We start from the raw sequence: 251,349 nt of genomic DNA, 5'->3' as shown, positions 1-251,349 counted from the left end.
GCGGGCTCTTCATTGCAGCATGCAGGCTCCAGAGTGCGCAGGCTCAGTAGTTGCAGCGTGTGGGCTTAGTTGCCCCGTGGCATGTGGGATATTAGTTCCCCGCCAGGGATCGAATCCGTGTCCCCTGCACTGGAAGGGGGATTTTTAACCACTGGACCACCAGGGAAGTCCCCAAACCTGCACTCTTAAAAATGGTTAAGATGGTAAATTTTATGCTATATATTTTTAACCACAATTAAAAAAAAATTACAAAGCATCTTTACTTCATACTCCTTCCCTTTCTTCTTTATCTCCCTCCCTTCGTGGTCGAGTATCTCCAAGTCTAGGCCATGGCCCATGATGGGCGAGGCACTAACCAAGGTGCAGGCCCTGTTGGGGATGCTCTCGGGAGCTCGGGGCGTGCCTGATGGACACTTCCTGTTTGCAGAGCACAAGAGGCAGGGCCATTTACCAAGTGGCCACAGCTGGAGGCTCACTGGGTCTCTAGTGTAGGCTGACTGCACGCCAGGGTTTCCCCATGAGGCTGTCTCAGACCAGCTCTGACTTTGTCATAGATTTTTTGGCCAAGATTAAATTGCCTCCACTTCAGTGTCTTCACTTTTGCTTATTTCCAGTTGATTCCTCTTTCCTCCCATCATGAATATTGAAAAAACTAGGGTAATAGACTTAAGTAGGCTTTGGAGCATGATAACCAAGAACACTGTTTAGGAGAAAATATTTTAAAATACGTATATACAGGAGAAACCAATTCATCCCTAAGACTCTTACTGTGTAGTCAGAAAACGTCTATTTAAGTATTAAGTAGGTTTATGTTCACTCTGACAGCAACTACAAAAATAATATCTATTTATTATACACTTAACTGTTTTTCTAAAGAATTAGAATATCCTATTCATTCTCTCTCATAAAGCTATTATGACAAGAGAGTAACTTGCCCAAGGTCACATGGCCAAGAAGTAGAGCCAAGATTTGAACACATGCCTATGTGAGTCCAAAGTGTGAGTGTGTGGTCATCAGACCATCATAGACCTCTCTTACTAGTCATCAACATTTATTAAGTTCCCAATAAGGACAAATCCCTGAACTAGGCTGTAATGAGGCCATAAAATAAGAGAGAAAGAACCCATACATAGGGAATGGTCAAAGAATAATTTTTTAAAAGTACACATAGTATCTATTCAATATATATGAATGGGAGTTGAATATTTATGAGTTGACTACCTATGGAAGAGAACAATAAACAGACTAGCTGAGAATTTGAATCATGGAATCACAGAGCTGGAAGGCATCTGGGAGTCATCTAATCTCATCTCCCACCCAAAGCAGAGATCTCTTCTATAGAATCTATGGTAGTTCCATGGTCAACCTTAAAGGTAGCCAAGCTAATATCTTCGTTTTCTAGCTTTTGATTATTATGAAGTTCCTACTTTTCATCAACCAATACCTCCCTTTGGGGAATTCTCCCATTGGTTCAGTTTTTCTGTTGGATCTATATCAAATGTCACCTTTCTTTTTTTTTTTTTTTTTTTGCGGTACGCGGACCTCTCACAGTTGTGGCCTCTCCCATTGCGGAGCACAGGCTCTGGACGCGCAGGTTCAGCGGCCATGGCTCACAGGCCTAGCCGCTCTATGGCATGTGGGATCTTCCCGCACCGGGGCACGAACCCATGTCCCCTGCATCGGCAGACGGACTCTCAACCACTGAGCCACCAGGGAAGCCCCAAATGTCACCTTTCTAAATGCTATGATTGCCCTTCTTCACATGGAGAAAGAGAAGAGAAGCATGAATTGACCACCTACTCTGCTCCAGGACCATCACAATAACCCCACTAAATGGAGAAGATGATTTCTTATCTAAGGCCTCTGAAGCTAAGATGTTGAGAAACTTGTCCAAGGTCACACAGCCCAGAAGTACTAGAGCAGAGATTTGAGCACAGACTTATCTCTTTTTTACTATACTACACTGTCTCCCAAAGTCAGTTATCAACATATCCCTTATCTTCTCTTCTACAGACCATCTAAATAGCCCTGGTTTCTGCAGAATTTTCTCCTCCGGGCACATGTTCTCCAGAATTCTCCTGATGTTCGTCATTCCTTGAACAATCTCCAATCTGTCAATGTACCTCTCAAAATGGAACATAAGACCAGAATACAATTTCCAGTGTGGCCAAACCACCTCGGCTGACTTGTTTGCCTTCCAGGCCATCGTACATGCCCAGGGTGACTTTGGAAGCATGGTAGCCCTATCACACATTTGGCCTGGGCTGGTCTTAATGTAGCTGCGACCCCAGGTCTTTATCATATGAGCCAGTTTCAAGTCAGAGTTCATCTATCCTTTATTTATACTATTGATTCTAACAAGTCTCATGTAGCTGCAACCCCAGGTCTTTATCATATGAGCCAGTTTCAAGCCAGAGTTCATCTATCCTTTATTTATACTATTGATTCTAACAAGTCTCAGTAAGATTCTGTTGGATTCCTTTCTTGGTTTTAAGACAATATTTCAGTGTGTTATATAGCAATATTAACTGCCTCTCTCTCTTTAGGGTATCTGAAAAACTTAAAAGTAGGTCTTCCATGTTGTGATAAAATGTTGAACATTCTAGAGACAGGGTAGAGCCTTGAGACATTACATTAGAGACCCCCCCATAGGTGACTATTAATCAGTTAATTAAATGCTCTTTAGGTACAGTTGTCTACCTAGCTCTGATTCCAACAACCTATTTTTTTTTTTTTCTTTTTGCGGTATGCGGGCCTCTCACTGTTGTGGCCTCTCCCGTTGCGGAGCACAGGCTCCGGATGCGCAGGCCCAGCGGCCATGGCTCACGGGCCCAGCCGCTCCGCGGCATATGGGATCCTCCCAGACCGGGGCACGAACCCGTATCCCCTGCATCGGCAGGCGGACTCTCAACCACTGCGCCACCAGGGAGGCCCAGCAACCTATTTTTTAAACCTACATTTCTCTACCTCTTTCACAGTTGATATAATAAAAAACTTAGCAAATTATCTTGCTGAAATTTGTCTAAAACCTCCTTTTCCAAGTGTGTTTTGTGGATCACAGTGCAGGACTTCTCAGAGCCTTTAATGAGTTAATGTTCACTGTAACTCTCAGAAAAGAACTATAATAGCATAACTGGGTTTCGAAAAGCTGAGGTGGGTAGTTTTTAAATTTTTAATTCTTTTTTAGCTTAGGTGGGGTTTATGTTCTGAGATTCGCTCATTTGTGATATTCCCTGGATATTCCAATCTGGTAATCCTGTGAAAAAAGGACACATTAGCCTTGAATGGCTTGTTTAGTGAACCTCTGCTAATACCCAGGGATTAATGCTTTCTTCTGTAAGTATGGACACAGACCACCTTTAATAACCTGTTCCAGAACTTTACCGTGCATTAATACCAAGCTTGTTGATCTGCAGTTTTCCAAAATCTACCTCTATCCTCCTGTTTTAATGACACTTTCTTGTTTCTCTGGGCTTAACACACAAGGCTGTGAAAGTCAGCACCATGATATTTACATGACATTTACCTAGAGATGACATTTTTAACACAGTTAGGTGCCATCTTGGGCTTCAATTCCCTCCCACCAATGCATATTCTGCCTTTTCCAAGTTGAATATCATTCTGTTAATGGAGACTATATAAATGAGATATAAATCACTCAGCCTCATGGTCAAGGCAGATTCCTAACTGACCCTACCTCAGACTTTCATGCTTCCCATTGACTTCCTGGATCTCAGCTAATTCATATCATTTCCTTCTAAACCTAGCTGGACTATCTATCATTTCATTCAAGTCTTTCCTGACTAACCACATCTCTCCCTCCCTTTATTTCTTTGTCATGCATGTATTGACTTGTCCTGTTTTCTCTATCATCTCTTCATTAAAGAATTCATTCATCCGGGGACTTCCCTGGCGGTCCAGTGGTTAAGACTTTCCCTTCCAATGCAGGGGGTGTGGGTTCGATCCCTGGTTGGGGAGCTAGGATCCCACATGCTTCGGGGCCAAAAAACCAAAACATAAAACAGAAGCAATATTGTAACAAATTCAATAACGATTTTAAAAAATGGTCCACATCAAAAAAATCTTAAAAAAAAATTCATTCATCCAAAAAATATTTGCTGAGTACCTGTTGTGCTAGGTGTTAGATATCTGAGAGTGAACAAACCAAAAATGGTCTGGAAGCTAATAACTTGGCAGGGAAGACAGCTGTTGAGCAGGAACCAAGAGTTACAAATGGAGATGGATGGTGCTATGGAGGGGATAATCTAGGTTGGGTGTTGACGAAGGTCCTCGTATCGAAGTGATGTTCTAATTGAGAATGAAAGGACATGGATGAATTTACTAGAGGAATAGTCGGGGACGGGATGTGATGGGGAAAACCCTTGATGAATATTCAAGTAATGAAAATAGGTGAGAATGGCGGAAGTAAAGAGATTGGTGGCGGGGGGGGGGCAGGCAGTGCACAGGAGGGCCTGAACTTGACTTATGAGCCAAAATAAAGAGTAAAGAAAAATCACAGAAGGATCTGCAGCAGGAAGAATCATCAGACTGAACTTTTTCCAAACAGTGGACGCCATTCCTTTGTTTTCCCTTCTTGTCCTATATGTGACTTTCAAAAGCGCTCCCCACCTTCATTTGAAAAATCGCTCTCAGAACTTTCTAAACACCCCAGATCACCCCAGGCTTTGGCCACTCTGGATACTCTACTTTTACAGGGTGTTGACACCCTTTTAGAAGCATACTTGGCTATGAGCACTCTAGTTTTGTATACGCCTTTTAAAATTCTGAACCTGTTAGTCCGTGATGGAAGGCGTCAGAGAGTGAAGCTGGATTCTGAAGGTGAGAAATGTGCAGTGATGGGGCAGGGTTAAAAAAGTGTGGTAGAAAGTACAAATCCCCTAAATGCATGAAGCCTGAGCAGCTGCACAAGCCACACAGGTTCGTCTTCTTCTTTGGTACTTGTGTACTGGGGCAGGAACGTCACAGCAGGGATCTAGAGACAGCCTGATCCCTGGCTCTCGTACAGCCAGCTGTGTGACCCTAGCCAAGTTGCTTGACTACTCTGGGCCTCGGTGTCTTTCTTTTTCCTCTATGTTTTTTCTAAATTGTGGTAAAATACACATACAATTTACCATCTGGATCATTATTTAAGCATACAGTTCAGTGGTTTAAAATACACTCATTGGGACTTCCCTGGTGGTCCAGTGGTTAAGACTCCGTGCTCCCAGTGCAGGGGGCTTGGGCTCTATCTCTGGTCAGGGAACTAAGATCCCGCCTGCTGCGTGGTGCGGCCATAATGGATAAAGTACACTCAAAATATTGTGTTACTGTCACCACCATTCGTTCACCTTGTAAAACTGAATTTCTGCATCCATTAAACTCTCCATTTTCCCCTTTCCCTCAGCCCCTGGCAACCACTGTTCCACTCTCTGTCTCTGTGACTTTTTGTCTACTCTAAGTATCTCATGTAAGTGGAATCATACAGTATTTGTCCTTTTGTGACTGGCTTATTTCATTCAGCATAATGTCCTCAAGATTCATCCATGTTGAACGTATGGACACCAAGGGGGGAAAGCGGTGGGGGAGGTTGGTGGTGGTGGTATGAACTGGGAGATTGGGACTGACAATGCATACACTAATATGTATAAAATAGATAACTAATAAGAACCTGCTGTATAAAAAATAAATAAAATTCAAAAAAAAGATTCATCCATGTTGTAGCGTATTGCAGGATTCCTTCGTTTTAAGGCCAAATAATATACCATTGTATGCATACCAAGATTTTGCTAATCCGTTCATCTGTCAACGGACGCTTGGGTTGCTTCCGTGTTTTAGCTATTGTGAATGGTGCTGCCGTGAACATGGATGTACAAGTATCTCTTCGACTCTGCTTTCCATTCTTTTGGATGTATACCCAGAAGTGTAATTCCTGGATCATATGGTCATTCTATTTTCACGCTTTTGAGGATCCTCCATACTGTTTTCCAGCAGCTGCACCATTTTACATTCCCACCAACAGTGCACGAGGGTTGCAATTTCTTCACTTCCCACCAACAGTGCATAAGGGTTGCAATTTCTCCACATCCTCACCAACACTTGTTAGTTTTTGTTCTGTTTTTATTTTTTGGATAGTAGCCATCCTGATGGGTGTGAGGGGGACCTTGGTACCTTGACCTGTGAACTGTAGGGGTACAACCATAGGCTGCCCCTGAGCCCCTTCTCCAAATGTCTGTTTCCTCTATCTGTGTGTGTGTGTTACAACATGAAAGTTATGTCATGCGGGCTCTGTGTCATCCAGCCCACAGGCTCCTTCTTGAACAGTTTGCGAGTCAGAAGCTGGACTGAAGAAACAGCATCTGGGAGCAAATCTCTTTAGATTGGAGAGGAGGTGAAAATGTGCTATTCTGGGTCATTTCCTCAGCCATCTTTTAGTACAGCCCAGTCTTTTGGTTTCCTTTAGCAGAAGGGTTCTGCTGGCTGATCACGGGATTGTAATTTTGCAGAATGAAGGTTGCCCTCTCCCTGCAGCCAGGTGAGTGATTCATTTTTGGCTCAGTTAACCCCAGAGAGAAGTCAGATTCACGTAGACACTTTTTCAGAAGAGGTGGATGCTCCACATGGGGGTGGCTTTCTTGAGGAAACATAGTTTCAAACAACACTTAAGTGCTTTATTCAGGGGATAAAACACTTTACTCAATGGTCTGTCATTGCCTGTTTGGAAAGCAGGTGAGCAGATACGAGGGGGAAGATCATTTGTGTTCAAAAGCAAAACTAATTCTCCAAACTAAAGTGGTCCCAGCAGGATAAAGTTAGCTGGTTGAAAGATAATTATTTCAATTTGGAGAGAACCACCAACGGAAGTGTGTTTTCTCTGGGGCTCTTTCTTCATTAAAGCAGTCACCAGGCCTTGCAAGATACAGAAGGAAAGACATCTTTCCTAGACACACAGCAGATGCAGCTCCTGGCAGTCCAGACCCTGTGGCTCCGGAAAGAACCCCCATGAACACCACTGTCACCATCTGAGAACCAGAGGGGCTGTCAGGAAGGAAACAACATGTATGGGAGCAGGAACTCCTCTGTATATTGGCAGATCTGACTAGGCAGACCCAGGCAGCTCCTTATGGGGAAAGAAGCACAGAGCTGGGATGGGGGTCTGCTTCTGCAACCTGGCAAGGCACCCGCTTGCAATAGGCTCTATTTGCAAGCTGTTCCCAGCAGGCGGGGACAGAGCTGCAGAGAGGGCAGGAGAAGGGCCGAGAGCTCCACGCTTTCCTTTTGGAGCAGTGCTCATGGGAACCTCCTGGATGGACTAAGTTGGCCCTGGCGGTGACGGATGCTGAGGCCCCAAAGGAAGACTCATCACGAGGGAAAGAGGAGCCTGGCTGGTGAACTGGGCTCCAGGGGGGACAAGAGTTGGGTCTGCGGCAGGCTGTATTTGAGACTTGAATGTCTAGTAGACTCCCTGTCCCTGGCACAGTCTCCTGCTCTGAGAGCGACTTTCAGGCATGGTGCCACCTGGCTGCCCAAGCAAGGACACTGCTACTATGGGGTGGGGACTGACAAAGCGTCATGGCCGAGTAGACAATTGTTCACCACGCTGTGAGACGGAGCACCTGAGTCAGCGTGCTCCAGTGCCCAGTTCTTGGACTCAGTTCATGGAACAAGTCCGAAATGTTCTTGGAGAGTTTGGATGGGGTGGAAAAAAGCCTCAGGGCGGAAAGGCTGCACTTCCTGCTGATAATGGCATCTTGCAGTTTGAGCAATGAATTGGAAGAATCCGAGATGTGGTTTATTTGAACCTGCAGCAGGTGAATCGCAATTCGTTCAGGTTCCAGTGGAGGCAGATTCACTGAAAAGTTAGTGACGCTTAACGCTTTTGAGTCCCCTTTCACTTGGCCTCTTCCAAGCCTCTGGGAGGTAGCCTAGCATTGGGGCCATGTGGCATTTGCTTTTTTAAAAATCAAATTTCAAGAGTAAGAGCTTTTTATATTATTTTTTCTTCAAAAGGACCTCTACAATATTGAACCCCAAATGGAGGGCCCCACAAAACTTGGATGAATCAGGAACCAAGGAAGAAAATCAGAGCATTTTTGGGGACCTTGCAATATCAAAACAGGTGCTGGGCAGGAGAGTGGATGCCTTTGGTACCTGTCCCAGCCCTTGTGCTGAGAATCAAGAAGTGGTCCCTAGTCATCGCCTTCAAAGGAAAGCTGTCCTAAGAAACTTGGAAACAAGGTATTTTCTGATTAACACTCCAAAGGGGCTCTGCCTATTTCCACTGCTGGTGGAAGTTTAAGAGAAAAAAAAAAAAGTAAGCAAGGCAGCCCTCCGAAATGCCAGGGTGTGGGCCCAATGCACATAGGTAAAAGCACAGGCTGAAGAAGTAGAGGCAGGTCTATCACGCCTGCAGGGAAATGCAAATTTAAACAACAAGATACCACGAAACACCTATTAGAATGGCCAAAATCCAGAACACCGACACCACCAAATGCTGGAAAGGATGTGGAGCAACAGGAACTCTCATTCTTTGTTGGTGGGAATGCAAAATGGTACAGCCACTTTGGGAGCCAGTTTGGTGGTTTCTTACAAAAGTGAATACACTCTTACCATATGATCTAGCAACTGCACTGCTTGGTATTTACCCAAAGGAGTTGAAAATGTATGCCTACACAAAAACCTGCACACAAATGTTTATAGCAGCTTTATTCACAATTGCCAAAACTTGGAAGCAACCAAGATGTCCTCTGGTAAGTGAGTGGATAAACAAACTGGTCCATCTAGACAACAGAATATTATTCAGCACTAAAAATGAATAAGCATGAAGGAAACTCAAATGCATATTACCAAGTGAAAGGAGCCAATCTGAGAAGGCTACATCCTGAATGATTCCAACTATATGACATTCTGGAAAAGGCAAAACTATGGAGACGGTAGAAAGGTCAGTTGTTGCCTGAAATTCTGGGGTGGGGGGCAGGGATGAATAGGCAAAGCACAAAGGATTTTTAGTGAAAATACTCTGTATGACACTAAAACGGTAGGTATTTGTCAATTACACATCTGTCTAAACCCATACAGTGTACAATACCAAGCGTGAACTGTAAGGTAAACTGTGGACTCTGGGTGATAACGATGCATCAATGCAGGTTATCAACTGTAACAAATGTCCCACTCTGGTGGCGGATCTGATAATGGGGGAGGCTCTGCATGAATAGGGGCAGGGGGTAGGAGAGAACTCTCTGTATATTCTGCTCAAGTTTTCAGTGAACTAAAAACTCCTCTTAAAAGAAAAACTCTTTAAAGATAAAGAGGGGGAATTCCCTGGTGGTCCAGTGGTTAAGACTCCACGCTTCCACTGCAGGACTGCAGGGGACATGGGTTTGATCCCTGGTCGGGGAACTAAGACCCCACATGCTGCAAAGCCTGGCTAAATAAATAAACAAGCAAGTAAATAAATATCATGAAATGGATGATGGTATCATTTAAAAAAATAAAAATAAAGAGTGGAGGCAGCTGGACTTAACGGCAGACCCAACTGCAGGCTAACGTGCAGCTGGGCTGGAGGACTCCATGCAGGATTCTCGTGGAACCAGAGGGAAGTGGAACAGCCGCCCACACCTCGTGTCCATCCTGGAAGGGGTGGTCCTTGGCCTCTGCCCCACAGCCCCACTCACTCAGGTGCTCATTCAGAGCATTTACTGAGCACCTGCTCTGGCCTGGGTGTTGGGGATGAACACTGCTAGGAACCTGGGCTGAGTCCAGGAGACATGAGACAGAACTGTCACTCAGAGGTGGACACAACACACAGGGAAGGAGCATGCCCATGCACATCAGGGATCAGGGGACTTTCACAGAGCACAGTGTCTGAGCTGAGATTTTTCAGGACGATGAAACTTACCAGGCAGAGTGCCAGGGGCAGACGTTCCAGGGGTGTCACAGATGCTGTGGAGCCTGAAAATGTGGTGTATTTGGTGGGCCATGGAGATGGTGGGCGGGGGTCCCAGAGTGCTATCAGTGTGGGGTGGAGGGCACGAGGGGGTGCAGGGGGTGAGCAGGAGCTGATGCTGGACACATGGCTGAGTCGGACCTTGCTGATCCGTGAGATGCCGAGGAGTGTGGGCTCAAGCCCACAACTCCTTGCTCATCAGGTACCAGCCCCACCGCTTCTCTCTGTAAGGCCTCTCCAGTCTGTCCTCCAATAAGGATCTCATGAGGGACGGATCAGATGATCCAGGGAAAGCACCAAGCACGGTGTCCAGCACATAGTTAGCGTTAGTTTTACTATTAATTATTTTGCCACGTAGGGCAAAAACACTACCTGCCAGTCACATTAGCGTCTCAACAGAAGAGCAGTTGGGTGATGCCAACACACTAAATATACAGAAATTTATTTGGAAAAACTAAACATTCTTTTCCCCTCTCTGTCTGAGCAGCTGCTCATTAAAGGATTTTTGTTTTAAACAAGATACAACTGACTGTTTGCAATGATTTTTTAGATGAGATCGGGTGCATTCAGGGTGGTATGGCTGTGGTGCAATGATTTTTTAAAAACCAAGGGTCAGAATAGGACAGGTGGGAGAGGTTGAGGCAATGAGTCCAGTGTATGATGTGGACTTCTGTTTTTGTCCTTGGGCCACTCTATTATACCCATCTGGGGTAGATTTCACGGCACTGGCCATCTCTGCAGCAGCGTACCAGAAGGTGTATGTATGCCCTTGTTCTAAACTTAAATGGCAATTCTGCTGTTCGCGGCAATGTTATCTGAAAAACCAGTGGCAATACAAGTTGATTTACAGGCCAGCAATCATATTTTGGAGGATTCATTACTCAAGGACTCCAATTTTCTCATTTCCCTTTATAATTTTTACTTACAAACCTTAGTCTAAATATAAGCCTGGCTGTATTAGTCAGGGTTCTCCAGAGAAACAGAACCAACAGGAGAGATACACACACACACACACACATATATATATATGTCTATACATATGAGGAGAGCTATTATAGGAATTCTTTCACAGCTATGCAGGCCTAGAAGTCCCACAACCTGCTGTCTGCAAGCTGGAGAACCAAGAAAGCAGGCGCTGTGATTCAGTCCAAGTCCAAAGGCTTAACTGTGTGTGTGTAGTGGGGCAAAGGGGGAGTTTAAGTCCTAGTCTGAGTTTTGAAAGCTGAGAACCAGGAGCAACAACATCCAAGAGGAGAAGAGGGATGTCTCAGATCAAGCAGAGAGAGAACAGATTCACCCTTCCTCTGCATTTTTATTCTATTCAGGCCCTCAATAGATCGGATGAGCCCTGCCCACACTGGGGAGGGCAATCTGCTTTACTCTGTCTACTGATTCAAATGCCAATCTCTTTCGGAGACACCCTCACCGACATATCCGGAAATAATGCTTTACAAGCTGTTTGGACATCCCTTAGTCCAGTCGACACATAAAATTACCCATCAGTTGACGTGTACATATTCTATGGCCATCACCGCTGGGCTTATCTTCACCTTCTCTTGAAATTACTTAGATATACATACACAAAACCTTCTGGCAGAGACACAATTTTGAGGAATGGACCTGCAGCTGAGGTTATCCCGATCGTCAAAACGTACATAACATCCACTCAGAGATTTCTGAGAACCTTGGCCCTCTCCTCCACGCCCTACGTGTGGTCTGGCTAGTCCCATGCTGAAGCTGAGCCCGGCATTTTGTGAATCAAATGTGGTCCAAAGAAAATGACAGGAAGACATGAAGGCGAGCGTGGGAGTGAATAGGTGCTTGTGAGCCTATATATTTCTGTGGGTGGACACGCCTGTGATCTCCAGCATCATGTTCTCACGCACCCTCCTCTGCTGTCCGCACACTTCCTGACCACACAAAGAAAAACACAAACCCATCAATTTTAATAGATGCTCTGGCAGACTTGGGCTGTTCTCACAGTAGCTTGGGACCCTGGGTGTTTTTGCAGCTTTCACCCATCATTTTGAACTGGGACGAGGTTGGGTTTAAGGGCAAACATGCTGAAGACCAGCAGAATGATCTCAGGTCCTGGATTCTGTGGTCAGAGAAGGGTAGCAGGAATTCACCTGGTGACCAGCGGCTCCTTCCTGCCTCAGAGGAGCAAGCAGCTGCTTCTGCCCTGCGTGTGACGTCTAAGCCTGGAGCTGACCCACCCCAGGAATGAAAATTCAAACCCAGCCGCCGTTTGGTCTTCAGGATGAGTTTGCAGCTGTTTTCACTGTTTGCAGCAGCGGGGCAAGTAGAAGTAAGAAGTCTGTTCCCAGTGAGTGAGCAGACCTTGACTGCTAAGAGGGACAGGAAGAGAATTTCAAAACATCTTACAGAAAAAACCTCCTCCTGGAAAGTCAAAATTGGGGGTGGGGCTTGCTAAGTGACACCACCAGGGGTTGGTTCGGAGCAGAGTGACCAATCGGCAGGCTGACGACTGTGGAGGTGTCACTGTCACCTACGGTCCTATCCCTCTCTGTGAAGAGAGGCATTTCAATCTTGGGCCAGTGAGTCATCAGAAAATGCTATTTCTCATTTTAGAAAAAACACTCTAACCCAGTGGGATATTTCACTGTTATCTGTTCTCCTTAGAAATATAGTGATGGTGGCAGGCCCTTAGAAATTAAAGCCATATGGATACCATATTTAAAGAAAAAAACACAAAACACAACAACCCAGGCTGTTACATTATTGCTGACCATAGGAATTCAGTATTTATAATTTACATTCTTTCCCATACTTTGCTGTTTTTCAGAAGTGAAGAGCAGAGGTTTATGGCCTCGCCAGATTGTAAATCAGATTCCTGAGGGCAGAGGGAGCTGCTACGGGCAGGAGGAATTGCCCTCTGACAGTTTGCAGAATGCACCAAAACATCGGGAAAAGAACCCAAATGGAGAGAGATGGGAGCCTGCTTCAAGGAGCGTGAGACACCAGTTATTCCTTCCACCAAGCGTGCAACCAGCTGAAATCACACCGAGGATCAACATCTGCAGTGGCCTGGAGGTTTGGCCATCGCTATAAAGCGAGCACCAGGGGTAGGGGAGGCAAAGGCATGGGCGCCCCCAGGGGATCCTCATCAGCCATTTGTTGAGGCTGTCTGGGAGCAAGGCAGGGGGATAGATGGAGGCTCGGGTCCGGTAATGGGGCTTAAGACATGTGCCCAAGAATTAAGACAAGGAGCCTGGAGTTGGAGAAAGAGCATAAGGCCCTGGGTTGATCTGACGTCCCCTAGTGGCTGTGTACTCTTGGGTCAAGTACTTAAGCCGCATGACCCAGGAAAACAGGGATTAACAGCAAACTCACAGGACTGAAGAACACACATACGTCACAGGGGTGTGTGTGTGTGTGGGGGGGGGTCACAGGGACCCCCTTTCCCTGGAATTAGAAGTGCTGCTCTGGCACTTGACTCTCCAGCAAAGCCAGCTGAGTGCTACGGTGGCCACTAGGGAGACTCGAGGGAAGGAGGGGTTTCCAAGAGCCCCATCCAGAGGTCTTTCGAAGGATCCCAGTCCTTCAAATGCCTTTGGAAGATTTGTTAGCGGTGGCCCTAGTGAACTCATCCCTCTGCTCCTGGCCTGGATTTCACACAGTCTATGAGAAGGTAGAGGATTCTCAACATTTTGAAACCTGGGGATCTTCATAAGCCTTTCCCAGGTTGCACCCATAAAATACCTAATCAGCCCGTGAATATGTAGTCGGATTGATGAGACTGAGTCAGGCAAGTGGGAACAAGAAGGTTTACAGTCCAGATTTTCCAGTATGGATTGTAACATAAATCCTGCCTGCAATTTGACACTGTAATTAAGGCTGTAACATGTATACTTCAGACATGAGAATGCAATATTTTAGGTCTTTGGTCTCAGGTTTCTCTACTTTTCTTTTAAAGGCAAACAAACCTTATTTCCTGTGTTGTAAAGCCACACGAGTCCCCTTTACTCAGCGTCCAGAAAAGGGCTACACAGGAACACTGGTATCTGAGGCCCTGGGGAGACTGTGTGGAGGGACAGGAGGCCAGGCACATCGGAGAAAACCTTCCTGCTATTTGGGGCATATGGGTGCCCACAATCTGCAGGCCCTTGGAGAACATTTTCAGAGCATTCCAATAACAAAACAAGCAAACAAAATTAACACCTGGGGCACAGGAGGTTCAAGCATGAGCCCAGAATGGCTAAGGAGGTTGGGTGGTTGGTTGCCATCAGCTGGGAAAGCAAAACTCTCAGGCAAATTCTTTTTACGGAATTATGTTTCTGTCCTCACTGGGTTTATGAGAAGGGGATGGAAGAAAGGTAACGTCAAGGTAGACAAAATTGCAGATGAATTTCTCAAAGGGATTAAAGGTGATCTTTAGTAAACATAGGTGACAAGGAAAATTTTACATTTCAGCATTCCCACACACTAAAAAAACAAAAACCAAAAATATACACATCCAACTATTTTCCCCCTTCTTTGGTAGACATTAATAAATAATTCCTCTAAATTCACAGAAGACAGCAAAATAAAAAAGCTGTAGGTATTTATTGCATCAAAGGTAATATCAGAGTTAAATTTAAAAATTTTGTAACCTTCACCTGTGATAGTCCTAGCATCAGGTTTAGAATAAAATGTGATAAAGTGAAATGTTGTAAAAATCTATTATGGGCTAGCAACCAGACTCTGAAGCCCATTGGTCTGAGCCATTACTAATGCTGAAACTCACAAAGAACCAAATCTCAAATATAACCCTTGCAATGCACATGCATAATGAAGGCAAGAGATGCACCTGTAATGAAACACTGATGAACAGAAGTCTTGGCTCTCCTCACATCTTGATTTCAATCATAAAAGTGGGAAATACATTGAGGATTGCAATTACCAACCTGGGGGATACCTGGTTTTCACAGCAATTAAAAGCTCTGTAAGTGAAGCCCACCCGGTGAACACGCGGGTAACACTAAGCATAATTAAAAGAGCACAGAGCACACAAATTAATCCCCCGTTTAAAGTGCTCACTTCCTCTGGTTTCCAATGGTTAATTTTTTTCTTTTCCACCCTGCATTTAGCTCCCCCTGTAAGGGCCTGACTAACTGCACTATTATCAACAAATAAGGCAACCCAAGGGTCCATTTCCAAAGGGAGACCCATAGGGCTGAACCTGATGTATTTGGTAAAGAATTTTATTTCTCCTAGGTGAGTACTTTACTCATGAGCTCACTACAGAAGCAGTCATGGTGAAAATAAGACTGGCATTTATAGGATGTCTTTTATCATCAAAATGCTTAAAACAGGTCAATGAAGTGTCCTAGCATTGCTATGGCAGCAGTTTGGCCAAGGCTTTTACAAATGGTGAAAACAGACACAAGAAAAGCAGGGAAAGGCCACGGAAAGACCAAGAATGACAAAAAAGAAAAAGTACTCAACACTCCATGCCATGCTACATTACAGAGAAATATACGTAAAGAATTCTTCGCGTATTACGTCCAAAACAATGGTGCCTTTTAAGAGGGCAGTTTGTAAATGGCAAATGTGAGATCACTTGCAATCAAATCGTTTCTGATACTAAATGACAACTCTGATGAAAGGGACTAAAGGCGACCTTTAGTAAACATAGGTGACAAGGAAAATTTTACGTTTCATCAATGTGAAGCCCATTTGCATAGAAATGACTGGAAAAGGTAGACCAAACCCAGCAGCACAGTTTCTAGGAGGAATGGCAGCCGTGGATCTGTCTGGTAAGGGAAGCACTAGTTTTGGAAACACTGTAGTCAAGAGCTCCTACTGAAAGGGAAAAAAAAAAGATTAAACTCAAAGAAAGGATACGGAAAGCAGCTGAGGACTTTCCCGGCTGTTCCGTACAAAGCCACTGAGGAAAGACTGTCTCACATGCACTCTGCTTTCACGTGACCCAAGGAAATCCAAGTCATCACAGGTAGGCAGGTGCCTCCCCTAGGCCGGCCTTGGAGAAGGAAACGTCTTCTTCAGCTGCACCCGGCTATTGATCAGAGGAGGGTTAAAGAGCCAGAAAACGAACTTGGAGACACTCAGGGAGGTGGCCCAGCACGAGGAAGTGGAGTTGAGGCCGACGATGTACACGACGTCCGTGATGCACAGAAGTGCTCGGAGAAGCAAAACGAAACAAACTCACCTACTTTCAAAGTCAAACAAATTTTACATTGTACCTCTGTTTAAGAAAGGCCCCTCTCGGGGCTTCCCTGGTGGCGCACTGGTTGAGAGTCTGCCTGCCGATGCAGGGGACGCAGGTTCGTGCCCCGGTCCGGGAAGATCCCACATGCCACGGAGCGGCTGGGCCCGTGAGCCATGGCTGCTGAGCCTGCGCGTCCGGAGCCTGTGCGCCGCAACGGGAGAGGCCACAACAGTGAGAGGCCCGCGTACCGCAAAAAAAAAAAAAAAAAAAAAGGCCTCTCTGATGGGTGATAAAAGAGCACGTGGTCTATGGGACAAGCACCTCTTTCTTTGCCTCTCTTCAGGACTATCACGGGAAGGATGGGACCATTGCTGGGACCGCAGGGCCGGCACAACCCGGCGGCGCACCAGCCCAGTGACTGGCGACACTTTCTCTGCTGGCGACGAGCACAGCAGGTGATCCTCGCTTTGCGTGACTCATTTAACCCCTTCACCCTGGGATTCTTTTGCAGGAAAAGAAAAACATGACACTTCTATGGGTAAAGACTTCCTTAAAGGGGAAAAAGACATCGAAACCTTTGTGCTCTGTGAAATGAGGGAACAAAAGGGTTGCTTTCAGCAAGTTTATATCTGTAGGAAAATCAACTGGGTACCGGCCACTTGCTAGAGAAAAAAAAATCCAGCTTGGTTGATGTAACCATTACTCTAGTAAGAAAACAATGACTATCTGGTTCATTTCCTACTGATCACTTGGGAAGGTTAGGAAAAGGGACATATGTGTCTGTAAGCCCTCTAAAGTACACATTTTCTTCTCTTTTCTTCTCACTACGTAAAACACATACACATTCTTATTATCCTAAAGTCACTTGAAAAATATAGTGATGGCTTACAAATAGTGGAAAATACCAATAAGAGGCAAAGAAATGAGCACTTTACAGAGACCGAATTTGATGGGCTTTAACGTGAACCGTTTTATTTAAAACAGGGATCCATCAGAGGTGGTGAACTCTCAGGGTCAATGTTCTAGAGCATGGCACGGATGGATGAAAGGGAATACTCACCAGCACCTCACATGGGACTAAAAGACAATGTCAGCAACACACCATGGAAGGAAAACAAACAAAATGGAAAAGGCACCTGGAGGGGAGGGGCTGCGGTGAGCACTGCCTCTCCGCAGGTCCACGCCTATGCACTGTGGATAAGTCTGGACAAGCGACATTGGAAAGGGAACAAAAAGGTTCCGATCTGAAGCCCAGGATCCTACGTGGGTAGCTAACCTTTCTTCAGCCTGGTTTCCACCCACCGCTGTGTAGTTTCAGGTCCTAAAAAGGGGAGAAGGCTGCTAAAGTGTAACACAAACTCTCCCCCACTTTTTTTCCTCTAGAAAAAAAAGAGAAACCTCCCCCAATTCAACTTCAGCAGTGGCTTCTGAAGGCTTGTAAGCATCCTGACATAAAAATAAGAAACAACAAAATAAAAGACAGATAAGTGGCCTGGACTTAAACCAGTCAGTCAAACGGAAAGGCAGATTCAGAAAAATAAAACCTGGTGACCAGTCCGTCAACTGTCTGGTTGGTGCCCTGCCTGAGTGAAGATGTTTAAACTGCATCCACAACACACGCAAGCACAGAACTGCTTCTGGCAACTGAGTAAATAGCTACCCTCTCCTTTGAGCACTGTCCTGCTACCGGTGACCACGTGCCAAGTGCTGAAGTTACAAGAGACACCCGAGTGGCGAAGGACCCCCAGCAGTGGTCTGCCCCGTGTGGCCGGGTCTGTGGGCAACAAGACTTATGCTCTCAAATAATGACCCCTCCCAGCCCCCGCTCCTTCCCGTTCACGCTATGCATTTCGGCCTCCCCCCAGGGAGGTCCAGCCGATTCCGTCCCCTCCCAGTTTGAGGCACTCCCTGGAACATCTTTGATTAACCAGGGTCCTTCATTTCTTTCCAACTCCGTTGGTGACTTTTGACTTGGAATGTCGATTCCTTCTTCTGGAAGAATGGCTCTCGCTGTTGCCTGGATGCTTGGGTGGGCCATCTTCAGAACCTGGCCAAAGGAATCGGGACACACCGTCACTGTGGGCCGTAGGCTCCCGGCTTGGGGCTTCTGAAGCCTCTGATTCTGGTTCTCCCTGTCCGGGCCGCCCCACCGCTCCTCCACTGGTCCTTGTGCGCCATCTAGTGGCCTCGTTAATGAATCAAGGCACAGAAGCCCCGGCACTGAGCTAGCACAGCTGGGGCCAGGGTGTGCAAGCCATGGCTCCACAAAGAGCTCCTCAGGAGCTTCCTGAGGATATTTACGTTCACACCTTAGGGTGGATCATGGTCATGGTGATGGGGACCAGAAGTGAGAGCACAAATAACATCGAAGCACAAAGGAGGGACAATTAAAACAAACCACACGGGTGTCGAGTCTACCTTAGCATCAACTAGGTGTCCACACCTTGACCTGTTACACACCGTGGTTTCTAAATACCTAAATTGGAATGGATTCTTGACTTGGCAAAAATCAAAGATATTACATGCCCTCAATGGTTTGATCTGGAAGCCACCTTTACAAATCAGGCCCCTGCTGCTGCTTATGACAGGCAGCCCCAGAGCCATACACTGAAGATGCGACATGCCCTCAAGAAGCTCAGTCTGCAGGGACGGTGTCGTCTGTCACGCTCTATCATTTGTGTGGGAGCTTAGAGAGAGACGTCTACATTGGCCGAGTGCTGGGCAATCAGCAGGCATCAGCCAGGTGGAGGGTGGAGCCAGGGTAGTGGTGGGGTGAGGGTGGGCATGCCGGGTAGGGGTGTGTAAGGCCTGGAAGGTCATTGGAATTTTCTGGCATTAGGCTGGCTCTGGCCTCGGGCTGAGCACGTGGAAAACCTCTGGCTTAGCAGCTAAGCCAAAAGGTTCTCTGCTCCAGGGCTCAGATTTTTTTTTTTTAAACTGTCTACCTTTCATTTAAATATATCTCTACCATTGCTTGTTTCTTTTAGTCTTTTCAGTGGAGAAACCGGAATTGCCACGGACTGATCTCTAGGGTGGTTCTGAATAAGGGAGCCCAGGGGAACCCCTGTGCCTACCTCCATCAGCATTCCATAATAGGTTGCTGATTCAGGAGAAATCATCTCAGGGTGACCAGCACTCGGTAGTGTTTTCCCCAGGGACAGCTGTGATGAGCTTCACCCCAGAAGAACTCAGGAGAGCAACTGCCTCAGCAGTGCTCTCCCCTCCCTTGTCCCCACTTCTCTGAGCAATTCTGTGGGTTAAAATTCATGGTCTCTGACATTCAGTTCTCTTCCTTCAGTCAAGCCCACAATCAGCTCATAACTGACATGGAATTACTATCCAGTGGAGCCTCCTCTGGGTCACTGTTCTACAAGTCAAATTCTTTAAGATAACCAGGTGGCCCCAAATCTTTCCAAAATGCTGCTTGGAGAGAGGCCAGTGGGAGATCCCTGACTACACTGTTGAGATCCCTCTCATGCTGGTCTATCTCTTGAATGAACACGATTAAGTCGATCCACCTCTTTGGAAAGGTTTCTCCTCCTGGCACACAACTCTTCCTAACGCTTTTCACTCACAATGAAAGCCAAGAGGAAGAACATCCCCATCAGGATGCTTGAGACAGTGGGATCTTGTTACGTTTTCCTGTCTCAGAAAAGGCAGAACCACGTGGCACCTCTTCTTACGAAGCAAGTTTCTTCGGCAGAACCCGTGAGCACTTTGCACGTTTCTTAATAAGTAACAGGAGACATGCGATGAGTAGGTTTGAGACCCTTCAGGGCATATATTTATCAACATTCGGAAGATAAATACTGATGCTAAATCCCTTTACTGGGCCTTGGGAGGGAGAGGACCCAGGAGAGTTTTTAACAATGAGCAAGAGAGAGATACCTTTTGTACCTTTCCTGTGAGGCCAGGAGATGTCAGGGCTGTAGGTGCCATCTTCACACTCTGAGTAGGTCTAGGGAGAGAGGCAGGCTTAGTGGTGGAATTTCAAGTGCTCCCAGCAGGAGGGGGGCCAGCAAACAAGCGAGGCTGCTCAACCCTGGCCTCTCCCGGGCTGGGGATCCCCACCAGCAAGTGCAGGATGACCTCACGCTTATGCTCTCAGCTATAAGATCAAGGCTATATCCCAGGTGATGCAGAATACATCTTCTAGGAAGCACCTCTAGCTCCTTAGACTAAAAGTATGAATAAAGGATGAAAGCTGTTATTTTTACTTAAAAAAAAAATACAGTTGACAAGACTGCTACGGCATTTTAAGCCCACTCACATCTATCCTCTACCTTAATCTTCATCTACTATGAAGTGGGCAGGGCAGGAGTTTCCGGATGGGAGCCCCAGGCTGGGATACAGGAAGAGGCCTGGACGGAGTGAAAGACCTAGCTTTTCAAAAACTGCTCTGGGGCTTGCCATGCAATTTAAAAAAAAAAAAAATATATATATATATATATAAACAAATAATTAAGCTTTAACCCCCTTAAGAAATGAGGATAAAAGTCCTGACCTATGGAATAGGGCAGTCACGAGCAAGGATGGCAACTGATAGGAAGTGAATTCTGAACTGGCTACATTTCTAAAGCAGGGAGGCTGACACCCGGCTACATGCCACATCCTCACGTGCATGTGCTCTGGGCTAACGCGCCCAGCAGGACGTGGTTGGTTTACATACAAGGCCATCTCCACCCTCCCTTCTGTACCTTTTCTCGGTGACCACAGTGCTCCGCGTACCAAACCATGCCGTACAGACACAGGAAGGTAGTGAAAGCCTGGAAGAGAAAAGCAAGCACAAGACCATTTTATAAGTGAGGGTGCACAAAAAAATCCCATTTCCCGGAGCTTCAGCGTTTCAATGGGAATTCATACACGATGGCTCGACGCATTTCTGCCTTCTCTCCCGGGATGCCGGTTACAGAATGGCTGGATGCGGCAGAGGTGAACCCCGGGGGGCAGCACCCCTAAAGCTTTCGGCAAGAAGAGTTCCGATGAGGCCACAGTTACCACTGTGACTCCACTGTCAGAGTGAAGATCATTTCTAGATGTGGGATCAGGTGGGATGCGTTTTCTGAACAGCTCTACAGGTTCTGCCTAAGAGGACGTATAGGACTCTACATTGTATTTCTTTTTTTTCTTTTTGGCCTGATTTTCACAGCCCATCCTCTGCACCCTGCCGCCATCACTAGAATGAGTTAAAAGGACTTAGCTTGTCAGCTTCTGAGGGGAAGAGGATTTCTGAATGAAAAAGCAGTTTCATTCAGTCTGGGGTCACAGTGGTGCCGGAGGGCATTGGGGACACACACCCAGGTGTAGGTGGCAGACCCCAGCGGGACACCGCTGCCCTGGGCTTGGTGCTGCTTTTTAGTCTCAGTGGCCCCGCTCTGACCCCAATTCTGGTTGCTTTTGTTTTTCTCAGTTAAGTATATAGGAAGCTAAAGGGAAAATAAAAATGTCTTGTGAGTCCTGGTGTGAAAAGAGAAGGGCATGGTCCATGGGTACCCAGAGGCCAGGATCACCTCCGCTTCCCCCCGAGTGTGCCCCACTGGCCCCCCTGCACCCTAAATTATACTCTAATTTAAGGAAAAAAATAGCACTTAAGAATCCAAAGTTTAAAAATGCGTCAAAAAACTACAAGTCGGGGAAAACTTCCTGGCTGTCTGGACTAAGCAGTGTTGGGCCAGGTCCTCCAGCCATGCCTCCGCTTCCCCTCGTGACTGTAAGTGAATCACCAAAACCCAACCAAACCAAACTGCCCGTCCTGCCATGACGTTTCTTCAGAATTCCTTGATTTAGGAACCCACTGACAGTGAATCCTCCTCAAGGATTCCTAAGCTCCATCTCTTCCGCTGCATTTCCTCTTGGGGACCTGTCACCTTGACCCAGGCATGGGAACAGTTGTGAAATCATGATGGACTCTTCCCTTCTGGAATAATTTTAATTCTTTCGAAGAATCATAACTTTAGATATAGAGGCATGGCCTCAGAGATCGTTAATTTCAATTCCCCTCATTTCACAGCAGAGGAATGAAGGCTCAGAGAGGCGACTGCCTTCTCAAAGACACACAGCTAGAGTGTGGCAAGACTGAAGCCAGAACGCAGGTCTCTTTATATCCCTGGATCAAATTTCAGGGATGGCTATCGAGATAAATTCTGATTTTATGTCTACACATCTTTATATCTCTATTGATCTGTCCACTCATCCATTCCTGGAGGAAGAAAAGCATCACGGGGAGAGCCAGTCTCATCCCATCCCTCTGCACAGCCCACAGCCTGGAGGGTGGAGCCAAGACCGCAGGGAAGGCCGGGCTGTGCGTTCCCATCACCGCAGCTTGTAGTCCAGCCCTGGCCCAGGTCCTCAGGTCAGTGCCGTTCACTGAGTGTCTGCTGGGCGCACAGAGTCACCTTAAGTCTCAAGAAAGAAAGGAGTCCAAGCGCTCCAGCGGGCTGTTCTCCTTCTACATCAATGAAGTGGGAATAGCGGCACGGTGGAGAGGTAACATGAAATATAAGAAGACCCACTAGTTCATTTTATATTAAATCCATATGCAAACTGGCATAAATTAGGAATTTTTTTAAAAAGCTCATATCCCCCCATCAAAAAATTAGGCAATGAATGAATATATTAAAATTACAAAATGAAAACTACTTCTAATCTTTAACATATTCCAGTACTTGTTCAGATTTCTAATATACAGCCACCATTAAATGTACGATTTTCACGGCATGGCAAGAGTGGGAAGGCTAGAGCTTCCGCAGTGTGTAAACCTACGTATATGTCAGCTCCTTGACAAAGGGCAGAACAGGTCGGCCTAGGTTTCACAGGGAGGGCAGGGAGGACAGGTTCCACCTGCGTGGACCAGTCAGTGGCTGTGCGGGTGGGGGCGGGGGGCGGGGGGGGCGCCGCTAGACCACGGGAGCAGTCAGGGCTGGGCTGGCTGTCACTGTGCATCCCGCCCACCAGAGGGCAGGCGTGTGGGGCTCTTCCTCCTCCTCCCCTGGCTTCCTCCATTCCCCTGGGAGGGCAGGCGGGCAGCTGGGGCTGCTCTAGCAGCAGACAGCTGGGCAGAGCTGGCATTGCAGCGGGGCAGGCAAACACTGGCAGGTGCTGGGAGACAGATGCTTATCATCACGATCGCCATGCAAAGGGCCTGCCGCAGCTGCCAAGTTTACCACTTCACCTGGGTACAAGAGGCCCCTTTTATACCCTTGTCCCAGGAGACAAAAGCTTGTAATTTATGGGTTTGCAATCACACCTGTGGAAATCTAGGCAAGTACCCACTTAAAATGTCAAGGCCTGGATTTCAAATGACAGTTGTACGGATTTTGTTTAAATAAAAGGAAGAAAAAAGGAAAAACGTGAGGGCTGAGAGCCAAGGCAGCACACACCCACCGGTGTGGCTTCCACGCTATGGTAAGGTGTGCTCAAATTCACCCAGGCTGATCAGACAACTGGTGCTGGGGCAGCTTATTAACCAGCATATGGGAGCTTTACTTCCACAGTGATCTCAAGTTCTGTGTATGTTCTCCTACCAGGCAAGGCAAATAATTAGGGGCTTTGTTTCTCTTAGTGTGGAGGCCTGGTGTAACTCAACGCTCTCTTATTCAATAGTGTTTGCCTCACTCCTAAGACTGAGACCAATCTTGATCTCTAATAAAGGCCATGATTATAAAAACGTGCCAGGACCTTATTTCCACTCTTTTTCTCTAACTGGTAAATGTGCAAGGCAGTGGGGACCCCTAATCATCCCAGCCAAAGGCCTCTTTTCAGGCCAGGTCCCCCTCCATGGCATTCATCACTGCTAACTCTTAACTGGGGGATTCTGCTTATCTTCAAAGTCCTCTTTCCTGTGGCTCTTTCTTGCCCTTGGCCTGGCCTCTAAAATGTGGCTGCTCCCCAGACGCCATTCGCAGCCAGCTTCTCCTTCCCACACTATGTTCCCCGACTCTTACCGACCAATGGCTCCAACCGTACCCTACACACAGATGCCTCCCACCTCTTCCACCTCCAGCGCCGACCGAGTCTTTCCAGTGCTACTGGACAGACCAGAATTTCCAATGACCCAAGACACCTTCACCTGTAAAATCTAAGGGTCCCTCACACCTAACTCATCTCCTTTCGAGGGGCTTCTCTGATATCCTCCAACCTGTTACTAGCACCAGAAGCCACCAGTGGCACAAACAGGAAAGCGTGGAGTTGCCCTCCCCAGCTCTCAGAAGGGGACGGCATCTATCGAGTTGGGCTCTTTAGCTCTTGGATCCAGCCCTTTCTCTGCATCTTCAATGCCGCTGCCTTGGATAGGTTCTCACTGAGGTCCCTCCAACACCCTCAGGCTCAGCCCTTCTCCAATCCGCCCCCCAATACGCTCCCACCCTCCAGCTGCCCTGTGAGACAGTCCTTCCTCTGAAAAATCTTCGAATCTCCAACCAAGACACACAGAGCCCGTCCTACCCAGACGATCCCTTCCGCCTCCAACTCGCTCTCATTCTCGCTCCCCAAACAGGTCGCTGTCCTCTTGTGATGCTGGCACTGGCATGGCTTCGAGTCTCTGGACGTGCCTGGCTCTCAACCTGCCTCTGTGTGTCCCGGTCTTTGTCCCATGACCTCAGTCCTTTCTTCTCCCTGCATTTGCCGACTGTTTCCTGTGCATCAGGCACTGTGCTAGCGTCCGTGGGGACAAAAGGACAGTGGAAACTTATTCTTTGTGGGCAGGAAGTGCCGTGTTGAGGAGACTGATATAAATGCCCCAGATTACATCACACTGGGGCTAGAACTCAAAGAAACATGTACCACATGCGACTGGTCCCCCGAGGAGGGGTTGTCTAGTCTGCCCTGCAGGTTAGAGCATATTTCATGGAGGACACGGATTTAAGTTTGGTCTTGGCATTAAGATTCACCGGGTAGAGAACGCAGGGAAAAGCACTCAGATCGGGCAGAGACAGCCTCTTGGGTGAAGGCAAGACAAGTCTGGAAGGATGGTGGTGGGTTGAGGTAAATAGGATTAGCTTGGCGGAGCCCGAGCACAGGGTACAGGGGGTGGGTGTGGCCAACGATCCAGAGAGTGACGGCCCTAAACACACAAGCAGGACTTCCTATTTCAGCTGGTAGGTCTGTGGTGGGGATGCGGCTTCCTTCTTGCTGTTTCTGTCTACACAGAGGGAGCTTCCCTGGTATAACACTCCTGCCTTCCCTCACCCTTCGCCCCTTCCCCAGGGAGGCGAGTATCCTAACCGACTAGGCAATAACAGATAAGGAAGCTGGGCGTCTCCCAGTCTTTCCCTCTGGGTGCGAGGCCACCAGCGCAATGTGGGGGGCCTGCTTCCTGGGGCTGCAGAGGAAGCGTGTCTGCTTCTGGGGTTCACTATTCTGAAGCCCCTTGTTGGCAGGCACCTGAAGCTGATACTGAAAAATGTGGGCTCTCAGTAGTAAAGCTGCCGTTCTGTCTCCATAGCCTTCGTCCATCCTGACTATCTCTAATTGCTCTGAACCTGGTGGGGGGGAAATGTTGTACTGTTGGGCCCTCTAGGCCCCAACGATAGGGAAAATGATTCTACGCGGGGCAAAGGGGTTCCGATCGGAATTCTGGAAGGTCACGCTGGCAGCAGTGCAGGGAATGGAGGTGAAGGGCACAATGGAGAAAATGGGTGTCCAGAGGGCAGAGGCGGTGGGAACAGGGAGGAGGGGATGGAGCTGGGCCACCCGGGTGAATGAACAGAGCCGGAGGGCTGACAGAGGAGAGGAAGCAGCCGCCTGGGTCTTGGGCTGGGGCACCTGAGGGACGGGGGAGCCGTTCACTGTGATCCTTTGGGATCCTGAGCACACATCACCTCCAGGAGCTTCACCCCAGCTTGTCTGCTGCTCTCTCTAGGGCTCCTCTAGCTCCGTGCACACACATCTTTCTTTTTTTTTTATTTGCACACCTTTATTGGAGTATAATTGCTTTACAACGGTGTGTCAGTTTCTGCTTTATAACAAAGTGAATCAGCTATACGTATACATATATCCACATATCTCGTCCCTTTTGCATCTCCCTCCCTCCCACCCTCCCTATCCCACCCCTCTAGGCGGTCACAAAGCACCGAGCTGATCTCCCTGTGCTATGTGGCTGCTTCCCACTAGCTATCTATTTTACATTTGGTAGTGTATATATGTCCATGCCACTCTCTCACTTCGTCCCAGTGTACCCTTCCCCCTCCCCGCATCCTCAAGTCCGTTCTCTATGTCTGCATCTTTATTCCCTGTCACTAGGTTCATCAGTACCGCTTTTTTAAATTCCACATATACGTGTTAGCATACGGTGTTTGTTTTTCCCTTTCTGACTTACCTCACTCTATATGACAGATTCTAGGTCCATCTACCTCACTACAACCCAAATATCTTTTATGATGTTTGTAATATAAGTAGTTTGCATGTGTAATTCCCATGTGGACTTGGAGATCCCCCGAAGGGGGACACCCGTGGACGAGGAGCAGGAAATCTCCAGCCAGACTATCTGGGTTTGAGCCCTGGCTCCGCCACATGCTTCCTGTGTGACCTTAGGTAAGTTAGTGAACCTCTCTGTGCCTTTATCTATAAAAGAGGGATAATAAAGTACCTCCCCTCAAAGTGTAAAGATCAAATATGCAATTCATGAAAAGTGCTTCAAACAGTGTCTGGCACCTAGTAAGCATGAATAAATTTTCACCATCACCTACCTGTGTGGCTCCAGCACCAGGGCAGCTCTAACAAGAACGTGGCAACATGACAGACTTATAAGGGACTATGCTAAGTGATACAGAGACTGAGAAACGGGTCAGGTCCTCAAAATAAGTTACTGTCACACAGACACCAAGGCAGATCCAAACTCACCAACGTAAGGAGGTATATGCTAAGTGTCTAATCAGTAAAACAGAGCGAAAGTCTCTAAAACTTAGAGAGAGCCCCACCGGCTGGGTGACCAGAGACGGCTCCTTGGACACGGCCTTGGGGAGACCTTTCTGGCTGCTGATGCCCCAGGGGGAGGCCCACAGTTGGCCGTTGTGAGGAGGGCCTTTGGCCCATGTCCCAGGAGTCCCGCCTGCCTCAACCTCCCTGTGGTCCCAGCGGCACCAGGTGAGGGCTGCACCCACACCTGCCCACCGCCATGGGTCACGCTACAATTCACAGAGCTGGGGTGCCCACGCCAGACAGAAATGTGAGGAGCGCATGGTGAGATCTCCTGGCCCATCTGACACACTGCCCCAACCAATCCTTATATCTAGTCACACTGCAACAGAAAAAATACATCTGAGCGTTAATTCCGGAGCCTGAGTACAAAGGAGATCATTATTCCCTTTCATTGTTCAAGATAAAACAGGACAGAACAGGCTCAAGGTGCCCTGGCACAGTTAGGATGTCTAGCAAGTAACCCTAAAAATAGACACCACAAAAGGCAATAAGAAACACTTTAAAAATACAGAGTTTAGGGGCTTCCCTGGTGGCGCAGTGGTTGAGAGTCCGCCTGCCGATGCAGGGGACACAGGTTCGTGCCCTGGTCCGGGAAGATCCCACATGCCACGGAGCAGCTAGGCCCGTGAGCCATGGCTGCTGAGCCTGCGCGTCCGGAGCCTGTGCTCAACAACGGGAGAGGCCACAGCACTGAGAGGCCCGCGAACCGCAAAAATAAAATAAAATAAAATAAAAATACAGAGTTTAGTCTTGCTCCCCGTCCCCACCAATTAGACCTGAATCTGATTAAGCCTCTAGATCCAGCTACCGATTTACAGAAAGTACAGAGGACAAAGAAATCTGTTAAGTTACAGTAAGGATGGAGTCAGTAAAACCAGACTGAGGGAAAATCTAGAAGACAAAAGAGCTTGTTTCTTCAATGTAAAGGAGAGAGCTAGAGACGGAGGGAAAACTGTAGATTAAAAGAGACCTTTTATGAAAAGGCATGCCAACCAATTGCAATCAGTGGATGTTGATTCAAATAAACTGCTAAAAAATACAAAATGTAAGGAAACATTAGAAATGTGAACTTTGATTAGCTATTTGACAGTATGAAGGAATTAATTCTTTTTCAGGTGTGATAATGGTATGGTGTTTGCACCAACCAAAAAGCATTCTTATCTTCTTTAGAGATACGTCCTGAAATAGTAAAGTGGGTCTGCTTCAAAGTAACCCAGGGTTGGGGATAGTGAGTATGGAATATAAGGACATAAGACTGGCCATGGGTTGATAATTGTTGAAACTGGATGATGGGTGCATGAGGGGTGAGTGACCCCCTATCTATTTCCACATATGTTTGAAATTTTCTATGATCATTAAAAAAAAAAAGCCCGAGCTAATTTTCTGGACCAAGTAAGTAAAAGGGAAGAATCTTAAATGTAAAATAAGACTTTTCCCCAAAGTAACAAAATAAATTAAGAAGCACAATCACAGAATTTTAAGTTAGGTAAGATCTTGCTTCATTTGAAAGATGAGGGAAAAGTCCCAGGACAACGGAGCTGGAGGCCCCCAGGGCTCTTCCCTTCCTAGAGGAAAGCACATCCTTCATGGGCTTATAAAGTCTGCCTGCAGGGAAGAAACTGTATGGTCTGATTACCTCCAAAAACACCTCACATGGCCTATAAACAACAGTCTGTCATTTTGTACATAAACCCTTGGACAGTAATACATATGTTACAGGGCACTGTAACTATCCTTATCCCCTCATGGCAGGCCTGACATTTTCAGCAAGTGTAGATGAATTTTCATAAGCAAAATAAATGAGAGTATGATGCACCTGCTGAGGGCATTTGACCAGAACTTGCAAAGGTGACCAATTTTAGGTGCCATGTGGCCCTATGTATTTATTCTTGAACTTCAGACTAGTGGCCAATCTTGCGTTACTACAGTAGAATATGTGTCTATAAATTTCTAAGGAACCTTGGTACACAAGAGTGTTTTGTTTTGTTTTGTTTTAGAGGACACCATGGGGACTTTAACTAACATTTTTGGGTAAAAAAGTAATGACTTACCACACAAAGAAGCCAAAGCACAACATAGAGTATTTGGGTCTTAGAGAAGAGATCTTGTCCAAATTTTATGCAGACGATAGCTTCTAGGAAACCAATGACCCTGTTAGACAGAACAAGAGGTTAAATATGAATTCATCTTATCAGAGCATTATGCATTACCAGAAATATGCATAATTCCATCAAAAAGCTCAAGTGGTCATAAGATTTCTGCCCCAAACACTGGAAGCAGGTCCCCTACAAAATGACACTGTGCTTTCTTCAGGAATAATATATATTATTATGTATACATACATATTTAGATTTAATTAAAAGTTTATTGTACTGTTACTCCTCTCTTCTTTTCTGCAGACTATTTTTTTTAGAGCAGTTTTAGGTTCACAGCAAACTTGAGGGGAAGGTACAGGGTCCCTATACCCTCTGCGCCGACACATGCACAGCTGCCCCCGCTGTCAACATGTGTCACAAGTGATGAACCTGCGTTGACACATCACCCAAAGTTCATAGGTTATGTCAGAGTTCACGCCTAGTGATGTACATTCTATGCATTTGGACAGGTGTATAATGACAAGTATCCACCATTAGAGGGTCATAGCGAATGGTTTCACTGCCCTAAAAACCCTCTGTGCTCTGCCTGTTCATCCCTCTATCCGTCCCCAGAAATAATCAAATATTCTTTACATCTTCCTTCCTCACAGACTACAATCTCAACTCGTACGTCTTCATAGCTGGAGGCTGCCTGGTATCATCTAAGTCGGAGCTTATCACAACGGGTGGACAGTCACCCCCTTGGCTGGAGCCCTTGCAGGGCCAGGGAACCTACTACCTCTGTGGGCAGCTGCCTCTGCTGCTCAGTCTCTTTAGCTGTTGGGAAGTCATTCCTGGTCTCAGGCTGGTACCTGCCTCCTTCCACCCCTGGTCCTAACTCTGCCCTCCGCGGTCATGAGCCTTCCAGGTGAGTCTTTCAGTAACTTGAAGGCAGCAATCACATTCCCTCCCAGCCATCTTAGAATTTCCAGATTTAATATGCTCCAGTTCTGCTGATGATAAAAACCCTTTATCCTCTGCATCTGTAAGCAATTTTGCTAAATCCAAAAACGTTGGAAAAAATAACTTCCATGTTTTCCTCTTTAATTAAAACATTAAAGAAAAAAAGCCAATCTTGTATAATACAACTTCATCTATGAATATTAAAATCAGACCTTTATTAAGGTTCAGAGCATGAAGGTAAGAACGGATGAGGTGAGGGTGACATAGCTGGTCACGTGATCACAAAGACTGCCCAGGAACAGTGATTTCAGATAAGGCCACCTTAGGTGTGCCTTGCTCATGACGGAATCTGGAGGGACTGGTCTTGTTGCACAGATAATCTCTAAAAAGGCAGGAAGGGGCCCAGAAGGCCCCCCGGTCCCCTCCCTACTGGCAGACACAGAGGTCACTGCCATGGTCAAATGGATGGACGGCTCTGAACAACGGAATGCCCAGAGTCAGAACCACCTGTGCAAAGCAGAAAGTCTCCTGGACACGTCTCTAAAGAATCTGGAGCTGTCTTGGCCCACAGCCCCAATGAAACAAGGTTAGGAGTGGTCGCCAGAATCTTTTTGTTTGTTTGTTTGTTTTCCCTCCCTCCCACCCTCCCTATCCCACCCCTCCAGGCGGTCGGTCGCCTGAATCTTTACAGAGCACGCCCTCTTCCTCCCCACCTCCCGGCCACAACAAAGGCTGGCACGTTGGAGAGCAGGGCTGAGGTCGACTGTCACATTGAAGTCGAGGCCGCGAGCCGACACTAGAAGTCAGTGACCCAGAAATCCCACTACTAGGCATATACCCTGAGAAAACCATAATTCAAAAAGAGACATGTACCAAAATGTTCATTGCAGCTCTATTCACAATAGCCCGGAGCTGGAAACAACCTAAGTGTCCATCATCGGATGAATGGATAAAGAAGATGTGGCACATGTATACAATGGAATATTACTCAGCCATAAAAAGAAACGAAACTGAGCTATTTGTAATGAGGTGGATAGACCTAGAGTCTGTCATACAGAGTGAAGTAAGTCAGAAAGAGAAAGACAAATACCGTATGCTAACACATATATACGGAATTTAAAAAAAGAAATGTCATGAAGAACCTAGGGGTAAAACGGGAATAAAGACACAGACCTACTTGAGAATGGACTTGAGGATATGGGGAGGGGGAAGGGTAAGCTGTGACAAAGCGAAAGAGAGGCATGGACATATATACACTACCAAACGTAAGGTAGATAGATAGTGGGAAGCAGCCGCAGAGCACACGGAGATCAGCTCGGTGCTTTGTGGCCGCCTGGAGGGGTGGGATGGGGAGGGTGGGAGGGAGGGAGATGCATGAGGGAAGGGATGTGGGAACAGATGTATATGTATGACTGATTCACTTTGTTATAAAGCAGAAACTAATAAAAAAAAAAAAAAAAAAAGAAGTCAGTGAAGCAGCGAGGGCCAGGGTGCCTGCCAGCGGACACACAGAGCATATGCAACCTCTTGCTGGGACCTCTTGCTGGGATGCAGAAGGACTGCATCAGAAACTGTTAAGCCCAGGAAAGAAGTGTGCCTACCTGCCCTTAACCAGACAGAACACCCAGAGCTTACTGTGAGAGGTTTCTGGGTATTCAAGCCGACTGAGGCAGCTTTCAAGAGCTTGGTGACCAGCAGACTAGAGCTGGTTCTCCAATTCCTGTGATCTGAGACCCATGGCAGGAAGCCTATTTTTCACTGTGGCCCAGTACACACACACACACACACACACACACACACACACACACACACGCACGCACGCACGCACGCGCGCCTGAAACAAAAGTCACACAAAACAACTGGCCCCTTGCTCTGACATCTTCGTACTCTATATCATTTTCAGAAAATGCTGTTCAGGACCCACTCAGCTGACTTCGTAACGACCTGAAGTTTGCCCTAAAGACCAGTGTTTTTCAGTCGGGAACTTTAGGGTATGACTTGATCCCACGTGCTGAGGAATCTTAGCTGAGCTGCTGTCCATGAAGGTGACCTTGAGCAGAGACTGGGGGCGGGAGGGGGTCAGGAGCGAGAGGAAGGGGCCGAGCGAGGTCAGGGTAACACGGGTCTGAGGGCCACCCCAGAGCTTGGCTTTTAGTCTGAGGGACATGGGAGCTCCTGGGGGGTTTGGGGCACAGGGGTGAACGTGATTCACTTTACATTTTAAGATGATGGTTCTGGCGGCTGGACCGAGAACTGCCGTGAGGAGCAGAACGGTGCAGGGGCGCGTTTTCTAGTCCAGGGCGAGGACCTGGGGGGAGGTGTGGGGACGTGGGAAACGGCAGGAACTGGCATGCATCAAACCCAACAATCACGTGGGCCCTTTACCCACCAGCCATGGCCCCTCACCGTCATCCCTGGCCCTGAGGAAATGATAGCTGAGCTGAGCCTTAACCAGAGAGAAAACACTTCCAACCATGCTCCATGGAACGTCCTGACCGCCTAAGAACCCCCGGGACAGGATGGGGAGGGTGAGAAGGAGGCACAGCGTCCTGGGTGGCATACCCAGAACCATTCTGCTCAATTGTTTTGCTGTATGTTAGGGTCTGGAGCAAGATGTCACTGGAGGAAAGGGATTTTCTAAAAAAAAAAATTGTGACTACCGCAGAGGCTCGGGGCTGTCAGTGCAGGTGTCTTTGAGCAAGGGTGCAGAGAGTGGCAGGAAAAAGCGCGCTCAGCCTGGAGGAGGATGGGATGAAGGGGAAGATACCGGAAAGAGGAAACCGGCAATGAAGCTACGCTTGCAGTGTGAGCGCTGAGAGTGGGAAACAGGCGCGTGGGCCGGAGGGAAAGCGGCCTGAGAGGCTGTGAGCAAAGGTCGATGGGAGGATGGCGGTGACCCGGCGTGCTGGGGAGGTCGGAGGGGTCGGGTGAGGCCTCCTCCGGTTGTCGTTGCCCTCTGCACTCCCTCCTCCTAGAAGGACCCTGTGCTTCCTGTTATGTCTACCCTTAAAAAATAAAAAAGGAGGGCTTCCCTGGTGGCACAGTGGTTGAGAGTCCGCCTGCCGATGCAGGGGACACGGGTTCGTGCCCCGGTCCGGGAGGATCCCACATGCCGCGGAGTGGCTGGGCCTGTGAGCCATGGCCGCTGAGCCTGCGCGTCCGGAGCCTGTGCTCCGCAACGGGAGAGGTCACAGCAGTGAAAGGCCCACATACCGCAAAAAAATAAAAACAAAAAAGGAGCCTGGAAGAACGGCATAATTACAAGAAGTTGCAGAGGGCAGAGGGGTGGAGGGGAAGCCAGCAAAGAAACTGAGACGCAGCAGAAGAGGAAGCGGAAAACCCACAGGGCGGCTGCTGTAGAAGGAAGAGAACAGTTTCAAGACGGCAGACACCGCGGAGAAGACAGGAGAGATGAGGGTGGACAAGGACGTGCTGATGTGGAGCGGACCTTGAACAGGACAATCTGCACAGCAGCAGAGGCGGCAGCTCACTGTCATGGGTCACCAGCAGGGCTGGGATAACACGCACCAGGAAGCTAGTGGGATGAGGGGCGGTTCTGAGAGCGACTGGGCCCCAGGCACCGCTGACTCTGACCCAAGCCCTGGAAGCCCAGCAACTTTCCAGAGGAGGAAAAGTGACTGCTCACTCCGGTTACAGCCAAAGCTCGGATGCTTGCCTTCCAGGGCCAAGGGATCCAACAACTTTTCTTCATAAACCAGCCCCGTTCTCTCCTTTGGAGGAACAGAAACTCAATGATAATTGAGGGGGAGCTGAGTGGGGAGAAAGGTGAAGATGAAGATGGTGCACACCTGGGGAATCTGTCCACCTCGCCCTGGCCCTGACACGCCTCCGGAGCTGCAGTAACAAGAAGGAGCTGAACTTTCCACACTCCTGCTTCTTTCTCCCTGGTGGATTCCCATTCCCCGGCTGGATAGAGTCCTATCTTGGCTGGGCTCGGCACGGTTAAGTACAATTTAAAAGGCTGTAAAGTTCAGATCTACGGCACAACTGCATGAGGCCACATTGCAAGTCTGTTCTTCCTACATCAGTAGCTGTTAATGCCAGCTTTCTGAGGGTGTAACATTTACAGTGGAGAAAAGTGCCCTCTTGAGGAGAACACAATGTGGGGTGTGGGCATGGTGGGCAAGCAGCCTCAGGTGGCCCTGCTCACCTCCCCACCCCCGGCTCCCCGAAGGCAGAATACGACCATCACTACACGGGCTCCTACTCTGTTCCCTCGCATCTCCACACCTCGATAGAGCCAAAGTCACTCCAAAGTTAGTGAAAAGAAAACTATAAAGCAGGGACTAGGTGTTCAAGGAAATCAGACATTTCAGCGGTTGCTGTTTGATAGAACATGAAAAAAAAAAGACAACATGAAGGCAACAGGGAAGCCTGGGGAAGGAAGGGGCGGAAGATGGGAGGTGGTGGCCCCCAAGGGGCAAACACCAGAGGAGAGACTGGAGGCCACGCCTCCTGTCTCATCGTCACGGGCTGACCGTGCTGACCGCCCAGAGGCAGCTCCTGCCCCCGTTCACGCGCCAGGCAGGTCTGCCCTGCTTGATTTATGAAGAGGGAATTGCTCTTTTTCAGCACGGCCCACTAGTTCTCAAGGTTCACTAACCTTGATATCACCATGCTGGGAGGACTCAAGTCTCTATAATGAAGCATCCTAAATTAGCCAACTGACCTCTGCATCTCAGATCATTTGCATTTTACTTTCTTTTACCACTTTTCAGCAAGGTGCAGCTTTCTGGAGTGGCGTTTGCCACCATTCTCTGGCCTTGCTCCCCTCGGCCATTTCCCCCTCCACGGGGATTATATTTTCAGACCGCCTGATGAGAAACAAACTTTGTTGTAACACTGCCTCTCTCTCTGGTCCGCCATCTCCTTTTCCTCAACAGGTAAGTAGACAGAGTTCTGTGGAAAATATACCCACTCTCCGTAGAGTAAGACCGTGGCAAGGACTTGTAAACGTGAAGAGAAAAATGCCCGTGGAAAGGAGAGGCATGTGGTGAAAGAAGGAAGTGCAGGAAAGATCCCCAGTCCTTGGACAAGACAGTAGGAAGGCAGCCCACCTTCCTCCTTCCTGTGACAGAAGTATATTAGAAATCTGGTAGATGTGTGAATTCTCTCTCCCGCCAGATCAGTAATCAATGGAAATCCATCCTATCCATAGGATGGAAATCGAATCCATCCTATCACCCTTTAAGCTACTTTGGGTAGGAAAATCAGCTTACATCACAGAATTTATGAGAAACAGTGACAATGGCCCTTTGTCTTTTGGAAAGAAGGCGGTGGGAAACTTGCCTAGATCAAACTTCACTAACTCCCCAGAATCTGGAGTGAGAGCTCCGGGGAGAGAGAGAGAGAGAGAGAGAGAGAGAGAGAGAGAGAGAGAGACACACACACACACACACACACACACACACACACACACACACACACACACACACACACACACACACACACACACACACACACACACACACACACACACACACACACACACACACACACGCTTGGAAGGAATGACAATGCAACGTAAGCAGCATGTATCTCTAAATAGTTGATGTTTTTGGATGACGTTTAGTTTCTTTTTTTTTACATTATCAATATGCATGTAATACAGGGAAAAAAAGTGACTCTGTTTAAAAATCTGCTAGGGTTTTCATCAGATTTTCTTTATGCTGTCGCACTCCATTTAGAACCTAGGTTAGGTCCTGAATGTAAGCTCCCTGAGGGACAGAACTTCACCTACAGGTGTGCTGGATGTCTCTGGAACTTCCGTTGCTAAACGGCATGGTGAGATGTTGATGGTATTGAAGCAGAAGAAGCACTTATCTGAGACACTGAAGAGTATCTCACATTTAATATTGCGGATTAAACTGGGTAACCCCTGCTTTCTTTCAAATCATTTAAATAATTGTAAATTCAGATACAGCATTTGTATCTGTAATGAGACAATAAATTGTCACCATGTGTTAGTTTTCTTTGAGACAATAAAATTAGACTCTGGTAGACAGCAAGCAGCCGCTTTGTGGGGTCTTTCTGGTGTGAAAGTAACGTAAAATGTGGTTAAGCCCATCACGATATGTTGTCCCAAACTCACCATCAATTTCACAGGGAATTCAAATAACTCATTTTCTAACTTATTTCGAGAAACAAGGTCTCCAAGTTCTACATGGGAATTATCTTTTGATTTCCTAATATTTTTTAAAAAAACAGTTTCTACACCCTCTTTGTGTAACTCGCCAATTAACTCTTCTAAAGTTAAATCAGAAAAGGAATGTTAAAAATGAAAGACACACAAAAACAAAACTGCACTGAAAGGCACTTAATGTAAGGTTAAGAAATAACCCAAGAAATTCAGAGGCTAAAGTGGTTTTATATGTCCACGATAAAAGATTACTCACCCAAACACCCAGCACTGTGTTCCCACACGCTTGCACTGTGTGTCGGTGAGGTAAGCATAGTACTGTCTGAAAGAATAAAAGTGGAATTCACTGAGAGCTTCTGGAAGACCAGCAAGTCAATACAGAATTAAATCACTTTGACAGAGTGAGTATAAAAAACGCCTGCCTTGTTCCACATACTTGGGCTGCCTGGTCTAGTTCTATTTAAGGGAATAGGAAGCCAGTGCCTGTTGAAACCTTCCTGTAAGAGGCTAAGAATTTGGATTGGGTTTGAGGGGGATGGTTTAAAGAGCCAGATTATTGGCAAAGGCAGTCTTGATTCAGACACAGACTCCCACAGCCTTGAGCCAAAGCCACCCCAGGTGGGTGCCTCAGTCTCTCTCCATGGAGGTGATTCCAGAAGGTCTCCTGCACAGTCACTGTCTCCTCTGGCTCTTTCCAGGATAAAGGTTGCTGAGAGTAACCAGGCAAAAAATATATACATTTGTGGCTCTCAGAAACTGGAATGGGACTGTAGCTGCACCTCGCTGTCACTGAGGCCAATAACTTTGAATGCTACTGACATGATCAGAAAAGAGGCAATGACACAGAGGTGAGAGGCTTAGTGCAGCAACCATGCAATAGAAATACAGTATGAGCCTCAAATGCAATTTAAAGTTTTCTAATAACCGTGTTAAAACAGAACAGATGAAATTCATTTTAATAATTTATTTATATACAATCCAATATATTGAAAACATTATAAAGAAGCATTTTATATTGTGTTTCCACTAAGCCTTCAAGGTCCAGTGTGTACTCTACACGTACAGCACATTTCAGGGTGACTGGCCACACTCCCAGTGCTCAGTAGCCACACGTGGGAGAGGCTGCCTGTGGGTCAGTGGAGGCTTAGAGTCTCATTACTGCCCCTGAAACTTAACTCATCATCTTCTGGGGGGGGGGGCGGTGTGTGGAGGTGGGTCACAGACTCCTCTGAGGGTTTGATGAAAGCTATGATAAAGGCACATAAAACATGCACACAGAATTTTGCATTAAACTTTGGGGGGTTCACAGATGCCTAAAGCTCATCCATAAACTATCGCCTCTGTACCCCAAAGTGAAGAATTGTAACTATAAAGAATGCAGGTTTTCCTCTAACTTCACATTTTCATTACCTAATTTGCCTTTGCCAGTTCAGCTACTTTACTAATTGTGTTCATGTCCTACACTGCACATTATATTATTAGATTAAAAGAATGTTCAATCAAGTATCTTCTCAAAGCAGAGTCATGTGAAAGTCTAAAAAGGAAGAAAACGGAGATCTGGTATGTATGTATGATTTATACTGAAGCCTATGAGCTTTCTCTCCCTTTTAGGGCCTGGCATTTGCTAATTGGGACCTAAAACCCATCAGAGTACTTCCATCTTTCCAAGAAGCTTGTCAAACCATCTCCTTACATATGAATAGCCTCAAGAGGTGTAGGAACGCAGAAAGTGGCTAAGTTTTAAACAAAAAAGAATTGTGTGGAAACCCATAGGGTTTGGCAAAAATTTTAAGGAGCTCTCGAAAAGTCTGAGCACTGGATTTTTAGTCTCTGGTCCAATCTCTAGTTTTTGTTGTGAAATGTTTAACAATATTGAAATTTTCCTGATAAATCACATGTGATTTGCTCTTCTGTTTTGTAAGACATTTCTTTCCCCGCTTATTGACGTTGTTGATTGCTCCTAATTTTATGAAGAAACCTCTGCTAATCTTTCCTGAAAATAACTGGCAGCCTCAAATTAAATCAAACTTTAAATACAGTAGGGAGGTTCCAACCCACCAAAGGAAAATTGCATGCATGAGATAACTACTTCGACGGACCACTGGTCTATAAAGTGACAAAAGGGTGCCATTTACCAGCTGTTACTTTCCTGTTTATATATATATATATATATATATATATATATATATATATAGTAAACATATTTGTAATAACGAATGAGGACTAGAAAAGGTGCTAGCTGTGGGTGAGGGCTGTCTGACCAAGGAAAACACCCACTCTCCCTGGCAAGTGAGACCTTCCACTTGTGTTGTTCACAAGTACATTACAAATAATGAATTAAGTTATCCTACAGCTTCTAAAGAGCAAACTCTTTTATCTGCTTGGTTTGTATTTATATCAGCCGTGCAGAGATCTTGGGTGTTTCTACTGATCAATGTCGGTCCTCCATACTAGATATAAAACCCCAAGGCCGGGCTTCCCTGGTGGCACAGTGGTTGAGAGTCCGCCTGCCGATGCAGGGGACACAGGTTCGTGCCCCGGTCTGGGAAGATCCCACATGCCGCGGAGCGGCTGGGCCCGTGAGCCATAGCCGCTGAGCCTGCGCGTCTGGAGACTGCGCTCCGCAACGGGAGAGGCCACAACAGTGAGAGGCCCGTGTACCGAAAAAAACAAACAAAAAAAAAAAACCAATGCCATTTCCAAATAGGAACAATGAAACAAATGAAAGTGTTTTGCTTTGAAGTCCAGTGGGATCTGTCCACGTCGGGGACAGTCTCTGAACACTGCCTCATCTCTAGGGCCCTACATAAGTCATGAATCCAGGGGAAGGATGGCATGGACACCCATCCTTGTCCCTGTTGTCCTGGAGGACCACAGGAAGGACATTTTTTTTTTTTTTTTTTTTTTTTGTGGTATGTGGGCCTCTCACTGTTGTGGCCTCTCCCATTGCGGAGCACAGGCTCCGGACGCGCAGGCTCATTGGCCATGGCTCACGGGCCCAGCCGCTCCGCGGCACGTGGGATCTTCCCAGACCGGGGCACGAACCCGTGTCCCCTGCATTGGCAGGCAGACTCTCAACCACTGCGCCACCAGGGAAGCCCAGGAAGGACATTTTTAAAAGGAAATTAACTTAATTGGCTCTAAAAGAACTAATAAAGTCTCATTCTAAAAATAACAATTTATTACTTCAATCCACCATAAAAACGTTTGTTATTTTTCAATAATCTCAGGAAGACAACCTTAGCATTTCTCTTACTCATTTTAAGTAGAATGCTATGGGGGAGAAAAGAACAGCAGTGAAGATCATAAAGGGGTTTGAAAATAATGGTGTGGTGCTGGTCTTCACGTTACTGAGGTCTGAGAAGCAAAACGTTTTCTTCATACTCCAGATGTATAAGCCTTTTTTTTTCCCCCCTGGATGTATAATCCTTCAGAATGGCATTTTCATGGAAAATCTGCTAGTTTATGTGACTTCCTTTATGCTACATAGGAGAATACAAAGCAGGTAAACATGCTCAATTGACGGTCAGGATAACATAGAATTACCTCACTGTGGGAGCCGTGATGCCACCAATAAAGAGAATTCTACACCAACTTAATGGATGACTGGCTTGGAACACAAAGATATGTTTCAGGAAGAAGGTATTCAACTCAGTCAGCTGCAAAAGAAGGAGGCGTGAGTCAACCTGGTGCTTCGTGCTAAGTCATGAACATCTATTCCTTCAATGGACATTCTACAGCTAAAAATAACTGGTATGTTCAAAGCATTTCCAGAAGATATACCAGGTCTCTAAGGGTTGCTGCTTAAGCCCGGTAACAACCAGTACAACACAGGCACCAACCAAGCAGGGGTCCAGGGGAGGTGCTGGGTGTTGAGAGGGGCACAGGGGGCATCAGCCATCTGTTGTGTTTCCAGATTCACGTGACTGTCACCTGGCTCACGTGTGTGAGCTGCTGGGACAGTCGGGAGAGAGATGCTTTTAAGAGCAAAATGATGAAAACAAATCTGTGCCATGGAACACCTCCGCAACCTGACAGAAATTAGGCCGGGTTGAACAGTCTGACAGCAGGAAAGTAGGCTCTTCAATAACCAAAAGAAGCTTTAGGCGCGTGTGTGTGACTGAGAGATGACTGTGGACTCGGTCAGCTCGTGCCAGGGACCGAGCAGATCCTCAACTGAAGGCAGCTCTTAAAAGTGGGTGGGGCTTCCCTGGTGGCGCAGTGGTTGAGAGTCCGCCTGCTGATGCAGGGGACACGCGTTCGGGCCCTGGTCCAGGAGGATCCCACATGTCGCGGAGCTGCTAGGCCCATGAGCCATGGCCGCTGAGCCTGTGCGTCGGAGCCTGTGCTCTGATACGGGAGAGGCCACAACAGTGAGAGGCACGCGTACAAAAAAAAAAAAAAAAAAGTGGGTGTGGGGTTGGTCCAGGCTTCACCTGGCAGTGGGACTGCTCCCTGAGGGTAGCGCCCAGTACCGCTCACCCCATGACCAGTCCTGGCAGCACAAAAGAGATGTCCACCGGGAAATCTGTGCTCAATGCCCAGAGGCCACTGCATTTCCCCTCCAGTTTAAGCAAGGGGCAGAGATTAGGAAAGGTCACTGCTTTAAGAGCACATAACGTGGACCAGCAGGTTCATTTCAGTGACAGAAAATGTGCATCTTTCCCCACAGTGCTGAGTTTAAGGATATAAAATAAAAATGGTTCACTCATCACCACATAAGGAAAGCTGATCACTGCACAGTGCTCACCGTCAAGGGGAAAGCGGGCCCAGTGGAATTCTGCCGTTCTAGGAGCACATTCCGCTCTCTCTCCTGGGCAAATCCAAATTCCTCCTAGGTCCTCGTAATAAAAGAAAACCTCTACCTTCCCTGGCATTGCCCCATAAGGTAAAACTTAATCACACTCCATTTACATACACACTGACTTCCCCAAACCATGGTGACTATATAACTATTCACAAATGCTTCTGTAGCCATAAACGCCATTTATTGACATATTCTCCCTCTGTGGACAAGGACTGTCTATCTTTAAAGTGACACATGCCCATTTTCTCCTTATGTTGGGAGTATTTTGTGCATATGTGTTCAAAATATGTCTGATGATTCTGAAAGACCCTTCAGGTGAAAGCTGGTTTCCCTCAGCTAGTCTCCCAAAGTTGTGAAACAATTAACCTGGGGACAGGAGGGACAATAAAAAAAGGCTGCCTCTGGAAAACAGAGTTGTTGGGTAATCCCTTTCCAAGGCCCCTGGCTGTCTGAATCGCTTCAGTCTGCTTAGAGCGAGAGCCTCTCTCCACCGTCGACACCACTCTGGAGGACCCAGGTCCCCAAAGGGCTCCAGTCCCCACAGGTAGCAGAGGGCTTCTGTATTTAGTGTTCTACAAATTACCCAAAGTGGTAACAGCTGAGGCACAATTTTAAAACTCAAATACTGAATTTGGACTGTAAGAAAAAGGCTTACGTTTGTTGCTGTGGTCCTGAAAACGATCATTCGAGAAGGTAATCCAATGCCTAACTCACTGGGTGATAGATGCTGAGCACAAGGTTTTTACAGGGAATTTTAATCTGTTTCCAATTTGTAATTCAAAGATCCATATTTTAAAACGTCTTCACGATGAAGCAAGACCTTAGGCGTAACAGCATCACTTTGTTTAATTCTACATGTCAGCTGCAGAATATTATATCTTCTAACGCATCGAGCTGATGAGTAATGTCAACTAGCATGAACCTTAAATTCCTGGATGGTTTTTATTTTGTTTTTGTTTTCCCCTACTTTTGAGCATTTGAAGAAATACCTGCCAGATGATCATGAAAAGGTATATTCCAGCCACTCTCTGAAATGAAGATTTGGGGTCAAACCACCGAACATAGGTCCAGCTAGCAGGAGTGAACTGGAGCACTGCTCTTTTGATTTTCCCGGTGGTGGTGTGGATGTCCCTGTGAGAAGAAAACAGCTCCGGTGGAAATCCAGAGAGATAGGAGGGGGAAGAAACAAAAAACCAAAAAACTGTAAAAAACACATTGACTATTTTACAACCGATGCTCAGAACAGAAAGATTCCTTTCTATTTGAACGTCTCTCCAACAGCGGCCTCTATTCACAGGTGATGTTCTGAGAGCAGCATGCCAGGTGGGGAGCATCAGTGGACTGGCCACGCCAGCACAGGCCCCAGTTTGTGAACTGGTGACATAAGAAGCTGAGGTACATTAAAGACAGCCACCTGGAACTAGGCCAGGAAGGACACCACTCCCACCCATGCCCCCACCTCTGGGGCACCCTGATAAAACAGAGAACATGCTCCATGTGTGAGGTGACCCACAGCATTGAGCTTCCTCAATTAAGTGAACAGTTTGGAGTGACAGTGATTTTTAACCTTTCTTAGTTTCAATCCTAGAAATCACTCAATTTCATATTCCTGTGATAGAAACAAATTGTCCCACGTTTCACAAATGAGAACACTGAGGCTCCGAGAAAGGGAATGGCTGACTCCGGCTCACTTTGTAAACCTCAGAGTTGGGGGTAGATTCTGGTCCTCTTGTGCTAGACCAGGAGAGCCGAAATCCAAGGTCATAGTATTTAATAAATGGTAAAGGGCTTCCCTGGTGGCGCAGTGGTTGAGAGTCCGCCTGCCGATGCAGGGGACACGGGTTCGTGCCCCGGTCCGGGAGGATCCCACATGCCGTGGAGCGGCTGAGCCCGTGAGCCATGGCCGCTGAGCCTGCGTGTCTGGAGCCTGTGCTCCGCAATGGGAGAGGCCACAGCAGTGAGAGGCCTGCGCACCGCAAATAAATAAAAATAAATAAATAAATAAATAAATAAATGGTAAAGATTTTTTAAACTCAACAGAGATGTATATCGAGGACCTTTAGGTTGTAGACACCGTTTTAAAGTGCTGACGGCATAAGGATAAACAGGCCAGGCCTTTTATTCTTGGGGAGGGAGGAGGGGGATGGGAAGGAGTAGTAGAAGGAAACCAGGTTTGTTCCTTCTCTCACTCACCCACCCACCAACAAGCATGCAGTGAGGAAAATCTCCCGGCAAGAAGATGTGAGGCACAAGGACAACAAAGAAACAGAGACTATCCAAAAATAAACAAGAATGACGAAGAACCTGTATCTAAAAAATGGTGAAACTTCACGGAAAGAGGTAGAGAAAGATGGGAATAAACAGAGATACAGCGTGATGGAGAACTGGAATACTTAATGTAGTGAAAAGGTTAATCCAACCTGATCTGTATACATTCATGTGTTTAATGTAACTTAAGACCAACAGGACTTTTTTGTTCATGAGTTGCGCTTATGTCTTGGGAACTTGACAGGATGATTCTCAAGTTGAATTTGAAGCATACATGTATGAAAACAGGGAAGCATTATGGAGTGTTTAAGGACCCAGACAGCCTGATGTAAATTCAGACTCTACTGCTTGCTGGGTATCCCCAGGCAAATAACTACACTGAAGCCTCAGTACCTTCAACCCTAAAGTGAAGAGAATGGCAGTGTCTATCCCTAGGATTGATGTAAGGCTCAAATGAGATACTGCATATGAAGCTTGCTTGGAGCAAAACCCAGCACTGCTACAGATTTTGTTACAGTGTATACTGTATGAAATACATTAAAAAGTGTCAAGTCAGTGGCCAAAGAAAGGATTATTCATGAAAGGGATGGGGAAAACTGGTTAATCAAACACAATAACGTTGTGAAATCTCTCCTTTACACCACATAACAAAATAAATTTGAGATAGAATAAATAAGTGACTTATAATTGCCAAGCCTATGGACTTTGTCCTAAGGCCCATGAGAAGCCACCACAGGGAAATGATATGATGGATGTGACGTTCCTAAGAAGATCAATCAAGCAATGGTGGCAGAAGGCTTAGAGGGGTTAACCTGGGGACAAGGGACTAATCAATCCAGCCATGGGAGTCTGAATTCAGGCTGAGGCATATGGATAAAAAGGAGGGGATGGATTTGAGAAACTCGTAAATGATTTAGCATTTTCTGGATCAATGCCTGAAACTGGGTTTATAATCATTTTTGAGTTCCAGTTACTAATGCATAATTTATTCCTTATCATCAGAGAATGTACTCATGTTGTGTGTTACTGAGGCAGTTAAATCTACATTGTGAGAAACCGTGACTCAGGGCCCGGAGGAAGATGACTCACTTGAAGCTTGCCCAGTGGTAAGTCCTCATCTCTAAAAACCGGCAGACGACCATGCCCAGCCAGATGCCACCACCGTTGCACAGCAGGATGTCCAGAATGACTTGGTCCCACCAGCACTCGGCAAAATTGGGCAGAAGATGCATGAAGAAAAGCTGAGAAACACAAGCGATGATAAAAAAACAAACGTGAAAAAAACAAACCTGGGGTACCACGCAGAAACATAACTTCCCTTTTAATAGTACATTCTCTTAGCAAAACTTGTTGACATTTTAGGTTTTCCTGATGTATTAAAAAAATAAAATAAAACCAAGGTCTGTAATCAGGTTCTTGTTTATTTTGTGGATGGTTTGCAAATACTGCTAATCCAAACAGCTCCTCTTTTTTTGGACATAGGGCTTTAAAGAAATGATAACCCATCTAGAAAAATACTACCAGTAAATTACCTTGGCTAATGACAACATGACACGGACCCAGAAACGGTCTATAGATATTTGGGCAAAACAGTGAGTAAGTGGTAAATTAGCTTAATAGGAAATCTCACACTAACTGATTTGCAGCGATAATCTTTTATTAAGTGCCTACGATGTACAAGGTGGTGAGATAAAATGGATCAAGGGTCTTGATCTTAAGGGCAGAGGCCAGACGCTTATTGAGAACACAAAATCAGGTATGCTGTAGCAAGTGTTACAATGGTGACATAAATGGAAACAGCAGGGACACTGAGAGATTCATTCGGATAGACAGCAATGGCGGTAGACTTCTGGAAGGAAGACAGGGTGGAGTGGGATCATTAAGGACAGGAATGACTGATTTCAAGAGATGGAGATGAAGGTGAGGACATTCCAGAAAAACGGCACAGTGAGATCAAGTGTGGAACAGAAGTCTTTTACGGAAATAGTTTTGTCCAAAACAAAGGACCCATCGGCTGTATCAAGCAGCATGGCGTGCTGTGTGAAGGCCCGCTTTAAGAAGGTCTGAAATTACAAAGACAACGCCTGACAGTTCTCTGGAAAGAGGCAACCCCATGATTATAAACCTCTGAAGTAATATAATAAATGCTACAAGTTAAAACTATTCATGAAAGCATTTCATAGATTGTAAAAGAATACAAATATTGTACGAGGAGTCTGCCTTCCTGACGTGCCTGCTTCCGAGGAGATACTGAACAGCTCCCGCACGTGACAGCGAGGGGCTGTGTGCTGACCCCCAGCGGGCCACGTACCACCCAGGACTGCATTCCCAGGTCCAAGCCATGACATGGAGCATTAACTCACACGGGGCAGAGAGAAACTTCTGCAGAAGCCAACGACAGACTTGCTGAAATAATACTGGGTAGGGGATGTGGAGGACATACGTCTGCCCGAGGAGCCTTTCTGGAAAGTACCGGATACGGGGGTGAGACAGCTCAGAGAGAGCGGAGTCGGGGACCTGGAAGGAGCCACATTTGTTCACGCCCTAGGGATTCGGGAGCATCTGCCTGTATGTATGAGGCGGAGCGCTGGGGTCTGGGACTGGGCAGACATGGGCCCTGCCCTCTTGAGGCATAACGTTTAGCAGAAAAGAAAACATCTATCAAGTATTTAACCTATGCTGAGTGTTTCAGAGGAGAAGAGCCAGGTGCTCTATTTCTAGGTGTACAGACATGAGCCCAAACAGTGCAGGGAGCAGGGCAGAGAGGGAGGAACTCAGAGGAAGGCTCTGTGGGAGGAAAGGACACAGCATCTTTGAAGTGAAGAATGCAAAGCTGGCTGGAGCAGAGGGGAGGTGGGCTGGGCCAGCGAACACCAGGCATCAGAGGCTGGTTCAGAAGCCACCTGGATTTTGTCTTAAGAGCAATGGACCAACAGGGAAGAGATTTTAGTAGAAGGAGGTGATCGGGCTGAGGGGTGAAAGGTTCACTTTGGCCAAAGATAGCGTGCAGGGAGGAGATGGGAAATTCAGATGAGAGAGGAGAGCGCAGCAGAGGGATGAACTGGAGAGGTGTTGAGAAAAGAGCCACCAGGAAAAGGGAGGCGCAAGAGGCCCAGTGGGGGGAGGAGGGGGGCGGGCAGAGGAGGAAGCAAGGGAGGCTGAGGAAGGCCAAGTCCCCTGCACAGGTCTCACGGCGGTGAGGTCCTGAAGATGCCTGCAAGTTAGAGGGAGCCCGTGGTACGAGGGCAGGAGCACGGGCCGCGCTCCCCGTCAAGCACCTCTGGATCCACTCCTGGCTCTGAGCTCTGGTTCCCATCAGGACACTGGGAATACACACTGCCCTTCTGGGTTATGGTGAAGATTCAGGATGATGTATGAACAGTGCTGGGCGCTGTTACGGGTTGAATCGTTCCCCCTCAAAAATCCATACGTTGGAAGTCCTAAGCTCCGGGACCTTATAATGTGAGCTTATTTGGAAATGCAGTCACTGCAGATGTAATAGTTGAGAAGGGGTCGTACTGGAGGAGGTCGGCCCCTAATCCAACATGACTGGTGTCCTTACGAAAAGAATGCCATGTGAACGCATGCAGGGAGAAGGCCACGTGAAGATGGAGGTGGAGATTGTGGTGATCTACAAGCCGAGGAACACCAAAGATGACCAGCAAACCATGAGCAGAGGCCTAAGAGAGGCTTGGGACAGGTTCTGAAGGAACCAACCCTGCCCACACCCTGAACTCGGGCTTCTAGCCTTAGGGCCATGAGAGGAACACTAATAGGAGCGAATATCTAACTGGCATGCTTTGCTAAAAGTTAGGGTCAGGACAATGACTGGCATCAAGAAATAACTGCACATGGCCAAATTTTGTCCCCTGGGAATGATTAAGAATAACATAATAACTGAACAATAAATGAATTAGTTCCCAAAATATCATTTCGGTAATAGTTTTTCAAGAATATATCTCTTTCATTCATTGAATGAGACAAACTTTGGATGACTGTGATATTTGAGCTACACTGGGAATCCATTTTTAAGTGACACAATGTCCCGGATGGCCTCATAATTCCCAAACACCACAATTCTATTTAACTGGAAACTAGTTAGTGGGTAAACTACCTATGAACTTCTTAGTAGGTGTCCTCAATGCCACTGAATTATCTTGCTGAGGATTTTAACTTCATTCTTTAGCTGGATTCCATTTGTTTCTCTTTAAGACTTGTGAGCCAGAGCAGACCTTAAGTTGACAAGGAGCTTCTCTGTTTGTTTGACACAGGTATAAAATATCCCTTGGGGATTTAAACAGTTTTGTACCACAGGAGCTGCAGAATGGATTACTTGACTCTTAACTGATGGACTATCTTCTTCCTGCATATAAACTGTCCATACTATAGCATCTAGATAGCAGCCCACACTCCCTTCTTACCTCAGTCAGCTCCCAGGTAATACTGATTGTCCAGCAGAGACCATAACTACGGATCAGCAAGGCCTTCATCGCCCAGCCCCAGAAATGTCCAAAGGCAAATATATCAAAATGGCTGATAATCCTCTCCCAGGTGATAACATGGCAGTTCACAGCATACTCCTGTTTAAAATAAAAAGGAAATAATTAGTAATACTCTAGAAATCAACTTGCTTCCAGGATTTGGACAATAAAATGAAAAGAACTGATATGATCTTGATAATTAATATATGTCCTACCCAATAAAAAGTTTTGGTAACTGAAGATGCTTGAGGAAAAATGGACAAGTATTAGAGTTTATACACCAGAATTGCTTTCCTCTGAATTGCAAAAGCTTGGTTAAAGTGGGAAGCAAAACCATTTTACAAAGGCTTAACCCATCTTAAAGAAGTGGTATCGGGACTTCCTTGGTGGCTCAGTGGTTAAGAATCCACCTGCTAATGCAGGGGACACGGGTTCGAGCCCTGGTCTGGGAAGATCCTACATGCCGTGGAGCAACTAAGCCTATGCACCACAACTACTGAGTCTGCGAGCCACAACTACTGAGCCTGCATGCCACAGCTACTGAGTCCGTGTGCCTAGAGCCCGTGCTCCGCAACAAGAGAAGCCACTGCGACGAAGAGTAGCCCACGCTTGCTGCAACTAGAGAAAGCCCGTGTGCAGCAACGAAGACCCAACGCAGCCACAAATATAAATAAATAAATAAATAAATAAATAAATAAATTTATATTAAAAAAGAAGTGGTATCATATAGCCCATGTCACTTGCCCATAGGGCAACTGTGTTAAAGCCATTAACAAAAACATAAATAGAATCCCAACAAATAAAGAATAAATAGAAACCCAATAGGTTCAGAAATTTTAAAACGTATCTCTAAATATCATGGAGTAAAAGAGAAATTATAATAGGAATTTAAATATATTCAGTATTAAATGATAATGAAAACATTACACATCAAAATGATGAGATGCAGTTAAGCGGAGGTTAGAGGAAAATATAAAGCCTTAAATATTTTTATTAGGAAAGAAGAAAAGCTGAAACATCCAACTTCAGAAATTAGAAGAAAACAGAATTACTCTTCCACCCAAAAATGTATCAAATATTACATAATTTAAATATTAAAACATTATAAAGCTTTTAAGAATTTAGGTTCCACTTCTAATCTTTTCATTTTTAATATATTTTAAAGTCATTTTAAATCAACTTCCTTATATTTCTGTGTTTATTATGAAGTAATTATCATATGACAACATTTCTCAGGAAGCTCTACATTTCACATTCTTTTTTCCCCAAATTAATCTGATAGGAAGGAGTAAGATCTCAGCCAGCTGACAGAGTTCCTATGAAGTATATTTTCAAATTTTAGAAGCAATACTTTCTGAGGGAGCCAAGAGAGCACCATGGTGCTCCTATGTCTCTTCTGAAACCCACCGCATCAGACTTCTGAAGCCTTTCTCAGACCTAATCCATTTTAATTTGCAAAGCTGAAAGGACATTTTTTAAAATTGTTTTTTTTTTGAGAAACTTTCTGATGTGGTATTATGATGTGTACATGGGAAATCTAGAGAAAAGAGGAAAAAAGTCAATAGGGGTGAGTCAAGATAAGCCTTAAAAAGACCAAACTGCACTGCCATGAGATGAAAGTTCTCTTTCCAGGCTCTGGAGCACGTGCCTGTCCCACGAATCACAGACGGACAGAGAAACACCCTTGGGCTAAAGCAGTAACAGGTTAGGTTAAGGACAGCTTAAAGCTTAAGGAGAGCTTAAGGCTCAGTCAACCCCAAATTCTTCACCCACCCTATCCTCTTATTTACTCCAGAGTGGGCTGCTTAGGGTTAGATAAGAAAGGGCTAAGTTCTGTTTTCAGAAATCTGTTCTTAAGGGAATCATGGGTTGAAGACCACTTTGGAGGCCTTTCTACTGTTCTCTGGGAGAATATTTATGCGTTCAACAAATGTAAAGGCACTTTGAAAATCATAAAGAACCAAATGTGTCTACTGGCATATAATTATTATGAACAAATCTGCCAATAATCACATCTGGAAGATCCCGAGATCCTGATGCTAGGAGGGATGCAGGACACCGTGGTCTAATGCAGACGGGGAGCAGCATACGCAGGCACGAACCCCTGGAAGCGGGAGGACAAGGTGTGAAATGAGGACACAGAGGTGGGGAAGCCAAGTCTTGGGGAGGTGGAAGTAAGCAGCAGGTAAGGACAGATTCTGCCTACCTCGGAACTGGTGGATCGCTGATCTGGGTGGCTCCACCCTCTCCCTTGTTTGCCCAACACTTAACCAAACACCAAGTCCTATTCATTTTACCTCTCCAAGTGTTTTTTCCTCTGTCTATCTCACCACCACTGTTATTTCTTGCTTAGATGCCTGCAGTAGCTTTCTAAAACTATGAAATGTATACATGATGCTCTGATAAGCACCTGACTACCCAGCTCTAGCTTAAGACTGCAGATTTTAACTGATCTCTCTGTAATCGATTCTCTACATACAAAATGATTTTGCAGATCACAAATCAGACCATTTTGGGTGTGTGTATGTTTGGGGGGGCGAGTGTCTGGGAAGATAGCCTTCCCAGTGTGGAAGGATCTCTGGGCCTCCTGCCTTCCTCCCTGGGGAAGGTGGTGACCTTGGAAGCAGAAAGAACACACGTACTCCACCTTCTTTAGGGTCCTCTCTTTGGAAATTATTTGCCCACAGACAGCACAGGTTCCCATCTGCTCTTTCAACCTTGGAGGATTTTTTTTTTTTTTTTTTTGCGGTACGCGGGCCTCTCACTGTCGTGGCCTCTCCCGTTGCGGAGCACAGGCTCCAGACGTGCAGGCTCAGCGGCCATGGCTCACGGGCCCAGCCGCTCCGTGGCATGTGGGATCTTCCCAGACCGGGGCATGAACCCGTGTCCCCTGCATCGGTAGGCAGACTCCCAACCACTGTGCCACCAGGGAAGCCCTCTCCTCCTCTTGACCTCACTCTCCCAACCTGATCCCACCCATCCAGGTAGTCACAGAGCACCGAGCTGAGCTCCCTGTGCTACACAGCAGGTTCCCACTAGCTATCAGTTTTACAAATGGTACTGTGTATGTGTCAATCCTAATCTCCCAATTCGTCCCACCACCTACTGCCTCAGGCCCCCTGTGTCCACACATCTATTTTCTACATCTGCATCTCTATTCCTTCCCTGCAAATAGGGTCATCTGTACCATTTTTCTAGATTCCACATACATGCATTAATATATGATATTTGTTTTTTTCTTTCTGACTTTCTTCACTCTGTATGACAGACTCTAAAAATCACATCTCTAAAAATGACCCAATTTCATTCCTTTCTATGGCTGAGTAATATTCCATATATAGGTACCACACCTTCTTTATCCATTCCCCTGCCGTTGGACATTTAGGTTGCTTCCATGTCCTGGCTATTGTAGATAGTACTGCAATGAACATTGGGGTACATGTGTCCTTTTGAATTGTGGTTTTCTCAGGGTATATGCCCAGTAATGGGATTGCTGGGTCATATGGTAGTTCTACTTTTAGTTTCTTAAGGAGACTCCATACTGTTCTCCAGTGGCTGTATCACTTGCATCCCTGGGATAAATCCCACTTGATCATGGTGTATGACCCTTTTAATGTGTTGTTGGATTCTGTCTGCTAGTATTTTGTTCAGGATTTTTGCATCTATATTCATCAGTGATATTGGCCTGTAGTTTTCTTTTTTTGTGATATCTTTGTCTGGTTTTGGTATCAGGGTGATGGTGGTCTTGTAGAATGAGTTTGGGAGTGTTTCTCCCTCTGCAACTTTTTGCAAGAGTTTGAGAAGGATGGGTGTTAGCTTTTCTCTAAATGTTTGATAGAATTTGCCTGTGAAGCCATCTGGCCCTGGACTTTTGTTTGTTGGAAGATTTTTAAATATAGTTTCAATTTCATTACTTGGGATTGGTCTGTTTATATTTTCTATTTCTTCCTGGTTCAGTTTTGGAAGGTTGTACCTTTCTAAGAATTTGTCCATTTTTCCAGGTTGTCCATTTGATTGGCATATAGTTGCTTGTAGTAGTCTTATGATCTTTTGTATTTCTGTGGTGTCAGTTGTAACTTCTTTTTCATTTCTAATTTTACTGACTTGAGTCCTCTCCCTTCTTTTCTTGATGAGTCTGGTTAAAGTTTTATCAATTTTGTTTATCTTCTCAAAGAACCAACTTTTAGTGTTATTGATCTTTGCTACTGTTTTCTATTTCATTTATTTCTGCTCTGATATTTATGATTTCTTTCCTTCCACTAACTTTGGGGGGTTTTATTGTTCTTTTTCTCTAGTTGCTTCAGGTGTAAGGTTAGATTGTTTGAGGTTTTTCTTGTTTCTTGAGGTGAGACTAAATTGCTATAAACTTCCCTCTTAGAACTGCTTTTGCTGCGTCCCATAGGTTTTGGGTCATTGTGTTTCCACTGTCATTTGTTTCTAGGTACTTTTAAAAATTTCCTCTTTGATTTCTTCAGTGATCTCTTGGTTATTTAGTAGCATACTGTTTAGTCTTCATGTGTTTGTGTTTTTTACCGTTGTTTTTGCTGTAATTGATATCTAGCCTCACAGCACCATGGTCGGAAAAGATGCTTGATACAATTTCAATTTCCTTAAACTTACCAAGGCCTGATTTGTAATCCAAGATGTGATATATCCTGGAGAATGTTCTGTGTGCACTTGAGAAGAAAGTGTATTCTGCTGCTTTCAGGTGGAATGCTCTGTAAATATCAATTAAGTCTATCTGGTCTATTGTGTCATTTAAAGCTTGTATTTCCTTGTTTATTTTCTGTCTGGATAATCTGTCCATTGGTGTAAGTGAGGTGTTAAAGTCCCCCACTATTATTGTGTTACTGTCAATTTCCTCTTTTATAGCTGTTAGCAGTTGCCTTATGTATTGAGGTGTTCCTATGTTGGGTGCATATATATTTATAATTGTTATATCTTCTTCTTGGATTGATCCCTTGATCATTATGTAGTGTCCTTCCTTGTCTCTTGTAACATTCTTTATTTTAAAGTCTATTTTATCGGATATGAGTATTGCTATTCCAGCTTTCTTTTGATTTCCATTTGCATGGAATATCTTTTTCCATCCCCTCACTTTCAGTCTGTATGTGTCCCTAGATCTGAAGTGGGTCTCTTGTAGACAGCATATAGATGGGTCTTGTTTTTGTATCCATTCAGCAAGCCTGTGTCTTTTGGTTGGAGCACTTAATCCATTCACGTTTAAGGTAATTATTGATATGTACATTCCTATGACCATTTTCTTAATTGTTTTGGGTTTGTTTTTGTAGGTCCTTTTCTTCTCTTGTTTTTCCCACTTAGAGAAGTTCCTTTAGCATTTGCTGTAGAGCTGGTTTGGTGGTGCTGAATTCTCTTAGCTTTTGCTTGTCTGTAAAGCTTTTGATTTCTCTGTTGAATCTGAATGAGATCCTTGCTGGGTAGATTAACCTTGGTTGTAGGTTTTTCCCTTTCATCACTTTAAGTATATCCTGCCACTCCCTCTGGCCTGCAGAATTTCTGCTGAAAAATCAGCTGATAACCTTATGGGGATTTCCTTGTATGTTATTTGTCGATTTCCCTTGCTGTTTTTAATTTTTTTTCTTTGAATTTAATTTTTGTTAGTTTGATTAATATGTGTCTCAGCATGTTTCTCCTTGGATTTATCCTATATGGGACTCTCTGTGCTTCCTGGACTTGGGTGGCTATTTCCTTCCCCATGTCAGGGAAGTTTTCGACTATAATCTCTTCAAATATTTTCTCAAACCCTTTCTCTTTCTTTTCTTCTTCTGGGGTCCCTGTAATTCAAATGTTGGTGCGTTTAACATTGTTCCAGATGTCTCTGAGATTGTCCTCATTTCTTTTCATTCTTTTTTCTTTCTTCTGCTCCTCCACAGTTATTTCCACCATTCTATCTTCAGGCTCACTTATTTGCTCCAGATTTGCTATATTTTCTGCCTCAGTTATTCTGCTATTGATTCCTTCTAGTGTATTTTTCATTTCAGTTATTGTGTTGTTCATCACTTTTTGTTTGTTCTTTAGTTCTTCTAGGTCCTTGTTAAACATTTCTTGTATTTTCTTGATCCTTGCCTCCATTCTATTTCGAAGATTTGGGATCATCATTACTATCATTACTCTGAATTCTTTTTCAGGTAGATTGCCTATTTCCTCTTCATTTATTTGGTCTTGTAGGTTTTTACCTTGCTCCTTCTTCTGTAACATATATTTTTGTTGTCGCATTTTTTTGATGGGTGGGGCTGCATCCTGTTTTGCTGGTTGTTTGGCCTGAGGCTTCCAGCACTGGAGTTTGCAGGCAGTTGGGTGGAGCTCGGTTTTGGTGCCGCGATGAGGACCTCCAGGAGAGCTCACACCGAGTAATATTCCCTGGGCCTGAAGTTCTCTGTTAGTCCAGTCGTTTGGACTCAGTGCTCCTCCCACAGGAGCTCAGGCCCAACCCCCAGCCTGGGAACCAAGACCCCCCCGCACGCCACACAGTGCCACAAAAAAAAACAACAAGAAAAGGGCGACAAACAAAAAGGAGCAGAACAATAACAAAGAATAAAAAATAAAATAAAATTACAAAAATAAAATATATATTAGAAAAAATAAAAATAAGAATGAAACAAGAACAAAACAGGACCACAACAGAAAAAAAAAAAAAGCCAGAAGAGGCTCTGGGAGGCAGGGCTTAGGCTCAGGACCTCTGCGGCCAGAGGGGACCCTGGAGGGCAGAGTTTCAGGCCCGGGGCCAAGCAGGCGGGGGAGCTGCTGGCTGCGTTCCCCTCAGATCCCCCAACCCCCCGAAGGTCTCTCCCTGTCCGCGCTGATTCCCTCGCCATGAGTGGGCCCTTCCGAGCGTGGGAACCCCTCCCCTCCCCCACATTGTGCTTTCTTGATTCTAGGACACATCCTTTTCACATTTAGCATTTTGAGAATTGGGTGGATATTTCAACATATTACAATGTTTGGTGCACATATAATATAAGGTTTCCCTTTTCCCTTTCCCAAAGTCATACTTGTAATTGATGGTGCATCTTACAATTGATGCTGACCTCCTGACCCTATGATCAAGCTTAATGTTATAAAAGAGAGACACCTAGACACCGTGTGGCTCTTAGTGTGATACACAGCACCATCTATGAGCAGCCCTGCCATGGAAACTGGACTGGAATCTGGACCCCATCCAGCCTCTACATCTAACTTCCAGTTTATAGAAAATACAGGGGGACAGAGAGGTACGTTAATGACACCCTGGAAATGCAAGCTACAAAATCCAGACTCGAGAAGCTCCATAAAATAAACAATGTGGCTTCTTTGACAAACAAACTTCGAGGCTGAAAAACGTATGGAGGGACTGCAAATTAGGAGCTGCAACAAAGGCAATATGGGGACCTTGTCTGGATCCTAATTTGAACAAATCAACTGTAAAAAAAACTTTACGAGGTGACTGGGGAAATGTGAACGCTGCATACTGTTACCTTTAAGTGACTGAAAATGGCATTGTGATTATGTTTAAAAAAATCCATATATTTGGATATAATGTCTGATAACAATGCAAGATATGTGTGTGTTGGTGGCAGGGGGAGGGTGGAATGAAAGAAGATTGGGCCTGTGTTGATAAAATTTTAAAAAATTATTGGAGTTGTCTTAGACAACTCTCTTAGAAAAAGAGCCAATGATAATTTGTTTAATTTGCCTTCTTGTAGAGTCTAAGCTCCAAGGGGACAGGGAGTGATTGGGCCTACCCTCTTCCCCACTACCACCAGCACGGTGTCTAGCATGTAGGAAAAGCTCAGTGAGTATTTACTAAACGGAAGGCTGCTGCTCATACCACCCAATCTCCAATTCAGATGTGCTCACAAAGCTTGCTGAAGCTTAGAATACATATTTTTGAATAGAATAAATATTCAGGAACATAGCAAAGTTTCCAATTATACAAAAGACTGCCTCTAACAGGATTTCAATGACTGCCCTCCCCAACTCCAAGTTATAATGTTAATTTTAAGGGAAAAGGGAGTCTGAATTTCGATGTGTGATACCAGGCACGGACTAGAGCCTGGTATCAAGATTAGGAATAGTGACAGCTGAAGGAACGGGGAAGGCAGAGGGCTCCTGGAAGCAGGCAACTAAAGGCTTCTGACTTGCATAAAGGCGCTTCTCCTTACCACAGGTTCTAACAAGGGAATGCGTTTCTCTAGAGCCATCAATGAAAGGTCCTTAGAACTGTAAAAGATTCCTTTAAGGAAGTAAAAAGTGATAAGGGGTTGGAGATGGAGAAGACTGAGGCTGGTCTACCACCACCTGGAACTTGAAAACAGCCTCAGGCTTTGTTTGGCAAGAAAGAATTAGCCAATCCTTGAAAACTAGTTTTAAATGCCGGTTTCAGCTCTTTTGGGGCTGTAATTGTGACAATCGGATGTCCCTGTGATGCCAAATTCCTAAGGAAGGTAGGTGTCAAAGTATTATTAGATTCAACCTCCCCCCACTGACTGTGAGAAGAAGACTGAGAGACACAACAGCAAATCCACCTGAAGTTAGTTTACTTCATAATATGACCAATTTTGCTTAAAAACCCAGGAAACTTGCGGCGGGGGAAATATAATCTGGGATATCCTTCTCCCAATCTCCATTTTGTAAGATGCCTGTGAGTGTCAAACACTTGTTATTATAATAACTATATGCTTGAGGCACAGGCTTAAGGGGAAATGTAGGTTTTGGACCCAGAGGGATCTTATATTAAGCTTCTATTTCCTCCTTGGTAAAACGGAAGCATTAACATATAGACTGTATATAGCGCACTCAGCACACTGTCTGGCAGAGCAGACAATCCACAATCAGCAACTGCTGTCAACCTCACTGTAACTGTCATTATCAGCATCATTAGAAGCTGTACATCACCCTGTACCATTCTCTTTCTTAGAGGAAGAAACTCCAAGACGGACTTTTCTCCTTGACACTTTTAAATAATTTTTGGCATTCTTATTTTTGTCTTTAGCTTGTCCTTTATAAAAGATAAAGATAAAATCTGGAAACACCATTCCAAGAAGGGTCTGACCAACCTCAACTATGCTGGAATGATCACTTCTTGGACTGTTTATGGAATGATCACTTCTTGGACTGTTTATTAAGTCCCTCTGTATGGCTTTTTTGTTTGTTAAACAAGGACCCATCTACGGTCCAAATGCCTGTTCTCCTTTTCTGATCATCACTAGGTGTTTCTTCAATCTGCACTAAATGTTAAGCACTTTAAAAAGTAAAAAAGGAAAGGAACTGTATAAAATAGTCTCTTCACTAAAAGTCAAAGTACAGAGTAGTTTTAGCCAAGAAAAGAAGTATTTATTGTCATTTAATACAAATAATGAATGAAATGGCCTCCATCATCACAACTGGCACCTTCATGGCAAGCAGGTGGGAAGAATCACAGCATCAGGGCCGGGGTCAGGGAGCAGAGAGGCCAAGGGTGACACTGACACAGCAGGAGCAGCTGCCACCAGAGGACCTGGTGTGTGCGAGGCATCGTGTTAGGCCTTCGTTTAGTTCACAATAAACTTCCAAGGTAAGTATTATTTCACTTTACAAAAGACGGAATAGGCTATAAGTTCGTAGCCCAAGGTCCTACAGCTTACAAGTGTCAGAGGCGCAATTCCCACCCACGGCTGCCGGATGATAATATTCACATCTTCCTACCACCCGCTTTGGGCCAAGAGAGGATTCATTTCCCTGGACTGTACCATTCATGGAACCACGCACTGCACCAACCTGCCCAGAGACCTGGTGTTTAGATATCTACATAGGAAATATGGAGAAGGACCAATTTAAAATGTGAAGTCAATTACCTGCTATACCCAAGAGTCAACCAGTTTCTCTAAGACACAGCAGACAAGTACGTACCATGATATCTGCTTCCCTTGTGGCGTATCGAAGGTTCGGATCTAGCCAGTACATCAGGGATTTAACCTGCTCAAAGTTCAGGAAGAGCAGGAACACCAGGAACAGGAAGTAGAGCACGCTGAGCCCTGAGGGAAACAGAAACATCCTCAAGACGGGGAGAGAGCCGGTGTCACACACACAACACACACTGAGCTCAAATTGCTCATGGCCCAAAGCACACACTGGTGCTGTAACATGGGCTGTGGAGACCCCCATGACAAGCTGCTGGTCTTTCCTTTTTTTTTTTTTGCAGTACTCGGGCCTCTCACTGTTGTGGCCTCTCCCGTTGCGGAGCACAGGCTCCGGATGCACAGGCTCAGCGGCCATGGCTCACGGGCCCCGCCACTCCGCGGCATGTGGGATCCTCCCGGACCGGGGCACGAACCCGTATCCCCCGCATCGGCAGGCGGACTCTCAACCACTGCGCCACCAGGGAAGCCCTGGTCTTTCCTTTGATGAGAGTCTGACACATGGTCCTAGTTCAGACCGAGAGGAGTCAGTAACCCTCTGAGAAGAGGATGCTGATGTTCTCATCAGCATCGGAGTGGCAGACCATGGGCGAGAGCGTGGAGGAGTAGGCGTGGCCTTCAGGCAGGCAGAGGTGAGCAGGCAGGTCCCTGCAATGAGGTCTAGGAGCCAGCACGTCGCTGGGTGCTGGCAGAGAGGGGAACGGAGCAAGGTGGCTATGGAGCAACGTCAGGGCTCGGGGCCACGGCGAAGACTGCAGGCTTGCCCTTAAGTCAGAGAAGGAGCACCTGGGCTTCCCTGGTGGCGCAGTGGTTGAGAGTCTGCCTGCCGATGCAGGGGACACGGGTTCGTGCCCCGGTCCGGGAAGATCCCACATGCCGCGGAGCGGCTGGGCCCGTGAGCCATAGCCGCTGAGCCTGCGTGTCCGGAGCCTGTGCCCCACAACGGGAGAGGCCACAGCAGTGAGAGGCCCGCGTACCGCAAAAAAAGGAAGGAGCACCTGACTGGTTTCAAATGGGGAAATAAGATGATGTAGGTAACATTTCAGGAAGTGGACTCTGGTCACTGGGTGGCGAATAGACCGGAGACGGGAGAAGCCAGGCAGCCAGGCCAGTTTGGGGTAGAGACAGAGACAGGTGCGGAGGTGAGAGGGGGCCCAGGGTCACTCATCCCCATCTGACACTCCACCTCAGTGCCTGTGGGCATCGCATCACTGTCACATTATACCCTAATAATCACCCCATATCATTTAGAAAAGACAGTTAATAACCTACTTGAAGAAGGCAAAAGCCTGTAAAGACATTTTAGAAAGACTTGAGAACCAGCCACCAGTGGCTTTGCCACTTCTTTTCCTGCTAGAATAAAATGCATATGTAGGACATCTAGACGCTGTGATACAAATGACCTTGGACCACAGTACCCCATCCAAAGTGGGCTGGCACCAGTTCCCAGGGAGCTGCTCCAGAGGAGAGAATGTCCGTGGCTGAAATTCTCCATAGCGGCTATAGCACAGGCCTTCAGAAGGGGCCTCTCCCGGTCCTCGGGGAGCTCGGGGGGCCTGAGAGTAGCACGGCTGACTCAGTCATGAATCCCGGGGCCCAGGGCGCACGTGTTTTTAGGCAAGCTTATATGATAACCTTCTTATATGTTATGTACCAGCTACTTTTACAGATTTTCACTTCAAACACCCCCCACTACACCCTTTTGAAATAATTAGTTTAAGACAGAAAGAAAGTGTTTGTGGAACAGAAGCCTCTTGACCTAGAGTTCACAGTTGGTCTTCAACGTGGCTGAAGCCCCGGATATAATACACAGGACTCTGTGTGTGTGGGTGTGGGTGTGAGCACGTGTGTACTGGGAAAGGGTCTATAGTTCTCATCAGGTTATTCAAGTGTTCCATGATCCCAGGGAAGAAATAAAACTGCTCATTACTTATGATGGACCATTTGAAATCTGAAAAACTCAGGTGTAGCCAACAAGCTAAAAAGGACATAACTTCAAGCAGCAATATTAAGTCCATGAGCTATAAGTGTAACGCACCCAGGACTATCTTTTAAGAAATATAAATGAATCATGCACTTCTCTGCAAAAAAAAAAAAAAAAAAAATCCCCCCAGGACTTCCTCCTGCCCTTCACAGGCCCTGTGGGGTCCCATCTGTGCCCAACCCTGCCTCTCTCACTACTCCCAGGCCTGCTACCCTCCAGCCACACTGACTGCGGACACACCAAGCCTCTTCTAGCTGGGGACCACTTTGGCAGTCTTGCCTTAGCCTGGCCTTCCTCCCCGCATCTTTGCCTGGATCCTTCTTTACAGGTGGGTTTCTGCTTAAGCACACTTCCTTCAAGCCACCCCTCACCTGAAAGTGAAAGCGGCTACTTAGTCACTATTGCCTCTTGTGGTTTTAATAAACTTCCTAGCGCTTCGTGGCATCAGCTATTTTTTGATTATTGATTGGTTTCACAGTGTGTTTGCTATAGCTGCCCTCCCTGCCCGGGGCCCCTCCACCTGCAGCCTCCGGGCCAGAGCAGGCACCCACGCAGAAGGACTCGGTGAACACCTGCTGAGCGAACGACCAAGATTCATTACTAAATTCAAAGAGATTTGCCTATAATCTCTGAAGGGTGAAAAATAAACAAACTTGAGCCAAATGTCCATTTTTCGGTCCTTTTGCATAAGATTAAATTTTCTGAACTTTGTATAACTTATTTGATGATTATTTAGGTAAGATGAAGCCAATATCTGAAGTTCTGAAGATATGCTTTAAATCCACTCAGGTGGTTTTAGTCTTTGGACTAGAAATGAAGTAACCATAAGAGATCCAACATTTATATGAGATGCTTATCACTAAACCTTAGTTCAAATCAGGGCTCTGTGCTAAGACTTCTCTTTTTCTAAGTTTTTTCCCATTCACAACACTGGGGAGTTTGCTGGGGTTTCAGTCCCTCCTGGATGCTGACGAGACAAACGTGCTCATACGATGCATGTGAGCTTGCACTAGCGAATAGCAACGTCAGGAAGAACAAGCCACATTCCCTCATGTCAAATCCTGTGCATTAACAGACAACAGCATGGGGGCGGGGTGGTGAGAGGGGTAGGGGTGGGGGCTTGAAACGGTTCACGTGTATGAGAATTTCAGCTGTCACCAGCACTTTTTTTGTGGCAGCGCATTTTAATAAAAAATTGGTATCAGGAACACCAAAAAGTAAACAGTTATTAAGTTTTATAGTAGAGTGGTAAGGAAAACTGCTATAATATACAGAAAAAGATTTGCTTCAAGTAGAATGGATTTTTAAACCGACTAATGGGTAACTCACCAAAAACCATTCGCCACAAGGCCGGATGAGGTCGAGTAAACGGACCTGCAGAGATAACATCACAAGGTCAGAACAGACTGCTTTCAAACCAAGACTAAAATAAAGACAGTGATGCTGATCTCCACAGAGATAAAGGGTTAAAAAAAGCTCTCCGCTGTTAAATTTTTTTTTCTACATAAATACTCTGGGGTCAAAGTCTAGATTGAAATGTTTTATCCACATTGTAACAACCATTCCCCACAATTGTAACAGGCACCAATCTCAACAGAGGCTTTTTTTTTTTTTAAAGCTTTGTCTTCAGAACTCAGATCATAATTTCCCGTGGACACAATGTTATAACAGCGAGTAGGTCACCAGGCCAGCCTTTAACTGTATGTAATACTTACTGGACATTAACAAGAAACCTCACAGTCCCCCAGGAGCTACTGGACATTGTGTGTGTCTGTGTGTGTGTGTATGAGAGAGAGAGAGAAAAAGAGAGAGAGGGAGAGAGAGAGAGAGAAAGAGAAAGAGAGCGGACACTGAGGGGCTCTGACAATAAAAGAGAGAAATACCAGTGCCTGGAAAACAAGTGCAATGGGGAGTGACACTGAAAGCAAACCCTTGGAGCAGTGGAACACACTGGTGCAGGAGCTTTTGATCATGACCTGTGGTAACAAAATACCTTTGACTAGCTCAGATACACAGATGCAGATTCCACAGGAGGGAAACCAAAGTTGCACAGGATGAAATTTACTCTTACTACAAGTGATACAACAATACTGTCTTCTATTTTATTTCATTAAAAAAAATAATAGGGGCTTCCCTGGTGGCGCAGTGGTTGAGAGTCCGTCTGCCGATGCAGGGGACTCGGGTTCGTGCCCCGGTCCGGGAAGATCCCACATGCCGCGGAGCGGCTGGGCCCGTGAGCCATGGCTGCTGAGCCTGCGCGTCCAGAGCCTGTGCTCCGCAACGGGAGAGGCCACAGCAGTGAGAGGCCCGCGTACCGCAAAAAAATAAAAAAATAATAGAAGACAAACGCAAGTAAGCTGGGCCTTGATCTGTTAAACTGATTTACCACCAACTGAAGGGTTACAGCTCGCAAATAGTGACCATTGTTCTAGAGGGCACCTGACCTATTTGGGGCTGCCCACGCCTTCCTGCACTTGGAGGATTTCTAGCATTGTGATCCCACATCTCCAGGAGAGATGCCAAAGCTTGCTGCTCAGCTTCCTTATAAGCAGGTCCTGGTCCTTTAGTCGCACCCACGCCAGACAACATCAGGAGCGTGTGACAGTGGAGGTAAGTATGCAGAGCTCTCCTCTCCCTTTGGCCCAGGCCAGCAGGGACACTAGTGGGAGGTGGCACTCCTCACACTGGTGAAGGTGGCTCTGGCGACTGTGGCAGAGGCAGTTCCATTTAGAGTTCTCTGTACATGTGATGGTGGGACAGACCGTAGCCAAGGCTCACTCATTAGGCCAGGCCTGGGTGATGTACCACCAGCTCCTAGAAGCTTAGCCTGGGCCTGGTTTCCTAGCCCTCCTAGGATTCCTCCAGCCAGTCAGTATCGGAGAACAGGCTTTTGCAGCAGCACAGTCAGCTTCCGTTGCTTATGCCCAGGAATCCTCTCTGCAGCAAACATTACATTGTAAATTTTATTCTGGGACTCATTCTAAAGGGCCCATCTCTTCTTAAAAAGACCACACTGAAACACTCTAACTGCTTTCTTTGGATGAATCAAGCTCATTTTAGTAATATCAGTTACAAGTACCTCCATCCTCCATATTGATTCAGTTTCTGAGTTTAAATGAGGAGAGATCAGAAGATGAGTTAAGTTTGAGGGACTCTACTTTATCCAAAATAATATGGTGTCTGAGTTTTGGATGGCAAGTTGAGAGAGCTCAGATAAGTGAGGGATTTGTCTGAAAGTTTATCTGTGTCTGTTCGATTTCTGAGTTCTGACAGCAAAGGCTCAGACAGCACGGGACACCTGTATTCTTTTTAATCAGCTGTCTTCTCAGAAAAGGCACAGCAAAGCATAGAAACCAGAATTCCCTCCCACGTAACATAACCTGGTTAAATTTCTTCACAAGTTATTGGAAAACTGATGGCTAAATTTGTCTTCTTTTAAGTAATTATAATAGCTTGACTTGTCACCAGGAATGACTTGTCTTATGGTAGCAGTTTGGTTTGCAAGCATTACTTCGTCCAAACTATTTTTTTTAACATCTTTACTGGAGTATAATTGCTTTACAATGGGGTGTTAGTTTCTGCTTTATAACAAAGTGAATCAGTTATACATATACATATGTTCCCATATCTCTTCCCTCTTGCGTCTCCCTCCCACCCTCCCTATCCCACCCCTCTAGGTGGTCACAAACCACCTAGCTGATCTCCCTGTGCTATGCGGCTGCTTCCCACTAGCTATCTATTTTACATTTGGTAGTGTATATATGTCCATGCCTCTCTCTCACTTCGTCCCAGCTTACCCTTCCCCCTCCCCATGTCCTCAAGTCCATTCTCTACATCTGCGTCTTTATTCCTGTCCTGCCCCTAGGTTCATCAGAACCTTTTTTTTTTTTAAGATTCCATATATATGTGTTAGCGCACGGTATTTGTTTTTCTCTTTCTGACTTACTTCACTCTGTATGACCATCCAAACTACTGAATTAACCCCTCAGACATAACGTGGGACCCCAGCTTTCTCTATGATTTCTTCTTACAAGGTGAAACTGTGAAATTTTATGATCTATTTTTTGGTTCACAACAGAATTCCATGCCCAATCGGTACCTGGCAGTGGGGTGGTGAGAGGACCACCATCATTCCCATTTTATAGATAAAGACACTGGGGCATAAGGAACTCACCCAGGGTCACATGGCTCACAGGACTGCACTTCAGGCCTGAGAGCCCATGTGCACTTTCCCATCAACTGTCAGAACTGGGCCAGCTTGGGAGGGGGAGGGGGAAGGGGGGAGGGGGAAGGGGGAGGGGGAAGGGGGGAGGGGGAGGAGTTGACGGTCTGAGCCAGGACTGTCTCAGGGCCAGGAGAGGGGCAAGAGAGAAGCAAGCTAGTGAGTGGTGTTTAGAGCTGCCGCGATGTGGAATTGATAAGCAAGGTGAGGGAGGGGGCAGGGAACTGATACACGTTCCCGCGCATCGCATCCTCCAGTAGAAAGGCCTCCAGAGTCGTCGTCGTCGGCCTATGATTGCTTTAAGAGCAGCCTTTGGAAAACAGAACTCGGCCCTTTCTTCTATCTAACCCTAAGCAGTGTGCTCCAGAGTAAATAAGAGGATAGAGTGGTTGAGAAACTTGGGGTTGATGGGGTCTTAAGCTCTCCTTAACCTAACAGGTAACTGCTTCAGCCCAAGGTATTCCTCTCTGTCCGGCTGTGATTCCAGAGACAGACACACATTCCAGGGCCTGGAAAGAGAATTTTCATCTTACTGCACTGCAGTTCGGTTTATTAAAGGCTTATCTTGACTTGCTGCTATTGAATTTTTTCCTCTCTTCTCTAATATCCCATTTATACATCATCATATTACTTCATAAGTGTTTCTCATAAAATACAATTTTTAAAAAAGTCCTTTCTGCCTTGCATTTGATCTGAGGAAGGCTTCAGAAATCTGATGCGGTGGGTTTCAGACAGACAGCAGAGCACGGAGGAGCTCTGCTGTCCTGAACCAGGTGGTGAGAACAGATCACGGGGCCCTTTTGCCTACAAAAGGCAAGATAAGGCCCTGGAATGTTAGGTGACCTTTCAGTTGCTAACTTTAAAACCCAACCCAGGCCTTACTTCAGTCATCCAATCTGTCCTCTTCTTTCTGAGAAGAAATTCTGAATGCCTCCATGTAGTATTTCCAGAAGTGCATGCCTGTAGCTTTACTCACAAAGAGGAGCCTCTTCACCATCACAGACAAGAATATTGCTGAAAATACTCTTTTGCTTTTTAAAATATCAAGGATGAGGCTGGCGTTTTCCTGTATGAGAAGCCTTGATACTTATGCTCACTAGGTCACCCACATTTGGTGGTTGCTCTGGTCAAGTCACCCTGAAAGCCTCCTACAGCATCCACCTGCCCAGGTGAGTATAGCCTTCCCGGAACATTTACCTCATCCCAGTACCTTTCCACAGGTCTTATTCCCCAGCAAACTATTTTCTCGGTGGTCTTCCTCTGATCAGTGTTATGGCCAGGACATCAGTAGGAGTGACCCATCTGACGGTGGGCTTCTTGTCTATACTTTATTTCTTATTTGGTAAAAGCTGCCTGGAAGAGTCTGGGTCTTCAGTTCAGTTATGCAGGAGAGATGGGGAAGGTGTCTCAGGGTGGTGATGGAGAAACAAGTGCTGGTTTTATTTACAAAGGTGGTTTTCTTACAAGGCACATTGAAAAATTACATGTTTTACTTTCTCATCAGTCCCTATGCCTAAAATACATCATTTTCAATCAGATATTAAGAGCAAGTTTTATTTCAAAAGAAAACAGAAACCAAACGACTTTGCCTTGAGAAAGCAAGCATTTAAAACACTTCCTCTGAAGTCAGGGAGATCAGCTCGGTGCTTTGTGACCGACTGGAGGGGTGGGATAGGGAGGGTGGGAGGCAGGGAAACGCAAGAGGGAACGGATATGGGAACAGATGTATATGTATAAGTGATTCACTTTGTTATAAAGCAGAAACTAATACACCATTGTGAAGCAATTATACTCCAATAAAGTTGTAAAAAATAAAAAACAAAGAAAAACCCATAAGATCACAGCTTGACTAGCCAGCAACCTATTGTCATATCCACGAATAATGGAGTTCCAGGGACCAACCCTAGGGAGGCAGGATCCTTTTAACCAGAGTCAGAAGCTGCATCTTCGCAGCTACATGTCTGTGCCTTCGGGTCCTCTCAGTCTGCCTCTTCTCTTTATTATCTCTTTTTCAGCTTTATGTGGTATAATTGACAAAAAAAATCATGAGATATTTGATTTGTATGATTTGAAAGTTTAAATTCCTCTAGGAAAAACCTAGAAAAGGGGAATAAAATTATGTCTAAGCAAATTTCAAACCTAAGAAAGAATTTTTCTACAAGAAAAAGTAGTGGAGTGGGAGACAGAGAATGGGGAGACATAGTACCTTTTTTTCCCCTCATTTTTACCACCTTCATGCGTCAAGGAGATGTGATTCACACTATCTCAGCTCAGAGAAATGAGAAGAGGCCAAAGGAGAAAGGGAAGGATAAACGCAGGAAAATCAAGAAATACTAGTTATCTCACTCTCTTCAAAATACCTTGACCGAAGTGCTGAACGGTGCTACTCTTGCAGATGAGGAAAGGAAAAGAGAGGGCTAATCTGTGAACTTTTTTCCTGGCAGATTCATTCTTAATTCAACATATATTGATTGAGAGGCCACTCTGGGCCGGGCACTGGGGGTACAGGGTAAGGCTGTGGTGGTTTGGGTCGGGGCGGGGGTGGGGGAAGGGCAGGAAGAGTCCATGGAGGCCCTCAGGAGCTGGAAAAGCACACAGAAGTCACCTGTTGAAAGAAATCTCACAGCCAGCTGGAGATGCAACAGGTTTCTAAATTTCACTGCAGTGGCGAGAGTGATGCAATTGTAATTACACTCCAATGACACAGTGGCACAGTTAAAATTACACTTACACTTGAGTGTCAGTTGCTATAAGGAGGTGGACGTGGCATTTAAAATAGTTTTTTCAAGGGAACCAAAAGAGAGAGAATGGGAGAGAAGACAGCAGGAAAGAAGCGGGCGTAGGTAACACACCCTCTGCCTCCAAGGTCTCCCCTCAGGGTCTCTCTCCATGTCTGTTTGTAGGACTGAAGGAAGGAACTCTAGCCCTCACCCCGCCACTCACCCTGTTGACTGTCAAATGAAATTCCGAGTCTCCACTCCTCCCCCATGTAACTCAGGGGTAAGTTCTAAGCCAGTGGAGGTTATCCTGTTTCTCTTTTATTCTTTCAGTCAGTGAAGATCTACTAGAGATCTATGATATGCCTCTGATGTCCTCCAGCCACTGTAAACGCCTGTCCTCAGGTCTGCTTGGAGCAGAGGCATGTGGCCTAAGCCTAATCAAAGAGGAGTGAGAGCAAGTGTGCTGGGGGGTTTCTAGAAAAGGCCTCTTCACTCTTAAAAAGATGCATGGGAAGACATGACCTCTTGTTCTGTTGGACACTCTCTGTGACTACATTTCAGCAGTGCAGCCAGCAGCTGTCCCAAGACCACGAGGGCAGCAAAGCACAGGCATCTTGCTGAAGATGGTGGAGCAGAAACAGGTAAAGAACCTGGGTCTTCACGTGTCACTGAGCTGCTGAATTAGTCAGCCCTGAACCACTCTATCTCAGAACTTCTTGTAATGTAAGAAAGCAAACATTTTATTTATCCTTTAAGCCATTTTGAAAGGGGTTTCCTATTACTTGTGGCCAAAAGCATCCTGACTGTTATAAACCTCATGGAGAAAGTCAAGGGCCTTCTTTGCTATCTAGACTCTGTACAAAAAGAACCAGAGGGCCCCTCCTGTAGGAGTTGATCAATTCTAGCACACAGAGAGCATATGTAAACTCACACATACGAGACCTATGGACACAACCAAATTTAGGCCTATACTTAAACATTCAGGGCAGCCTTTACTAGGTCAAGGATAAATGCGTTTGAAGTTGCCAAAACAGAGCCATTCTGGGAATGCCATCCACTGCGGGCACTTCCCCAAAACTGCCTTTCAAGGACAAGGCAAATGCTGGGCTCCATTGCTCCCATTCATTCCATTACTTAATTTGAGAATTTGTGCCAAGGGTGGGGAGAGAGGAAGAGAAGGTGACGAGATTGGAACAAGAAGAGTCATGTCCATTGCACTCGGAGAAGCATCCACCTAGCACCATGGCTCCTGCAAAGGCTGTAGTCTGAATGCCAGCTGGGGGGAGGGGGGGCAGCCACATGCCCAGGAGTACCCTTTCCCAGTGCCTGCCAGCTCCCCCATCATCTCTAGGGCGCCCTCCAAGGCCACCCCCAATTTAAAAAATATTCAATAACAGCATTCTTTAATGTGGAAGACTTACAGTTTTACTAATCTGATGTAAAGTGTGAGCAAATGGCTCTTTAGAGAACAAGGCTGACACTGTGTTTGCTTTGTACACGTGGCTGCAAGATGGTCCCTCCAAGCACTGCTTCCCTAAGGTCCTTGTCCTTCCTGCACAGAATGCTGAATGGACTTTGTCCTTTTCTAAATCTGAGCCCTTGGTTTTGGTGGCGGAAGGTTCAGATCAATCTGCGGGCTGACATTTGGGCTCCAGAGCAGCAAAGGCACAACCACCGCCGCTGGGCGTGAGGTCCAAAGCACACTAGGCATGGGCCAGCTCAGGCCCTAAGACTGTGCTCCTGGGAAAAAGAAAAGCCAGAGACTGACAGAGAGAAGAAGCGGAGGGAGATAGAAACACGTAGAAGACAGAGACGAAACACCTCACGATGGGCCTCCTATGAGAAAAGGCCAGGACTTCGCCGAGTACAGAAATGTGTGGGAGCCGGAGCCCTAACAGCAGGCCGGCATCAGCGGCTGGGTGGCAGCTCAGGGGTGACTGACGGCCTTGGGTTCAGCTTCCTGAGCCGTAAATGGAGCAGGCTGAACTACATGAGCCCTGTGGGTCCTCCCCGCTTTGTGTGTATCACAAAGTCCGGGCAGCCAGGATAAGAAAAGCATAAAACAAACAACTTTTATCTTTCCAAGAGGAGAACAAAAGCCCAGTCCCACCATGAGAGACTCAGCCAGGTAAGTGGACAATGAAGATTAGATGTCTTCATGAAGGAAGAGAGGAAAATTCAGCAGAAATCATGCAAAATGTCACGTCCAACAGATTTAATCCCCCAACCTTCAGGGCTTTTGGAACCTCAAGAAAAACAGCTGCTAATGAAGCCCCAAAGCCCAGCTCCTGCCAAAGCTCCACAGAAGGGATATCTGTAAAATCATGGCTATGGAGAGACTGATCTTTGAGAATCCTCAAACTTCCAAAATGGCTCTCAGAAAGAGCAAGTTTAAATTTTTTAAAAAGCAGAAAAGCAACCTTTGAAGCTGTGAAGAACTAGGAAACAATGAACACACAGCCAAGGAAAGCTGGAGACTTGAAGAACAGACATACCTTTGGATTGATCAGTTTCCTGCACACGTACTATGTTCTGATTGACTGATTTAAAAATAAAAATTTAGGGGCTTCCCTGGTGGCGCAGTGGTTGAGAGTCCGCCTGCCGATGCAGGGAACACGGGTTCGTGCCCCAGTCCGGGAAGATCCCACATGCCGCGGAGCGGCTGGGCCCGTGAGCCATGGCCGCTGAGCCTGCGCGTCCGGAGCCTGTGCTCCGCAACGGGAGAGGCTGCGACAGTGAGAGGCCCGCGTACCGCAAAAAAAAAAAAAAAAAAGGATGGTAGGGCACAGACAAGATGAGAAATAGGAATAGAGGGCATAGAACAATAATGTTCACGGCATCAAGTGATGGCCGGGAAGTAAGCAGCAGAACTTCACAGGATACAGAAGGTAGAAGGCTGAGGGGGGTGATGGTGACCACTACCTGAACTGTCACCTACTCACCTTCCCTAGGGACTCTGGTGGCCATAGACCCTGTGTTGGTATCAAATCTGAGATGCAGCTCACAATCTCCTCTTTCTGGGCTGTATTCTTACTCCATCTTTGTAAGGCCAGGTTCTAGAGCTCAGGGGGACCACCCATAGCCTCTGGTATTTTCAGTGTGTGTAAAAGGCTTGATGCCCCAAGTGGCCACTTTAAGTTGCACTATAGCACAGCACCCTTGAAAGAAAGGATGGGCTCCATAAGGTCCAAGCTCTCCCTAAACCTAAAATCCTGAGATTTTATGTGAAGGAAGTGGCAGGAAAAAGAAAGTCGGCAAATAGCTAGACCAGCTGTTCAACACTGGGGACTTTTCCTAGAAAGCGAATGCCAGAGCGCCCAATCCCCCTGCATTCCGTGACCTATCTATATTTTGAATATTTTATCTTCATACTCCAGTCACTCTGCATCATCAGAACTTTCATCATTGTGGAAAGGCCAGACTATGTTGGTCATACCTGCATAAGGTATGCAGGTGCTGTGCACTGAAGGTCTGTGCCCCCCCCAGAATTCATATGTTGAAATTCTAACCCTGAAGCTGAAGACTATTGTACCTCCTGGACCCTACAGGGCCAAACCACAGAGCTACCTGACTGTGAACATTTGCTATCCTTTAAGACATAGGAGGAAGGACTCCGAGGTGGCTCAGAGATCATCCAGGCTGTCATTTGCACCACAGGGCCATGGGGGGAGGGGAGGAGGACTACCTCCACCTTGGTTTCAAAGGGCAAGACCAACACCTGGCTCTGCTGGGGCAGGGGACAGGAGCCCTGGGGATTTGACCCCCACTGGGAAAGCTGTGGAGGCAGACTACTGCTCCAGTAGGTCTGGAAGGCAGAGCATCAAGCCGAAGAGGATTATTCTCGAGCCTTGAGAGATCTCCTAGAGTTTGCCTTCCTATGTTTTGGACTTGCCTGGGGCTTGTCACCCCTTCCTTCTTTCCTGTTTCTTCCTTTGGGAATGGGAATGCCTACTCTGTGCCTGGCCCACTACTGTATTCTGTAAGCACAGAACTTGCTTGATTTCACAGGTTCACAGCTGGAGAAGAATTCTGCCACAGGATGAATCTTCTGCTGTTTAAGCCGCTCAGTCTATGGTATTCTATTATAGAGGCCTATACTAAGACAGAGGTTTTCATAACTTGAAAGGCTTTCACTAAAAAAAAAAAAAATAACAATAACAAAAATAAAAGTAAAATTTAATCTAAAAGCTTGAGTGGTTAGAGAACTAAATTCAGCTGCCAAATAACTTGGCTATCTAGAACAATCCATTCCCTGAAGGATTCAGAATCATGGTTTTACTGGTTGGATTATTATGCTACCAGCAGAACCCACAAAAATACAGAACGAAATTCCACTGCCAACATTTTGGAAGGCCTACAGGACTTGCCATGTGTGATACTGTGATTTATAAGAAGTAAGTATTTGGTCTTTGTCCCCTTTCTGGAACAGAATCCTAAACTCCTTGGAAGTTCCTAAGTGATGAGAGTGAGAAGCATCTTTTGTTATGTTAATGAGGTGACTTTTGGGAAGCCGCTCAGGATGGGGGTCAGTGAAGCCAACAATGGGATTAGAGGGCAAGAACCCTCAGCCCCACACCCTCTGAGCTCTGGGGAGCAGGGAGGGGCTGGCGGTTGAATCAATGGCCAAAGATTTAATCAATCATACCAACGTACTGAAACTCCCATAGGAAACTAAAAGGGTAGGGTTTAGAAAGCTTCTGGGTTGGTGAGGGCGTGGAGATTTGGGGAGAGTGGCGTGCCCGGAGAGGGCATGGACGCTGCTCGCCCCTTCCCACAGACTTTACCCTACGCATCTCTTCATCTGGCTTTTGATTAATATTCTCAGTCATCTAGTGAGCAAACTGGTTTCCTGAGTCCCGTGAGCTGTTCTAACAAATTAATCAAACCCAAGGAGGATTTATAGCCGTCTGGTCAGAAGCACAGGTGACACCCTGGACTTGTGATTAGCATCTGCAGCGGGGGCAGCAGCAGCCTTGTGGGACTTAACCTGTGGAATCTGATGCTCCCTCCAGGTAGACAGTGTCAGAATAGAGTAGCACTGTAGGACACCCAGCTGGTGTGCAACTTGCCTGTTGGTGCAGGGACACCAACCCCCCGCCACACGCACTGGAATTGGTATTAGAATCCTAGCACCACAGCACAGCTTCAGATAACAATCCGTAACATTCATAATGAGCTCCTAATATTACACATTATATTCGACGATGGGAGGATGGAGAAGAAGCACATCTTAAATCATCACATTTAAAACCTGAGCAGGGCCCACGGAGCATAACTCATAAAAAAAGACTGAAACAGTTACAAAATATCCTAAGTGTAAAAGAAACAGGAGGGACTTCCCTGGTGGTCCAGTGGTTAAGACTTCGCCTTCCAATGCAGGGAGTGTGGGTTCGATCCCTGGTTGGGGAGCATGCCTCACAGCCAAAAAACCAAAACATAAGACAGAAAGAAGCAATATTGTAACAAATTCAATAGAGACTTTATAAAAATGGTCTACATCAAAAAAACAAACAAAAACAACAACAACAAAAACACTTAAAAAAAAAAAGAAACAGGATATAAAAAGTGAGCGTTTAGAAATCACTCACAGAGAATAAATAGAGAATATTCCAGGGAGAAAGTACTAAAGGGGAATAAGAAAAAATAAAGCAACTCATAAGGGACAATTCAGAGGAAAGGTACGAACCTTAAGTATGACAAGATACCAAATTAGTTTTTAAACCAAGGTTTTTGCCTCACTCTATAATCATGATGGGGGAAAATTTCACAGTAATCATTTTTTTTAACCTGATAATGAAAATTCTCATCCCAACAAAGTTTACAGTTAAGACAACAATTATTTAAGTAATACTCTTTAGAGCACTGACCCTGTCCTTAGGAAAAAAGGAGTAACTGAACAGTAATTGAGCATTTTATGACTTGGCTGATAATAAACACAGCAACAAGAATCATAGTTGACATTCATTGAGAGCTTACAATTTGTCAGTCACTGTTCAGAGTATTTACTTGTTTTAATTCAGTTAACCCTTACAACTGTACTTCTCTCCATTTCAGAGAGAAATGTCTTAAAGAGGGACAGAGCTAGGAAGTGGCAGAAAGCGCAGTCTGTCTCCAGAGCCTGTGCCCTTAACCACCATACAACACTCAAGAGCCTTTTTTTATTCCACCCTCTGGTTTCATCTTCCAGATGACATGCATCTCAAAAATACCAACAAGGGCACAATGCACAGGAGAAATGCGATAAAGCGTTGCATCACTTACCATTGGGGAAAGCTAGGACACTGATGATAAGAAAGAAGAAAATTACGGAGAGGATACCCCTCCAGATGTTGTCTTCTGGGACAGAGTCATCCCTGAAAATAGAAAAGGAACATTGAGTATTCATTTCTGGATCTAAATAGTCACCCTAGAAGGAGTAAGAGTTCCATGTTCTAAAAACTGGGGGATTGCTAACTTTATTTTGCTGAGCTAAGTCATTACACACACTATTTACTATTCACTATCATTTCTTAAAATAATACAGTGTCACATAGTCAAGTCCAGTTCTGGTGAGGAAGGCAATTGGTAACCTCACACCCCAACATACATTCTGCTCAGACAAGCATTTGAGAATCACAGTTCTTTAAAAAAAAAATTAAAAATACCCAGGATGTCAAAAGGTAAGATTTATTTTGGAGAAATACCTTTTGGTTTTAAGACTAACTAAAGATGACCTTTACTACATAGACGGTGGCAGAAAAATTGTTCAGGAATCAGAAAGGAAGCATAAGATTATAAGGAATAAGGGTATAATGCAATGAGATTATGCAGTCACTTGTCAAATATGGGCAGTTGGCTATCTAAGGGATGAATAAAAATGGGGCAGTGTCACATAAGCAGAAAGCACCAGTAAAAAATGTTAAAAGAAAAATTAAGAGCGTGTGAATATGACTGGTTCACTTTGCTGTACAGCAAGAAACTAACACAACATTGTGAAGCAACTATACTCCAATAAAAATTAATCTTAAAAAAAAGAAAGAAAAATTAAGAGAAAACAAAATACAAGATTTAAACTCAGAGCAGAAGCAAAAGAATTGTAAATAGGAGATAAGCTTCCCCCCTCTCCTGCCTGGTCATTTCTAATGTATTACTGTGTTTAACTCCTCTATAACCCCAGTAACTGAAATGATTACATTTGTTGGTTTATATGTTGTCTATCTTCTCTGTAGAAAGTAAACTCCTAATGGCAGGGAATTATTCACTAATAGGCCCTCAATATACTTCTGGACTGATTATTGATTATGGAAGAAAATTTACTGTTTTAAAATGAAGCAAAATTTCCCAAATGGAAATTTTCTTAACATTGATGGTGAAGAATTTAGAGTTTGCAACAAAAAAGAAGAGTCTAGTAACATATTTGGGGCTCAGAGAAGCAAACAAAAGTGGGAAAAGAGAAATACATGACAGTAAAATTTTCTGAAGTATTGATAATTATTGAGAAGCTTGGGAGACGGAAGTTCAGTGTTTCAGTTTCGAAAGACGCAGGATGTGTAGACAGAAAATGTGAGATGAAACAGAATGGAAGGAGATAGTTTAGAGATGATGAGACTGGTAGCAATAAATCTTAAAATTATAAAAGAAGTTGGGTTTATCTAGAGAAGGACTGTAGTAAAAGAGTTTTCAAAAGACAATTATTAAATTAAGATTAAATATTACTAAAGGAAAAGAAACAGGTCAAAAAAAATCTTAGAAGAAAACCAAGTTTGCGTAGAAAGAAGTTCTAGAGCATCGGAATACATACATGAAAAGGTATGGAATGAAACAATAATGAATTACCTAGTTAAGGACTGGGTCCTGGGGTGTTGGTTTAGAAGCAGAAGTTAACTTAGATGCCAACTTCTGTTTAGGCTGCTCAGTTTCTGCACCCAAATACCAAAATACCTTAGGATATTTTGTAAATCATCATTTCATAATGATTTCCAGATTTATGACAGGATTGAACGTAAGGTTCTGAAATAAGAGATCATACAGATCTTAAACGTTTCCTAGATCATCATATGGCCAAGTAACCCTAAACTAATGCTGGGCAAATAATGCTTGGCTGTTACCTTCAGAGATCTGATTACAAAACCAAACTACAGAATCAGACAGACTTCCTTCTGCAGGAAGGAAGTGCATTAAAAAGTACAATCTTATTTTAATGGACATACTAATAATTAAACACCTGCCCAGAGGTCATGAACACAACCTAAAAATGCCAGCCCGACCATTACCAGGGCACTTGCCATGCCCTCTGGCTTATGCAGAGAAGCCCCATATCCAACTTCCAGGAACACCAACTTTTACTGAAGGATGGCTACACACAGTGAGGGTAGGAACACAATGTCCTCATTCAGACCAAATCACACTACTGATATTGCTAATAAGGACAGCAATGATAATAGCTCCTGTTTATCAAGTGTCTACTGTGTGCCAGGCACTGAACAGGCAGTTTCTAGACATTATCTCTAATTGTCACAACCCACGGGGCTATTATCAACCATCTGAGGTAACAAAGGCTCAGATAGGTTTAGTAACTTGCCCAAGATTGTGGAGGTAAGAAGTTACAGAGCCAGCATTCAAAACCAGGCCTGCTAGACTCTGAAGATGATGATCCTTCCTCTTTGCCAAACTGCCTCATGAAAACTTATCTGTCATCCTAAATTAACCTGACTCATGGTAGATGCACAGGGACGGCATGAGAGTTTGACAGGGCATGCAATTTGTAAGTTACAAAATAAAAGCAAGGCTAAAATGAATAAATGTGGCCTAGGAAAAGAAGATGGAGTCCCATTAACTCACGAGTTATAACTCAAAATATATTCTGGATGATTCAAGAAACTAAAAGTGAAACCAAAACAAAATTCTAGAAGAAATGATGGGAGAATTAAAAAAAACCCCAAAACCCCCAAACAAAACACAACAATCTCAGAGTGGGGAAGGCCTTTTGAAAGTACGATACAAACCTCCGAAGTCATAAAGGAGAAAGCTGACAAATCTGCATGGCAAAGAAATCAGTAACAAAATCATAAACTTGGAAAAAATATCTGCAACTCATATGAAGGCAAAGGGTTAATTCCCCTAATTACAAAGCTCTCCCCCCAAATCAATTAACAGAAAGAACTAATGGACAAAGAAAAGCAAATAGAAAAATGGACAAAAGATATGAAGGGACAGTTCACAGAGCAGAAAAATCCATTGGTTCTCAGGCAAGTGAAAAAAAATGATGCTCAACCTTGTTCATGGTAAGAGATGGGGAAATGGAAACAACACAAAGAGACCATTTTTATCTACCTTATGGACAAAGGTAAAAATTTAATGACTGAGCTGGTGAGGCTATGCAGAAATAAACAGGCATTCTCACATACCAACTTTATGGAGTGCCATTTGGCAACATATTAATTTACAAATGCATATACCCTGTGACCCAGCAATTCCACGTATGACAATGTATCTCACAGATATACCTTCATTTATGCAAAAATGACATAGGTACAAGGTTGTTCACTGTGGCATTATATGTATTAGCAAAACTTGGAAACAACTCAATGTCTACCGAAAAGGGACTGATTAAGTAAATTATGGCTCCGTCTCAAAATGGAGTACTAGGCAGCTGTAAAAAGAAGGAAGCTTTTAATGAATTAACTGATACAGAATAATTTAAGAGATCATGAAGTCAACAAAGCAATTTGCAGAACAGTGAGTATAGTAAGCAACTTTCTATGCAAAAAAGAGAGCGTGTATATGTATCTATAACTTGTAACTTCTGCTCATGGCTGCATAGCATGTCTCTGGAAATCCATCCAAGGTATGGTGACACTGGTTTTCTCCAAAGAGGATAAAAGAAGAGTGGGGCGAGACTTTTCACTGTATACCGTTTGGTGTATCTTGGATTTTAAGCAATGTAGGTATGTTACGTTTCAAAAAAGTCAATTATACATCAACATTAAATTTGTAAGAACTTGAGATCAGTGATAAAACAATGAAACTGCAATTTTGTAAATTTTGAGCCATTTTATTAGAAAGACAGGATCAAAAGAATGGCCTAGTTTCAGAAGTAAAACAGCAGTGAGTCTGAAAAGTTGGCCGTTTTATATTTGCCTAATTAGAAAAACAAAAAGTATCAAAGATGGACAGCAAGGTCTTTGGCAAAACTGAAAATATACAGTACAGGAAGATCAAACTCCTGTGATCAAAGATTGAAGGCTAGGCAGGTGAGCTAAAGAAGAAATCTTGAGTCCTATCAGACTAGCAGCCCCAGATACACCCTCTGGCTTTCCTGAGACTACAGAGGGTGTACCCTCGGCATCCAGCACAGTCCCTGCAAGAGGTGGGCGCGCAGAAAGAACGGAATGCATGACTGCGGAGGCTGCCCACGCCATCGGGCTCCTGACAAGCTGACCACACAGGGCCATTCTGTAAGCTCTGGTGTGGCCTCTTCTCTCTCAGCTCCCAGTAATCCAGAGACTTAACCATATGCCGAGGGACACAGACATTTTCCATAGTTAACCATGAAAAGCAACTTGGCTGCAAAGGCCCCAAAGACCACACTACTGACTCCAGAGACCCTCAATTAGAGGACAAGAAGCGTTTATCTCTGGACATCCACTAGATCTGTGCCGCACTCAGAAAGCTAGCTAGCTGCTTTGCATGTTAGCTCTCTTAATCTTCCTAACACCCTCAAAGGGGGGAAATGATCATAATCTGCATTTTACTGACTCCAAAGTCTAAGTTTTTCCCCCTTTAGGAGGCTGTTTGGTGCAGTGACAAGGAAGACAGGCTTGTGGCCAGACGGCATGGACCAGAATTCTGACTTCACACTTATCAGCCTGTGTGACCTTGGGCAGATTACTCAACCTCTCTGTGCCTTGGTTTCCTTCTCAGTATATCAAAGGGTAATAATAGTTCTACCTCACAGGGTTGTTGTGAGGATAAAATAACTTAACACGTGCGATGGACTTAGAACAGTGCCTGGCACAGAGGGCCTGTCAGTTATTAATTTACAATGTCTGTCCACCCATCCCCTCAGCTAGCTGACACCTATCGTTGGGGACAAAGATGAACAAACTTGGTCCTGATTCTTGAGAGAATCATGATGAAAAGCACAATAAGACATAAAAATTAAATTATTATCTTAGTATAACTTTGGCCTGAGAGAAAAGTTTTCAATTCGCTGGCACTGTCTCTGATTAACCTGCTAAGACACCCCCCAAACCAAAAAACCACCTCGATTGTTCACACAAGACTGGCCCCTGTTCGTGGGGTTGTTACCATCTCCTCAGGCTTTGAGGGGGCAACGTAGTTCTCACTTCCCAGGGGAGCTCATAACCTGCAGTCAGGGCTGCCAGACCCCCATCTTGACTTCTCCTGGCCTCAGGATTCTTGCTCAAATAAGACATTTTACTTTGCAGCAACAAAAAATAAAAGGACTTCAAGCTTTCAACTGTGATGCCGTGGCAGTGCCCTGACCTCTTTCTTAGGTCCTCTGAGGCTCTAATAACAAGCGCCTCGGTCTCTGGGGCTCTGAACTTTCCAAAGACCTTTCAGCTGGCATTGGATTGAACTGCTCCACAGTTCTGTGGGGGAGTATTATCTCTACTTGAAGGATGAAGAAAATAAAGCTCTTGCTTTATCTTGCCCACAGTTACGACAAATAGAGGCAGAGTGAAGTAGGTGCCAGGGCTTCTGGAATGCTGGCTCTAGGTCAACACTGCTACCCTTACCGGTATGATACCGACAAGCCCAGGGAGGCACCTAAAATTCTGCTAAATTTAGGAGGAGCCCCAGAAGCACGCTGGGGTAGCCCTGACCATACACAGTGAAAATACTGAATGGATTAGAGTAAAATTGTAATTTCAGGCCCCATCTCACTCACCTACTGTATCTCCAGCGCCCCAGCACAACGCTTGGCACAGAGCAGGTCTTCTCAAGGTGGTGGGTGCCAGAAAGAGCAAGAGGCCAGGGCTGAGCAGGCCCGAGACCCAGGTAACGTGAGAGGGAGTCACACGGCCTGGGTCCACAGGCTCCACTGCACCTTCCTGCCCCAGTGCTGAACAATCAAGTACTCAAACATCTCAACTCCTTCTGTCACCCCTGTTTGAGTACAGGTAACTACCCAGGAGAGAACCCTAAAAGCGGGACAAGTATAAGGAAAGCCCTGAGTTTTTTTTTTAACAAAGGTTTGAACTCAAAGAGTTTTGGACTCAGATTCTTAAACTTGAACAACAGGCTACAGGCAGTGGGCAAGGAGACCGGGAAAACAAACTCCATTCACTCACAGACAATTTTTAGACAAGGCTGTCTCCCTGGGGCCAGGAAGGTAAGAACTCTATCCTGACTCCTAAGGCTGCAAAGTTGATTGTCCCCTCTCCCCCTCCTATCTTCTCCTTTCTATCTCTTTAATAGGAATCCTTGAAACTGAGACACACAGGTAGGCTCAGGTTTATAAGGCTAGTCACTGTTAAGGATCCTCTCTCCCAATGGAAAACTCAGTCCCGGGTTACAAGGTGGACCGATGCTAACTAGCTTTGGTATTATCTTTGAAGACTACATTCGTTTCATTTTATAAAAAGTTAGGATTCTTTTTAAGAATTATAGCTGGGCTTCCCTGGTGGCGCAGTGGTTGAGAGCCCGCCTGCCAACGCAGGGGACACCGGTCCGGGAGGATCCCACATGCCGCGGCGTGGCTGAGCCCGTGAGCCATGGCCGCTGAGCCTGCGCGTCTGGAGCCTGTGCTCCGCAACGGGAGAGGCCACAACAGTGAGAGGCCTGCGTACAGCAAAAAAAAAAAAAAAAAAAAAAAGAATTATAGCTAACATATCAACTAAAAGAGAAGAGTGATAGTTTTTGAAAGTTCATATTGTATAAATGATTTTTTATATTTGATTCATTTAGCATTTACTGGGTTTGTATTCTGTGATGATTGAGATATCTGGCCTCAAGAAACTGATACAGAAACAAATACTACAACAGGAGAGATACAATAATAAAAAAAATGTTGAGAAGTATATAAACATTTCTTCCTCTGAGCTTCCTGGAACAATCAAGAAAGGTGTCTGGAGGGGGACCATCCAGGTGCGTTGCCAGGAATGCCATGGGCTCACAGGTAGGCAGGAGGTGCTCTCTAGTCAGAGAGAGGTGCCATCCTGGCATTAGGGTCCAGCAAGCACGTGCTATAGGTGATGGGGATCCAGGGAAAGAGTGTAAGCAAGGGACGGATGAGATCACGATCTCGATTTCAAAAGGTCATGAGGAAAGCAGTGTGGAGGATGGACTGGAGGGAAATGGAGTCAAGGCCTGGGAGTGTCTATCCCAGAGAGCAGGGGGTTTGCTGAGCCAAAGCCTGGCCATGGGCATAGGAGGACAGCTCTGAAAGCTACTGAGGCCCAACTGGACCTGGTGAAGATAAACTAGATGAACTCCAGGATGGCGGAGACCTGGGCTGGGCGGAGTGCGGACTGTTGAACTAAATTAAATGTGATGCCAGCAGGACCTAGGGCTCAGGAAAGCAGTCCTAGCTGCCTGGACGAGCCCCTGGCTTCCAGATTTGTTGAGACTAAAACGCTGATAACTTCCCTATAGAAATCTGGGGCTAGAGGGATTATATCACAAAATAAACTATATTACACTTGGTAATAGAATTATACCTAAAATGCTAAACACTAGGCAGCAATACTGGGCATGTAAATTCTCTGAGGTAAGCATCATCTAAACCAAATAAATATCTGAGTCACTCAGATGCTTATTTACTACAGAAGACCCCAAAGAAATATGACACATTTTCTCCTTCAATAAATGTATAATCTTATTAAGGACATAAAACACCAGAAATAAGGATAAGAGAGGATAATTAAAAGGTGGTTATTTATTTATGGCCGCACCACGGGGCATGCGGGATCTTAATTCTCCGGCCAGGGATCGAACCCGCGCCCCCTGCAGTGGAAGCACGAAGTCTTTAACCACTGGACTGCCAGGGAAGTCCCTAAAAGGTGCTTATTTAAATCCAATAAAAACTATGATTCAAATAGGAAATGAGGAAGACAAATGTTATGATGGCTGTTAACTGGACCTCTTTAGATGGCCCCATCTAACACAGTGCGCTCCTACACCTCCAAGGCTGGTGTAGCCCCAGCACACAGCCGATATGGAGGATCATTTAACATTGCTGGTGTCCTGGAACAAGGACGGCCAGGCCTTCTGTTATTGGGAGAGAAAGAACATGATGTACATAAAGGAAACAGGCTCAAGACAACTGAGTCAGCAGGGTCAGGAGTTATTTTCTTCTAATGGGAATTGATATGGTCTAAAGGGAAAGAACAGGGAAGGCTGGCAGGCATCCAGGAGGGAAGACACACAGAAGGTGGAACTACGGCTCCGTGATAAGATGAAGAGCTGCAGCTCCAGAGCCACTAAAGGAAATGAAGTGAAAACCAGTATCACAAACAAATAAAAATCAATCAATCAAAAGTCTGTCCATTTCCCTGCCCTCACCCGCCTCCTCAGTCCCATATCAAGGAGAAACCATAGGTAAGCAGATGATCCCTTAGGTGCAGGAAGCTGCAGGAAGGCAATCTCTTCTGGGTAAGTGATGATTTTTGCTGGACAAGTGTCACTGGAGAGACTGACGCCACTGTTTTACTGCCAGGTGCCTCTTAAGGAGGGAGTGAGCTGCTACGAATGTGATTTCGTAAATGTCGGTGTTTTCAAATCTAAAGCCTGAGTTTTTGAAAGTAAGGCCATTCAACATTTCCAAGTTTACCAACCTATGAAAGCAGCGTAAATATGAGGCACCCTGAGCTTAAGGGAAAGGCTCTCCTTGCCCTACTTTGGCTGAACAAACTTATAAGACATACGCCAAAGCATTTAATTTCTAAAAATACTTATCCTAAAATGTGGCAAAGTGAGCTTTTCCAATCTTAGGGGGAATGATTCAATAACATCTGGCTTTATTGTCAGTGATAGGGACTGGAGGTTTAAACGCTATGATTTAACAGCGAGTTGGCCTAGTTGTTATTTAACAAAAGAACTGCTTGATAAGTCCAAACTTGTCTCAGACTTCTGTGAGAGGCATCTAATCCTTGCCAATCCTAAATTCTTGCTGTGTCTCTGCAGCATGTGACATGACCCAGGTACTGTTTCACACATACGGGTAATCTGACACCCCGAAAGTACTCTATCACTGGCTCTCTTCAACTACTAGTCTTTGAAAAACAAACTTTAAGAAGTAATTACTTTCAGTCTTTATGGAAGAAGACAGAGCTATCACTGTAATGTCTCGGTTTAAAGGGTCACAAATCATTACAAAAAATGAGTAAGACACAGTAAGTACTAATTGTACCAATGGTGCTTATGATTTTCTATAACATGAAACTTGTTATTAAGTAGTTCTTTAATATGTGACTTCTGTCTCTTTGAAATTGGTGGAAGAAGTAAAATTATTATCATTTTTGGAAAAGGCCATAGCCTGAGGTTCAGATTATGCCTTCTCTATTACGTTTGACAAGTTGTTAAAATTCATATTCATTTCTCATAGTTTCTCTGTTGTAATTTATTGAATGCTTTGGCAGAATATGCTGTAAAAGGGAAATTCCAGAAGAATGTGACTTTCTGTATTAGAAAAGAGGAAGAGAGATCTGTTCTGAAAGGGCCTAGAATAATATTAAAGATAAAAAGTTGAAACAAACTGCTCATTCTTGCTTCTCATTATTTAAAATAAAATACCATAATTACTTTTCTAAGTTCCAAAGAAACTCCTGCACTAATTCCATCTCTTGCCAGCCCACACGAGATGAAGTGAAACTGAAGTTAATATGAAACAGGGATGTATGTTATCCAAGCAAAGCACTGTCCATTTTTCCAATGTCTTTATCCTTTTTCTTAATTATAGAGCACACCATACTCTCACTCAATGACAAACATAATTTAGAAGGCATTAGCATACAATGAAATGATGTAATAATAACAATAGCTAATGTTTACTGAGCACTTACTATTTGTCATGCATTGAGCTAAATACAGATTATCGAAAAAAATGAATTGAGCCCTTATAATAAAATCCTATCAGGTATTACTAGATATTTTCACTTTACATACAGATAAGGAAACTGAGACTTAGCAAAACTAAGGGGCCACACAGCTACTAGCTGGTAAAATCAGATGACATGATAAGTATTTGAGGGCAACCATAAATAGGGACAAGACTGATTTCTCTCCAAAGCTAGAAATATGTTCTTGGTTGGATACTGTGGAAAGATCTGGTCTTACCCCGCTGCAGAGCATTAGCAGAATATTTTACAATAATAGTAGCTGTTTCCCTCAATCATTAATTGTTTATATGCTTTATGGCTTTAGATAGAGTCATGCAAATAGATAAACACTGACAAAATAAGAATCAAGAGTCAAATGGATTGTGGAGATAAGGAACAAGTGTGATGTAGGAGGACATTATTAGTTTTATGAAAATCTGAAAAAGTGCACTGATTCTCAAGGGAGACACCATTGGCACTTGTGTGTATACAAGTGTGTAGGTGCACATGTATGACTGTGTGTAAGGGACAACTCTTTGTCGTACAATGCTATCCCTTGCGTTATAAACATTTATAATCCCCACCCACTAAATACCAGAAGTTCCCTCAATGCTTGCGGCCACCGAATATAACCCTGCACAGTTTCTGCAGATCTGGGCTGAGAACCATTGATTGTTGGATAAATGTACTAGGAGAGAAGTAACTGACATTAATTATGCATCATGTGCCAAGTACTCTGCTAAGTGCATTCACACATATTCATTTAATCCTTATAACTCCATATGAGGTAAGTACATATTTTATCCCCATTTTAGAGGTGGATCCTGAGTCTCAGAGAAAGGTTAAATAACTTAACCAAGGTCACGCGAATAGTCTTGACACCAACAGTGTGGCTCCCAAACTCCAGTTCTCTGGGTTGGTCTTTTAAGCATGGTATAGGCACACCTTTTCTTTCTTTAAAGAGGTTCCTTCAGAAAACATAAATCCTTATAAGTAGGACCCAAGGTGTGCCTGTCATTTAGGCATGAATCAGTTCCCTGGCTTGGGGTTGAAGGGCCACATGTTCAGTGAGGTAGAGTTATAAGCTCTGGGCTGACAAAAGTTGGGCCGGGTTAACTCCTATGCACAGGTATATATTAGAAGTGCTTTGAGTGTGTGTGGGGGTGTTTTCAGGGGGATATGAGAGTTATGCTACAGTGTGTGAGGTTTGTGCATTTTATTTAACACTTTCCATAGCATTTATGATGCACCAGGCACTGCCACAGTGGCCTGACAATGTCTCATTTCAGCATGTATGTTAGGTGATGAACAGAACAGAGCGTGCACTGTGTGTGATGTGTGGTGAGTTCGTGTCTGTGTGGCAGTGCTGGAATGTCCACTGTGATGTGTGTGTCCACGGCCGCAGTTTCTGTTGTGGTATAGACAGTGGTGTTTGAGGCTGGGGGAAGGGTTACGCGAGATGATTTGCGTGCCATGCATACAGACTGGAGTGCACCGCACGTGTGCATTTTGTGGACGCGGGTAGCGGCGAATACTGGAGGAGTTCCGCGGGAAGGGGTCTGGTTGTGTCCTGGGCCTGCGTATGGTGCGTGGAAGGCAGGGGTATTTTCAGTGTGAAAAGGTATGTGCTGAAAGTGGTGCATATACCAGATGATTCATGCGGTGTGCTAGGCAGGGACGGAGGCCGGAGAGGAGGGGGCCAGTGTCGTGATGTGTGTGGGGAGCGACGCTGAGAGCCGCGGGAGAAGGGCGGGGGAGGAGATCGTGCTAGGTGACCCACGAGTGTTCCTGATGTGGCCCGAGGCGCTGTATGGGGAAAGGTGGTATGGAGAGGGGTGGCGGTGGCGATGGGAGCGGGGATGGGGGTGGGTTGGAGGGTAGGGACGAACGCCGGTCCAGAGGAGCTGTCGGGAAGGAAGCTGGGTGTGCTAGGTGACATACCCGCCGGTGGAAGAGCGTGTGCGTGGAGCAATCAGCCCACTTCCTCACCCGGCCATACTCCCCGCCAGGGCCTCCCATCCGCCCCTTCCCTTCGCCCAAAGGCGCGCCCCCAGCGCAGCCCGGCCCGCCTCACCTGGTGAAGGCAAAGTACATGAGGCTGACGATGGTGAAGCTGAGCAAAGTGATGGTGTGCGGCCGGTAGAAGAAGTCGATGGTGATGTCCTCCACTTGCTGCTCGTTGATCATCCGGAAATGCATCTTGTAGTTCACATCATCTTTGCTCAGGGTCCGGCTCCCCACGCAGGACGCCATGGCCCGCCGCCCCGTCCTGCGGCGGCGGCGGCCCCGGCCCGTGGAGGCTGGGACCCCGGAGGTGACGAGCCGCAGCGAGAAGGCAGCTGGACGCCGGGGCCGGGTCTGGCGAGAAGCGAAGGAACGGAGCAGAGGGAAGGACAGGCGCGGGAGGGCGGGGTCGCGGCGCCGCCAACGCAGCCTCGGGAGGGGGGCGCCACTCGCCCGGCCCCGGCTGGTGTTGGGGGACGGGCATCTCTAGGGACTCGCGGTGGCTTTAGATTCCAAGTGGAAGAGTCTGGAGGGAGGCGGCGCGCAAGAGAAGGGAAACTTGTGGCCCTTGGCCGGCTCTGTCCCCCGCACGCCGCCCGCTCTCCCCCCGCGCAGCCTTGCAGATGGTCTGGCCCACTCCGGCCTCAGCCCACGTGGCTAGGGAGCTAGGAGCCACCGGCGGGCGGGCAGACAAGTTGGGTATCTGTGCTGAGGGGCAGTTCGCGCGGCCCGGCCAGTCTGGTGGCCCCTGCGAGAAAGACCACGAGGCATAGGCCTCGCCACAGGTAAAGCGGAAGCCGCCGGAGCGCGAGGGGCGTGCTCCCTGCTGGGGTTCGGGTCCGGCCCTATCCTGCTGTAGGCCGCGCCCGGGGACCTCTTGGCCTTTAGGTCTCCAATTAAGGGTGAATAATTTCGTTTTGTTTTCTTGGCTGATGAAACGAAAACGCAATCATGTTTGTTTATTCGCGCGCCTTGCGGAGGACGCGGAAGGAGGGCCAGCATGTCAACGGCCTTCTCCGGAAGTTCGGTTGGGGAACTAAAATGGATTTGTTAAAATGGCCTAGGGAGGGCGTCAAGCAGTAGATGAGAGGCCCCTTATTACGAAGCCATCCTCCCACCCACCTTTCATCTCCTGATTTCATTTATTAGCCTTACACAGGTCGAAATCTTGAACCCTCGCCAAAGAATATTTAAGTGCTAATTCCTATTCCTAACGAAATACTAAGGCACACAGTTGAGAACTAGTATATGACATATTTTAATGGACTTCAGAATTATTACAGATTTTTCTTCTTTAACTTTACCCTTCCTGTTGAAAAGGGTCGTGTTAGAGGGCTGATCACGGGGTAGGGCTTTTATACACATGCGCAAATGCCTTACCGGGTTTAAATACTGTGTAAGCAGATGAGCTAACGGTAGTTGCAACTGATTCATTTCCATCCATAAAACACTGGAGCAGTGCAAGGCTCTGGGCTAGAGGGAATAGTCACTGGGAGGGTGGATCCAGAGATGAGACCCAGCTCTGCTCTTGTGAACGAACAATTAATCAACTGATAAGAGGTATACACAACAATGAAATGATGATGTAGTGAAGATAGTGCGCTTGTAAATAAAAACAGAAGGATAAACATTAGTTGTTTGCATAAAGATCTTTTAATGAATATGGATAGAATTCAAAAGCAAATCGTTCTAATGTGAGAGGAGTTTTAATTTGAGCCTTACTCTAGAGGCTTCAGAGTGGGTTTGGGATTTCAGTTTGCTTTAAAGTAGGACATTGCTTAGACAAACTGAGAAGTCAGAACACTTTGGAGCTTAAGAATCATCTTATTGTACCCATAACCTTTTTAAAAATTGTCGTTTAAAGAATGGTTATTGAACCCCCCATCATGGGCCAGTCATTGTGCTGGATCACGGTGAGAAACTTAGTCTTAATGCAGCATAACAGGTCTTCTGGCTTCCAGCTCAATGCCCTTATGACATTGCTGTGCAGAGGATGAATATTGTAGGTTTGAGGGGAAACACGGCAGATTTCGAGGCTCATTTCCCACCAAAGTTTAACAAAAGTCACCTATCCCACAAGGCTATTTATTGTAAATACTTTTTTCCTTTCTAAGATCATTTCAGAATGACAGTGAGACATTTCACTTTTATAAATTCCTTTCACGAGACTTCCCTAAACCACAAATCTCTAAGAGGAGGTTAGACCCTCAAGCATTTATCTGGTCTAATTCAGAGCATAAAACAAGCTGAATGTCAGTATAGAGAGAGATCAAAAAGTTGTATGCAACAGTTAATTCAGAATTCATTTATGTTTGGTTGTGTAATCATAATAATATTGATGATGATGGCTAACATTTGTTGGGCATTTTGCATATGCTGGACTCTATGCTGTATTTTATATGGATTGTCTTACTTAATATAAAATAATATGCACCAAATTTACCCTTTAATTAAGCTGGCTAAATATAAAAGTCCTTTCCTGATAAAAGTCTCTTTAGAAACAACTGCTTTTTCGGTCAAAATATACATATATTCATTGCTGGTTGCTTATTATTTCTGTCTGTTCATTTTGCTTATTAGTTTTGACCCCTTTTTTTAAAAGGCTTTTTCTTTTTTCCTACAAACAGAATTTGGCAAAACTGGTTTTGTTCAATTCTCTTTTGAGGAACAGCTTTATCTGTGTAATAATAGTGCTCAACCCTGAGAATGAAGCAAGAAACAACCTTCTAGATAGCAATAATATTTTATGATTCATTTATGACTAAGTAGAATTCTTCCTGTTTTTATTTTGTGATTAATGTACATACATAAAATGCATCTGAATAATTCAGTGTTATTTTGATCAGCAATCTTCTTTTTTTTTTTTTTTTTTTTGGCTGTATGTGGGCCTCTCACTGTTGTGGCCTCTCCCCTTGTGGAGCACAGGCTCCGGACGCCAGGCTCAGCGGCCATGGCTCACGGGCCCAGCCGCTCCACAGCATGTGGGATCTTCCCGAACCGGGGCACGAACCCGTGTCCCCTGCATCGGCAGGCGGACTCTCAACCACTGCGCCACCAGGGAAGCCCAGCAATCTTCTTAAATGTCCTTCAAACCAAATTTCAAGAGCACTTAATTGCATCACCTGTTTTCTTTAAATATTAACAGGTTCAGCTGTAATTTGAACATTTACAGATTTTTGTTTTAATTGTTTTTCTTACGCCACTGATTTTGCTTTTTGTTTTTAAATTGCAAAGTGTATCTTTATTTGTCCAGTTCAGAAGTTCCTGTCTTTTGGTTTGTAACTGAAACTGCCTTGTTTTTGGCTTTTCCTGAGCTTAAAAACATCTGACTGCTTTAGGGATCTAAAATTATTAAACACCTTTTAATTAGAAAAAAATAATTTCCAGTTTATCTTTTTGTTGTTTGAATACTGTTTTAAACATTTAAGTAAAATACGTTTCTCTTTTTTGATAGTTATGTATTTCTTTTGTAGGCTACTTTAAGAAAAATGGCCCTGCTAGCCCAACAGATACCCAGATGGCTCAACTCAATTAAGTTGAGTAGCTTCCTTACTGCTATGCAACTCAGAAAATGTTTTCCCAGAGCAGGAAAAACATTGTTGCCTGGCTTTTTTCCTCAGCCTCAGCTGTCCTCTGACGATTGCTTTCTCCGGTCGGGGTTTAAGACTTATCGGACTTCCTCTGTGTGGAATAGTTCCCAGTCTACCAACTCAAGTAGTCAAGAGATTAATTGCGCCCAAAACACTCTGCTTCCTTCTGTGAATGAGCCGTCACAGAAGTCACAGAAGATACCCAGCTTTGATTCTGAACTGTCTCTAGAAGGTAATTTTCAAGTTTCAGAAAATTCCCCTTTGCCCCACTTCCGTAGATTGAACGACTTACCTGTTTACATTTTGTTGGCCCATTTGAAGTCATACTTTGAGCCAGGAGAGAAAAAGAACGATGCCGCTTCTATTCATTTGCTTCTGTTATGCCTCTATTTTACTAAGAAAAAAGTTTAGAGATTAATATGTACAAGACTGTTTCATAGCTATATGAATAACACTTTCTAAGTTCGTTATTTAGATTCTTAAAAAAAATTTTTTTCTGGTGGTAATTAGGTTTATTAGGATTTAATTTACCCTATTCTATATACCTAGTTAGGGTATAATTTTACCCAAGTAACAGTCCTCCTTTTTGGGTATACGGTCTTATGAATTTTGACATAATGCTTTTAGTTGTGTAACAGCCACCACAAACAACAAATAGAACAAAAAGGACAACAAATAGCACACCCCAAAAAGCGCCCTCATGTAGTTTTTTTTCAGTCAGTCTTCTCCCTCCTGTGCTTCTCGTTCTAGGCACATTCCTAGGCAAGGAATATTTCACCGTAAATGAGATAATATTAGGTTAAGTAGAAGATGAAAGCAAGCAAGCTGGGGGGTAAGGGCAGGGAGGGGAGGCTGGCTATGAGAAATGAGAAAGGGTAGTGGTTAGAGACCAAAAATAGAATACAAAGTCACGGCCCTGATTCCTTAGCCTAAGGTAGGTTACAGTTACCAGCATCTTCTATACTTAAGGGTTTGACTTAAGACAAACCAAAGCTCAGACTCAAGGCTATACTAGAGAGGTCATGTCCTTGGCAAAGGATTGTAGGTGATAGAAACAGAATCATAGAAGTCCTCTTACAGACATATTTGAGAATACTTGGAGGAGAAGGGATTGGATCAAAGTGAAGACACTTCAGGATGTGATGACTTGAACCTGTACAATTCAGGCTGGTATGTTGTACTTTTGGCCAACTTAACAAGCTGTGGTAAACTTGATCTCTTTCTCAAAATGTACTTGAAGGTCAGTTGGTCTTTAGCAGTCATACCTGTTGATTACAAGTGAAGGAAAGGAATTTTGTACAGGATTTCACCAACACATTTCTCATCTTGGAGGAATAGTAGTTGATATCTCTAAAGAGTCTTAACCTTACCTCTTAGAAGGTAGAAAATATATGGAATTTTGAGATGTTTAATTTAGAAATGATGCCAAGATTCAAAAAGAAGCAAACTAGCCAAGAGGCTGTCTTTGTAGAAAGAGCTTCAAGTATACAGATTGGAGAGCTAACTCAGTTCTCCTTTTCCATATCCTGGCTGCAAAGGACTGGACGATTTGCCTCCATTGTCTCCATTGCAGCCAATTTCCGAGGAGGAAGCCGTTCAGATTATTGCGGACCCCCCACTGCCCCCATCTTCATTCACACTTCGAGACTATGTGGATCATTCCGAGACTCTGAAGAAGTTAGTGCTTCTAGGTAAGTCTGAGTAACCTACACTTATTTTATTGCCTTACTTTTTTTTTTTTTTTTTGCGGTACGCAGGCCTCTCACTGCTGTGGCCTCTCCCGTTGCGGAGCACAGGCTCCGGACGCGCAGGCTCAGTGGCCATGGCTCACGGGCCCAGCCGCTCCACGGCATGTGGGATCTTCCCGTACCGGGGCATGAACCCGCGTCCCCTGCATCGGTAGGCAGACCCTCAACCACTGCACCACCAGGGAAGCCCCTGCCTTACTTTTAAAATTAGCATTTTTAATCTTTATCAAAGTACGTACACATGCATAGAAGTCAAATAGTGTGAAAAGGCTTCTAGTGAAAAACCGCACTCCCAGCTTCATCCTTCCTGACTTCACACCCCGTTCCCTAGAGTATCTACTTTCCTAGCTCTTTCTGTTTGTATTTAACCTCTAAATGTTCATGTAATTGCTTATGGTGCTGTTGCTTGGTTCATCAGTTTTAGACATCAGTTAATCTCTTATATATACACATACTTTTCCCTTTCATTCTCTTCAATTCTCCCAATAGGCTATATTAACAATTTTGAGGTTAATCATTAGTCACTGATTTCATTATAATTCTAAATATTGCTCGACTGCTGTCTAGGAAGTGTGCTATGATTGTTTTCCTTCCTTTTCAACCTTTCATTTTCTTGGAGTTAACAATTGCTTTGTTTTTCATTTGATTAGTTTTCTTTAAATTTTCCCACAACTTCCAATGGCCTCTCAGGACAGTTTTTTTTTTCTTTTCTTTTCTTTTTTTCTTTTTGCGGTACACGGGCCTCTCACTGTTGTGGCCTCTCCCGTTGCAGAGCACAGGCTCCGGACGCGCAGCCCCAGCGGCCATGGCTCACGGGCCCGGCCGCTCCGCGGCATGTGGGATCTTCTCTGTCAGGGGCATGAACCTGTGTCCCCTTCATCGGCAGGCGGACTGTCAACCACTGCGCCACCAGGGAAGCCCAAGGACAGTTTTTCCTACAGTCAACCCTATCAGATGATAGATTACTTCCATTTCCCTACTACCCTGACCTTCCTTCTGGAGCCTGCTATCCTCCTGATGTGGATGGTTTCTCTCTCAGCCTGCGCCATAACTATTTTAGCTTGTCGACTGGCAGGATGCTCCCAGATCTGGACGGTTGAAGGCAGCCAAGAGATCTCCCTGCAAACTTAGGTTAGTCCTCTTATCAATATTTTCAGTCTAGCACCTTATTGCTACTTTCTGCTTTTCCCATTATCTCTGGACCTGGCACTTCTCTTATTTGATTTTCCCAGATAAGAAACCGCCTTTGGGGGATTGAGAGGAACAGGATGGGCAAGGGATTATCTCAAATCCACTGCTTCTCTCATTGCTTAGTCACTGCCTTAGTTTTCAGTGAAAAGTTAGGAGCTTCCTAGCTTGATAGTCTTCCTTTCAGCAGTACCGCCCTGGTAATCTCTCTAACATCAGTGCTTTTTCTAAAATGCAAATCTGCCTATGTCAGTGACCTATGTGAAATCCTTCTAAGCTCTTCCTGGTCTGGCCCTTGCTTAGCCTTTCAGCTTCACTTGCTTGCCGCTTCCCTCCTTTTTGTTGGCCAGGTCTGACAACTGGAGAACTTAACTCAAGTTCAAGTACCTTCCCAAATGTCTTCTCTGACCCTCCAGATAGAGTGACCCTCCTCTGGGCTCTTGGCCTCACCCCCTGCTTACCTCAGTCCTGGCAGTAATAACACTATTATAATTGCTTACTCATCTGTCCCTGTGCAAGTTACTCAAATGTATAGGGAATGGCCTTTGTTCTCAAGAAGCTTCAGGTCTTCAGGAGCATGTAAATACACATACACAAGAATAACAGAAATCCAAAAATGAAAGGTGAAGTGATATATTCCACACAGAGATACACATAAAGTGTTCTGTGGGTTCAAAGGAGAGAGAAAAATGACATCTGCTGCAGGCATGAAAGCCCAGGGCTTTCCCAGCCCTGTGAGAGGTGCTACGGGTAATGCCAGATAAACGTAAGACCCATGTGGTCCCTACATTTAAATAATTCACAGTATACCTAGAGCTTTGAAATATGTTTCAGCCATTCCTTCATCTGTATGCTGATACTTCAACAGCACGTCTTGGCAGGAACTTAAATAACAGGACCCTAGAGGAACCATGATTGCATCGTTAAGCAGTATTTCTGAGGGCTCAAGTGTCCTGGTTCTTCTCTGCTTTTCAGATCTGTTTTCTCCCTTTCTCTGCTTGTTCTTTATCCCAGGAGGCTAACCTCTGCACTCGGCCTCCTTTGCCAGCTGGCTTCTGGGCAGCTTCAGCAGTGGGGGGCACTTGTAGGAGAAGAGGGAGGGCAGATGGGAGTTTTTTTCCCTTTTCCCTCCCAGCCTTGGGTCATGGAACTGCCTTGCTCCATGGCAACAGCTCCTACTGAGCAGCCCTTTCTTTATAGCTTCCAGCTCCCTCTGGGTTATCATAACACTCTTTCCTCCCTGTCTCTTTAGCGCTAGGGATGCCCTTGTTTGTTCCTTGACTCTGCTCACACCACTGTACAGAGTCCCTTCATTAAAGTGTTTTTCATTTGAACTTTCTAGGACAACTACTGTTGCCTGCCAGACTCTGCTTGATACACTAAGTATGTGTAACCATAACTAAATACAGTGGTAATTATAGTTACTGAACTGATGGGGTAAAGCCAACTTAGGCTGTGGTCAGCTAGAAGTCAGAATCATGTATTATTCATTTTTTATATTCCCATAAGTGCCTGGTCCATGAGAGGCATTCAGTGACTATTTTTTCAAGTTAATGAAATCGTGAGTAAGCCCAAGTATTTGTGCTGACAACAGTGTGCTCTCCTGGTGAGATTCTGCTCTCCTGTTGCTGTTAAGAAGCAGCTTTTCAGGAATTGGATTTCGACACAGTCAGGGTGTGACGGCTCATGCTGAGTGAGGCACTTCAGCACATGTCAGCTGTAATATGGAGTTAAGTTTGGAGTCCGAACCCTTTATGTTACTTTCAAAGCATCCCTTCCCACATTTATCACAGATTTTTGGAACTAGTTTCTATCTTATTTACCCATCCATCGAATAATTTAATTTATTTTTCTATTAGTATTATTTTTAAATTATAGAAGAATTACATCTAGTTGTTAAAAGTGCAGACTGTTACAGGAGAAAGAACTCTTACCACCTCTACATTTCCAGTTCCACTTTCCAAAGGTAACCACTGTCACCAGTTTGTTGAGTGCAAATTTTCTACCCAAAGACATACATTACCTCACCTTTTTCTATGCAAATACATGTATTACAGAAAGCCATACAGTGGCTTGTGTAGTCATACTTAATATTATTTTTAAAATTCTGTGTTTTCTTCTAGTAGCTTTAGATTGAGTACATAGTTAGATTCTTAATCTATCTGAAATTAATTTTTGCATCAGACGTAGAAGGAATTATTATTTTTCAAATATATAGCTAGAGGTCCCATTATATTTTAATGAATAGTCCATCTTTTCCCTCATTGATTTGAAATGTCCTTATTGTATACTAGATTTGTAGTTTATCCTGAATCTGTTTTTGGTCTTCATTCTGTGTCTTCATTCTGTGTGTATGTGTGGGTGTGTAATCTGTTTTTCTGTTCATGATCATCTTATATCAATACCTGTTTTAATATCAAGAAATTTGGGTTTGGAATTATATTTGGATCTAATACATGGAATTATAATTTATTTTTCTGGTTGTAGACACGATTAAAAAAAGTGCTTTTATTTCATTGTTTTTATATTTAAGACGGTAAAGTTGCATCTAGAAATTGGTTTGAGAGTTACATTTTAACCTAAAGAAATATTTTTAAGAATATAAAATTTAAGTCTAAACTAAAGTTTTACATTATTTTCAAATGTTTATTTTAAAGATAAGGAATAGGCCTTTCCTATTCATGTTTAATTTTTAAAAATCAGGTAAAAGAAAAAAGCGAGAGAATAAAATGCTTAGTTGTAATGAGAATTTTGAATCAAAGGTTACTTTGATTCCCTGCCTAATTAACGTGAACATCTAGTTATATCCATAACCAAAGTAAAATAACAACTTGCTTTCTCCCCCTTCTTAATCTCTCCTGTCCCTTGTCTCATTTACTTAGATTACCTAAGATTCTAAGGATATGTGAAGGTTGAAGGTGGTATACTTTCTGCTTCATTTTGTACTTGAGGGCTGTGTATGTTCACCTGCTTCATGCAGACATTTCTTGAGCTCCTTCAAGGTACTTGTCTTTATGCTAAAGGCCTGGAGAATACAATGAGTAAGACACAGGGTAACTTTTATTCCTTCTGTGGAGGGGATCATTAACAAATTTTTAAAATAATGCTTATAATTAAAGAAATGATAAACTTCAAAGAAAGTAACAATTCATAGGGTTTGTTATCCTGCAGAATTACCAGTTAAGCAGTTACTGTGGAGATCATTAGGGGCTCATAAGCATCCTGCAAACAATATTCAAGAAACCATCAGTAAAAATGATGATCCTAGGTCAATATGACATAGTGAATTTGTTTTGGGTGGAAATTTAGCCCCAAATGCACTGTTTTCCTTTATACATGGCTTTGAAATAAGTACTACATTTTTTAAAAAATTATTTTTATTTCTACAGCCAAATTAGTTTAAAAATATTTCGAAGTTTCTATTGGTCTGTCTCAGGTCTCCTTGGGATGGGTTGTTGATCTCCATCAGTAATTTCTTGTGTTTCTGTATATAAAGTTTAATGACTCAGCCAAGCAGTTATCTTCAAATGGTGTTCGTAATTTATTACAGGAGTGGATTTATCCAAGATAGAAAAACATCCAGATGCAGCCAACCTCCTTCTGCGACTGGATTTTGAAAAAGACATTAAGCAAATACTCCTGTTTCTTAAAGATTTGGGCATAGAGGATAACCAACTGGGAACATTCCTGACAAAAAACTATGCTATTTTCTCTGAAGACCTTGAAAATCTTAAGACCAGGTAGGGCTTTTAGAATGATTTTCACATAATCCTAGAAGTGGCTATGAAGAAATATATGTGTAAGTTATTTTTTTAAGTCTCAGCAGCACAAGGATCTACTGAGGTAATTAATGAATGTGAATGTTATTTTTTTGTTATGGACCTTCTTTGATCAAAATTAAGTATCTATATCAGTTCTTTTGTTCAACTACCTATCATTATTTTTATGTTTTCAACTTAATGCTAAGTCAATCCTTTGGAAACTGGGATAAGTTTTTTTAAAAATCCATTACCAATGGCTAAGTTACCTGATAGGACACTTCAAATTATGAAAGCCTGGTCTTTTCTGGACAATTTTTTTTTTTTTTTTCTTTTTTGGCGGTACGCGGGCCTCTCACTGTTGTGGCCTCTCCTGTTGCGGAGCACAGGCTCTGGACGCACAGGCTCAGCGGCCATGGCTCACGGGCCTAGCCGCTCCGCGGCATGTGGGATCTTCCCGGAACGGGGCACGAACCCATGTCCCCTGCATCGGCAGGCGGACTCTCAACTACTGCGCCACCAGGGAAGCCCCCTCTGGACAATTTTTGATGGTAGACATTTGACCTTGTTTTGGCAAATATTGTATAACTTGCTTAATCATTTCTGTCTATTTTGGTTTTTCCTTTTTTTCTTCTTTAAATAGCACTTTTATAAACATCTTTGTACTTCATTCAACATTCAAAGAATTTATTGCAGGGGCTTCCCTGGTGGCACAGTGGTTGAGAGTCCGCCTGCCGATGCAGGGGACACGGGTTTGTGCCGCGGTCCGGGAAGATCCCACATGCCGCGGAGCGGCTGGGCCCGTGAGCCACAGCCACTGGGCCTGCGCGTCCGGAGCCTGTGTTCCACAACGGGAGAGGCCACAACAGTGAGAGGCCTGCATACAGCAAAAAAAAAAAAAAAAAAAAAAAGAATTTATTGCATCTGTGAGAATTGATACAGTGAGATAGTATTGATCTGTGAGGTAACGATCCTGCTGGGCATTGGGCACACCAGAGAGTGAGACAGCGTCTGTGTCTCATAAGTTCACCTCTTGGATTTATCATCACCCCCACCTCTCACGTAAATTAGGTCTTCCCAGATTGCCTGAATGAGAGCACTGTTCACCCCGCTGCCCAGATCAGAAATACTGGTGTTAACTTTGGCTTCTCTTCTTTTATCATCCACAGCTAATAAACTACCAAGGCCTGTTGGTTCTATGTTTATTGCTCTCAATCAGTCAATGCATTTCTCTTAATCTTCACTTTGAATACTTTACCTCGGGTCCCCATCATTTCACATGAAGAATACTGCAACTGTCTTCTCCCCCTAGACTCTTCTCATACCGGTTTCAGAGAGCTTTGCAGTTCCTTGAACTATCAGAGTCTAATGTCTCTGAACTAGGAAAAAACAGAACAAAAAAAACTACATTTCTTATATTGAATAGTTTGAACCCTTATTATGTATGCAAGGCACTTAGATAGACACACTCTCTCCCTTCATGTGACTTACAGTCTGGTGTAATATAGACAGGCTATTACAATACAGGGGAGGGAAAGAATGATTCTAGGAGACTCAGTCTGACATGTCTAGCTCCGCTCCTCCTGACTGTCTGGAACGCTCATTCTCTCCCCATTTAAAAACCAACTTGCCCTTTTGCTCAAGATTTAGTTCAAGAAAGAGTTCATACCAGGAGGTGGAGATCATTGGGAACTGTTTCAGAGGCTGCCTACTGCACCATTATTATTAATATCCCCATTTTACAGAAGAGGCACAGAGAGGTTAAATAATTTGCCCAAGATTACCCAGCTAGTATAAGTGGCAGTGGGATTCAAATCCACTTAGTCTAACTCCAGAGTCCTGGCTACTACACTGTCCTGTCTCCCTACTTTTAATTCTATGAAGGAAACATAAGCTTAAAAGCAGCTTAAGTTAACTTGCTCAAGATCACACATGCTCCTAACAATTAAAGAATACTCTCATGTAATAGTATAGTCTAATGTTTCCTAAACCTGGCTGACTGCCAAATTAAACTGGAGCATTTTAAAAAGTTACTTGGAATTTTTTAATAGGTAATTTACCACATGTACTCAAAAGGGTATACAGTGAAAAATAAGCTTCTCCTGGAAGAGGCAAAGGTATGATAATCTTTTTTGAACTTACCTTCTGGCTCTGGTATGTACAGCAGTCTTATTTTCTAGAATTTCTATAATAGCACTGATCGCATATACTTGTTTTCTTTTCAATGAAGAGAATTTGAAATGTATTAAAAAGTTGGTTGATCCTTTTTAAGAATTTTCAAATGAATAATCTGCATTTAAGTTAGAAATTTTCTTTCGGCTGGGCCTTATATCTTAATTTTTTATTGGAAAAGTTATCACAGTAGATAACAGTTTCAATAATATTTTAATCAGATATTGATCTTTCCTGTGTCCAAAACAAAGGAAAAAAATGGTCATTCTCCTTCCCAACCTACATATTCCTATCCCTCATCAGCCTTGCAAGACCCATCTATGGAGGCAGCTGCTAGTATCAAGTTTTTTGTTCAACTAGCTAAGAATGTTCTATCATATACAAGCATGTATGTGTATCTATGTATACACATACACAAGAACACATGTACATACAGTTTGTAGCATGTATGCATACCATTCTGCACCTCACATTCTTACCTGAACTCTGTGTTGGAGATAGTTTTTATTGGCTCTGCCTAGTCTTTTTAAGCCTTTTATAGTTCATACTGTGGATGTGTCTAGTCCCCTTTTGGTAAACATGGTGGTTGTTTCTGGCTTTACTATCACAAAGAAGCTGCAGTGACTCCTCTTATATATACATCATGTCACATATTGGTGTATATCTGTAGGATACATTTTCAGACCTAGAATTTCTAGGTCAAAGGATATATGCATTTATAATTTTAATAGATATTGACAAATTGTCCTTCAGGTTTTCCAGCTTACACTCCCACCAACAGTGTACAGAAGTGCCAATTTCCCTGTTTTCCACACTAATACAGTGTCATCAAACTTTATGATTTCAGTTCATTTCAAAGGTGAAAACATTACCTCATTGTTTTGGAAATGATGTTTGGAACATCAGATGTTTGGAGGATCTTTTCTCTTTTTTGAGGATCTTTTCCTATGTCGAACTTCTGTTTACATTTCCTTTTCTATAAATTAGAATTGTCCTTTGCTATTCTTAATTGGGCCTTTTTCTTTTCTTGGTAAGCATTTTTTTATATATTAACAAAATTAGTTCCTTCTCTGTGACATGTTGTAAATATTTTCCCAGACTGTCACTTGTCTGACTTGGTTGATGATTTCTTTTTGCCTTGCATTTAAAATTTTTATGTAGTTAAATTTATCAGTTTTTTTTCTCTCATTGCCTCTAAGGGACTGGTTTAAAGGGGTAATAGTCACTGAGTATAAAATATAATAAGTTCCAATATATGGTATAAAAGTATCATAGTCATTAGAAGTAGGCATGCCTGAGTTCAAGTTTCAGCTCTGTCATTAATTAGCTGGTGGTCTAAGACAAGTTATTTAGCTCCTCTGAGTGTGTTTTTTCAAATGCAATGTGGGAAATTTACTTGGCTCACAGGGGGTTGTTTTTTTTTGTTTGTTTTTCTGATGAGAATTAAACAAGGTAATGTCAGGGAATATTTTAGGCATTTAATTAAACTGCCTTTTACTATGTTTATAGATTTTAAAAAATCAATAATGTTAATTTATAGTCAAACTTCCTGTATTTTGCTACCTTACTTTGTTTCCCAGAAATTTAGCAGGAAACTTCTCAGTTAACAAAATACATATTGAAGGACCGCAGTAAAAATTATTTATGAAAATACATTCTCGGGGCTTCCCTGGTGGCACAGTGGTTGAGAGTCCGCTTGCCGATGCAGGGGACACGGGTTCGTGCCCCGGTCCGGGAAGATCCCACATGCCGCGGAGCGGCTGGGCCCGTGAGCCATGGCCACTGAGCCTGCGCGTCCGGAGCCTGTGCTCTGCAACGGGAGAGGCCACAGCAGTGAGAGGCCCGCGTACCGCAAAAAAAAAAAAAAAAAAAAAAAAAGAAAATATATTCTCAGTAAATGTACTAAAATAAAAATTTCCAGGAATTCCCTGGCAGTCCAGTGGTTAGGACTCCACACTTCCACTGCTAGGGGCCTGGGTTTGATCCCTGCTCGGGGAACTAAGATCATGCAAGCCGCACAGCGCAGCCAAAAAAAAATTTCCTCTTTTCAGTCTTAGCCATGCTTGATGGTCTTTCTTTGTAAAAAGAGTTCTGAATCCCTTCTTTTCTTAATTTGTGTGTTTTCTATTCTTAGCAAAAAAAAAGAAAAACAGAAGCTATTTCATTTTTTTTTTACCAACTAATGAAATAAGTCAGATTAACTGAAAAGAGAATCTGTCTATTAGCTGATTTCAGAAATATTTTCTGTTTCCAATTATAAATGGAAACCATTCTAGAGTTGGATGGATGCTTGTTTTGTTTTAACCATATTTGGGGCCATTATTATAGAATGTTTTTACTTAAACTTTTTTTTGGTGTGGGAATATGACACTAGTAAATATTTATCATATGTACATGTATTTTGTTTGTTCTCTAGGGTGGCTTATCTACTGTCAAAAAATTTCAGTAAAGTGGATATTGCACAGATGGTCAGAAATGCACCATTTTTGCTGAGTTTTTCAGTGGAAAGACTGGATAACAGATTGGGATTTTTTCAGAAAGAACTTGAACTTAGTGTGAAGAAGGTAAAGAGAAGGAGAGAATTTGTATGTTTCCATGTCAGCTACATTTAGTAACTGTTAAATCTCATGTTTCTAACAGATACTTGGCCTGTATGAATTCTATAAATGCCTGATATTTTCTGTACAAGAATGAATTACCTTGCTAGGTTAATCATATAGCTATATCATTGTGTAATAATTCCATCAAGTTGGTTTCTTAAGTTTTATTCTGAGCACTGTTTTTTTTCCTCAAACAATATTAAGTTTATGTATTTTTGGGTTCCTTAGCATTTCTCTACTGGGTCATATTTTAAATTTTAGTTTTGTATTCCTAGTAATGCCTTGTTTTTTCCAACCTAGTTGAATATGCATACGTATTAATAATAGATTGTTTTATAACTGTAGACTAGAGATCTGGTAATTCGTCTCCCAAGGCTACTAACTGGAAGTCTGGAGCCTGTGAAGGAAAACATGAAGGTAGGATGACTGTTAGTGTTTGAGAAATCAGCTTCTTTAAGTGGTTAAGTCCTCTGAAGAGGATAGATTTGCTCCCATCATCTTAAAGAAAACTGGATTGTGAAAGAAGTTATTTCTAAAAAGATAGACATAGGAAATGATATAATAAATATCTAGCAAGCAGTTTATTTTAGTTTATAATTTTTTCACATGTCAACCAGGTGTTGCATGAGTTAGTCTCCTTGCAGACATTGATACCCGTAATCCTAGAGGAGCAGGTTAGGTATCTGGATGGGACCTGGAAGCTGCTTCCTTTGCCCAGGGTGAGGGTCTGTGTCTTCGTCACCTAGGCGGGAGATGAGCTGTGGAGCCTGGAGCCAGAAGGCTTCTTTGAAGAGAGTAGTAGCCAGCACATTGCTCTTCTAGAACCTGTGCCAATTGCCAGCTCTAGATCTATCACAGAACATACCAGACACTCTACTGTCCTCCCTCCAAGAGAATAGTATAGAACCAGGGGCAGCTGACTTAGTAGTATACAAAGCTGTCGGAGTATTTGAAATTATTATATTAAGCCTATTTTCTGAGGTGCCTAAAGTGTTTCATACTCAGCCGTTGAAGACATTTTTATTGAGCACCTGCCCATGCCCTATGCTGGGGAGATAGTCCCTGCCGTTGTGGAGCTTACAGTCCAGTGGGGGGATCTCCTGCAGAGTGATGAGAGCAACGGATTGGTGAGGGAGCATGGGATACTATGAATGCACACAGAGCACCTAACCTACGTTGGAGTGGTTTTTTTTTTAATCATCTCTGTTTAGAATTTTGACATGGAGTTTTCCCAGATGACATGCATAGAAGTGTGCTTGGGAGCAGAAGCTCAGAAAGCACTTTGAAAATCTTACTGTTGGTCTGTGTGGTGTAGGGCCCGTACAGGTAACCTGCCCAGGCCTCCTGTGAGCACCGTTACTCTTTTTTTTTTTTTTTTTTCCGGTACGCAGGCCTCTCACTGTTGTGGCCTCTCCCATTGCGGAGCACAGGCTCCGGACGCGCAGGCTCAGCGGCCATGGCTCACGGGCCCAGCCGCTCCGCGGCATGTGGGATCTTCCCGGACCGGGGCACGAACCCGTGTACCCTGCATCGGCAGGCAGACTCTCAATCACTGCACCACCAGGGAAGCCCCACCGTTACTCTTATTTCGTAATTATGCTAGCTCCTTTTGGTGATCTTCATGGTGGTCATCAGGCTGTGAGTAGCTCAGCCTCAGGAGAGGGGTTTAAAATTCAGGTTACCCCAGAAGCAGGAAACTGTGAACCCTTAAAGTCATTGGAATAGCCATCTCCAGATTTTAATGTCCTTATTTTAAATTTTGAAAGAATCAATGTGTCCTCTGGCATATTACCCAAATAACTATTTCTGTCTTTCTCTTAGGTTTATCGGCTTGAACTAGGTTTTAAACGTAATGAAATTCAACATATGATCACCAAAATCCCAAAGATGTTAACTGCAAATAAGAGGAAACTTACCGAGACTTTCGACTACGTGCACAACGTGATGCACATTCCGCACCACATCATTGTCAAGTTCCCACAGGTGAGGAGCGCACAGCTCGCTGTTCTGTAAGAGCTGTCATCGCCCTTCATCCGGAGCTGCTCCCCATGTGCACAGTCCGCTTGTGGAAACCCCTTGCTGTTTGTGAAGGAATAAGACCAAATGCAGTAGAGCTCTGAGAGTCGTATTAAGGTCACATTTCTTTTTGCGCATCTTTTCAGCAAGACCACATCTAGCAAATGCAGTAGATGGATCACTTGTGAAAAGTTTATACCTTCTAGGGCATTCATGTACATCTCCAGAGGAGAAATGAGTGATGAATCTGTTTCCCTGTAGTTTGTAACCTAGTCCTCATTCTGCCTGTTGGAATCTAACATACTCTCTTGTGCTTTTCTCCCTTCAGATTTGGAATAGATCACTTCCCTTAAAGGTCCTTTCAATTCTAAATGTACTTTTCGATTCACAGTCTATCTAAATCCATTAGTTAACAAGCCATGTTATAATGATCTCCTACCAAAGCATAAAACCGTTCCAGTTAGCTATCATGCCAAAGCCATAATTATATTTTCTAAGCTAATTAGACTTTTTCCTGTTCTTTACTTGGTGAATGACATTATCTGCTTGTTCACAAGAATGTTAACGTTTTGAAAGCAGATCTTGTCTGATTTATACACTGCTGAATTCCCAGAGCCTGGAACTATAATGGGCCAATTAGTAGGCACTGGATAGATATTTGTTGAACACATGATTGACTGAATCTCATAAAAGTCATCCTTCTTTCCTGTTTGGCATGTGAATAGACTCTCAGTGAGTATTCATTGGATAAATGAAAGATTGAATTTCATTAAAGTGATTCCTCTATTCCACTTGCCAAATGTGTTCCTGATGTAAAGGTGGGCAAAGAACTGTGACTTTAATATAACTGTCAGAACTAGACTGCATTTGGTGCAGTTCCCTCACAGATAGTAGTGTTTATTTACCTGTCATACTTCACTCTGAATGGGCCCTTAATAGAGCATTTTTCTATTTCATCAAATGCATGGGTATTCATTATAAAAAGTGTTAGAAGCCAACTGGTGAAAATTTGGCTTATAGAAACATTGTAAAGTAAGTAATCTTCAACTAAAAAGCAATGACAGTTTTCCACTGGGTTGATAGATCATTCAGTAACAGTAGAGCATGATAAGAGAATATGATTTGAGGATAGAAAAATCAATGAGTCACGGTCTGTATTCTTGTGGAACTCATAATCTAGTGTGGAAGACAAGTTTTTAAAATGTAATTGCTTTACATAATGTTAGCGTCTTAACAGATATTGTATACAGCTATTGATTTAATTTAGGAGAGGTAGGAAAATCATAGAAATAATAAGTTATTGATTGTTCATTTACTGTGTGCCAGCTCTGTCTTTACTGCTTTACTTGTATTAATTCATTTAATCTTCACAACAACCATATGAGGTACGTACTGTTATTGTCCCTATTTTCCAAATGAAGAAATTACGCATAAAAAGATTCAGTAACTTGTCCAGGAGCCAGAGCCAGGATTAGAACTCTGGCAGTCACTTTGAAAACCCATGCTCTTACCAAAGATATACTGCCACTCTAAGAAGTGACATTTGAGTTGTCAGTTGAATGAATTGGGTTTAACAGTGGACAGAAACTTTCCAAGTAGAGAAAACTATAAACTTGGCTAGATGCATCAAAATCAGTTGTTTAAAAACACAGATTTTAGGCTCCCCAAATCCTAGCTTATGGGAAGCCTGGTTATAGACCTGTGGCTTCCACACTGGGAGGATTCTAAGATTCTTAGGGGTCTGGGTAGGATTGCTTTTAAAAAAAAACCTCATTGGGAATTCCCTGGCGATCCAGTGGTTGAGACTCAGTGCTTTCACTGCTGGGGGCCTGGGTTTGATCCCTGGTCCGGGAACTAAGATCCCACCAGCTGCGTGGCACAGCCAAAAAGAAAAGAACGAAAACAGCAACAAAAAACCTCATTAATGGAAAACTACATTAACTGACAGTGAGGGAATGGATGTAGACTTAAAATTTTTGGCTGGAGCTTTAAAAACTTAGTGCTGTGAAACAGTTTCCTCATGCAGATAACAGTTCAGGTTGGTACATAATTTTATGATTAATTAAAAATTGGGAAACAATTATAACTTTAAAACTATGGTTAGTCGTTTCAAAGCAGTGACCATGGTACGCAAAGGATAACAAAAGCAGTAAGGGTAATGTACATGAGGAAACCACTAGTTCAGGAAAGAGGCTATATTCAGGATCCCCTGAAACCTTGTTTCTCCTCTTTGCCTGTGGGTTTCTGTGAAGGCAGAGCTGGAGTCTATGTTAGGACAGGAGGCGATCAGTAATTCTTAAGTTAGGGGTTTTTTTGGTGTTTTTTGTTTGTTTTAATCCTTGAGAACTTAACGGATCATTGATAGGATGAAACTTTTCTGACATTGCAAAGTGGCCCCTGGTGGTCAACAACAACAAAAAAAGAGAGAGAAATTCAATCTGAGCCATGACTTTTGGACTTGAAAGATCACACAAATATGTGATAATAAAGTCACTTCGAGCCACTGGGAAAGTAATATCTGGTCATAAGCTGTATAAGTGCTTCAAAGTGTTACTATATTTAGGAAATGGTTTGGGAGCTTCAGAATCATTTGTGGCCTTGTCCGTATGTTGTATGATAATTTTGTAAGCCGAGAGTCACTGGAAGCGTCATACTTCTAAAGAAATACATCTAAAAGCTTCTTACATCTTTTGACCAGTAATAACACGGTAATGGGAATTTAGTTACCAAAATGAAGGCAGAGCGGCACATAATTTGTTTCTGCAGAGGGAGTAAAAGTTGTTTTGTTCCAAAAGCAAGCCAATCCCACGTTGAGTTAGCACACTATATTTTTTTGGTCACTGTTCTCAAATTACTTTAGTTTTCAACAATTGTTTTTCATAGTGTCCTTTCCAAGTGATCTGTTATTATTTTGTCTCCACTCGAATATAAAGACTCCTGGAGGTTATGTGCCATGTGGAGTGTCCCCAGTGTATCTTGACATATAGTCAAGAGAGGGACCTGAGACCTAATACTGAATGTGGGTTCATTGGGCCTTGCCAGGGAGCCTCACAGATGTCTCTTCAGCTTAGGGCTCTATTTCAAGTCTGGCCCGATCTCCCAATTCTCCCTTCTTCCTTGCAGCTGGCTTTAGGGACTTAGCCTGCTTTTGACTCCCTTTTAAAGTTACTGTATTCACTCTATTCCTCAAGAGTTTAACCCCAAGGCAGGTTCCTTTGAACCCATGAAGTCCAGGTTCATTTCATTTTGATACTAGTCAGAGGGAGCAACAGGAATTAAGAAAGAAAGAACGGAAAATAGGGAAGCTTCACAGATTATGAAATCTTACACAATTTTTGATGTCATAAACTTTGATCTCTGACTTTGTTTCTCCAACTTGGCAGGCAACAGAATCACTTGGAGGACTTGTGGGTCCCACTCTCAAAGTGTCTGATTTGGTAGCTTTGGGGTAGAGCCTGAGGATTTCCTTTTTTAAAAGCTCCTCTCGTCTCCCTGGATTAGTCTGGTCTTTGCCTACAAGGTAGCCCTTTATTATTTTACAGCTGTTCTGCTTGTTAGTTTTGAGTCCCTTTTAAATCATAATTTCTTAGCAGAAGGCAAAGGGTTTTAAACCTCTAGCATTTATAATAATTTTTGGTTTTTTTTTTCTTTTTAACATCTTTATTGGAGTATAATTGCTTTACAATGGTGTGTTAGTTTCTGCTTTATAACAAAGTGAATCAGTTATACATATACATATCTCCCTCCCTCCCATCCTCCCTATCCCACCACTCTAGGTGGTCACAAAGCACTGAGCTGATCTCCCTGTGCTATGTGGCTGCTTCCCACTAGCTATCTGTTTTACGTTTGGTAGTGTATATATGCCCATGCCACTCTCTCACTTTGTACCAGCATACCCTTCCCCCTCCCAGTATCCTCAAGTCCATTCTCTAGTAGGTCTGTGTCTTTTTCCCCATCTTGCCCCCAGGTTCTTCATGACCTTTTTTTTTAGATTCCATATATATGTGTTAGCATACGCTATTTGTTTTTCTCTTTCTGACTTACTTCACTCTGTAGGACAGACTCGAGGTCCATCCACCTCACTACAAATAACTCAGTTTCACTTCTTTTTATGGCTGAGTAATATTCCATTGTATATATGTGCCACATCCTCTTTATCCGTTCATCTGTCAGTGGACACTTAGGTTGCTTCCATGTCCTGGCTATTGTAAATAGTGCTGTAGTGAACGTTGTGGTACATGACTCTTTTTGAATGATGGTTTTCTCAGGGTATATGCCCAGTAGTGGGATTGCTGGATGGTATGGTAGTTTTATTTTTAGTTTTTTAAGGAACCTCCCTACTGTTCTCCATAGTGGCTGTATCAGTTTACATTCCCACCAACAGTGCAAGAGGGTTCCCTTTTCTCCACACCCTCTCCAGCATTTATTGTTTGTGGATTTTTTGATGATGGCCATTCTGAACGGTGTGAGGTGATACCTCATTGTAGTTTTGATTTGCATTTCTCTAATGATTAGTGATGTTGAGTATCTTTTCATGTGTTTGTTGGCAATCTGTATATCTTCTTTGGAGAAATGTCTATTTAGGTCTTCTGCCCATATGTGGATTGGGTTTGTTTTTTGATATTGAGCTGCATGAGCTGCTTGTATACTTTAGAGATTAATGCTTTGTCAGTTGCTTCATTTGCAAATATCTTCTCCCATTCTGAGTGTTGTCTTTTCATCTTGTTTATGGTTTCCTTTGCTGTGCAAAAGCTTTTAAGTTTCATTAGGTCCCATTTGTTTATTTTTGTTTTTATTTCCATTTCTCTAGGAGGTGGATCAAAACGGATCTTGCTGTGATTTATGTCATAGTGTTCTGCCTATGTTTTCCTCTAAGAGTTTGATAGTGTCTGGCCTTACATTTAGGTCTTTAACCCATTTTGAGTTTATATTTGTGTATGGTGTTAGGGAGTGTTCTAATTTCTTTCTTTTACATGTAGCTGTCCAGTTTTCCCAGCACCACTTATCGAAGAGGCTGTCTTTTCTCCACTGTATAGTCTTGCCGCCTTTATTAAAGATAAAATGATCATATGTGTGTGGGTTTATCTCTGAGCTTTCTATCCTGTTTTCTATTGATCTATATTTCTGTTTTTGTGCCAGTACCATACTATCTTGATTGCTGTAGCTTTGTAGTATAGTCTGAAGTCAGGGAGCCTGATTCCTCCAGCTCCATTTTTCTTTGTCAAGATTGTTTTGGCTATTTGGGGTCTTTTCTGTTTCCATACAAATTGTGCAATTTTTTGTTCCAGTTCTGTGAAAAATGCCATTGGTAGTTTGATAGGGATTGCATTGAATCTGTAGATTGCTTTGGGTAGTATAGTCATCTTCACAATGTTGATTCTTCCAGCCCAGGAACAAGGTGTTGATTCTCTCCATCCGTTTGTATCATTTTTAATTTCTTTCATCAGTGTCTTACAGTTTTCTGCATACAGGTCTTTTGTCTCCTTAGGTAGGTTTCTTCCTAGGTATTTTATTCTTTTTGTTGCAATGGTAAATGGGAGTGTTTCCTTAATTTCTCTTTCAGATTTTTCATCATTAATGTATAGGAGTGGAAGAGATTTCTGTGCATTAATTTTGTATGGTGCTGCTCTACCAAATTCATTGATTAGCTCTAATAGTTTTCTCATAGCATCCTTAGGATTCCCTATGAATAGTGTCACATCATCTGCAAACAGTGAGAGCTTTACTTCTTTTTTTCTGATTTGGATTCCTTTTATTTCATTTTCTTCTCTGATTGCTGTGGCTAAAACTTCCAAAACTATGTTGAATAATAGTGGTGAGTGAGCAACCTTGTGTTGTTCCTGGTCTTAGAGAAAATGGTTTCAGTTTTTCACCATTGAGAACGATGTTGGCTGTGGGTCTGTCATATATGGCCTTTATTATGTTGAGGTAGGTTCCCTCTATGCCTAGTTTCTTGAGAGTTTTTCTCATAAATGGGTGTTGAATTTTGTCAAAAGCTATTTCTGCATGTACTGAGATTATCATATGGTTTTTCTCCTTCAATTTGTTAATATGGTGTATCACATTGATTGATTTGAGTATATTGAAGAATCCTAGCATTCCTGGGATAAACCCCACTTGATCATGGTGTATGATCCTTTTAATGTGCTGTTGGATTCTGTTTGCTAGTATTTTGTTGAGGATTTTTGCATCTATATTCATCAGAGATATTGGCCTATAGTTTTCTTTTTTTGTGACATCTTTGTCTGGTTTTGGTATCAGGGTGATGGTGGCCTCGTAGAATGAGTTTGGGTGTGTTCCTCTCTCTGCTATATTTTGGAAGAGTTTGAGAAGGCTAGGCGTTAGCTCTTCTCTAAATGTTTGATAGAATTCACCTGTGAAGCCATCTGGTCCTGGGCTTTTGTTTGTTGGAAGATTTTTAATCACAGCCTTAATTTCAGTGCTTGTGATTGGTCTGTATATATTTTCTATTTCTTCCTGGTTCAGTCTTGGAAGGTTGTGGTTTTCTAAGAATTTGTCCATTTCTTCCAGGTTGTCCATGTTATTGGCATATTGTTGTTTGTAGTAATCCCTCGTGATCTTTTGTATTTTCGCAGTGTCAGTTTTTACTTCTCCTTTTTCATTTCTAATTCTATTGACTTGAGTGTCCTCCCTTTTTTTATGGTTGAGTCTGGCTAATGGTTTATCAATTTCATTTATCTTCTCAAAGAACCAGCTTTTAGTTTTATTGATCTTTGCTATTGTTTCCTTCATTTCTTTTGCATTTATTTCTGATCTGATCTTTATGATTTCTTTCCTTCTATTAACCTTGGGGTTTTTTTTTTGCTCTTCTTTCTCTATTTGCTTTAGGTGTAAGGTTAGGTTGTTTATTTGAGATTTTTCTTGTTTCTTTAGGGAGGATTGTATTGCTATAAACTGCCTTCTTAGAACTGCTTTTGCTGCATCCCATAGGTTTTGGGTCATCGTGTTTTCATTGTCATTTGTTGCTAGGTATTTTTCGATTTCCTCTTTGATTTCTTCAGTGATCTTTGGTTATTTAGTAGTGTATTGTTTAGCCTCCATGTGTTTGTATTTTTTACAGATTTTTTTTCCTGTGATTGATATCTAGTCTCATAGCACTGTGGTAGGAAAAGATACCTGATACAATTTTAATTTTCTTAAATTTACCAAGGCTTGATTTGTGACCCAAGATATGATCTATCCTGGCGAATGTTCCATGAGCACTTGAGAAGAAAGTGTATTCTGTCATTTGGATGGAATGTCCTATAAATATCAATTAAGTCCATCTTGTTTAATGTGTCATTAAAATTTGTGTTTCCTTATTTATTTTCATTTTGGATGATCTGTCCATTGGTGAAAGTGGGGTGTTAAAAGTCCCCTACTATTTTTGTGTTACTGTTGATTTCCCTTTTTATGGCTGTTAGCATTTGCCTTATGTATTGAGGTGCTCCTATGTTGGGTGCATAAATATTTACAATTGTTATATCTTCTTCTTGACTTGATCCCTTGATCATTATGTAGTGTCCTTCTTTGTCTCCTGTAATAGTGTTTATTTTAAAGTCTATTTTGTCTGATATGAGAATTGCTCCTCCAGCTTTCTTTTGATTTCCATTTGCATGGAATATCTTTTTCCATCCCCTCACTTTCAGTCTGTATGTGTCCCTAGGTCTGACATGGGTCTCTTGTAGACAGCATAAGTACGTGTCTTGTTTTTGGATCCCTTTAGCCAGTCTGTGTCTTTTGGTTGGAGCATTTAATCCATTTACATTTGAGGTAGTTATCAATATGTATGTTCCTATTCCCATTTTCTTAATTGTCTTGGGTTTGTTTTTGTAGGTCTTTTCCTTCTCTTGTGTTTCCTGCCTAGAGAAATTCCTTTAGCATTTGTTGTAAAATTGGTTTGGTGGTGCTGAGTTCTCTTAACTTCTGCTTATCTGTAAAGGTTTTAATTTCTCCGTGGAATCTGCATGAGATCCTTGCTGGTTAGAGTAATCTTGGTTGTAGGTTTTTCCCTTTCATCACTTTCAATATGTCCTGTCACTCCCTTCTGGCTTGCAGATTTTCTGCTGAAAAATCAGCTGTTAACCTTATGGGGATTCCCTTGTATGAAATTTGTTGCTTTTCCCTTGCTGCTTTTAATATTTTTTCTTTGTATTTAATTTTTGATAGTTTGATTAATATGTGTCTCAGCATGTTTCTCTTTGGGTTTATCTGGTATGGTACTCTCTGTGCTTCCTGGACTTGATTGTCTATTTCCTTTCCCACGTTAGGGAAGTTTTTGACTATAATGTGTTCAAATATTTTCTCAGACCGTTTCTTTTTCTCTTCTTCTTCTGGGACCCCTATAGTTCCAATGTTGGTGCGTTTAATGTTGTCCCAGAGGTCTCTGAGACTGCCCTCAATACTTTTCTTTCTCTTTATTCTGCTCCCTGGTAGTTATTTCCACCACTTTATCTTCCAGCTCCCTTATCTGTTCTTCTGCCTCAGTTATTCTGCTATTGATTCCTTCTAGAGTATTTTTAATTTCAGTAATTGTGTTGTTCATCACTGTTTGTTTGACCTTTAGTTCTTCTAGATCCTTGTTAAATGTTTCTTGTATTTTCTCCTTTCTGTTTCCAAGGTTTTGGATCATCTTTACTATCATTACTCTGAATTCTTTTTCAGGTAGGTTGCCTATTTCTTCTTCATCTATTTGGTCTTGTAGGTTTTTACCTTGCTCCTTCCTCTGTAACATTTTTTTGTTGTTTCTTTTTTGATGGGTGGTGCTGTATTCCTGTCTTACTGGTTGTTTGGCCTGAGATGTCCAGCACTGGAGTTTTCAGGCAGTTGGATAGAACTGGGTCTTGGTGCTGAGATGAGGACCTCTGGGAGGCCTCACTCCGATTGATATTCCCTGGGGTCTGAGGTTCTCTGGTAGTCTACTGGTTTGGACTTGGAGCTCCCACCACAGGAGCTCCGGCCCTACCTCTAGCCTGGAAACTAAGATCCCGCAAGCTTAGTGGTGCAGAAAAAAAAAAAAAAAAAAGGAAGAATGAAAGAAAACAAGGAACAGTACAATATCAAAGAATAAAAAACAAAATAAGAAAGATAAAAAATATATTAGGAAAAATAAAACTATAATTGAAACTACTGCAACAAGGTAAAATAAAACCACAGCAGGAGAAAGGAAAAAAAGGCAGGGGGGAGGGCAACAAGCCAAAAGGAGAGATCACTAACAAACCATAAAGAATAAAATGAAATTAGAAAAATAAAAAATTAGGAAAATGAAAATATAAAAGAATCAACAACAATGAATCAACAAGGTAAAACAGAACCCCAGTCTAAAAGAGGAAAAAAGAAAAGAAAAGAAAAAAAAAAAAAAGCCTTGGCTATGGGGGTGGAGTTTGGGTGGGGGGTGGAACTTAGGCTCTGGTGGGGTTTGGGGGGCAGGACCCAGGCGGATGGGGGTGGTGACATTTGAGTGTGGGGCGGGGCCTCTGCTTAGGACCTGCGCAGTAGGGGGAGGCAGCACGTGGGAAGGAGGGCTGTGGAGTGTGGGCTTCCGGAGTTAGGAGGTTAGGGCCCTGAGTGAGGGTGTGTGGGTTCGGTTTAGGCCCAGCTCATTGGAGGGGGTCTCCGAGTGTAGAGGTGGGGCCCTTTGTGGGGTGTAGGGGCGGGGCTTGGACTCTGCGCTTTAAGAGAGAGGCTCTGAGGGCAGAGGATTAGTCCTGGGAGCCCAGCAGGCTTCCCGGTGCCTAAGTGGACAAGGAAGGCACTGGCCTCTTCCCTTACGTTCTTTCACGCACCTCCCCCATCATCTACCCCAGGGTCTCCCCCGTCACCGCTGGACCCCTAACCGTGGGTGGGTCCTGCTGGGTATAGGAACTCCTTCCCTCCCCCAGCCACCCCTCAGGGGTGCCGGTCCAGGAGGTCCGGCCTTTACTTTTGCTCCCCCTTCCCTCCCTCCCACTCCCTCAGGACCCTTGCGGCTGGACCTCCTCGGTGGGCAGAGGGTCAGGCCCCGGATCTCAGCAGGTTCCTGGGGCCCAAGTGGGCGGGGGAGACCTGGCCACGCTCCCTTTTGATCCTCTGCCCTCCCAGTGGTTCCCCAATTACCCCCTCCGGGCGTGGGATCCCTTCCCCTCCCCCAGCCGCCCCTCAGGGGCGCCAGTCCCATCCTGCCTCCACTTCTTCTCCCCCTTCACTCCCCCCACACCCCACGTCCTACCCGGTCGCTGGGGGTTCCTCCCGTCCCCTTAGGTGTCCGAGATCCCCACCAGTACCTGGTAGGTGCCCTAGTTGTGAGGAGACGCGAATTCCACATCCTCCTAGTGCGCCATCTTGACTCCGCCCCCTCGATTCTTTATATTTGTTAGCCTATTAAAATTTTTAGCCAGATAAACATTTTTATAGTTCATCTTTCAGTGCACAGTGTTTTTTAAAAACTTTTTTCTTTCTTTTCTAGGTATTTAATTCAAGGTTGTTTAAAGTCAAAGAAAGACATTTGTTTCTTGCCTATTTAGGAAGAGCACAGTATGATCCAGGAAAACCTAACTACATCTCTTTGGACAAATTGGTATCTGTGCCTGATGAAATATTTTGTGAAGAGATGGCCAAGGCCTCAGTACAGGACTTTGAAAAATTCTTAAAAACTCTTTAGTTTTTGATAGATGTTAAAATGTAATAATGTAAAGTGAATGTACATATGAAAAATATATTTTAAAATAAATACCTCAAACCTCAGTTGATATCGGAAACAATTTCTTAATATTATAAATTTGGGGACACTTCTGATAGATGTTTCTTACAAGTTCCTGGTAAGTTAATTCGTCTTTGGCTCAATCGATTCCTTCTTGGGAAGGAGAGAATTAACATATAGCAAGCTTAGAGAAAGAGAGTCCGTTTACTAGGCTGGTGTGTTGTCCTTCTGGTGAAGAGGAGAACAGTAGAAGATTTTCCTTTTTATTTTCAAAGTCTTTTAAAGTGGTTTCATCACAAGACAGCTGTATTTTCTTTGAAGTGTTAGGAGTTTCTGGGGCAGGCTATATTATCCATCTAATATCTACTACTCACTTAGATTATGCTACAGAACACATTTGATTTGGGATTATCTACACTGTTATATTTCTGAGCAAAGATAGTCAAAGTTGCCCACAGTTGGCTACTGAGAATCAGGAAAGGAAAAGGGATAGGGAGGAAAGTTGTTTGAAGGTGAGCATTGAGACATAGTAAAAGGCCATAACTAACCTTTGACTTTTTGCCAGTGTGTAAAGATTTGAAGCATGAATACTTTTTTTTGTTTTTTCCATTTACCATTTAGGCATGTAATCCTGGGCAAATGATTTAACCCGTGTGTCTGATTCTTTATTTGTAAGATGAGGCATCCTGGCTTCACTAATCTGCCTTCGGATCACGAGATTGAGTAGACTGTTAACACTGGTGGCCCCCAAGGAGCCACACTCCTACGTGTGGCTATTGAGTTGCTCCTGTGTTGGCTGCATAGGAGCTATGGCTGCACACTCCACACTACAGCGCTCGCACTGTAGCGCCCTCCCACGCTGACTCAGCCGGTGCACTCTGCCTCGTGGGACACTTGTGCATCTGTGCTTCTCCTCTTGGAACCCTGAGCCAGGATGGAAAGAGGTCTGGTGACTCTTGGAGAAATGAGGTGGAACAAGACTCCTGACCAAACCTCAGCGATTCTGGCTCTGCCACCTGGGCACCACGTAAGGGAGTGAAGAGGCCGACTTGGATATTCCAGCCTCAGCAGATACCACACAGAGCAGAGCTACCCGGCCGAGTTCAGAACTTGGAGAAACAAAGTGCTTTAAACCACTAACTTTGGGGGAAGTTTGTGTGCATTGGGGTTTCGTGTGCTGGATATCCTGAAACCTTGTGAGAAACTAAATTCATAATTGGTCAGGGCCTTCCTGTTGGTGTATTTTATTCATTCGCTCAACAGACATTTGAGTTCCTAGAATACAGTGTTGAGTGTGGCATGGATATGTGCCTTCATGGAGTTCTCTAATGGATGAGATCAATAAACAGGGAACAAGGAAGAAGGTTCAGTCAGGAGGCAAAGCATGGAACCATCCTGCTTAGTCTTTCTATGGCTCAGAACCTCATTTTGCCTTTACTAACAACCCACTCAGAACAGGCTAGCTGTGCTGCTGTAATGAACAGCCCTAAAACCCCAGAAGTTTTTATTTCATACATGTCCAACTTGGGGCCAAAAAATTTCTGTTCCACGTCATCTGAGTGGCAGGGGTTGATGGAGCTTCCACCATGTCTGAAATGTAGCCAGTCTATGGAAGGGGAAAGGAATGTGAAAAACTGCTTAAAAATGTCTCACTGGTCTTCCCTGGTGGCGCAGTGGTTGAGAGTCTGCCTGCCGATGCAGGGGACACGGGTTCGTGCCCCGGTCCGGGAAGATCCCACATGCCGTGGAGCGGCTGGGCCCATGAGCCATGGCCGCTGAGCCTGCGCGTCCAGAGCCTGTGCTCCGCAACGGGAGAGGCCACAACAGTGAGAGGCCCGCGTACCGCAAAAAAAAAAAAAAAGTCTCACATTTTTCTTGGCCAAAGCATCACGTGGCCATGCCTAGCTTTAAGGGGGCAGAGAAGTGCAATCCTGCCATATGCCAGAAGGAAACCAAAAATAATTTTTGAATCAACACTAATGGCTACCAGCAAACATCTAGGCTCTCTAGGCTTAATGCCTGTAGGAGCTGGATTTTGTGACAGTCCTGGGTATAATCCCTTGACAAGGTCTTCCTTTTCTTGCCACCTTCACCCTGTAACCAGAAAACTGAAACTTGAAGGGTAAGGAGGGAGGGAGAAGAGTTTACTGAGTACTTCCCTTTTATTTAATTTAATAATTTCTTTAAAATTTATTTATTTTGGCCGTGTGGGGTCTTCGTTGCTGCGCACAGGCTTTCTCTAGTTGCGGCGAGCGGGGGCTACTCTTTGTTGCACTGCGCGGGCTTCTCATTGTGGTGGCTTGTAGAGCACGGGCTCTAGGCACGTGAGCTTCAGTAGTTGTGGCACTCGGGCTCAGTAGTTGTGGCTCACAGGCTTTAGAGTGCAGGCTCAGTAGTTGTGGTGCACGGGCTTAGCTGCTCTGCGGCATGTGGGATGTTCCTGGACCAGGGCTCGAACCCATGTCCCCTGCACTGGCAGGTGGATTCGTCACCACTGCGCCACCAGGGAAGTCCCTACTGAGTACTTCTTGTAAGGTGATGTGCCAACTTACAAATGTACTGCATTTCTTCATATCTTCCAACTTCACTTTGGCTAGTGTAGTCTGGGAGCAGCCATTCATCACTTTTTAGTACTGCATATAGCGCTGAGTAATACTGAGAATTTGTGGTGGCACAGAGAAAAAGAAAAAGGCAGAAGGCAACAGAATTTTAGAATCGGAATGTGACTAAGACCATTAAACCTTTTGGATTTACAATTAGATTTACAATTAGCCATTCTATACTGTCCCAGGTCTCAGCTTAGGATGGAAGAAAACAAGTAGATATTGGTGGGTAGTTGCTCTGGATTGAATTGTGACCCCCCCACCCCTAAATTCATGTAATGAAGTTCTAACCCCCAATGTAATGGCATTTGGATGGGGCCTTTGAGAGATAATATAGGTTTAGATAAAGTCATAAAGGTGGGGCTTTCATGATGGTATTAGTGTCCTTGTAAGGGACACAAAAGAGCTTGCTCTCTCTCTACTGTGGGAGGACACAGTAAGAAGGCAGCCCTCTACAAGCCACAGGGAAAGAGTTCTCAACTAAAACTGACCATGCTGGCATCTTGATCTTATGCTTCTAACCTCCAGAACTGTGAGAAAATAAATTTGTTTTTTAAGCTACTCAGTCTACGGTATTTTGTTACCATAGACTGAGCTGACCCAGACAGTAGTGGTTGCAGAAGTTCATCAGTAACTGCATAAGCATCAGTCATCCTAACTTGGATTGTTTTCTGTCCCTAGAGTGTTTTTTTTTTTTTCCAGCTTTTAAATCTCTTTAATACACCTGGAGTTTATTTTGATGAAGAGTGTAAAGAGGGAGTCTGACTTGTCCCCTCTCCCTGCCTCACCCACTAACCAATTTTTTTGTTCTGCATCCTTTAGTAAAATTCTCCTCCCTCAACAATTTGTGATATTGCTGTCCCTAGGTTTTTGTTTGTTTGTTTGTTTGTTTGCGGTATGCGGGCCTCTCACTGTTGTGGCCTCTCCTGTTAAGGAGCACAGGCTCCGGACGCGCAGGCTCAGCGGCCATGGCTCACGGGCCCAGCCGCTCCGCGGCATGTGGGATCTTCGCGGACCGGGGCACGAACCCGCGTCCCCTGCATCGGCAGGCGGACTCTCAACCACTGCGCCACCAGGGAAGCCCTGTCCCTAGGTTTTTATACTTAGACTTAACATGTTGGGACTGAGACCTTAAAAATGTACTTTTACCTTAAAATTGCATTTGAATTCTGCTATACATCTCAGATTTAATATTAAAAATCTTTTTCAACTAACCTTCCACTATAATGGCTTGAGGTAGAACTTCACCTGGAGAAACAAGGTGAGAGAGGGTTAGTGTCTCCTGGATTAGTGGTGTAGCATATAGCCCTAGAATTAAGGAGTGCCGAAGTTTTATCTGGATTCTCAGATTCTGGAAGATGAATCCGGATTCTTCCTAGCTTGTGTGCCCTTGGACAATTTATGCAACCTTTCTGAGCCTCAGTTTCCTCTTCTCTACAATGGGTACAATCATAGTATTTATCTTATAGGTTTAGAATTAAATAAAAATATGTCCATAAAACGCTTAGAGTGTTGCTTGTCACAAAGGGCGCAATTTATACTGCCCAAGCTCTTAGAGCTCGTCAGCAACAGAACCAGGCTGAAGACCGGGTGTCCAAATTCTTTGCCCAGTGTTTTTTCCATCTTGTCACATGGAATGCCTCGTGGAACCAGGGGCGGGTCCAAGCCTATGGGATTGCTGTAATTCTTGCGGAGAGGGGCGCGGGGCAGGTGCCAACGCCGGCCGCCAGAACTGCGCCTGCGCCTGCACCTGCACCCTCTCTCTCTCTCTCTCTCTCTCTCTCTCTCTCTCCCACCCCCGCCCCTCCTCGCGACGTTGACGTAACACGCCTGCGTACTGGGCCTTGCGCAACCTCTAGGACTTACCCAGCAGGCGACGCTTCTGTCTCGGGTTAAAATGGCGAGTAGGCCTGCCGGTAAGTGAGCGGTGTCCTGCTTGGCGGGCATCGCCGTGCTCAACCTTTTATTCTCGCAGCAACTTGCTCTTCTTCCTCTGCTCTCTCGAAATGGCCAGGTTTGCGGCAAAAGGGAAGGCGGCCTTGGCCTCACCCCCTTGCTGTCTCCAGGCCCGGCTTGTTTGGGGATGGGAACCGCTGTTGGTGAAGGTGCCCGCGGTGGCTCCCACAGCCCTGGCGTTCCGGCCTGCTAGAGCTCGGCAGTCCTTCCCCTCGGCCTTAGAAGAGTTCAGGGGTACCAGGAGATAATTAGTGGCTGACTTTCAACCCAAGTGAACTGAGTGCTTACTGTGAACCAAGCGCTGTCGTGTGCGTTATTAGCTCGATAAACTCTCCTGCCAGTGCGAGGAAGATGGTGCTAGTTTCCCTTTTCGGCTGGTAAGATAACTGAGGCGAAGTGACTGGAGGAAATAGGATTGGAAATCTCAATCTCGTTCCACCTCTCTCGCTTCTCAAACTGGGAATTAGAGGCAGCTGAGCAAGGGTTACAGCGAAACTTCAGTTTAACCTTGGCTTATCTGGAAGGTCAGCTTGATCTGTGGATTTGGAGAAATTTGTATTTATTCCAGGCACTGGAACAAATGTATTTATTATGGAATAGGATGCAGAAATTACCGGAATACTTAAAACAGAAAGTGAAAAAAGTACAGTTTTTCCTGTGTGTGGGTTTTTTTTTTTTTTTTGCCAATCCCTGCCCTCTGGCGGTGTAAATTGGAATAGCTTTAAAAAATGTTGGTTCCTTTTTCCCTGCCCCCAGCAATTGTGAAGCTATTAGGAAACATCAGATTGCCAGAAAAATTCGTTAACCTAAATGACATTGAGCTTTTGGGGAGTGGGGGAGAAATTTAAGAATTCATTATTTCATTAACTTGACAAATACTGTAGGCGTTCTGCTTCTGCCCTGTGTTTGGAAACTAGATAGACCTGGCCTCGGCCCTATTACTAGCTGCCTTTGATCTTGGATGGGATAATTTATGTAAGACTTATTCCTCTTCTGCAAGGATAGGCGTGTTGTAAATAACTCTAGCTAATGGTGGTAAAGCAAATAGTGCCTGGCACACAGTGCGTGTTCAATGAATAGGAATCATTATTAGCATCACTGGTAAATATGTTTACAAATAATTTGTCTCCTATAAGTATGTTTGTATATTGTTGACTCTTTGGTAGTTGTTTTTCCAGAAGTAACGTTATACATGGTGCTTCATTTCCAAGGAGATTACCAAAGCTGTGATGTACTAAGGAGGGGTAAAAGGAGAGTTTGTTTTCCTTCTTTGGTAAGGGGCTGGCCCTAAGACAAAACTTTAAAAGGAAATTTAAACTTGCTATACCTCCCCTTCTGTACCACACGTCTCCTGTAAACATCAGGCACTATCATGTTGCCCTTAGGTCCTACTGGGTAACCCATCCTGCTCAGCCCTGTTTCCAGAGAGTTTTAACATTACCTATTTTTCCTCATCCATTTTCAAATATCCATTCCCTCAGTGGAAAATTAGCTGCTTGGGAGTAGGAAAATGTGCTTCTTTTACTAGTCCATATTAATATTAAATGACTGACTAATGGTATCAAAACCCTCCCAGAAATACATATATTTTTAAAGAGAGTAGCCAAGTGAAATAAAGGTAATGTAGAATAAAAATTTTGGAGGATGGGGGGTCATTTAGATTTGCCAGTGTATGCTGAAATCTCATCTTTTCATGCAACTCCAACTCCCTTGAAAAGTTTACAGTTACTTCCTATAACCTATTTCTGAAACTACAAATGATGGAGAAGTTCCCAGTTTCTTTTTCATCCCCCACCCCTCAATTCTGATGGTAGCAGGGGGACAAAAAGGAATGGGATGCTTGACTTTGAGAAGCTGGAGTGGCCCTCCGTATCCACAGGTTCCACATTCGAGGATCCAGCCAACCTCCTGATGGAAAATATTTGGGAAAAAAAGTTCCACAAAGTTTAAAAAAGCAAAACTTGAATTTGTTGCTCTCAGGCAACTATTTGCATAGCATTTATTTCGGATTTACAACTATTCACATAGCATTTACATTGTATTAAGTATTATAAGTAATCCAGAGATTATTTAAAGTATACAGGAAGATGTGCTTAGGTTATATGCAAACACTACACCATTTTATATAGGGGACTTGAGCCTCTCGGATTTTGATATCTGGGGGGGGGGGAGTCCTGGAATCAATCCCCTGAGGATATCGAGGGACTGTTATTGTACCTACAGATCTTTAGTACATTAAGGGTTTGAGTTTATCCTTTTTTCCCCATGACTTAATTGCCCAATTTTTTTACTTGCAATACTTTTGCTCATAGATAAAATAAGCTATTTTTATCTACAATATATAGGGTATATGCTTTTAAAAGAAATTCCTTCCTGTGTTTGCATTTTTTAGCTGGTTGCTTATGTACTATATAAGTGAATTGTTAGCAGTTAACAGTGTGACAATATCAGTTGCAGCGTCAAGCAAATGGCTGGAGGGTATTCGGAAATGGTATTACAATGCTGCCGGGTTCAATAAACTGGGTGAGTATTTGTGCTTTCTTCTGTTTTTTTGTTTTTTTTTCTTTTTCTGAGAGTAGTGCTTTTGCAAGATTTATCATGGATCCCAAAAATATGTTAACTAATTGCACCCTGTGTACATTACAAATCTTAAAATTAGGTCACATTTTATTGTTAAACCATTTCCTTTTTATTATTATGAGAAGAGAGGGGTGGAATTGTCTCAAATGTATGAGCTGGAAATGATTTATGTTCTTGAAATATGGTAGCAGAACATTTTCCTTATTATATGTTCCCTCTCTCAACTCCTCCGCTTAGCATTTTAAAATTTAAGTTGTATGAACTTTCAAAGTAGAGATTTTTCAAATGTTAAAATTGTCTGACATCTTTACAATTATTTGATGCCTGAACTATTTTTTAGAACTTTATACTTTGCCATGAACTTCATATTTTGTAATTGAAGCATGAGGGAAGCACCATTAAATGTTACTGGTTCCTTAGTACACTATCATTTTAAGATTCTTTAATACCTTGATCTCAGAATTAAAGTATAAGAAAGTAGAGATATAGTCTATTGATATGTGTTTAAAAAAGTAGACACTTTAAATGATTTTAAAATTGCTATAGATAAAATGTGAATTTTGTGGTAGTAGATTTTAAAAGACTCATATTGTTTCCACAGTACCATTTAAGAAATAATCCATTAAGTAACCCATTATTGTGTGTGAAATGCGTTGAGTTTCCATGATACCTAACTCTTCATATTACACCGAAGTTAAGTTAATGACTTAGGTTATAAGTCATAATTTTACTCATTTTTTAGAAATTCCTTATTTTTGAGATGCATATTCAATCTTACTCTCTTGTTTTTTATCATAGGCTTAATGCGAGATGATACAATATATGAGAATGACGATGTAAAAGAAGCCATAAGACGGCTTCCTGAGAACCTTTATAACGACAGGGTGTTTCGCATTAAGAGAGCACTGGACCTGACCATGAGGCAACAGATCTTGCCTAAAGAGCAGTGGACAAAATATGAGGAGGTAGAACAGCTCTTTTGTATCTGATAATGTTGGCCATGAAGGATTGAGTATTAGAAACAGACAACACATTCGTCTGTATAGTGCTTTAGAGTTCTTAAAGTTGTGTCAAATCAAAATCCTTATGACAATCTGGTAAGGTTAGTAGAGCAAGTGTTAGGTTAGAGGTAAACACACTGAGACTTAGAGATGAAGTGACTTCCAGAATCATTAAGCAGGCCGCTGCTATAGAGATCCAGGACTAGAATCCAGGTCTTCTGCCTCCCAGGCCATTGTTCTCCCTCTACACTCTGCTTTCTGCTTGGATGAAAAAATGGTGGTGTTCATGTGATCGGCCCATTGAGTGGCCTTCTAGCTCCTGGGAAGGACGCTGTGAAGCAGACCCTCACCCCTTGAACTGCATTGAAACTAGGCCAAAGCTTGTAGACTCTCATTCCTTTTTCTTTTCTGACAGACTTCTCTCTAATGACCTATCAGAGTAGCTTATTACAATATCTTTATGGGTTTTTACATTTTAGAAAAGCAGGCAGTTTTTAGTCTGCTTGAGAATATATTTTCTTAAGTTGGAAATTAATTTTGATAGATTTCTTTTGTTGTTTAAGACCTATTGAGTATTGGGGGTATATCAGTATGTAATGGTAGCATATAATATTTTTCTTTTATTCATTCTTTAGGATAAATTCTACCTTGAACCATATCTGAAAGAGGTTATTCGGGAAAGAAAAGAGAGAGAAGAATGGGCAAAGAAATAATCATGTAGTCTAATTCTGGATGCAGCTGTCCTAAAGTATTTTTATGAAGTTGGTTAAACCTGAAATGTACAATGTAGAACTATCTGGGCTGTAAATGTATTACTTTAAATAAATCTCTATTATAATTGTTGGAGTTATGGAATTCTAAACCTTATTCTGAATAACTACTGAATTTACTTATCTGTTACAGTTTTTTCCAAACTTGTAAGATATTTTTTCAGTTAGTGGTTAACTGCCTCCTGGAGCCCAGAGAAGCCACTTGAATCAGTTTAAGTAGAATGGTCACATCTGGATTGTTAGCAAGATACTTAGAACCCCCAACAGGGCTTCCCTTGCAAGGATGGAATAGAGCAAGAAACAAGCACCAGTGAGTTTATTTTACCTGAAGCAAACAGCACAAGCAGATTGGCTCTCAGACTTCAAAAGTTACTGAATGAAAGGAGAGAGGATTCACCCCTTAGTTTGCTAGGATTGGGAAACAGCCTTTTTTCAACCACTGTTTTCCAAATATAATTGCTTTTGCATCCTATCTTTTAAAAAAAAATTATGTATACAGCCCCAATATGAGTCTGTATAATTTATATGTATGTGCTCCTGTGCTAATATGTGTATTAGAAAATAAAAAACAGACATTAGAAAAATAGTCAAAAATATAAAGACAGATCATACTTTCTTCCCAGATTCCAGTGACTTTCCACTTTGGAAATGATTATTAAAGTCTATAATAAGCGTTGGATAGTGATAATATTTAAAAGTTTTAAGGCTATAGTCTAATTTTTTAATATAAATTAGAACCATTCAATAATGTCATCATTCCCACCCCTAAATTCTGAAAAGCTTTTTTTGTTGGAAGTGAGAACATGGAGCCACAATGAGTGGGGAGAGAGCTGTGTGGAACCTGCAGTCTACACAGTGTCCCACAAGCCACTGCTGTGTGTGGTGGGGACGTCTGATTGGGGTCTTACCTTGAAGAACAAAGCAACAGAATGTGAAAAACAAGTTTTGTGTTATAGAGAGATACTGCAGGTTCAGTTCTAGACCACCACAATAAAGCAAATACCAAAATAAAGTGAGTCACTGAAGTTTTTTGTTTCCCACTGCATATAAAAGTTACATTTATAACTGCAATTAAGTGTACAGTAGCATTGTGTCTAAAAAACCAATGTATACCTTCGGCAAGCTGTAGTAACATCAAAAATCACTGATCACCATAACAAGCACAATAATAATAATACAGTTTGAAATATTTCGAGAACTGCCAAAATGTGACAGAGACATGAGGTTCCAAATGCTGTTGGGAAAATGGCACCAATAGACTTGCTGGATACAGCGCTGCCGCAAACCTTCAATTTGTAAAAACCACAATATCTGAAGCCCAATAAGAGGAGGTATGCCTGTAGTTAAAATTCCTAAAACAGAATCAAAAGTGGGTATATACATTTGGCATGTATTTTTTCCACAGAGTGTGATAAGATTTTGACAAACACGTTTGACTTTTGCAATGTGTACATAGTGTCTTTAAAAGTTTGCTAAAATGTTAGGAAGCCTCATTAAATTCCCTAAGAGCCTATCTTCTCTGATGCTCGAAACATCTATCCTGAAGTCATTCTTGTCAGTTTTTTGGGGTCTGTCCAAGTTGCCTAGATCCTCATTTGATAATGGTTTTGATCATGATAAGAGCAGTTCTTTAACATGTTTAGTATTTTTGTAAGATTTGTGATTCTACTTTGTAATCTGAATTACACTTTTGGAGCAGTATTGCAAATCACAGAGAAACAGGAAGATGTAGGTAGATGCTCATGTTAAGGGACTGTTCGCTTAAGGGTCTGTTGATTTATTTCTGTCATGATGCTTCCCTATTAGACCTAACTAGGTAACTAAGATAAATTGTCAGACAACCAAGGACCTCCCAGTGTTTCAGTGCTCCAATTTCTTTCTTTTCTCAGATCTTTTCAAATAAATTTGAATCCCATACATTGCTGGTGGCTCATTATCCTGTAGACAGAATAGTAGAATTAGAGCCAATTCTGGGTTAGACGGCCCAGATCTGAATCCATTCACTTACCGGGTAATTTTAGGAATATGGTTTAACCTCTCTGTGGCTCAGTTTCCTCAGCCCTAAAATGGGCTAATGATAACCTACTTTAAGGGTTGTTGTGAAAATTAACTGACTTCCTTGTATGTCAAGCTCTTAGAACAGTTCTTGGCACACAGTAAGCACTATTCTGACTTGCTAAAAGATTCAGTAATAAGAATAAAAACTGGGCCAAAGCCCAAAGTTCCTATAGCCATAATAATCCTCTATTCACAAACGATGGTATCTTGTTAATATAGGCATCCCCATTGCGTGACTTTGAAAAGAACCAGAATAGAATTTAAAGGTTAGGTAAGCATAAAACCTTAACCAAATCCTTGACAGCCTGGTGGGTGAAATGCAAATGGGTTTACCTATTTGAGCAACGTGAATATTAGGAACCACAGTAACAGAGATGAATGCAGTTAAAGGGTGAATGAGACGATACAGCAGGAAAAAGGTCCCTTTATTAGAATGAGGTACTCAATTCAGCCACTAGGTGGTGATACACTACAACTTTCCTACTTAGAGGTGCACTGCACCGGCACTTCTGTAGATTTGTCCATTCTCTGCCCCCACCAACTCCTTCCCTTTCATTTTTCAAGTTGACAACACCTTAGAGGTTTATGGCCATCAGGAGGATTTACTACTAAGCTATATACTGATGTAATGAAATCTAATATATGCTGTGCAATGAATTATGAGATGTTACTTAGTTTCAGGATTTTATTACTTCAATCGGTTTTGACCGTATTTCCTTTTATATGATTGCTCACTCGTTAAACATACCAGATGACTGTATAAGGAACACCTAATAAAGCCTATAGATGTTAAAATATATATGTTTTCATTTATTTGCCATAATTTGTTTAAATTCTGGTTATACTGGTATTCACATTAAAAGCCGTAACATGTTAGAATCTGAGATCTCAGGTCAGATGGTGCCTCTGAATTGTATTTTGCTAAGAAATTTCATTTCAATTGAGCAGGGAAGAACTGAATCATTACAAGGTTGTTAATTTTTAGCATAGATTCCAGAAAGCTTGTTAATATTTGAGTGGCTTATGTATTATGATGAACTATTTTAGATGTTATTCTGGATTCTGACTATATCTCTTCTACAGTTGAAAGAATGTATTATTTGTTTAGCTTTGTATTTCAATACATTTGCCTATTTTTGCATAAAATGCCAAAAATGTAATTTCAAAATAAATCCCCGTGAAACTTTTGGTAACATTATTCAATTGAATCATCATTCTATTAGTATTCTAAGTATTTTAAAGAAAATTTTATACATATATATGAAATTGTATTTATAAGTCAAACAAAAAAAAAGATAACTATTTGTTTTACAAGAGTCAGCTTTTAATTCCTTTCTTATGCATGCATTTAAAGTATGGTTTGCCACTAAACTAGAAACTCAGATCTGATGCCAACAGTTTAGGCAAGTCATCCTTTAAAGGCTCGGGCTCCTCAGCTATAAAATGAAGTGGTTTATGAAATGAGTCGTTAATTCAGGACCAAAACATCCTGGGTCTGTATTTTTAATTTATGCAATTATTGTTAGGATGAACTAAATCAACTTTGTACCAGGCACTGTTCATATGTGGTCCCTTTTTTTTTTTTTTTTTGCGGTATGTGGGCCTCTCACTGCTGTGGCCTCTCCCGTTGCGGAGCACAGCCTCTGGACGCGCAGGCTCATCGGCCATGGCTCACAGGGCCAGCCGCTCCACGGCATGTGGGATCTTCCCAGACCGGGGCATGAGCCCACGTCCCCTGCATCGGCAGGCGGACTCTCAACCACTGCACCACCAGGGAAGCCCCATATGTGGTCCCTTTTAATCCTCCCTGCAACCTTCTGGAATAGATATAATTACACCCATTGTACGGAATAAGAAACTGGGCTTGTTCATTATATGTATATTTTTTGGTGTGTGCTTTTTATGTTTCATGCTAGGCAGAAGCTAGGTGTACGATAGGGTTTCTGAACATTGGCGCTATTGACATTTGGGCTGGGTAGTTCTTTGTTGTGGCGGCTTTCCTGTACATTGTAGGGTGTTTAGCAGCATCCTGGTTTTCCCCCAGTTATGACTGTCAAAAATGTCTCCAGACATTTTTGGCTAAATGTCCCCCTGGGGGACAGAATTGCCTCCAGTTGAAAACCACCAGTACAAGGGATACAGAGAGAGAAACCAAGATGGTGGAGAGTGATATGTAAATAGGTATGTAAACATGTAAATATATGTAAACAAATGTGTAAATTATCTGTAAGCCTATATACACTGGGTGTTATGGAAACATGGAGAAGGGAAAACTAACTCAACTTGGCAGGTGATCAGAGAAGACCCTCTGACTACTGAGCTAATTCCAAAAGAGTAAGCAAAGCCAGCGAAGCCAAGCAGAGGGACATCAGCAGGAAATGCTCAGCGGCAGGGAAGTGCAGGCATATGCCTAGGGAAGACCGGGTAGTTTCACATTGATGGAGTGGCATATGTCAGCTGGGAGGTGGGGAAATGAAACTTGGAAGGTATGTGCCACACTGAGATGCTTGCACTTTGTGAGCAGGAAAGTGTTTGAACAGATTCTAGCAAGTAAAAATTCCCAGAACTTTCAAGTTGGGTTAAGGAAGATTCATTTTAAAGTTTCTCAATACTGAGCTGCCAATTTGCTTTTCAAGACTGTAATAATTTATACTCCTCTAAGCAATTCACGAGGGCTCTTCTCAATGCAACCCTGCCTGCACTGAGTATTCTCATTAAGAACAATCTTTGTGAACTTGGTTGGAGAAAGGGTTTCTTGTTTAAATTTGCATTTCTTGGACTGAGTAGTTAAACATTTTTCCATATGCTGTTATCAGGTTGTTTTTCCTCCTTAATCAATCTTGTTCACGTCCTTTGCCTATGTGTCTTTTTTTATTTTCTCAGCATTTTCCTTATTTGTTTAGTTTTCTTCTTAGTTCCTCCCTCTCCCCCCAATTTGGGTCAGTTCTTATCTATTTGTATAAGACCTTTATATATTTAGACAGCACTCCTTTTACTTAAATTTGCTGGAATGATATTTTCTTATTTCGTTGTTTGAATTTTGTTTTGGTTATTTTTTGATGCCTTTTCAACTTTGTTCATGGTGGTTTTTGTCAAATGGAAGTTTCCAATTTTTATGTAGTACAATCTATCAGTCTTCTCCTCTGTGATTTTGCCTTTATGGGCATGTTTGAGAAGTCCTCCCTTTACTCCATGGTTATATAAATATCCAGCGAGGTTTTCATCGAGTACTTTTAGCTATAAGAAGTAAAACCATAAATCTTTAATCCCTATGGAATTAGGTATATGGTGTGAGCAGAGTATATTTTTGAGAGATACTAGGAGGTCCAGTTGGCAAGGCTGGTTGATCAATTACACGTGTAGGGGGTGGAGGCGGGAAGTAGAGAGGAAGGTGAGGAGGGGACCCACTAAGGGGGATCCCTTGAGGATGCAGGCTGGTCATCAGCCCCTTCTGTGGACTTGTCATTCTGTCAGATTGTTCGCTGTGCTGGGCATTCCAGATCCACTCTCTGCACACCTCCATCCTGCTCTGAGCCCCAGGGGCTGACCTGTATGGATTGCACCAACGGACACCCTTGCCCTCTGGCTTCCAGCTTGGGCTTGGCCAATGAGAAGTCACCTGCAGAAGAGGGCAGACAAGCAGAGAGACTAGGGTATGTATTCCCCCAGCCCACCCCGGCTACAGGTTGGCAGTCCCTCAGGACTCCTACAGCATTCTCCCTCCCACACCCATAACCCTGCCTGCCCTTTGTTACTAGTTCCTACGTTGAATGTTCCTTGGTTGCAGGAACCTGAAGGCAACCCAGGACCTTGACTCACACAGACAGAGCTGGGCTCTACCCCTCAACCCTAGGTAGTTGGGGGTTTCCCATGGAAGCACCAAGGGCTGCGGAACTGGTTTGTGGTTTGTCCCTGGGAAACCTTACAAGCTTGCTTCTTTGAGGCTGGCTAATTCATGGCCCAGAGTCAGCCTCCAAGAGGCCACGCCAGTTCCTGCCGAAGGCAGTGTCTCCCACCACCCCCACCTCTCTGCCTCTACGCCTGATGGATCTGCTTCCAATCAGAGACTTGCTCTCCAACACAATTTAATTCAGGGAAATGCCAGTGCTGAAAAGATGCTGTCTGACAGAAAACAGAAGGTTCGCGCATCCTGACATGCTGCTGCACTGTCATTCTGGGCAAGCTCTTTCCTCTTGTTTAACTCCCTCTTCCCCAAACGCACTCTGCAAAATTCTACCTCTGATCTTTGTCCCTCCTGTTCCCTGTCTCCTGGGATGCCACTCGCAACCCTCACCATTCTCTCCTCTTGCCCATATTCTAGCTTTACTTTAAGGCAAAAATTAAATTCTACTTACTTGGAGAAGCCCTCTCTGATCCCCAGACACTTGACATTTTCTATTTTCTTGGAATTCTGAAGCATTACTGCTTCAAAAAATCATTTTGTTACTTAACAATAGCTAATACTATTTACCTAGTGTTCATTATGTGCCATGTGTGGTCTTGTTATTCCTTAAAAAACTCTTCAGGGCTTCCCTGGTGGCGCAGTGGTTGAGAGTCCGCCTGCCGATGCAGGGGACACGGGTTCGTGTCCCGGTCTGGGAGGATCCCACATGATGCGGAGCGGCTGGGCCCGTGAGCCATGGCCGCTGAGCCTGCGCGTCCGGAGCCTGTGCTCTGCAACGGGAGAGGCCACAACAGTGAGAGGCCCGCGTACCGCAAAAAAAAAAAAAAAAAAAAAAACCTCTTCAAGGTGGGTATGATTATCTGCTTTTCATATAGGCTCAGAGAGAGTGGGTAACTGCTATAAGATCACAGTTAGCAAGTGAGCAAACTGAAATTTAAATTTCATCTGCCTTTATATTGCTCTGTTGTCCTTTCAGTGTATGCCTTCTCATACTTAACATCTTTATGTTTACAAATTCAATTTCATTTTGTACTCATCTTTTGCTTATATTTTTCTTTTTCAGATCTACCAGTTATCTATCTTTGGTTTGAAAAGTAGTGTAATCATCCTTTCTCTGAGGAGGTGACATTTGAACTATGCCCTGAATGTTGGAGAGGAGCCACCAGGTGAAGCCACCCTGGTTCTCAAGCTGGGCTGTTCAGGGAATCACCTGGGAAGCTTAAAAACAAACAAGCAACCCAAACCAAAACCACTTTGGTGCCTGGGTACCACTCTGGAGATTCTGAATTGATGCCTGGGTACCACTCCGGAGATTCTGAATGGATTGGTTTGGGATGCGGCCTGGAATGCAGATGGTTTTACTGTGTGACTAAGGCTGAGAAACATTGGTCAAGGGAAGAACATTCCCAGCTGAGAAAACATCAAGTGCAAAGGATTTGTGGTGGCAGCGAGCGTGAGTGGGGAGCAGCGAGGGGACACTGATGGAGAAGGCCATCCTGCTGAATCCGAATGGAGGAGGGAGAATGCAAACTCCAAGATCAGAAAGGCAGGCACAGCCCCCCATGGAGGGCATTTTATCCTGGGGAATAAGTTTGAATTTTATGTAAATGCAACTGGAAGGCCTGAAGGGTTTTGAGCAGAGCAGTGAACTATGATTTTGAAGCAAGTACTATGTATAAAACTACCTCATTCTTTTTAAGGAAAGCATAACCCTCCAGATTATGTATATCCCATAATTTATTCAACCACTTTCCAGTTGATTGACATTTGGGTTGCTTCCAATGGAATGCTATTACAAATAGAGCTGCAGTGAAAATCCTCATGCACTTGTGCTTTTGCATTTTTGTAGGATAGAGTCCAAAGGCTTAAAAAATTTAGACAGGGAACACTGTGGTGGGGAGGGGAAAAAACCCTTTAAAACTCCGTATCATGCAAGGGAGAGAGATCTCTTAAGCCCAAATGTCTCAAATGTGTGTTCCACACCAGCCTGGATAAAGCCAGGTTTAGCAGACCATCAAGATTTTGCAAACAGCCGCTGAGGTGTCCTACAATAATACTGAAGTGTGAGAAACATGGACACGCCCAGCGTTACTGAAACGGACATTTCGTTTCCCCTTAGGTTTTAATAATATCATAAATTGATTACATTTGCTCTGCTTTCAGTCCTATCCAAGTGATTTAGCTAACATATTCCATGTTTAGTATTTCATGTTCACATGAAAGTCAGCTTTTTAAAAATCCTGTCATAAATCAGAACAGAATTTCCCTTTTAGATAAGTATACCATTTTTAATAATTTCCAGTGTCTATACAAAAGGAGCCTAATACAAAATGTTTCTCCATAGATTCAAATCTTTTTTTTTTTAACTTCTCAAGGCTTTTTCACCTTTCTGACACATCTGTGTACAAAAAAGTTCTGATCTGTTCATTTCACTAACACTTATTCATAGGTTGTGCTAGCTGCTGGGCTCCAAAGATAGAGCACACTCAACCCTTGTGCTTGTTGAGTTTGCAGTCTAGAGGGTGTGGTAGCCCAGCAGGTAGAGAGTCAACTCAGGGTGAGCCGGGCTTCTTCAGGGAAAGCAGGGGATGATGTGGGAGCACAGAGGATGGACCAAACACTATGCTGAGGGCTGGAGGGGGGTGATAAGCAACTGGAAAGGATTGTGGCTAAATTAAGCAGACATTTGTATTGGGAGACTATCATGAAATCAATGGAAGGTGTATGAGTTTCCTATTGCTGCTGTAACAAATCATGGCAAACCTAGCTTAAAACAACCCAAATTTATCATCTTACCATTCTGGAGGTCAGAAGCCCATAAGTCTCAGAGAGCTAGAATCAAGGTGTCATCAGGGCTGGTTCCTTCGGGAAGTTCTGGGGGAGAATCTGTTGCTTTAATCTTGCAGGTTTTCGAGGCTGCCAGCATCGCCTGGTTCATGGCCACATCAGTCCAATCTCTGCTCCTACCAGCTCACAGCCTTCTCCTACCATGGACCCCCGCCTCCTCTTGTAAGAACCCCTGTGATTACGCTGGGCCCACAGATAATCCAGGATACACTGCTCATCTCAAGATTCCTTTTTTTTTTTAGTTATTTCTGAGATATACATTTTAAAGTAATAACTAGAATTATGACTTATAACACTATACCAGAACATATAAGATTTTTAGAAATTTCATGTAATGTCTGAAACACTGCTGGGGGCGTCATCCTGGAGGAAGAGAGGCCTGGTCTGGAGGCCTGAGGAAGCTGTAAGCGTAAGTCAGGTGAATACTTCTGTCCTTCTTCTTCAGGTAGCTCACTTAAGGACACTTGGGCCCTTTATCAGGCTGCCATTTTTTAAAAAAATTATTTATTTAATTTATTTATTTTTGGCTGCATTTTTGGTCTTCGGTGCTGCATGCGTGCTTTCTGTAGTTGCTGCGAGCAGGGGCTACTCTTCATTGAGGTGTGCGGGCTTCTCATTGTGGTGGCTTCTGTCTTTGCGGAGCAAGGGCTCTAGGTGCGTGGGCTTCAGTAGTTGTGGCATTCAGGCTCAATAGTTGTGGCTTGCAGGCTCAGTAGTTGTAGTGCAGGGACTTAGGTGCTCCATGACATAGGGGATCCTCCCAGACCAGGGATTGAACCCGTGTGCCCTGCATTGGCAGGTGGATTCTTCACCACTGCACCACACGGGAAGCCCCAGGCTGCCATTTTCCAAAAGAACGTTACTAATAAAAGACTTGAAAAGAAATCAAAGATGCACAGTCTGTTCTAAAAGCATACCAATAAAAAACTAGAGTCACTCACACTTTAATACACTCCTGGTGGAGGTGCAGATTGACAAAATCTTTCCCAAAATGAAGAGATGCCAAGAGTCTTTAAAAGGACATACCATTTGACCCAGTGATTCTGGGTCATCTCAGATACATCTCAGATTGAGGGGAAAAGGAAATAGATGAAAATGTAGAGATTTATGTATATGGCTGTTAATTCCAGCATTGTTTATAGTAGCAAGTATGGGTAATATCACTGTCCAGCAATGTGGGGGATGGCTGTTGGAATTTTATTCTTTCTTTACAAGTGATATTCTCAAAGGGTTCTTAAGGCTATGGCATATTAAGAATATGTCTTGGTAACTAAAAAAAGGAAATTTCAACCCAAAATATATAATATGCTACCAGCATTTTAAAAGCCATGTATATGCTTAGGGGAAAAAAAGGCACAGTAATTTTCCATAAGTTTTCAGAGGTTTAGGCCATGGACCCACTGAAATCCGTCCTAGGGTTACCCTAGACTAAAAGGGATATCTCTGGCTAATGGGTTTAGAGAAGATTTTAGTCTTTTTATGTGCACTTTTTCAAGTGTTCCAAATTTTCAGTGAATTGTTTTTATAATCTGAACATTTTCTTTTTAACTTAATGGCATTGGAAAAATTAAGCTGTGGTTTAGGAGAAAATAAGGAAGAAAAATGTGTATGCAGCACAAATTTTCTTAACCAGGGATGTGTGTGTTAGAACCACTTGGGGTGCTTTCTCCACAATACACATCTACCCCCCACCCCAGAGATTCTGATTCAGTATGAAAAAAAAAATCCTCAGAAGCATCGGGGCACCCCTGCTTAAGGGTCATCAGTTTTAAATATGTATGTATTTCCCATATGAAAAAGCAAACTTCAAACCTCCCTCAGCAGTAATGCCTCTCTCTCTTCATTTCTTCATAATTAAGATATTTGATGATTCTCCGGTACTTAGCTTCATTTCTTCACCTCTCTTTTACTTCTTCATAGCATGCATCTCACCAGAAAGCACTATTCTAACTTAAATCTTGGAACTCTCTCACCCTTTAATATGTCTTGTGTCACTGTTCCCATCTATAAAGTATTTTGGATCGTACTTGCTGGCAGAGCTCTCAGTATATAAGCCATTGCTCCTTTGCCACCATTTCAGTGATGTTCAATACCCAGCTAGGAAAAAGTTGCTTTGTAGCCCTTCCTTGGAAATTTGCCGACAGCGGAAAGACTAAGTCCTAATTGCCCTCCAAAGCAAGGGTCAAATCTTAACACCCTTAACTGGAAAATTGCAAGACTCAGTTACTTAACTTGGTGAGCAGAACTTGACATAAAAGCAACACAATCAGATGCCTTTTCTCGGAGGGAGAGCTTTCTATTGGAAATTGATTGAGAAGACGAAGAACATGCTGACCCATTGGCTGGAACTTTTCTCCAGGGTTAGAGAGAGTACCTTATGTCTTTATTTTACTCATATGTTTACGGCACAAATGGGTGAGCCAAAAGAAGGAACAGACATTTTTGGGCAATGGTTCATCTTTTTTGTCCCCCAGTTGCTTTTCGTTCCAACCTGCATTGAAATTTTGATATAAGATTTTGTTGGTTAACTAATTCGAGTATCAAGACCTTAAAACATAGCTTAGCTCACTGACCCACATTTTAATCTTTTAATTGTTGAGACTGTTATCTGAAGATCAGGAAAAAGTAAGAAAATCGATTTGCCGATGAACAACTGTTTCAAATTATGACTTGGTTGACTTAAAAAGCAAAACGTCAACATTAGACCTTAACACTTCAACTTGGAACTTGGTCCTGGGGCTTGACTGAATTTATAACCTTAATTCCATAGCTTCATCACTGCTAGGAGAAAAGGGTCTATGGACTTTGGTCCAGAGATTTAAGATAGGGGTTTGAGAGTAGAGAGATTGATGAAGGCAACTGTTTAAATATTTGAAGAGAGTCTTTCACTAGACAAACACATTTGTTTTTTAAATGTAGGGGTTGTGACTGAGTTAAACAAAAATAGACATATAGTATTTTTAGGTTTCTCCCTGATCGTTTGGAGAATCTTTAAATTCATCTTGACCCAGTATTATCTTTACTCTGGAAGCTTTACTTCCTTTCAGTAATGAATATACTGGCGATAACTACAAATTGTAGCCACCTCTGCTGTGAGTCAGAATCTAGAGACACTGTGTGAGGTGTGGACACCCTGGAAGTTTCGGGAAGAAGGTACAGATGGACCTTGATTACATGGAGCAACGGGAAAGTCTGAGCAACTGCATTCAACAATCCTAGCTGATGACTTCTTCATTCTAGGTAGTGGAATATTGGGGAGGCACTATAGTGACACAGTGACTACAACGGGTCAATTAATTAAACTTTCTGGCTGCAAGAGGGTTGGGTAGATGTGCTCATCTGTGAGGCCGAGCTCTCTCTGAGCTCGGTTCAGTCCTGTGCATTTTCTGTGTGTGTGTGTGTAATTTTTAATGGTGCCGATGAAGACTTATAGGACGGCATCTGCTATGGACCAAATGTTTGTGTCTCCCCTAAATCCGTATGTTGAAACACTAATTCCCCCATGTGATGATATATGGAGATGAAGCCTTTGGAAGGTAATTAAGTCATGAGGGTGGAGCCATCTTGATGGGATTAGTTCCTTTATAAGAAAAGATACTAGAGAGCTTGCTTCCTCTTTTTCAGCTCTCTGCCATGTGAGGATACAGGAAAATAGCTATCTACAAACCAGGAAGTGATTTCTCACCAGCCGCTGTCCTTCCGGTACCTTGATCTTGGACATCCTGTCTATGAGAAATAAATGTTTATTGTCCAAGCCTCTCTATGTCTGTGTATACTATTATAGCAGCCCGAGCTGACTAAGACCACAACCAAGAGACCTTTTGGTTGTATTCTGAGCAGCAGGCTGTTTATTTTCTAGTTCACAAACTGAATCCAAGCTACATATCTTTGGTGGGTCACTGGATGACATACAAACATACATCTATCTTATATACACATAAAACGCCAGTATTGGCACATCAATCTCATTCACGTTTGAGGGCAGTTTGCTGGCTTTGCCTCCTCTCCCACCAGGGTGAGCATCCATCACCAACAATGCAGTGGTGAGGCACCTCTCAGCCCTCTCTGAGTGCTTGGTTGGCGTCCTGGCGTGCAGGGGCCCTGCACCTGGCTCACCACGGCGATCCCTGTATTCTTGTCTGGTCTGAGGAATCAAGGCTGCTGCTCTCCTCTCCTTGTGTGCTTCTCTTTGCCCTTCCAGGCAACCCTGATTTGCCGCCCTTTATTCATGGAAATAAGTGAGTGTGTGTGGGAGTGCTTGGGGGAGTGTTGTCCAGGACACTTGGACATTGGTCATGTACCTTTACTCAGGGGACAGGCCAGGCCTGTGTGGGGTGCTGAAAGAGCATGGGCTCTGAAGTTAGACTGCCTGCGTTCAAGTTCCAGCTTTGTGACCTGAGACCAGTTGCTAAGGCTCTCTGTGCCTCTGTCTCCCCATCTATAAAAAATGGAATAATGATAATATTACTCATCTCATAAGATTGTGTGATAAGTAGGTAAACGTGAAGGACAGTGCTTGGCACTTAGTAAGCACTTAATACATGGTGCCTATTGTGATTTCACAGGTGTTGACATAAAACTACTTACCTTAGCTTTTCCATTTCCAGTACTGAAACAGATTCTTCTCCACGTTTAGACTCTTTTGTTTTTATGTGAGGGCAGGTGACAATAGTGGGAAGAGAAAAAGGGCTTATTTTACTGACCTGGAGTAAAGCAGCTGCAGGGGCCCATGACCAGGGAACAATGCCAGGAAAGCAGATCTGTGTCCCAAGAAGTTGACACCAAGTCTCCCAGTTTGACCAGCTGGTCTGTGGGTATCTAGGCCCCTGTCCCCTCCCATTTACCCTTACTTTCTTGCCCTTCTATGGGTGTGACTGACTGTGAGTAGCTGAGGATGAAAAAAACAGGGAGAAGAGGCAGGGGTCAGTTTGGGTGTTTATTAACTAAAGAACAGATCTTGACCTATCTATGGATTCTACGTGTTCATTCTACCTGCACATCCATCCTGCCTTCCCCTCCCCCGCCTAGCCACTGGTACCAAACTATCAACAAAGGATTGCTTGTATGTTGGGTTTTTAAGGAAAGAAAAGTCCTAGATTCGCACATTTGTAAAGAAAAAATTATCTGGCCCATATCTTTGCCTGCCGTTGTCAACAGCAGATCAGTGGCTTCCAAAGTTTCCCCAACCACAAAAAGCTGACCTTCCCAGCTCCAGCTTTCCGAGTAAGGTGAGACTGACCTCAGAGTTTTGTATTTATCATTGGATTTTGCCAAACAAGCCAGCTTAACGAAAAACATGGAATTGAGACCATCCTCACGGGCCAAAACCTGAACAGTAACAAGAACAGAAACTTGGCGATTGGGGCTCCATTTGTTTCTGAAATCCTTCTCTTGTCCTCTCCCTCCCTTCCCCCAGGAGTGTTTAAACCGTTGAATAAAGATTTCATTCAAAGGGAACTGATTGGCTCTCCCACAAAGCGGGTGGGAGATGCGTCATCTGGCGTCAGCAACCTCACCGAGGGGAGGAAGGTGGTATTGCTGGCACCTTTAATGTCAGGAGATCAGCTTTCTCTTTTGGCTGACAGTGTTTTGTTATTAGAGTTTGTTTAAAACTGGAGTCCTTAGGGTCCCTTTCTGAATAGCATTATCAGCATCTTTCTAAGCAGCAAAGATGTTTCTTTCCCTACTTCAGATCTGGCCTTAAAAAACCAGACCCTATCTGTTGGCTTGTTTTGGTCTTTTAGACAACAGAGTTTTCAGACCTTTTGAAGTTTTAGAAATTTCACCTTAAAAATAATGAGAACCTTGATTAAAAGATGTTTCAAAGATGTAAGGCAAATATTCATGAAGCACAAAGTACAGCTCTTTGTAGACAATAATCTGTGTTAAAAGGGGACCCTAAGAGTGATAACCTAATAAAACATTAGGGTGGTAAGTGTGGAGATGGAAGTTAAGGGGCTGTAATAAAATTCTTTATTTTGTTTATTGCAATTTTATTGCTATGCTGTTGCCCCCCAGGGAATTATGAGGAATATGGAGAGAGATAGAAAACAGGTATGACTTTGGAGTTGTAAGTTTTAGCAGGTGGTGGGATGGTGGTGTCTTTAGATGGAAAAGAAGGAATCGATTTGGGGATAGAGGATGGTAATAATATATTGGACGCATTGAGTTTATGTGTGCATTGAGTTTATGAGTTTATGACATCCTCCACCCAAACATAGACTCCATGGAGACAGCAAGATGTCTCATGTATGTTTGTATCTAGAACACTTATTACCCAATAAATGTCTGATAAATAGTTGAATTAATGAATTAATGATGTCATGTGGAAATGTTTACCACACAGGTGGGAAAGTAAATCTGATGCTCTAGAGAAGACTGGGATCTAATGATCCTGAGAAAATCCACAGAGACATTACAATTGGAGCCCTGGGAGCAGGTACATTGGAGAGTGAGTGTGAGTGAGGCGAGAATGGTGCTGAGAACAGATTTGGGGGATTGCTTATGTTTCCCTAGGGTCAGCCCCCTGGGCATTTCTAAGCCTTCCAGACCACTAGGGCTGTGGTTGGCCTTTCACAATTGCTAGAATAATTTGGATAGAAGTCTGAGGACTAGAGGTACATGAGAAGTGTATGGTCTCTCCTACAAAATATCTCTATCAGGAGGTATGTTACAATGGAAAAAGCAAGTCTCAGAGGATGCCACACACGTTTGTTAGCAGGTGCAGAAAAAATCACACATTCGACATTTTCTTTTAAGTTTGGCGGCGTCCTAGATTTCCAGCAATATTTGGCATGTAATGTCCTCTTGAGGCAGATGTGACAATGGTGGGGGAATCAGCTTCTAGGCTAATAGGATGAATCCTCCTTGAAGAAGGAACACACAGGACCAAGTGGAGCCCAAGGCCTAGGGAGCCATGTGGTCTAAAATCAAGGGCCCATATTTTGTGCTGCCTTGGCCTCTTGTAACATCAAGAGGGCCTTGAATGGCCTAACGGCAAGTTCTCCTTCCTGCTTTGCTCCAGTGGATAAGATCCTCCAGCCAAACAAACCTCCTTTGCTGCTTATCCCTGAGTAGCGGGCTTCAGCTCCCTGCCAGCCCACAGAATTATTCAAAGAGGCCAACCACATCCTCCCGAGAGAGCCAGGGGCCACTTCCCCCTCTTGGTGCTAAAAAGCCTGCTTCCCACTGTCCCTGGCTGTTCACTCTGTTCCTCAGTGTGATGCCCGCGTGGCCCCGTGTGGCATTCAGGGTCCTCCTCCCACGCTGTGAGCATATGTGACTAATACACTGCTGTCCATCTTACCTGTCCAGTGTGGAGTGTCACCTGTTTAGTCATCTCCATAACCAATAGGGTGAATAGGGGGTGATTGAGACCGGCCCCCCCAAAGGCATTCAGCTGCCGGATCCACCAGATTTGACATCACCCTCATGCAAGGTGCATGTACAGCATTTCAAGCTGATTCCCATATCTTCAGCACCACTCGTGTCCATAGTAAGATATTCTATAACATTCGTAATGCTTGTTTACAAACCTGACTGTAGCATTGAAACTCTTGGTGCAGCTGTTTCTACTAATGTGCACGTAAAACTGTTTCTAGAGTGTAGATACCTAATAGGGTCTTCCAAAGGCTAACTATATTTCTGACAGGGTATTCCCAGAGTGCTAGGTTACATCTGTATCACTGCCTTTGCTGAAATAGTCTAAATTATGTTACAGATGATATGAGTGATTGTTTCCTTTCATACTGAAATCAATTGGCTTGAACTTCTTTTCATAAGGTAGGTACATTGGTACGTCTTTTTCCAGATCTCTGGGGATTGGCTGGGTGGACTTACCTCTCTCCTAGTCAACTGCCCTCTCTGAATTTACAGTCTCTCTCTCTCTTTTTTTTTTTTTTTTTTGCGGTACGCGGCCTCTCACTGTTGTAGCCTCTCCCGTTGTGGAGCACAGGCTCTGGACGCGCAGGCTCAGCGGCCATGGCTCACGGGCCCAGCCACTCTGCGGCAAGTGGGATCTTCCCGGACCAGGGCACGAACCCGTGTCCCCTACATCGGCAGGCAGACTCTCAACCACTGCGCCACCAGGGAAGCCCTACAGTCTCTTGTGTGTGTTCTCCCTTCCTCAAACCCTTGGCCACTTAGGACACCACCCTGGTTCCCTCACTCCCCAGATCACCACTGACGGTGAGTAACAGACGTTGCTGAAGACGCAAAATAAGGACACGCCACTCACCTAAACTGAATGCTAACGGGGTTGCCAGATTTAGCAAATAAAACTATAAGACTCAATTAAATTTGAGTTTCAGATAAACAATGAGAAATTGTTTAGTATAAACGTGTCCCCAGTATTGCATGGTTACCTGTATTTTATCTGTCAGTCCTAAATGCTAACCCTAAACACTAAATCCTAAAAAAAAAATCACTTCTTACTCCAACAAACAGAAATTACCCACTGAGTGGCTTTTCCCTTTTGGCAGCCGAGGAGCATCATCTTGTCAGAGATGAACACACGGCGTGAGGTGAGAGCAGGCAGCGGGCTAGGCACTGGGCGATGGTGGGTGAAGGGGTGAGGAAGGTGAAAGAAGCCACCAGCCTGGGCTTTGTGACTTTTGCAAAAGCAATTCCAGCAGGTGTTGGGAGGAGAATGATTTGAAGTGATGAAAAAAAAAAAAAAAGACCAGGAGAGACTTTTTTAAAGTTTGGCAGTGAAGTGGAGAGTGGATACGAACTTGAGGGGGATGGAAAACCTCAGAATTAAAAAAAAAATTGAATGGGTTTATATGTTTTTGTGGGCGGAAGAGAAGGAGCCACTAAAGATAGGCAGATTAAAGATGTCAGAGAGGGCTTCCCTGGTGGCGCAGTGGTTGGGAGTCCGCCTACCGATGCAGGGGACACGGGTTCGTGCCCCAGTCTGGGAAGATCCCACATGCCGCGGAGCGACTGGGCCCGTGAGCCATGGCCGCTGAGTCTGCGCGTCCGGAGCCTGTGTTCCGCAACGGGAGAGGCCACAACAGTGAGAGGCCCGTGTACCGCAAAAAAAAAAAAAAAAAAAAAAAGATGTCAGAGAGGAGTGAAGTATGGATCAAGCATTTAAGAAGAGGGGAACCCTTTCTTTTGTCAGCTGTCCGATGGAGAAGTAGTGTTATGGGCTGAATTGTGTGCCCCCAAATTCACACGTTGCAGCCCTCACCCCCAGTGCCTCAGAATGTGACTGTAGTTGTACCTCTAAAGAGGTAATTAAGATAAAATGAGGTCCTATGGGAGGGCCCTAATCCAATATGACTGAGTGTCCTTATAAGAAAAGGAAGTTAGGACACAGACACACATGGCAGGAAGGTCATGTGAAGACACAGCGAGGGGACAGCCATCTACAAGCCAAGGAGAGCGGCCTTAGAAGAAACCAACACTGACCATATCTTGATTTCAGACTTCCAGCCTCCAGAACTGTGAGAGAATAAATTGCTGTTGTTTAAGCCACACAGTCTGTGGTGCTTTGTTATGGCAGCCCTAGCAAACTAGTACAGTGGTATTTGTAGTCACTGTGCACACAGGTCTTGGGGTCAGACAGGGTAGGTTTGAACCCAGGCAGGGCTTCTTTCTGGCTGTGTAATGTTGAGTGACTTACTAAACTTGGAAGCCTCAGTTTCCTGCTCTGCAAAACGGGAATAACAGTTTGCATCTTGTATTGTGAGAATTAAAATGAGGTAATGCATATAAGAGCCTTAGCAAGTAGTTAAGTGCTTGATATCTTATTCTTTCAACAAATATTTACTGAAAGACTATGTGCCAGACACTGTTCTAAGTGCTGGGGACATAGTGAATTAGAAGAAAACCCGTGTCCTCGGGTAGTTTTCATTCTGGCGAGGGAAGACAGACAATAAACAATTATGTAAAATTGATAATAAGTTAGATAAAATGGCAAAGTCTACAATATAAGTGCTGAGGAGAAAAAGTAAAGCAGGGAAGGGTTAAATGAAATGCTAGGGGGTATTTAAATTTTAGATAGGGTGACCAGGGAAGACCTCACTAAGAAGGTAACTTTTGAGTTAAAACCTGAAGTGGAGGAAACAGCATTCTAGCAGAGGAAACAGCAAATGCAAAGGCAATGTGGCAGAAATTACCTTGGTCTACATAAGGCACAGCAAGGAGGCCAGTGAGTATAGAGAGGATCAAACAAGAGAAAGAGAACAAGAGATGAGTCCAGAGAGGAGACAAGGGCCAGTCATGCAGGGCCCTATGGTGATTGAATGATGGCCCCCCAAAATATATGTCTATGTCTTAATCCCTGGAACCTGTGAATATTCCCTGTTACTTTATATGACAAAAATATGATTAAGGATCTTGAGAGGTGAAGTTTATCTTGGATTATCCAGGTGGGCTCTGAAAGCAATCACACGTATCCTTATAAGATAGACACACAGAGAAGGTGACGGAAAGACATAGCAGCGAGGGGATGAGTCACAAGCCAAGCCAAGGAATGCTGGCAGGCACTGGAAGCTGGAAGAGGCAAGGAATGCATTATCCCCTAGAGCTTCCAGAGGGAGTGAAGCCCTGACGATACCTTGACTTCGACATCTGGCCTTCAGAACTGTGAGAGAATAAATTTCTGTTGTTTTTAAGCCACCAATTCGTGGTAATTTGTTATGGAAGATCTAGAAAAGTAATACAGGTCTTAGAGGTCATATTAAAGAGTTTGGCTTACCTTCTGAGTGATATGGGGGACCACTGGAGAGTTCTGAGTAGTAGAACAACATGATCGGACTTTTGTTTAAAAAATCACTTTGGGGACTATGTTGGAGTGTGAGGCACAAGGGACAGAAACAAGGGCGTGAGTTAGGAGACAACTGTTGGAGTTCAAGTGAGCTATGATGGTAGGTAGGACCAGGGTAGCAGAGCGAAGGTGGGGAGAAGGGGCCAGATTCTGGATATATTTCAAAGGTAAAGACAACAGGATCTCTGGTAGACCAGATGTATGGTGTGAGAGAAGGGAGGAGTTAAGGATGACTCCAAGATTTCTGTTTTGAGCCATTGGAAGAGTAGAGTTGCCACTACTGAGATGGGGCAGACAGCAGTAGAAGCTGGTTTTGGTGGGTGAGGTGAAGGGCCAGTTAAGTGCTCAGTTTGGGATGTGTTATCTCTGAGATGCCTATTAGACATCCCAATGGAGATACTGAGTAGCAGCTGACATATGGATTCGGAGTCCACGTGAGGGGTTCGGGCTGGCAATTGTAACTGACAAGTCAACAGCACACAGGTTCGATTTAAAGCCAAGAAAAGTTAGCTCTTAAAAAGTGCGGGCAAGTGTTTGTTTCATTTCATGTTGTTTCGTTTCAATTGACAGGACGACCACACTGCAAAGCCTTTATTGAGTCAAAGCAGCACAAGCAACTGCCTCTAGATGTCTGCACTCAGCTTGGTTGGCTCCTGACACGTCCTTAGTTGACTCTGACCCCATGGACCACAACCACCAGGATAATGGCATCATCTGGCAATGGTGCTGACTACAGACTTAGGAAAACGCAAGATATTTAAAAATCAGTAACTTTATAAAAATCAGTCCAAGCTCCACTCCTCTTGCAAAATACCCCCAGTCTCCAAACAGTCCTCCCTGAACACAGTTTGAACAAGAGCTCTGTCTGGAGCTGCATTCTTGCTTACACCCCAGAAGGGCACATCCCGAACAGCCACCTATAAGAAAAGGAAGTCTTTCACTGAGACCTGGGGAATGGAATGTATTTGAAAATCCCTTGGTGTTTTTAAGCAATAAATTTAGGTTAAGTTTGAAAGAGCTGCACAGGCACGTTAATCTTTCTGAGAAAGATGTGGCTAATTTGAAAGCAATAACAATGACTTTAGCCTCACCATCGTTGTGCTTTATACAGCACTTTATATTCACAATCGGTTTCGAGGACTGTCGTGTTTACTATCATAATCACTTCCATTCTATTTCCTCTTGAAAGGAAAGCTGAAAATATCACTGACCTATGGGAAAAATAAATTTAAAAATCAGAGGAAGAAAAATAACTTACTTAGAAAAAAGTTTTCTAAATTTTCTACTTTGATTTACTTCATGAATTACAAGACTGTATATGAGTCAAATATCCATTGGTTTGAAGGTAGCCAGTGTCTCAGGAGAGGCAAGGTGGAGGAAGGAATAGAGGTGTTGGTGTGAGAACTGGGTTCGAATCCCAACTCTGCCTTTCACTAGCTGTGACTCTGGGTAAGTCGCATGCGCGTTCTGACACTGAGTCTCCTCCCCTCTTAGGTGGAGCCATAGCAACTACCTTAGGAAGTTGTGAAGATGAAACAAAGCCTTATACCCAAGGCACGCAGCAGAGACCTGTCACTGGGCAGACATTCGGGAAAGGCCAGTTGCTTTTCTGCGCCACGTACCTCTGATTTGCATCAGAAATCAAGAAACAAGCTCATGATTTGTCATAGGCCGACCATTACTAGATGCTGGAGGTTAAAGAGTGTGTAAGACACACTCCTGGCTTTGAGGCTCTCGCGGTCCTTCAGGGAAGTCCTTCCTTCTTCCCTGCCTTCCTTCCTTCCTTAACAGATATTTATTAAGTGGTTCTTATGTGTCAGGCGCTGTTCTAAGGGAGCATAGATAGAATTCCTGCCCTCAAGGAGCTTACATTTTACTGGAGATGACAGTAATCACACAGACAAAGAAGTAGATAATGTCAGACAGGTAGGGGTCAGTGCTATGAGGGAAACTGGGGCTGGAGAATAATGGTCAGGGTTGCTATATTGGTAGGATGCTTGGGGCAGCCTCTCTGAGGAGGTGACCTTTGAGAAGAGACCTGATGGAAGTGAGGCCATGTGGCTCTGGGGGAAGACAGTTTCCAGAAAGTACAAAGTTCTGAGGTGGGAATATGCTTGGTTGAGAAATGGATGGGAGACCAGTGTGGCTGGAGCCGATAAAACAAGGGAACAGTGAAGGAGGTGTGGTTGGAGGGACAGCCAGGGGTCAGATGGCAGGGGACAGACAGACACTCATTTCTCTGGAACACAAGTGCTTTGCTGGTGGTACCAACGAGGTGCTTTGGGGACACAGAGGAAGGCTTTGTTAGCTCTGCTTTTGGGTGAGAGGTGGCAGGTGTGTTGGTATAAGGGAAACCTTCTCAGAGAGCTGGGGATGGAGCTGAGCCTTTATCACAGGCTCGGGCTCTGCTAAATGCTGGGGGCAAAGACAGCAAGACACAGTGTTTGTCCTTCAGGGGTTTACAACCTATTGAGATTTTGAAACAAAATACTTGACCTGAATGGGGTGCCGTGAGCCCCGCAGAGCAGGAGGTCAGCCACCTGTACTGTGGGGTCACCATATATGGCAGACTCATGGGGGCCAGAAAAGCCCTTTGAGTGGTAATGTGATTGGATCACACAGTGAGTGGTATTGAAGGTGAACTGGAGGGGGGACAAAGTGGGGTAAAAAAATAGGCATTTGCTGAAATTAATTTGAAGATACACATTACATATCCTCTACTCTGTCCAAAGGAGGTCTTTGCCAGCATGATACAATGTGCCCTATCTTGTCCCAGGGTTGTCAGTGAGTGCAGCTGTTGGTGTCTTTTTCTTCTAATTGCAGCTGTGTTCCCTCATGATTTTGGCCTCCAGCTGGGAAGCCAGTCTGCAGGCCTCTGTCCACACCGAGAACTATAAGGAAATGTAAAGGGACATTGTTTCAGGGGATGACCATGTGTCTTCTTGCACTGGGCCACCCTGTTAATATGGGAGATGGGGAGGAGAGGGGGGCATGGTTAGTGGGCCTGCTGAGAGACTGCAGGCAGAGAAGGCCTAAGGTCAATCAGGCAAATCTAGTTCTGATTTCCAATACCACCCTGAGACAGCTGCCTTTGGGCCAGTAACTGAACAGCTTTGGGCTTTATTTTGCTCATCTGTGACCTGGGCTGATAAGTGTATAAATTTCACACTGTTGTTGTGAGGACAGCAACACATTAGGTTGTCAATAAAGGTTAGCTATCTTTTCTCATTGCAATACATCTCATTAAAGAGGTAGAAATGACCTCAGTTCATGTGAACAGTTTGAATTGTTTGCACTTGATATGGTGGACCCATGGCAGCCAAAAAAGCTCTTCGAGCAATAAAGTAATATGATTAAATCTCACAGTAAGTGGTGTTGAAGATGAGCTGGAGAAGGGGCAAAGAGGGGTAACAAATAAGGCAGTAAGCATTGGTTTCTGTTTCAAGCCATTTGGTTGCAAAGGGAAGGAAAGACCACTTGAGGGGAATTTTTAAGACAGACTTTAAGGGAAGGTTGCAAATCTAGGCTGATGCAGCTGCTGTGACGTGCCCTACCATGGACACCATTCATGTCCAAAGAGGTGGGTTTTGTTCTTTACTCTGGCCAAGGGGTTAGTAGAGAAAAAGAATAAAGTCATGGCCATCCTGAGCTGGTACCAGAAGAGTGGAACAAGGATAGAGCCCTTGCTCAGACACTACCCATTGGGCTCCAATAAACATCTTTTTCAACACCCATTGTCATGGGAACAGCTTTACCCATAACCCCAAAAGACTTTTACTCTTTGGTTAGTTCATTTAGGGAAAAAACCAACCAATGAACACCCTCACCACCCTTCACCACACCTGGCACATCATACATACGCAACAATTATTTCCTGGCTGCATAAACCAATCTATTTTTTCCTCTAATCAAAAACTAAATCATAATCTATTATTGGATGAAGTTCAAATTCACCCTGATGGCTAAATCTGATGATGAGATTATCTGGCCAATGAATAGTCAGTTCAATTCATGGTCATAAACTAGAAATACCTTGCAAAAAAACTACTAAAGATTTTCCAGGTCACATGCATTTTATTAGCCCATGTTTGCCAGAGGAGTGACACAGATGGGACAATAATTGAAGTCAGCCTTTTAAATTTGGCTGTTGAAAGTCATTACTCACTCTGGGCATAGAAATGGTAGGAAGGCTATGTAGCATTTGAGAAATGTGAGATGCTAAGACTTATCTGCTGAATTTTACAGCTGGAAAAGTGATGGCATATGAAGGTTAAGTGGCTCGGTCAGTGTGCCAAATGTAGGAACACACATTAGGGATTATTAGTGATAACTTGCTATGAAATTCATCAACAGGCCCCCGAGCAAATATTATTCCATTGTTCTAACACAGAACTCACTAGAAGGGAGAGGTGGCAAGAGGAGGATGATTAAGCAGTAAAACTTTTTCTAGAGGAAAGTGAAAATGTGTCCAAAATATATAGACAAGGAGCAATATTAGAGTCAGCCAGAAGAGACCCAAGGAGCTACAACTGTTTAAATAAAATTGCCATTTTATATTCACAATGGGCCAGATTTTATCCCAGTATAGCTCCGCAGGAATTCTTTGGAAAGTTTCCTAACTCTAGAATTACTTGGTGTGAGTGAATTGGGGCCCTATGAAAATGATACTTGGTGATGATTTTATGCAACTGCTTTTTAACCACCTAATAGATATAGAATTACATTTTACCTAGTCCCACACTGGCACAGCCCTGGGATGAAGATTCAGCAAATCCCATTATATGTGGATTTGACTTTTCTTTCAGTTTGATAGCTTTGGGGAAAGGAACTCCAATGAGCTGTGTATTTGTACAACTAACTCAGCATAAATATTCATTTCTACAGAATATGTGCACTATGCAAAGTTGGCCCAGTCATTTAAACTTATAAAAGTCCAGCACATGCTGTAAGAATCACTTAAGTAATGAGAATAAAAACCCCAGCAATGTCTATACCTAGAGAATCAGATTGCTTCTACTGTTGCCTGTTCCCTTGCTACAGGCAGCAAATACCAAGAAAGTTCATTCTGTTCCCTCCTGTCTCTTCTCTCTGTTGGTCCTATTGTAATTACATTCTTTCCTCCGATATTTTAAAATGTTCCAGCCAACTTAGTCTTTCCTTAAGTTGTCTCCCACTTTTGGGAACTGTTACCCTCTTTCCTTATGTTTCGCTGTCCCAAATTCATCGTCTATGGAAAACTTCTCTCTCCCTCCCTTTTTTTCTTTTCTAAGCTCCCACTGATATGGTGACACAAAGAGGAATAAGTCACAATTTTTGCCCCTGAGAAACTCATAGCTTAGTGGAAGGCAGAAATGTGGTGATCAAGAGAACACATGGGAACTCTAAGTAGAACTGTGTTTGCCAGTCTGGAAAGAAATCCAGGAAGGCCTCCAAAAAGAGGTGACATCTAAACTGAGTCATAAGGTATGAATAGGAGTTGGGGGTGGGTAAGCAGAGGTGGAGCAGGAAAAAGGGATCCAGGGCAAAGGGGTCCATGTGAGCAAAGATAAAGAAGAGGGAGATAGGATAATGGTGATGTGGGGTCAGAGGTGGAGGACTACAGGTCCTCTGAGACATCTGGCAAAGTAGGTGGCAGGCAGTTGGGGAGATGCAGCTGGAGAGGTTGACAATAGCCACATCATCAGGCCTAGTCATGCTTGGAGGTCTCCTTCCAGAGCTCTTCTGTGCTAAAACTTCAAGAGTTCTATTCCCAAAAGAGAGCCTGCTTTCTTCCAGTCATGGCTCCATAACAATACATGGTCGGGGGATGGAAGAAGGAATCACTGAGAAAGGGTTTTCATGGTGAGACTCACAGAGTCATGAAGTAATATGTATGATGTTCCCGAATGCAGTTCATATCCAGAATTTGGTTCCTGTGTAGATTAGTTTAGACTCACAATCACTTTGCTTATTGATTTACTCAGTTTTTATTACTTACATTATTACCTACAATGTGCCAAGTCTTGAGCCAGACACTAAGGATATAAAGGTAAATAAGACACCAGCCCCAGGGTAGAGTGTTCTCCTTTGAAGGTATGGCCTAAGAAAAGTTCCTGCCTTCATGAAATTCATGTTCTGGGTGCAAAGACATACAGGAAAACACTGTTTAGGTGTTGTGCTCAAGGCTTGCCTTAAGCAGGGTTTGGTGAAGCCACTAATTTACAAGTGAAAAGGCGGTAGCATGTATAATAGAAAGATCAGGAGCTGGGAAGTCAAGACTTGATTTTACAGACTGTACTCTATTACCAGCTGTGTGCGACCTTGAAAAAGTTATTGAACCTCTCTGAGTTTGCTTTCCTATCTATAAAATGGGGGTGAAGACAACTATCTGATAGAGTAGTTTCCAGTATCACATGAGACAATATTTGTGCCTGGAGCATTGTAGGTGTAACAAATTTACTTTCAACCAACATTCCTCGAACATGCAATTTGTATTCAAGTCATATACTATTTCTTTCTTTTTCTTTTTTTTTCTTTCTTTTTGCGGTACACAGGCCTCTCACTGCTGTGGCCTCTCCCGTTGCGGAGCACAGGCTCCAGACGCGCAGGCTTAGCGGCCATGGCTCACAGGCCCAGCCGCTCTGCGTCATGTGGGATCTTCCCTGACCGGGGCACGAACCCGTGTGCCCTGCATTGGCAGGTGGACTCTCAACCACTGTGCCACCAGGGAAGCCCCATATACTATTTCTTTTTTTGTTTGTTTGTTTTTTGTTTTTTTGTTTTTTGTTTTTTTTGCAGTACGCAGGCCTCTCACTGCTGTGTCCTCTCCCGTTGTGGAGCACAGGCTCTGGATGCGCAGGCTCAGTGGCCATGGCTCATAGGCCCAGCCGCTCCGCGGCATGTGGGATCTTCCCGGACCAGGGCACGAACCTGTGTCCCCTGCATTGGCAGGCGGACTCTCAACCACTGCGCCACCAGGGAAGCCCCATATTACTATTTCTTAATCCTCAGAACTCTAAGGATTCAAAGATGAATATGAGAACTGCATCTACATTTCTCACCTTTAAGGAACTCTCCATCAGGTATTAGCTTTCTCCTAATTAATACAGACATTAACTTCTATTTTCATGTCTCAGTTTCTCATCCAGGAAATGAGGTTAGTCTTCTTGCCTCCCTCCCCTCCTCCATAAAAAGCCTCAGGACCTAATAGAACTTAAATACTCATGCACGCGTGGGCAGGCGTGCTCACACACACACACACACACACACACACACACACACACACACAGTGTGGCATTAAGCACACGTTCTGGAAATAACTCACCAAACAAACAAAGCTTCTTTATGCCAGGAATTGTTTGGGGCTGGGGCTGCGGGCTCATAGAGCTGTAGGTTGCAGCATGGTTAGTTCTAGGACATAGAAATATGTAGGCAAGTTTTCTGGCTTATGTCCAGAACCCCTTTATGGCTCCTTGGTGAGGAAAAGGCAGACAAAGTCACAGGAGCCTTGGGTTCTAATACCTCTCCCAAATGCTGGTGCTGTCACTGGGCAGGAAAACAAGAATTCCACATGCCAATTGCCTTTGGATGATCATGATGAGGTTGGGGGCTTCTTCCTTTAGGATTTTGTTTCTTTCTTGTGATGTGCTACACTTGTTCATCTGTTCCATGTGTCCTGTCAGACAGCAGCTGTTTCTAAGTTATATGGGCCAATCCACAGGGACACTTAAGCATCTAGAGAACATGAGTGATAATACACCGGATAAATCCATTTCTGTTACATGGTTTTCCTGCAGAGAAACAAGGAAAAGACCAGCATTCTGATGATATTCTAGCTTGTGAGACACATCTGCCACACATTAAACAACCATTTGATTCATTTCTGAAAATGATTTCCTTTCATTTTGGACGGACAGCTACAGCTGTGTTTCCCTGCAGCTTATATTCTATCAAAGGCAGCCCAAATGTAGGAGTTGTTGAAAATTTCAATCCCATTTAGTGATGTGCCAATGAGTTTCAGTGAAGCAAAATCTGTCAAATGATGTCATTGTGTATATTTTTTCATTTACTCCTTCCTTTCTTCTTCTTTTTTTTTTGAAAATGAATTTTTCTAGGTGATTCAATTGACTTCTAACTCATCATAAATATTGCCCCAGAGTCAAGAGAAACCAGCGAAATGCATGATCTGACTGGAAACTTATGTAGTTCCTCTGCAAAAAAGATGGTTTTAGGAATCTAAGACAAAGATCAAAGTTTAAAAGTAGAATTTGAAAATCACAGCGTGGCTGACCTGCATGTGTAAAGCATGGTCTGTACCCACCTTGACCAGAGTATATAATAAAGGAGATTTTAAGTATCTTGTAACTCTCAAAATTCAAGGTATCTTGTACCTCTCAAAGTTCAGGGTAATTCTAGAGCAACCTGGTCAGTCTACTGTCAAAAATAAATCAACAAGAATGTATTCAGTCTCCTCTCCTCTTCTTGTCTGTCCCAGGACCCAACCTCATCTCATCTCTCGTGCTAGCTCTTGTCAGCATAATTCAGGGGAAATAAAACAGAAAGTTGATTTTTTTTAGTGGAAAATAGGAGGAACTCCTGGTGAACTCTGATTGCAGCTTTATGGTTACAAGGAATGGAAACTCAGCGCACCTGCAGAGTTGGGGATTCCTGTAATAAAGACTGAACATCAGGGAAATCACAAATACTGTGGCATAAGTAGGACTTGGGGAGCCAAAGATAGCTCAGAGCATCTCCGAAGCTGGGGTTTCTGAGTCTTCACTCCTGTCATCACTTTTGTGGCTTCAGCCTCCATATAGATAATCCACTCAACACTTTGGCCTCAGTCCCTTGACCTCATCACTTCTCATGCCCTTTTCCTGCAGCCCCTGTTCACCGCCTACTCCTGTGGTCTTAACCTAAATCTTGCTATTCTCAGTAATTGCCCCGCCTCCAAAATTGTGATTTCCAGCATCCCACACTCATTCCTTTGTTTATTATTCCCACACCAAAATTTCTTTATTCCTATCAGCACCTCAAAACCACTGGCCTCGGGCTTCCCTGGTGGCGCAGTGGTTGGGAGTCCGCCTGCCGATGCAGGCGACATGGGTTCATGCCTCGGTTCGGGAGGATCCCACATGCCGTGGAGCGGCTGGGCCCGTGAGCCATGGCCGCTGAGCCTGTGCATCCAGAGCCTGTGCTCCGCAATGGGAGAGGCCACAGCAGTGAGAGGCCCACGTACCGCAAAAAAAGAAACAAACAACCACTGGCCTCACCACTTTTTCACTGTCCCTCACCACTGCCTCTTTCTCTCCCAACTCCCTCATTTCTCTCTAAACCCAGCATGGACTCTGTAGTCCATGACGGCAGTCACTCTCTTACATGTGTCCTCAAATTCTTCATCTTTCTTTTCCTCCATGTTACTGGAAAAACCCCAATTCTAATTAAACCCAACTCTCTGACTTCTCTGCTGTGCCTGCACCTCAGCAGTTAATTCAGCTGGGAGAACACACACAAGTATGCTGATTTTTCCTTCTTTAAAGTTATGACCAATAACTCTCAAGGTGGGCCCTCTGTACCACCCGGTGATCTTACCTTCTTTCTCTCCTCAATTCATTCTGTTTTCCCCAAGACAACTATTTGTTTGTTTGTTTGTTTTTTGCGGTACGCGGGCCTCTCACTGTTGTGGCCTCTCCCGTTGCGGAGCACAGGCTCTGGACGCGCAGGCTCAGCGGCCATGGCTCACCGGCCCAGCCGCTCCGCGGCACATGGGATCCTCCCGGACCGGGGCACGAACCCACATCCCCTGCATTGACAGGCGGACTCTCAACCACTGCGCCACCAGGGAAGCCCCAAGACAACTATTTTATACCTTCTCTTCTCTCCTTAAGCAACTGTCCCCCCATTCCCCTTCCTCATTCTCCCTGAGGACCTCTAAACTCACATCACTGAGAAGAGAAAATAGAAGCAGTCAGAAGAGAACTACATCTTTCTACCATTAGAACAACTACCTGTTTATACATCTACCCACATGCCCGGCCTTTCCTCTTGTTATAAAAGACAAACTTTTGTTGTTTTTTTCTCTTTGTTTGTTTCCAATCTCAGGTGAACCCCTTGACTTGTGCCACTTCTCACCTACGTAAGAACTTTGCTGCTGTTTTCCCCTTTCTCTGGTTCACCATTCCCTTCTGCATACCAGCATTCTGTAACATCTTCCATGTTTTCAAAAACTGTACCTTCACCCAACTTCCCCTTCTGGATACAGCCCCATCTTTCTTTTTCCTCTCTGGCAAAATTTTCAAAGGAGTGTTTACACTCACTGCTTCTACTTCCTCATTTCCCACTCTTTCCTGAATTCTCTCTAATTTTAGGGGGTCTATTACCATCACCCCTCTGACATTCCTCTCAAAAAGCTTGTCAATCACCTCCATGCTCCAACAGAGGCTCACCTTCAGTCTAAATCTTCTCTTTCTCTGCAGCATTTGTCCTAGCTGGTGACCCCTTCCTTCTCAAAGACTTGATTCACTTGGTTACCACATCCTTCCATTTGTTTCTTTCTTCCCAACCTCTACATGTGGCATTCTCCTAAAATCATTCCTCTTTCCCTCTCTATCCATAACTCCCTCAGTGGTCTCAGTAACATGGTCTAAAAAAATAGAAACACAACATTTATACTGCTGGGTCTCCGAATTATAGCTCCAACTCGAACCTTTCTTTTGAGCTGCACAGTAAACATCCCTCCTTCTCCATGTGAATGTCTCCAAGCCATGTCTAACTTAACACATCCACCACCAAAAACTAGGAATCATTCTTAATTCCTTCCTTTCCCTGGCAGTCCTCATCCAATCCATCAGCAAATCTATCAGCTTTAACATTCCTGGGCCTCAGTGTTCTCAGCTGCAAAATGACAATATCAGGATCTACTTTATGGATTGGCGGTGGAGATTATGTAAGGTAAGAGAGACGTGCTTAACACCTAGTAGCTACTCAATAAACATCAATCTCCCTTCTCTTTCCAATAACCGATAACAGTGGTGCTGCCACTGTATCCATTCCACACCTCCACGTGGCAGTTGAGGCTTGTCATAGTCTGGCCCCACCCTGTCTCTCCACCCGTCAGCCTCAATAATTATATTTCTATTATTATTTTTACTTCACAGAGCTTTTTAAAAAATTTATAACTTATTTTTAATTTAATTTTTTAATTTTTAAAATGAATGAATGAATGAATTTATGGCTGCTTTGGGTCTTTGTTGCTGTGCGCGGGCTTTCTCTAGTTGTGGCGAGCGGGGGCTACTCTTTGTTGCGGTGCCCGGGCTTCTCATTGTGGTGGCTTCTCTTGTTGCGGAGCACGGGCTCTAGGCACGCAGGCTTCAGTAGTTGTGGCACATGGGCTCAGTAGCTGCGGCTCACGGGCTCTAGAGTGCAGGTTCAGTAGTTGTGGCACACAGGTTTAGTTGCTCGGCGGCATGTGGGATCTTCCTGGACCAGGGATCGAACCCGTGTCCCCTGCATTGGCAGGGGGATTCTTAACCACTGCGTCACCAGGGAAGCCCTCACAGAGCTTTTTGACATATCTTATTCTTATCATTTCTATAAGAAATAGGTATTATCAACTCCATTTTAAAAGTTGGAAAACTGAGAGAGACGCTACATAAATTGCTAAAAATCACAAGCCAGTCAATGTTACATCTGGAAATGAAGCAAAGAGCTTTCATTATGAGCTGCCTTGCTTTTTCTCCCAGGCCACGCTGCCTCTCCGACACAGAGCTTTATCACCCTCACTTACCTGAAACCCACTCCATGCCCTTCCCTACCCTGCTTCTCCTTCCAAGAAGTCCCTCTCTTCCTTTCTTTTCCTTCATCATTCTTGTGATGGACTGAATGTCCTCATGCTGCTGAGGACTTCAGTGTACAACGGTCTCTCAGATTACCAGTGTTTATGGTTTCACTAATTCACTTAGTCATTACCTTCCTCCTTCTCTCGCTCATCAAATATTTAAAGAGTATCCACTCTAGGCAATTCTCTGTGCTGAGGATGGATTACAAGGATGAGAAGGAGTCAGACCTTATGACTGAGGAGCTCACAATTTAGGACACATGTTCTTAGCAGGGCAATAGCACACCTGAGGGGGTGAAATTGGTTCTTGGGGGCCAAAAAGGTTAGTACAATTCTTTGTGGCCCTCCAAAGCTCAACTCTATTTGACGAAATCTTATTCCTTACTATTTAATTTCTCTTGTTGGGTTTTCTTGGGTACCAGCATTTTTGACATTGACTTCATGGAAAGTACACAAAATGTATGGAAGATCAGTGCTATAAAACTGTGGTGATTAGATGGCTATGATTGGAGGTCTTTCTCTCAATTGACTGCACCGTCTTAGAGTTGCATTTGGAGAGGTGGCCTATATGTTCACGTTGGCTAATACTAGCTGCCTTGTGAATATTGTTTGTGTTTGCTCTTCGGAGCCTTTGTCTTGGAGAATTAAATAAAATAACTAAATGAAAATATATTTATTGTTTAACTTTACAAAGATTAGTCCACTGGTAATTATGTCAAGTGCTGAAAAGAAAAAAATTCTACAATAACAAATGAATATCTAGCAGCTAAAGCTATTTTCGCATATTGAGTTAAAATTAAAAGTTAAATTCACTGAAAGTAAGTTTAAGAAATTAATTTAATTTCCAATTGTTTTACTTTTGTTGGAAAAATAAATCTGAATGATATTTTAAAAAATTTGATTACACTGCTATTATATATTTATATCAGTTGATTTTCCTAGGTAATTTCTTTTGTGGTACGTTGGCCTCTCACTATTGTGGCCTCTCCCATTGCAAGCACAGGCTCCGGACGCACAGGCTCAGCGGCCATGGCTCACGGGCTCAGCCGCTCCGCGGCATGTGGGATCTTCCCGGACCGGGGCACGAACCCGTGTCCCCTGCATCGGCAGGCGCACTCTCAACCCCTGCGCCACGAGGGAAGCCCTTTCCTAGGTAATTTTATATATTAAAATTTATTTAAGTAAATGACATTAAAAGTCACTCAGCAGGAGTAGCTATGGCAAATGTTAATGGTTTTTAATTTTTAATTTTTAAAAATTCAACATTTTATTTACTCACCTTAATTTTGCATTGAATAAAAAGTACACCTTGTTCTTTTTAAACATACACACAGCATTAGACACTGTATATACTGTATGTATATTTGTACATAGCACAAACATGTGCAAATGTTTGCTGTGTACTAATATATATATGACATATCTGTAATGCCCCCTCCACTTCCTCTCCCAGAACATTACAAACAGGAAGAAGTGGCCGTGGTTAAATACAGCGATCCTTAGGCTGAAAGGGACCTGCCATGGGCTCCAAGGTCTTACTTGAAAACGTTGTGGCAATTTATAATGACGCACAAGAGAAGGAAGATGAGCTGTCCTTTCAGGAAAAAGCCATTGCTTGTGTCATCAAGAAAAATGACGATGGGGGGTACAAGGGAGTTATGAATGTGCTCTTTCCCAGAAATTATGCTGTGTTTACCAGACATTATTTTGAGCAAAGCTCAGCAGGGGATAGGCAGGTCCTTCCAAATTATTAAAAGGCTCTGGGGATTCGCCTCCAGTGCAATGAAGGAAAGATACAAATGATAAAAACCATTATTATTATTTTTTTGGTTTACCCCCAGTATCAAGACAAACAAAAAAACAAGCTAAGTCTGAACTAATGGATCTTTCTGCTGTCATTTGTACTATACTGAGCCATCTGGATTGAAATAAAGGGACCATTTCCAAGCATGTTAAAAAATTATATGACATATTTCATGGAAAATACACACACAAAAATGAGGCACATGTACAAATATATGTACAGCATATAGATACACGGTAAATCTGTGGTGTTAAGCTACCACATGTTAATGAGGCTCATCCACAGCTCGGTCGGCACTACCCAGCTGCAAGTCAATCGTGTTTTTGTGACACCAAGCGTCATTATATGTAGCAAGGTATAAAAGAGCACTGTGACACTGACAGTGCAGGAAGAACTCGCAGCAGCTCGGGTTTTAGATCCAAGTGCCCCACTTTCCTGAGCTGGTCCATCAGTTCCTGACTCAGTGATTTGCTTCCAATGAGTTAAGCCTTTTCCACCTCCAGGCCTTGGCCCTCACGGTTCCCTCTGCCCAAAGAGCTCTCTCTGCCAGAGCAGGGCTCTTTCACTGAGATCAGGGCTCTGCTCAGAATTCATGCCCTGCTGGCTCCTACTCTCAATGATTTACTCTGTTCTGTTTGTTTGTTTTAACTTATGATGCCTATCACCACCTGACATCATAGTATGTGTCTGTTTGGTTATTTTTTTGTTTACTGTCCATCTCCCTCATTAGACTGTAAGTTTCATAGGACCGGGCTTTTTTTTTTTTTTTTCTGTACGTGGGCCTCTCACTGTTGTGGCCTCTCGCGTTGTGGAGCACAGGCTCCGGACATGCAGGATCAGTGGCCATGGCTCACGGGCCCAGCTGCTCCGCGGCATGTGGGATCTTCCCGGACCGGGGCACGAACCTGCGTCCCCTGCATCGGCAGGCGGACTCTCAACCACTGTGCCACCAGGGATGCCTGGACGGGGCTTTTGTTTACTACTGTGCCTCTGACGTGGGGACTCAGTATTGGTTGAATGTGTCAGTGAATACATGAATGAATAAGGGAGCCCACTTTGATTTTTGGCTTAAATGGAGTACAGCTTGAACCTTTCTTTTTCATTATTTTAAGCAACCTTTCCTCCTGATAGTGGTGGCAAAGCACCTGAAGAAAACAAACATCTCTTTCTTGCTGTAGTTCTTTTTCTCTCTTGTACATCCCCCCTTCTTCTCCCTCTCCCACCCTCCCATTCACTTTTCACATTACAAATGGCTGACACGGTCCAGGCCCTGTGGGAATAAATTCCAGTGTACTCCCTCCTAACTCCTCCTCCACTCTCTGCCCTGCATAGAATAAGTTTGTAAGGAAGTGTCCTGGGCATACAACCTTTGAAGGTGCTTTCTTCACCTGGTTTCAAAGGGAGAGACACCCATCACTTAGACACATACCACTGGGATGACCATGGGCCCCTTGCCCAGTCCTACTTACGAGGTCCTGTTGTCAGGTGTGAATTACTGTGACCTCCCAGGTCTCACACAGGAGTGATGACAGCCTCCTCCAGGAAGGCCATGCAGAACATTTCTCCTGGAGTATATTGCTCTAATCAGTTTCAGACCTTGCCTTAGATGTCCTCGAAGCTTCCCAGGAACTATCTGAATAGACATTCCTATGAGACTCTGGCCCAGGACACCAGAACGCTTTGAAATTAAACTGCCTGATGAGTTTAGACATTGCTATGAACATACTTCTGGGGCGATCTGAAAACACAATAACTTTCTATTGCGGGACAGAGGGTTGTGTTTGTCTATTACGTGAAATGGCAGAAAACAAAACACATATTGACTCTTGCAAATGTATACTTTTTTATAGCCTCCAAAGAAATGAAAGAAATCAGAGACTTGGTTTACTATTGCCATATGGAATATAGTGTGAGAAAAATTTACCAGCCTGCAGATCTACCGTTTCTGGTCTTAAACCTTACCTATGAAGTATGTTTTTCTTCTTACATATGGAAATCCCTGAACATTTAGATGGGGATTCACTTGCTTGTCCCCTGAATTATAGTTCAATGCAGAGACTCTTTTCACTGGATTAGACCATTTAAATCCCTCTAGCTATGAAAGTGTTTTTCCTTGTCATCTATATTTCTTTCAGGAAAGTGAGTAGGTCAGGAGGAGAGACACCACCCTGACTTAACTTTTGTGTCATTGACACGAGTAGTACAGCATCCTAGTAAAAGTCTGAGCTTTGAAGTTGGGCAGATGTGGAAGGGAATCTTGTGTTCTTCACCAGCTCTGTAATCAGGGCAAGTTACTGAGAGGGGTGGCACTGAAAGGCGGTTAAGGACATGAGCTTCTAGGTATGACAACTTGAATTTGAATCTTGGTTCTGCTACTTATTCTATGATCTTGGGCAATTGAGTTTACCTCTCTGAACCTCAGTTTCTTCTTCTGTAAACTAATATTTACTTTTCTGAGAGGTTGTGAGGATTAAGTGAAATAAAGCATATAAAGCTCTTAGCACAGTTTCTGGCACATGGTAAGGGTGCAACCAATGTAAGCTGTTATCAGCATCAGCATCCATAATATTAGTAATTGTGGTGTTAGTTCAGATCGCACAACTAGTTAATGATGGAACCTAAAAAATCCCTAAATGCCTTATTTCCAGCCAAGTGATTTTTGTGTTCTGTCAAAATTTGTAGCCTTGGGAGAAGATGTGGCAAGAAGTTAAATAAATGAGCGTAGAGATAAGGATGGTGAAGATGTTAGAAATGACAGTGATCGCCTGAAACACAGCTTTCTTTACAGCCGTGGTCCTCATCCTTGGTTATATATTGGAATCCCCTGGGTAGTTTCAAAATACCAATGCCTGAATTTCACCACTAAAGATTCTGATTTTAATGGTTTGGAGTGCAGCCTGGATGGGATTTTTAATATAGCCCCCTAGTAATTCTAATGGATAGCCAGGTTGAGAGCCCCCGGTTTAGAAGCACCTTTTGCAGCTTGCAAATCCTAGTGACAACGGTTAACATCAGGCTCCGATGCCCCCGTGGAGGAAGACCAGCAGAAAAGCTTTGTTCCCCGGTGCCCAACTCCCGCTGCTACAGGACCGAGAGGGCATGAGCTTATTGCACCTTGCTGGGCGTCTAGAGAGGGAACATGGTAGCTACCTCCTTACTGGAAAGCAACAACCCTGTATTCTCTGTGGGTGTCTTTTCCTGCACCCGGCTGTCAAATGCTAACTCAGAAGCAGAAAATGCACCCACATGAGACCCACACATGTTTAAAAGCATAGTATCTTAGAGATTGCTGTGGAATCTCAAAATGTTGGTGTGTGTGCACGTGTGTGTATGCATGCATGAGTGTGTGTGTGTAAATGGAATCACTACAGTCAATTTCAGACTCCCTTATATTAAACCAGTCAACATAAAACAGCTGAATATTGTTATTTTATGGTTATTATGGTTATGGTTGTGGTTTTATGTTTATGTTATTTTATTCTTTCATTGTCTTGAAAGAAACTTGAGATTGTTCTGAAACACCAGCCGGCACCATGTTGCCCATCTAGCTAACGGCTTTCCATTTAAGAGGGTTGGTCAAGTCCACTTCAGGATTCGTGGCCATTATTCATCAGTACATGATCCCCCTCTACCCAGGGGTGAGTGATGGGAGTAGGGCTAGCCCTGCTTGAGCAGATCTTGCAAAGCTGAGCTGATGTCTCAATGCTGGGATGTGTCCAGCTGGAGAAAAGAGACTCAGAAGCATGTCCTCGAGGAGTGGAGAGGGGGAGCTGGGTAGCAAACCCCAGGGCCAGGATTCTGGACAAGCAACCAAGGTGCGGAGTCCAAAATGGGTGTCGTGAGGGCTTCCCTGGTGGTGCAGTGGTTGAGAGTCCGCCTGCCGATGCAGGGGACACGGGTTCGTGCCCCGGTCCAGGAGGATCTCACATGCCGCGGAGCAGCTAGGCCCGTGAGCCATGGCTGCTAAGCCTGCGCGTCCGGAGCCTCTGTTCCACAACGGGAGAGGCCACAACAGTGAGAGGCCTGCGTACCACAAAAAAAAAAAAAAAATCAAAATGGGTGTTGTGACACCAGGATGGCAGAGGATGAAGATTAGAGGAGCTAGAGAGGTGGAAGGGGTCTGGGAGCAATTCTGGTAAAATGCACCAAGGCGCCTTCCTTTTTAGGAAAGCAGGGGCTAGAGTGCAGTGCACAGTTATAATTGTCTATGCATCTATTATAAATTATTTGCCTTTTGAAACCCCGGATACTTCAGCTAGCTGAAGCTGGTGAGTTTCTCAATCCACCAATCTCTTTTAAGCCACTGCGGGGTCTTGTTCATGGATGCCAGGACGTTCCGGAGTCCTTGCCAACTTCCGTTTAGTTACCACTTCTCAAGCCAACCTGCCTTTCTCCCTTCCAGGTGTATCTTCCTCTGAGGAGCCACTCCTTCCCTTGCTCTGATCAGGACCCACAGCACGGGACTGCCGTCTCTGCTCTGTGCCCTGATCATTAGGCAGCTGTGTCCCAGCACAAAATTCACCCCTGTGACTAGCTTAGAAAAGCTAAGTCTGTTACTCTTTTCTCTAGGGTATTTGCATTCTTATAGGGAAGGATATTATAGACTGAGGAATTTTAAAATAGAATTGCAGGTGCTCGTCATTTTACCAGTAACAGATGATTCAAGATGCTTTTGTAAGAAAAGAGGCTTTATCAGAATTTTGAAAATTCTCATGGCCACTTTCTATGCTTCTGAGACAAGAACTGTCCAAATTTAGTTCCATTTCTCCCACACGCACGTCTGCACAGAGGTCTGGGTAGGTGAGGCAGTGACACAGGAAGAAGGAGCTACATGTAGAATCTGAAACCTGGGCCTGAGCACATGCTGGGCACCAGCAGTTTGTGGTCCTGGCAACGGACCTAGCCTTCCTGAGCCCTGGGTCCTCATTTGAAAAATGAGCTCAGCCACCATAATTGAAAGTCCGCTAAGTTCCAGCAAAGCTTGGGGATCAAGGACAGCAGCAGTTATTGAGGGAGACTGTACCCCACGACAATGTTTTCTAGACGTGCCTACGAGAGGAGTGGAAGAAAGGTATTAACTCTGCAGGGGGAGCTAGGGATGTTGTCAGAGAGAAGAACTTCATGCTGGAACCAACACTGGGGACTGTGTGACATGGGGGTTAGGAGCTATGACACTGGTGTCTTAGAGCTAGCTCGAATCCAGGCTCTGTCACTTACTATTGGGGACATTATCTGAAAAATGGGGATGATAATCGTATACATCCCATAGGTGAGAAGTAAGATGATACAAGTCAGAATGGTGCCTGGTGCCTAGGAAATGCCAGTCTTCATCATTTACTATTTATAATATATATATATATATATATATATATATATATTTATATATATATTTATAATATATATACATCATTTACTATATATAATATGTGTTATATATATTTATAATATATATACATCATTTACTCTCTCTATATTTTATATATCTATATACACTTTGGGCACACTGCAGCTTGTGGGATCTTAATTCCCCAGCCAGGGATTGAACCTGGGCCCTGGGCAGTGAAAGAGCAGAGTCCCAACCACTGGACTACCAGGGAATTCTCTATCATTGACTGGCTTTAAAAAAATTATTCATTTATTTATTTAGTTTGGCTGCGCTGGGTCTTAGTTGCGGCAGGCGGGATCTTTAGTTGCGGCAGGCGGGCTTCTTAGTTGCGGCTCGCAAGCAGGATCTAGTTCCCCAGCCGGGGATCAACCTGGGCCCACGGCATTGGGAGCCCGCAGTCTTACTCACGGGACCACCAGAGAAGTCCCTCATTTACTACTGAGTAAACAATAAAGAGGAGAGAAAAGATATTGGGGGCAGAGCATTCTAGATGTAACCTGAGGCCAGGCAGAAATACAGGAAGGGAATGCGGTGCTTGGGGACTAAAGGAGACGACAGGAATCGAGGACCTGGGACCCGCGGGGAGAGGGTGCGGACAAGCCTGCAGAGGCAAGGGGGCCAGACCTGAGCAGGCCCTGCAGGGGCCCCGAGGAGGGGGTCTCTCTCGGGAGAGTGAGGGGAAGCCATTCATGGCGGGTGGGAGGGTTCTAGGAGAAAGACGTCTCCCGCGGCTCTAGGGAGGTTGGGCTGAGGAAGGGAGACTGGTGACAGGGTGTGGGAAGATCAGATGAGATAATGAGTGTACAAAAAGCACATGTGAATGTGCAAAGTGCAAGGTGAATACGAGTGGTACGGAGAGACCAAGGCGGGTCTGAGAGCCTCCCTCCCTGAGAGAACCTTGGGCAAGAACTATTGTTTACCTGCACTGGAGGGGGGGAGGGGAGGAGGTGGGGGAGGGGAGCGGGAGGGTGGGGGGAGGGGAGGAGTAAGGTAGGGTAGGGGATGGGTAGGGGAGGGGGTAGGGGAGGGGGAGGGGGTAGGGGTGGGGAGGGGAGGGGAAGGGAGGGGAGGGGAAGGGAGGGGGTGAGGTCAGCCTCCCACCTCCCTCAGCCTGCGCCCGAGCTGGTGGCAGTGGCTGCAGGCCACAGGGACTCAGAGCAGAATCATCAGAAAGGACCCCTCTCGACTCAGCCCTCCTACCCTACCGCCCGCACACAGTCTCTGAGATACAGAACTCCCCGGAAGTAGACTAACCATGAAGGCCCTAGAGGCAGCCTGAACTTGAATGTGCTTCTCTCAGTTGCTAGCTCTGTGACCCAGGCAAGTTGCTTAACCTCATCTTAACTGCCTTTGGCTTCAGTTTTCACATCCATAGGATGGCGTTAATAGTAATACCCACCGCCTAGGACAGCAAGGAGGATTAAGTGAGTTAGTACGTGGAAGGCGCTGGAATGGTACCTGACACAAGGAAGTGCTAAATAAGGCTTTGTTCATTAAAATATGTAAAATGATAATAACTGATGCTGCTCAGCGTGGCCAAGAAAAAAAAAAAAGATAACTGTACCTACTTCAAAATGTATCGTGAGGGCTTCCCTGGTGGCACCGTGGTTGAGAGTCCGTCTGCCGATGCAGGGGACGCAGGTTCGTGCCCCGGTCCGGGAAGATCCCACATGCCGTGGAGCGGCTGGGCCCGTGAGTCATGGCCACTGAGCCTGCGCGTCCGGAGCCTGTGCTCCGCAACGGGAGAGGCCACAACAGTGAGAGGCCCACGTACCACAAAAAAAAAAAAAAAAAAAAAAAAAAAAAAAGTATCATGAACATTCAAGTATTTGGGGCAATGTCTGGCATATCATAAGCCCTCAGTTAAGTTAGGGGCTACTATTACTATTCTAACGGATGCCCCAGAGCTCAGGGGAAAACCAGGGGGCAAGGTAAAGGTATGCAGGGGAGGATATTTTCCCCGTTTCAGACAATCTACTTGAACATGGGCCTGTCTTTGTTGCATTTCTACTTGAAATTTACTTTGGGTGTATTTATTTGTTAATCATTTTTTTGCATTTATAGATTCTGCCCTATACAATCAGCAAGTTCCATCTATGAAGAGATATTTAGCCCCCATTCCTTGCGGTAGGACCAGGTCGTTATCCTCCTGAAGCTGTTTGAATCCCCTACTGCTCCGAGGCAGAAGGCTGGAATAATGAACTCCTGTCACCCTAAAGGTCCTTTTCCTGAAAGGGATGCGACAGGTTGGATTTTCTTCACTGTCTCACACGTCACCCCACACCCCTCCTTGCATTCATCTCAATGGTTTTGCAAGATAAATGTGGGATCCCTTCTCAGTTTCCTGGGTTTGAAGAGAGAAAAGCCATAGGGATGAACCCTCAAGGAGAAGAGAAGTTAATCATTTCGCCAAAGAACAGCGAGGAAACCAGGCTAATGGAAAGCTTGGGGTATTGGGAGGGGGTATTGGGACACTATGGCCATACAAGGGCTCTGTGCCCCTGCCCTCTTCCACGAAGAACAGCGCGACCACCTGCAAGAGAGCTGGTTTCCTCAGGGAAAGCCCAACTGGGGCCCCAGCTCCATCTCTTGAGCTACAGGGTCTGGGGCTACTTACTTAACCTCTCTAGCTTTTTCTCATCTGGAAAATAACAACAACAATAATATGTCATGAGCAGTTATAAGGATTCTTTCTTTCTGTTTCCCAGACGTGCCAAGCTTCTTCTCACCTCGGGGCCTTTGCACGTGCTGTTTCCTTGGCAGAGGGCTCTCCCACCAGACTTGTGTGGCGGGTTTCTTTTCCTCATTCAGGCCTCAGAGCAAATATTCTCTCCTCAAGAGGTCTTTTCTGACCACCGTATCAAAAATGGCCATCCCTGGACACTTTTATCACACTGCTTCATTTTATTGTTTACATAACACTTATCACTACTTGAAATGATCTTTCCTTGTTTGTTTACTTGGTTATTGTCTGTTTCCCCTGACTAGGATGTAAGTTTCACAAGTACATGTTCACTGCTGTATACACCATGCTTGGCACATTCAATGAAAGAATAATGTATTAAAAGCACCTGTACTTTCACTTAAAACTCAGTGATATTAGTATCATTATTATTATCATTAATTTCATTCCCAGAAAAGGATGTCAGTTTGAGTATTCCTTTGTTTTATTTCTAAAAATCCAGAATTCTCTAGGCTTTGATCATAGACAATAACTTCAAACTCTGTCCTATTCAAGTCTCATAAAAACCCATCTTTGATGAAAAACACCTAAAGAGACATACCATTCCTTCATTTTTCTAAACACTCCAGATGCTACACCATCAGAAAAACTAGAAACTTGCCCTTTTCAAAGAGCGGCTTAAACTAAGGCTTTCACTGAGGGATGCTATGAGAAACCACCTTAAGAGTCATTAGCTGTTTGAACAGTATTAGGGAGATGGTACATTACAGTCCCAGGAACAACTATGAGAAACTCTAGTGTGAGAAATTCCTTTCAAAGTTCAACCCTTAGCAAAATATTCACTTCCTTTGGGGAGCTAGTATGGATTTTTGTCTTCACAAGTTGGGTAACAGGTTGCTTGCCTTTTCACTTTAGCTGCCAGGAAGCTCAGGGCCAAATATTTAATTCATATATAGAAGCTATATAAGGTTTAACGGTCTGCATATTTGCATCTCTCTTTTCCTTCATCTTTACCTCACACTCTATATTCATCTTCACTATGATTAATCTCTGGGAAGATTAAAAAATTGGCTTAGAAAAGGGCAGGTACCAATGGAAGCTGGATAGTCAAAATCACAGTCTAATCTTATCGCAGAGACAACCTGGGGAGGACACTGCTGCCATGGTCTCAGGACTCACATGTAGAGTCCTTAGGGGGAGCATCCACTTGGACAAGACCAGTCACATGTGCAGAGCAAAGCGAGTATCTGACCTCCTAGGCGTCTGCATGAGAGACAGCCCTGCCTGCCACCCAGGCTCACGCCATAGGGAATTCCTCAAACAGGAAAAGGGTTCAGATATTAGACACCCCCATAAATAACTGTTCATTGGAGTTTATTTTTATTTGAGGGATTTTTTTTTTCTTATCTACCTCAAAGCCTTTGTGGAATGACGGGGGATAGGAGGAAACCAGTAACTACATATAACAGATGTGAATTGCTCCACGCCACAGAGTGAAAGAAACCTTTCATTTCCTTACTTTTCTAAATGAAACCTTGCTCTGGGCTCCGTTCTCCAACATGGGTGAGAAGTCCAGTGTGTTACTTGCGGCTCCTTCCTCATTCCCCGGACCATGAGAGCCCCGTAGCTGCAATTTTCAGAACAATTGGACGGGCAGGGTCCATCCTCTGGTGAGCTCTCCCTGTGGTTGCCATGAAGATGCCCACTGCCAGATGCTGGGGCCCATTCTGGGGTGGGCAGTTCCCCTGGTAGCGCCCATTCCGCCTGGGCCAGGCTCACGTGCTGCATTTGCTGCTGGCTGGGCCACTCTGAGGTGAAGGTGGAAGGCTCACGTACCTTTTGATGGGTAGAATCACTTCCGAGTGGGAGGAGGTCAGGCTGTGCACTGGATTCCCCGTCGTACAGGCACACGGAGGCCAGAACGCAGTGCTGCACCTCGCTTGTGGTTCTTCTCTCCCCAACCCCTCTCCATCCCAGACCCAATGTTTGCGTGTTTATCCACTTTACACCCAACAGAGAGGTACAAGCTACACATTCTCTTCAGCCTCGTCTCAGCGGGGATATGAGGGACATGCTGAGTGTGGGTCCTTGGGGGTATTGTTCTCTCCGACGCGGGAGAGGGAGTGACATTCTATATTTTTCATCATAACAGGAGGCTGGTTTGACCTTACGGCCAGCAAATCCCCAGGATAATACTGGGCTACCAGGCGAAGTTTCCAGGGCAGCAGTGTTGGACCCGCCCCGTTTCAGACAAGAACAAGCCAAGGTGTATCGAAGCCTGTTCCTCTCCTGGCAGCATTAAATAGTATTCCCTCCCCTTGCCCAGGGCATCCAGGATTTAAAAGGCTCACGTCGCTGTCTGAACACCAGAGGGCGCCATTAGCCTGGTTTCTGGAGTCGCAGCTGCTCTGATCAGAGTAAGAACGTGTCAGGTGTGACACAGTGAAATAAAACCTAGTATTTTAGATCCATTTTAGAGCGAGTAGGTGGCTCATTGCTGTGAATTAAGGTCACCAGCAGTAAAATAGGTCAGAATTTCCTTGATTCCTTTCTGCCCGATCTCAAGATAAGTAACTAGGAGGCTGATTTAAATGGTTTCCAAGGAACTGGTAACTCCAGGCATAAGGGCAAATAATAATGATTCTGGGCACGAGAAGCACGTAACGTTCTATGGAGGTTGAGGAAGGCTTTAGATAATTTCAGTTAAGAAACTTTTATGGGATTTGCCACTTCATTCATCTCGAAACCAAGCGGCAGATCCTTTTCCTAGCTCTGAAGAGCCACTGCTCCTGTCAGGCGACCCCGAGTCCAGTGCTGTTTCCAGAACCTCCGTTTCCAAGTAAATCACTGTAGGGGTCAGTAGTAGCCGTCAGGGCTCTTCCATTGGGAGGTTTTCTGAATCTGCCTGACCCAGAGGAGGCTTATGCAGAAAGCACTTGTTAAGCAAATGAAAACTACCAAGATCTCAGGGACGTGTGATCAAAGCTTTTGGTCCACAACTTTTTTGTTGTGTGTAAGTAGATTGCATTTATAAATGAGTCTCACAGGGCCATAAAAGCTGGTCTCAACAGGGCATTCACTTGAAAACACTGGTAGCAGTTATGGTTTTGAAAAATAATGAAAACATATTTTAAAAATCCATCATTCAGACTCTCTGTTCATTCATTCACCATCCAATTAATCACTTTTTAAACACTGGCTGTTTTCCACTGGGTCCCATAGATGCCCCGCTGGGACATGAACTAGGTGTGGCCATTTGCCCTGGACTCTTCATTATCTCGTGGAGGATAAATATATGTGCAAGGGAATCGCTGTACAGAAGGGTATGGACTGGAACGTAAACAGTGCTCCTGGACATGGGAAGAGAACAACTCAGTCTGGAGGGTGAAAGACACCTTTGTCCTTTAATCGTGCACTCGTTCATTCTACACACGTTCATTATGTGGCGTCCAGGTGGCGGGCACTGGGAGGCAGTGAGCACACCCAACAGCAGGTGAGTGCACAGGGATCCATTACAAGGTCCGAACAGCCTGGAGAAGTTGGGACCCTATAAGCTCTCAAAACTAACCAGCCAAGACTCCTGTGCAGGACAAGTCCCTCACTGAGGAGAAACTTCTGGGAGACTCCTCCTGCCCACATGGAGCTGACCTGAGAGGTGTTTCTTTTTCCCTTTTTGACCATATTCGTAGAACCAAATGGGTCGTAGGTCTCTAGAAGAGGAGCAGAAACATTTTTTCCTCCTAAGGGGAACTGACTCATGGAGATATAGAGGAAAGAGGAAATGAATCCAGAAAAGTCAAATGCAAGGTTCAGAAATCCAGCTTGAACAAGCTTAAACTGAAATTGGGATCTGTCAGAATGACTGACACTTGGTATGACTCATAGAAGCACAAGAACATCTGACCATGCTGGCCTTGGGATTAGGTCTGGGGACCTCAGTGGTCGGAAGCAACTTGTGCATTAGTCAAAACTCTTTTGATTGCAAGCAACACAGACCCGACCGAAACTAGCTTCGGCCAAAGAGGGCAGGGCTGAATCACAGATGGGTGGCACTAGAGACTCCTTGCCCTCAAGACTTTCTCCCCTCCTCTCACCTTTGCCTTTCTGGGATGTGGGTTCCATTCTTCTCTCCTCCAGAGCGCTGGTTTTCTCTGAGGGTCTAGGGTCAAAGTTGCTGGCAGTTCTTTGCTGACATCTTTTCAACTTTGCCCATTTAGCGAAAAGGGGTCATCTTCCCCAACTCCATTTAGAGGAATCTTGGTGTAGGTCCTGATTGGCTCAGCACCCATATTTCTTCACTCCCAGACAAATCACAGAGGCACGGGGCAGGTAGAGTACCATGGCTGGCCCAATCTCAGTCCTACCATCCCTCCCTATGTCTGGGATGAGTGTGGGGAAAAACAGAGTTCCCAAAAGAATGAAGCCTTATTACCAGAAGAAAGGGTAAAGGGCACTGGGCAATGAAAAACAGAAAACTGCTACTAGAAGAATAGATTGGGGAGGCACTTTACAAAATTTACAGAGTTTTATTAAGTGTCAGACACATGCATTATATCTCACACACGTTAACATTTGTATTTGAACGCCCAATTTATTTTACTAAGAATTTCTCCCTCAAAGCTTTCATGTGAGCTATAGTTGGTCCTATAGGAAGAAAAACAACAATAAAGACTTTAATGGGGAAATGTATTTACAAATATATGTTTTTTTGTTTTGTTTTTTATAAATTTATTTATTTATTTGTTTATTTTTGGCTGCGTTGGGTCTTTGTTGCTGTGCACAGGGTTTCTCTAGTTGCGGCGAGCAGGGGCTACTCTTCGTTGTGGTGTGGGGGCTTCTCACTGCGGTGGCTTCTCTTGTTGAGGAGCCCAGGCTCTAGGTGCACAGGTTCAGTAGTGTGGCTCATGGGCTCTAGAGCGCAGGCTCAGTAGTTGTGGCGTGTGGGCTTAGTTGCTCTGCCGCATGTGGGATCTTCCTTGACCAGGGCTCGAACCCATGTCCCCTGCATTGGCAGGCAGATTCTTAACCACTGCACCACCAGGGAAGCCCATAAATATACATTTTTTAAAACATAGTCCGATGAGAAGGAATTTAACTTGTAACTTTTTATTACTACTCGTTTGTTCATCAAGAGAACTTACTTATTATTTCTTGAGTCTGTCACTTTGGAGCATAATCTTAATTTGCAGGGGAAAGTCACATGGACAGTCCTCAGGTATGTAAATGTGAGTGCTCATTGGCCTTGGGTAGAGGGGTAAGTGTAATTGGATTTTTTGTAGCCAAGCAAAGATGCTTTTCCCAATACTCCTTAATTAGTAGATCTGGTGATTTTGGAGGAGGATGGGAAATGTACAAGAGTTAAAGGAATTTCCTAGGAGAAAAAATCAAGACTCAGACCTTCCTTTCTGATTAGAATCATTCTGATGGACTGAGATGGTCTCAACTAAAGTCTAGGGCAGAAAGGATCCCAAAGACCCTTGAAGAGAATGCACAGGAAGGGAAGGGGGAGGGTCAGTGTATATTTGAGTCTGGGAGTCACTCTTAACTCTGCCAGCCTATTAGAAAGGCAGAGTTGAGAACAATGCCAGAGCACAAACATAAAAGCTTCAACCAGAGAACCCAAATGTGGAGCATCCTTGGTTGAGAGTAAAATTCAGAAGGGAGAGGGAAAGACTGGCTCCTTTGGACTCAGTAAGTCTCTGAGGTTCTCGGACCATTCAGCTGGAGGTGGCAAAGAGGTAAGAGGAGAGAACAAGAGAAATTGGTGTTTGTTAACTGCAAGTGATTACTTGAATATTAAAAAGAGATGAGACCTTATTTGGACATCAGTCAGTTCATACTAGAAACTATGAAATGGTAAAATTCTAAAAATATAATAAAAAACAGATTTATAGTCCACTTCAGATTTAGAGCATGGACTTTTAAACCAATTAGTTTTCAGGAATAAGATTTCCAATATGGAACCTAAGTTACTGCCTTTAGGGATCTTAATGCCATTTTATCCTAACACAACTATTGTGAAAAAGCTATTTACTCTTGGGTTCTCTCCTTATGGACCACATGTAATTAAACAGAATAAACTCTGAACCAAGTCTCCTAATGCTTCCTCTAAAATATCTAGTGAGGACACTTCAAGAATAGAAGCAGAGAAACTGGAGTATCTATCCTGGAATTCTGCTTAGGTTATGTGTACCTGTGTACATCATCCTGTCCAGTTCTTACTTTTTGCCTTGAAGCAAACAGTCCAGCCAAACGTTGAAATGTACACCCAACTAATTTAGCTAAAGGCTCATAGACTCAGCCGAAGCTGTTGATTTACGGAGTTTTCCTTTTGCCAAGGGGAAGTTACCCATTTGCTTCCCACTGAACTTCCCACTGGAGGTTAGGCTGGGCTGGCAATGCCCTGGCTGGTCTGTATTGGCAACAATAGCAACAAAAGGATGCACTGAAGAGTCTTGGAAGTCTGAGCACATAGCTCCTTGCACAGAAAATTCCTTCAACATGGTTTGTACAAACTCTAACTGTCGCGTGTTTTAAAAATCAGTTTCGGAGTCAAGAAAGTTTATTAAATATCCATAATAGTGAGAAGAGGGACAATGCTCTTAGAAACAATTTTTACAAAATTGGTACTATTTCTGCATTTAAGATTACATATTTCAGACCAAGGTAAGGATGCCTTACCCAAGAATATAGCCCGATTAAAAAAAAAATTAAGGTGTAAATTTCAACATGTTTGCAGGCTTTTATATGTAATGGGTGGAGGTGCTTTTGCAAAGCATTGTAATGGGTCTTGTGTCTTTTGAGCATCCGTGAGGGAGGAAACAGGAGCTGATTTGATTTATATAATAAAGAAGTAGGATTTTGAGATTCCCAGGACAATCTACAAAAGAAAGGGTGTGTGTGTGTGAGGAAACAAGGCAGCAGCCAGGGGAATGGAGAGGAGAGAGGACCCGTGAGAAGGTCTCAGAGGTGAGCCCCAGTGGGGACTGTGTAAGGACAAAGACCTCTAAAGTTGCCTTATAAGTAAGTCATCTTCCTGGCTGTGTGGCAGTGTAACTTCTCTACACCTTTGGTGTAGCATGCCTGCCATACGTGGCATCCTGTGTGCTGTGGAGAACCAGAGGTCAAAGGTTGATAACCACACTGAAAGCAAGATGGCGAGAAGAGACAGTCAGAGAAGGAAAGAGAAGGTGAGAATTCAGCATGAAAAAGATCCTGGAATAAGAGGGAACTGGGAAAACCTACTCCTCCAAGATGCCCCAGAAATATTGGGAGCAGGAAAATGCTGGTTTTCCCAGCATTTATGTGAGATGCAGGTTCCAGACATTTTTAAGGTGAATTATTATTTATTTTATTTTTTTTGCGGTACGTGGGCCTCTCACTGCTGTGGCCTCTCCCATTGCAGAGCACAGGCTCCGGACGCGCAGGCTCAGCGGCCATGGCTCACGGGCCCAGCCGCGGAGTGGCATGTGGGATCTTCCCGGACCGGGGCACAAACCCGTGTCCCCTGCATCGGCAGGCAGACTCTCAACCACTGCGCCACCAGGGAAGCCCTAAAGTGAAGTATTAAAGACAGGATGCTCCCACAAGGCAGCGAGGTTTGCCGGCACCCAAGTGGTTGGCCCTTCAGTCACACGGCCATCCCTCGGGCTCTCTGCTAGGGATTTCTCACAGGTTTCTTCATTAATTTCCTTCGAGACATTCAACTATCTAGTTCTAAAGCATGTGAGTGTACCCAGAGGATACCTGGCATGGATTGAGTTTTCCTAAATGAATGAATTTCAGAAACAGTGATTTGATGGGAGCCAGGCAGAGAGCCCTGAACAGCCAGGTTAAGTTTGCTGCCTATGTATTTGAGTTTTATAAAAGAGAGTCTCGAATGAAATAATCACTTTGGACAGTTGCTGCAAAGATCTCTTTCAGTTTTCATGTGGGGGAGAATGGCAGCTTGAATTAATTGGCCTCAGTTATTGGTTTTCTTTCATCAGCAGCCACGTAAGAAAGATAACCCCAGGACTGTGGTAATTGTAGAGTCACTGGAACGATTTGTTAAAGGTAAACCTAGCTGGTGGAGTACTAGGGATTCTGTAAACATTTTGTCAGTTTGCACATTTTGCAGACAGCCTTTAAAGAAACATCTGCGTGTTTAATTGGCTTCCTTGGGTGAGCTCTGTCCTAGGAGACACTGACTCCAGCTTTTAAACCTCCTTGAATTCAAGCTGATGCCTCTAATATTTTCTTCAGCCATCAATCACGTGGCCAGTGCAAGCTGTCCCACTGGAAACTTGGAGGCTATGGTTAGGGCTGGTCCTGGATAATTTTTCTGGAGAATGGCTGCCATGAGCAGCCCCTCCCCTACCCCCAGCATCCCCCCTCCCCCTTCCCCCCTATCCCCTGACTCCTCTGTTCTCCTGTTCTTTTGCCTGGATTGAATGACATCATTGAAGTAGGCGGGCACCCAGGCAAAGGAGTTAGTAGAAAAGGCCATTTATTCCAAAGGAATAGCTGTATACCTCACTATAAAGTCTTAGAGAATACTTTCTTAAAAGAAGTATTTTAAAAAATGTTAACCACATCCCTTAGAATTTTACAGGGACAACCCACAACACACACCTCAAACAAAAGTTTTCCAAGAGAATATTTGTACTATGCACAAGACATACTGATATTTCCTATTCTATTCTATTCTATTCTATTCTTTTCTTTTTTAAAAAACATCTTTATTGGAGTATAATTGCTTTACAATGGTGTGTTAGTTTCAGCTTTATAACAAAGTGAATGAGCTATACATATACATATATCCCCATATCTCTTCCTTCTTGCGTCTCCCTCCCACCCTCCCTATCCCACCCCTCTAGGTGGTCACAAAGCACCGAGCTGATCTCCCTGTACTATGCAGTTGCTTCCCACTAGCTATCTATTTTACATTTGGTTATGTATATATGTCAATGCTACTCTCTCACTTCGTCCCAGCTTACCCTTCCCCCTCCCCATGTCCTCAAGTCCATGCTCTACATCTGTGTCTTTATTCCTCTTTTGTCCCTAAGTTCTTCATGACCATTTTTTTTTTTTTTTTAGATTCCATATATGTGTGTTAGCACACAGTATTTGTTTTTCTCTTTCTGGCTTACTTCACTCTGTATGGCAGACTAGGTCCATCCACCTCACTACAAATAACTCAATTTCGTTTGTTATATGGCTGAGTACTATTCCATTGTATATATGTGACACATCTTCTTTATCTATTCATCTGTCAATGGACACTTAGGTTGCTTCCATGTCCTGGCTATTGTAAATAGAGCTGCAGTGAACATTGTCGTACATGACTCTTTTTGAATTATGGTTTTCTCAGGGTATATGCCCAGTAGTGGGATTGCTGAGTCATATGGTAGTTCTATTTTTAGGTTTTAAAGGAACCTCCATACAGTTCTCCATAGTGGCTGTACCAATTCACATTCCCACCAACAATTCAAGAGGGTTCCCTTTTCTCCACACCCTCTCCAGCATTTATTGTAGATTTTTTGATGATGGCCATTCTGTCTGCTGTGAGGTGACACCTCATTGTAGTTCTGATCTGCATTTCTCTAATGATTAGTGATGTTGAGCATCCTTTCATGTGTTTGTTGGCAATCTGTATATCTTCTTTGGAGAAAAGTCTATTTAGGTCTTCTGCCCATTTTTGGATTGGGTTGTTTGCTTTTTTTTTATTATTATTATTATTATTTTTATTTTATTAGTTTCTGCTTTATAACAAAGTGAATCAGTCATACATATACATCTGTTCCCACATCCCTTCCCTCATGCATCTCCCTCCCTCCCACCCTCCCCCTCCCACCCCTCCAGGCCATCACAAAGCACCGAGCTGATCTCCCTGTGCTCTGCGGCTGCTTCCCACTATCTATCTACCTTATGTTTGGTACTGTATATATGTCCATGCCTCTCTTTCGCTTTGTCACAGCTTACCCCTCCCCCTCCCCATATGCTCAAGTCCATTCCCAAGTAGGTCTGTGTCTTTATTCCCGTTTTACCCCTAGGTTCTTCATGACCTTTTTTTTTTTTTTTTTTAAATTCTGTATATATGTGTTAGCATACGGTATTTGTCTTTCTCTTTCTGACTTACTTCACTCTCTATGACAGACTCTAGGTCTATCCACCTCATTACAAATAGCTCAGTTTCGTTTCTTTTTATGGCTGAGTAATATTCCATTGTATATATGTGCCACATCTTCTTTATCCATTCATCCGATGATGGACACTTAGGTTGTTTCCAGCTCCGGGCTATTGTGAATAGAGCTGCAATGAACATTTTGGTACATGTCTCTTTTTGAATTATGGTTTTCTCAGTGTATATGCCTAGTAGTGGGATTGCTGGGTCATATGGTAGTTCTATTTGTAGTTTTTTAAGGAACCTCCATACTGTTCTCCATAGTGGCTGTACCAATTCACATTCCCACCAGCAGTGCAAGAGGGTTCCCTTTTCTCCACACCCTCTCCAGCATTTATTGTTTCTAGATTTCTTGATGATGGCCATTCTGACTGGTGTGAGATGATATCTCATTGTAGTTTTGATTTGCATTTCTCTAATGATTAATGATGTTGAGCATCCTTTCATGTGTTTGTTGGCAGTCTGTATATCTTCTTTGGAGAAATGCCTATTTAAGTCTTCTGCCCATTTTTGGATTGGGTTGTTTGTTTTTTTGCTATTGAGATGCATGAGCTGTTTATAAATTTTGGAGACTAATCCTTTGTCAGTTGCTTCATTTGCAAATATTTTCTCCCATTCTGAGGGTTGTCTTTTCATCTTGTTTATGGTTTCCTTTGCTGTGCAAAAGCTTTTAACTTTCATTAGCTCCCATTTGTTTATTATTGTTTTTTATTTCCATTTCTCTAGGAGGTGGATGAAAAAGGATCTTGCTGTGATTTATGTCATGGAGTGTTCTGCCTATGTTTTCCTCTAAGAGTTTGATAGTGTCTGGCCTTACATTTAGGTCTTTAATCCATTTTGAGTTTATTTTTGTGTATGGTATAAGAGAGTGTTCTAATTTCATTCTTTTACATGTAGCTGCCCAGTTTTCCCAGCATCACTTATTGAAGAGGCTGTCTTTGCTCCATTGCATCTTCTTGCCTCCTTTACCAAAGATAAGGTGACCATATGTGCGTGGGTTTATCTCTGGGCTGTCTATCCTGTTCTGTTGATCTATATTTCTGTTTCTGCGCCAGTACCATACTGTCTTGATTACTGTAGCTTTGTAGTATAGTCTGAAGTCCGGGAGCTTGATTCCTCCAGCTCCGTTTTTCTTTCTCAACATTGCTTTGGCTATTCGGGGTCTTTTGTGTTTCCATACAAATTGTGAAATTTTTTGTTCTAGCTCTGTGAAAAATGTCATTGGTAGTTTGATAGGGATTGCATTGAATCTGTAGATTGTTTTGGGTAGTATAGTCATTTTCACAATGTTGATTCGTCCAGTCCAAGAACATGGTATATCTCTCTGTCTGTTTTTATCATCTTTAATTTCTTTCATCAGTGTCTTATAGTTTTCTGCATACAGGTCTTTGTCTCCCTTGGGAGGTTTATTCCTAGGTATTTTATTCTTTTTGTTGCAGTGGTAAATGGGAGCGTTTCCTTAATTTCTCTTTCAGATTTTTCACCATTAGTGTATAGGAATGCAAGAGATTTCTGGGCATTAATTTTGTATCCTGCTACTTTACCAAATTCATTGATTAGCTCTAGTAGTTTTCTGGTAGCATCTTTAGGATTCTGTATGGATAGTGTCATGTCATCTGCAAACAGTGACAGCTTTACTTCTTCTTTTCCAGTTTGGATTCCTTTTATTTCTTTTTCTTCTCTGATTGCTGTGGCTAAAATTTCCAAAACTATGTTGAATAATAGTGGTGAGGGTGGATATCCTTGTCTTTTTCCTCGTCTTAGAGGAAATGGTTTCAGTTTTCACCATTGAGAATGATGTTGGCTGTGGGTTTCTCATATATGGCCTTTATTATATTGAGGTAAGTTCCCTCTATGCCTACTTTCTGGAGGGTTTTTATCATAAATGGATGTCGAATTTTGTCAAAAGCTTTTTCTGCATCTATTGAGATGATCATATGGTTTTTCTCCTTCAATTTGTTAATATGGTGTATCACATTGATTGATTTGTGTATATTGAAGAATCCTTGCATTCCTGTGATAAACCCCAATGATCATGGTGTATGATCCTTTTAATGTGCTGTTGGATTCTGTTTGCTAGTATTTTGTTGAGGATTTTTGCATCTGTGTTCATTAGTGACACTGCCCTGTAGTTCTCTGTCTTTGTGACATCTTTGTCTGGTTTTGGTATTAGGGTAATGGTGGCCTCATAGAATGAGTTTGGGAGTGTTTCTCTCTCTGCTATATTTTGGAAGAGTTTGAGAAGGATAGGTGTTAGCTCTTCTCTAAATGTTTGATAGATTCGCCTGTGAAGCCATCTGATCCTGGGCTTTTGTTTGTTGGAAGATTTTTAATCACAGTCTCAATTTCAGTGCTTGTCATTGGTCTGTTTATATTTTCTGTTTCTTCCTGGTTCAGTTCAGAAGGTTGTACTTTTCTAAGAACTTGTCCGTTTCTTCCAGGTTGTCCATTTTATTGGCATATAGTTGCTTGTAGTAATCTCTCATGATCCTTTGTTTTTCTGCAGTGTCAGTTGTTACTTCTCCTTTTCCATTTCTAATTCTATTGATTTGGGTCTTCTCCCCTTTTTTCTTGATGAGTCTGGCTAATGGGTTATCAGTTTTGTTTTTCTTCTCAAAGAACCAGCTTTTAGTTTTATTAATCTTTGCTCTTGTTTCCTTCGTTTCTTTTTCATTTACTTCTGATCTGATCTTTATGATTTCTTTCCTTCTGCTAACTTTGGGTTATTCTTTGTTCTTCATTCTCTAATTGATTTAGGTGTAAGGTTAGGTTGCTTATTTGAGATGTTTCTTGTTTCTTGAGGTAGGCTTGTATTGCTATAAACTTCCCTCTTAGAACTGCTTTTGCCGCATCCCATAGGTTTTGGATCGTTGAGTTTTCATTGTCATTTGTCTCTAGGTATTTTTTGATTTCTTCTTTTATTTCTTCGTGATCTCTTGGTTATTTAGTAGGGTACTGTTTAGCCTACATGTGTTTGTATTGTTTACATATTTTTTCCTGTAATTGATATCTAGTCTCATAGCGCTGTGGTCAGAAAAGATACCTGATACAATTTCAATTTTCTTAAATTTACCAAGGCTTGATTTGTGACCCAAAATATGATCTACCCTGGAGAATGTTCCATGAGCACTTGAGAAGATAGTGTATTCTGTTGTTTTTGGATGGAATGTCCTATAAATATCAATTAAGTCCATGTTGTTTAATGTATCATTTAAATCTTGTGTTTCCTGATTTATTTTCATTTTGGATGATCTGTCCATTGGTGAATGTGGGGTGTTAAAGTCCCCTACTATGATTGTGTTACTGTCGATTTCCCCTTTTATGGCTGTTAGCATTTGCCTTATGTATTGAGGTGTGCTCCTATGTTGGTGCATAAATATTTACAATTGTTATATCTTCTTCTTGGCCTGATCCTTTGATCATTATGTAGTGTCCTTCTTTGTCTCGTGTAATACTCTTTATTTTAAAGTCTATTTTGTCTGATATGAGAATTGCTCCTCCAGCTTTCTTTTGATTTCCATTTGCATGGCATATCTTTTTCCATCCCCTCACTTTCAGTCTGTATGTGTCCCTAGGTCTGAAGTGGGTCTCTTGTAGACAGCATATATACAGGTCTTGTTTTTGAATCCATTCAGCCAGTCTATGTGTTTTGGTTGGAGCATTTAATCCATTTACATTTAAGGTAATTATTGATATGTATATTCCTATTACTATTTTCTTAATTGTTTTGGGTTTGTTATTGTAGGTCTTTTCCTTCTCTTTTGCTTCCTGCCTAGAGAAGTTCTGGTAGCATTTGTTGTAAAGCTGGTTTGGTGGTGCTGAATTCTCTTAGCTTTTGCTTGTCTGTAAAACTTTTAATTTCTCTGTCAAATCTGAATGAGATCCTTGCTGGGTAGAGTAATCTTGGTTGTAGGTTTTTCCCTTTCATCACTTTAAATATGTCCTGCCCTTCCCTTCTGCCTTGCGAGTTTCTGCTGAAAGATCAGCTGTTAACCTTATGGGGACTCCCTTGTATGTTATTTGTTGTTTTTCCCTTGCTGCTTTTAATATTTTTTCCTTGTATTTAATTTTTGTTATTTTGATTAACATGTGTCTTTGTTTGTTTCTCTGTGGATTTATCCTGTATGGAACTCTCTGTGCTTCCTGGAGTTGATTAACTATTTCCTTTCCCATATTAGGGCAGTTTTCTACTCTAATCTCTTCAAATATTTTCTCAGTCCCTTTCTTTTTCTCTTCATCTTCTGGGACCCCTATAATTCGAATGTTGGTGCACTTAATGTTGTCCCAGAGTTCTTGAAAGTGTCCTCAATTCTTTACATTCTTTTTCTTTATTCTTTTCTGCAGTAGTTATTTCCACTATTTTATCTTCCAGGTCACTTATCTGTTCTTCTGCCTCAATTATTCTGCTATTGATTCCTTCTAGAGAATTTTGTATTTCATTTATTGTGTTGTTCATCATTGTTTGTGTGCTCTTTAGTTCTTCTAGGTCCTTGTTAAACATTTCTTATATTTCCTCCATTCTATTTCCAAGATTTTGGATCATCTTTACTATCATTACTCTGAATTCTTTTTCAGGTAGACTGACTATTTCCTCTTCATTTGTTAGGTCTGGTGGGTTTTTATCTTGCTCCTTCTCCTGCTGTGTGTCTCTCTGTCCTCATTTTGCTTAACTTACTGTGTTTGGGGTCTCCTTTTCGCAGGCTGCAGGTTTGTAGTTCCCATTGTCTTTCGTGTCTGCCCCCAGTGGCTAAGGTTAGTTCAATGGGTTGTGTATGTTTCCTGGTGGAGGGGACTGGTACCTGTGTTCTGGTGAATGAGGCTGGATCTTGTCTTTCTGGTGTATAGGACTGTGTCCAGTGACGTGTTTTGGGGTGTCTGTGACCTATTATGATTTTAGGCAGCCTCTCTGATAATCAGTGGGGTTGTGTTCCTGTCTTGTTAGTTGTTTTGCATAGGGTGTCCAGCACTGTAGTTTTCTGGTCGTTGAGTGGACCTGGGTCTTAGTGTTGAGATGGAGATCTCTGGGAGAGTTTTTGCAGTTTGATATTCCATGGAGCTGGGAGGTCTTTGGTGGACCAATATTCTGAAACCAGCTTTCCCACCTCAGAGGCACAGGCTTGACACCTGGCCAGAGCACCAAGACCCTGTCAGCCACATAGCTCAAAAGAAAAGGGGGGAAAAAGAAAGAATAAAATAAAATAAAGTTATTAAAATAAAAAATTATTATAGATTAAACAAAATAATAATAATAAAAATGGAAAAAAATCAGAAAGAAAGAAGAAAGGGAGAAGAGAGCAACCACACCAAAAAACAAATCCACCAATGATAACAAGCGCTAAAAACTACACTAAAAGAAAAAAAAATGGACAGAGAGAACCCTAGGACCTAGAAATGGTAAAAGCAAAGTTATAATGACAAAATCACACAAAGAAGCAGACACATACACACTCACAAAAAGAGAAAAAGGAAAAGAAAAGTATATATCTTTTGGGAAGTCTGAGGTCTTCTGCCTGTGTTCAGTAGGTGTTCTGTAGGAGATGTTCCACATGTAGATGTATTTCTGATGTATTTGTGGGGAGCAAGATGATCTCCACATCGTACTCCTCCACCATCTTGAATGTCATTCTATTCTATTCTATTCTATTCTATTCTATTCTATTCTATTCTATTCTATTCCATTATTCCATTCCACTCTGTTCTTTCAATTAAAACCAGCTGCTGGCCATTACTCATTACTCTGATATGATAGCTCACTAACTGTAATCTAGGGAATGTGGCATTGGGTCACAATATTAAAATTGTCCATTTGTTTTTAATCCAGCATGGCTGAAAAGTGATTAGAAGGCATTAATAAAAATCTCTGCTCCCTGATCAGTCCACTTGCTTATCTAACGAATCATCCTTTAAAAATCACTCTGAACTTCATGAAGGGACATCCCCCTTTCTCCTACTTGGCTGAACGGGAGTCAAGAGGACCAGCTCTTCTCCAAGCTCTGCCACTAACTGTGAGACCCTGCACAGGATCCACCTCAGCCTCTTTTCTCTAGTCTGTAAAACAATAATATTATTAACAGTTAAGATGTTTCTAGTGATTATGTGCTAGTCACTATTCTAAGTGTTTTATGTGCACGAATTCATTGACTGCTCACTGTAAATCTGTGAGTGAGATGCTGTGTTTTCTGTGACGTTATAGCTGTGGAAGTCAAGCCCAGGAGAGGTTTTGCTAAGGTCTGCATGCTGTGGCTGTAGACCTGCAATTGGAGAGCCAGGATTTGTGCCTGGGCAGCCTATACCATTATTTTACACCACCTATTTGGGGCTCATTAAAATAGGTGATCTCCCAGGTCTTCTTCGAATCTGACTTTCTGTGTTTCTCCTTGTCATGGTGGTTGGGAGTTTCTCAAAGATTCAAATTAACCTCCTTGTAGCTTTTTGGAAAAGGTCTGTGATATATGGCCCTAGAGCATTATTACCTCTATAAGATAAACCCCAACCAATGTTTCTTATTTTAGGAAGAGGTGTCTATGTGTTTGTGTGTGTGTGTGTGTGTGTGTGTGTGCACACGCATAGGTGGTCAGGGAACATGGAAGGCAGGGAAGCTGATAAAATCACCCAAGCAGGTTTCTTGCTTCACCCTTCACATCCATACCCCCGATGTCCACATCAGGGGCTTGGTAGAAGCAGACATCATGAAACTGTAACTATTACCGCTAAGAGCAGATGTAGAGAGGATGTAGGGAGGCCTGCCTTCCTGATGGGGCCTGTGCCTGTGCAGGAAGTAGGAGGTTAGGAAACACAGGTGGCGTCTGAAGGATCCAGGACACCAGATGTCAACACAACGGCCAGGTGTGCTCAGGGGTGATGGGAGACGAGGTTAGGGCTGGGCTGCAGCAGGCCTTGAATGCTGGGAGAAGCCAAGATGCTTATAGGAGAGACCTTTAGCAACTAAAATCATAATTTCAGGTATTATTGTGTTACATTCCTAAAGCATTATTTTTGGCAAATTGGGCACTACCTAATGTTGCTAAAATATGAGCTAACTTCTAAGAGAGGGTGAAACAATCCCCGGCAGCCATTTGAACCTTGAAAAAAATGCAGCAAGGGAATCATAGTGTAGGCTCTGCCCAATCATAAAAATGCATCTCACAGGGAAGGAATCCATATTTATTTGATGCTCTATTTAAACAAATATCAAATAATAAAATCCTCATGGAGGAGACAGGGTTCCCCCCCCAACCCTTTCAGGACCCCTGTGGGAAAATAAATCTGTCAAGGGACACGTTTAAATAAAGGGGATGTAGATTAGTTTCAAGTGGTAAGGTTTTTGGTTTTCTTAAAGAGGAAAATATAAGGGTTAATTCATTTGGTGCTTTAATTAGGATCAATGTGAAAGGAAAATTTTAAAACGTGCTTCAGTCCCCAATGGCAGCTAGTTAAGGGAGAAGGCTAGGAAGAGTGAGTGATAGAATGAGGAAGAGTAAAACAAAAGGCAGGGAGAAAGAGAAGGTGGCGGGGATGAAAAGAGAGACTCAGGGGCCAGGAGTGGGGACACTGAGAGTCGATCGCTGAGCTGGGCAGGAAGAGCTCAGGGTGAAAGGGGCTGTGATCTGAAAGTCTCAAAGAGGCAGGAATGGAAATAACTGAAGGCAAAGTGAAATGATCTTATTTAATGAAAAAAAAAAAAAAGAAGAGGAATTTAAGACTGTTCCCATGATATAGTTGAAGAGGTGAAGAAGGGCTGGATTTTAATCCTAAAAGAACTAATACGATTTTCCATTTGACGCTTGTGTAGATATAAATCAACTCTTGGTTATGTATATTAACAGGCTCTGTGTAAAGGGGTTAAAAAGCTAAAATCGTCTACAAAGCTATCTAGAAAGTTTTAAGCATACTATTTTACAAATGGGCATTTCTTGAATTGTTTTATTAAATCTTTGTACTTTTTATAGTGGTAAAATATACTCAACAAAAAAGGGACCATTTTAGCCATTTTTTAAGTGTATAATTCAGCGGCATTAAGTACATTCACATTGTTGTGCAACCATCCCCATCATCCAACTCCAGAACTTTTTCTTCTTCTCAGGTTGAAACTTTGTACCCATTAAACACGAACTCGCCATTCCCCATTTCCCCCAGCCTCTGGCAACCTCTATTCTACTTTCTGGCTCTGTGCTTTTTTTGGGGGGTGGGGTGGGGGTGGGGTAGGAGTTTATTAATTAATTTATTTATTTTTGCTGTGTTGGGTCTTCGTTTCTGTGCGAGGGCTTTCTCTAGTTGTGGCAAGCGGGGGCCACTCTTCATCACGGTGTGCGGGCCTCTCACTATCACGGTCTCTCTTGTTGTGGAGCACAGGCTCCAGACGCGCAGGCTCAGCAGTTGTGGCTCACGGGCCCAGCCGCTCCGCGGCATGTGGGATCCTCCCAGGCCGGGGCACGAACCCGTGTCCCCTGCATCGGCAGGCGGACTCTCAACGACTGCGCCACCAGGGGAGCCCTGTGCTTTGTTTTTTAAGACCAATTCATTATAAGTTGTAGCTGTGGCATTTCATAATCGCAGCATTTGAGGAGCAAAGTCATGGAGGGAAAGCTTTTTGAGGAAAGATAGGGCTTACACTGATTTTTTCAAATGCTTAAATCCCATATTTATTAATTTCCAAATGAAGTTTCCACCATTTCTCACATTTAAAGTGTTCATTTAATTAATTCTAAATGAATAGGCAACACATTTATCTTTATTTTTAGTGATTCCTAGGAATGGATACATTGAAGTATTTTCAAAAAGGACATGCAATTAAATTGTCATTACACCAATCATTTCTATTTGACTAGAATCTATTGAAACTAGTTAGTGTAGGTTCATGCCCTAAATATTAAGAAAATATATGAAATTGTTTCTATAATGATCGAGAAAGCATTCACCACTTTTGATGGAGTAGTTAACCGTTCTTTGCCATTTCTATTATAAGTAAAGCCTGGGATATTAACAAACAGACAAGAGAGCAATAAACAACAGATACTGCGATCATTTAGCTAATTCTACTTCGAGTTCTGAAGCAAGAATAGATTATGATACATTGATAAAAAACGTGACATTCTCAGCACATGTAAGTAAGCCCTGAATTTGAGAACATCTGTTTTCCCAGAGCCCTAGTAAACACACTTTTAACAGAGATCTCATGTAAAGTAGCCATATGCTTATAATTATCCAAATATTGTAGATCCCCTGTGTGAAATTTCACATCTTTGTTGCTTCTATTTTAATGTTGACAAAGTTGGTAGTAATTTTTAAAACCAAGTCTGATCCTAAACAGGAAAGACAATTTCCTATGTAATTATAATTTTCTATGCAAGATTTGGCAAAGATCAAATTGTTCTTAGAATTTAATCATCTTTACTCTCATAAGCATCCTAGATGCTCATTTGAGAATTCACTTTGCTCAATTTAAGTATCCCAATACCTACTAGCGAACTGCAATGTGTTTTTAATCTAGATGATTTGGACAAACATAAAACATGTCGAATCATTATAGAAGAAAAGTGTTGCCACAGATTCACAGTGAAATACAGTAAAAGCTCACTATGTCAAACAAATTTAACCTTTTTAGAGAAGTTACTTAACAAAAGAAGTTCTTAAGAGAATATGAGAGCTGGTTAGATTGAAGTTTTAAAATGTAATTCCAGAGCAAATGCATAAAGATTGAGAAATAGTAAAAATTACCAGGGAATTATCTGATATTTAAAAAATCCAAATGGTTGAGTAATTAATGGTCACCATACTTACATGCATCTGGAATAAGTATTTACATAAGTTGTTGCATATAATCTGCATAAAAACCCCAGAGGGACGTATTTTTACCTCCATCTGACGTGCCAAAACTAAAAGTAGAAGGTTTTGCGTTCATATAGCTCAGAAGTGACAGAGCTGGGATTCTAATCATCTGCTGCAAACCCCTCCTCTTTCATTAGCATCCATGGTATACTCCATGGATGCTAATGAAAGAGATGGATGCTAATGAAAGCAGACTGTAGACTCCAAGAAGGAGTCTACAGTCTGCTTCATCCTGATATGGCTTTTGTCTCCTTTCCAGGTTCTAAACGGGCCCAGCCCTTTTTATTTTTAGAAATCTGTCCAGATTAGCACAATTTAACCTGATATGACTAGGCGATTAAATACACCTTGTTCGCACGGGGAATGAAAATCATTTGCTCATTAGGAATGAGAATCATTCATTTAAGAATAAAGTTGCATACTGTGTTTCCTTTACAACTTTCCCTCAAAAATCAAAGCATTTCTTGAAGTTCTTGGCAGGTAGCTTGTCCCTATTTCATGGTGAAGACCAATGGTTCTCAAACTTCAGCCTGCATTAGAATCCGCTCAAGGGCTCGTTAAAGTATAGATCTCTGGGCCCCAGCTTCTGATCCCGTAGATCTGGGGCGAGGCCTAAGAATCTGCATTTCTAACAAATATCCCGGTGATGTTGATGCTGCTGGTCCAGGGGCCACCCTTCAAGAACCACTGGTGTTGGCAAACTACATCATGGCTGGACATCTGCGTGCCCTGTGGTGCAACCAAACAAGGAGAGCAGTGATTTGGTCGTTTTGACACTCCTAGTGAGTCTTCATGTTTCTTTCGATACCCAGAACTGGAACTCGAATTCCCTGTCAAACCCAGTACCATCACACTGGTGCCAGGCGTGGGGCTGACCTACTGAAAGTCTGAGTCACACCCGTTCAGCTGATAGAGTGGGGAAACAGAGGCCCAGAGAGGTTATATGTGTTATATTATCAGGCACAACTCTTCATTCCATTTCATTTAACTTGTCTGTGAAGCATCCTGCGAAAGAATGGGAGTGCCAAAGCAAACAGAGCAAGTGGTATCATAGGTCTCAATATTACATCGGGGAAGCAGGAGGAATTAGGGGCTGGTACCTCCCAGGCTAATTTGTGAAGGAGCAGCTTTATCTTCATGTGCACGCTTTCCTAAGAGCCCCCCCCCTTTTTTTTTTGCCTTTTCCTCTGCCTCTCCAGAGCAGTCCTCACCTTTCTTCCTGTCGCTCAGGACTCCATTTATTTTTCACCCTTGACCCCTTTCGAGGAAGATTACTCAGTACTCTAAGCGTTTTTTTCTTTTATGAGGGACTTTTTCTTGCAGATGAAGTTGTATGGAAAGGTCAGAAACATAGAGCAGGGCTGCTCAGCTTGGAGAAAGTGTGGGACACAGGAACCTCACCTGGTAGGTTGCCTCCTCATTCCTCTTGCCGAAAGCTCTAGAAGCTCAAAGGAACAGACTTTTAAACCCACTGCTGTACTCCTTCTTGTCCTTAGCCTTCTTTTAATCAAAACCTGCCCGTCTTAAGTCTCACTTCTCTTGGACCATATAGGTGTCAACTAGTTAATGTTCTCAGGTTATCAGTTTGTCAATTTATTCGGAAGAGTATAATAGTGGTAGTAAAGTATGAATAGGGGTCATACCCAAGAACATTTTTGTTTTAACTGGAACCTTATGAAAACAGTACTGCAAACTAAAGAAATGATTTCATTTGTGCAAATTGCAGGTGTTAGACTACCTTCCTAGGATATAGTTCCAGAGACTTTACAGAATGGTTACGTCATACTAAAAGTTAAATTATTATTTATTTATTTATTTAAATTGAAGTATAGTTGATTTACAATGTTGTGTTAATTTCTGTGGTACAGCAAAGTGACTCAGTTATACATATATACATTCTTTTTTATATTCTTTTCCATTATAGTTTATCACAGGATATTGAATATAGTTCCCTGTGCTATACAGTAGGACCTTGTTGTTTATCCATTCGATATATGTATCCCTAGTTTGCATCTGCTAACTCCAAACTCCCACTCCATCCCTTCCCCATCCTGAGATAAACTCTTTTATTTATATAATAGAATCTTCTCTCCCTGGGTTAGTATGAAATAATGCTTTGAAGACAACAACAGCACAGATTTCAGAGAGCAAGGGCAATTCTGTTTGCTTTTGGTCCTGTATCTCTGGGCAGGTAGAGCTCTCTTTATGGAAGTTTTGTGGCCAAATGCTACACACACCTTATATATGACTCTCTCATTTCTCAAACTAATGTTAATATAAGTGTCACTATTCCTTGCTCATCTCGCAAGCCCCTGAAAACTTTCCCGCGTCCAGCCCAGTTTTGGTTCTCCAAGGGTAATTCCCTCAGCGTCCACAGGAGGGCAGGACACACCATACTGCACAGTTGTCTGTATTTCTTTCTATTTGGGGGGGAAAAATCTGACCATGAAAAGAATGCCAGTTAAGTTGCTAAAGGTGCCTACACCAGAACTTCTCATTTCAGCTCAAGACCCTTTCACCCTTTTTGATATTCTTCATAGATGAAACAGCTGAAGAAATTCCAAGAGAATCTAAGACTGGACTGAAAGTTTCCATAGCATTATTTCAAATTCTCAAAACATTCTGAGAAGGTCTAAAGGCAGATTTTGACTCGTAGTTTGCTCTCGTATCTTTGTTTTTACAACACACATACTCACAGAGCAAAGGCCTTGTTAACGTTGGGGTGGATTCCTATTTGAGGCATATCTATGAGGGAGGAAGAGGTATGGCTTTATACAGGACTGGGGATCATTGTCATAATATTTGAAATAGGAAATGCTTTTTAGTATAGTGAAAGCATTGGATTAAGTGTCAGAAAGACTTGCCTACTGGTTGTGAATAGATTCCTGACTGGCTTGCAACCTTGGGCCCCATCCACCGAGTTTGTGCATCCGCTCACCTGTGACATGAAGACTGCAGCGCTTTCAGGAAAAGGAGAGCCAGCACCTTCCTTGCTTGGACTTGAGGCTGGTAGCAATGAAGGAGGAGAATATCTGCCCCAGGGGAATCCTGACGGTGGGAGGACAGACCACATCCTCTGTGGCTCCTGTCCTAGTGTCATTTACTCTTACCCATGACTCCATCCAGTGTGCTGAGCGCTCCTAAGCCACAGCAAATAGGCTCATTACTTTGTTTCCTGTTTACTGATAACTTGTGGCAGATAATAATTGCCGTGGGCCAAAAGAAGAGAGAACATACAGGACTGCAGTTGCAGGCAGGAAGCCTTCTTATTGGCTGGGGGTTCTGAAACCATGGATCACCATTAACCAGACTCCATACTGATAGAAATTAAAATACTGATAACACAAACTACAAGGGTTCGTTTCCCCAAGGGGAGGGATGGAGACAGACCACAAGGAGGAAGCCTCTCCCGGATGACACCGGAGAAGCAGACGTACAGAGCTTGCAGGTCAGGCCAGAGCAGATCATGTGCATCCTAGGGGTGACAGGTAGGCGGAAGGCGAAATGTTGCTTCTTCAAGTGAGAAACGAGGGGTTTCGAGTTTGTGGTTTGGCAGAGGGCTGTTGGAGACCTGCAGAGGGGGCAGACAGGCACAGAGGAGAGCTGTCCAAGAAAACAGCCTTGGCAGTAATACAAAACCAACCCAAAACATGAAAAGAAGGGCGAGCAGACATGCTTTGGACATAATGTTAAGTGACAAGGGGAGGGTAGGACACAGCATCTATCTCTGGATTGCAATAACATGTACGCAAAAGACAGAGACAGATTGGAAGGGCACCCATAAAGGCAAACACATTTTGGTCTCTTGTAGTGGCAGAAATCTGAAAAACAACCTTTTTGTTCAGTTCCATTTCCTTTTATGTTGTTAAGTTAGTAAAAAACAAACTATTTTAAAGCACAGAGAGAGGAAGGAAGAAAAGGTTATGGTAAAGCAGCTTCGAGTCTAAAGTCTCAGAACTTGACAATCTTGAAACCAAAACTGGGGACATAAGTAGGCGTGGGATAAGGCCAGAAGGGACACCCATGGAGGAGATCAAGAGGAGAGAAGCTGGCTCAATAGCCCAGCGGTTAAGAGCTCAGACTCCGCAGCAGTGTGAGCTTGGGCCTCAGTTTCCCTATCTGTAAAATGGGGATAATCCAATCCTTATCTCATAAGGTTGTTTTGAAGATGAAAGGAGACAAGGTCTCTTGGGTGTTTGCCATTACCTGGGGGAGGCCAGTGCCAAGACCTTAAGGAAGTTCTGGAATGAAGGGAGCAAGGAAGCAAAACTGCCTCTTCTTGCAGTCAGGTGACTGGTCCCTGCAGAAGGAATGAAATAGCAAAAGTGGGAAGGGGGAAGAAAGTGAGAGGGTGGGGAGTATGGAGACTGGGAACACACACACACACACACACACACACACACACAAAGCAGTGTGGGGAAGGAAATCACCTGAGAGCAAATAATATCATAAAGAAAAGAAAAAGCAAGAAAATAGGGACATTGGCTCAGGGATGATTCCTCTTTGATGGAGAGGGAAGACCACTGGGTCTGGAGTCTGAGCCCTAGGGTCTGTTTCTGGCTGCACATCCTCTTGGCTGAGTGTCCTTGGAAAAGTCATTTATCCCCTCTCAGACGTTGTTTAAATCTGTAAAAGTGAAAATAGGAAGGCCAACATCACAGAAGGGCTGGGGGTGATTCAAGATCTTTTTACGGCTGGTGGCTGAGCACCCAATGCATGCAAGGGGAAACTCGACGTCCACAGCGTTAGGGCAAGGAGCATGGCGGGAGAGAAGCAGCCCTCCGTCTCGTCTTCCAGCCTTCAGGCCCCGGAATGAGTGAGGCAGTAGGCGGGGAAGACAGGCAGGAGAATCTGGGGACAGATAAAGGAAACTCGTGATGGGGCGAGGCTGGGCTGAAGAGAAACAGATTGGGGGAGAGCTGCAAAGGGAGGGGTCCACTGAAAGGGGAGGGGGGAGTCCGGGGAGGGAGCGGGTGGGAAGGCCTAGAGAGATGGGAGGGCAGTGTGAGAAGAAAAGCAGGCTGGGGAAAGAGAGATTGGAATGCAGAGGGAACTTGGGGAAGGAGGAAGTATTGAAGGCGGGAGGGAAAGAAGTGAGGGAAAATGGGGATGCCGTGGAGGCGGGGGCCAGGCCGCGAGAGGGAAGAGCATCCGGGGAACAGATGGAGGAGAAAAGAATCGGCTAAATCCAGCGTCAGAAGAGGTTGGGGACTGCGAGGAGAGAGGCTGGGGCCTTCAGGAGAGCGCAGCAGCTTTTAGCATCCATCCAGACTCTAAAGACTCGTGGCCTTTGCCTGACCTCGAGGGTCGGGAACAGACGCCCTGTCTTTGTGGAGAGCGGTACCCCACCGAGAGAATGGGACTGTTCTGAGCTGGGCCCTACGCCTGGCGCGCGGCGAGGCTTCCCTGGTCCTGGACTGGCCCTTGAAGGGAGCGATCGACTGGCCTGGAGGTTGGGGCCGAGGAAGGAAGGTACCACCGCCCGGAGCCGGCGCGCAGTCGGCTGCTGAGGCGCCTGCTCCGAGCTGTCCCTGGGGGGCGCCGCCGCCACTTCCCTCCTCCGGGGCCGCACGCTCCCAGCAAAGTGGAGGAGGCTGGGGAAGACCGAGAGCCGGCGGAGCGCTACGGAGGGACCGAGCTTCGAACAGTGCTAGGGGGGCTCTGGCGCTGCGGATGCCCGTGGCTTCCTCGCCGCCGGGCGGCCTCGCCCGCCTACCCCTGCCCGGCGCTCCAGACCCGCTCTGCGCGCACCGCCTGGCAACCCCTCGCACGTCCCGCGGGGGCGCTGCGTCCCCCTGCCACCCCGGCCCACAGCGGCCCCTCTCCCCCACACCTCCTGCCCGCACCACCCGGCCTCCCCTCCCACCCTCGGCTCCCCTCCCCTCCCCACCCCTCCCCTCCCGGCGAGGGGCGGGAGGGGGCGTGGCAGGGCCGGGGTTTGTGTGGCTGGGACCCGGCTCCTCGCACTCCGAGTCCGCCCGAGGAGCCGGGCCCCGGCCGCTGTCCAGCCGCTCCGCGCCCCTCGCGACCCGCGCCGCCGCCTCTCGGGGAGCCGCTCGCCATGGATACCCCCAGGGTCCTGCTCTCGGCCGTCTTCCTCATCAGTTTCCTGTGGGATTTGCCCGGTTTCCAGCAAGCTTCCATCTCATCCTCCTCGTCGTCCGCCCAGCTGGGCTCCGCCAAGGGAATGCGAAGCCGCAAGGAAGGGAAGATGCCGCGGGCGTCGCGAGAGAGTGCCACGGCCCGGGCGCCCCTGGGGCGGCAGGAGCCACAGCCGAGGCCGCAGGAGGAGCCCCGGCGGCGGCCGCCACAGCAGCCCGAGGCTCAGGAGCCTCTGGGCAGGGGCCCGCGCGTGGTGCCCCACGAGTACATGCTGTCAATCTACAGGACTTACTCCATCGCCGAGAAGCTGGGCATCAATGCCAGCTTTTTCCAGTCTTCCAAGTCGGCTAATACGATCACTAGCTTTGTAGACAGGGGACTAGGTAAGTGGCAAAGAAGACGCCCGACTCCTTTCTCCCTGGAGCTCCGCAGCCAGGGCACAGCTCCGGCTCTGGCAGGAGGCTGCATTTGTGAATTCCCTTCCCGCTCTGGATACCTCCCCCTTTCTTTTCTTAAACAGTTTTTCTCAAGCCTAAGTAAGTTTCCGAATGCGGCTGCAGACTTTATTCCAGTGTGCAATACCCCCTGCCTCGCTTTCTCTCTCCCTTCCTTCCTTCTTCCTCTTGCCTTGTGCAGAAAGGAGCGTGGCGGCCGCACGTCTGGTGGCTGGTGGAGGAAGCGTGGAGGGCGGGAGGTGGCGGGCAAATGACCGGGGCTGCAGAGGCGTCGCGACGGGGACTGGGAACCCGTGGCAAGGGGTCACTGGTTGTACCGGGTGCGCGGTCCAAGGCCGGAGCTGCCGTGGCGGACCGAACGGCCCAGGGGCCTGAGTGAGCGCTGGAAAGCCCCGAGCTCCCATCCGCTCCGGGAAAAGCCGGCAGAAGAGAGTTCCGCGGTCGAAGAAGCGAGTCCGCGATTTGCGTCTGGCAGTGCCCTGGCCCAGCCGCTGCCCGGCTACCCGGCTCGTCCCCGCGCTGGACGTGGGGATGGTCAGCCGCGTAGGAACCCCGCGCCCTCGGGCTTTTTTTTTTTTTTTTTTTTTTTGCTCCTGCAGCGCGCCCTCGGCCACTCCGGGGCCGCAACAGAGTCATTTCTGCAGAGGCAGCGGCAGCCACTGGCAGGGCGGGCCGGGGGCAGGGGCAAGTGAGCTAAATTTGGGGGGTTGTTGGTACTTAGCTCACATGGGTGCCTGGGTGTGCTCGTTCACCTTTCTGAGCCAGGCAACTCTCCTCTCTCTGCGCTTCTACCAGGGGCCCCGTCTTTGGTCCCCTCTGTGGGCGCGGGTGCATGTGTGGGAGTCTGCGGAAACCCCTGCGCCCCCTCCCTGCCACCTGCGTTGGTCTGCAGCCTTGGAGAGAACCTCGCGCTGCAGGCGCCGGGACCTCAGTTCCTAAAGAGAAGAGACAATACCGTAGAAGGAGGCAGTAAGGAAGGGAGAAAAAGCAAAGGAAGGGCAAACGGGAGGTAGGGGGCGAGAAGACAGGACGGAGGAGATAAAAGCGATTTGGGCATCTATCCACTCCGCCACCCTGCCCGGACTTAGCTCCTCGGCTCGGACGCCTTCCCTGCCTCCCACTTCCAGGTCAGTGAAAGGGGGGTCGCCCAGGAACCGGCGAGCACGGGGGTTCGGACTGCTCTGCCGCGACTGCCTTGGGGGCACTTGCACGCCCTCGAAGCTTTACAGAGCAGGCTAACGGCCCCGAGCCTCGGGCTCTTCCCAGGCTTCAGCCCCCGAGCCCCCTCCCTTGCAGCCGCCTTCCTTGCGGGCGTGGGTCCTGCCCACGCTCGGTTCGCGGCTGCAGCCCGAGGTCAGCGAGGTTCACAAGCTGCTGAAAAGTCTGGGCGGCAAATTAACGCCAGGTATTTTATGGTGATTTTACAACTGCTAAAGTCACCCTGGCAAATACAAGCGGCTTCTTCGTAGCGCTGCACCTGGGGCCCCGGCCTCCCTGCTGCCAGCGCAACTCGCCTTCTCCCCACCTCCACCCCTCTCCCTGACTCTGTTGTTTCTCTCCCTCTAAATCTTGTTTATCGTTCGCCTTCTCTAATACCCTACTCGAAGGCTACCCTAGACTTGCCTAGTCGAGAGAGTAAGGAAGCACAGAGAAAAGTACTCTAGAGGCCTTTCCCCAAGGGAAGAAATCCCGCAGGCCCAGGGTGGCGGGCGGTTGGGCGCGCATTTTCTTCTCCCCACGGGAAGCGGCCAGAACCTCCGCCCCTCCCCCAAGCGGACACCCCCTAACTCGTAAGTTGCGCCCTGTGAGTTTGGCACGGGACCAAAGGACCCTGCGGGCGGCTGGGAGGCGTCTACCGAAGCCTGCGGCGTTGGGGCAAGTGTGGGAGGTCTCTGGGGGCTCCAGGTCCGGCGCAGAGGCTGGTTCGCTTCACCCTGGCTCGCGCTGCAGCAGCCTGTCCGCGGGCACCGCGCTGGGCGCCCCCGGGGCGCCGGAGGTAGGGAGGGGACTGGCTGCGCGCCCAGGTTGGCGGGGGGGCGCTCAGTTTCCGAGCCAAGCTCTCTAAGCTAGCCGAACCGAGATCCAGACGTCCGGCTTCCATTCCCGAACGCGGTCCCCCGCCGGAGGAGGCGCGGCGTGACCACCTGGACCGTAGCTTCAAAGGCGCGGTCTCCTCCACGCTCTCTGGTTCCCAGAAAACGCGAAGAAAGGTAGTTGGTTGACCGCGAAGGCTGTGCCCGCCACGCTGGGGTGAAGGAGTGCGAAGCCGCGGGCTGGAGGGCGCGCGCAGAGGAGGGGGTATGTTGCGGGCCACAGCCCCAGCTTGATAAAGGGAAAGCCTCACTTTCTCTCTCACTGATTTTGATTTGATGTGTCACCGGCGGTGACCTCGGGCTGGACCTTCCGGGGCTTGCTTAGCATCGGGCCCCTGATTGGAGTGTTTCAACTCAGCGATCTAATTGAGGTTTCATGTCATAACACATCAAATGGTGTCTAGTCTCCCGTGATGGAAGGGACCCGCCAGCCGCGCATCCCCGACTCCTGGCGAGGACTTCCGCCCCTCTCACGTGGGGACTCTTAAACCGCGCCAGACCTTCCAGCATCCCCTCCCCCAGCCGTGGAAGGCAGGACAAGGAGGTAAGAGAGGCGGCCAACTGAGAGCTGGGCCAGCCGCTCTAACTTGGCGCCTTGCCTCGGGGATGTTTAAATCGCCGTCGAGTGTGGCAGGCTTGGCTTCGAGAAGCAGGGGTCCCTCAGGGGGGAGGAGCAAAGAAAACGGAAGGAATCCTGAAATCTTCTCGTGAGGCATGAGCTACTTACGTACAGTACAGTATCTGTAAAAAGCCTTCCTCACCCGGGAACCCCGGGACCCCAGACATTACACCTAAAGCTTGCGTTTAAGAGTGGGAGAGCAGGGTAAACTCTGTCCATTGTGAATGAATGAAGAGCGCTTTAGGTCTATAAAGACTGCGTGTTCTGTACTGCCTCAGCCCGTGCCTCCTTCTCCCAAGCCCCGTGAAGAGGAGACCTTATTGCAAGTTAAAAAAATATGTCTCCCCTTTCGGTTCGCTCTCCAAACAACTAAGGGTAATAATAATAACTAAGATATATTGACATGTTGAGCACTTACTGTGTACCAAGTACTGGGCTAACATTTGTTACATGAATTATTTCATTTAATTCTAACAACACCCCCCAACCCGGGGAAGAAAACGCTACAGTCCCTGTTTTACAGGTGAGTTAAGGAAGACAGAGAGGTTAAGCAAGTTGTTCAAGGTCACACAGCTAGTGAGAGCTGAAGCACATATCCAGTTCCAGCCCCTGCATATTTACCTATGGCACTACATGGGTAGGGTAAGGGTGAGGGTGTTTCTAAAGGATGGTGGCCAGAAGCAGAAATGGAAAAAGTTGACAGATTTCTCACCCCGTCTAATATTCCTCTGTAATCTCTTACGACCCAGTTAGGAGTTGGAGTGAAACTTTAGATTCAGGGGTGCTGTGCCTTGCTTCTTCTTTGTACTCCCTGTAAAAGGCACAAACCGCCTTATCCCTGACCTTTAAAAATGCCTCCATATTGTGCTTTCAAGATGATTTTGGATCCATGAAGATGAGAAAGTGTGTGAATGTTTGTGTTGGTGCAGCCATAGGATCAGGATGGACCAGGTTGGATATAGAGAAATTACAGTTAGCACCTGATACAACTCATTACAAGACCACTAGTACAGGAGGCTTGGATCTCCAACCCTGGGGCCCTGGAAAGGCAGACAATGAGAACTCCTATGAATTCAACATGGCTGTAAGACAGAGGGAGAGGGAGAGAGAAGCAAAACTTGGACTTTAGTTTATGTAGTGAGAAGCGCCATGTAATTCCAACAAGGGAGAAAAAAAAAAGCCTCTTAAGGATGAAGAAACCAAAATGAATCTAAGAATATTGCTGTGAGTTAGGTTTCCAGATGATTTTGAAATAAGAATTCTCTTTAAATATTTGTTGTTATTGTTACAATAGCACTCTCAGAAAGGCGGCAGCAGGGAACAGATAACAAAAAAACAAACACCAAAAACACCAACCCCCCCCACACACACACACAAACCCAAACGAGATCGGAACAGCCTTGAGGAATTTGACACCCTAGAAATGAACCTCGGGAGAGTTTGCCGCTGATTGTTTGTTGGCTTCTAGGTTTACCTTCTGGGTCGCGATTGCCAAGGGGGCAGGACAGGACAGCTAACGGGGAGGACATTCTAAGAGCGGCATAGTTCCCTCCTGATTGAAGTTCGTCTGGTGTGGCATGTTCACGCAAAACAGCGTGTTTCTGGGTGGACCTGGGCCGCAGAGTGGTGCAATCAACGCAGTGGTGCTTTTGCCCGGATCCTGTTGTCGTTGGCAAACGGAAAATGAAATATAAGCAGGGAAGTATTTTAATGGGGACGGAGGGAATTCACAACTGTTAATTATTTGGTGACCTTGTATTCGATTTGTTTGAGTCCCTTATAAAAACACTAATGCAGACCAGACGGCCAAGTGAGGAAGCCGGCAGAAGGTTCCAATCTAGGCTTTATTTCCCCGGAAAGAGGGAACAGCCTTGGGAAAGGATTGCTGAGCTTTCAAGTGCGTGCGTGTGAGGACGCGCCGGTGTGAGCACCGCGCGGGGTTTGCGTCGCCGTCCAGGATCCTGCTCAAACCTGGTGAACTGGCAGGTCCTATAAGAAACCCGGGGTAAGGGAAGGAAGCCTTAAACCAGAAGTTTGTTCTGCTCTTCTGGTTGGAATGATTAAAACATTTTTCAGGCCACAAACCAAACCCTTAGCCACTGGCTTGTTGTTAAATAGTAGTTAATGTCACTCCCACCCCTAAGGCCTTACGGGTTGCCTTACAAAGGCTGCCTTAGCAAGAAGCTAAAAGCACCTAGTGTCTTCTGCAGAGAGAGTGCAAGAAGCGCCGGAATTCTGGGGCGGACTTCCTTGGCAGGGGAGACTAATCTGAGAAGGACACTGAGCTTTTTCCTGGCGCGGGAGGCTCTCGAGCTCTGGGAGTTTGCGCGGTAGAGTTGCTGGTGGGGGAGGGGATCGAAAAACGTGCTCAAACATCCTTGTCGTTTCTGCACATTAAAAAAAAAAAAAAAAAAAAAAGATTACCTAAGCCACAACCCACGACAGGCCTTGGGAATCCCTTCCCGCGCAAACTGAATCAAGACCTGAAACCTCCCCCTTACGACCAGAGGGGATGCGTGTCGCCTGGACCCGCGGGGAACGCAGAGCGTTGCACTGATGGAGGCCCTAGTGCAACTCGCTTTTTCCCAGCTGGGGTTCTCGGGGTTCTGGCGGCTCACCTCCTTGAAATTGGTGACGTCTTCCTGGGGCGGCGTGGGGAGAGGGAGAAGGGAACTGAACAGAGAGGTCGGGGAAAGATGGTTTGATAGAAACAGGGCAGAAGGAAAACTTTCGTTTCCTGCCAGGACTTCTGCTTGCAGCAAACGACCCAGAGCAAATTCACAAGAATCCCTGGGGACTTTTGAGTAAAGTGAAGGACACTAGTTCGATAACTCTTAGGGTATGGAACAACCCTGCTCAAGCGATGCTCTCTGGACCCGGGAAGGGCTACGAAGCGAGGCCGCGAGGTGTGGCAAACAGGAATGTGGATCCACAGCGCCACTTCTTTGCTTGGCATCCACCACCTCCCTCAAGTCCCCATCCCCCGCCCTTAAAGCCTGGCTGTTTATTTTTAAGCTCAATGTCGGTTAAATGGTGTCTCCTGTTTACAGGAATTAAATAGGTCCTCGTCGGCCTAATGGGTTCCAGGGTTGCTGTTCCTTGCCTTCCAGGACAGTCCATTAACGCTGCTGGGGGCCGAGGGTTGGGTGCGCTGGGAGTGGGCGGGCGGCGCTGACCAGCGTTAGCAGAGAGGCGCGCGCTGCGCAGCGAGCGGCCCGGGCGCCTGGGGGCGGGGCAGGGTTTAGGGACCCTAGAGTGGGCTTGCAGTGGAGGGGAAGGGCGGGCCTCTGGCCCCGGCTGGCGCGGGTCTGGCTGCTGGAGCGGAGCGGAAAGCAAGAACAGAGGGTTGGCTTTGGTCAGGGCTGGTTTACCCGTCCCCCTTACCCCCTAAATAACGTAGGAACCGAAGAGAACCCGTGCGCCTGTTTTGCACATCTGGTTTCCAGGCAAGTTGGTCCAGTTCCGATCCCACTTCCCAGCTGACCGCCGCTCCCGCGCCCAGGGGGGAGGGAAATTGAACGATGCTAGACTATGGCCCATAGCTACCACCACGAATCTCACTTTGCTAGGACGTTATTTCGGGAGTCAGCCCGAGGTGAACACAGTGGAGCTGAGTTGCCGCGATCCCTTCCTCAGAAGCTGCGTCCGGCCCAGCAGAACACATCACTGAGGTTTCTCCTGCGCAGGACCCCTTGACACCAAGGGTCCAATATCCTGACCACACGCCAGTCTGAGCCCGTCTCCCCACCTGCAACCTCAGAACTGGTCGGGGAGGGGGAACAACATAAAATGGGAACCTTTTCTTCTACTTTTCATCTCCAAGCTCTCAAGTCAAAAGGCTGCGATCATGTTCTAGCCCAAAGGACGGTTTCAGGGCTGTGATACCCTCCCCGCTGGGCCTGGCTTGCTCCCCTGGGCTCCCAGGTGACCCTACAGGTCGACACTGCAGGGAGGGCGACCTCGGGTAAATCAGCCAGGTCCGGGCCCTGCTCCCGAGGTTCCAAGAGAAGGCAGCGACCTGCAGGGACGCCAGGCACAGGCTGCTTGGCTGCAGCCGAAAGGTGGGGAGAGAGGCTCCAGCGTGAGGGGTGTCACCAGCTTCTATTTGGATTTCATCTGCAGTGGTGTCAAATTAAGATTTGGGCCACTGTGGTCAAGAGCTCAGGGTGGGATGCCAGTGAAAAGAGTCGCCTGGTGAAGTGTCCTTGATCTGGGCTTTGCGTCTCTGGCTCTTGAGCCCCTGAGAGGCCATGAGAGTTCGCACCAAGTGCGTGGAAACTACTTTGTAAATGAATCCATTTCGTCCTAGAAAGACAAAAGGAGTCTCTTGGAGGTGCCTTCCGACTCCTGCTGGGGGTGCCCAGCGCCCAGAGCTCAGAGTAGAGGGCTGGCCCATCTCCTGCCAGAGAGCTGCGTTACTGAAGGCGGTGCTGCGGCTCCCTAGGAGCGTGGAGTTTTTCCCGGTCGGGTGGAAATCGGGGTTCCCCTTCTCTCCCCCTCCCAGCCTCATTGGTTTGCCGCTGGCTGAGTCAGAACTTGCTGTGGGAACCTTGAGGTTTCTCTGTGGGATCCAGGCAGGCCACCAGACTCGATGAATTCTGTGTGCTTCACAAGCCCAGGTTTGAGACAGGGAGGAAGGCAGGGATCTGCCAGGCTTTGGAAAGAGGGTGGAAAAGTCCTCTGTGGAGGACTTCCCGTGGGTGTTTCTGGTCTTTGAAATGAGGAAAGAAGCTGGGAAATTCAGGGCAAGCTACTGGGGGAAACACTGGGGAAGCCAAGAGACCTAGAAAGAAGTGGGGTGGTGACTGTATGGTGGGAGGCACCGGGCCCGGGAACTTCTGTGGGACGGTGATGCCGCCGCCCCTGACACCGCAGCCCGAGGGGTCACTCACTGCTACACCCTGCTCTCCTCCAACCTGCAGGCTGAAAAACATAGGGAACACCCCCACCCCGCACCGTACAATGGCTCCGTGGACAGTTCCTGCCCACGAGGGTGGAGAAGTGGGACAGGTGGGGCAAGGAGATCAGCCACCAGGCCTCTCGGGGCTGCGGCTGCCTGGAGCCAAAGGGGTTCGCATATGGGCTAACCCCAGAGGAGGGACCCTGCAAGGAGGGCCCTGTCTTTGACGAGGTTCTGGCTGGTGGTCGTTTGTTCACCTGGCATTGTGGGAGGGGCCAGAGCAGTGGATAAGGCCTGAGGAATGAGAAGGAGCAAGGTGATGGGGGTGAAGCTGAAACCCCTATGAGTCTTGCCCTTTGCTGGAAGCCCTTGCTTCTCTCTTAACCCCTCTGCCCAGCACCTCTCCTCCACTCACTTCTGCAAATCCTGTGGAAAGAATTGGATTGCATCTCCTCAAAGAAGGCCAAGAAGAGGACAGGTGTATCTTCCCCCTACCTGGCCCCCTACCTGGCCATAGGTAGTTACAGTAATGTTGGCTGCATTCACTGGATGCTTCTGTCTGTCATGCACAGCCTGCTCTGGTTGCCTTGACTCTGATCTTTACAATGACTCTGCAAAGTGGGGGTCATTCTCCCATTTTCCAGATGAGGTATATGAGGCTGGGAAAGATTATGTGACCCAGTCCATCCAAGGCCACCCAGCCAGTAAGTTACAGGGCAGGACTCAAATCTATGCCTCTCAGACTCAGGATTCCTATGCTCCTTCCATGTTGTCAGTAGTAGCTAACATTTGCACACATCTTCAGATGTCTTTTCTACTCTATCTCATTTGCCACCCTTCCCTCAGTGACTGTGAGCTGGCCTTATATTCTCATTTTGCAGATGAGAAAATTGTTTCCTTGGAAATTCTCCTTCAAAAGTCCAATTGTTGGCATCCCTTCAATTCTGCTGATTAGGAAGTGATTGACACTTGGATATCAGGGATTGATGCCCTCCCCAAATTCATAGGCAGCATGAAAGAATTGGAGCCTTCTCAGGGTTTCTACCAGACACAAAGATCAGGGGCTGGGATGTCCAGGGTGGTGACACAGATACCGGAACCAGACTGCTGCATCTACCTCTATCTTGGACAAGTTACCTTGAGCTCTCTGTGTTTTAGTTTTGTGATCCGTAACATAACAATGATGTCTTTTCTTTTTTCCATAGGTCGTTTTGAAGCTTAAACGACTTATTATAAGTTGAGAATTTAGATCATGCCCAGGACATAGTAAGGACTTACACCAGTGTTTGCTGTTATGATCGTACTGGATGTGAGCAAAAACACCCCAGAAAGGGTGAATTGTGTGGGTGGTGTCCTGATTCTGCACCTCAGGGGGATGCTTAGCAGTTTGCAAGATTCAGGTCTCAGTAGAGGCAGGGCGCAGGACAAGAGTACAGGGGGATGCCCAGGAGATCACTGTCCCGGAAGAGGGTCGTAGTTGGAGCACAAATGACTCAGAGACCTTCATACCCCAGAGGAGACAGGGCTGGTGGCTCATTTTTACTCACCCAGTACACCTGACTCTATTTCCAACTTGTGGACTTTGTGGCACCTCAGGGCACCCTCAGGGCTGAGGGACCTGGGAAGAAGTGACTCCAAACCTAGCTATGAATTCCCTGCTTGGAGGTCTTCTTACTTCCAGTAAAGGAAAAAAGAATTCCTGGCAGAACCCAGCTCCCTTTGTGTTGACGGCGTTGGTGATGGATGTGTGTCTGGTGTCCTCCCTCCCTCTTTGCTTCACCGCCAAATCAGAACCCTGTCAGAGGGGCGTGGCCTCAGGTCTGAGGGCCTCGGTTGGAATAAAGACCTTCAAATAGTGTCCCTGCCAAGCTGCAAGACATTGGGCAAGTAAAGACGCCTCTCGGAGCCCGCTCCGTCACCTATAAAAGAGTGTAACAGTACGACGGGCCTCGGACGCTCTCGGTGAGGATTCACGGACGGAGGCCACCCAAACCCTGAGCCCAGCACAAAGGCACGCCCAGAAGCATCCAGGGATGCTTTTGAGGATGGGGGAAAGGCTGAGCTGCAGACACCTGGAGTTTCCTTTGCGAAGACGGGTGATTATACGCCCCTCCTCCATCCCCACCTAGGGGAGTAGGGGTGGGAGAGCCCCCTTTCATCTCGGCTTTCTGAGCCGCAGCCCTTCGCTGGAGGATGTGCCTTCGGAGGACGTGCAGCGGACCGCGTGGTGGGGCGGCGGGTGGAGGCGGGTGAGGCCCGGCCAGGTGCCCACGAGTGGCCGCTCAGGTCACGGCGAATTCAGAGGACGCGAGCGGAACACGCGCTTAGCAGCGCTGGGGAGCCCAGGGTCTGGGCGCGAAGGGCCTTGGGGGTCGGGCGAGCTGGAGCTCGGGGGAGCCCTCGGGGCCAGCGAGTGACACACAATTCAACCAGGACTCTCAAGAGGGACCTCAAACTGCGTACGTATCTCAAGACGTCTTGGGGAAAATGCAGTGCGCGGCCTTTCCGCCCCAAACCGAAGGACGATTCGGGTTTTCGGAAGCCACCTGCAGGGGGGCGAGGGGGAGCCTCCCCTAGCTGGAGGAGCGCGTGTGGGCGGCGAGGCTCGGGTCCTGCAGCTGAGCAACCGTAACCCTTACGCCGCCTTCCCGGGGGCGCGGTTCCCGGGGTGTCCGGACTTAGGCGCCGCGGGCATCCTTTTCTTTACGATCTGGTGTTTGCTTCTTAGCTTCCTCCAGCCACGTACCTTTCTAAGCCAGTTTCCTCGTTTAAAATGGGCGTGATAGTCCCTACCTTGAAGTGATTCGTTCTCGTTCCCTTATTTGCTTTCCTTTTAAATTTTTATTTTATTTTTTTAATCGATTCCACACCAAATGTATATGTTTGAGGTGCTCCTAACCTTTAACCGACTTGCCCTTAACTTATAAAAGGCTGACCTATTTATGAAGAATTTTCTTCAAATATGAAGGTGGTTTGTTCTCTTCTTCTCTCCGCCCCTGCTTCCTCTGCCCACCCACCAGAGCAAGCTGATACGCACAATCCAGCGATTAAAACTTGAGGGGTCTCTATGTCTAATACTCAGCAAACCCTGAATTAACCTGAGTGTAAGCCAAGCTGTAACAGACCAGGTTGATACAGATAAAAAGCAAAAAAGATAGCTCCCATGATTTATTACTGATCAATTTCAATTTAAAGGCCTGAAGCATAAGATTGACTTCCAGGATGTAAGAAGGTGCCTCCAACAGATTCTGAAATGAAAACTACCTGTTTCTAGGCAAGAGGATGGGAGAGAGTGTCACTTGATGACATCAGCTCTCCTTTATACAGGACTTAATGGGAGAGGAGGCTTGTGGGAGAAGGTGTGAAGAACTGGCTTCCTACCCACAGATGGCCATGGCAGCAGGGCCAGGCCTTGTGAATGCCAGGTCAGCAGGCAGAGTGCCTGCAGGGTCACAGTGGATGGTGTGAGCACTCCCCAGGTTGGATGCCTCCTCTGGGCTATTTCTGTGATGCATGCCTCCAGAGCAGGTCCAGACAGGTGGAGAATGTGGTCTTTAGGGGAGCTGCACAGAGCAGCCACACTCATGCGTTAGAGGTTCTGGAGGCCCAGTTGGGAGTACATGTGGCTGAAAGAGTGAAAAAATGTGGAGGTGGCTGTGAGGGGCAGGAAGGAACAGAGAGCAATAGGGACTTGGTTCTGGTGAGCATTGCCTTAGATCCTGTTTGGGCCCAGTGCTTTGGGGCCCCAGGGCCCTGTTTTGTTCCCACCTGCCATGGTGCCCTCCCCACCTGGTGGGGAATCTGAAGAGTCAAGGAAATGTGCTTATCTAGATTCGTCGTTCTTATAGTGGGGTCTCCAACCAGCAGAATCAACATCTCCTGGGAACTGAGGAGAAATGCAAATTCTGGGCCCTGCTACAAACCTCTGGGGCCCAAGAGAATTTGCCTTTCTAACAAGTTCCTGTGTAATGCTGATGATGCAGTTTTAGGGACCACTGCAGGTTCACTGGCTTTGAGAGCTACTGCTCTAGTCTGGTACCTGAGCCACAGAGTTCTTGCTCAAAGAGCCCTGAGCCCACTTCCAAGGCCTGGGCAGTTTCTTCTTTGGGTCTGTCCTCCTAAGGGTGTGTCACATCGCTGATGTGTGCCCCTGTAGCCTGGGAAGCTTGGACCTGTGGGCAAGGGTGTCCACATGCATGCAGGTAAGACCCCTCGAACTGTGGAATGGAGCCGGCATGGGAAGAAAAGAGAGCAGGATACAGGCTGAAGCCTCATTTGCACTTTCCCCCCGAGCCCTGAAAAGAGTAAGAGCAGGCTGATCTTGCTAGAAAAATCATGCGAAATCCCAAGGCTGCAGAACCTGTGGAGCCCTCTTTTTACAGATGCTTTCCTCTGTTTTGACCACTCTCGAGGACTAGAGAAATGTGACTCAGCTGTGCAGACCATTTATTAGCCCACACTTTAAAAAAAAAGCATGAAAACAAAAGCAGGCTGATTTCTCCGTGTTGCATGAGAGAGAAATAAATAAATTCCTTTACACCTGCCTAGTGCTCTCCAACCAGTGACAGACTGTCTCAAGAGTTATATAAGCAGAGATGGAAATGATTTCCTAAAGGAGCCCAGGTTTTATTCCTAGCAAGCCCTGAAAATACAGTCGGGACTGTATCCTCCATCCCTTGTACCCTGGTCACTCCTGGTTGCCTCAGCTCCGGGACTTGGACTCTAATGGACAGGCAATGGGGCTTACAGGCTAAATGCTCCAACTCTGAAATTAAACGGACCTAGGTTTGGGTCCCAATATGACCATTTATTAGTTGTGGGACTTTGGTAATTATTTTCTCCAAGCCTTGGTTTTCCCATCTGTAAAATTGGAACAATATGAGTACCTACCTTGCAGAACTGATCTGTGCTCATGGATAAAAGGTGAAAAATATGTCAGCCCTCATGACATTTAGCTGGTGCAGCAAGTGCCTTAGGTTTGTCCCTCTCACCACATCCTCAGTTTGGGGGGAGAGAAATATGAGAGCCAGGAAAGTGAAGCCTCAGGCAATAGGTCCAGAGATCTGGGTGGTGGTTGAATGTTGTCAGACACAGGTTTCTTTAAAGGAGGAGAAGAAAGTGTGCTGAATTCCCACTGATTTTAATGTGCCCTGGTCGGTTTGAAGGTCTTGGCTTCCATAAATCAACTGCCTCCAGCAGCTTTTCCCTTTTCACCTCTCTAACCCTTCCCACAGCTCCGTCTCAGGTCGGGACTTGTGTGTTAGAGTGAGGCAGCCGCCCGGCGGTCAGCCCAGAGTGGGAACTGGGTGTGGCTGAGGCTCCAGATCCAGTGCCCTGGGGCTACATCTGGACAGGCAGTGAGGGTCGGACCTGGGACCCGGTGACACTTTTACTATTGAAATCTACCCAAACTTTACTAGCTTCTGGGGAAAGCTAGGGGCTTTGGGGATTTTTGTATTTGCTGGGTTGTAAATATTTTATGAGAAGGCAGCCCAAGAAAATCTGGTTAGCTTTCCGCCTTGCACATTGAAGTGGGGTTGGCTTCATGCACAAATGTGTCAAAAAAGAAGTCCAGTCCAGTTTTGCCTGGGTCCCCAAGAATTCGCCTTGGATTTAAAAGCCTGTTATTGTTCCCCCTCCATGTGTCCCCATTCTTTCTCTCAGTGGTAACCAAAAATTTTATCTTCAGGATTAGTTGCAAAGCAAGAAGATTTCAGATTGGGTGGGTGGGGGAGGGGAGAATGTCACTGGGTGTGTGTGTGTGTGTGTGTGTGTGTGTGGCTTAGGTTTTCTCCTTACTGATATATTTATTTCTCATTGGCTGCAGGATCTTCTCAATGGAGAGATGCCTTGTGTTTGTGTTGGTTCATTTGCCCCTCTGCAGACTTCTGAAAGCCTCCCTGCTCTTTTGTTTGTTAAGTGGCTGATGAATTTTAAAAAGAAAGAAATCGCATTGCAGCTCCCCATTGTATCAACTTTGTCCTGGGCCTAAACGCTTCAGCAAAACTGCCTGCTGGGCGACATCTTCTCCCAGACCCGTGGGTCTCAACTAGGGCTGCACCTTCAAATCAACTTGGACCTTAAAAAAAACAAAGCTAACAAACCGCAATAAAGGTCCAATATCCAGGCCCTGTCCTCAGGTATTGATTCAGTTGGCTGAAGCATACCCCGGCGCTGGTAATTTCAAAATTCTCTAGGTGGTAGACTGAGAATGACTGCTTTAGATGTTTCCCACTTACTGACCAGCGTGTATCCTACGTCGAGCAGGCCTGTAGCCGTTGCGGTGAGCCAGATGGACAGGACAGGGTCCTAGCTCCTATGGGCTGTTGGAGAGGGGCGGGCTTACGCTGTGAAAGACAGACCGCTAAGGAGACAAATATAAACGAGGTCATTGTAGATAGTGCTAAGTGCCGTGAAGATAATAAACCAGGGTCCCGTGATAGTGACCGAGGGAGGCTACTTTAGATCAGGGTGGTCGAGCATGGCCTTTCGGAGGAGGTGACATTTGAACCGAGACGTGAGTGATGAGAATGAGCCAGCCGAGAGGAGGTCTGGGGGAATGCGGGCCGGGCTGCGACCACAAAGGGCACATTAGTGGTTACATAGGCTCCTGGGGGAAAACCCGGGAGGCCGCCGCCGCGGCCGCCACTCCAGCAGCCACTGACTTCCGCCCAGGGAGTACCGGGCTGAAGAGGAGGAGGGGGCCGCCCTGGTGCCCTCCCCTTCTTTGCCGCGCACCGCCGGGCGGGGAGGCGGGGTGGTCAGCCCCGGGCAGGCCGAGCTGGACCCCTACCGGCCTGTCCCGTTCCCTCCCCGCCCTTTTCCTCCCAGGGGCGGCCGCAGAGCACCGGGCTGATCTCCCTCTTAAGTGAAACTGACTGTAATTATTTTTTATCTCGCAGACGATCTCTCGCACACTCCTCTCCGGAGACAGAAGTATTTGTTTGATGTGTCCACGCTCTCAGACAAAGAAGAGCTGGTGGGCGCGGAGCTGCGGCTCTTTCGCCAGGCGCCCGCAGCGCCCTGGGGGCCGCCGGCCGGGCCGCTCCAAGTGCAGCTCTTCCCCTGCCTGTCGACCCTGCTGCTGGACGCGCGGACCCTGGACCCGCAGGGGGCGCCCCGGGCCGGCTGGGAAGTCTTCGACGTGTGGCAGGGCCTGCGCCACCAACCCTGGGAGCAGCTGTGCTTGGAGCTGCGGGTCGCGTGGGGCGAGCAGGGACCCGGCGAGGCCGAGGCGCGCGCGCCGGTGCTCCAGCAGCCACCGCCCCCGGACCTGCGGAGTCTGGGCTTCGGCCGGAGGGTGCGGACCCCCCAGGAGCGCGCACTGCTCGTGGTGTTCACCCGATCCCAGCGCAAGAACCTGTTCGCCGAGATGCGCGAGCAGCTGGGCTCGGCCGAGGTTGCGGGCCCGGGCGCGGGCGCCGAGGGGTCGTGGCCGCCGCCGTCGGGCACCCCAGACTCCGGGTCTTGGCTGCCCTCGCCCGGCCGGCGGCGGCGGCGCACAGCCTTCGCCAGCCGCCACGGCAAGCGGCACGGCAAGAAGTCGAGGCTGCGCTGCAGCAAGAAGCCCCTGCACGTGAACTTCAAGGAGCTGGGCTGGGACGACTGGATTATCGCGCCCCTGGAGTACGAGGCCTACCACTGCGAAGGCGTGTGCGACTTCCCGTTGCGCTCGCACCTGGAGCCCACCAACCACGCCATCATCCAGACGCTGATGAACTCCATGGACCCCGGCTCTACCCCGCCCAGCTGCTGCGTGCCCACCAAACTGACTCCCATCAGCATCCTGTACATCGACGCGGGCAATAACGTGGTCTACAAGCAGTATGAGGACATGGTGGTGGAGTCCTGTGGCTGCAGGTAGCGGCGCCTTCCCTGCCGCCTTGGCCCGGGACCGCTGGGGAGGCCTGACTGCAGAGAGGCGGAGGAGGAGCTAGCCTTGGACGAGGCAGAGAGTGGGGCAACGGCCTGGGCTTTCAGCCGGGTGGGAGACCAGGGAGTTCCGCCTTTCCAGAACCTTCCACCTGCCAGCCCAGAGGGAGAGACGGCTTTTCACACCTTGCCCGGCCACCTTGGAAAAACAAGCCGAGGAGGATTTCTTTAGTTTTTGTCTTTATTATTGTGGCTTTGGATTTCCTTGTGTGTCTCACAGGTTTTGATGGGCGGTGAGGGCAGGGGAGACGCATACCTGGTTCTCAACTGCTCCAAGGATTGAAAAATTAATAGTTTAAGAAGGGAAACTGGAGGGAAGAATCACCTTTGACCACATCTCGGTCTGATTGTTTGCTACCTGTGTAAAGAAGGTGGGGTCTTTCTGGCCATGTTGTAGCCTGTGCCTTGTCCCCACGCCCTTCCCCCCAACAGAAAGTGTTAAGGTAGAGAAATAGGAAAGCCAGGAGGGGTCCTGCCTTTAGAAGAGCTTTGCAAGAGGTGGGCCCAAGCGGGCCTTTTCCCGCTTGATTGTATACCCAGCTCTGCCCTGGTCTCTGCCCGTATAGGGAAGTGGCAACCTGCATCTCACTCCAGGGGGCTCAGGTCACTGCCATTATTATTGCTTTTTCTGGGGGAAAAGGGAGCTGGTATGGATGGAATGACAAGAATGAGTCCAAGTGGAACCCCCTAAAGGATAATGAGAAACCACAAGGCTCGCCTTTGAGGGGCTGACATAGAGGTGCCTTAGCCCAGGCTGGAGGTAACCTATGGAAAAGCCCTTCCTCAAGTCTGTTTCTCATTGATTTCTTTGAACAGAATTTGCCAAAATTCAGACATCCCCTTTGAAGGGGAAGGTGATTTTCCCATTTAAGCAAAAAATGGGTAGGGCTGGGGAACTGTAGAACTAAGGTAAGAGTTGCAGAGGATGGGAAAGTGACCCAAGAAAAGGGAGGGTGAAGTCAGGAGGGAAGGTGGTTCCCCCCTCCCTCTCCAAGGATGGGGATAGAGGGACAGGCCAGGAGCAGGGAGGAGAGGGATGAAAGGAGACACAAGCCCTTGTCTCCAAAGTTTCTTTAGAATCTCTGTTCCCTCCCCTCTCTCTGACATTCCTGAAAGATTACCAGCCAGCAATAGCCCAGGGCTTCCCCAAAAGAATTGTTTCAGATTGTAATTACCAGTTAGGCAATGTTTTTAAAACTTAGTAATGAGAAACTGTGAAAAGAGCAAAGTGTTACATTGAGCTTGAGGTGGGAGACGACGGGGACGGATGGTGAGGAAGGAGGCAGGGGTGGAATTCATCTTCCGGAAGCAGGAGAGAACAGAGCACAAGCTAAATACCCAACCCCAGATTGCCAAAATCATGAACTTTCCCCCAGCCTGCACCAGTATTATTTTCAAACATTGTCCATAAGTAGGCCCTTTGAAGAGTTAGCTTCCTTCTCATCTCTGACCATGAAATGGTTTAAACAAGGGAACTTGTACCAACCATTACAAAAAGGTTTTGTTTTTCCTGAGTGGTTTTGCTCTCTCTTGATCTAAACCTGTTGCTTGTTTGGTTCAGAGAACTACAAACTGTCCAAGAAAGGGTGAGACTGATAATAAATGCTAATATAAAATGCTAAGTGAAAAAAAAAAGACTTGGCCAGGAGAAATAATTTAAAATGCACATTTGCTTTGGATGCACTGTTGTTCTGTTAAGGCTGTATATATTTGTTTATTTAAGGTGACTGAAAGTGCAAAGAGGAAATGGACAGCATGCAATTCATCTTAATGTACAAAACGTTATATGCACTCAAATGTTATAATTTCTAATATTTTTAAAGTTTATATTCGAGTTGTACAAAGTTAAGCATTCATCAGATATTTCATTCTTTCATAATGTTATCATTTTCTTAAATATTATTACAAAATTTTAAGTCTGTCTAATGGAGAGTTTTTTTTTAACTGTCTACCTCACTATAATACAAGTATTTACGACACAAAAGTTACCAGAGGTCAATTAATATTCAAAACATTTTTTACAGTACACTTTTCCTGGATGATACTCAATCTAATACTGTATTATTAAATTCATTTTCCCCCTTAATAAATCAGCCTGGTTTGTATGGATCTATTTAGAAAAACCATTTTCTCAAGGAATTACCTACCGTCAGTGGTATTGTGGTCCAGTATGGGACTGAATGTCTGAAAAGACACTGAGGATTATTTTGAAATCCATCATTCAGAACATTGGAGTTTTTTCTCACAACTCTTCCATAACTCTCTTTTCATGAAATTTTCATTCACCAGATTAAAGCCAAATCCTTGTCAACTATTAGACAGTGTTTATAAGCTTGTAACTCATTCCAACATCTCAAGAGCCCAAATAGGAACTGGATTATTTCTCAGTTTCTTTAATGTTGAAAAAAGTTGTAAGTTAACTAGGCCAGCCAAGATGTCCATAATTACCATTTACGTTATGCCTTAGCGGGAGCAGAAGATATGAAATGTTGTTCTATTTGTTCACTTGCTATAAATTAGGGAGCCCGTGTACAAGTGTTAAGTCTGAGTGCTCACTCTATGTCAAGCATGATGCTGTCCAAGCATTATCTCATTTAAACTCCTCAGAAACTCCACGGAATAGGTATTATTATAATCCCCATTTTACAGATGAGGAAACTGAGATGTGGTGAGTTTAAGTAGCCTGCCAGTGGTAGTTAGGATTTAAATGTAGCTCTTTCAGACTCTAGAGCCTGAAGAATTAACCACTATACAATTCTGCCCTGAGATATCTACCCACTCTCTAACTGGTCCCTAAATGTCAGTGTGGGGAATTTGCAGTTAGCCAGTATTATTGGGCGTGGCCAATTGGAGGAGGAGTTGCTGCTCCAGGGGCCACCAGCATTGCCTGAAGTTTTGGAATAAGTGAATTATGATTGCTGGGATAAGGAAGCTGAAAAATGCGTATGGATTGTAAAGCTCTGGGAGTTCTCAGCTTAGGGCTTGCTTCTGCAAATGCGTGGTTTAGGTCATTGCTGGGCTCCTGTAGCTTCTCTGCAGTTTTCTGGAACTGCCTTGGGTGTGGTTTTTGTGAGTTTTGATTATCAAAATACTGGTCAATTTACAGACAGGTTATGTTTCAATAGACGTTGTAAGTGGGCTGTTTAGAACTGAGAAACATTTTCCTTTGGAAACAATGTTCGTTTGAGTTTCCAGGTCATTTTGCAAAAGCTTTATTTACCCCAGTGGAACTTTTTAACAAAGCAAGTTTGACCAATGGGTTTTGGGTACAGATAATCACCTGGGAAAGCAAAAAAGAAGTTCTTTCTCTTTCCTGGGTGGAGGCTCTTTTTGAAATAGTTGAAAATTCTTTGCATTTTTCCATCACTTTTTCTATACCCATCACCCAAGTCCCTCGACCTCCCAACTGCCCTGAGGACTCCCAACCCTGCCCCTTCACATGCCCCCATTCCAGAGATTTCCTTTCTCTGCACAGATATTTCCATCCCCAAAGTTATTTTCCTCTCTTTCCTCCATCATGAAGTTTATTTCTTAACTCAGATGTTAGAAGAAACACAATCTGGTTGAATTACATGAAGATGTAAATATCTCTAAACTCCTTAACCTTGGGGACATTTGCAGTTTAAGAAAAAAATCTTGCTTCACTCAGATCTCTTGTGAGTGATGTGGAAGTCAATATAGGAGGACTCAGCACTCAAGCCACACACAATTTTGAGTTGTATGTGAACTAAGCACTAATGACACAGGATAAGTGAAGACACTTACCAATGTGAAATTTTTTGCTGTCCACTGGGGAACATTTTGTGCAATAAAGAGACTATTTGTAGCTAACTTGTTTAAAAATTAATATCCAGTGTATTAAAGCAAAACGTTTAATAACAGTTTTTTCCTAAAGCTCGTTAAGTTTAATGAATGTAGGACCCATAAAGCTTTTTTTTTTTTTTTTTTTTGCCCTTGTTTTGTTTATTGCTATATTTTTAGCATCCAGAGTACTGCCGGACACATGGCATACACTCAATAAATATGTTGAATGAATAAATTTACAAATCCTATTTTACTTGTAAATCTAGTAATTTTAACAAGAATTTTTAAGGGAGCTTTTGATTTCTGTCTGCTCAGCTCAAGTTGAGTGGAACAGCCTCCCTGAATCACCCAACTCTCGTTACAAACCTAGTTAATAAACTTCTATTAAATATCATACATTGCTTTTGTCAATCTAATATATTCTTTTTTTTTTTTGTAAAGTCCTTCACATTTCTCTAACAGGAAAAATCTCCCCATGTACTTAAACTACTCCAAGTAAAGCTAATAAATTAAACCTCTAAAGATGATGATTCTTAAGTTCTATCAAGCATTTCAATACTGCTTGCTTATGCTGTTTGATTTAACACTGGGAATCTCAAGTTAATGACTTAGTTGCCCATTTAAATGGATGTCAGAAGGCTAACCTGTTAGATACCTTACTAAACCACATTTTCTTAAAACATGCAAACATTTAAAATATCAAATATATATAGGTTGTCTCAATGATAAAAAACCCACTATTTTTGAACTTAATACAAAAGTGTTAATAATTTGGATTTGATTTACTTAATCTTTGTACTCTATTCCAAAGTTTCTTTGGGTTAAAAACACTAACCCACTACTGACAAAGTACAGTTTCACAAGCAAGGTGGGGAGACCATGTCAACAGACTGTGGCTGTAAATCTACCAGAGGCTTTGATTGAGAAAGGAGATGGATTCTCCCTGGGATACTGGCCAAAATTCCAACTCCCTTTTAATAGTCACTGTACCAACAGGAAATCCAGACCCATATCTTTTATGAGTTGGTCTCTCCTGGATTCAAGAGAGGCTGTTAACTCATCTTTCCTTCTGATTTGGGTAAATTGAATTCAATGCTCTCCATTAAGATTGTGGCTAAATTTCTTCACTAATTAACTGGATTTCACAGTTGTTTAATGACCTTAGGACATTTTCTTGTTTTCACCTTTGGCTTTAAAATTACTTTACTGCCACTTTATTGAATTATTCTACCCTTACATAGTTCTTCCACAACCTTTTCCAACTTTATCATCAAACTCCGGTAATCAGAATTCTGTAATCTTTTTCCATATTCTTCATGTCTGGAAAATCTACAACTCTTATGGATATTAAAATGACATCTAATGGGAACTGCACATCCTCATTCCTTGCCTGGTTCTGTGGTCACAATACAAAGTTGTATGAATGGAAACACAGTCACTATGCTTGAGGGGTTCACAGGAATATAAGTATTGTTAGTGTTACTATTATTTCCTTGGGCAATTATCACAAAAACTCTAATTATGATTGCTCTGCTTTACAGAAGAGAAAACTGAGGCTTAGAGAGTTTCAATCAGTTGCTGGGGAGAAGCTAGGATTTAATTTGGTAGAATCCTGAGCATATTTGCATCTGCTCAGGCAGATATTTAGTAAGTTCCCATAGTCTGGAAGGCTCTGTTTGAGGCTCTGGGAAACTTTACAAACAGAACTAGAGGTGAAGGAAGTTCCAAAATTGAGCTGAACTTCCAAGACTTGCAGACTCCTAAAGGCAGGCTGCTGTCTCTACGTAAATTCTGCTTTTAATGGCTTATTCCTTTCCTTTCCAACTCACAAATTCTCTGAAAGCTTCATCCCCCCTCTTCCATAACTGTTGAGGAAGCAGGGAGAATAGGACGTTGAGAAATGAGGAAAAGGGCAATATTTGCAGCCATGGGTTCTCTGTACCATTCAGATGTTCAGAATTACAAAGGGTGTAACGCTAACCCTTCCAGGAAAGTCCAAACTTATTAGTAATAAAATGTGTTTGATTTAAAAAGAAAGAATTCAATAAATACTTATTATATATTAGTGTCTTCTGTGACTAGAGGCAGAATTCACCAGAGGTAACTGAGGATGATCACGTGAGGGGAAATTAGAACCTCTTGATGCAACTTTGTTTTTGAAAATTCATATTTCCAAGTGATGATTCCTTTACCTCTATTGGGAGTTCTTAAGGATGATAATTATTCAGTAGCAGGAATGTGAAACTAGTTAATATGCATTTTCTCCTCAAAACAGATAGGAAACCAACAGTAAGTGCCCATGGAATTTTAAAACAAGTTTAACAGGATTATTTACTCTTGACCTAGGGCAATGACCAAATGGGATACATCCCTGATGCAGAGATTCAGCTGTCCACAGCTCCATGTTTGATTGCCCCTCTTTGGAACAGAGGGAATCTTGTATCGCTATCCTGAAGACCTAATGGTTTACTTGGGAGTGCCAAGTGACTTACACCAGCCAGCTGTGCCTTAAGCTTTTTTTAAAAAAATTCTTGCTTTGATCTCTACTTTGTTAGAATTCTTTTGTAAGTTCTAGGGAAATGATGTGCCCCCATTTGTCAGAAAGAAGGGGCACTTGGACTGCCAAATGTCTTCACTCTTTTCCTTTGAAACTAATGCAGTCATGTACATGGAGGAATATTTACCTGTCTATGTTGAGACAGTCTTAAAAGTTTCAGAGTTTCAGTTTTAATTTTGAAACTTCCCTTATCTCCAGTTTCATACCTAAAATCTCTAATAAATTAAGCAAACCATGGAGATAATTAGCTTCTGAGTTATATTATAATTTTTGTCCTTACTAGTGGTTAATGTTTATTGGACACCAATAGCATTCACATCATGGTAGAAGATTTAAATGTATTCAAGGCCCTTGGTTAGAGGGCTCAGTTCATAGTTTATTCACATCAGAAAGAACTTTTAATGTTGCTCATTTTAAAACTGCTGTCCAGAACAAGTGGACAAAACTTATAAGAATGTTTTGTTTAGGCTCAAACAATATTGTATGTATTCATTCCAGATTTCAACTTTTACTAAAACCTGACTACTGAAGTTTGTTGTGAAAGAGTTGCCAGTGAGAAAGAACCTCTGTCATTGCAGTGAACAAATAGTTTTTTCAAATAAACAAATAATTGTTTTATTAAAAAACAATTTCTGTTTTCTAATGTTTACTTGTTATCGATTGAAAAGTGACTTCTTAGCTAACACATTGGTAGTTGTTGTTGCCTAGTTGGCAGTGAGAGTGTCCTGGATTGAACAGTGGAACAACAGAGTGGTTAAAGAAGACCCATGTGAGGCATGATCTGAACAACCACTGTATCTTAGAATTCTTCCACATTATCCCAAATCTTTGAATTTGGGCTGTTCGTTTAGGGTGTGGTTCAGGTACAGGCAGATCTAGCTCCTTCACATTAGTGTCTTCCAATCTCTTGGTGTGACCCAGGTGGTCACTCTATGAGCAGGTGGTCGCTCTATGATCAGGTTTCCTGGGTCCTTGTAGGTCTGTCCTTGTTGTCTATCAGGGAAGTAGTCAGAAATTTGTATCTTTCCTAGCAAGTCAAGAGTGTGAGGGTGAGTTTATTAGGGCAGGAACTTTGCTCACTCCTGCTGGTATGTTGGTAGATTTAGTGGTTGGTGGTGAAATTCGACTCTCTGCTATTTATATAATGTATAGGTAATGGTGGTGGTAATTGTAATTATAGTGTCAGTCATTTTAACCATTAGAAATTAGATATAAATATTTGACGATGATAGATGGTTGTATCATTTAGGCTTATTCAGTTTTATTTAACAGAAACCCTCAGGTTAAGTGTACCTTAAATAAGAAAAATTAATTCTCACATAAAAAAGGAAAAGTTTAATGATAGGCAGTCCCAGGTTTAATGAGGGTTCCACAATATCTTCAGAGCCTGATACCCTTTCTGTCTGTTTGCTCCACCATTCTAGTACATGGCTTTCATATTCAAGGTTACCTCATGGCCCAAGGTGGCAGCTGGAGTCCAGCCATTACACCCCAGCTGTAGGTCAAAAGAAAGAAGAAAGCCAGAAGGGAAAAAAAGGGCTTTTCCCAGCTGGCTCAGCTCCCTTTAAGCAGCCTTCCCAGACGTCCCAAACAACATTTCTCTTTAAATTTCATTGGCCAGAACATACTTAGAGCTTGCTTCCAGGGAGACTAGGAAATGCAGTTCTACTCAATATATTATATGTCTGTTTTTGGTTAGGCAACAAGTAGCCTTGTAATACTATGGTATTACGGCATAGACCCAATCCTATCACTTATGCCTCCTCTTCCCTGGAGGTTTCCTAGCCCTGAGAGCTCTCCACATACAGTACTTTTAACCACAGGGAAACCAAGTGTCCCTAAAGCGATGGTTGAAAAGTGTAGGCTCTCTAGTAAATGCTTGACTGGAGAACCAGGCTGAGGCTTGGAAGCCTAAAGCCTTTTGCTCGCTTCCTCCAGAGTTGAAAATGCACACTAATCTGACTTCACTATTTAATTGCAGAAACAAAGAAGGTTAAACTGAAAGAAGAGAATGGGTACATATGGAGAGTGTTGTCCAGGAAGGCAAATGATTGACTTTGACCCATCAGATGAGGAACTCCTCCTCCTGTGGGAAAATGATGATAAGAGAAACGGCATAGGTGGGAGATCCCATCTCAACCTTAACTTTCTGTAGGTGCTTTATTAGGCTGTACATGTATAAGACATAGATACTTATAGATGAATAAAAAAGCTTATTATTATATGGATGCAGATGTATTCTATATCTCTATATATTCCATGTACTATATATAATATAAAGCAATAGTGTTATAACTCTGAGCTCTGTAACCAATGGGCCTGGAAAGTGTTACACGTGTGCTGAGATATTGGGCCTGGGGCAATCAAAGCCTATAGCAGATCAGTTCTATCCAAGAGCAGACTCTTCTGTTTGTCCCAGAGTGTTTCAGAAACATTACCACTTTCAATGTATGCTCTGGCCCCCAAAATGCTGGCAAGCACTGCTATAAATCAGTTTATTTTATGCAACGTCATGTATGTGCCATGAGACTTTCACTTTAAGTGTCATTTATCAATGATGGGAAGTAAGTAAAAACTCAAGTTAGGTGTAGGTGCCAAGCCAAATTTTGATTGAAATGCAGTGCTAATTTGGGCTCTTGGTCGGTGGTCAGTGGATAGAGGTAAGAACTAGTCAGGCTAACCATTGTTAAGAGCTGAAATCTCCTTAGTATCTGGACCAAAGACCTTTAATTAAATAGATGAAAAGACAAGGTTACTCCAAGAAATTATAGTGTCAGTGATAATTGTGACACTTGTTATAATAATAAACAAAACCAAAAACAGTATTCCACTACTTGGATGTTTCCAGTGGGGTTTTGTGAAGTTCTGTAAATAATGCATCTGCATTCAAATGACATCTTTTGCCCCACATCTCACACATTCTGCTTTGTTCATTATTTAACACTTTGATCTTTATTCTACAGATGGGCAAAATGGTAAACTTCTATGAATATTAACAGATGAGTTTCATTCATGGGCCAAGCCTTGAGTGCCCAATAACTTCATGTGTTCTTTTGCTCCAAAGGTAGATTAGAGAACAAATATTTCTTCCAAAAATTATGCTCAACAAGATGTTCAGAAGTCAGTTCATGTGGGTGTGGGTGTGAAGAGGAGGGGCTTTCCGTGATTTTGGCACCAAATGACATGGCTTCTCTTGAGAGTATGTGTGATCTGAAAATGTGGACCAAGGACAGAGCTATAACATAGAAATATGCACACACACATGTTTATCTCTCTCACAGGGGTTTTTCAAGTTTAACAAATGACCTACTATGTATAAAGTACTCAGAAATTGTTAATGATTATCACCATTATTATTATATTGTTTTTGGATAGATTTTTGAAAGCTGCATTAATGTTTGCTGAGAGAAATGATAGTTCAAATGAGCTAGTCCTCTATAAGAGATCTCATTTATTCATGAAAGAATTGTGAGTACTTTTTTGGCATCTATCATATGGCAGGTGCTGTGCTTGGCATTAGGAATGACTTAATAGGAAAGTCTCTGTGAAAGAGAAGACTTGCTGCAATCATTGGGGAACAATGTGGTAAGCATCATTAGAGAATTGAACAACACGCTAACGTGGAGGAAGCAGATTTCCTTCCTACAAAAGTGGCATTCCCTAGAGTTTTTAGTGAGCCATCCACCCTGATTGTTAATCCCTTATATTGGTGAGGTGGATTGCCTCGTTAGTGTGCAGCCTTTGGTTACAAAATTATTTTTTTTCTGTACCTAAAATGAACTATGCCTTTGGAGAATCAAAGTTTTGACACACATCATATTAACCCTGCTGAGAAAATTCACGTGGAGCCTACATTTCAATAAGCTATCTTAAAAATTATGGGGTGAAACTGTCACTGTTTGCAGATGACATGATACTATGCATAGAGAATCCTAAAGATGCTACCAGAAAACTACTAGAGCTAATCAATGAATTTGGTAAAGTAGCAGGATACAAAATTAATGCCCAGAAATCTCTTGCATTCCTATACACTAATGATGAAAAATCTGAAAGAGAAATTAAGGAAACACTAACATTTACCATTGCAACAAAAAGAATAAAATACCTAGGAATAAACCTACCTAAGGGGACAAAAGACCTGTATGCAGAAAACTATAAGACACTGATGAAAGAAATTAAAGATGATACAAACAGATGGAGAGATGTACCATGTTCTTGACTGGAAGAATCAACATTGTGAAAATGACTATACTACCCAAAGCAATCTACAGATTCAATGCAATCCCTATCAAAATACCAACGGCATTTTTCACAGAACTAGAACAAAAAATTTCACAATTTGTATGGAAACAAAAAAGACCCCGAATAGCCAAAGCAATCTTGAGAAAGAAAAATGGAGCTAGAGGAATCAGGCTCCCAGACTTCAAACTATGTTGCAGAGCTACAGTAATCAAGACAGTATGGTACTGGCGCAGAAACAGAAATATAGATCAGTGGAACAGGATAGAAAGCCCAGAGATAAACCCACGCACATATGGTCACCTTATTTTTGATAAAGGAGGCAAGAATATACAGTGGAGCAAAGACCGCCTCTTCAATAAGTGGTGCTGGGAAAACAGAACAGCTACATGTAAAAGAATTAAATTAGAACACTCCCTAACACCACACACAAAAATAAACTCAAAATGGATTAAAGACCTAAATGTAAGGCCAGACACTATAAAACTCTTAGAGGAAAACATAGGCAGAACACTCCATGACATAAATCACAGCAAGATCCTTTTTGACCCACCTCCTAGAGTAATGGAAATAAAAACAAAAATAAACAAATGGGAGCTAATGAAACTTAAAAGCTTTTGCACAGCAAAGGAAACCATAAACAAGGTGAAAAGACAACCCTCAGAATGGGAGAATATATTTGCAAATGAAGCAACTGACAAAGGATTAATCTCCAAAATATACAAACAGCTCATGCAGCTTAATATTAAAAAAACAAACAACCCAATCAAAAATAGGCAGAAGTCCTAAATAGACATTTATCCAAAGATATATAGATTTCCAACAAACACATGAAAGGATGCTCAACATCACTAATCATTAGAGAAATGCAAATCAAAACTACAATGAGATATCACCTCACATCGGTCAGAATGGTAATCATCAAAAAATCTACGAACAAGGCTTCCCTGGTGGCACAGTTGTTAAGAATCCACCTGCTAATGCTGGGGACACAAGTTGGAGCCCTGGTCTGGGAAGATCCCACATGCCGCGGAGCAACTAAGCCTGTGCACTACAACTACTGAGCCTGTGTTCTAGAGCCCGCATGCCACAACTACTGAAGCCCACATGCCTAGAACCCATGCTCCGCAGCAAGAGAAGCCACCGCAAAGAGAAGCCTGTGCACCACAACAAAAACTAGCCACTCCCCCTGTCACTGCAACTAGAGAAAGCCCATGAGTCAACACAGCCAAAAATAAATAAAATAAATCAATTTAAAAAATTAAAAAAAAGAAAAATCTGTCAACATTAAAAAAAATCTACAAACAATAAATGCTGGAGAGGGTGTGGAGAAAAGGGAACCCTCTAGCACTGTTGGTGGGAATGTAAATTGATGCAGCCACTATGGAGAACAGTATGGAGGTCCCTTAAAAAACTAAAAATAGAACTACCATATGACCCAGCAATCCCACTACTGGGCATATACCCTGAGAAAACCATAATTCAAAAAGAGTCATGTACTTCAATGTTCATTAAAGCACTATTTACAATAGCCAGGACATGGAAGCAACCTAAGTGTTCACTGACAGATGAATGGATAAAGAAGATGTGGCACATATATACAATGGAATATTACTCAGCCATAAAAAGAAATATAATTGAGTTATTTGCAGTGAGGTGGATGGACCTAGAGACTGTCATACAGAGTGAAATAAGTCAGAAAGAGAAAAACAAATACTGTATGCTAACACATAAATATGAGATCTAAAAAGAAACACAAAACAAATGGTTCAGAAGAACATAGGGGCAGGACAAGAATAAAGACGCAGACATAGAGAATGGACTTGAGGACACGGGTAGGGGGAAGGTTAAGCTGGGATGAAGTGAGAGAGTGGCATGGACATATATATTCTACCAAATGTAAAATAGATAGCTAGTGGGAAGCAGCCACATAGCACAGGGAGATCTGTTCCTTGCTTTGTGACCACCTGGAGGGGTGGGATGGGGAGGGTGGGAGGGAGGGAGAGGCAAGAGGGAGGAGAAATGGAGATAAATGTATATGTATAGCTGATTCACTTTGTTATAAAGCAGAAACTAACACACCATTGTAAAACAATTATACTCCAATAAAGATGTTAAAAGAAAAAATAAAGTCATTTGTGGAAAGAGGTGTGAAAAAAAATTATGGAGTGAGCATTATAATAAACCTTGCTATGTTATCTTGGGTAGAACAAACTCTGAGGACAGATATTCAAATGAGTCAATGCAGAGAATTCATCCTGGAGCCAGAAAAGGTTAAAAAAAATAGGTGTGTCCATTAGGATCAGGTTTATCTGCTTAAAGAGAAAGCCCCAAGTTAGAGTGTCTCAAACCAGATAGTTTATTTCTTTTTTGAAAATAAACTAGAACAATTGGAATTTGACATTTCAGTGTTACTACCATGATTTCTGAGTCATTGGGGAATTTTTTCATCATTTAAATGTGGTTTCCAGCCTCAAATTTACCACATACTTCAAGCTGGTGAAGCTCCAGTCATCACATCCATGGTCTAGTAAGCAAGAAAGAGGAAGAAAGGCAAAAAGGCTCAGTTCAATTATCCTAGCAGTGTCAGGTACCAATATGGAGCCTTCCTGAAGTTTCACATAACACTTTTACTCACATCTGGTTGACTAGAACTTAGCCATGTGACTTCACCTGGCTACAAGGGAGGGTGGGAAATGTAGTCTTTTACCTGGGCACATAATTGCTGGAAATAAAACAGGTTCTGTAATCATGGAAGAAGGGAGGACATAGATATTGGGAAGATATTGGTTTTTAAGAAGAGTGGTAGCATAAATTCTCCTTAGTAGTATGGGATTTATCAATGGGAAGAAAGAGGAGCCAGAAATGTAGGGTTAGGTTTTTATTTTGTTTTTTTTTTGTGGTACGCGGGCCTCTCACTGTTGTGGCCTCCCCCGTTACGGTGCACAGGCTCTGGACGCGCAGGCTCAGCGGCCATGGCTCACGGGCCCAGCTGCTCCACGGCATGTGGGATCTTCCCGGACCAGGGCACAAACCTGTGTCCCCTGCATCAGCTGGCGGACTCTCAACCACTGTGCCACCAGGGAAGACTGGGTTAGTTTTTTAAAAAAATTTTTTATTGAAGTATAGTTGAATTATAATGTATTAATTTACTGCAAAGTGACTCAGTTATACATATACATATATATGTTCTTTTCCATATTCTTTCCCATTATGGTTTATCACAGGATATTGAATATAGTCCCTTGTGCTATACAGTAGGACCATGTTGTCTATCCATTCTATCAATATATATATACCAGTTTGCATCTGCTAACCCCAAACTCCCAATCCAACCGTCTCCCACCTCCCTCCCCCTTGGCAACCACAGGTCTGTTCTCTATGTCCAGGCTTTTTTTTTTGTTTGTTATTTTTGTTAAAACAAACCAGAAAATTTGCCTATTTTTTCAATTATAAAGATGATTTATCATTGATATTGTTTACTGTCATTGAACACTGTACTGTCAGATATTGCTTTCTTCAATTATCTGGAAAATTGTGACCCTATGACGGGAGAAAGCTTATGTTACAGAAGATAAGGACTGAGTGCTCACTTACGGCTCCTAAAGAGCAGTAGCCGTTGTGTTTCCTATCCTGTGAACAGCAGTGGAAGGGTTAATGAGCTAGTGCTTACCCGGGGCTAGAAGATGAAAACCAGTAGGCTGGGATATTATTTTTATAGTGTTGACACAGATGCATTTTCATAAAGATTTATAAGAAACTTTAAATTTTTCAAAATGCAATGCCTCTTGCTTTTCAAATTCCATTTTACTTATGTATGTGTCATCGACACTACAGCCTCACTGGGAGAGAATAACAACAAAAAGTATTTCTCTTTTCTTTGAGGTTTTACATTTGCCGGGAACATTTTTAATGAGTCAATAAATCGTTGCTTACCAGAGAGGGCTCCCCCAAGGAACGGATCTTCAGAAAATTTTCTAAAATTTGGGCAAAGTACTAATCTTTCAGGAGGAGGGAACAAACAAATTGAACCCATTAACTTCCAAGAGAAGCAGGAGTTTTTGTGTGATCATATCTGCACCAACAATAATGAAAAAAAAATAAACAGCAACCATTTATTGACTGTTTACAGGAGGGATGCTAAGTGCTTTCCCCTGCATCCTGCCCCTCCCCCCCATTTCTTCCTCTCTACTTGTACCACATCCCCAATGTACAGATAAGAAAACCGAGGCTCAGAGAGGTTAAATAAAATGCCTGTGGAGACAGCCAGAAAAAAAAAAAGCAAAGCTGGGATCCACACCAGGCAATTTGATCCCACAGCCCACAGCAGTCTTAACCACTATGTAATATTGTCTCACAAACATCCCCAGAATCTGCTCCATCTCTTATCACCGACAAAGCCTTGGATTTGCTGGTAGAGAAAAAAATGCTTGAAATCTAACTAGGCTCCTCTAGTATCTGTTTTGACAGCCGAAATTAATTGTTCATTTTCTGAGCCCTTTTTGGCAAGTCTTTGTAATGACCCAAACTGCCGTCTCCTTCCTCTCCGGCTTGGCAGGGCTCCCCAGTGTGGAGCTCAGGGTGGGCCCGAACTCCAGGGATCCAGCGTGCTGGCAGGGCTGCAGGCTCTTCTGAGAAAGGAAGGGATTGTTCTCACTCTCTGGGGTTGCTGAGAATGATGGTGGGCATTTTCTGCCTCTCGGATGAGACTGAAAGCCTCACAAAGCTGATGAAACCAAACGTGATAATTGAGTTGAGCCTACCTCACATCTGTGCGTTTGTCTTGCCAAAGTACAATGAACCGTCTTTCTCACACTCCATCCCAGCGCGCTCCAAGGAAAGGGAGAGGCCGTTCCTTCCTCAGCACTTTCCCTTCGTGTTGACCAGAAGAGGGAGCAGCTTCTGTTGGAAGGTGAGGAGTGGACTGGCACACGTTGGAATGGGCACCTATCTCCCCAAAGTCTCAGACATTTAAAAACGTTTGTTAAATTAAAAAAATGCCACCGAGGACAGAAAGCTATCAATATTTTCTGGAAGCTCTGAGCCCCTGGGTACCATTCTGGGCAACTTTATTTTGAAAGATGCAGAAGCTGCCCCTAAATGTGCATTACTTATTTGAGAAAACCATCAACATCTTTGATACCGTTACTGTCAAGATACACATGCGCTAGCGTTTGAAACCGAAGGCATTAATCTTATGTGCCTTAAGATAAAGATAAGATAAAATGTAAAAGAGATTATGTGGATAAACACCATAATTTCCACCCCCTTTTATTTTCTCTGTGTTTCTTTCTTGTAAATAATGCAGAATGCAAGTAAATGTGCGGGGTTAATGTTCGGCTTTGGATGGGAATATTTTCTCCCCTGATTCTTCACAGTCATGGCAAAATTCCTGGTAAAGATGAACTTCAGATTGAGTTTTAATTAGGAGGAGAAAAGTCAATTGAAACTCTGAAGGGGAAGTGATTCCTACTGGTGAGGATGTGATGGAAGAAGAGATGTAAAAAAGAACAAAGTCACCGGTGTCTGCTTGACAGCAGATGGAATAAAGAACTAGGAGCAGGCAGACCTGCGGAAAACTGCGGCGGGGGGGGGGCATGAATTTGATGCTAAAAGCAGTGGGAAATGACTGACAAGCGTTGAGGCTGAAATGGAGAGTAGGGACATTGATGGTGCTGGCCGCCTCAGATAATGGGGGAGGCATTTAAAGCAGGGGATCCTGGGCTTCCCTGGTGGTGCAGTGGTTGAGAGTCCGCCTGCCGATGCAGGGGACACAGGTTCGTGCTCCGGTCCGGGAAGATCCCACATGCTGTGGAGTGGCTGGGCCCGTGAGCCATGGCCGCTGAGCCTGCGCATCCAGAGCCTGTGCTCCGCAACGGGAGAGGCCACAACAGTGAGAGGCCCGCGTACCGCAAAAAAATAAAATAAAAATAAAATAAAATAAAATAAATGTTAAAGCAGGGGATCCTGGTGGGTGTAAATTTGAGAAATAAAGCCAAAATTATTAGGGAGGCCAGATGCGCTGATCGGCCAGGGAAGGTCCCAGTTTATACCTGTTGCCCAGAGGAAACTATTAATAGCTCCTTTGTTCACTGTCCTAGTGTCCTGGTTTGGTTGGTCAAAGACAAAGTCATGCTAGCCTTAGTTTACATATGGTTCATGGTCAAGGAATAAATCACATACTTAGCTATGCACATGGAGGGGGAGAAATAGATTTTGGAGAGATTGTTTCAAAGAAACACCACATGGTGATGGGAACAGTGAAAAGTGACTTAATTGGTGATTTCCTGTCCCAAGGGGACATGATGGGGGGACCATGAGGGCACGATGCATTGCTCCATTTAATAGCATGACCCCAGGGACGACTGATATTTATTAAATAAAAAATGTCGAACAAACAACATGCACTTGTTAGATGAATGAAACTGTGCGCAGATGGAGGGAACAGAGCCTGATGTGAAGAAGGAGTGAGACCAGAGCCTGAGAGTGACCACTTGGAAGCAGGACTGATTTTCCAGGAAGAAGCTCGGAGGCCTCCGTGGATTCTCACTCCTAGCTGGGTTGGATACAGGGGACACAATAGAAATATGGAGGCAATGGTTTTGGGAATGAAAGAGATGCAGAGCCGATGAAGCTTCGGGAATGGAGAGATGGTGAAGATCCCACTTCCAGTGTGTGCCAGCCATTGTGCTAGGCCTAAGAGACTGAGGTGAGTGATGCACAGAGGCAGCCCTCATGGTGTTCCTGGTCCGGCACTTGACGACAATGACAAACAGTGATAAATCAAAGTGATGATTTAGAGGAGGACAGTCAGGGAGGGTCCTGCAGGGGAGGGGCCAAAGCTAGTGTCCAACCCTGAAGAAAGAATAGAGCTTTTCCAGTTACAGAGGCGGCAGGAGGGAGGATGAGAATATTGTTCCAGGGGAGGCATCAGTGTGAGCACATGCAGGGAGCTGCAGCAGGTGTGCGGAGTATCTCTAGGATTAGACCGCAGATGAGGGCACACGATGGGTGGTCTTGAATTCAAAGCCAGAGCACATACATTTTATCCTGTGGCTCACCATGACAAGCTGTTAAAGAAGGGGCGTATTTCCCAAACTAACTCTGAGCATCGGAGGGAAGGACAGATTGAAGGATGGAGAGGCTGGAACAAGGGAGACAGGTGAGCTGTGAGAACGAGGTCATGATATGGTAGAAGAAATAGAGAGGAGGGGATGGAGCTCAGGGACTCCTGCAGGGTCTATTTGAAAGGTCTCAAGGGCAATTTAGATGTGGAAGGTGAGGGAGAGAGAGGACTCAAATATTTTGACTGTGAGGAAATTTTGGGGAGGGTGGTGAAAGGAGACAGCCCCAGAAACAGAACTTCAGAGATGTAAGAAATGAGTTTGGTGAAAGAAAGCAGAGACAGGTTGAGAGAGCTTAAGCCTGGGGGTGTTGAGCTGGGGGGAGGAGACAGAGAACAGGAAGGGGAAGGGTGGGGGCGGGCACACTGCCAAGGCTGAGTGAAAGTAGTTTTGTCTTGTTTTCTAAGATGGATGGGGAAGCCTGGGTATATTTGGTTTTGATGGGGTTATAGAAACAGAAGGAAAAAGCTGATGAAAAATGAGGGAGATTCTGTGGTCACAAGAGAAAGCAAATAGTTCTAGCAGATGTTACAGTTCTGGTACAAGGCTTCCTACCAGTAGGTATTCTAATTCTTGAAGATGATGCTGGTGAGTTAAAATCCAGGCGAAAACTGGGGAAGGAAGGCAGAAAAAGAAACGTTGCTGAAGAGGTAGAGAGCAGCCAGGGACAAAAATGGAACTACTGTGTGTTTGATAGGCATTGATATATCAATAGAGAAGGGGCGAGAAAGAGAGGGAGCGTATGGAATCCTGTGGCTGCCAATAGTGCAAGAAAAGATAAGAGAACCAGAAAGCAAGTTGAAGATGGTAGTGGGTGTTGGTTGTTTTTGCCACCTGACATTCATACCTACTTCTTGAGGTGAGAATGCCCTGGGTTTGTTTTGAAGAAACCATCCTTGTTCAACGTTTAACTCACATGCTTAGAGTTTAGTTGATTGCACTGAAACCCAGCATGGGAATGTGAGACTTGGTGCAGTGCTAACAGTGTATTCTCCCCCCTGGGCACGGTGACTGGTACATGTGTACGCATATAGCTAAGTCAGAGTGAGGGAGGCTCAAATCTGGGATTCAAAATGGAGCTACTGAGGGAGAGGACCCTTTCTTTGATGTTAGACTTGAACCTCGAAGAATATAAATTGGAGCTGCTACAGATAGTTTACAGCCTCGAGGGGAGAGCCTATCAGAGAATATGGACACCACAGTGGGATGCACAGTTAAAAGATGGAGAGAGAAACCAAGCCCCACGGTAATCATCTGGACCCCAAGCCTGAAGATAGCTCTAGCTCTGGATGCCATTTGGATTGGGTTTTCTTACTTGCAATAGAAAGAGTTACAACGGATAAAAGGATATAGGGGAAAGGTTATGGAAACACAAAAAGGTGACTGAAGAAGAGAGATAGTTGAGTGTGGGAATGGAAGAGAGGCAAAAGCAAAGAGATTGTTGAAGTTTATAAAAGTAAGGTGGATAGGGTTTGAAAGGAAAAGATGGCCTGACCAGGGCTGGTCAGACACTTAACATGTGAAGGGCACCCTTGGAGTACAGTATATTTCACTATGGACATCAGCCTGGGAATTGAAGCTGCTCTGGGGATTCAAATATTTTTCTCTCATGAACACCAAGAGAACAACGTCTAGTGATGATAATCACACTCTGGAATACTGATAGAAACCCATTCATTCATTCATTCATTCTTTCATTCATTTGCTCCGTAAAAGTTTGTTAATATCTGCAAAACACTCTGTTGAGAATCGTAAGGTAGAAAAGGAATAGTCTTCTCCCTCGAAGTGCTTCCTTGAGACAGGACAGCAGTTAGATGTCATCATAGTTCTGGGTGGTCTGTAGACTGGAGCAAAGTCCACGAGTCTGAGCCCAGAGGGAGCCAGAGGGAGGTATCTACACAGATGTAATAAGTTAATAAAAGTTGTGCATCTATCAGATGCCTCAAATGACTGCTGGTTTTGGCATTGGCAGTCTAGGTGAACTTTGTTTTCTCTTGGAGTCTTGGTCCCACTTTGGAAAAGAGGAATGTGGTTCTCTCTGTTTTCCTGTTCTCTTTCTCTTAATGAGAATGGACACTGACTTATTAACTGTGTTAACCTCTGGTTATTGTAGGATGCTGTTCCTTCAGGCAATCAGATGTGGATTTTGAAAGTCCTCTTGACTCTCACCAACTGGTTGCACTAAGTACAGTTCTCTTTTTAAAAAAAATCAGTATACTGACTATTTTGTATATCTAGGTTGACCAGGCTCATCCTATTTACCTCTCGGAGCAGTGTGTCTAAGCAGCTGCAACACATATTTGATGCAATAAAAAAGCAATTTTTGTCTTTAAAAGAAACACCAACTTTTCTCCTTCTGTAAGCCTGTCCAGATGATCAAAAGCCAGATAAGGCCCTGAAACAAATTCCCTTTTACCATTTGTAATATAAAAAACTCCTTGATTCCCAGTGAAGCCTCCCCTTTCATTAATGGAAGCACAGCTCTTATCTTGATGTATGTGTAGCTGGTGCTTCTTCAGTTCTGACAACAAGAAAAGTGAGCATCAGAAAATAATGGAGCCCTGAAAAATTGCTGTCCTGATACCACTGAAATTTCTCCTTTTTTCAAGCCAAATCCACCCACTTGTCATGTTTGAGAAATGAAAACACGAGAGACATCTGTTAAGTTGACAGTCTGCAAAGGTTTTTTCTTTTAGATAGTCAATGATTATTGAATCATTGGTCAGCCTTGAACACTCTTCTAGGTACAGTGACAGCTAATAGAATGGAGAAGACATTCTCTTTTGCCTTTCAGAAGCTTCTAACTTAAAATGGGCAAAAACAATTAAGAAAATAAATGAAAAGAGATGCAGTGGTCGCAGAATCCCTGGACTCAGGTATAGCGGCTGCAGCTTCCTGGGCCACATGCCATTCTTAAAGTATGTGATAAGCAGAAAAAAATGTACGATTCTCTCATTCTCTACATCCTTTGAGGTGAGTAAAAATTAAAAATAAATTCTACCCTTGAGGGAAGCCTCGCTTATCCCAACTGTCCTGTGTGGCAGTCACGTGGTGCCAAGATCTGGCTGGTATCCAACGATGAGCCTCTACCACTTACAGTGGAGCCCTGATCTGTAGCTAGACCAGAGCTCCATGTGCTGCCATGAAGCTACAGGTAGTTGACTTGCTCCTCATGCCATCCAGAGCGATTATAAACCAAGGACTATGAAATACATTTGCTCAAGTACTTTTGGTTGGATCTTCAGGCCAAACAACTTTGTCTTTAGTCAGTCTGGAGCAGGCCAGGGCCACAGAAAGGAGGAAGCAGGGATGAGAGACTCCATCATGAGAAGGTATCCCAGGTATATAGAGCTGTTACAGGCTTTGGGATTTCCTACTGACTCTGGGTGGGGGACGTGGGCTCTGGCATGGGCACCCTGCTCATTTACAAGACCTTTCCTGGGACCTGACCACCTCATGGTACCTTCACCCAAAGTCCCAGACACCTTGGCCAAACACCAACTGCTCTGTCCACCAGTTGATGGAGACCATCAATAATGGAGTGCTCTCATTTGCTCTTGAAACTTCAAGTTGTGACCTGAGTATCATGGACTGCCTGTTTGCATTCCCCTTAAATCCATATGTTGAAGACCTAATCCCTAATGTAATGGTATTTGGAGATGGGGCTTTTGGGAATTATTAGGTCATGAGGGTGGAGCCTTTATGATAGTGCCCTTATAAGAAGAGAAATAAGAGTTTCCTTCCTCTCCCCTTCCCTCTCTCTCCCACCCTTCTTCTCCCTCCTATCTCCCTCTCTCCTTCTCCCTCTCCCTCTTCGATGTGAGGATACAGCAAGAAGGCATCTATCTGAAAACCAGGAAGCAGGCTTTCACCAGAAACTGAATTGGCCGGCACATTACATTGATCTTGGACTTCTCAGCCTCCAGAACAGTCAGAACTGTCAGAGATAAATGTTTATTGCCTAAGCCACCCAATCTATGGCATTTTTGTTACAGCAGCTCAAACTGAGACACCTGAGCCACCACAGCTTGGTCTGCCTGTCTCCATTTCCCTGGGCAGTTCAATACTAACTTCTACAGCAGGTGATCTGCTTGGTCCCTGTTTCTCATCTCACTTCTTTATACCAGGTTTTGCCTCATCCACCAGCCTAGCCAACTGCTAATATTGAGTTCTGACTTAACCAAAGCTCACCCAGCAAACCCTTGATGCTAGTGCAAGACAGCAGCATGTGACCCATTGCCATCATTTTCTGAGGGCAGACGTCTATGAAGGAAGTAGATAAACAGATGCTCAAGCTACTGAACAAGAGTAGCAGCTACTATGAAGAATAGATCTCCAACAATGCCAAGACAACTATCTACAACATTCTGCCCATTGGTTCAAGGCAGCCATCAGCAAAATCCATATCTAAGAGCTCTTCAAGGGAACCTCCTAATCTAAGTGGTTCAGGGCCAAGTCCTGTCTGAAAGCTTTCTCTGTGAGAGCATAGGGAAAAGGATGGGTGACATGGAATTTCTGGAGAATGAGAGCAAAAGAACACCTTTGTCTCAGAAAATCAGCAGAATCAGGATGCTGTAAGAAAGAACAAGGGAATTTCAGCAAAGAGCCAGGATCTCAGTTCACCTAGCTTTCAACATGGTCCCATTTCCCTTCCAGAATTAACGTTTTCTGTCCCTGGCTTTCTTTGTTATACTGGGGGGATTTGAGTGTGGAGGACTTGTCTCTTTCTTCTCTTTGGGAACTGAATTGGGGGGATCTCCATTAAAATCCAGTAAAATATTTCCATCTGGGTCTTTCTCCCAACCAAGGATCTACTATCAAGTGCCCAAAATTCAGATGGCCTGATGTGAGCCCAGATTATGGCCAAGAGAAAAGAGAACCAAGTTGATTGCCTCTCAGCAAGTAGAACCTCAGGGTCCATCCTGACTTTCCCCTTCATGCACCATCTCCAGGTGGTTCCCTGGCTTCCCTGTGTTCTCCTCCCATTCTCTCCCATCTTGGCTTCAGGGATGGGTGTTAGTGGTACTATTTCCATGTTGAGTTCTCCTTTGAGTTCTGTTCTGAACTCTCATTTTCCTCTGGAGGAGACTGTCTGACCCTGTCAAGGTGATCCCCATACTTTACCTTTTCCTTGGGGCAGCCAGCATGGGGAGGGGGGAGAGAGAGAACTGCCTTGATCTCTAGGCCTCTAGAAAAGATCCCTCTCCCTCCTCACATTCCTTTGCTCATTGCATCCCTAAAATAGGGAAAGGACTGCATTAACAGTTAAAAAGAGAGTAAAATTTTCCCCAGGAGCAGGTGGGGGGGGGTCGGGGAGTGGTGATCAGAGGACACCCCATGGTCACTTCATTGTCAATTTCTGTTTTTCGTTTATTCCTGGGACTTTTTGTTGCCTCCTGTTTTCCTGTTCTGCCACTCAGATTCTGTTTTGTGTGAAATTTACTGCTTTGGGGAAAGATGACGTTTTTCTATGAGCCAAAATCAAACAGAAAATGGAAAAAGAAAAGAAACTGAGCTAACGCACTTGGACTTACCTCTTGCTTTCATTCAGTAAATTTTCCTTAAGCCCCTAGTATGTGCAGGGCATCCTGCAGGGAGACACACGCACCACACCTCCTGCAGTGGGAGTTGAGACAGATGGGAGCTAAGGAATGGGCCACCCTGTGGAGGGCAGGGATTAAGGCTGGCTGGAGGTGTTAACAGTGGCCAACCAAGACTGTAAGGATAAGAAGTGTGTTGGAATTATTTTCTGTGACCTTATAACTCTTCAAAGCCCCTCTGGGAGGATTGAAATTCCCAGTTTAAGGAAAACTGCCTCCCCCATTGGGGCATAGTCACCGATACCCACATTTATATAATTTTTGCTGCTTATTCTAAAGCAGTGGTTCTCAACCAGGGGAAGTTACCCTCCCTCCCCCTCTTCCTTTTCAAAGACATTTAATAATGTCTGGAGGCATGTTTTTGATTGTCAAAGCTGGGGAGGGTAAGTGGAGGGGGGAAGGAGAGGTGATCTTTACCGGCATCTAGTAAGTAGAGATCAAGGATGCAGCTGAACATCTTCAATACACAGACAGCCTCCCACGACCGGGAATTATCAGGCCCCAAATGTTAATAGAGCTGAGGTTGAGAGACCCTGTGCTAAAGGAGGAGACCCCTGACCCTCACTAATTGTGCAATGATAGTAATAACTAATATTTGTCAATCGCTTGCCTGGTGTCAGACACTGTTGTTAGGGTTTTACATGTGGTATCTCATTTATTTCTCATAACAGATTACAAGGTAGATTCTACAATCATCACCATTTTTGTGATGAAAGGAATGAATCCTGGAGAGATTGAGTGGTTTGCTGAAAGTCCTAAGGCTTAGAAAGCAGCTGGCTCAGGATCTGAACCTCGACTTACCCACTTTGTTTTACCCCTCCTCCTGGTAACAAAGCTTGCTAAAGTCCTTTGTTCTGGAGAAAAGGGAGTAAAGAGAAGAGACAATCTCAACAACTTGTCTTTATAATGGAAACAACTGAGGTTTCCAGTCTCTAAAGGCTGCACTGGGGTGGATGGATACTGGTGGATAAGAATGAAGACTTACCTGACCAGACAGGACCCATGTTCATGACTGGATGCTCTGTGTCATGCATGGCCACCCTGCTCCGCTGGCATCCCTGCAGTGAAAAGTAGGTCCGCAGCATCAGCCAGACCCAGAACCCTTTGAAATACCACTTAGAAACATCTTGGCAAAACCTAACAATGGAAAGCAGAAGCAGATTCTAAATTACCATTATCATTAATCGGGGTTGACATGAACAACCCCCTCCTAAGTACTGTTCAATCATTGCCCCTTTTCATGCTTTTCTCCCAGATTCCCACAGGCCTCCTTAGAGTGAAGGGTACCTGAGCTGCCCCTGTGTGTGGTCCTCAGTGGAACAATGGAGGCAAAGTAATCCCTGACAGAACAGGCTGGGACCTTGGACACAAAGCAGATATGGGGCCCAGCCAGGGCCCTGCAGTGTGAGAGAGGGACACAGGGAGCGGCGCAGGAAAGGGAAGAGGAAGCGGGGAGAGAGTCCAGGCAAGAAGGGGTGGGGCAGGGAGAGCCAATGATGGGGTGTGGGTAGTGGAGCAGGTCTGTGTTCATACACATCCAGAGCCGTCACTTGAATGGATTCCAAAGGAGAAGGCAGACATGCTCCCAGGTAGCCTGGGAAACTGACTTCCTATGAGACAAGAACTTAAAAAAAGCCCTTCATTCAGGAAATCTATTGGGAAGTTATTGTTTTAGAGCATTATTCTTTTTGATAAGTATTAATTATGCTTCAGATTGTTTTTTCAAAGCCTGTAGGTTTTAGGAACTGCAAAAAGCCCAAGCCACATCTCTGCACTGTCCATTCCCTCGTTCGTTTATTCCACAAATATTTGCTGAGATCCCACGAAGTGCCAAGCGCTGTTCTCAGCACTAGGGGTACAGCTGCGGACAAAATAGACATGGCCTTGCCCTTGTGGAGCTCATATATCAGAGGGGGAGACAGACAAAAAAACAGTAAGTAAAATAAATAAATAAATAAACAACTGACTTTGCATCAAAGGACAAAATCAACAGAATGAAAAGGCAACCTATGGAATGGGAGAAAATTTTTGCAAATCATCTCTCTGACAAAGGGTTAATGTCTAGGATATGTAAAGAACCCCTATGGCTCAAGAAAAACAACAACAAAAGACTTAACCAGATTAAAAAATGGGCAAAGGACTCCAATAGACAATTCTCCAAAGAAGATATGCAAATGGCCAAAAAGCACATGAAAAGGTACTCAACAGCACTAATCATTAGGGAAATGCAAATCAAAACCACAGTGAGATACTACTTCACACCCATTAAGATAGCTACTATTAAAAATATAACAAGTATTGGTGAGAATGTGGAGCAATTGGAACACTTGTGCACTGTTGGCGGGAATGTAAAATGGTGCAGCTGCTATGGAAAACAGTATGGTGGTTCCTCAAAAAAGTAAAAATAGAATTATTGTATTATTTAGCAATCTCACTTCTGGGTATATAATATATTCAAAAGAATTGAAAGCAGGGCCTCAGATATTTATACCGCCATGTTCATAGCAGCAGTATTCACAATAGCCAAAAGGGGAAGCAACCCCAGTATCCATTAATGGATGAATGGATAAACAAACTGTGGTACATACATACAATGAAATATTACACAGCCTTAAAAATAAAGGGAATTCTGACCCATATTAAGACATAGATAAAGCTTGAGGACATGATGCTAAGTGATATAAGCAAGTCACAAAAAGACAAATGTTGTATGATTCAACTTATATGAGGTACCTAGGGTCATCAGATTCACAGGGAGAGAAAGTAGAATGGTGGTTGCTAGAGAATGACAGGAGTTGGGGATGGAGAGTTGTTGTTTCATAGGTAGAGAGTTTGGGGTTTGTAAGATGAGAGTTCTGGAGATTGATTGCACAGCAATGTGAATGTACCTAATACTACTGAGCTATACACTAAAAAATGGTTAAGATGGTAAACTTTGTGTTACGTGTATTTTACCACAATTAAAAAAATAAGTAAATGATGACAATTTTATTAGAAGGTGATGAGTGTCATGAAGTCAAATAAAACAATGTGACAGGGAGTGGGTGTACAGGATTGATTTGGTGTTGCAACTTAAAAATGGATGTCTTTTAGAGTAAGTCTCATTGAGAGTGACATTTGAACAAAGACTTGTATATTGTGAGGGATGAGCCATGTGGATCTGGGGCAAGAGCGTGTTCCAGGCAGAGGGTGAAGCTAGGGCAAAAGCTTTAGGTGGCTTGGCGTGTTTGGGGGACAGGAGCCCAGGGAGCATTGAGCCAAGTGAGCAAGGGGAAGAGAAGCAGCAGATGGTTCTGGGCCTGGGGAGCCACTGCAAAATCTGGCTTTCTCAAAGAAGATGTTGGGGGTAGGATTTTATTTATTTATTTATTTATTTTTGCTGTGTTTGGTCTTCATTTCTGTGCGAGGGCTTTCTCCAGTTGTGGCGAGCGGGGGCCACTCCTCATCGTGGTGCACGGACCTCTCACTGTCGCAGCCCCTCTTGTTGCAGAGCACAGGCTCCAGAGGCGCAGGCTCAGTAGTTGTGGCTCACGGGCCCAGTTGCTCCGCGGTATGTGGGATCCTCCCAGACCAGGGCTCGAACCCGTGTCCCCTGCATTAGCGGGCAGATTCTCAACCACTGCGCCACCAGGGAAGCCCTGGCTGGCGTTTTAATGGGGTCATTCTGTCTGCTGTGCTGAGAAGGGACTGCAGGGGGCACAACAGGAAGCTGGGAGGTCATTTAGAGGCTAATGCATCCACTAGGGTGAAAGAATTACAGTGGCTTGGACCCAAGTGGGAGCAGTGGACGAGTTGAGATAAAATTTGGAGGTAAAGTCAACTGAATTTCCTGATGAGTTGGAAATAGTGTGTGAGAGAAGAAAAATGAGTCAAAGACGACCCCAAGACTTTTGTCCTGTGCAACAGGAAGAATGGAGTGACTGTTAACTGAAATGTGGAGAGTGGCAGGTGGAACAGGTTTTTTTTTTTTTTTTTTTTTTTGGGAGTTATGATTTTTATTTTATTTTATTTTTATTTTATTTTATTTTTTTTATAACAAATTTAATCAGTTATACATATACATATGTTTCCATATCCCCTGGAACAGGTTTTTGAGGGAAGAGCAGGTGTTGGATTTAGACGTATTATGTCAGAGACAATAATTACATATTCCACAGGAACATCGTGGATGTGTGGGCCTGGAGTTCAGGAGGGCCGTCCCAGCTGGAGACATCACCTGGGGTGCCATCAGGATATAAATAGTATAGGTTGAAAGCCATGAGTCTGGAGGAGTCATCTTCAGCGTGAATTTAGGGAGAGGAGAAGCCCCAGATGAACCCAGGGTGACCTGATGTTAGTAGGTCCAAAGCAAATGAAGGAGCAGGGCAGGAGCCCGAGAAGCACCAGCAGCAGTTATGTTCAGAGGCCACAGTTTGCAGAGAGGCTCCAGAATGGAGCATGTGCACCTGCATTTTGAAGATAAGGAAGAATTGAGTCCCAGAAGGGACAGGTGACGTACTCAAGTCACATAGCTTGTCAGTGACAAACTGAAAGTAAGTACTTCTCACAGGAACTTACCTATTCGGAAGTCAGAAACAGAATACCTAATTTTAATGGGGGCGGAGACCAAACATTCAGGAAAGTAGAAAAGTTCTTTGAAGCTCATCTGGACCAGCATGTAACTAGGCAGTACATTACAAATGCTATAAAACTGACAATTCAATAAGCAAAGCCAAAGGAAAGAAAAATTAGCTGTGGATCCTGGTGACTTCATAGGGTTGAACAGTTCATAAGCTAGTAGGCATTAGCATAGTTATAAATTTAACCTTCAAATCTGCTTCTTCAGAGACATTCTCTGCTCAACCCAATTAAAAACTTCTCATTTTCTCAAGACTCTTTTAAATGACCAGAGCCATCAGAATACCTGGAAGTGTTTTGGACTCTCATGTTGTAGAAATTCTCAAAGTCCACCAGGTAGAATTAACAGTGTTTTGCAACCAGATGTTATGTGTAAAATGAAGACTTAAGAGATGTGAAATGTGTATTTTGAGACAATCAGTGTAGCGTATAGCCTAGCAGTACTTAAAAAGTTTTTCTTACATTATCATTTCATGGCATTCTTTTGTCTACTGCATGTTATACCTTGGCATAATCTATCTTCAAAGATTTAAAAAATTGGCTTTGTGTTTTCAGTAACATCTCAATTATATATATTTTTTGTAGTACATGTATATATATATATTTGTTTCCTTCTTTCCCTAATAGCTAACTGTTCCATATCTCACCCCTCATAGTCTCAGACTTTCAGAAAAACTAGGTAGAGGGAATAAATTAAAAAGCCAAATCACCCATAAGGCCATTCTCCAGAATCAATAGCCAGTACTAACATTTTAACGTGTTTACTTCTAGTGGATTTTCTCCCTAAACTTAATGCCTTTTAACTTATTAATGATTATATAAATATAACATTTTAGGTTATTAATACTTTCTAAACAGCTGGACTATTCTGGGCTCCTTGCTTCTGGAGAAATTTGTGACTGAGCAAAGAGCAGAGAAAAAGTTTCTCCCTGTCTTCGGGGTTTGAAATGCCCATGTGCTTGTGTGTGTAGAGATCACAGACCAGAGTTCTGAGAACAGGGTTGGAGGAGGATAGGATCTTTTCCTTCATCCCACCTGCCCAACGCACCCACACCCACACCCACCAACACCCACACTCACACCCCCCCCACACACCCACACCCCCCACACACACCAACACCTACACCCCCCACACCCACACCCACACCCACACCCCCCCACACCAACACCTACACCCACGAACACCCACACCTACCCACTCCCACACACCCACACTCACACACACCCACATGCACACACCCACACACACACCCACATGCACACACCCACACCCACCCACACCCACCAACACCCACACCCACACCCACACGCCCCACACACATCCACCAACACCCACACCAACACCCACACACCCACACTCACACATACCCACACAAACACACCCACACCCACACACACCCACCCACACACACACACACACACCAACACCCACACCAACCAACACCCACCCCCCCACACACACCCACACTCACACATACCCACCCACCCACACCCACACCCACACCCCCAACACACCCACACTCACACATACTCCCCCCACACTCACCAACACCCCCCCACACACACACCCACCAACACCCTCACCCACCAACACACACCCACACCCATCCGCACCCCCCCACCCCCACACACACACTTCCCCTGGGGAGAAAGGAAACATGGGAGACATTCAGAGGATTCAGAGGAGGGTCTCAGGGTGTGTTCTCCAGGGAAACTGGCAACAATTCAAGACAGATTGTCAAATCTGAGAGTAGAGGACATTGTTTCCATTTTCCAGGTGGGATGTGAGAAAGTGGTATAATTATAGGGAAGAAATAGCTGTGGATGTGTCCAGGCAACAAAGCCTAAACCAGTCTCATGGAATGTCCAGTACTGCACTGTGGTCAGGAAGCATCAGGATGACCCAAGATTGGAAAATGACTTTGGCTGGAAATGAGGACCATGGCCAGACTGGGGGATGGATTTCTCCATAGAGGCCTAAGCACCCTGTTGGTATTGAGGAGCCGCTAGGAGAAAGGAATTCTGAGGTTAAGTTTCTAGCACTCTGAAGAACAGATGTCAAAAAGGAAATTAAATTCTTACAGAAAAAAATATAGAAAAAATATTTTTTCACCCTTGAGTTGTGGACTAAAATCTATGCAATTCTATAAATTTATTCCATAACCTGACCTTTCCCATTATCTTAAAGATTTCTGTCTGAACATTATTTTTAATACTGGCTTAATATTTTATTGAGTGGATGTCATAATTTTCTTAACCAATCCCTTATTGCTAAACATTTTGGTTAATTCCATTTTTTTGTTATTATAATTAATATTGTATGTAACATTAGACACAAACATCTAGGATGAATGGTTTAAAATCAATTCCAGAAGTGGGGTTATTGATCAGAAGGTATGAACAATTTTAATTCCCACAATACATATTGCCATAGTAATTTCCAAACGCTTTGCAGGAATGTACACTTTCCTGGGTCATCTAAAAGAGCTCATTGTTAGAATTGAACATTATTTCAGTATCAGATGACTTTGCTATTTTATAATTGAAGAAAAAACTTTACTATTTACAGGTAATATATGTTCTTTTATCTCTGACTAAAAAAGCAAAGTATGTTCATTTTAGAAAATTTGGAAAATGTAGAAAAGTACAAAAAAGAACTAAAAATGAACTACAATCCCATTATTGGAAGACAGTCACTGTTCACAGGCTGACATCCACCTCCCAGGCTTGCTTTCTATGAATATGTGTGCCTATTTACACACACACAACCACACATGCCTATATTTGGCTTCTTACAAAATTGGAGTCATTATATATGTCATTATGTAAATTTTTGATTTAAAAATGCCATGAACATTTTCCAAAATCATAAAATATTCTTATTAAACAGTCATTTACACAATTATTAATGTCCTAAACCTGCCTTAGATGCAAAACACTCACTCAATGATAGCTTGCTGTTGACATATTGGGATGAGGATAGAAAGACACAAACAGGCACACACACCTATTTCACATAGATTCTGGCATGTGATTCTGGCCCTCAAAGAGTATGATTATTTTCAGTGTAGTTTAGTGGGTGAGGATTGACATTGAAAATAAGGCCTTCAGTTTGATTGTGTTGCTTAGCAGTCATGAGACTTTGGGCAGACTAAATAAGCATCACCACCCTTAGCCTACCTTTATCTTTGGGGTTTGTTGTGGGTATGAATAGGAAAATGTCATAAGACTGATATTGTTGGTCCATATATCTATTCTCCATTAAACTTTATATTTAAAGTACACAAAACCCAGTGAATTAGCTGAGGCTTAGAGCCCAAAGCATCACTTCTGGTTTGGCATCCCAGAGCTTTTTCCCTACCTAGCAATTGTAACAAAGTGCTTGTGAGCTATAGGACTACTATTGATACAATAAGAGGACCACCAGATCCTAGATCCCAATCTTTTTTCTTTTTTCTTTAAAGAACTGGAGCAGAACAGAATACCTTTTTAAAAATTTTTTTATTAAAAATCTTATCAGGTTATCTTCTGCCCAGAGGCAAGTTGGCTGTCCATGACTTTCTTCAACGGCTCTCTACAAATAGGCCATTGCTAACTACTCAGTTCTTGGCCCCAGTTGTCTCTTCCCTTCACTTTTATATGGGGGTGGTCTATTTAAAAAGCTGTCCTGTTAAGTGGAGCGGCTTCTAAATAGGCTGCCTTACATTCAGCAAAGCAGTTATGACAAAATCTGGCCAGGATTCGCCTTGTGACATGTGGGTGCTTTTGACCATGAGGCTTGTGCCGTACAGTGTGAGCTATCTGACCCAACTTGACACAACTTGTGTGGTGCATTTACTCCCCTCACTCAAAGACATCTTCTCTTGTAAGTCACTGGCTACTGAACAATTTGTGAGTGATCTAAGGGGAGAGACCCAGGGCTCTGTCCCTCTTCACACACACATCTCAGGTAACAGTAGGGGTTTAACCCATTGTGTTTATTGGTGGTATTTTACCAGCAAGATGTTGATTTTACAGGCACGTAATTATTAGGATTTATTATTATGCTACCTATAAAACACCTGATTCATGTAGGTGTTTAACAGCAAGATTGAATTATTATTTAGCAAATAATTTTCTGAAATTATTTAGAAAATACTATTTTATCCCCCAGTTTCTCTACAGATGAGTTCAAAAGACTCTGCAGCCAATTCCTTCAACACCCTTGAGAAAATCAATTTAGCCTGCTTTAGTTTTGGGGATGCAAAGACAAAGTTTGGGCCTTTAGAATTTCCTGAAACCTTTGGAGAAAAGGGCCTTTGAGAACATTCAGAGGAGGAGTAGGAGGGAGAGAGGAGGAGAGAGTGATAAGAATTACTTAGCTCTCTGAGGCATGGGGTGTGTCCCCTGAAGGAGTTTCTTCTTCTCTCCTTGGTTGTTGAAATGTGTTGGGTTACTGGGAGACTTGTGGTTTCCTTACATGCTCAGGGGGATTTTACTGTGGACATATCCCTGCTCTTGCCATCTACATGTACGAATACACACACACACACACACACACTTGTGCACACACTCAAAAGCCCATGTGTACACGCATGTGCACAAGGATTCAAGGATTTTGGAGAACAGACTCTTCAGTGAACAATTAGAACTCTCATTTACTGTCTGCTTACTATGAACTGGGCAGTTTGTGTGACCTCATTTTGTCATCACCAAAAACTCTCTCGTCTGAGGTGTTTGCAATTGTTGCCCCCTTTTACAGATGAAAAATGTGGGGCTCAGCTAGAATACATAACTTGCTCATGCTCCTACAGCTGTCCTGTGACAAAGCCTGAATTCCGGCCCAGGTCTGGCTGACTCTGAAGTCAGATTCCCATCAGAATGGCATGGTCTGGGGCTCTAGGCTTCTTAGAGTTCTGACCTAGAGGCCCGGCAGAACGGCTTCAGGACCCTCAGTCTTTTACCTGGTGTGGGGTCTGTGAGGACAGGAAGTGGGTACTCACAGCCCTGGAAATGCTGAGGTGGGTTTATACCCCTGACTTGAGTCATTTGCTCTCATTTCTTCTTGTGAACCTGTTATGGTTAATTTTTTATTATTATTTATTTTTGCGGTACGTGGGCCTCTCACTATTGTGGCCTCTCCTGTTGCAGAGCACAGGCTCCGGACACGCAGGCTCAGCAGCCATGGCTCACGGGCCTAGCCGCTCCGCGGCCTGTGGGATCTTCCCAGACCGGGGCATGAACCTGTGTCCCCTGCATTGGCAGGCAGACTCTCAACCACTGTGCCACCAGGGAAGCCCCTGTTATGGTTAATTTTATGTGTCAACTTGGCTGGGCTACAAGGACACAGATATTTGTTCAAACATTATTCTCAATGCTTCTGTGAGGGTGTTGCTTGAGTGTGCTTCAATAACATTTAAATCGGTAGACTTTGAGTAAAGCAGATTGCCCGCCATAATGTGGGTGGGCCTTACCCAGTTAGGTGAAGGTCTTCATATAGCAAAACTGACCTCCACTGAGCAAGAAGGAGCTCTGTCACCTGACTGCCTTTGGACTCAAACTGCAGCTCTTCCCTGGACCTCCAGCCTGCCAGCCTACCCTGAAGATTTTGGATCCACCAAGCCTTCATAATAACATGAGCCAATTTCTTACAATAATCTCTCCCTATCTATCTACATATCTATTTACATATATATATATATATATATATATATATATATATATATATATATTCTATCTATCTCCTGGTGGTTCTGTTTTTCTGGAGAATCCTAACTAGTAGAGACTCTGTCCTGTTTAGAACAGGATTTCTTTACAACTGTTAGTGATCATTTAACTTTTCCTCCAGGATCTCCTGCAGCTTGTTATTTCCTTCCTCCTTTCCTTGGACTCCAGGAAAGCTGTGTCCAAGCATTACTGAGCATCCCAAAGACGTTTTACTTTTCTAAGTTTTAAAAATTATGGTTTTCCCGCACTTCCCTTTCCCTCCTCAGCTTGCTTTCTAAGAGTGAACTTGACAGAGCTGGGAGTTTCTTGTCCACAGTGGGCGCCCCTCGTCTTGCTGTCCACTCTCACTGAAGCTGCACTGACTTTCTTTTTGTTCTTCGATGATGCTCCTCCTGGGCTTTGTGTGTGAAGCTTTTGGTGCCTGTAACAGTAACAGTAACGCCCAAGACAGTCCCTTCTGTTTCCTTCTCTGCATTCAGGCACTGGCTTACAAGTCGGCTCCTGGGAGGCTTTAGAACACCCAGGACAGAGTAGCTCTCCCGTGTCTTCCTAGCACATCACCTTGTTTACTGTCTTTCTTGCAGGTAACACTTCTGATGTGTCTTGTTTCTTCACTTGTTTAGGGTTTGTCTTTCCCCACCCGAATGTCAACTTTGTGAAAGTTTGTCTTCCTTTCTGTCATTTCACTGCTCTATTCCTAGAGCCTAGAATATTGCCTCGCTCAGAGCTGGATCTCAGTGAACAGTGAGTGGGTGAGTGAATGTATGTATGAACGAACGAATGAATATATTTCATCTGAAGTGCTCAGCTGGTGAGGCACAGTGCACAGGTGTGTGATATCCTACTGGTGAGAAGAGAGTCAATGGCTCATTTTTGAAGGTGCATTAAGTCTTTCAGGCCCCCAGGGTATCATTTGGTTCACTGGAACAGTAATTTACTAAATGGTACCTTAGGGGCCTGAAAAAGTTAATGCACCTCCAAAAGTTTCTAATTTACACCAGGGACTAGTTTATTTACCCAGCAGTGTTTGACCTAATTGGTCTTAACTTCATTTAAGAGAGTCATTAGGACCTTGTCACTTTTCCACCTTTATATTTCCTACCCTTAGCATTTATCTGTTTGTGGAATACTGTTGCCAGTTGTTGGTGTGCACATGTGCACACACACCATATCTCTATTAATACCAAGACCCAAGAAGGACGTTGCTATATTCTGGCACTCGTATATGTAAATATTTCATGTATATTTTAGTTTGTATAATTAAGAAAAACGAAACCTGTATATTGCAGTCCTTTCAAATTTAATATTATTTTAGTGCCTTCTTGGTGCATATTACAAATAATTGCTTAATTAGTTCACATTTTGTCTTTTATCCAATAATTAGATCACAAAGGTTAGAGAATGTAAAAAAGTCTGTGTATCTGTTACCAAGCTTTATCTATAACATGCAGCCCATTATTTTATTTATTTTTGTTGTTTCAAATAGCAAAGCTGCTTCCACTCCTAATATTTTTGTTCTGAGGTTTTCCAGATTTAGCCTAATCTTTCCTCTTTTACTAATTACTGTCAATTCTGTACTGTTGTATCACGTCAAAACTTTTCTTTCACTCCTGAGTTTATTTTTTAAAAACTCATTCTTACCGATTCAAGCTATGGGAATATCTTTTCTTTACTTATTGTTACACTGATGTTACAGGGCCTGGTAAAATGTTTTTCTCAACTTTCAGGTCAAATCACGTATGATTGTTACCAGCAATAGGCAGCAGGGTTTTGGTAAAACAGGTTGTGGGTAGAGATATCCTAAAATGGTAAAAATCCATTAATCAAGAGCTCCCTAATTTAGACTTTGTAATAATTCATCCTGAAATGGGTTTAAATATACCCTTGCTGTAGAATGAGGGGTTTGCTAAGCAAATAATCGTGTAAAGCAGATTGTAGAGAACAAATTCTTTTGAGAACATTAGCCTAGTATGATGAAATCTTGACAGGGTCATTGCATTTTTTGCATCACAAAATTTTTTTTGGTTAAATATCGTAAAAATATTAGGTTGGCCAAAAAGTTTGTTTGGGTTTTTCCCAATATATCCCCTTTTTCTATTTTGGCTAATATGGTAATTGAAGTCAGTTTATGGATATTATATTTCCTCAGGGATATTACTCTGGACAATAGTCATAAATCTGCATTTGTCATTAGATATTAATATTTAAGATATTGGGTCTATGGAAATTTAAAAAGACATTTTCGGATGCAGACTTACGGTGTTGTGAGTTGACACGTTCTTCTAAAAGTGGATTGCAGCAAAAACTCAACAGGATCCAGAGAAATAATGTTTTCACTGTGATTCAATAAGATCGCAGAGGTTCTCAAATTTTAAACAGATTATTTATTATAGCAAGCAGTTTACGTATTTGAAATAAACCACCTTTATTTAAAAATTCTATTATTTCAGACTTCATGAATTCAGAATTTATTCTCCTGTTGTTTAAAGTGGTTGCCTCTGAATTATTACTGTACTAGAAAAGCACTTTTAGGAAGTGGATTTCAAAAGTGTGTTTTTCTGCAGTATTTGTTTGTGTCTTGTTAAAAAAACATTTAAATTGGACTTTCTAAGGGAAATAGATATAGTGTTGGAGAAGGGTTTGGGTGAATGCTGTCACCATGGCAACCCTCGCTGGTGTCCTCACGCAGAGATTTTTCTACCTCTGTGTTATCAACAGGTGGTAACAATATTAGAAAGATCAAGGGTCTAGCTTTACTAACTTGACCCTGCCATTCTGTAGAGCTACCCCTTAAATTCCTAGCCCCTTAATGGAGCTCTACTTGCCTGTCAAGTTGTAGCAGTAGCCGGTGCCTGACTGTGCTCTAATTCTATTTCCACATCCTCAGGTTTGAAGCTGTACCTAAATTCACATTTCTTTTTTCCTGAGCCCTATAATATATGACTGAGTTTTCATCTGACAGCTGAGGATGAAAAACTATATCCTGAAAATGGTCTTGTCTTACAAATAGAGAAGCCTGAGCTGGTTCATCACTGACTGATTCGCTTCCAAGAACATAATTCGGGTCTCGTCATTTTTTTTTAAACATTTATTTTGGCTTCCCAAGGATAAGACATCCAGAGGGTATAGAAATTACACAACAGATTCGTGTCAGAAGATGGGAAGAGGGGAATTCCCTGGCGGTCCGGTGGTTAGGACTTCACACTTTCACTGCAAAGGGCATGGGTTCAATCCCCGGCGGGGGAATTAAGACCTCACAAGCTGTGCGGTGCAACCAAAAAAAAAAAAAAAAAAAAAAAGATGGGAAAAGTACATTAGAAGGAAACATCAAGCTGTGTATTCTTTAGTTAAATGTGACGGTTTTAGTCAAAATGACTTGTTTGGTGCTACCCTAGTGTGTCCTAAAATACTTGAATGATGCAGTTGTGTATAGTGATCATAGATCTCCTTAACAGATTCTTCAGTTAGATAAAGTTTTAAATCCTGATGAAAGCTAATGCTGATTCAAACATAATCAGATTGAGAGCAATTCTCTGTAGTCTATGAGAATGCAGATGAAGTTAACATGAAAAATCCTAAATGTCACGAGATACATGCCAAGTCCTAAGTGTTTTAGGAGTGGTGAGACATTAGTCTGCTTCAAGTTATTATTGGATGCTCTATCCTTTCAAGGAATTTGTTATATATTTATTGGTAATTTTTCACAAGATTTCCTTACACCAAAGAAATATGTAAATATGTGTGAAAAAGATGTAGTTAGCCTCAAGTAACAAATAATAATCATTATTTTAATCCCATATTTCAACGAGCCTTAATCTTTTGTTTGTATAGCCTTGAAAAGCTGTAAAAATCAGTCATTATAACTTAATTACTAACCATTATCCTGGGTGGCTAACTCCACTTCCTTCTAAACAAGTTCCTTCCTTCATTTCGTTTTTAAATGCTACTACTGGCATTCTCTAACAATAGTATTATGCTTTATATAGCAGGCTTTGTAAGTTCCTCTGTAGAATATTTTAAGTTTTGTTGGTTCCTTCTGGTACCAGAGAGCTGCTGCTTCTTTTTCTTTTTGAACTGGCCTGTTCGCTGTTGCACTTCAGGATAGAATCACACTTAAGTTTTACATAATGACAGAAGTTGACTGTTTCCTGCTCTAGTGTTTATTTAGTAAAACATTTTACATTCCTGGATAGATACCAGTCTGTCATTAATGGATTCTTGGCTTTGGGCCAATAGCTAATAGTTTTATTGGTCCTCATAACATAGCTATGTGATTTTTGTAACCACAAGGGGCTCTTTTCTGAGTGTTTCTTTCTTTTTTTCCTTTAAAAAACTAACCTAACAACCCAGAGGTGCACCAAATTTAAGAACAGAGCATTTCTCTTTAAATCATTTTCTACTCCTTTTCATTCATTCTTTTTGCTCTTAGGAAATTCTCACAGACCTTGGTGTATTTTGAACAGGGGTTGGGACCCAATTGCTTGATCCTATTCCCAGCTTTCTCATTGCCCGAAAGAGGTCTGGCAAAGCTCATTTTCTCTGCTACGTGGTGTCTATTTGCCTGTCTAAATCGGGGAGGGGCAAGAAGGGTTATTTATAGTGTGGGAGTTTGTCAAGCTTTATTTGATTGCTTTAAGCATTGAGTAAGGGGGACCAGCGTTTGGAAATCTTGGAATTAGGTCCCCAAAAGGGAAAAAAGATCTTTACAGCTGGGTATGTGTGACGCTTGTGCGCTTCATGTGTTTTTTCCCTCTAAGACACACAGGTGTTAGTTGTGTCTGCCACTTTAGTCCTGCCCTCGCACAAGGCCGTGCCATGGTGTCTTCAGAGCTTCAACGTCATTTTCCTCTCAGTGATGTTTCCTGTTTAGATCTTTCTTCTCTCACTTTCTATAGATCTTAAGACAAAAGTTAAAGTACTTTGTGTCTCCAAATCTCCCCAAAACTCAATTTTCTCCCTAATGCGTAGGTTACTATACAATTCTAGGATCACAAAACCATCTTAAAGTAAGTTCAGAATTGGTCATGGTGATAATTAGGTTGTATTCTAGGGATGGAAGATCCTGTTTTATCCTTTGCCTTAATAATATACACAAAACTGTAACAACCAAACATGCAGGTAATTAATGGAATTGTGGAAACTATGGAAAAAATAAAGAATACAGAACAAGATAATCACTTTCCTATCCCAGTCTCCATCCCATCCCACTCCATCCCATCACAACCACAGATACACATTTTAGCTTATTACTCTATCATTACTCATACTTTGCATTCTGATTTTTAGCTTGTTATATAATACTCAATTCCACATACCATCTAAACTTTTTATTAGCATAATTTTAAGGGATGCATAATATTCCATCCTAGGAATTATATTATCATTTACTCAACCATCTCCCACTATGGAGTATTTTGTTTTCTTTTCCTTTGCCATTATGAAGAATTTCAGTGAACATGTCTGTGCATAAACCCTTGCCTGATTCTTAGGATTCTTGAAGACTTTGCCCTGTTTTTAAGACAACCCCACAGCACATTAGGGGAGTCCAGTTCTATTGGTGGACACTCACTTCTGGCAGCTAATTCCAGGGAAAATACTTTGCCTGGGGAGTAGCAAACAGGAATGCTCTACTTTTGGTGCAAGGGTTTTGCCTTCAAAAAGAGGTATGATTCAGAGAGTTTTGTAGGTGGGAAGAAAGTCTTAATTATTTCTCAGAGGGAGGTGTATTCTTGTTCAGCTGGAGAAGTCACAGTGTGGCATGTGCACACGTGTTTTGGTGGCATGGCACAGCTGGGGAGGAATGAGCACTTCAGTGTCACAAGTAAAGTTTACTTAACACTGTGATGTTTTAAAACAGGGTGATGCCAGTTCAATTAAGTGTCCCAGGACAACAGTGTGGTGTGCAAGGCAATTCTTTGACAAACAAAACAAAATAAATTTTTTTTTTTACTTTTGAAAACAGCACATGCAAATAAATTAGCTACTACATAAAATATACCGGCCACAAAATAAAATGGGTTAGAAAAGCCCGAAGAGAAGGCTCTGAATAAAGGTATCACTAATCACCCATTATTCCCTTAGCTGTAATTGGCTACTTTAGGTTTTCTGTGAAGTTAATGTATCATACTGTACGTTAAAAATTATGTATGGGTTTATGGAACTCAAGAAAACAATAATAGCTGAAAATAAAAGCCCATGTTCTTTCATGTGATAGGATTATTGTGAGTATTTTGATTTGTTTAACTGATGCCTTTAAATAGTAGCATGTTTCTACTACCGAGTCCAACGTCACTCTCTTTTCCCATTAATATCAGAGCTAGGTGTATTTGGAAGCTGAGTGGACGAATAGAAACGAGTGACTGCTCTTGCTGTTTCTGATGATTAAATTAAGGCTGTCACTTATTAGAGTTTAGGGGGAACATTTTCTTCCCTCTGGATACCATAGAGCTACTTTTGTGTAAGCTCTGCTCAGGCCACCAAGCCTAGTTATGAACTTGGTTAACCAACTTGGTTGATGGTTGAGTAAAACTCCATCCAGCAGGCCAGCAAGGGGAGAACAGCTCTCTTGAGTTACTTTTGTGTAAAAATCTGGGGTGACAACATGGGCTTCACAACCCAGTGAGATAGTTTGATATTCAGAGCAGTCTCTGGCTCTCTTGGAGGTCCTATGCTGGCACTCCAACTCTGGCGGGAGGAAAGGGTGATGACTCTGCAGCCAAAACTTTCTCATGGCTTTTGCCCAAGTACCAGCTAGTCAAATGACATAGTTTCAAAATCAGAGTATTGGGCTTCCCTGGTGGTGCAGTGGTTCAGAGTCCGCCTGCCGATGCAGGGAACACGAGTTCGTGTCCCGGTCTGGGAAGATCCCACATGCTGCGGAGAGGCTAGGCCCGTGAGCCATGGCTGCTGAGCCTGCGCGTCCGGAGTCTGTGCTCCGCAATGGGAGAGGCCACAACAGTGAGAGGCCCACGTACCGCAAAAAAAAAAAAAAAAAAAAAAAAAAAAAAAAAAAAAAAAATCAGAGTATGTAGTTTGATTTCTCACAACACCAGGGAAAACTCCAATGTGCCTGAGCAGCGATCTGGAGCAACCTCTGGACCTAACCTCAAAGCCAAGAGAAGAGAGAATTCTGGGTTCTTTGAAGATAAAAGCCACATCTTCATCTTTGTCTGTCCCTGGCACTTAGCACCATGCTATGTATATGGCAGTTCATCACTGAATGTTTGTTGAAGGAATCATCAAACAAATCAATTAGGATCAGGTGTTAGAAGCTGAAATATATTAAAAAGAACCAAGTCTTGTGTCAAGTCTAGGCGGATGTATTTTTGCCCTGAGGTACGTGAGGCCATAGGATCCTGAGATACAGGAATCCTAAGGCTCCCTGTGTTTCATGGTTTTGGATCTGCCAACAGCAGTCAGAGTGGGTGACTTGAAGTAGAATCGGAGGAGGGGACTGAGGGGAAGGTGGCCACCTGGGCTGTGATGAATTCTCACCAAGCAGGGCCTACTATAAACAGGAGTGTTTTAAAATAGCAGGATGATAACATGAGGGCTTCCACAAATGAGCTTTTCTCTAAGTTCTCTCTTCTTAAATGGGTTATGAAGTCATGCTCTTGTCTATGCACTTTCCTTTTATTTTGAACTCCCCATCTCAGTCTGAGCAAGAATTTTGCAAGCTTTGAAATATGTCAACATAAAATAAGCTTTGAGACAGCTTGAAAAATGTAGATTCATAATGGACTTCACTAAAAATATGGTTTGTTAAAAAAACAAACCAGGCTCGATCTTCCTCACTTGGAAAAACAATCAGATGGAACTTGAGCTATCACCATCCTTTTATAGACTTCTGCACCATGAGAAGCCAAGCATTTCCCAGTGAAAGCTGGCATATTTGTGATGTTTCTTTCAACCACTTGCCCAGTGACCTTTGTGAGCTCCTCAAGTTCTACTTGATATTCTTTGAGGCTCTTACAGAGGCTTCCTATTCCATGAAGACTTCCAGACTACTCCTCACATGATGATCCATCCGTCTGAGTCTACTCTCAGCTGTGTATTGGCTTGTATTATTCTCTGATCCAGTCATTGGTATTTTTTCCCATCCTCTTAACAAGGTCCTTGGGGTAGAAATGAAGTCTTTTACTTAATATCTTAGCACCATGAAAGCTTACTTCTTATTCATGCAAATGCTGATATGTGCAGGAAGAAGAGAGCTTGTTTGGAGCTTTGGAAAGCTTTCCTCAGGATTTAGGCTTCCTCCATCTTGTGACACCTTCTCAACCGGGACCTTGCAAGACCATTGAGTCACCAAAGAGAGAGTGTCGAGGTGGCTGCCAGCTCTTTCTTGCCTGGAAGAAAGACCCACAACATCACTTCCTACTTTAATTTCAAGGTGGTGGAGAAGTATAACTGTCATACTCAGGAAGGAAAGGAAATTGTATGTGGGTGATTACAGGAGCATCTACTACAAGGCTAAACCATCCCAGACCAGTCTCCCTGTGCTGTAGTCCTTCCCATTTCAATCCAGCCAATAGTTTGTTTGTTTGGTTGGTTTTTCTTTTGAAGGCAAATCAGATCACCACACTTTCTGAGTCATCCATTACCTATAGGTTAAAATCCCGACTCTTTAAAAAGTCACAGAAGCCCTCCAGAATTTTCCCCCCACCTCCCAGCCCTTCAGCTGACCCCCAGTTACTCATAAAGGCTCTGCTTTGTCCTACTGGCATGACTTTGCCCCTGTGATACCTTGAGCCTGGAATGTTCTTCATCTCTGCCCAACCCGGGAAATTCCTACTCAACCTTCCCTTTGGAAGTCTCTTCCTCTTTGAAGGGCCTTTCTCAGCAGATTTAGGGGCTTCTTCCTTTGGTCTCCCAAGAAACCTTCTATAATGGCCCTTGTCATGTGGCTGTCACTGTTTATATGCCACTCTCTCCCATTTAACCCGGGCCAGGCTTAGGGAAGATGCCATGTTCTCCTCAGCTCTGAATCATCAGGCCTAACATTGTGCCCAGCACTGAATGGGCCCTCAGGATACATTGGTTGGATGACTACACTTAAGTTAAATACACACGCTGACTTTAAACACATCCAAAATAATGAGATGAATTTGGTCTGTTTTAAGACTTGTAAGGATTTTGGGGACCTGGGTTGGTGAGAAATGATGGGGGTTGGCTTGGGGTCAGGGAACTGGGGGAGTTTGCATTTTTGGTTTAGTGTAGGCCGTTGTGGGGATGCAACAGACACTGGCTATTGGAAACAGGTGCAAATACAGGGGGGAATATAATTGAGAGGCTGGTCTGTTTCCACCTCATTCATTTTCTATGGTAATCTAATGTTTTTAACCTCTTTGATTTTCACTGCTCATTGCATCATGTTCTCCAGTGCTTTGGAGAACATTCTGCCTCATTGTTTTTCTCATTTATGGCTGTCTCCTTTCCCCCAGTTATTTAGTGTTTTCACACATTAGTTAGGACATATTCACAACCTGCATCCTTGCTGAGCTCTGTGTATGGAAAATCCACTCATTTTTGTCCACTTCTGTCCTTCAAACCTTAATTCGAGACTCTTCTGGGAATTCCCTGGTGGTCCAGTGGTTAGGACTCAGTGCTTTCACTGCCAGGGCCCCGGGTTCAATCCCTGGTCAAGGAACTAAGATCCTTCAAGATTTGCGGCATGACCAAAAAAAAAAAAAAAAAAAAAAAAAAAAAGACTGTTCTGCTCCAAGAGGCATCACCAGATTTTCTTAGACACATGGGCGAAATGCCACTTGTCACTGTAATTATCAAGTCATTTGAAGGGGTTGGCAAGCAGGTGGGCTTAGCTGGACAGTCTGAAGAGTGCTGAGAAATCAGGTTGAGGAGTTAGAGATGGTAGGGAGGATTTGAATGTTAGGCTTATAGCAGAGATTCTCAATCCCTGAGGCCGAATAGAATCACTTGGGCATGAAATATACACCTACACACACAACAGCTCCACCCGCTGGAGATTCTGATATAAATGGTCCAGTGTGGGACCCAGGCGTCACTATTTACAAACGCTCTCCCAGTGATTCTGTTATGCGGGTAGGTTTGATAAATGCATTGGTTTGCAGAGCCTTTGGAATCCATGGGACACTATCTAAAACCCAGTGGAGATGGTTATTAGTACTAGCTACTAATGGTCATTAATATTTTCCATTGTAATAAATCTCTCTTCTTTTCCTTCTCTTTCTTTTCCACCAGGAGCTGGAAAGAAATTTTAAGGATCATCAAATTTTGTTCAGTAGGTTTAGGGTTTAGCAAAAGTGCCTCAGGACTCCCCAGGTATCCCCTCCTCCTTCAACCAGAGAGGGCTCATATTTATGTATGTATGTTAATTTGGGGTTCTGGTTAATATTTTATTTGAAAAACAGGTTCTGATGCTACGAAATATTTGAAAATCACTGTGTGGAGTTCAACTACTTTAGAGATGGACCCACTTTTTAGAGATATGTTGCAGGTCACACAGATAGACTGTAGCAATGTGAGAATTGGAGAGTGTGTGATAGAGCCGGAATGAGATACTTATCTTGGCTGGGCCACTTAAGTAGCCACGTGACCTTAGCACCTAACTTCTAGGAGCCTCTGCTGTTTCCACATCATAATAATAGTAACGCCCTGTCCTCAGTTGAGAGTCATTTTGAATGAGAATATATGTGATAGCATGCTAGAAACCCTATAAAATGTGCCGTGTGATACCTTTTTTAAAATTCAGGACCTTTTCTCCTCTTTACTATGCTTCAAACAGGCAAAAGCTAGTTAAAGCTAAGTCCTTTTTCAGGGAGAGTAGTGTCAACATTAAAAGTCAATCTAAGGAGATTTAAAATTTTTTATTTTTTCATTCAAAGGTATTTATTGAGCACCTAATATGTACCAAGCTTTGTGCCCATTTCTGGGACTTCCACAGTCAGTGAGATTGACAAGATCCCTGGCCTCCACGAGATTCTGAAAACAGGGTCTGAAGGAGATTTCAAAAGGGGTTTCTGCTGGCAGTTCTGCTGGGGTCAAGATGCCACTCGCTGTGGCAGCTTTGAAGAGAATACTCACTTAGACACAAGTTACGGAAAGTTTGTTACTTTTCGTTAGACTCCTACTGTGCCCTTCTCTGCTTTCTCCTCTGTGTTAGGTTCAGATTTGTGCTTCCAAGCAGTAGGCAGAGGTAGCAAGGCTGGGTTTACACCGTACTAAGTCCCAGAGAAAATCTCTGTGCCTCAGGCAGTGATAATGATTTCCAATGTGCTTTCAGGGGCCAACTTTCTGAAATGTGCTCTCACTGCCTTGTGGTCAAACTTTTCAATGACATGGAATCATAGATGATGGATAAGCAGAATAATCTGACCTTAGCAGCAGCTTTTTCCTCCATAGCAAAACCATGGAATTATGTATGCAACAAAAAGTAAATTAGCTGCCTTGCATTTATCCCCCCTTGCTTTAGGTAACAACACTCCAATTTCCCTTTGTGGGTGCCCCACCCCTTTTCTCTCATGTGATGCTGGTAGGGATCCATGCTCCAATCCAAGAATAGACAGGAGAAACAGGCTGGCCAATCAGAGAACCAGATGCCCTCAGTCTGAATAACTGGCTCCGGGTGGTGAACCAGAACCTCACGTTCTCTTGGTCCTCGTGATTGGGGGAGGGATGAAACTAGGTTGCAGGTCCATTTAATCAGAGTGAACTTTACTGTAATCCTTTCTCTGGCTGCGACTGTAGAGAAGAGCATGTATTCCTTGACTGCTCTTAGCCATGGACAAGGATGCCTGAAAATAGAGACATTCAGAGGAAAGCCACCTGAGAGATGGGGAGAAACCATGTGGATGATACTGTTTGTGTCACCTGATTCATTGGGGCCTGAAACCAGACTAGCCCTGAAATATTTTAATTATACAAGGAAATAAATCCTGTTTCCATCTTTTAAACCCATAAGCCAGTTTGAGTTTTTCTTTATAAATCACCAGATACTGAGAAAGTCTGGACTAATACAACACTCTAAACATTCATTCATTAACTCAACAAATACTCATTGATGAGCAAAAGCTTAAAGCACAGCAATATGCCTGGGATAAAATGGGTGTGTAAACAGAAATAGATTTATATAAAATGGGTGATTATGACCCATAGTTGTATTTAGTCTGTATTTGTTTGGATCTTTCAAAGTTCCTTTCGGTACAGTGGGTTTAACCTGGGAAGGCCTCCAATCTGCAGACAATCTGTGGGTCACAGAGTTTAGATTAATTATATAGGTATGCACAAAGACATTTTGTTAGTGGCTGTTTTCAATACTTGCACATTGGTTTCACTCTTGAGGCCTTGGTTTTCAATAGATCATATCATATGAAAGTTTCACATTATCATTTGGAGGAAATTCAGATATTTTGAGATGGAGTGATATCCAAAGATATTCTCTGTTTCTGGGAATTTTGGTTTCTATATCCTGTGTTGGTTTGCAAGATACATGCATGAAACTCTCTTCAGGGGAGATCTTCCATACTGCACAAAACTGGCTCACAACCCCTACGTTTTAAAAAAATCTAAAATGACAGGCAGGAAGATCTGCTCACATGAGCATCATTCAAAGCCCTGGAGGTATTTGAGTTCATGGCTGGTTCATTGATACTGCCGTGGAACTGATCTGTTTTCTGGGCACTCTCAGCTTGCTGAACTGGGCCATGAATTTGTGCTGGATACCTGTTGTTTAAACGGATTTTGTATCTCATCCAAAAATAATGTAATTCCTCCTGAAGTGCTCATTGGTGCTTCCTATTATATTCTACAGGACTTTTTCTAGCTATGTGTTGTCATGTGTTACATTGTGCCATATTAGTTGTTACTTCATAAAGGGAAGGAGTGAGATGTGGGAAAATGCAGAAGATGAATAAAAAAGAACACACATTAGCATTAGTTTGCTTGGATATTTTAAAATGAGTTCCATGTCATTTGACCAAAATGCTGTTTTTTTAAAAAACTTCATCACAATATCACCATCACACCTACCACAATTAACAATTTTT

The 251,349-nt window shown here is 44.1% G+C and overlaps 4 protein-coding genes across 6 annotated transcripts; 3 read left to right on the top strand and 1 right to left on the bottom strand.

Moving 5' to 3' along the window:
- Positions 1-17,060: 17,060 nt before the first annotated feature.
- Positions 17,061-85,030, bottom strand: PTDSS1 (phosphatidylserine synthase 1). Its single transcript, XM_081258752.1, has 13 exons — positions 84,726-85,030; positions 72,870-72,961; positions 60,996-61,040; positions 57,675-57,799; positions 47,727-47,885; positions 44,395-44,546; positions 42,027-42,168; positions 39,777-39,889; positions 36,487-36,552; positions 29,084-29,183; positions 20,813-20,881; positions 20,004-20,073; positions 17,061-18,162 (listed from the first exon to the last, which is right to left on the bottom strand). The coding sequence occupies exons 1-13, from the start codon at positions 84,902-84,904 to the stop codon at positions 18,053-18,055; spliced, it is 1,422 nt and encodes a 473-aa protein (XP_081114878.1). The 5' UTR covers positions 84,905-85,030; the 3' UTR covers positions 17,061-18,052.
- Positions 85,031-85,297: 267 nt separating this feature from the next.
- On the top strand, positions 85,298-112,449 carry MTERF3 (mitochondrial transcription termination factor 3). 2 transcript variants are annotated; one of them, XM_081258753.1, is made up of 8 exons: positions 85,298-85,440; positions 88,129-88,477; positions 89,784-89,936; positions 94,732-94,921; positions 99,528-99,675; positions 100,057-100,128; positions 101,533-101,694; positions 112,172-112,449. In XM_081258753.1, exons 2-8 carry the CDS (start codon positions 88,144-88,146, stop codon positions 112,364-112,366), a joined length of 1,254 nt encoding a protein of 417 aa, XP_081114879.1. In that variant the 5' UTR covers positions 85,298-85,440; positions 88,129-88,143; the 3' UTR covers positions 112,367-112,449. The 2 variants fall into 2 exon arrangements, with proteins under 2 accessions (XP_081114879.1, XP_081114880.1); XM_081258754.1 differs by lacking the exon at positions 85,298-85,440 and adding an exon at positions 85,452-85,557.
- Positions 112,450-116,860: 4,411 nt separating this feature from the next.
- On the top strand, positions 116,861-124,172 carry UQCRB (ubiquinol-cytochrome c reductase binding protein). Of its 2 annotated transcripts, none has more exons than XM_081258891.1 (4): positions 116,861-116,924; positions 119,357-119,487; positions 120,343-120,509; positions 121,181-124,172. In XM_081258891.1, the coding sequence occupies exons 2-4, from the start codon at positions 119,367-119,369 to the stop codon at positions 121,256-121,258; spliced, it is 366 nt and encodes a 121-aa protein (XP_081115017.1). In that variant the 5' UTR covers positions 116,861-116,924; positions 119,357-119,366; the 3' UTR covers positions 121,259-124,172. The 2 variants fall into 2 exon arrangements, with proteins under 2 accessions (XP_081115017.1, XP_081115018.1); XM_081258892.1 differs by having other exon boundaries at positions 116,885-116,924; positions 119,416-119,487.
- Positions 124,173-188,571: 64,399 nt separating this feature from the next.
- On the top strand, positions 188,572-206,465 carry GDF6 (growth differentiation factor 6). The gene is made up of 2 exons (XM_081258722.1): positions 188,572-189,064; positions 203,651-206,465. The coding sequence occupies exons 1-2, from the start codon at positions 188,641-188,643 to the stop codon at positions 204,610-204,612; spliced, it is 1,386 nt and encodes a 461-aa protein (XP_081114848.1). The 5' UTR covers positions 188,572-188,640; the 3' UTR covers positions 204,613-206,465.
- Positions 206,466-251,349: the final 44,884 nt, after the last annotated feature.

Source organism: Mesoplodon bidens, assembly GCF_964165515.1.
Source record: "Mesoplodon bidens genome assembly, chromosome: 16".
NCBI lineage: Eukaryota > Metazoa > Chordata > Mammalia > Artiodactyla > Ziphiidae > Mesoplodon > Mesoplodon bidens.
Note: the sequence above shows the minus strand (reverse complement) of the source record. Positions and strands in the feature narration are given on the sequence as shown.

Bases quoted from the DNA above. Each gene is read 5' to 3' on its own strand.
- UQCRB (XM_081258891.1), top strand. From the start codon at position 119,367: ATGTACTATATAAGTGAATTGTTAGCAGTTAACAGTGTGACAATATCA. The intron at 119,488-120,342 runs GTGAGTATTTGT...TTTTTATCATAG, and splicing joins TGCCGGGTTCAATAAACTGG to GCTTAATGCGAGATGATACA. The intron at 120,510-121,180 runs GTAGAACAGCTC...TTCATTCTTTAG, and splicing joins AGTGGACAAAATATGAGGAG to GATAAATTCTACCTTGAACC.
- MTERF3 (XM_081258753.1), top strand. From the start codon at position 88,144: ATGGCCCTGCTAGCCCAACAGATACCCAGATGGCTCAACTCAATTAAG. The intron at 100,129-101,532 runs GTAGGATGACTG...TCTTTCTCTTAG, and splicing joins CTGTGAAGGAAAACATGAAG to GTTTATCGGCTTGAACTAGG. The intron at 101,695-112,171 runs GTGAGGAGCGCA...TTTCTTTTCTAG, and splicing joins TCATTGTCAAGTTCCCACAG to GTATTTAATTCAAGGTTGTT.
- GDF6 (XM_081258722.1), top strand. From the start codon at position 188,641: ATGGATACCCCCAGGGTCCTGCTCTCGGCCGTCTTCCTCATCAGTTTC. The intron at 189,065-203,650 runs GTAAGTGGCAAA...TTTATCTCGCAG, and splicing joins CTTTGTAGACAGGGGACTAG to ACGATCTCTCGCACACTCCT.
- PTDSS1 (XM_081258752.1), bottom strand. From the start codon at position 84,904: ATGGCGTCCTGCGTGGGGAGCCGGACCCTGAGCAAAGATGATGTGAAC. The intron at 44,547-47,726 runs GTAAGAAGGGAG...TGTGTTTCTCAG, and splicing joins TTACCTGGGAGCTGACTGAG to CTTTTCTTCATGCATCTTCT. The intron at 42,169-44,394 runs GTGAGTCATCTT...TTCTTCTCACAG, and splicing joins TACCACTGGGCAAGCTTCAA to GGACATCCACACCACCACCG.